The 288,358-nt window shown below is 40.9% G+C and overlaps 11 protein-coding genes across 15 annotated transcripts; 7 read left to right on the top strand and 4 right to left on the bottom strand.

Moving 5' to 3' along the window:
* Positions 1 to 27,640: 27,640 nt before the first annotated feature.
* On the top strand, positions 27,641 to 31,195 carry ccdc43 (coiled-coil domain containing 43). The gene is made up of 5 exons (XM_049561202.1): positions 27,641 to 27,868; positions 29,390 to 29,483; positions 30,183 to 30,318; positions 30,464 to 30,519; positions 30,737 to 31,195. Exons 1-5 carry the CDS (start codon positions 27,644 to 27,646, stop codon positions 30,922 to 30,924), a joined length of 699 nt encoding a protein of 232 aa, XP_049417159.1. The 5' UTR covers positions 27,641 to 27,643; the 3' UTR covers positions 30,925 to 31,195.
* Positions 31,196 to 31,689: 494 nt separating this feature from the next.
* Positions 31,690 to 39,351, bottom strand: moto (minamoto). The gene is made up of 8 exons (XM_049561191.1): positions 39,122 to 39,351; positions 38,733 to 38,836; positions 36,814 to 36,986; positions 36,448 to 36,552; positions 34,715 to 36,242; positions 34,375 to 34,509; positions 33,740 to 33,917; positions 31,690 to 33,662 (listed from the first exon to the last, which is right to left on the bottom strand). The coding sequence occupies exons 2-8, from the start codon at positions 38,832 to 38,834 to the stop codon at positions 33,472 to 33,474; spliced, it is 2,412 nt and encodes an 803-aa protein (XP_049417148.1). The 5' UTR covers positions 38,835 to 38,836; positions 39,122 to 39,351; the 3' UTR covers positions 31,690 to 33,471.
* Positions 39,352 to 40,741: 1,390 nt separating this feature from the next.
* Positions 40,742 to 44,041, top strand: fzd2 (frizzled class receptor 2). The gene has a single exon (XM_049561196.1). The coding sequence runs from the start codon at positions 40,945 to 40,947 to the stop codon at positions 42,577 to 42,579; it is 1,635 nt and encodes a 544-aa protein (XP_049417153.1). The 5' UTR covers positions 40,742 to 40,944; the 3' UTR covers positions 42,580 to 44,041.
* Positions 44,042 to 57,610: 13,569 nt separating this feature from the next.
* On the top strand, positions 57,611 to 72,898 carry mylk5 (myosin, light chain kinase 5). The gene is made up of 17 exons (XM_049561187.1): positions 57,611 to 58,049; positions 61,639 to 61,788; positions 62,440 to 62,592; positions 63,556 to 63,714; positions 64,162 to 64,197; positions 65,269 to 65,396; positions 66,066 to 66,219; positions 66,315 to 66,626; positions 66,720 to 66,822; positions 67,237 to 67,440; positions 67,545 to 67,762; positions 68,792 to 68,915; positions 70,978 to 71,130; positions 71,210 to 71,336; positions 71,427 to 71,514; positions 71,610 to 71,750; positions 72,005 to 72,898. Exons 1-17 carry the CDS (start codon positions 57,914 to 57,916, stop codon positions 72,208 to 72,210), a joined length of 2,592 nt encoding a protein of 863 aa, XP_049417144.1. The 5' UTR covers positions 57,611 to 57,913; the 3' UTR covers positions 72,211 to 72,898.
* Positions 72,899 to 76,251: 3,353 nt separating this feature from the next.
* Positions 76,252 to 79,360, bottom strand: si:ch73-141c7.1 (coenzyme Q-binding protein COQ10 homolog, mitochondrial). Its single transcript, XM_049561201.1, has 5 exons — positions 79,157 to 79,360; positions 78,569 to 78,724; positions 77,947 to 78,139; positions 77,716 to 77,817; positions 76,252 to 76,749 (listed from the first exon to the last, which is right to left on the bottom strand). The coding sequence occupies exons 1-5, from the start codon at positions 79,258 to 79,260 to the stop codon at positions 76,597 to 76,599; spliced, it is 708 nt and encodes a 235-aa protein (XP_049417158.1). The 5' UTR covers positions 79,261 to 79,360; the 3' UTR covers positions 76,252 to 76,596.
* A 3,167-nt stretch (positions 79,361 to 82,527) lies between these two features.
* Positions 82,528 to 86,188, bottom strand: hsd17b1 (hydroxysteroid (17-beta) dehydrogenase 1). The gene is made up of 6 exons (XM_049561200.1): positions 86,019 to 86,188; positions 85,616 to 85,777; positions 85,360 to 85,539; positions 85,107 to 85,200; positions 84,841 to 85,024; positions 82,528 to 83,268 (listed from the first exon to the last, which is right to left on the bottom strand). The coding sequence occupies exons 1-6, from the start codon at positions 86,113 to 86,115 to the stop codon at positions 83,113 to 83,115; spliced, it is 873 nt and encodes a 290-aa protein (XP_049417157.1). The 5' UTR covers positions 86,116 to 86,188; the 3' UTR covers positions 82,528 to 83,112.
* Positions 86,189 to 109,230: 23,042 nt separating this feature from the next.
* stk17al (serine/threonine kinase 17a like) lies at positions 109,231 to 122,299 on the top strand. Its single transcript, XM_049561199.1, has 7 exons — positions 109,231 to 109,569; positions 113,340 to 113,552; positions 117,813 to 117,957; positions 118,575 to 118,701; positions 118,805 to 118,853; positions 119,167 to 119,346; positions 120,593 to 122,299. The coding sequence occupies exons 1-7, from the start codon at positions 109,457 to 109,459 to the stop codon at positions 120,882 to 120,884; spliced, it is 1,119 nt and encodes a 372-aa protein (XP_049417156.1). The 5' UTR covers positions 109,231 to 109,456; the 3' UTR covers positions 120,885 to 122,299.
* Positions 122,300 to 137,843: 15,544 nt separating this feature from the next.
* atp6v0a1a (ATPase H+ transporting V0 subunit a1a) lies at positions 137,844 to 155,154 on the bottom strand. 3 transcript variants are annotated; one of them, XM_049561188.1, is made up of 22 exons: positions 155,029 to 155,154; positions 153,707 to 153,872; positions 152,958 to 153,036; positions 152,708 to 152,805; positions 152,493 to 152,621; positions 151,521 to 151,603; positions 150,841 to 150,967; positions 150,661 to 150,743; positions 150,472 to 150,565; positions 147,502 to 147,714; positions 146,204 to 146,354; positions 145,759 to 145,898; positions 145,422 to 145,588; positions 145,238 to 145,328; positions 144,717 to 144,835; positions 144,395 to 144,611; positions 144,181 to 144,288; positions 143,980 to 144,087; positions 143,257 to 143,301; positions 142,610 to 142,727; positions 142,288 to 142,459; positions 137,844 to 138,885 (listed from the first exon to the last, which is right to left on the bottom strand). In XM_049561188.1, the coding sequence occupies exons 2-22, from the start codon at positions 153,821 to 153,823 to the stop codon at positions 138,792 to 138,794; spliced, it is 2,553 nt and encodes an 850-aa protein (XP_049417145.1). In that variant the 5' UTR covers positions 153,824 to 153,872; positions 155,029 to 155,154; the 3' UTR covers positions 137,844 to 138,791. The 3 variants fall into 3 exon arrangements, with proteins under 3 accessions (XP_049417145.1, XP_049417146.1, XP_049417147.1); XM_049561189.1 differs by having other exon boundaries at positions 143,257 to 143,274; XM_049561190.1 differs by lacking the exon at positions 143,257 to 143,301.
* Positions 155,155 to 157,920: 2,766 nt separating this feature from the next.
* Positions 157,921 to 185,071, top strand: cavin1a (caveolae associated protein 1a). Its single transcript, XM_049561197.1, has 2 exons — positions 157,921 to 158,734; positions 181,012 to 185,071. The coding sequence occupies exons 1-2, from the start codon at positions 158,234 to 158,236 to the stop codon at positions 181,747 to 181,749; spliced, it is 1,239 nt and encodes a 412-aa protein (XP_049417154.1). The 5' UTR covers positions 157,921 to 158,233; the 3' UTR covers positions 181,750 to 185,071.
* A 464-nt stretch (positions 185,072 to 185,535) lies between these two features.
* On the top strand, positions 185,536 to 202,682 carry stat3 (signal transducer and activator of transcription 3 (acute-phase response factor)). 2 transcript variants are annotated; one of them, XM_049561194.1, is made up of 24 exons: positions 185,536 to 185,791; positions 188,664 to 188,813; positions 189,562 to 189,805; positions 190,000 to 190,092; positions 190,216 to 190,297; positions 191,235 to 191,335; positions 191,681 to 191,832; positions 192,233 to 192,391; positions 192,692 to 192,784; positions 192,922 to 192,981; positions 193,084 to 193,113; positions 193,216 to 193,309; positions 193,403 to 193,450; positions 193,687 to 193,770; positions 195,347 to 195,445; positions 195,578 to 195,713; positions 195,807 to 195,859; positions 195,947 to 196,041; positions 196,189 to 196,328; positions 196,420 to 196,641; positions 196,778 to 196,820; positions 197,426 to 197,485; positions 199,012 to 199,109; positions 201,510 to 202,682. In XM_049561194.1, the coding sequence occupies exons 2-24, from the start codon at positions 188,686 to 188,688 to the stop codon at positions 201,548 to 201,550; spliced, it is 2,355 nt and encodes a 784-aa protein (XP_049417151.1). In that variant the 5' UTR covers positions 185,536 to 185,791; positions 188,664 to 188,685; the 3' UTR covers positions 201,551 to 202,682. The 2 variants fall into 2 exon arrangements, with proteins under 2 accessions (XP_049417151.1, XP_049417152.1); XM_049561195.1 differs by lacking the exon at positions 197,426 to 197,485.
* An 8,605-nt stretch (positions 202,683 to 211,287) lies between these two features.
* Positions 211,288 to 278,554, top strand: stat5a (signal transducer and activator of transcription 5a). Of its 2 annotated transcripts, XM_049561192.1 has the most exons (20): positions 211,288 to 211,455; positions 252,959 to 253,022; positions 259,036 to 259,173; positions 259,417 to 259,573; positions 260,878 to 260,967; positions 261,924 to 262,098; positions 262,834 to 262,964; positions 263,053 to 263,204; positions 263,613 to 263,768; positions 267,404 to 267,583; positions 268,366 to 268,453; positions 270,067 to 270,189; positions 270,359 to 270,451; positions 272,527 to 272,733; positions 273,441 to 273,535; positions 273,836 to 273,978; positions 275,326 to 275,481; positions 275,635 to 275,686; positions 276,118 to 276,228; positions 276,448 to 278,554. In XM_049561192.1, the coding sequence occupies exons 3-20, from the start codon at positions 259,046 to 259,048 to the stop codon at positions 276,569 to 276,571; spliced, it is 2,361 nt and encodes a 786-aa protein (XP_049417149.1). In that variant the 5' UTR covers positions 211,288 to 211,455; positions 252,959 to 253,022; positions 259,036 to 259,045; the 3' UTR covers positions 276,572 to 278,554. The 2 variants fall into 2 exon arrangements, with proteins under 2 accessions (XP_049417149.1, XP_049417150.1); XM_049561193.1 differs by lacking the exon at positions 252,959 to 253,022.
* Positions 278,555 to 288,358: the final 9,804 nt, after the last annotated feature.

The following is a 288,358-nucleotide window of genomic DNA, read 5'->3' as shown; positions in this document are numbered from 1 at the left end:
TGACATATTAGGAGGATTTTATGACTATTTGCTTTAGATTTCTTACATATAGCTCCTTTAACAGAATGATGTAATTGGTCACATACGGTAGTAGTCTGTGTTACATTTGACCCCACCCTGCTCCCCCCTACACAGCCTAGGCTGATTAATTCTCTCCCCACAACTGACCATAAGCCAGGTGGCCAGGCAGACTAATGTAATTTGAAAATGAATGAACCAAGTAGTAGAAGTGGGTGCAGCAAATGAAACGAAAGAGAAAACAAGAAGAAGAGAGGGAGGCATCAACATTAAGAAATGTGCCATTAACTGACACATTTTTCACTAAACAAAATCACGATGAAAATGTTGTCGGTAACATTAACGAGATGAGGAGGCTATCACTGGTATGTACAGCAGCCAACTACAACCTGGGAGCAGCTCACAGTCATAGTGGATTTATGCAGGACTTTTACCTGTAACAGAGTATTTTTACTCTGCTGTATATTGCTTCTTAAGTAAAAGAATACTTGAAACCTTCTCCTGCAATCAGGTACTTTTCATTTTCCAATGCCATAGAGAGCTCTCCATAATAAGCTGGAGCTATTTTGTAAATGTTCTGTGTGTTGTATCTGATTTATCAAAGACAGAAAAAAAAGCCTGACAACCAAACCAAGTTTCAAGGCCTGGATAGACACCGCACTTGATGGAAATATTTGCAATGCTTGAATTAAAAGGATACTAAGTATACATTTTCTTCAGTAAAGGGCTCTAGGTTGTTAAGGAGTAATCTCTGTGATGTCATAAAGTACCCCGCCTGCAAGACCATAATGCCACCTCTGTTATGAAGAAATAGCTTGAAAGCAGACCAATTAGGTGAGTAAAGATTATGGTTAAGATAAGCCTGGGTCACTACTGTGTATGTGGCCCATTTGCCTGTCTGATTGTCTCCAGAGCTGCTGCCTTCTGCTGTCTCATTCTTGCTCATGCTGTTAGGTTCTTAATTTAGCCTTCACTGAGCCCAGGAAGATTACAATGGCCTGCAACGGGCCAAGGTGCATTCCGCTCTACAAGCAGGAAGTGAAAGAGGGACAGGGGGGTAAATCAAGATACATCCCTGGGTTGATAGATGCTGAATGGAACTGATAGAGAACATGGAGCAAGGTCGGCATCCATTAGCCATGCCTTTGAGTCACAGATGGATAACTCCACAACAGAAGGGTCAGCCTGTGCTGTTGCTGTTAACACCTCTGTCTCACACTGGATATTTCATGGCGTCTGGCAGCATACATGAAAACACACACATGCAGAGAGGCATGTAGACATGTGACAAACATGTGTGCTAGACATGAGCTGGCCTGGCTCCCTGGGCTGATGCCATACATTTGAACTATACTGAACTATACTATATTTTCACTGCTTGCTTTCGTGTGAAAAGCAAACTTTAAAAAACATACAAAGCGGTAAACTTGTTGTCTTCCACAACCGTCGCAGTCATTATCATTGATTGTCAGTACTGTTTGCATCCCAGTGGGCTAGTCAAGGCAATTCAGAAAATGCTGCAACATAATGTCGAGAAGCTCTTTAGTCAAAACACAATTGGCAAACAAACAAAAAGTCTAAATTAAACTGCTCAATCTATTTTCACCACATTCAGTAATTATACCAGCCAAGAGAGATATAAAACAAAACATCGAAAAACAACATGGTGTAAAACTGAATTATTCCCTACATAATATTTCTATTTCATATCCCTACAGTTAAAATTTACAGTAACTTTACAATTCAATAATTACCAATGAGGTCCATAAACAGACTGTATAGTAAAGATGGACGACATGACAACGCCCAACAAGTGAAGCCAAAACATCTCAATCGCCCCTGGTGCAGGTGGGACATGGGCCAAACTAAAAAATCAAAGTACACGTTCTGAACACACTGCTTTATTTATGCTCAGGTGTTATCTTATACGTCTGATTTTAATTAGTTATTTAATGCTATAAAACGGGTTCTGACGTCATGATTGACAGCTGAGTGCGCCAATAAAGTGCCAATGGTCAATGGCACTACACGTGATCGGTCGGACGGCAGGAACATGATACCACAGAGATTGCTATTTCACAGGCTCCAAATGACGTCCCCATTTCAAGATGGAAGTGACCGTGTCTGGGATATTTTAGCTTCTTCTTTGTACAGTGGGAGGAAGCAGAGACGTGTTGTCAATCTTTATAGTAATTGAGACCATATTAATGCCCACTCCTAATAAAGGTTCAAGCATGAATAAATGGCAGAACACCAGACATGTATGCGCATACATTAAAATATTTAAAGCAGCTGTGCGGAACTTTTTACCATTAATAAAACTGTCCCTAGTTCGTATCACCCCCCCTTGAAGATCCGCATATTTATTTGAACCCAACAGCGACAAAAAAGCCTTTCTCTATATGGCTATTTAGCGTAGCCTGGCTCGGGTCAGGCGGACAATGGAAGTCAGCAAACCAGAATACGGCACCCGAGGCGGAAGTAAGTCTGCATGCCTGCAGCGGCCCACAGCCATTAAACCACAGAAGAAGAAGGAGCCGTGTTTACTGTTTACAGAGAGTGTTCTCCGAGTAAGTGGTACGCAGCGGGCATTGCAGATCATTTAACAGGTTGGTTGTACTTTTTATGTCATGGCGGATGACAAAGGAGCACCACCTAAAAGAAAAAGCACAGAAGAACAGAAGAAGGCTAAACGGGACAGTGATAGGGCTCGAGCCAAAACACGTGTAAACCTTGGTCGGGCATTCACCAAGTGGAGAGAGCTGAGAGAACTGAAAGGCTTTAAAACAGATCCCGAGTTGGCCCTTTTCCTAATCGACAGGTATGAAATTTTTGTTTTTATTTAGAGAATATACCGCGACTTGTTAGACATTGTTTCACTACAATATATGACGACATGGAAGTTATAAGCAAGCTAAATGTAACATTAGCTGATGTGAAACGCTTTTGTCTAGTAATGTTAGAACAAACGCCAAAAATTATCTGTGACTGTGACCATGAACACAAATATACAGCAGGCAGTTGTCCTCAGTTTATAAGAAATGCAGTGCTACACCAGAACATTTATGAACAGGTCTTACTTTACTACTAATTTGTGTGTAACGTTAGCATGTTAGCATGTTTCCACTAATAACTTGGACTGACCTAACGTTAGTAACGTTAGCTTTGCAAGCGAAGGCTGCAGGTAACAGCTTTGCTGTGTTAGGATTAGATCAGAACAGAAACACAACAGGAGAAATTACTGAATAGTTTTGCTCTTATTCACGAAAATTTCGCTACTTGTCCGTGAAGGAGACTTGATAAAGTACTGTACTTGTATCTCAGTTAGTATTCAATAACAGTCCTAAGCTGCTGTTTGTAGAGCTTTGATTGTAATGTGTGAATCAACATATTTTATTTGTAAATTTGAGTCATTGATCAAATCAGTGACCAAACAGCATTGCAAACAACAATCCATAAGTTATATCTCATATATTGTTTACTGACTGAGTGTTTGGTTATTCTTCTCCAGAATATTATTCTCTCACTTTCAATTTTAGATCAAATTGATGAAATGTGGATACTGTCTTGAAGCTATGAAAAGGGCACAGTGTCAGTACCAAGCAGTGAGGCAGCCTGTAGTGCACCTCAGGTCTTTACTGGCTTACAAACAGACTGGGACCATGCTGGGTATGTCTTTTTTTCATTAGAATATTCTATAATATTGTCTTTGTCTGACTGCCATTTATATGTCTGAGATAAGGTTTACTGACTGTTTGGTTTGGTTGTTTTCTCCAGAATTTAATTCTCTCATATTTTTTTCCTCTCACTGTTGAAATGTGGTCCTGCAGCTATACAAAAGGCCCAGTAGTATCGACGCCAAGCAAACCCTCTGTCTCTGGTGCACCTCAGCTCTTTTCTGGCTTTGGAACTGATTCGGATGCTGGGTATGTCATTTTGTATGTGGACATTTCATAATCTATAAAAAAAGGCATTAAGAATTTACAACCGCAGTGTGCATTTGACAGAGGAAACAATGCTATCCAAAACACTGTGTCTCACTCATTGTCTCACTCTTTGAGGCCCTTAAAGTCATTCTTCGCTTTTTATTCTGAAGTATGTATTTTATATACTTGAGGCAAAACTAAAACATGACTATCTTGAATGGTTTTTTTGTTTGGGAGTTATATAACAAATATCATATGTTATATAACGGACTGTTATTGTCAGTAATTGCAAGGATGAGATTGTCTTTGTCTCCCCTACAGAGATGCAGATTTTCATATTGAAGGTGTTCAGCGGGTTGATGAACCACAGGTCTTTGAGGCTTTAGAGGACAGGTATACAAATGTGTTCATGATGCTTCAGTAACCACTTTGTAAAACATGTCCATGTGACAACATCTTCCTTGATGGTTCTGATTATATTATGATTACAGCATGAGGTCCATGAGCATACAAGAAGATTCTCTGGACTTTGATGAGGTGCAGGCCAACGACCTGATGAACAGCACGTAAGTGCCTCTGTTAATACCACTTTTGGTTCTCTTTGTAATATCACCTTTATTAATTTTTTTTTCTACCAATGGCCATTTAGAATTGAGTTGGAGGAATACATGCCTGAGGCACCCATAGAGGAATGTGAGACATCTGATGATGAGTATGTTCCATCCATCTACATAAGGTAAAGAACAATTAAAATATTGTAGTCCTGAATGATAATGTTATTTATGAAATCCTAAATTCATTCTCAAGTTGGTTTGTGTAGCTGTGCAGTCCTCTCTTTTTTAACTGTATTATCCCTCAGTGTTGCATTATCGTTCCTGCTATAAAGGCATTTAGCTACTTGTTTTCTGTTTCTGAAATTACAAATATGTTATTGACTGTGTTAGCTGTATATATTTACAAATGCAGTGTTGTGCACGTTTTGTCAAACAGAACAGGTGGAGCACTGCCTCAGCCTCCTGATCTGGAAAAACTCCCAGTCATTGGTGTGGATGAGGCTGCGCATGGTGTTCCACAACCACAACATCCAGTGGAGGACATTTATGAATTTCCAAACCCAGTCATGGTGCAAAATGAGGATGACCTTGTTGGAAAGCAAGCGTGCATTGCTTATGAAGACAGTTTGAGGCAACTCGGCACTTTTCTCCAGCTTCCCATCAACAAATGCACCTATGCAGATCCACTTACAGGGACAGAGTGCAGCTGTTTTCCTCCGTTTGAGGTCAAATTAAAAAGAAGAGGGACTGCAATCATTATGGAGTGGGTAAGTTCAAATATTTCAGCAATTAAAATTGGACAGGTGCACGTCTTGTGGTATGATTTACTAATTAATTTCACAAAGCACTCTTCACTGTACCCGATGAAGATCAGCTGAGCACACCTATTTTTCAAAACCCTGATATATGCTTTTATTCTGTACTGACACCGAAGCTGTTATGTGTAAAGTTTAATGGAGCTAAACTTTGGTGTGGTTTGACAGTATGACTAGAAGTGTTAGCAAAGTGTTACCAAACTTAAACTTTACAATGAACCAAAGCAATGTGTCTTATACAATTAGTAGATGAATTAATCATATTCCTCTGTCTTTGTTTCATACAAACAAGTTGTGCTCCACTGGCCATAGTATCTGGAGGTGGAACTCCCAGCCATTGTTGAAGTTTGGGATGCAGTCCGGAGACTTTATGTTGTCCACCAACATCCTTCTATCTGGCAATAATTACACAAAGATTGCACTACTTCTCAAATTCATGAATATGGGAGTTGTGGCAAAGTCAACATTCTTCAGCATACAGGACGTCTACTGCGTGGATAGTATAAAGGAATTCTGGCAGCAAACTCGAAAAAACATCCTTGCACAGCTGAAAGAAAAGGATCATGTCGTCATACTTGGTTAGTTCTGTTGGCACTACTGGAAAGCAATGTTTGTAATTCATTGTAAATGACTTTACCATCTCGCCACCAACTATTTCAAGTTCATCCACTTATCACTTTCTTGGTCAATCTTGCTAATCTTTTTACTTTTCTAACATTGTCAGGTGATAGCAGGATGGACTCACCAGGTATGCTTGTACATTTTTAATCTTGTCCCAGCAAAGAAAAGTTGTTTGCTTTTATGCAAAACCCCATAACTGTATATTTTTCTTTATCTCTTAAGGGCATTGTGCGCAATACTGCACCTATACCACTATAGAGCAAGAGTCCAGAGATATTGTCCACATTGTAACCATAGACAAGAGACAGACGAATCGGAATTCAGTGATTATGGAGAAAGAAGGGTTCATCAAGACCATGGATGCTCTGCTGCAGGAAATTCCAGCGAAAGAAGTGGTCACAGATGCCCACAGACAAATCACAGCATTACTAGGTTAATACATGTCCTCACTTGAGTAATCGATATCTACAATATTCAAATATTTACATCTGGACTCTATGCTTTGTCCTTTATAGATCCAACACGGGAAAAATACAGACAGTGGGGTCTTCATCACTCCCTGGACATTTGGCATGCAGCCAAGAACCTCGCAAAGAAACTGAAGGCTGTATGACTTTTTAAAATTAATCTTTCATAATCACAATGTCAAAGTGTGTCAGCTGACATATTGTAAATGCAGTTACTAGAATTCTGTCCTGATTTGTTTGTTCATACAGTTTTTTCATTTGCTGTCTCTCTTAGGCTGGTTCAATCAAACAGCAATCAGCAATCCTGCAGTGGCTGAGACACATTGTCAACCATTTCTGGTATTGCTGCAAACAAGCCACAACATAAGAGAAATTCAAAGTATGTGTTTACAGAACTATACTGGCTATTATCATATTATTCCTGTTATTGATTGTTCTTTATCTGACATGTCTCCCTTCTCAAACTGTTTGTAATTTTGTGGTATAATCTGTAATGCACTTCTTCCTAGATAATGTGGCATTGTGTTCGACACCATGTAAGGGACAAGCACCAGTGGTCTTTTGCCAGCTGCGAACATGGTCCACTTGAGGATGCCAGCAGAGACAAGCCATGGATGGTGCAAGGTTCAGTACACCGATTGATTGCTATACATTTTTTTTTATCTCAGTAAATCCTTGAGTACTGGGTGGAGAACTGGTTCCCATTGCATTTAAAAATATGTGTTTCACAGGTTCTCCAGCACACCAGGCTTTGACAGCAGTTGTGATGGATAAACACTGGCTCGAGAATGTGAAGAAGTTTCTCAACTTTCAGTAAGATGGACACAATTTCAGAAAAAGAAGAATTTTTTTTCATTTATTCCTGTCAATAATGCCAATGGTTGATTTACTATCTGTCTGTTTCTAGAACAACATTGGACCTCGAAAGTTTCCAGAACCACATACTCATGTACGCTGGAAAACGATTTGCATACAGCCCACCGGTGTATGAGGCACGCACTCTCCTTGCAGCTATTGACTACAACTACCACAACAACAGGCCTGCTGCACTGAATTCTGAGGGCAACAAGATCTGAGTATTTTTTAAAAAAATAGTTTATGTCAAACATCATAGACATTTTTTGTAAATTTCATGGATGCTTATTGAACCACACTATATAAAGCACAGTAAAGGACATCATTTAAAAAAAAAAGCCAAATACACTTTACAGCTGAACTTTTTCTTTTAAAAACATTGTTCACGGGACATTCTTGCTACCTACAATGAGGGACAACTTTATTCTGTTACGTGTCCCATGACTTTGTTATGTAGTACTTGCCCAACCTTTTATGAGACCATAACACAACAGTATTGACCAAAAAATTCTATAAATGGACAACTGAATTTGAATGTAGTTCCTTTTACATATTTTGATTGCTGACATTGTGCAGTTTTCCTCAGAAGGTTCTCAGTTCATATGTGACTCCATCATAGGTATTCTGTTTATAATACCTGTATGTGTTAGTATGGCTGTTATAAAGGCCTACATCAGAGGAGGACACAGAACAGTGAAAGGAATCAAACTTTGGTATCTGTCTCATGTAAGCCATGACACATGTACATAAATGCAGATGTTCAAAAAGCAATCCTGTTTGACATAGATAAAAAATCAAATCATCTATGTAAAAAGATATTTTGAAATGTTGAACTCAGTCTAAGTCTGGTTTTCTTGGTGCAGCTCATTCCATGCCTACCACTATAATGGATCCTACACATCAAAAAAGAAGTCATGTCTGGAGTTTTGCTAGTTACTAATCTCTAAATGCACTGGCTTTCACCATAATATTAGACACATGTAAGACATACTTGAAAATTATTACTAACAGCTCTCTTCTTTACATACGTGAAATAAGAGGACATAAGCTTTGAAAAAAATAATGAACAGAAACGTTGATTTATAAAATGTCAATTCCTGTTTTTCCACAGGAACAAAAGGCACTACAATAAAAAAACAAAAACTTGGAGTGTTTACACTGTGAAGACTCCAAAGAAATACAGCTACATACCAGAACTACAAAGGAGTATCCTCACACAATGCCTGACATCTGGGAAGGGACTCCCCAAAACAAGACCCTTGAGGCCAGATGACCCAAGGACACTTGGTCTACTAGCAGAAGTTCCACCACCATCAACAGCAGAAATCGTGCATGCACGGATCCAACGAGGAGAGGTATGTACACACAACAACATCTGTATCTTACTCTCTTTTATGTGTGTTCATATTTTCCCTTTGTATTTACTAACTGAAGAATTTTCTCAAATTATGAACACTGACATTGAGACGTGTATTTCCTCTGATTAGTCTGAATATTATGTTTTAAAAGTGTGGCCACTGCGTTTTTTGTCACAGGAATGGTACGCCAATTATAAAATATACTTTCCATTAGAATAACAGCACCTGCATAGGAACCAGAATGAACTAAAAAAGTGCAAACTAAAGTGACAATTTTAAAATGAGAATATGAATTGTAATGTGCTGCTTCCACATTTATCACTACTGCCTCTGGAGGCCTTACCCTAGAGACTTTTCCATGGATCTATGACCCTGCTGAACTCCAGATCCCAGATCACAGCACTGCTTTCTGTACTCTTATACTTATAGTTACTATTATCTGCTATTGTACATTCTAACAAATGTAATTATTCTGTTGATTGTGTGCAACATACTTTTTCTATACACATACAGACACAATAATAATCTAGATATACTGATCTTTTCTGTACATAACAATGTACACAATGTAACATATTACATAATTTATGTTGGTGGAGCGCTCACTATTTTTTTATTTATTTATTTTTTTTTTCCCGCTTAGCTAACGTTATCTTCTCTCTTCTCACTGTTACAGAACGTGCCTTTGTAAAATCTCAGTTCAAGACACTGCCATCAACCAGGATGGAGAGCCTCTGCCCGATGTAAACATTACTTATACAGTAGTAACAATAATTATAGACAAAGCTGTAAAACAAAAGTGTTTATTTTTTTTAACTCAAAAAAGAATAAATAAAGACAAAAAAGTATCAAAGACTTTGTGTTTTATGTGGACCTTGAAAACTGTTGGACAAACTCAAAATACAAAAAGCAGCTAATGATAAATCTAAGCAAAATAAAAACAAATAGACAGCAGGCCTATAAATAAATTGTTCTTGAACAGTGTAGCAGCACATGGTCATGTGGAAATGATGTCCTCTTAGTATATTTAAATGAGCCTTCGAGGTATGAAGCCTGTGTACTGTCCATGAGCATCAGGAAAAGTGTCACGGATTCTCCACACCACACAACTGGGAATAACAACCTGGTTCCCTTCACCCAGCCGCCCATACTGCCAAAGGACATACTGTCTGTAAGCTGTATGTCTGTACTGGCGTTGCTCGATGCCCGGCTCCTGGTCATCATCGACTGCAAAGATGTCATTCCACACAGCGCGGGCAAGTCACAGCACACCCTCATCCAGAACATACAGATCCATGAATGCTGACCTGCTGATACAATTTTCAGGCCTCTGTCTGTAGCATTTTTTTTCTATGTCCGTTGGCATGTCTCTGCATTTAGTGCAAATGCACCAGTGTGGTTGTGCAGGTGGGGTTGCAGGCTCTGGATCAGGCTCCAACAAGTCCAGGACATCAAACATTAGTCCTGGAAGCCTTAGTGTCACCTTCTCCAGGAGCTGATCCTTTTGCTCTGATGTGAAGGCTGATAATTTATCCTGCAAATAACAAATGGAAAATTGTCACTAACAAATTTTCTAGTTTCCAATGTGCATTTTATCCTATCATCTTTATCACCTGGCTGAAAAATACAGGGAAAACAAATATAAATGAACAAACCCTTATTTCAGATGTTCTGGCCTCCTGGAGTTGGGTTATTCTTTCCAGGTCTTCTTGACTAATGTCTGATGTCCTTGCTCTGCCTTGGCCCTGGCCCCGGCCCCTTAGTCTGCCACCACGACCCCTAACACTACCCCTCCCCCTCCCTCTTCCACGTCCTCTGCTAACAGAAGGCCCAGGTTCAGGTGAACTAGAGATAGAACTTTCCTCTAACTCAACACTGAGGTCCTGTAATGAGAAGCTCTGTAAAGGGGAAAGGGAATACGAGTAATTAAGTAATTGAAAGAATGAAAAATAAAAATAATTTCTCTTTCCTAGCATTTATTTTGCTTATGGTTATTTTTTGACCTCTTACAACACAGTTATAAAGCAAGTGATTGTGAAAAGTCCATGGAGGCAAAAGTCACAATGACATAGGCCTAAGCCCCACTGTAATTAGCAAAACGTTGTTTATGCTATTAGCAGTTATAATAAATAAATGAACAAATAAATTAGTCTTAGAGAAAAACGTACATAGGAGGATTGTGCAGTTTCACAACCTGAGTCAAGTAATGTTAGCTGGTTGACAACAGAAAGTCAGGGGACACTTTACCAGTTCTCACACAGCAGTATCAACCATGGATGTAAGTTATAGGTATGAACTGGTTGGCAAAATAGGCAGCATGTCGTGTCATTGTGGCTGTTGGCTCATAAATATAAATACATAACATTTATAGAAAACAGTGATAACTAGCTTGCTCGACACCGTCACGACAAACTGTTTCATAAGCTGAAGGCTTTACAGTTACATATAACGTTAGCCAACTAACGATATAATAAAGTTTTCTGCAACAACATTTAGCCTAACGTCACATATTACACTAATAGGTGTACATACATACCTCATCGCTCTGCATCCTGTAAAGTGCTGTTTTTGAAAAAGAAAATGCAGTTGGTTGAAGTGTGTAACCAAAGTGTTAATCCTCTCGCTCTCCAAAACAAATGCATGCGGTAGTTGCCGGTTGCAGTTGAGATTTTACGAGTGAAGCCGAATGCCTGCCGTAGCCGGAATTTTACGACACCAGGCTGTGGGTGTCATACTGCTTCGACCAAAAGGGGGTGCTATAATCAACAAAAACGAAAAGTTCCGCACAGCTGCTTTAAAGAAAAACTGAAACAAATTTTGACAGTTCTGGAAGACATCTAAAATATCCTGATACAACACAATGTTTTCACTTAACGCAGACAAAGCTCTTCCCATCTGCCTGACAGGGGTGGGGGTCTCACACCAACACAACAACAAATGGTCCAACAGCTTGTTAGCTATAAAAGCCAGACCTGGACTGTTTCACAACCTGCAGTCCTCCAGGATCCCAAACCCACACAGCAATGACGGCGCCAATGTCATGCTGTCACCTGAGCTGAGCCATTATTACACAGGCATTCTTAATAGCCCTATAGATTAAAGTCCAGAGGAACAAGACACCAACAGATTAAAAAAAGAAAGATAGGAAAGAGGATGATGAATTGCCTCAGATTGCCAGGCAATCATGCATAAATTACTAGGATGTGCTTAGGTATAATAACCAGCACTGTTTTAAGTGATCGCTCACTCTCGGGGAGCTGTTGTGTAAGGAGCAGTGGGTGGAGATGTAGGGGGAAAGAGATGGGTGGCGGGTAAAGAAAGGAGCGGGTCGCCGCTGTCTACTCAATCACATCAGCGTCAAGGGTATCGCCCTGACACTGTCTCCACTCTGTGCCCCGAGCCTCCACACAAATCTCCTGATAGACAGTCGCAGCAGTCAAACAGCACCCTCATCCCCCTAGCCGGGGCCCCAAAGGTTCCCTGGGCATGTCTCTGTGGCCCCACAGGCTGGTGCTGGGAGCCCCGGCAACAACTGATTATTCAGGATCTAGGCTAACAAGAAACTGTCATGTGGATCTCGAAACAACATGTTCTGGTTTTGAATACATCATGAAGCAGGGGGAACAGGCTGTCTTCTGCTTCTTCCTCTCTGGATGTGCTGCACTCTCAGTTGCTGAGCAGATTCATCAGGTAGGAGGATTGAAGCCAGACTGTTGACTGTTGCAGCTGGGTCTACATAGCATAGGCTTATATTGTAGGGAGCACTATGTTGAAGTTTCACAGTAATATACAGTAAAATACAGCTGCTTCACTATTCTCAGACCTCTCCCACTGTTAATAAAAGTTCCAAAAGACCTAATGGCACTATATATGCATATATATACTGTATATAAATAATAAATATATAACATGATTGGCATGTGTGCTAAGAGAACAGTGACAACAATCTACCACACATCCCTGTTTAACTGTTCATTTAAAAAAAAATCTTACTCTGACTCAAAATTGTGTCAGTCATATTGGATTTGGTTGTTTGATACGAATATTATACTAGTCGTTTTGTTTTTTATAGAGTTTGAGAGTTTGAACTGGGTTGTTCAGGGTTACAATGACATAAGAGTAAACATGCAAAACATGCAAAGTTAGACCTACGTGCTAATGCGTGCTAACTACGCTAACCCAAATTTTTTTTTTTTTTTTGTCGATACTAGATATCAAACCAAATCCCAACACTGTATCATTTTAACTTGCTGTGAGCTTTAAATTCAGCACTTCTAAGCAGAAACAAGAAGATAACGTTATCTCGGAGCCTGACTGGGCAAAGCCTCTCTTCCTCTGGGCAGCTGCCTCTGTCTCACTTAGAATCACCCTGGGTCTGGGTCCACAGCTGCCGGTACCAGAGAGTAGTGTGAAAGTAAGGATCACTCACTAAGCAACACGGACTGACCAAAAAAAGAAAACTGCTTGACTTGAAGAATCTTAGTCATCTGAGGGGTCTCCGACTGATGATTTGAATCCCTAAAATCTTTTGTGGATGATTTTGGTATGTATACTCATCTCCTAAAGGGTAAGCTCACAGTCTCCAAAAAACCTGAAGGATGAATATCATTGTACATATTGGTTTCTCTCACCTTCCATAATGTGGACCCTGCCACATCAGTGCTACTGTCTGTGCCATCTGCAACAACTCAAACAGCCAGTGAGCTTGGCAGGAGTTCAGGGTAGCCACAGTTGACTCTCCACCGCGGGGGACCATCTCTCAGACTGGTACAACACTTCAGGGCCCAGGCATTCGTCTCCCTTCACCACTTCCCTCTTCATCAGCATCACTTGGTGTGTTTCTCACTTAAAACATGATACTGCAGTCCTTGTTCCTTTAAATCTCTGTATCTGTAATTGTGTTTGTGTGTGTCTCTCTCTCTCTCTCTCTCTCTCTCTCTCTCTCTCTCTCTCTGATTGCTTATAGCCCGAGTGGTGTAGTAATGCTAGCGCAGCAGGGAGCTGGGGAGCAAAACAAACTTCGGCCACTTAACTAAATAGTATTCACAATGGCAAATTAGGCAGAAATACAGAAGTGGTTGCCAGACATCCCACCCAATCAAGCACATGCACACAAACACTGGGAGAGCAGGAGAGTGTGTTTCTCCTCTGTGACTCATTATAGACCTGATAATAAGCAGAAAATGTAGGTGAATAGGCAAAACTGTTAAAGGATACACTGGTTAATATTTAAATGGCACTTTGTCTACATCATATTCCATCCTCCACAGCGCAGTGTGACAAAGGAGGATTAATACTTCCACTTTTTCTCCCATTAATCCATGAAGACGCGATAGAGTTACTCCCCTCCTCCTTCTCTGTGTTTTTCTTTTTGTCTTTTATATCCCCAATGACCCGCAGTTCAAAGTAGCAATACAGAGCAGGGTTTGTGTTTGTACAGATGAGGGCTCTCTCCAGCAGTATCTGAAGGAAATGAGAAGGCAGAGTTGAAGTCTGTCAGCCCTTGTCTCGAAATAGCAGGTGGCAAAGAAACAGAGAGAACAACAGTGGGAAAGACACAAAGGGTCTATTGCCAGGACAGCCGGGGCCTCAGGGATGAGTCAGGGAGATGGGGACTCAGACTGCCCAAATAAAAACAAACGCTCAACCCTTTCAAACACCACATGCATGCACGCACAAAACACACACATAAAAACGGATGCCTGAGCAGATATGGAGCGCTCACCTGGCACTGCCACACTCGGTGCACATGAGCTCAAACTGAAGCCTGCGGGTTCATCTTAGCTTAGCGACATAGCTTAAGTCAGTTAGCCAGGGTTTACTCCTCTGGACTGAGCTCTAAGTGGATCACACTAAAGGCATGCCGCTACACTCTGGTGCACAGAATTGATGCCACTAACCAAAGAGTCAGTTGCCAACTCATGGATGGCTAAAGTGCTGTGGTGTACTATCCAAGCCTGGCGCTACGCACATGCAGTGGTGCCATCACTGGTCTCTGCAACATCAGAAACGCGCCAGGCACGCACACAAAGCGTGCGACATGAAGAGGCAGCTGACCTGAGAGGTTTGAGCTCGCCTCCAGGGTAGACGCAGTCAGTATCTAACACTCTCATGTACTACTAGCATATAGTACACCAAAGTACACACTCAGTGACCCGTAGAGACGCACACAGAGGACAAACTGGATCTACGTCTGTTTTAAGTGGCAGTTCACTACTGTACCATTAACCTTGGAGAAATGAACTAATAAAAGTGTGCTTTTGTACCCGTTCCTTGTCTCTATTTAATTTGTCCTTTAAATGAATTCCCTGAAGGTTCTCTGTCTGAGCAGACCTAAGAATAATGCAGGAATAACACAAGAATTCCACTGGTATTGTGCATAACATTTGCAGGAGTAGATTCTAGGCATTGGGTTGAAAAAAACAAGAAAAGGAAAGCAGGTTATAGCAGAAACAAAGAAATAATGCCTGCCAGTAAACAATGGTTTGGAAATCCATCTAAAAATAAAAACGCTATCTTCCATCGACCCGTCCCTGCATATAGATATTTGTGCCTGAAAACTGCAAGTCACCGAATTACACACCACTTTTTTGTTGCGGTGTAGGCCATGATTGGCCAGCCGCATCATTGCAACACAACATAGGAGAAAGAAAATAGGGCATGGCTCTGTTATCCAGCCGCAAGCAGCAATACAGGTCAAAGCTGCTGAACTTTGCAAGGCAAAGCTACAAGTAGAGCAGATTCCTTCTATTTCGAAAAGAATCGATGCCTTAACTTGCAGTATGTAGTGTGTTTTTATCAACCTAATAACTCATATCTCAAGTGTCTCTGCCTTCCTTTGGTCGCCTCCGCTAGCCAGTTGTACATGTCTTGCTTTTGTCCTCACACAGTGATGGGAATCGTGACGGCGCAAGAGCAACGAGAGAGAGAATGTGGGTGGGCAAAGAAAAAGGAGGTGGCATAAGCAGGTGAGAGACAAATATACATCCCTTTGTACTGATTATTATCTTGGTCCAAATGGACTGCATCAATAAAAGTATGGAACATATAGCCTTTCCTCACTGAGAATAACAAGTAATAAAGGCAGAACAAGAGAAGAGAGATATTTGAAAGAAGGGCAACAAGAAGAGCAAAGGGCAGAAAAGAGGCACTCCTGCTTCTAAAGGGTGAGCTTGTTAGTGAAAGGAGACGGCATAAGAAGCATTGAACGCATGCTCAAACGCTCACCCACAAATGGATATAATAACACACATATTCTTGTGACAGGCACGTGTGTCCCTGAGTATTCTTGAAGAATGTGTCCCCGTGACATCAATACAACTGTAGCAGTTAACGTGCCAGGCTTTGCCATTTTGCTGCCGTCCATTCTGCTCGCCGTCCAATAAACCAAATCTTGCACTTGGTCGACGGAAGAATGGGAAAGGGGGGAAGGAAAGAAAAACAAAAGCGATTGATATAAATGATCTGCCGGCCGAGAGAGGCCCCCAGGCAGGGGCGAGCGAAGGTCCGCTCGATACCAATTGATCGTGGGAGGCCCAGGCATTCGTCTTAATTCTGACTAATTAGGGCAGCGGCTGACGAGGAGGGGGTAAGAGGGACAAGTTGTTGGAGTGTGTGTGCATGTGTGTCTGTGCGTCAATGGGACCTCCCAGATTACAAAATCAAGCCCCCATGTTTACAAAGCGTGGAACAAGTGGAGGATTAAGGAAATCAGTTTAGGAAACAACAACCGTCACCACATTAGTGCTGCTGCCAGAATAATTCCCCTGTCTTCAGTGGGTTGCCTGACAGGCAGGATGGGAGTAAATCCTTCCCTCACTTTTTTTTATCTTGTTTGTGTGAGAACTGCTGATTATCTTCTGCCAGCACAAGTCTGGCCTTTGGTAGCCAAGAGGCAGTAGAAGAGAGATGCTTCTCGAGCCTCACCCATTGCACAGATAGACATCAAAGCCTTCTAATTGGCGGCAAAGAAAAGTTGGGCTTGATCACCAGAACCATTGGGATAAAAGCGTGATTTACTTGCGCAGTCCTTGGTCTAAAAAATGATGGGATGTGAGCTCCTGGTCGAGGGTGAGAGAGACAAATCTGTGGACACCTGAGGCAAATTGCTTTAGTGTGCTGTCCTACAGTAGTAGATAGTAGTGTAAACTGAGAACAGGAGATGTGGGCTGGGAGGTTAGAGGCAAAACCCCTTTAAAAATCGCAGCATTTGGGAGTAGACATTGAGCGGGTGCTGAGAGCCTGGCTTAGACTCTGATTTCTATCTGTCATTCCCTGAGGATGTTAGCAGCGTGAAGTGGAAAGTGGCAGGAGGGAGGTATCACTATGAACGAGGGGCAGCAGTAGGGACGATTCTACCTGACTGGAGATCACAATCTGACAACAGAAACACACACACACACACACACACACACACACACACATACAGGCATTCATGAGCTGGCCTCATGCAGCACTGGCCACACAGACAAAAGTGACAAAATATCAGCAAGTAAAAGTGACAGACAGGCTGCGTATCTGTATCAGACAAGATCCCATTGTGGAGGGGAGACAAAAAATAAAAACCCAGGCAGGCCGAGCTGACTTGCACCCTTTGTCACTCACTCTCATAGACCAGGGGAGACTGACAGATACACTTGAATATCAGCTTCTCGCTCTTGTTCATTGACACATAAACTTCACTGCCCTTTCCACCTCTGGCACCTTGTTCCCTGCCAGCTATTCATATCCCAGCCCGCTTCGCTTTTGCCACCGGCCCCCAGTGGGCTGCGATCTATCAGGGGTTCATGAACAGAAGCGCATAAACTAACGGTGGGTGTCTGGATATCCTCACCCAGACTATAAATACCTCATCGGCTCCAGACGCGGTGTCAGTCTTCTCACATCAAATTAACCAATTGGGGTGGACATGTCCCCTGAATTCTCTGCTCGTCAGCTCAAGTGTGATGTCCTAATGACTGCCTGGCCGTCGATACCGGAACACATAACAGTGGGCCCTGAGGGGGACAATTAGGGAGAGTAGGAGATGTTTTCCCTGATAAATGTTGTCACTGCTGGTATTGGTACTAATAAGCTGTAATTTGCTGTTGTAGACTCTGATGACACACACTGTAACAGCACAACCAGACAGATGGGTGAGTCCTACAAGGCTTAACATGAAAGTGACACAAATTATTTTATTAACTCAGAATGGTGGGATTTACAGATATGTATGCAGTGTTTATGAGATCAAGCCTGTGTGACATATTGAATATTCACCAGTTGTGCAGTAGTGTGCGCGAGAAAAGAGAGAGACAAATGTCATCATAGTGTCCCATCAGGAGTTTTGTTGTGATTATTACAGCACAAACTCAAATTTGCAGCAATATAGCTGAAGACAATGTGGTGAAGTTCGGTGTGATGAAAAAGTTATTCAAAGAAATCATGCTAAGTTTTGAAACTGTATTATTAACTTTATTATTGAGAGGTAAATGTTCTTGCTTGTAGTACTTCCTCACTGGCTCAATATCAAATAAAAGTGTAATTTTTTAAGATATAATCTCAAACTAGCACCGAAAAAAGTCCTCAAGCATTAACATATTTGCAGGGAAGTTGGTTTGTAGTTGACTGCAGCAATCCCAAGTGACAGCAACATCAGAAAGAAGGAACAAAAGAAGCTCGAAAAATACCAAGGGATGAAAATGAGCTAATAAAGATGTGGGGAGTAAAGGCAACAGTGGTGCTAGTGGTAATCGGAGCACTCGGGGCTGTGACCCACAAACTGGGAGATTGGCTCCAACTGATTCCAGGTACAATATCTGAGGTCTCTGTCCAGAGGAGTGCAGTCATAGGAACAGCTAAGATACTGCACAGAACCCTCAAATTCCATGGCCTCTGGTAGAGGACCCAAGCTTGAGGAAGAGTCAGAGGGAAGACACACCGCCACCCCCATGAGCGGGGATCTTTATAAATATAGAGAGATATATATATAATGCTTCATAACTAGTAACTGGTGTTGTAGTAGGCACTATTGAACTAGGGCCCGTCAAAATAGCATGTGCTATGGCCTGTTGTAACTATCTTCCGCCACTGCAAAAACAAGACCCCAGATTCTTGCAGAGAATTATTGGTTGTTCTCTTTTTTTTTTTTTTTTTTGGACTAATGAATAAATCATTTAGTCTGTAAGAGAATATCAAAATAATGACAACTCTGAGAACAGCCTAAAAACCCAAAGACATCCAATTAACAATATTATGATAATAAGAGCCTTTTCACTTGATAAATAACTTAATTGATTGATCTGTTATTACAACTGTTGCAGGAAAATGTTGTGCTGATCAAACTATCAAATAATCAACTGCTCATTGCAGCACTGCTTCATGGCTCTTGATGATAACAGAAAAGACCTTTTGATGGACTTCCTCTTCAACATGCATGAGTGTGTGTTCAGCTCTCTCCCACCGGAACAAAAAAAAAGCTCTTCTTATTGGCTCTGAGCGGAGGGACCAGATGAAGAATAGAGGGCCGGAGAGAGAGATCATCATAAAGACACAGGTGGCGTGAGACTGCGCCACGCTGTCTGATGTGTGGGTGAGTGACGGCTACCGGTAGAGCGGGGTTGACTCAGCCCGTCAGCAGACGCGACACCAATGCCAGTCTGCAGCGCCAACTAACAATCAGCATGAGCATAAGCCTCGCCGGACTGCTCTCCCGCTCTCTCTCTCCAACTTTTACTTTCCCCTCCGTGTCACCATCCTGCCAAAACAGTGATGTGTATTGTGTTGTCAGCGTGGCAACACGGTGTCACCATAAACTGTCATGTGCTGATTCGCTTGAGTCAATATTTACCCTGATTCGAGTAGCCTTGTTAGGCAGTCATCTGACAGCAATTCATCTGATTACGGACTTATTCAAATGTGGCATAGGCGGGGAGAAAATCTGTGTGAATTTGCTTAGATTGGCAGTGCATTTGGGGGAAATATTGGAATATATTGGAGGTTGCATATAAACACCTATACTGTCAAATATCACCCTGACACTGTTTTGTACAGGAGGGAGGAGGGAAATTGCATTCAGCTTTTAACAGCAAAATAACAATTCATTTTAAAATGAGGTGACTGATGTGTCACAGAAGATAATAAGTGATGACTGTGGGGGTTGTTCTGCTGTCAGTAAGCAGACAACTCAGTCAGCGTTTCATGTATTCATTTACAAAGACTTAAAAGTAGCCTAAGTACAGCTAAATCTGCACTATCCATTTCCCTTTTATATCATCTCTCTAAGAAGCCCCCAAAATCCATCCTTTATGCCCCATACCAAGCCAGGTCTTCAATTTAATTCCCCATCTGTGGCCAGCTTGAAATATTATCCAAGAAATGAGATCCGTGACCCTGAATACAGAGTGTGAAGCAGCACGGGGAGCAAGATGGAGACATGGCCTGATTCTGTGGCTAAGAGGCATGCCTTAGTTGGGGGGGGGGGGCCTGGATCCCCTCCCCAAGTGGCATGGCTAAATATTTGCCCTCCTCCACTTGGCTGTCTAGACGCATCCACTCAGCCCCCCCTTCCCATCACTCCTCTGTTCGGCTCAGAAGCGGCGAGAGCTGGCACGGTCAGCTAGGCAGGGCGCCAAACCCACGACAAAAAGTTTCTCCTTGCTGCCAGAGGTCACGGAAGTTCAACAACCTGGAAAGAATGGGCTGCGCATTTTTAAAACCTCTGTGCCACCATTTGGGGAGTCACACGCGCACAGAGCAAGGGACGGGAGGAAAAAAAAATGCTGTCAAATGGTCTTTGTGCTTCCCGATGATTTGGAGAAAGGAACCCTCAGAACTCGACGAGCGGTCTCTGCGGATTTCTCCGCGTTAGTGTTCCATATTCATTACCTTTTCTCCACATTCACATGGCAGGGTTTTAATTGCCTACAATTCAGACTAAAAAGCTAGATGAGCGGAGTGAAAGCACCATGCCTCCTGAGAGGGAGATGTGGGAAGTCCACCACCAGCACACTCAACCTGATAGACGCATAACTACTAATAAGAGCCCTCATTACGCATAACCAGATTATTCCCTCTGCTATCAGCTCAAGTTAATTTTTCTCCTCCAAAGAGACACACAGTCACTTGGCTCCAGCAAACTGATGAACCAGCGCGCATCACTGCTGTGTAGCCACTTAAGCTGAAATCCAAGCAGCTCTGTACAGATCATTAAACAAGTCAAACAAAAACATCTTTTAATTTAATGACTCCTCTTTATCCATCAGAGGTGTAAGACTTGAGTCATAAATCTGGTAACTTCAGATTGCACAAGACAAAACCAACAAGAACCAGCAATCTGGCTCCAACACCACTGACTCATATCTCCACTTGTGCTTAAACTTTTTAATTGAAATGAGTTGGCACCACCACTGAACCAAAACTTTACTTGAGTATTTCCACTTTATGCACCACAACATTTCAGAAGAAATTACTGTACCTCTCATTTCACTTCATTAATTTGACAGCTACAGTTACTAATTACTTTTCAGATTAAGATGTTACTTAAGACATTACAAAATACAGTGGTGTTAAGGATTAAAACAGTGGCTCCCAACCATTTTGGTTTTCTTCTTACAAAAAGCAGCATTCAGATCAGACAGCCCAGAAAATAATGCAGAACAAGTACTTCTATATTTGATACTATGAGCACATTAAAGTGGAAACAGACAACTATTCCTTCCCTAGCTTTTCCAGGTGGTATCATTGCTGGTGCCGCAGTCGTCAAAATCACTGCATCCTCAGTGTAGCAACTACCAGTAAGAACAAAATCGTGAGTTTATTCATTCATCTTCTCTATAATAGAGACATGCAAGTAGAGAGAGATGGTGCCAGGCTGCCAGCCTGACTGGATCGCCAGTCAGCCTTCATTTCCCAGGAGATCGTACCCGCTGGCCAACAGAATTACGTAGTGAAATCGATGCTCACAGGGAGCCAATCTCAACGCCAATAGTGCCATCATTCTATAGCCATAGAGCGCAGCAGGGATGACGTCTTTTTTGCAGGCTGATGTAGAAGTTAGCGTCCCTCTGGTTGGCTCATTAAAAAAAAACAGTGGGATTTTTCCATAAGATCTGTGGCGAGCAAACTTTTATGATACTAACACGTTTTTTTCAGCAAGATAATCTTGACAAATGAACATGAACAGGTGAAAGACAAACTACAGGTTGCATGACTTGTGTCGCTTCCACAACAGGGCTGTAAAGCGGCATTCAGCATGATGGCGTTTTGTAGTCTCATTTAGCTACCTGTTGGCAACCCCTTCAAAATTCACGGGTTGCCACAGAACAAAGCCTGAAAGATTCTTAAGCTTGTGTTAACCACAGACAATATTTCAGGAATCTGTGGGAAAAACTTTGAGACAAGGGAACCAGGAATGCAAAAATGCTAAGTCATTTTTTGGTGTTAGGACGTATTCCTGCACCACTATATTACATTGTGTAAAAACCTGTCTATTGCCAGTTTAAGCCGATAATACTTTTATACATTAATAGGATTTTTAACACAGTACTTTTGCTTTTACACTGTGGCTATGGTACTTCTACTTTGATAAAAGATTTGAGTACGTCTTTGACCACTGAGCAATATTAACATTTATGTTGAGGTAACTTTTGTAACATGAAATCAGTGAACCTTCACACAGTAAATGTGGCGAGACAATCTTGGCAACCAAGATTTGATATCCCTAATGTTGTCTTGCAGAATCAATAAGCAATCAGCAATGTTTAATAATGGCAATCTGACACTGATGGATGGGCAGCAACGAGTCAAACATTACTTAAGACCACTGACTTTACCGGCTACTTTCTCTCTCGCTTCTCTTATTACTTCTCTGTGCTCACCAAAGAAAGTTTGTGTGTCTGTCAGAGTGAGTGTGTGGGTGGGTGGGTGGGGGGGCCAAAGAAGAGTGAGAGACAGAGTGCATGTTAGTATGTATATATGTATGGATGTATGTATGTGTGAAAGAGAGTGAGTTGTTAGAAGGAGGTAAAAATAGAAGAACAGAAGTGCGTGCTTTTACAGTAAATAACAATATATGTATACTGTTAATTATTATGCGTAGTGGTCGACATTACTGTTAGTGACATGTCGGTCGCCTGGTTTCCACCCACCCGTCATGTCTCACAGGTTGGATCACTGATGTCTTCTACAACTCTGAAATAATAAAAATGAATCACTTTAATGGTCCTATCAATTCTATTCAATGAAAAATTACATTGCTCTAACACTGCCATTAATTTACCTGAGTTATCTCCTGCAACATAACAGAGTTAACTGACATGTTGTATATGTGAATCCATATCTCCTCACTTCCTCATCCCAAAGACATCAACTATGTAACAGTCTTATTCAATAGAATTACCTCCATTTTAAAGTTTGAGCGACCATGTGATGAGGAAGCAAACTGCTAGAGAAGATGAGGAAACATGCCTGTTACACATGCTGCTCTTCATTGCTCTGCACTGCCTGGTTGTTCTGGGCTCTGGTTATATTCTGTCACATTAACGTTGGGATAGAGGATATGTTGACAGAGAGAGGACATTGCACATTGAGACTGTAGGGCTTTTCTAAGGCTGGTGGCATTGGGACATGAAGACAAGTGTGTATCTGTGTGTGTGTGTGTGTGTGTGTGTGAGTGCGTGTATAGAAGGAAAGGGTTGCCTGTGGAGCGGAGCATGTGGATGCCCACCCACTCAGCAGCCTCGCGGCCCTCGTCATTTCGCATCAATCCACAGCCCCTCAATATAAATAGGACAGGCGTCCTAAAGCTATGCTGTACTAAGAGAGGCAATGGCATTATGCATCGACCCTGGGCCCCTCAGCTTGAAATATGACTATACGCCAGCCTGTTGTAATAGCAGTTTCCCTCTAACTTGCACACCACTCAGTTAACAGGGCACTATTTTGGCAGTTAGTATGTACGTGAAATGAAAGTACTTGTACTGCCTACAATAATAAAAGGCAAGTGAGTGCCAGCAGACATCAATGAAACTGCAACTTTGGAAACCGACTTCAATTTTTAACTGAGAAAGAAGCAAAAATGTTTTCCCTAGAGTTAATTACTCTATTTTTGTTTCACACACTGTACACAGTTAACTAAATTCTTTACAGCACTGAGTTGCACTTTCAGTTTCATTATGGGACATTCACGTCTGCACCCCACACGCATGGATGTATAAAGAGAACTGGACACAGCGTTGGAGGTAGGGCCCTGTTGATTCCAACGAAAGTGGCTCAGTGGCGCATGAACACAAAAAGTTAAGCTGCGCATATAGAACTCATAGTTGTGTAATACCTAGATACACCTATTCAGTCCCACAGAGTTGCTCACCTGGTCCTTGCGTATATGCCAAAAAAAAACCAACCAAACAAAAAAAAACATTCTAACTTCCAGGTGCAGCCGTTGAAGTGTTTTTCCAACCAATGGTGCCTGCGAGTTCCCGCTCATTGACCTCACGCTGTGATAAAGCCACAGATTTTTAAATCATTTTCCTTGGCTGTAGGAAAATTTTGCTAATATAAAACCTCCATGAATCATATTCATAACAGAAAGAGTTAGAATTGACCTTGCAGTTTGAGGTGTCCTGTCAACAGTTTTACAGATGTCTCTTTTTTAATCATGGTCTATAGGGAAAATGCTCAATGGGGCACAGGGGATTTTTTCACTGCGATGTGATGAGTGTCAAATGGGGAAAATTGGCAGTAATGCTGAGCAGTGTTCCCAGGGACCTGAGACAATTACCCTGATGATCAGCACTGTTTCCACACTCTCTGTGGCTCATAGAGCAAGGGCACTGGAGATTTCCACTGCCCTACTTCCGGTTTAGAGCTCGGCTTACTTGAATGGGGATGAAATTATTAAAACTGATGTTATCGGACCCAGTGAATCAAATCCCGACAATGAAACACTTTGCGGGGGTTGAGACACAAAAAGTTATCAAGTGATTTACAGACATCTCTTTTGCTAAGACAATGGGAAAAAGTATTTTTTGGGCCACAGGGCATCATGTGACAGATGTAATTACACTGTTTGGCCACTACAAAAATTAGCTCCAAAGACCAGCGCACTTCCTGGGGGTCTGCTCAAACTTAAGGAAAGCATGCTGGAAAAATGCCAGTCATTTTTTTTCAATGCAGCACTTAATTCATGGATAGAATTAAGCAAGAAGGAACAAACTGTCTGTCTGTTTTGGTCCAATCTGAAATGCGAACAAGTAAAGTACTGAGCACAATGGACCAACTTATTCCATCTGGTTTCACAATTGTTTAAGAGTGATTTAAGTTTTTTAACTTGATGAATTTTATAGAAAGTACAAAGTGGGCTAAATACGTGAGCAAATGCGTCTGGGCTGTAAGGAACTGAAGGTGGTGCACTAAAATAGAGAGTACAGTTCCAATAGCTTCCCCGTGGCGTCACAGAAGCTTCACACTTCATTACTGCAAGGCCAGCGACGTGTGAAGCCATTATGTAGGAGCAGTGGGAAGGGGAGCGTGTTTGTGTGTGTGTGTGTTGGGGGTATAACTAGGGGGTGTGGAGTGTATGTGTGTGTGTGTGTGGGGGGGGCAAATAATAACCCCCCTTGCTCAAAGTGATTTCTGGAAGCAGGATCAACCCATTCACATGGAAACATTGTTTAATGTATTCAAACAGCTGGGAGGTGTTGTCTGTTGTCCCAGTGTCAAACGAAAGAGGACGAACAAACAGCTGGCAGGGCATTTTCTTTACTCCACGGCTCTGCTCACAACTATACTTTAATAAACGTACTCTGATGCACATGCATGGAGCAATTTGCAATGAATCACATACTAAATAAGCTCCAAACTAACTGTCATGCAACTAAATCCAAGAGTCAGCTTTATCCTCCGTCTTTATCATGACAGAGGAGTAAACAAATCGGTGTCCTCTACTTCCACCCAGTGGCAAAAAGCAGAATGTCACACTCGTTCAGGCTATTCTTGAAAACACGTCTTTATGTCATCTGTGCCCCAATTTACACAGGCAAGGATCCCGGTAATGAAAAAGTTAGTGTTTAATGGTAAAAAACAAATGCAATCTTCAGCAACTTGTCACTTTACGTTCCAACTTTTAATTTCACAGTGCCAATGATGTGTTGCACCAACACTCTCACAGGTTTACAGTCAAACAAACCTTCAAAGAAGTCATCCTCTTATTTAGATGTGAAACAAATACTATTTCAGTACTTTGATATGTTGTGATGCTTATGTTCTGCCAAAGGCTGTTTGATTGCCAGCTGCCCACTGAATTTAAAAAGAATAGCTGATTATTTTGAAATCAGCATTTCAATTAGACTAGAACTGGCATGCCCAGTGCCCAAAGCCTACGAGTGAGTGCACAAGTACTTCTGTTAACTGCGGGACAATCGAACATTAGTTTTCAATCAAGAACTTTGGGATTCGTGGCAGTATCCCAGCGCACTTTATGTGACTGCCAACACTAGGCATTTAGCACTGATTGAAATTTTGGCTGCTGAAATTAATTTAACAAGCCAGACTAGCAGCATGACAAAGTTTTAGCAGCAATTTTAATTCAAATGGACAGTTGACAAGACCTGTGTCCATAGACCACACGCTGTAATATAGCGTATGCATACAGGGGGCAAAGCAGATACCAAAATTCCTTAATGTAGAACACATAGACATCCAAGGGGGGCAATAGGAAGATGTAGGTGTGGAGGTTTGGTAGGAAGAAAGGAAATTAAACACACAAGCTGCTTGTGAAGACACCACAGTAGGAACATGGGGAATGGATTTGGGAGGCCAATACCTTTGTCTACTACAAGGGAAATCTTAGATGTGAGATAGATATGCTGAGGTCAAACAGGAGCCTTTATCCATATTCATCCAGAACAACTTACTTTTTAGACACAATCTGACTGTGAGAATAGGCTACAAACTTTACGGCTAAAAATGGAGAAAATGACAACTGAGAAAATTCAACATAGCTACTGGTTAACTAATACAGAAATAGCCCACCATTTTAAAAACCTCCCTAATGTTTTGAGTAGGGTTGCAACGGTATCAGATTTTTAAGGTACGATAACCGTCTCAGAAGATATCACAGTTTCACGGTATAGGTATTATCAGATACAATGAACCTTAAAGGTGTAAAATCAGGAGTTTTTTTTTTTTTTTTTTTTTTAAAACAAACGCTTTATTATATTTTAAACCATTTTTAAAATTGAAATATGTGTAAAAAGTCTGACAAGCAGTGGAGGAAAAAAGAAAATGTGCACCAGGTGAGATTCTCTCTATCTAATTGCATTTTATTCAAATTTACACAGTATCATACCGTCAATTTTATACCAATATTTTACATTTATTTTATGTATGTAGCCTATTTATTTTGCCTAAATTTGATTTAACCAGGAATAGTTCCAGTGACAATTCAACATCTTTTTTTTTCAAGGGAGTCCTGGCCAAGACAGCAGCATGAAGAATTATAGGCTACTTAGAAGAATTAATAGACTAAAAACACAACATTAAAAGTTAAAACAAAAAGAAATAAAATTCACAAATAAAAACAAGCAACAGACTTAAAACAAACAGCCAATTTACGACATACAGTTAAATTAGCTGCATTCAGCAAAGATACACGGTTTCACGGTAAGTTAACTGTTATATCGTTGCAACCCCGAGTGACTTTTGGCCTTTTACAAGAAAAACAATGTGTGTTACATAAATGCACGAACTTATATAATGATTACAGAAAGCAACGTCTCAGATACACCATCAACTGAAACAAGAAAACTGTAAATGTACGTGTTTAGTTAACTGTATTAATGTTACTTACAGTTTCTCTTCGAGGTCTTTTTTTGTGTTGGGACTTGACAGCTAAAAATACTTTGTCGGATGCTATATTCATTGACTATATAAGCTAATTAAAACACCACTGCCAACATGGCTTAGTTAAGTAGACGGTTACTCGTCGTTTGTACAAAAAAAACCCCTGAAATATGAAACACGTCCAGTTTTCATTACCTTTTTTGACAGGCAATGAGAAAGGACAGCCGTACGTGCGCCGCCGAAAGACCCCAGAGGGCCAAGATGGCTGCGCCCGTGACAGACGCCGGGGAGTTTGAAAGCTGGCTAAATGATCGGCTAGACTCGTTGGAAGTGGACCGTGAGGTGTATGGGGCGTACATTTTAGGAGTGCTGCAAGAAGAGGAGAGTGACGAGGAGAAAGAAGATGCGCTTCAAGGGATTTTATCCGCATTTCTGGTGAGTAATCCAAAGCGGCATGTCCCGCTCAGACACCGAGGCTGTGCTTTCTCATTTGTTGCTGTCCGTCTTGTGTGCCGGGCGGTGCGAGTGACAGCGCAGATTTCAGTCGGCATTTCGTGGGAGAAATATCGACGGTAGACGCGGCTGTGTTGCTTCAATGAACGTCTAAACACCACTGACAGTCATATAAGCTGTTCGCTCCTGCCTTGTACAATCCTATTCAGCAACACATGAATCAAAACCTAACACACTCTTGAACGTGTTTTGACATATTCGGCTACAAAGAGTGCTAACAGGTAGAGACACATGTTGGGAACTGGTTAGCCATATGTATCCCTGTGTAGTTATACTGTAGTGCTGGTGAATGCACTGTAGTATCTAATCTTATGTGTGTGTGTGTGTGTGTGTGTGTGTGTGTGTGTGTGTGTGTGTGTGATGAGCTTTGGCAGACTGTCCGTTTACCAGCTGTTATTCTGTTATTAGCTCATGCAGGGATAATCTTTACTGTTCACATAATTCCCATAATGCATGATATGTATGTGCTGTCTATATGCACTGATCAGCTCAAACATTAAAACCATGTACAGGTGAAGTGAGTAGCATTTATTATTTTGTTACAGTGCAATGTTTTGCTGTGAACTTTAGATCCTGGCATTCGTGTGGCTCAGACCAAGTACCCCTCTCATGGCAGAGGCACTCCTTGATGGCAGTGCCCCCCCCAGCTGGTCAATGCACCCTGCTGCACCATAAAAACTGCTCAGGAATGGCCTGCGGAATGTGACAAAGAGCTCAAGGCGTCGACCTGGCCTCAAAATTCAACTGATTCCACTCTGATTGAGCATCTATGGGATGTGCCGGTGCCCCAGAGGTACCACCAATCCATGCTAGGGCCTCTTTGTGTAGGACTTGGCTCTGACCTGTCGAGGCATAGACACAGGACCTCTGGGGGTGTCCTGTGGCGTCTGGAACCAGGGTGTTGGTGGAGGATCTTTTGAGTCCTGTGGGTTGTGAAGTGGGGTACCAGCATGTCCCACAGATACTCAATTAGATGTGGATCTGGGGGAGTTGCAATTCTGCTGGAGGGGCACTGCCATCGGGGAGTGATGTTGCCACAAGGGGGTGTACTTAGTCTGCAATGGTATTTGGATGGGTGGAGCGCATCAAATGGCATCCACATGGATGCCAGCACCAAAGGATTCCCAGCAGAACATTGCGTTGTTACAAGATAATCAATGTTAAGCATTTCACCCACCAGTGGTTTTAATGTTTTGGCTGAGCGGTGTATATCCTCCTGAATACTGCCTCTGGTAGACAAACCACATATGGATTATAGTACCACTGTATGCATCATGTGCTGGTTGTGAATGAATCCAGTGGGTGTTCATCTGTTAAGCCTCATGTCATACTAACAGGCTGTGATGACATTTGGCCTTAAATAACCTGTTTGGACAGTGAGCTGCTGTGTGTGTAAGGTAAGCTGTTATTTGTACTTAGCTGTTATTTGTCCTTTGTTTGCAGGATGAGGACAGCGTGGAAGACGTCTGCAAACAGATCATCAAGCAGTGGACAGAGTGGCGCAACAGATCAGCAGCCAAAACTAATGCTGACGATGGTATTTGTGTAACTTTGATTCGCCCACATCCACAATCTCATTGAAATGAAAGATGTTGTGACCATGTCAGCACAATAAAAGCTCAGATTAAGTTATCAAGTTTGGCCTTTACAAATCTACATACAGTAAGTTGAATAGTTATGTAAGAGTAAAGTTATGTAGTCATATCAGAATCCACGTAAGTATTTCAAAAGTCCAAAAATAAAGCCAGCAGGCTCATCAACTCATTTAAATCTTGACTAAACAGAGCGAAGACAGCTTGCTACTGAGTCTGTCGTTAATACCAGTTAAACATACACAGGGATTAGCTCTTTGAGTTTTAAATAATTTGCTTTGAGTTTGGAGCAGAGTGCACAAAGACACTTTTGTCTTGCGGAGAGATTAACATTTCCTGAATAGAATCAACAAAAACAGTTCCTGAGACTGCAGAAAGTTCTGCTAAAATGTTTATGCCAAAAAGTGAGTTTGCTTTGTCAGTGTATTACTGGAGAGAGATTGTTTACTATGTACATAACCAGAAGGATGTGTATGCTGTGTAGAGTCTCAAGCTCAGATGGGCGCCCTAGTAGCTCCTTCTGTTAATGTACCTTCATATTATATAAGAGTATATTTAAATATACTTTTATTGGAAGTAAAGGCTCGACATGTTATCATGGTTTATTCTCAGTCTGGCTGTGTTCTGTCTTTGCTTTCCTGTAGCTGAGGTCCAGGCCATCGCCAGTATGATAGAGAAACAAGCTCAGATTGTGGTGAAGCAGAAGGAGGTGTCTGAGGAGTCGAAGAAGAGGAAAGAAGCCCTCCTCGCTCAATACGCTAATGTAACAGATGAGGAAGAATATCCTTTTTTTGTAGAATATAATTTCATTTTAATAACCAATGTTTGACCATATAGAGAGCCCGTCCATAAACATATTTATCAGGTTAAAGTATTTTATGTTCCATGATCATTAAAATGTGAGTTCTTTCCTTGACAAAAGCACTGAAGCTGAAGAAGAGGAGCCACCAAGTGGAATTAACCCCACAGGAAATGATAAATGTATCCTTTCTACAGCTGTATACAATCAGAAGCTGTTTAAAATCACATGGAATTCAGTGTTGCAAATCGCAATATGAATGGATGATCCAGTGGTTGCATAACCCTGATTACACGATACACTGTTCCAATCATTTACACTCACATAATGATGTGTGGCGGTGATAAATCGGCAAAGTACTTTTGCTTTCGTCCAGCGTTCCTTTACTGAAAGTGTCAGCCCTGTTTAAGAACACCAACGTGGAAGAGGTGCTGAACAGACAAAAGCAGAAGCGGGAGCAGGCTCGTGAAGACGCTCAGAAGAAGAAGGAAGGGGACAAGATGCAGCGGGAGAAGGACAAACTAGCCAAACAAGACAGGAAAGAGAAGGAGAAGAGACGCACACAGAAAGGCGAACGTAAAAGATAAAACTAAGAGAAAGGACACTTTGTATGCGGAAAGGTTTTGTTATGAGACAACAATGAAAAACTGTAGTCATTGCCTCTTTTTAGCTAAACCTCATTGGCGCATTCAGTATGTGAACGTCTTCATCAGACCCTCCATGTCAGTTGCTTTCACTTCATGTGTGTAAACAAGAAGTTACTGGATACTGTGCAGACCCAAAATTCTGATGTTTGTTTTCTTGGATACTGAGAAGGAAAGATGTTGTCAAGAAATAAAGCTGCAAATCTTCATATGACGATGATTCTGACAGTCGGTCGATCAAACAAATTATTGCTCGTTTAAGTCTCCGCCAGTATGATGTTATTGCAGCGAGTGTGAAACATGCTTTGGCTGAGCTTTGACGCAGTGACCCCTGAAATGATCAAAGTATACACTTGAAACACAAATTGGATTGATCATGGTAAAGCGGAGGAATGCTTGTAAAGCAACTCAGTCTGCAGAGTTTCTGCTGTTCTCCTCTGTGCCAATATGCCTTTGATTTCTGCACAGCTTCTAAGTAAAGGTGAGTATTCATGTCAAACTGTTTTGCTTTCATTTCAATGTTTGTTATACGGTCTATGCATTGTGTCTGAGAATAAAAACACAGGAGTGATCGCTAAATTATACCTCAAATATATCATGTACCATAATCTGAATGTTTATAATGAGGGTCATCATCTTTTGAAATTCATTAAAAAAACCTTTTCAGCAATTTGGATTGCTTTATTTAAACATTTTCCATTTCCACAACATGTAACAAGAAAAACACACAACATGAACATTAAAATGAGAGGGAATGAAGCAACTCATATTTACAAAGCATCTACAGACTCACAACTCTTCTTCACATACAGCAAGCAAATTCTGGAGGATGGAGGGTGAAAAATTGTTCAGATATTCTACAAATGCCTGATCAAGCCAATCTTCGCAAAAAATAGAGCCTGTTTTCCGAGCAAACAATAAGTTGCTTAGCTGTTTGCCGAAGCTCCGAGCAGGTTAGAACATCTTCAGTGGGGAAAACTGAGACAATCTAATGTTCCCCTGTCGGCATCCCGTCCAGTTAGGAAGAGGTGCACTGCTGCTAGAGAAGTGTTGCTTGTCGTTGCTTGTGATTTATACATTTGAATGTAAAACGCTGAATATTTACAGTTTCAGTATCTTTGGTTACAGTTTTAAACTTTTGATCAAATTACAGATAAAACAGTTGATTAACCAGGAAGAGAAAACAGGAAAAGTAAAAGTTGAGTGAACAGAAGAAAAATAAAAGTTTCAGAAATTAATTGAAACATTTCGAAAGACATTTTATAATTTAGTATGTTCAAATCAAACTTCAGATATGGAGCAAGTCTTCAAAGACTTAACTGCATCCAGAGAATTATTTAACTTGGCCATGTTACATTTCACTTGTAGTAATATTTGTTTTATGTATCTAATGAAAAATGTGATTAATACATTTAAATTCAAAACACTGAACCTTTTTTTTTCTCAGAAGTGTGAGTATCTTTGGCACAGTTCAATTCCAAAAATTGCAGAAAAATTACAATTTTTTTTAGGGATGCAACACTGTCGGCTGCATTTCTATTTTTGGCCGATAATGTTCTCATGATGTGTTCAAATGCAATCTTGTAAAATGTAGTTTCTGATGAGAAACTTGAATAAATACAGTCGGGGGAGAAACATGTTGATGTTTTCACATCATAAAATGGATATTCATGTGAAAGAAGGTTGTTTGTTTCTTAAATATGTATATCTGAATTTGTGCCCACTCAAAGGTAGCATAATGTAAGACAGAATACATTTAAACAGTTTTGCTGTTTTAATATAGGCTAATTAAGTTTTCTTTATTTCCCTGGCAAAACAGGGAATAAATAACAATGAACAAACATCAGTATTCGTTATCAGCCAATTTGTTATTTCAAACATAGGTATTGGCCCAGAATCCCACAATCCGTGCGTGTCTGCTTTTCCTGATTACAGCATGTTAAGGTTACACGAGAAAAACTGAAGCTGCAGATATTAACTGGAACATTTAAGAAACATTTTAATAACTAGCATGTTCGTTTTAAACTACTACCCTTATGATTCAATTATTGCTTGGGAATACTCAGAACTGAGGTTCCATTAAATTCCAATAAATAAGTAAAACGATGAAGAATTCACTGAACTCTTCCTCATAAATAATGGCTTTAAATACAACAGTGATGAAGCAAGATTGATGTTAATTTGGAACTGAAAATCATGAATGAAATGGAGTATAGATGCAGCAGGATAAATTATATTTCATGCAATTCCGACTGAACAAACACTGGCCACCTGAAACTTTTGGGTGCCAAAAAAGTGCAGCCGTCATAAAACTGCAAATGAGTTATCTCATATTCTGCAATGATCACTGTGTTGCAGGTAAAATGTCACTATAAACTTGCAGGTAACATTCGTTTTTCACCCTGTTGCCTGTGGGAATTTATAATCAGAGCATTCTGGAGGGCTTTGAATTCAATCAAGACCTTTAACTCATGTTTGTTGCCTGCTAAATCATATCTTAAAAGAATATCCCTCAAATGGAGAGGAGCCCCTCTGTGTGTGTGTAGCCTCCCTGGTAACATGGCGGTCCTGCTTCTTGACAGGTTTCGGAAGTGTCATCTGGAGAGCACACCACAGGGCTGTGCAGAGCTTCCTGGTAGTGGCCGCGAGGTCCTTCAGTGCAATGACCAACAGCAGGGTGTCTATGAAACAGAAGCGAGTTAGGACCAGCAGCATCTGGGAGAGAGGAACATATGCCGTCCTCTACAATATGAGTTACCTCTATCCTCTGTGAAATGAGCTCTCTGCCGTTGGTGTTTGGACATGCTGGCAATCTCCTCCTTGCGTCTTGCCTGGGTGATGCAAAGAGCCATATGATGCCTGCTCAGTGCTGTGTGGATGTTCATATGGAGGGGAGTGTTGCACAGACGCTCCATTCTATCCAGGAGGCCTGCCACCTGCAATACACCAGAAATTAATTTCTTAATGTGGTAGTACAGGACACAGTGCTTATTAATAGGTAAACATAACTGCACAGCACTGTTGGAAAAAAACATTTATTTAATGATACATATTGATTCTGAATATTTGAAAATGGTTGATCTGAATGAGTTGTTTTTGTTTTTTACTTGCACTTAAGTGCATTTTTTAATGTTTGACTATTCCAGCAGCTTTTGAACATTTGCGCTACCACAAGAGGGATAATGTTAAGTTTTAATTATTGTAAATCCCCAAGCAAAAAAAAAACAGAGAAAGCCCCAGGAGACTGCATTGAAGGGAAGTAGTTTTCTCTTGATAAAACTCATGAGTGTAGAAAAATAATGCTGCAATTACCACCTTCGAACATAACAAGGCTGCTGTGACAAAATTCACCTGTAGATGGCAGTACGGAAGCAATTAATTTAGGGGTCTCACCCTTGCTTGTTCTCTCCTCTGATTAACAATGAGGTGGTCGACTCTTGTGGGATTAGGTGGAGTTTTGGGTATGTTAGTGTTGGCCACTGCTGTAGTCCTTATTCCAGAAAATGTCTTGGTAAGGATATCCTCTATCTGAAATAGAAAACAAGTGAGGAAATAACAACATAAGTTGTACCACTGCAACATTTTTATATACTTAACTTTTAAAAATAACTAATGAGCAATAACACAGCTAACAAAAATAACATATGTTGTAATTTGCAGAGCTCATCTTTGTATCATGATATGTGATAAAATGTTTGTATTCCTGACATTAAATCATATTTCAAAAGCATACCCTCTTCCTCTCACTCTTCAAAGTCCTCCACTGCTCGAAACACTCATCCAGGTAGAAGTAAAGCTGGATCACAATTCCTCCTTGATTCATCACCATTGAATCTGCACTGGCTGAGGCCATGTCATGATAAGTGCTCTCTCTTCTGCAGGTCATCATGTCACTGACACAGGAGCTAGAAGCTCCAGACTCTCTGGCTGACATTGTATCACCCACACCTATGCCAGGAACAACACTTCCATAGGACAGTGTGGATCTAGAGCTGAAATCTGAGGAGTTGATGGGCACGCTGGAGTACCCTCTGGGGTCATTCACAGTATACATGAAAGGTATGAGCTGCTGTGTATTCCCTACAGTGGCCATGCTGTTTTCCCCCCAAAATCTCTGAGACTGCACACTCCCCAGATGGTCAAAGTACGGGTTTTGTGAGAGAGCCTGTTTCTTATCCCCTCTTCTCATGTTATTGTTGGTAGTGGGTCTTGAAAAGAAGCCTTCTACAAAGCCAGACATATGCACCCCCTTCTTTTCCCTCTGCATCTGTGGCCTGAGCTTGCTCTGTGCAAGGCCCTGTTGGATGTGATGCTCTGTATACTGGTTCATGCTCATGTTAATGGGGAGTGAAGTCTTCTCTTTGTGCATGGCCATGCTGCTTTGGCATGGGTTGGGGAGGTTTAAAGATGCAGAGAATGGCTTGGACGGCTGGAAGTACTCTGTGTTCTGTGGGCTGAAACCAGGTGGATCTTGAAAGGCATCATGTTTACATGTTTGTTTCCTCACTCCTCCATTTATTTCCATCTGCACTGTCCCAAAATCTCCCACCAGCTGTTTTTGTGTCTGCATCACAGGAGTACTTTGTGTTGACATTGCAGGACTGGTGATTTTCCATTGTTCAACCATGCTGTCTTCATGGTTCATGCCCACTCTCTGCCTGTGAATGTTTGGAAAGTCTCCACGACATAAGCTATCAAGCTCACCAGCCATGAACGACTGAAAACTGCTGACCAGTTCGTTAATGTCCTGTGGCCCATACTGCTTGTTACTGACAGGCTTTGCACTGCTCTGGGTGTAATAGTTTTCATAGGGATTTAAGCATGGGCTGTTCATTTCATTTTGAGATCTAAATACATTACTGAGGTCAGGGAAACTATTCATATACTGAATATTCCCTCCGTCTTTCTCAGGCATGTTGTCAAATTGGCTTTGTTGTATCTGTGACAAGTAAGCATTTCCCGTCTTGGGTATTGGTAGACCTGGTGGCAGTTTTTGAGGACGGAGGGTGTAGCTGTCTTGGTCACCATTAGGCAAATTAAAAAGCCATTGTTGATTGGCAGAAAGGCCCCTGGACTGTTGATAAAACTCCTCAACATCTTTGTCCTTGGACTGTCTGTGTGCATTATTAAAAGCCTCACAGGTTTCATAGTTTGGAGGAAAGGTAAGACTATGTTGCATTTTCGCCTCTGACTGAAAATACTGTGGCAGTTCTTCTTTCAATGTCTTTGGAGACCAGATTGGATTACATGTAGGTAGACCCCTGAAAGAAGAATCAAGGACTTTCTTTAATGTCATTTTTTATGAAAACTAAACATGTGTAAAATATATATATTTTTTAAAAACAAACTCTTGATACAGCATATTTTTAGCTGTTCATCTCTGTGGTGTCACAGCCATAAATCATCTAATGCATACTGTAATATATACCCAACCCTACAGTGTCATAACCTTAAACCTTGACATACCTTTCACTGTAGTAGCTGTCCCGTGAATCAGCTTCATCCAAAATATTCGACACCAGACCCTGTAGATCAGTCTCCCCGTCACAGTCAGTATTATCAATGGGTTTCCTGCAAAAAAAGAAAACAAAAACAACTGCATTTTATCTTTTATTGTTTCTTTGAGGGAATTCATTAGCAGTGTGGCTGACAACTTTATTTGTTTTCCTTCAACACTAAGACTTACGCCCAATACTACCTATGAATACCTGAATAACATCCCAAACCTATTTTGATTAGGCAGAAAAGTAGCGTGATTTCCTTACACTGTAACAGGATTGTGCACCGATTGATATTAACACACTAAACCAGAACATAGTCCAAATGGAATACCTGCTTTCAATGCTGCTCTTGGCATAGCTGATAAGGCCATAGGGATCATCATGAGCATTGTTAGACCAGGGTACGTAGGCTGCTGTGTCCTGTTCCTGTATTGAGACAGTGGGGACAGCAACCGAGGGCAATGCCATGCTACCATTGCTCCCACCACCTGTATGTGCACTAGCCTAAAAGATAAAGACATAAAGATTAAGCAATCTAACTCACACAAAGCAGACTGATGCAAAGAACAAGACTTTTGGCAGATGCCACAGAAACTTTGTAAATGACAAATAAGCAAACATTTTGATCACAAAGTAATCAATTAAATTGTGAGGATTTGCTGAATTTTGTTTAATATTTTTGCATCCCATACAATATCAAAACGTACCAGTTTTACTGCATGTTACATTGATGTACTATATTCTATTACATTATTACAACAAATATTGAGAACCATATCATATATTAGCCAGTGTAGACTGTTGACATAGACCTGTTGCCTGAACTGTTAATCACACCACTGTGGCTTTATCAGCATCATTCATTTTAATAATAATAACAACAATAGTAATAACTTTATTTGACTGCACCATATAATTTGTCTCCAAATGCTCTTCTATGGTTTCCAGTTTTATTGCATTCTTATATCAGTCTATATACCTCTTATCTTATCTCATCTTATCTTGAAGAGAACATTTTGGGGTTTTTTTAAGACATAGCCTTTGGCATTAGAACATTATAATTTTCTCTATTTTCGGGTATTTCACAGGCCATAGCACCAATGGAGAAAATAACGATAATCGTTTGCTCTAGCTTCAGAGATAACAATCACAAAAAAAAAACTTAATTAGGTTTATACAACAGTTAGTTCCGGCCCTGTAGTCTGATTGGTCGAGAGACAGTAAAACCGTGATGATATTGGAGTACAACATCGGTTATTTCACTGTATATGTATCACTCCGCCTCACAGCTGATTACAATCAACAATCAAATCAAAACTGACGGTTAGTGTCAGTTAGGTCAGCAGTTGCGTTGTAGGCTAATTAATTCATCCACTGTCAAACAGCCAAAAATATGGATTTATTTTCTAAAATAAGTTTTGAACTGAACTATGAATGGTCATCAGAGGAAGATGAGGGAGAGGAGAAGCTGAATCCATCTGAGCACACATCCATGTTTGTCAGTGTTTCATCAGCGGAGCTCAATGACTTGGAGAAAAGCAACATACTGTCAGATCAGAAGGCAGAGTCGGCTGTGCCTGTGAAGCGACAGTCCACCATGCAGTCACCAGAGACTTATTTCACCGGCTGCACAATTAATGGAAACGTGCAGATAAATGTGTATAAAGAGTAAGTGCCTGGTGCACCATGTCTGCGTTACATAGCAACGGTGTCAGCGGAGTCCTGAGGGAACTATTTTTGTTGGCGGAATACAAATAAAATGCTTAAATTATCTATTTTGTCCTCATTTTTCAACATTTCTTAATCAGCCTTGCTTATTTAACTGTTGAACTGTTGTATAAAAGCAACATCACACTCGAGCTCGTGATGTTATTCTCGTATATCGTTATGGCTGTGATTCGGTCACAGCCGTAACGATATACAGCCTGCGGCCTCGTGCCGAACACCGAATCACAGCCGTGACAATATACGAGTATAACATCACGAGCTCGAGTGTGATATTGCTTAATTCTGCTATGAACTGAGATTAAAATAATGGTCGAGCTAAAAGTTAAGCGATCAAAGGCCTGATCTACTTCCGTTCCAGATTTTAACTTTCTGAACATGGTAACTACAATAGATGATTCAAAAGTTTATAATAGTTTTGTATTCTATAATCCACCCATTACACATGCGTAACATTATGGCTACTACAAATACGCCATGACAAATAAAGAATACCATAGCTATGACCATGCAATTACATCTTACCTGATGCTGGTATGAGGGAAAGAGTGAATTTGCAAACATGCTCTGATGGCCGTCAAGAGCCATTCTGTGCTCCCTTGAACTTGATCTGATTGCTCTCTCCATTGCTGGTCAGGCAAGACACAAGGTACTCATTGTTAATATTTGAAAAACCTCATATGGCAGGAGTTTGGGTTCACATAACGTTTGTCATTATTAGCTAGCAAACCGCTACTTCAGAGGAAAGCAACTCAATTAGCTAACTTCGCCATTTAACTAAGAGGGTTAAGCTAGCATGCTGCCTTAGCTAATATGGCCTAAACTTTGGCCCTAATTAAAACTGCTTCCGTCGTCGTCAAATTTGGTGAACTTCGCAAATCACGTTATCTGAGTAAAATACGAGAGTAACTTACCAACGTAATTTAAGCAAACGGAAACTTGTGGAGCTTAACGGTTCTCACGGCAGTTAGTAGTTACCCTCAAGTGCTCTCGTGACCCCTCAGCTCGAGCCCGTAAAAGTTTGATCCTGCCCTCGCGACCTGAGCGCCCATTGGCTGAGGTGTTCTACTTTTATCCAATACACATCAAGCAGGAGATCCGGGCGCATAGCAACGCCTGGTACCACACAGGTGCCAGGGGGTCCTGTTATCCATAAGGAATAGAAGACATAAATTCAAAGGAATTACAATATGTACACATGCACTATTTATACTATTTTTCGTTGTTATACTTTACTTTCTCTTCCTCCCAAAATGCATTTTGCATATAATGACATCTTTTTTTTCACTTTCTTGACTTTCCATTGCATTGCCTTATTTGCAATGTTTTGTACATACATACCAAGGGTTCATTTGCAATAGCAGATTAAATCTATTTCTGAGATAAATAAATGAACACTAGTTTAAATCATCCCTTAAGTGCAAAATAGAAAAACATAATTTAGTAAGATTTTTTTCTAGATATTTTATCAATGCATCCCAACAGCAGTTTAATAGCTAATCCCCGTTTAGCAAACATGATTTAGGATGAAAAGATAGCAGTGCACACAACTCCAGAAATCTTAGACAATGTAAAAAAAATGTGGCAAAGATCAGTCATAGTGCACTTCACCCTTTTAAAATGGCAAAAATGTACAAATGTACAGACATGGACACGTTTCAGCTATTGTTTTGTCATCAGCATGACGAAACACAGTGACTGGCAAATTTCACAAGTGAAGTTCAACATGATTTAGGGAAATACATAAACGAATATATCTATTTTTTTTTTTCTACAAATATAGGCTTTGCAGATTGATTGGTTAATAACTTTTTTGGGAAATTTTGATGAGGAATATGAACATGACATGGAAGTTAAAGCACACTGCTGGGACAGTCTATCCCCTTCTCCTCCCATATTACTTCAAGGGGAATTTGAAAGCCTCCCTGGGCCACGCAATCCAGCTGTGGGGTAAAGTTTGACAACATCTGCAGAATACCACCACCAATCACCTTCAAAATAAAAGCATACAGTTCACCAAAGCGTCAGTGCCATACATTGTATATAAAGTCTATGGTTGATGTATTTAAGACGTAATAGGATCATTGCGTTTTATTAGAATTTGATAATGTCAGTACTATCAACTTCTAATTAATATAACTATGATGTTGTAATTTGACTTGTATGTTCTGAGTTAATTTACTGGATTAATAGATGAAGTTGACAATATTATTATTATTATTATTATTACTATTACTATTATTATTATTATTATTATTATTATTATTATTATTATGCCAATAGAAATAACTTCACAATTCACATTAGTTTTAATTTTAATAGTCTTCAAAAACCCATTAAATATGGGTTTAACTCTTGACGAAAGCTATTCATAAATAGTAGTCATGCTATGCTGATACCTCGGCATAAGTTCCGTTTCTGTTGTTTTTTTCCCCTCAGTATAAATATTCATCATGTATGCTTTTATTTTGAAAGCCATAACCGGAAGATATGTGTCTTTTTGAGGCTGCCTTGATGGTGTTGAGGGACTCGAAGTTGTGGAAAAGAAAAAAGTCAGCCAGCAGTGTTCAATACGGAGACCCAGCACTCAGACAGCAGCGTTCAGGTCTTCATCGCTAGAGTTCTTCACTTTTGTAAGTTATTTACTCTCGAGACCTGCTTACAGGACTGATGAGACACACTAAACAAGTTTAAAGTTGGTGAATCGGACGAAAGTTGCTGCCTTAAACTCGGGAAGATGAGTTTTTGCAAGACCTGGTGTGTTACACTCCTGCTGCCTCTGCTGATATCAGGCCAGTATCAAGGGGACAACGGCATAGTTGTCCCGGAGCATGGATTTTGTCAGCCAATTTCAATCCCTCTGTGCACGGACATAGCCTACAACCAAACCATCATGCCAAACTTAGTGGGCCATTACAACCAGGAGGACGCAGGGCTCGAGGTGCACCAGTTCTACCCACTTGTAAAGGTACAGTGCTCTCCGGAGCTGAAATTTTTCCTGTGCTCCATGTATGCGCCTGTGTGCACAGTGTTGGAGAAGGCCATTCCTCCCTGCAGGTCAATCTGTGAGCGAGCCAAGCAGGGCTGCGAGGCACTCATGAACAAGTTCGGCTTTCAGTGGCCGGACCGCCTGCGCTGCGAGAACTTCCCTGTGCTGGGAGACGGACAGATCTGTGTGGGCCAAAACGACTCCTCCGCCGCCACCGTCCCACCCATCATACCTCATGGGACCGAGGACCTCTCTATGGTCCCCGCACAGGGCAGGTTTTTCCGATGCCCGTCTGTTCTGAAAGTACCACCATATCTGAATTATAAGTTCCTAGAGGAAAAGGACTGTGCAGCTCCCTGTGAGCCCCATAGGAGGGGTGGGAACTTGTTTTTTACTGAAAAAGAGATTCATTTCTCCCGTATATGGATTCTGGTCTGGTCTGTGCTTTGTTGTGCATCTACATTATTCACAGTGACCACCTATTTAGTTGACATGCAGCGGTTCAGATACCCTGAGCGACCCATCATCTTCCTATCCGGCTGCTACACTATGGTCTCCATTGCCTACATAGCTGGCTACTTCCTGGGAGACAAAGTGGTGTGCAATGACAGCTTCACTCCAGATAGCTACAAAACCATCGTCCAAGGCACCAAAAAGGAAGGTTGCACCATCCTCTTCATGATGCTCTACTTCTTCAGCATGGCCAGCTCCATCTGGTGGGTCATCCTGTCTCTCACCTGGTTCCTGGCAGCAGGTATGAAGTGGGGTCATGAGGCTATTGAGGCCAACTCGCAGTACTTTCACCTGGCAGCCTGGGCAGTGCCAGCCGTCAAGACCATCAGCATCCTGGCCATCGGGCAGATTGAGGGTGATGTGCTCAGTGGCGTCTGCTACGTCAGCCTCAGCAGCCTGGACCCTCTGCGAGGCTTCGTGTTGGCCCCTCTCTTCATTTACCTCTTCATCGGTACCTCTTTCTTGCTGGCCGGCTTTGTGTCGCTTTTCCGAATCCGCACCATCATGAAGCACGATGGCACCAAGACAGAGAAGCTGGAGCGGCTGATGGTGAGGATCGGGGTGTTCAGCGTGCTCTACACAGTCCCTGCCACCATTGTTATTGCCTGCGTCTTCTACGAGCAGGCCTTCCGCCCCCACTGGGAGCGCAGCTGGGTCAGCCATAACTGCATGGGCATGGCCATCCCCTGCCCCCAGCACACTGTGCCCCGTATGACTCCAGACTTCACTGTCTACATGATCAAATACCTGATGACACTGATAGTGGGTATCACTTCTGGTTTCTGGATCTGGTCTGGAAAGACTCTACACTCCTGGCACAAGTTTTACACAAGACTGACAAATGGCAAACACGGAGAGACCACTGTGTAGAGTAAAGGGACATCTAAATGTTGCTGGGACTTCTGTGTGTGTTATTACCTGTTGCTCATGTGAGTGAGAGGTAAGTAGCACAGTGAGAAGCTATGGGTTCCTGCATCATTTGTATTTGCCTCAGCTTTATAGCCACACATGCATGCCAAACTTGAGGGTCAGGGTTTGACAAAAGGGCAAGCTGGATAAACAAGGACTGAGCCTGACTGTCTGAACAAATAACAAGCATGGCTATGGATGCCATGTGCTGAAATGCTCTCCCTCCCCCTCCCGTAAAGCTCAGAGCTCAAGGCGAGAGATGATCCAGCAGCCAAGAACACAGAAAGCGAGGGGAATGAGTTTTTCTCCCTGTAAACATTTCATATGTAATTAAATGAAATTGTAAATAGTATTTGTAAAAACATGAAATTATATATTTGTATTTATAGAAAGTAAATACTTTTTCTTATCTGCCAGTGTACCTGCTTTACTCACTTTACTCACTGTAAGAATGCCACATATCGTAAATGTAGATGTGCTCCTTTTTTTATTCATTGCTGGTTATGAATTACGTTGTTTTTTATGGATTAAAAGAACATTTCAAGAAGCTTTTTCGGTTTAGCCCACTGTACTGTCACTCCTTTTAACAAGAAACATGTGCTAAGACTTACTCCAAATCAAATACTCCATTTTAAATGCTTAGTTTAAGGGGAAAAGATGAATTGAGTGTTTTTCTTAACTCCCTCCCTTTCTTATGTTCAGAGTTCTGTAGTAACTAAATAGTATCTTGAGAACAAGTTACTTTCTTTTACACAAAAGAATCAGTCACGTTGTTTTCTCAGGGCTCATGTCACACCTGAACATCTGTTGCTGACTGGCAGCCAACAGTAAAAGAGATTATTGGAATTCTTATTGGAAAATTAGCTCCTTACACAAGACTACAGCCCTCCGGGAAACACAAGGAGTGAGTTTACACTGAGACAATTAAACACACCTCTCCTGTTAATCATCCAAATTGTCGATATAGCCTGATATATTTCACATCTACATGTTTTGTGACTGAGAAACCGGTGCCAACCTGTGGGAATGCCTCCTCACACATGTACACTAACGTCGCCCTCAAGTGCCAAACAAAACAAGAAACATTCTCTAGCCTGTTGTTGGAGGAGGGTTAGTTTGAATCAACAAGAATCATCTGGCGAGTGAAGTCTGTGCTGTTGCATAGGTGTGAAAATGTCCCCACCGGTCTGTCATGGCAAAGTGAAAACACGGGTGTTCAGGTTTGCTGTGGTGTTACTGCTCTGGAGCCACTGTTGCTCCGTGCCAAGTTGGAATCCCCCAAGCCATGCAAGGCTGAAACAGAACCTTCTCTGCGGTGATGTCATGAAGTAGATGGGTGTGTTGGAGAAAACTGATCCTCTTGCCTCAGAGCTGAGGCTTTGGGCTAGAAGCAGGCGTTTGAGAGTTGCACGCACATAAAGCTCAGTGCTTGTGTGTGTGTGTGTATGTGTGTGTGTGTGTGTGTGTATTGTTACTGCAAAAGTTTAGAGGGAGACACAGTCACTATATAACTCTGTAGCTTACAGTAGTGACATGAATACAGCAGTCTCACTATCAATGGGCCTCTCTTAAATCTTGTGACCTGTTGGACAAGTTGATGTTTGTCTTTCTTGTATCCTTATCTGGGGTTGAATAAAGAAAGGTTGTAATAACAGACAGGTAAGAGTGATTAAAGGTAGAAACAGATACTCTGAGGGGGGAAAAACCATAAATCTACCCTCTCACACCCCCTCTGCCTCCACCCTCCTTCTCTCTCTCTGCTCAGATGAATTGGGGGAATGCGAGTGAGTCAGTGGAGCGGTGCTGGGCCTTTGCCTAGTGACAGACAGTCTCCTGTGTGCTGCTCACTTCAAAGCGCCGCTGAAACCTGACTAGCTCCTTGTAAACAGTGCCGCCTGGCCCGAAGGCCCACTTCCTGCGCTTAACTCAACTTAATGGCTGGCTTGTTTGGCTTTGCACTGAAGCAGAGAAGCGAATAAGGAGCGAGAGAATGAGGAGAAGCGGCATGGGGCGGGGTGCTGGTGGTAAAGAGAGTGAGATTGTTTTAGGGTTTAGGGGGAGGAGGGGTTTGGAGAGTGTGATGGAAAATTCGGTATTATTTGGTTGCTTTTGTCTTTCTCCAGGGGAAAACAACAAAGACGGGAAGAAAATCCAAATGAGGGGACGTGACTGATTTTGTGAATATTTCAGCTAAAACTTTGGATCGCAGGCCGTTAAAGCTAAATGGAATCAGATGCTCTGCGTTTGACTTGTGCCAGGAAAATAAAAGCTTTTCACAAAGCAATTTTCTCTCAGTAAATCTTGACGTGTGGTGGGGAAGTTTTACATAGACTTCACCTGGTGGCCTTCTCTATACAGGCAGAGAACAAAGACATTCAGGTTTATATTTAAAACACTGCGACAAACCTCCTGTATCAAACTTCATACTAAATGTACAAGAGGTGGTAGCTCCCTAGAGTAGATCCTTTTCTCTTTAATGTCGGTGCCCAGTTTTTCAGTGGCAGCCATCTCCCGTGTTGTTGATCTCAGATGTTAAATCTTGCATGCAGCCGTTTCCTGCTTGCTTGAAGGCAAGAAGGGACAAGCCAAGGATTGGGGGGTAAGACAGGAAGAATGCTCCTGGAGTTGATACTATGATGTCGCTGTTATTGGGAAAAGGCCTTGGCATGTCAGAAAAGGATCATGCTAGTTAGTCACAAGCACCAGTGTTCTCACTGCTGCTGCGGAGCCATTGTTTAAGTTTGTGTAAACGTACCATTAACTTGTTTTTTACTTTATAAGAATGATATCAGGCCTTTGAGGGGGCTTACAAACGGACAAAGGAAATCAAGATTGAGGAGAAGAGAAAAAGGGAAAAAAAGAAGAAAAAAAAAACTACTCAGACATGTAGTAAGCCTGTTTCTAATCAAATCTTGGCAAAAACTCAAGTGGAACTCATGCTCTGAAGGCTAACACTGGATTAGTTGTAGTCATACATTATCCTAACCATAGGAGAGCCGCTGAGATTTTCCAGAGTGCATACTATATCTATCTGTCTCGCTCTCTCTTGAAATCTCAACAGGAAGTGCAATATGTTCTTTCTCCTCCTATCATTGCTTTCAGAGGCGGCCACTGTGAGTGGGATGGAGCGTAACAAGCTGGCAGGAGACCGAAGGGTTTAAATGTGCATTTCAGTTTCTGACTTTGATTCAGGGCCTCCAGCCATAAATACTGGTCCTGACAGTCACCATGAGGAGGTGTCCTGATTTCCTCCATTTATCTTGTGTCCACTTTTTTTTTTTAACTTGACAGCCATTTTACTCTTGGTGAATTTAGAGCCATTTTTTTAACTAATTGTTTTTTTGCTGTTTAAGAACTACATTAATAGATAGAAACACCTTCACTGGTTCACAGTGAAATATATCTGAAAGGGATAGTTCACCCCAAAATCAAGAACACATATTTTCCTCTTACCTGTAATGCTTTTGATCAGTCTAGATCCTGGGACTTCAACAGGGGGTCCATGATACCATTATATTATTAGCCAAGATAAACTGGCCTATTTATAAAACCAATGTCATTTACAGTACACAACATTAATTATAATGTTTACACATATACATAATTACGGCTAACTGTTAAGTTTTGGGACATTCCTGTGAGCCACAGTAGATTGTTCTGTAACTTTTCGAGCAAGACACTTTGACACACTGACCACCTTCAGAAACAACCATCGAAAAGTGCAGAGGGGGAGGCTAATGCAGCTAGCCATGCTACAACTGCTGCTGACTCGACAGCTACTGGCAAAAGCAAAAGAGAGAAGTCCGACAAATATTCAGAGAATTATCTCAAGTGCAACTCAGTTTATAACGTAGTAGGGAGTCCCTGCTCCATCTCTCTTTCAACTAAGGGGTCCTTGGCCTGAAAAACATTGAAGACCCCTGATCTAGATTGCTTTGGTGTGAACTGCTGAATGTTGGAGATATCAGCTGTAGAGATGTCTGCCTTCTCTTGAAATAATGGAGCTAGATGGCACTCGGTTTGTGGCGCTCAAAGCGGGAAAAAAAGAAACATTTGAAAAACTCAACAGCAATGTCTCTTTCCACAAATCACAACCCAGTCACTCAAGATAATCCAAAAACCTTGTTCTAAGCAGTTTCATGTAGGAACTATTTTCTTTCTACCAAACTACACTGAGCTGTAACATTAGCTGGCTCAGTGGTGCTAGGTGAGCTAGTAGTAGATGCACGCTTCCTTCTGCACGGTGATATGTTTGGCTGGAGTACCTCGGTAGACAGTAGTTTCTATATGAAACTGCTCATAATTAGGTCTTGACTGGATCGTGATTTCTGGAAATTGACACTGTTGTTCAGTTTTTGAAATGTATTTCTTTTCCGCTTTGAGCACCACAAGCCGAGTTCCATCTTCCATTACATTTGAGGGAATGCAGACATCCCTACAGGCAATATCTCCAACACTCAGCAACCCACACCAAAACAATCTAGTGTGATCAACAGCACAAAAAGTAAAAGGAAAAACATGTATTTTTGACTTTAGGGTAAAGTGTCCTTTAAGGATTTTATTTGTTTTAATATCAACATGATGATTGTCCTCCTGGTCCCTTTAAGGGTTGTATCATGCCGCACAAGATGTCCAGCTGTGATTAAATCGCTAAACTTATCCAGCCTCTAATACCTTATTGCCTAAATAATCAGATCAACATGTGAGCTATACCTTGCAGCAGTGAGCAAGTATAGTAGAAACTGTGGAAAGGAGCTCAGCCTGCAGAGCTTCCTAACTTCACATTCTTGGTGGCTCATTTTCATGCCTCATGCACACCATTTGTCTGGGATTTTATTGCTCATAAGTGCACAGACCACTCAGGGGTGGCTTTGACAAGAAAACAAACACTGATGAAGTCTGACTCTGCAGTGTTTTGGGTTTTTTTTTTGCCCCCTCCGTCCTTAAGGGCGAGGGTGCAGTGCACTGTATCGGGGCAGAAAGCGAGGGAGTGCCTCAGAGCCTCTCCAGCTGCTGAGCAGAGAGGTGCCGACAGCTGCGTGACAGATATTTTGGGAGCCTGCAGCACGCCTGGGATAATAATGGGCTTGATTGGGAGGAGTGTGTGTGGAGGGGAGGGAATAGTTAATGTGCATCCAGACACCACAGTGTGTACACAACCGTGCCACTCTCATAAACTTTCGGGGTGATGGCACAAGTAGTGAATGACAACACAAGGAGGGATGGAGTGTCTGGGGTTTTGAGCTACTGTACTGTGTCATTGTTTTCTAACTTTTGCATTTTTACTTTAGCATTTTTGTTTATTAAGTTGCAAAGTTTGAACTGAGCAGCCATGGAAACAAGTGTTTACTTATTGAAATCTTATCTTATCAGGGTATATTATCATGCACAAGAATTTGATTTAAGAATATCTGTGGCTCTCAGACATGAGGCTACTGAGATGGATCACCTTTCAGAGTATGAATACACTGATACCCCAGAGCATTGTGTTTAATGTGTCAGGTTTCATCCATCTGTCTTGTAATGAATCTAGAGTATGTTGTCCACTACTTAGTAGACATATTTGTCTGCTATATTTTGACATATGTAAAGGCATGTGCAATATCATATAATGGCAAGCTGCAAAAACAATACTGAGTTGTTAGATGCTATTTTGGTATGTGAACGAAGCCATTTTGGATCCAAACAGTCAGGAGGTGGACATAGGAGATAAAATAATTTAGGTGTTTTTCAAATAAAAACAGCTAAAAGTCCAGTTGCTGTCTTTAGCATATATTGATGACATTTGTATTTAGATATTGAGCAGGTTGTTCTGAACAATGAACACTAAAGGAAATCTAACCCTCAGAAATTTCAGCTGGTGGCAATCTGCAATCCTTACCACTAAATGCCATTAAATCCCTCTAAATCTTACACTCTACACTGGCTATTGTATCTGTGTTTGTTGTATCTTTCATTGTGATATGTAGTCCTATTCGAGGACTGGTTATCTGGATTTCGTAATCTTAAAAATTTGTATCTGGATCAGGATGTCCAGTCCAATTTTGCTTTTAAAAACTGTCAAAGAAGTAAGATGAATTAGCCGATCCTGGATAGTCAAACATTGGGATTTCTAAATCTGGGCCATTCTGATCCAAATTATATCTTCCAAAAAATGGCTTGGGGCCTGAAAAGTGATTCTAGAAAGCCGCACAATGTAACAGCTGTACCAGTAATCACTGAGCATTTAATTGATGAGTCAATCAACCCCCTGCAGATTCATTACAGTAAAGTAAACTCATTTTTGTCGGCCCAGTGATGCAATGATGCAGTGCTCTGAACACCTGCATCTCAAGGTAAACAAGGTGTGTTAAACACAACGACATAGCTCTAATCCAGTCTGTGGGCTGCAGTGACTCTCCCGTGGGCCCCAGTCAGGCCCCAGTCAGGCCCCAGGCGTCGATGATGACTTATTGAGACGGCTCCTCTCTGGCGAGCGCCGGCCCCCCCTATTTTAATGGAGGCGCTCTTAACAGCACTTTCTGAGGAATTTACAGCCCTGGCCCCATCCCACTCCCGTCCAGGAGAGGGAGGGAAGCACACTGCAGCCTTGTCCCAACAGAGCCAGCAGTGGAAATGTACAGCTTCAGGCAAGGTGGCAGCAGAGCTCCTGTGTGAGCATGTGTGCCCATCTGTCTCTCTATATCATCTGTGTGTGTGTGTGTGTGTGTGTGTGTGTGTGTGTGTGTGGCTGTTGGCTGTTGGTGCTTTTTGAGCTTGTGTTCATGTATGTAAATCTAAGTGAATGAATGAGTGGTTATAGGAGGGCTCCAGCTCTGTAGGTTCTCTCTGTAATTTCACTCTCTGCACGGCGTAATCGCTTCCATGTGGGCCCTCACCAACAACAGAGTGGTGGAGGGGCCTCATTGCAAAGGTGGGAGTTAAACACAGAGACACATACTGGCTCACAAACGCTCTCTCATGGAAAAGGACTGCCAAGCCTGTTCACCAATGTAACAGAAGGAAGGAAGATTTTTTAAATTCTTAAGTGCAGTTATTAAAAATCATATCTGACAGGGCGTTACTTTAATTATATGTAATGTAATTTGTCAAAGGATTTTTTAGATTTCAAAGACAGAAATATTTTACATAATTGTTTTCCTATTGGTATATCAAACCATAGATGTATCATGTATCAGACGTGCATGCAAAAAAGATAAAATTTCAAGATTCTAATCTCTCAGTTAGTGAAATAGGAAGGCCGATATGCCTAATTTATGCTCATTAGTGATTTCCGATAGAGATATCCAGGAATTTGGTGGTTTTCCTTTGCATCCTGTGTGTGTGTGTTTTTTTTTTCTTTTTTTGTGGTGGCTCCTGCTACACATGTTGAGCTGTCGGCCTGGAGTGCCCCGAGGACTGCTGGGCCAGACAGTCACGGTCAATGTGTGAAACCAACAGAGCGGAAAACAACAGGTCCTTTTGCACAACAGGGTCAGCATTTTAAGACACCTCTACAGACCTCATTTGCTATTTCAGCCTCAGGAAGGAGAAACTATAAAAAGGTACAAGAAATCCTGATAGGAGAGGTGCTATTTTAGGAAGTATGTTCAAGCACAGAGAGTAATGCCAAATGAGTTATAAAATCAACATTTGGAGTTTCAAATATTTAATTCCAAAATCTGATTGTGTTTATATCTTAATATTATTACGGTGAACAACACCCCCTGCTGTTTGGGCTCATACACTGCTACAATGCACACTTTCGAAGACACAAGTTAACCATACAAAAAAACATGATTCAAATAAGCAGTTATAGAGTTGGAGCAAAAGAAAGGCCCTTTGCAGAGACTCCTCCACTTTCGTGGGAATAGTGAGTGTTGGTATGGCCAGCAGGCCACACAGCATCTCTGGCTTCACAGCTCTAAAGCCTGAGGCAATATACGACTGTTTGTCCCGTCAGCCTGGGAGCTGCTGTGAGAGAAGTCAGGGGTCACTGGTCAGCTTAAGTGTTACATTTTTCACGGTGCCTTGGAAGCTTCATAATATTCTCGCTGAAAAGTTGCATGTGTATGTGTATTGCTTTATGAAGTGGACTAAGCACAAAATGTCAGTAGGTTCAGCATGCCACAACTCTACTAGCTGTAAAGGTGAGAGTTGAAAATGTATACAGTATGTAATGCAGTGGTGGAAGAAGTATGCAGAGCTTTTTAGTTAGGGAGACGTAGCAATACTGTAAACAGGACTTAACTACTGTGGTATAATTAAAAGTCCTGCATTCAAATGTTACTTAAGCAAAAGTACAAAAGTGTAAGTATCACAATATGTTTAAAGTAACAAGAGTAAAAGTCCACATTATGCAGTATGGCACATTTCAGTGAAAAAATTCTATCATTATATATGTGTTATTATTGATTTACTTAAACTACAGTTGGTAACTTTTATATTAAAAAAAAGTTTGTAATATTTGCTTAAACTGTAAGAATATTCACAGAACTATAAATGAGAAAAGTAACCTGTGAAAAAAATCAAACTCTTCTGCCCACTCTATGCCTTTTATTGCTTCTAATGGCCTTACCTTGTGTGAACAAAAACAACCAATCAGAGCGGAGGAGTCAAACTGTCAAACTAGGCAGCGCTGATCAAATATGAATCAGGATTCTGTTACTGTGTTGCCTCAGATGTTTTCAGAAACATATTTTAGTGTACTGTTTAGCTGTAATACGAGAAAGTTGGTTTAGCTGGTGGGTGGCGCTTGGTTGCCTACGTCAGATGACTGTATCCAACATAGTGGCTAGGTCACCTTCTCATTTTACAGCTAAACAGTACACATAAGTATTTTTCTGACAACATTTGAGGTAAGAAATAAGCAATGTAGTAACAGAATCTTGATTCATATTTGATCCACGCTACCTAGTTTAACAACAGTTCACAAGCTGCAAGTGACATGATTGACAACTGCATTAGAGACTCCTCCACTCTGACTGGTTGTTGCCAAAAGACCCACACAACATGTCATTGAAGAGGCCTCGCTTCCAGTTCCAGCAAATCATGTGTAAAGAACTGTGGGTACTTCACGCCCACTGAGGACACACACATACATCCTTGAAAATCGTCTGACGCAAGGACTCGGCCCTCAGTAGAATTTGAAGCCTCCTTGACATTGACGGGATTCGATGACAAAGCCTCGTTGGACTTCAGCCATTTAAGGATCCTTCCCTGACTTTGAGAAGCACCAGTGTTGTCACATCCTGTTTTATTTTGCTGTGTCCTGTTGATCCTACTAGGTTGATCCACTGATTGGCAGACACCTGTGCTGACAAGTTGGCAGACGTCCTTGTTCAGCTCGCTCCCTCTCCATCCTGCTGCAGCAGGACTTATGTCATGTTTGGTGTCTGGTTTTCATTTATTCAGTCATTTATTTCAATAACTTTTCATGCAGTAATCTCCTCTCCTGGTATGGTGTTCAATATTATGTTCAGTGTTTGAGCCACCTGTGACATTGTCATAGTCATTGCACCTGAGGGGGCATGTCTGTCAAGCAGGAGTGCCTGTGGTGTCCTCCCTGCGTCAGGTGTGATCATATGACCTCATGATAGATACTTCTGACAGTATTATTACTCAGAATCTGCAAAGTACCTGAAGATTTTCATTAAATGTATATGAGTTAAAAGTACAAAACCTGCCTTTAAGATATAGTGAGGTCAAAGAAGAGAGCAGCATGATATTTGAATCACTCAAATAAAGTACAAAAGTACAGATCTTGAGTAAATGTATTTTGTTACTTTCAACCATGTGGTGATAATGACAGTGTGAGGCCACAGGGGGGCGTTACAGTGCTGGTTTAGGTTCCTCTTTATAACATTCTGTACACCTCTGAAATTCTTATGAATGTTAACAATGACTGATCTATAACATCATACAGTGTTTCTCTTTTAGGTTACCATGAGACTAATTAACAGCTGAAATAGATTGATGGTAGGTTTCTAGATGTATTTGTCTGTTATGAAGCACTAACATATATATTTATTGCTGCAGGTAAGAGGAACACATGCAGGACATAAGTAATAGCATCTTAAATAACATCACCTACAAGCAAAAGCTCTGACAAAGACTATTGGAGCCATGAATGTAGTTGTTGTTATTGTTGCATAACACTTTTACATGGCAGAAAACAAAGAATTACAATATATTACAATATATATTAAGTGGACAGTATTCTCTGTTGGTAAGATAATTATACAGAACTACAAATCTGGAAACATATGTGACGCCAGTAAGCAGTAGGCCTTTCTCACAGCAGCTGTCACAGTGGGAAAAGTAAAGGTTTACTGATAACACAATTGATGGCTCTGTTATTCTAGTGTTACAGTGAGAGTGACAGTGAATAAGAATGCAGGGTAACAGGAACCTGAAATCAAAGCAACTGACTGGAAGTCAGCCATCATTCATTTCATTATTTGCGCTTGTGTTGTTGCAACTGTGGCAAGTCAAATTGTCTTGGTGAAAAAAGGCTTATATTCTGCTTGCATGTACATACTTGCCCTCCAGGTGGTGCCAGTGTCTTCCTTCTCTTCTACCAGCAGCCACACTGAAGAGGTGTAATTAACTGAACATGCAGTTTTAGACCATTGTTGGGATTATTAGGATTCCTTGCTAAACCCTTTGACTGACTTTTTGAAACTACTATTAAGTCAACTATGGGTGATTCCATTGTACTCTCTGCCCTTTACTACAGAAACAAACCTGACTCAACAAGACTGTCACATTAGCATCACATGTGAAAACAGGTTTCTGCAGAAAGCAAACAGAAGTTTGACACCGGGTGGTGTTAATGTGACACATATGGTTTGATTAATGTACTTTCAGATATGTGATGATATCAGAGACATTTCATTTATTATGGCACTATAGAGACATTCCATATTGAGGTCATAAGTATTAGCACTGTTTCATCATATATTTGTTAACTTACTGTCGCTCACCAATAGGATTTATGGATTAAACACAGTGTTGCAAAAAACAACAAAAACAGCATGTTATGTAAAATTATGTGCTGAATAACGAAACAACATAACTTAATTCTACAGCCAGAACATAAAGTGTTTTTTGTGTTAATGGCTTTTCTGTTGTCTTAACTTCTCCTATTGTCTATTTAGTTTTTTTTATTGTTTGATCCAATCTTTTTATTAGTTCAATGACATATCTATTTTTTTTAAATTAAAAAAATGTTTCAGTGTCTATCTAAGTTTTGTATCTGCAACCACTTCCTCAAACAGAGGCCAAGAAACATGCTGACGTGTTTTCTCACCAATCACAAATTATGGTGAGGCTGCACCCTCGTATGTTAGTTCTCCAATTGTAGTCACAGCATGCAGTCTTACATTTGTACTTTGTACACTTTTGAAGCACTACAAAGGCCCGGTTTACACCTGGTATGAACATTTGTCTTAGGAGATCGGAACACAAATGGACAACTGTAAGTACAGGTGTGAATGCACCAAATGAGTCAATGCATCATGTGATCCAGTTGCTGAGACCACATTTGGAGGTGGTCTGAGCTGCATATGGCCAAAGTCTCTTAGTAGTGTGTACGCTCATGGCCCAACGTGTTCTCATCCACACTCATCAAATACCAGGTCAGCGTACCTAAACATCAAAATATTATGCACTGGTGTGTATCATACAATAGCAAAAGGTGCCTCTGCGTGTCAGGCTCTTACCCTGAGCTCACTGACAAAGTGTCAGTGTTTAACGACTTGGGAATGAGAGCGGGCTTCAAAGCCACACTGACGGACCATCTGCTCAGATGACACCTTACTGGCATTGCCATGAGTAGAAGCAGCGTTAAAGGACTGTCCCTGGAGCCACTCACCCCCCAGCAAATGGTCACTTCAGCATCTGCCAAGTTAGGATGACTTAACAGCAGCTGTTGAATGGTCCCAACAAACTCACACCAAGACCAAAATGGCTCAACTCAACTAAACCTGTTAATAACCCTTAGTTAACAGCCATGTGATGCGAAAAGTTAGCCCTGTCACTGTGTGTGTGTGGATGGACCCCCATTGAGTTTATAGCATGACAAAACTGAAATTACGTGTTTGTTTGCATGTAGATTTGAGATCTGATCACAAGTAGTCATGAATGAGGAGACACATCATAATGCCAGGTGTGAACAGAGAGACTGAGCCATCCACTTGTAGATGGATCACCCACGGCACAAGTTAATACCAGGTGCAAACAGGCTCAAAGATTCCTATCCGCTGACCGAATCCTTTCTTCAGTCTGCTGTGACTATCTCCAGTCTACATCTATCCCCACATGTCTACATTGAGCAGTCATGGTGGATAGCACTGGAATGACAGGGGCCTTTAAGTTTTATCACAGCAGTTGTTCAAGGACAGAGAGCAGACCAACTACCTGTGCACACACCATCAACCAGTAAAAGCTACAGCATGCATAGGGTGAGAGGGAAGAAAATGGGTCAGTCTGCATGTCTCCCTTCTGCTCTAGACTCTATTGTGTGCAGTAAGTGGCCCCACGCCCAAATTACATTAATTATGCTCCTACAGGTCAAGGCACTGTGGGAGAAATGCAGCATTATCACTCTGTTCCCTCTTAATGAGCAGCTCTGCAGCTTCAGAGTCTCTGCCAACTTTCTCTGCGTGTTTTCTTTTTCCCAGGAAGCTGTCACATATAATTAAATGCTCTGAGTCAGACCTTATTAGATATCACGTCTATCACAATGTGCAACACATATAAAATGGTGACATGTTTTTGTACTCTGACACTCTCTCTTAATATCACAACAATTATTAGCTCTACCTGGAAGGCCCATTAACACCATTACTATCAGGCAGGAGCCCTTAATTGAACCACTCACACAGCATGAGCGGCGTAAAGTGCCAGGATTATTTTGACAGATTATCATGTGGCTTCATCAGTCAGTCCTACCTTTGCAAGTTGAAGCTTGTCGTTACACGGTGATCCCAAATAAGGTGTGGAGGATGTCTGTTTCCAGTAAATGTGAAAGGAAAAGAACAAGTTCAGTGAACTGATGAGTAATGCATGTTTAGTTTTTCTTGTGAACTTGAGTGGTTTCACCCCATCTCTATGCTAATTTTATCTCAGGACAATGATGTGATGTTTAGCACAGACTGGGCTAATTTCAAGGCAGCACTTATTAAATATGCTTTACAACTTCTGCTAATTACAACTAACCAATGTCATGCATTTGACCATACCTCAAATGTATGCTTATAAAAATCTGCATCCCAAAAATGCCCTTACATTTGTGTCTCTGACTGTGCAGGCTCTTGGTAAATGTTTGATTTGGGAATTCTTCCCACACAGAAACTAAAACAAGCCCCTCACAATGCTTTTCTGTGTGATCACTGATGTGGAATTTAGCTATCTGGGATGGGAGCAGAGTGGGGAGAGAAGTTATAATCACCTCAGTGTGCTTCTGTTGTGCTCACTGAGGCTGATATTTGATCCCTCATGATTGCATCCCATAATAGATATTGCATTTTGAGGGATCTACTGGGTCTCAACAACAAATGTTCACCAAGCAGTGTTGAGAGTAGATTAAACTACCCCACAGTATATGAAGTAGTTAAGATTCCCACAACCTTAAAAATCTACAGCAGTAAAATACAACATACACACTGACCCAGCAGCAATATTAATCCAAAACATCATATAAAATAGTAAAATACTGACATTTTGCTTTTAATACTTAACATACTTTAAATTTAAGGGGCTTTTCAACCAGCTTTGTGTCATAACAATGTGGGTAGTATGTGTAAATGAGCTGTGGTGGACTTACCTTCATCATACCAGTGCTGAGAGCTCCCTGCTCATCTCTCAGCTAAAACATGTCACCCAGCGAAGTTTTTGCTGGCTCTAGGACTGTTGCTCGACTACAGATTGCACTTCCACATTTTCATTTGCCCGCCACCAGGAACACAAAGAGTATAGAAGCTAAGCCAAGATTCTGTCACAGTATTGCCTATTTCTTGCCTAACATGTCTCCAGAAACATATTTTTAGTGCACTGTTTGGCTGTAATACGAGAATTGGTGAACAAGCAGCACACTGTTTCTTGTACTGTAAAAACTGAGGCTGAAAATATTGAGATCAAACTGTAAAACAAAGCAGCGCTGATAAAATATGTACCAAGAATATGCATACATCACCCAACAGCAGGAGCTTTTATGGGTCCAGTGTGTCACAGTGCATTCTGGTAGTTTTAGGTTTTCAACCTCTTGAGCAAATGCAAATGCCACAGTCCATTTTATCCATTTTTTTTTTGGTCATGTAGCATCAATTTCAAAAGTATTTGCATCTTGCTTCTGCATAGATAGTCTACTTTTATGAGAAGACTGTTTTTCTAGCAGTGACACACTTATTTAAAGTGAAAATATTTAAGTATTGCAAGTGGTTTTGAATGGAGAGCTTTTACTTGTAGTGGAGTATTTTTACAGTGTGCTATTACCACTTTTAACCAAAGGATCTGTGTACTTTTTCCACTACTGTCATCATGAGAACAACAGCAGGTCCCTCTTGAGACATCCCTGGTTGTCATAGCAGCAGGTGGATCTGTTGAAGTGACGCTGTTACCCTGGAAACGGCCACCTGTATTTGCTGGGATATACTGTACTAGGGGCCGTCGCTCAGACTTAAAGCCACATAGGATTTATGAGCCGTAGACAATCACAGCTTTACAATCCACAGGCGTGAAATGGACCTTTGCAACGCTGGCATCACAAAGTTCAGTACAGCATTGATAAGTGAGAAGGCAAACAGGGAAATCGATAAACAGCAGCGCATTCAACAAACACCACACAATACGACCTTTGGCTGGGTGGGTAGATAAGTCCTTCCCCTTCCTCCCGCTCTCCCCCTCTCTGTCTTTCCTTGTCTATGTGGAGTGTGTGTCTATTAGCCATGATAATAAAGACAGGGGTTTGAGCAGCGGGTGGGGATTCTGGCATTACAGTGACTTTGGGGAGATAAGGGGATGGTTGCTCTGCCCGTGGAGGCCAAAGTAAAAGAGAAAGATTTGTGATGTAGGTGGAGTTAGTGTAGATGAGGGAGGGTGAGAAAACAGAGTTTGAACATGTGCAGAGAAGTGTGAGGAGGGCAGAGCTGTATTGGGTTAGTAGGGAGTGTTGGTTTTTACAGAAGAGAGAAGACAGATCAAGCTGCAGGCACACCACACAGCTGTGACAAAGGAAGTGTGATTATCAGCTTGGGAAATGACTGTGTGAATTATTAGTTGTTCCGTTCAGAGGCCGGGGTGTTCTTAATTAGAAATGAACGGTGATGGCAGCAAACAGCGTTATGTGTCAACCTTCAGGATGCACATCAAGCCGCACCGTGCATCGTCTGCACCAGGTAATGGACCAGGAACTACTGACACCAAGCCTTCTGACAAACATATTGACACAGGTAAGGACTGCATGAGAGACAGAGAAAGGAGATGAATAATTTAAGGGTGTGTGTTTGTTGGAGAGCACCCAACTGGTAGCAGATGTAATGTTTTAAATGTCAGTGTTTGAATAGACAAGCCTGCAAAAACAGCTTTGCTTTAATTTTATCATGTTGTAAAGCAAGATGATTTTCCCTGGAGAAGATGAGACAACACACTCCAGTTCATATCCAGTGTCATGTTTGTCCTGAATTTAAATGTCCAAGTATCTGATTGTGTATTGTATAGTGGTAGACTTTCACTTCATGTCAGTCCACACTGAACATCAAATTTTTTATGCCTGAAATAACACTTTTAGTTTGTACCAAACTTTTTGTTGGCTTTTGCTGAGGATCTGTAAAAATTCATTTGAAAATATAACACAGAAGATTAATCTTTTGGATAGCCACATATTAACTGTCTGCGTGTCACTGACTGTACATCTGCTTACTCAAATCATTTCAGTGTGAATTGTGATTGAGCAGACATTATCACACACATCTGTCTACCAGATAACAATCTTGTACAGTAGCTTTTGCATCTCAAAACATCAGGAACTGATAAAAACAGACTTGTGTCAGTTTGGCCACAGCGCAAGTGTTTTGAAAGTTTCATTTCCAACAGCAGTGGGTTTTTATAGCAACCTGTAAGCCTTTAGTTCAGCTGAGTTATCACCAACCTGCTAATAAAAGCTTTGAGGTCAGCGCATGTTTTGCTTAAAAGAAAAAAGAAGAGGTCAGAGAGTCATGCTGAGAGCAGGGTGTGAAAATCCACCTCTCAATGTGTCTGTGTGCAGAGGTGCAGCTCAAAATAGCTGGCTTGACTGAACAGTGCCTGTCTTCAAACATCGGACTTCACAGTGAAGTCTTGAGGATTGTAAACACTGGTGAAAGGTTGATGGTAAAACACCCCTTTTGTTAAACCATAACTAGTATACTATGCACGGCATTACAACACAACAGTCAGATTTGGTCCACCTTTACACCATGTCTAGTAAAGATACTGTACTGCGCATGACGGGCCTCTGTAATGCCAATTAATTGTACCGGTGATACCACTCAGTGTCAGCCTGTGGTGTTGATAATGTGCTCTTGATACATGAAGCTTTACTGGATCAGGGGGAGAGCAGTTCCTGGGAATACCCACCCCTGTGCTTCAAGGAAGGATCAGCTCAGATGTCACTACTGCATTTTAAAAAGAAAACAACATAGTCCTGTTACCATGAACTCTGCATTTTGTATTAAGGCAGAGGATTGATGTCAGTGGTTTTCTGGGCAGTGTGAATGGCATTCATGTGACATGTAAGTGAAAAAGAAGAACAGAAAAAGAGATGAAGTGATGTGAACTGTTAGGGTAGATCAGAGGATGTAACACTGTGACATGCATTCATGTCTCGAGCACTTCTAGCAGGTCTTACTTCTCATTTAGAGGGACAGTTCGGATATTTTGAAGTGGGGTTGTATAGGGTACTTAGGACACATTCACACTGGTGCTATTTGGTCCACCTTAAACGAACCCTGGTCCACTTCCACAGATAGTTCGGTTCCTTTGGGAACGAGCAAACCCTGGTCTGCTTGAAAACTGGGGGTCTCCGTTCACTTGCAAGCGAACTACAGAGAGGAAGTGAACCAAAGAGAGGAAGTGACGTAGAGCGCAGTGCATTTTGGATAGAAAAAAAACAAAGCCAACAACGCGAACCGCCTGCTGCCTCACCTGCTGCTCATACTGGGCAGCTTCTTGTGAAAAAACAATTAGGTTTGAACACCAAAGTAAAAACAGAAACCCCAACACTGCATCAATTTGGTGCCGCTCCATTGTTTTTGTGGTGACCAAGCCGGCTAAAGGGGGTGGATTTCTGTTTTCAGTCCTGGCCAATCGATGAGCCGGGTTTTCTTCTTCCTCATGCTTTTTTTCCTCCTGGTCAGTGGTTGTTTCCCCAAATGAACAGCTGTTGTAACTGCGTGACGGTAGTCATGGGGACTTGGGTTGGGAACCGGAGGGTTGCCTGTTCAAGTCCCCGTCCGGACCAAATATGGAGCGTGGACTGGTAGCTGGAGAGGTCACCTCCTGGGCACTGCAGAGGTGCCCTTGAGCAAGGCACCAAACTGCCAACCACTCTGGGCACCTGTCCATGGCAGCCCCCTCACTCTGACATCTCTCCCCTTTGTGCATGTATAGGTCCTGTTTGTGCATGTGTGTGTATTTCGGACCTGTGTGTTCATGACAACGGAGTGAAAAAAATGAATTTCCCCTCAGGGGGATTAATAAAGTATATAAAGTATAAAAGTAAGTAAAGGGAGGGAGATGGCTCAACTTACCCCACCCCTATGCTCAACTTACCCCAGACACGGGGTAAGTTGTGCCACAAGACCACTTTTTTTGGACATGCTATATTATCAAAATAGTTATGTTTACACTCATTCTGTTTGTTTGTAGGGATGCATAACACCCTGAAATATATGCACATATATTAGTTAGCAACAAAACTATAATAGCCTTGATGCAGTGATCCTGAATATGAAAAGTGGCTCATCTTACCCCGGTCTCCCCTACAACAAAATGTATATTAGCCACCTAAAAAGTCCCACTTAAGAAAAATCAATATCAGTTTAAGTGTATGCTATATTTAGAATATATTCACCGCTTTATCTTTCCGTCAGTTCTGATGGAGTGTCATGAACAACTTCAGTTCCGCATCTATGTTCTTGTCGAAGCCACCAGACTCCTTTGACAAAAACCCTTTCAAATGCCAAAGACACACAATAACACAAACAAAATAACTGTTCAAGGCAGTGGTAGATCAGCAGCTCCTGTGTTCAATTACTGTTTTTCTTAATGGAGTTTGACTTTGAAGAGTGCAATATAACGGATTCAGTTCCCTGTCAGAAGCTGGGGGGACTGCAGCCTTCTTCTTCAAACTAGGGGTGTGCCAACTGCTAAGAGTGCTAGCAACAACAACAGTACAACAGTACTAACAGAGTTAACTGCTGGGGTGGGGGGGTAATTGCCAGATGAGCACAGTACAGTGTGGTGCCAGCAACAATTAGTTGTAGCCAGTGAACCACACACAGGAACTCATGCACTAACATGCCAACATGTCGTCAGACTGTACGTGTTCTAATAACTAAAACACTGGAGCCCAAGATGGCTCTTACTCAGTCCAGCAGAATTGCTCACCTGGTACACACACCAAAAAAGTTCGTAGCTTTGGGGTTTACTTCTGGGATTAGGCCCACTAAATATGCATGTAGTGTTTGTGTTTGTAGTGTTTCTGGTCCTGCTTGCAAGTTCCCACTCAAGAAAAGTTTTCCAAACAGGCTATATAACCTGCATGGATCAAAAATTTCAATTGGAAAATTGGAAGGAAAGCTGAGCAGCATCCCTGGGAACCTGATTACATTCTCTGCTCAGGACAGAAACGACAACAGAGAAAACAGAAAACAGTTGTACACTCCTCTAATTAATGCTCCAGATAACGTATAGCTCCTTTAATAGATGCAGTTATGGAAAGTGTGTTGCTCATTTTCTGTATCTGACCCCTCACCTCTCACCCCTCTTCTCCACATCCAGGGTGTGTTAACTCCTTCACTCATAAACGTCTGGATCCACCGGTCTTCATAGAGCCACTGCAGGACTGCTGCGTGGATGAAGGAAATGACATCACGCTGCGGGGGGTTCTCACTGGAAGTCAGCCGATCAAAGTGTCGTGGTTGCACAATGGTAAGCAGGGACAATTTACAATGCTGCATCTCGATGTTTGCTCAGGATGAAACGTTAATCCAAAGTTGTCATTAACAACGAAGAAAGAACAGCAAAAACTCACATTTGGTTTGAAAACAGGTTATTTATAGTTTCTGAGGTTCTTATCTAACCAGTTAACCTCTTGGACCTCGTACATTTGGCTTCAAATGGCTGTTAAGTAGCAACAAAAATCAACTCTTTATTTATTTATTTAGATGTTCTTCTGTTTGTGCTTGTTCCAACACGCTGGAGCTTATTTTCCTTCAGACGATGCTACTGTGTTTTCATGTCTGCATCAAATGGAAACTTTCTGGGTGTCTTTTGTGTAATTCTCAACACATTTCCCTTCACTTAGACTGACTTATTTGGTATTTTTGGAGACTCTGGGATACTTATCATACATCAAACCAAAGTATGGGTTTGAACAATGCCTGGCCCTGCAACAAGCATTTTCAATGACAGATCCGCAACAGGGTTCAAGAGGTTAACAATAAATTTAACCTTCCTTTATCCGGCATCATTGTCAGCCCTTCCTTTCTCTCATGACCTTCTCCACGTTTTTTTTTTTTTTTGCACAGTACATCAGCAGCAGAGAGTGTTTCTAATTTGTTTGTTTGCTCCTATGGGCAGGTGAAGTGGCCCGTTTTGGGAATCCTTCCTTCAATGGCAGGGAGACGAGTTTTGTGGTGAGGGAATGCTTGCCGGAAGATGCTGGCGCCTACACCTGCCTGGCAGAGAACAGTGCAGGGAAGACGTCCTGCTGTGCTGCTGTGTTTGTCAGAGGTGAGGGAGACACTGGGAAACACTTGAGACTGGTCCATGTTGGAAATGAGTTAAAGGAACAGTATGTAACATTTAGGGACATTTAATGGTGTCTAGATGTCGCTTGCAGATTACAACCAGCTAAAACTTATTCTTTTTATGTTCATTATTCAGGAGGTTTTCACTGCGAGCCAAATTGACTGATCATGTGATTAAAACCAGTAGAAACACTGTTTAAATCAGTTTTATGCTACAAATCAGTGTTTCTCCAATGCTGTTTGCCATGTCGGAGACAGCTGCTAGCTTAGCACCTGTGTGCTAACCTTTTTACTCACCTTTTTTCTCTGATAACCTAAAATCCAGATGTTCAGGAAGTTTTCAGTGGAGGTGCAACTGCAAAGGTCTTTTCCTCTCCAAATTAGAAGTACCCAGTGATTTCTAAAAACACTGAATAAAGAAGTTTCACCAAAAAAAAAGAGATATATTTCCAATGCTCTCATTGCGAAGAGGCTGATAACCACGGTGGCCAACATGAATACATAAGCGAAAGGTCTGATCTAGAGCCAGTGTTTGGTTGGTCCTTTCAGGGCTACCATAGAAACATAGCAATCAAACATAAGCCCCTTTTACACTGCCAGATTTTCCGCGAATGTTGGGCTGTTTTGCCGGCAAGCTGCGAGCATTTAGACACACAGGGCCAGATTGGCGAGTTGATCCGAGGTGCCCAATTTACACTAAAGAAAACATATTCTATTTCTGCCAATATATCCCCCTAAATCCTACACACTGGACCTTTAAATTCTCAGGAAATTAGTCTACGACACAATTTCCTGCTGATTATTAACTCTCCCTCTTGCAAGTTTAATGTAGGGTTCCTCTTTCATTGGACTTTTTCATTGTGTCCTTTGTTCACAATAAGTAGGAGTTTCATTTCTGATATTCTGTGGTCTCATCTCCTCTTCCTCTTACTGACAACCAATCCAGACTTTGAAACTATCTGCGGTGTGAATCGTGTCTCAAATATCCTGACTTCTGCATCCAAGAGCATTGTGGAGAATGGAAGGTCACCACAGTCTCCCAAAGACGAGCTACAGAAGTCTCCTACCTCCCCAACAGGCTCTGATAAGCTCAGCCCAGTCTCAGGTAATCAGATAATTGTTAATTTTACATATGGGGATATTTTAGGAGTCCGTTTATAGATCATAACACACAACCCATACAGTGCAACTTCCTTCCTTCCTTACATGTTTTGATGCACCAGAAAAATATCTCAACCTCTTCACCATTGTTTTAACCTCTTCCGGAAATCCACGTCATATTTTTAAATAAATAGGAAACACATCACTTCCAGTCCTTGTGTGATTGGCTGTCAGGCAACATTTGTATCAGTTAGGAATTATGTAAGACTCCCACAATAATAATAATACACCCACTAGAGGTTGTTGTCCCAAGTGAACACCATGTAGGGAAGTGGACAGTGCACAGTACAGTAAAACTTGCTGAGTGTGTAAACTGATAGCCATAGAACAGAAAAGCAGAGCCACACCTCTCTCCCACTAAAACCTACCTGCGCTTCATCTGTCTCTGCAGAAGTCATCCCAAAGAAGAGAGCCAACTCAGGAACAGGTGAGACACACTTTTCTCCTCTCTCTCACTGTCTCTGCTGAATGACCAGGCAATGCACCTGTCTTTCCATCATCCACTTAATTATATTTGTCATTACTCACTGCTATATTGTCTGGTTTCCTCTTGTTCATGTTAATATCTTTAGAGACTGTTTTTTTCGTGAGTGTGAGGTGCTTCTAATGCTATTGTGGTTTGCCCTGGAGCTACACCTGTTGTTAGTCTTTGTTCTTGATATAATGTTGTCTGGCTTTAAGCTATTGTGCTCCAATATACTGGGTAACTTTACCATAGGGTGTAGGCTGTAACAATAAAAGCATGCAAAGTTCACATAATAAGGTTTGAATGTGTGTTATGGGTGTACAGGATATGTCATACTGCTTTTTTTACGGTTTTATGACAAAGATAAAAGGGATGGCTTGAGGAGGACAGGCAATAATCTAACATACCTGCTAAGAAGGTAAACTGTGAAGCCATTTAAACCTAATTTTATCAGATTGTCTTTAGTCAAATTCTCCATCCTGATGCCACAGTATTTGAATACTGATAGTGTGAGAGATGATATTGACTCAGGCTCATATATGGAATTTTCTTAGCATATTAACATTGTATAACCACAGGATACAGAGCAGGCTTCACATGTGTGTTTGCCTCTTTTAAGTATGTTTGTTTAAGTAAACAGTGTTTGAAACATATTGAACTGGGATGCACAGGCGAGTTCAACAGGTGAATTAGCTTGACATTGTTCAACACACTTGATTACACAAGGACTGGTTGTACTTGTGTGAAGGAGGCTATATGTGCTTTGCATTTGTTTCCAGTTGGAACACTTGGTCTCCTGTTTGCTACAGTAATAAGGGTCTCGGGGGAAGTAACACACTTCCAGTTTTACAGTACAGCAGAAACCACACACCACACAATCCCACCCAGCTAACACAGTCTCTCTTTCTTTATCTTACATGCCACGCTGGATGGTTTCCTTCCAGTTGGATATTTAAGGCCTTCAAGTCAATACTACTTCAATAAGCAGGCAGGCTCTCAGTCAAAACACTCACTTTATTTTTGTCTCTGCAGGTCCAGCATTACATTTTGAAAACCCTCCGCAGCACCTCGAGGTGAAGGTGGGAGAAACTGCACGTGTGACGTGTTACTTCGCCGGCAGTCCTCCTGTAGTGTCCTGTTGGATCAGAAACAAAGACCAGGTGTGTTGATTTGTAAATCATGGTTTATATATCCACTTTCTGCCACTTTAACTATACAGTGTCTCCACTGGCTCTCAGTATTAAAGGGACAGTTCACCTCCGAATCAAAAATACATATTTTTTCTTACCTATAGTGCTATTTATCCGTCTAGATGGGGTTAGTGTGAGTTGCTGATGTGTGGAGAGTGTTGGAGATACCGGCCATAGAGATGTCTGCCTTCTCTCCAATATAACTGAACTAGATGACACTCAGCTTGTGGTGCTCAAAGCACCACATTAATACATTTGAAAAACTCAGCAGCAATGTCTCTTTCCAGATATCATGACCCAGTTACCCAAGATAATCCACAGACCTTGTTGTGAGCAGTTTCATGTGGGAGCATTTTTCTCTTTATCCAACTACACCCGCCAACCATATCACTGCACAGAAAGAAAACATGCATCTACTCATGCAAGAGAGGCTCATGCTCGTGACAGCACGAGATGTAAACATTGATGGTGTCCTCCTTGGCTGAGCTGTAAGTTTAGCTAGCTCAGTGGTGCTAGGTGAGCTAGCAGTAGATGCATACTTCCAACCTGTGATATTGTTGTTGGGAAAATTTGTAAATTTGATTTCTGGGTGAACTGTCCCATCAATCTCTCTCTTTTCCTTACACACTATATCTGCAGATAGTGGATGGTCCAGAGCTATGGGTAGAAAATACTGATCGCAGCAGTACCCTGGTCATAGCAAAGGCTAAACCACAGCACACAGGTCGCTATACTGTTGTAGTGAAGGACCGCAAGAGCTCAGCCCAACACACACTCACCCTTTCTGTCATAGGTAAGATGACACACACACTACAGTATGTGACCATGTGAAGTACACTTTATCTGTCAGCGACACTTTATTTATCATTATCATCATCATCTCACCAGAGAGGCCTCAGCCTCCAGCCTCCTCTCCTGTGATCTCCCTTGTCTCTGCCACCAGCCTTGTGCTGTCCTGGTCGGGCCCCTGCTACGACGGCGGCAGTGCCATCCTGGGCTATGTGGTCGAGGTAAAGAACCAAGGACGCGCTGAGCCTAAGGAGTGGACCGAGCTCACTGCCCAGTGTAAAAGTACCTCGTACAGAGTGTGCTCTGGGCTGCAGCCTCAACAGGAATACTGTTTCAGAGTGAGGGCCTACAACGCGGTGGGAGTAAGCGAGCCTGGACCAGTGTCACCAGTGGTTACAATGGAGCAAAAAGGTAAGATATTGGGTATTGATACCACATATGAAATTAGAGGCAAATATAATGAGGCTTATGTTACAGCTGTTGTGTCATTGTGTACATATTTAGAGAAACCACAAGAAGAGGAGGCCCCTCAAGCATATTGCTGTGTCACTATTGACTCTTCACACAAAGTCACAGATCACTACAATTTGCAGGAGAAACTGGGAATGTGAGTATGTCAGGAAAAAAACCCAAACATGTTTTTCCACTTGGCTTTAAAGAGCAATTTTCTTCAGAAATGCTCATCAACACTGAAAGCTTGACCTTTGAAGGCAAAGTCTTCTTTTTATTAGTGTGAGTTGTGTCAAAGAGGGAAAGCCCGCCAAGTGTAGCAGAGGGTGGATTAAAATACAGTACATACATGTAGAGACACGGTTCTACTCAAGTAAATAACAGATGTACACCAGTGCAGGTATGAGAACACCAGTAATTGCAGTTAATAACGTCAGTGCCGTACTCTTGCCCTTTGGCAGATATGTGCATACTAGAATCACAAACCTTAGATTAAAAATTGTTTGCATTTACATTTCTGTCTTAAGCTCTCAGAGATTTTAAAATATGAATAAACTTGTCTCTTCATTAGGGGTAAGTTCGGCCTCGTGTTCAAGCTTACCCACAAAGAGACAGGACGTGTGTGTGCAGGAAAGTTCTACAAAGGCCGCCGTGCCAAGGAGAGGGAGGCTGCTCGCAACGAGATAGAGCTGATGAACTACCTCCACCACCCCAAACTGGTTCAGTGTCTCGCGGCATATGATCACAAGCCTGAGATGGTCATGGTCATGGAGTTGTGAGTATTGTCATAAAAGCACAAAGTGAAAGTGAAAACCTGCAAATCTGGTTGCAAACAAAGAAATATAATAACTATTTGCTATCACTGTGGTTTGTCTGTAGTATTGCAGGTGGGGAACTGTTTGAACGTATTGTGGATGACAACTTTGAGCACACCGAGCCTGCCAGTGTGCTCTACATGCAGCAGATCCTGGAGGGGATTGCCTACATGCACCAGCAGAATATCGTCCATCTGGACCTCAAACCTGAAAACATTGTGTGCGTCGACACCACCGGCACCTCCATAAAAATCATTGACTTTGGATTAGCCAGCAGGCTTGGTACGTGAGGTGAAACTCTCTATATATTTACTTGTCAGTCTAGTGCCTGGGTCTTCAACAGGGGGTCTGTGACACCAAGGGGTTCCTCAGAGTTACTGCAGGGGGCCACAAAATTATTGTGTGATAATTGATTAACAGTTTTCTTTCTTTTTTAAAAAAAAATAAAACATATCTAAATATTATCATGAATCCAACATATTATTAGCAAAGATAAATCAGCGTGTTCATTACAAAAAGATTTAATTTACAGTACACATAGTGATGTGGTCAGGTCAGACCAACTCACCCGCTTGACCCTGTACATATGCATTAATCATTAACCTGAACCAAAAACTGTAAACCTTAAAGCTCAAAGTTTCTGGTAATGACCAAGCCTACATGCTTTGTGCTATAATGTATGCCATTTCCAGTAAATATCACAATCTAAAATGTGTGTTTACTCTTTTTAAAAGAACAAACAACAGAAGGACAACAAGATCTTTAAGTGGTTACGTCTTAAGGTTATGATCTCAAGCCTACACCTCGTGGTGATTAGTTTACATAAGTGCACAGCTGACAGGTGCAGTTGTTTGTTTACTTGACATTACAGAACTGCGTATTTAACGCATTCAGTGTTGACAGAGCGACACTTTTACAACACAGTGTTAAGCTTACATATTTGCAGAGGGAAATATTATTGCCAGGCATCATGACCAGAGAGATTTAAATATGTCTGACTTCAACAGATTTTCCTGGTCGAAAGAGGAATAACGGAAAGCCTGAACTCATGATAGGCTAACTGTTACCCATGAATCCTTGTGCAATCATGTGAGCGAAGGAGCGCTGTGTGGCACTTGATGGACTGTTTTGTAACTTTTTGAGCAAGAGGCTCTGAGAGAGAAGACCCCAAAATATTCAGAGAATTATCTCAAGTGCAGCTCAGTTTTATATAATATTTGTAGGATGGCGTCTCTTCTCTGTCTGTTTTTGAGCAAAGGGGTTCTTTCTGTGAAAAATTAAATACTAAAATGTGAGATTTCTGTTTACCAGATGGCAAAACACCTCTGAAGGTGATGCATGGGACTCCAGAGTTTGTAGCACCTGAAGTGATCAACTACGAGCCTGTGGTTTTGGCAACTGACATGTGGAGCATCGGGGTCATCTGCTACATATTGTGAGTCACACTAACACTCCCATAGCCCTCTCTGCATTCAAGGAATAGTTTGACACCTTGTAAAAAGAGCTCATTTGCTGTCTTTCATGCTTTGTTGCCAAGAGTTAAATGAAAATACCACTTTCTTGTCTGTGCAATAACATGAAGCTACAGCCAGCGGCCGATTAGTTTAACTTGGCACAAAGACTGGAAAAATAATGCAAGACTGGCTCCGTCTAAAGGTGACTAAATCCACCTATTAACACGTGGTTTTACAATATGTTTTTTGAACTGAGTAAAGAAACTAGATAATGTTTTAACTAGTGATTTTTAGAGTTGCTAGTAAGTGGATTTTGCTTAGACAGAACCTGGCCAGCTGTTTCCCCTGTTTCTAGTCTTTGTGCTAAACTAAGTTAATCTGCTGCTGTTAGTGGTTTCACAACCAAAACTCCACAATAAATGCTGGCATTGTATGGTTCTGCATGCCATGGCTATGTTAAACAGATATGTTAAATCTTTCAATTTTCATTTTTCTCTTGTGACAAAGGTGTGAATAACGTGTGGTTAGGTTAATGCACAAAAACCACTTGTTTAGGGTTAGGAAAACATCACATTTGAGGTGAAAATATCTGTTTTAGTCACTACAAACACAGTTAGAAAATTTCCAAACTATTGTGAAAAATACCTGTTTTTGTTTGTCTCAGACAGTGGTCTGCAGCTGTCTGCAGCTTAGCACCTAGGTGTCATGCCACCCACATTCCCCTCCTGATGAGAAACTCAGCCCATATACTGTATATGGGCTGAGGGTTTGCAACCACCGGTTTAGATGGTGTATATGATATACGCCATCTAAACCGGTGGTTTCAAACCTTGTTTCTTAAGGGACCATTTTTCCCATCAAAACTGATGACCTCTGACTAAGTGAGACACTTTTGGAATCTTTCATAATAGATACAATGCATAACTATAACAGTACAGAACAATTGATACACTGTACAATTAACTCAAACAGTGAACGCAATAACTGCAGGAAGCTGGAGCAAGACAAGCGATTTTGATGCATTTTTAGAAATTATTTCCTGTAAATATTGCATCAGAGATGAGTTCTACTGATATTATCTTCTCCCTGACACTTAACCATTGTTTTATTAGTTTACTTACAGGACAAGGCTCTGTCAATACAGCTTGTGTTCAGGTCTTCAAAGTGCTCTTATCCTGTGTGATATTTTTGAAAAGTTTTTATCTTTAATAATAATCTTAAAAAAATACTCTTTTTCTCTCTTAAACATACCTTAAAATCAGAATGTCAGTCCTCTAACCAAGTGGTGACATCACAGTAGCTACATTGATTATTTATACAGTCTATGTTGAGAACCACTGATCTAAACTACATCATACAAATGAAACGTAAAGGCCAAAACACACCGGCGGCGTACGACGCGCGTCACAACAGCCGCCCCAATTATTTTCTATTTACAAACCCACACCGGCGGCAGCTCGACGTGCGTCGACGTGCCGCACCGCGGCACTTAGCGTCGCCGCCCTTGAAAAAGCGCTATTTTGTACTTCCCAGCCTAGCGGACTGGAGTGTGCAATAGAAATCCGGTTGACGCCCCGCAGCGCGACGCTTTTTGTGTGTGTTGGGGGCGGCACTTGACTCACGTCAATGACGCTGCTGTCATATGACGCCGCCGGTGTGTTTTGGCCGCATGCACAGTTTGCAGCAACATACAATTCCAACATTTTATTCTGGGGACTGAGCTCGGCTTCATATTTACCAAACAGACATTAAAGTGGTATTATTACTCTTATCTACCTCTTAGCAACAAACAAAGAAGCCAAAATGCAAAACCATTATTTTAATCATTTGATTGTGTCATGCACATCAACATTGGAATAATCGAAATGAAAAGGGATCTTAATCACTTGCAAATCCTGTTTTGAGAGACAAAATAGAACATGACATGACATGACATGAGCGACTGCTTATCATTTGAATGTCTGAGACTTTTATGCCACCTAGTGGTTGTAGGTGTAGACAGTCAATATAATGACCTTGCTGTCTCTCTTTATCTATCCTCAGACTGAGTGGTGAGTCTCCATTCCAGGGTAACAACGATGTAGAGACCTTGGCCCTGGTCACAGCTGCCCAGTGGGAGTTTGATGAGGAGAGCTTTGATGAAATTACAGACGAGGCCAAAGACTTCATCAGCTCCCTGCTCAACAAGAACACAAGGTGATTCCATAAACACAGCTGTAGCACAGACAGCTCCATCTTCACTTAAGTACCTATAACACTCTGTGTGTTTCCCCAGGCGGAGGATGTCCTGTGAAGAGGCACTTGCCCACCCTTGGATGACATTAGATCCTGCAGCTCTCGCCACCTCCAAGAGTCTGTCCAAGGAGAAGATGAAGAGGTTTCTTGCCAGGCAGAAGTGGAAGGTAACGCCTGAGTGAAGGACTTTTATGTTTTCTTTGAGGTGTTGTTTTTTTGTTTACTGGACCAGACTTTTGAATTTCTTTGTCACATAGAAAGCAGGTAAGGCCTTGTTAGCCCTGAAGAGAATGGCTTTGCTGTCTAAAAGTGACAGCTCTTCATCTCCTACCAGCCCTGGAGAAGGTAAGACACTCACAGGACCATTTTAGTTTGCTGATTTGCTGCATAGCAATTTTGACCCCCCTATTAAATCTACGTATCCCCCTCTCCTGTCCCAGACTCACCCCTGAGCCCAGAGGCAGAGCATGCCCTGCAGTCCCTGGAGCGCAAGATGCAAGGGCCGCCTCAGTTTACCCAGAGCCTGGAGGACCAGACAGTAGCTCAGGGATCCAGTGTCCGTCTCTCATGTCACCTTACAGGTACACTTCATTCAAGAGCTCAAGCACTACCTGTGTTCATTGTGACATTGTTTTTGCTTTGTTTCAGAGCAGGGGCTTTACTTGCTTGACTCCTTTGCCTTACAATTTAAGTGTGCTAGCATCTTGACTTGACTATGAAGGCTACCAACTTGACTAGAACTCCCCCAGAAGACTTAAACGCAGCTACGCTCTTCATTCATTTTAGAAGGTCTGCTTTTTAAAGCTGTCCTCACCCCTCTCTTCTATCATGGCAGGATACCCTGACCCAGAGGTGGTGTGGCTGTGTGGTAAGGAGCCTCTGGTGGAGTCACCCGCAGTGCAGATAGAGTATGAGGAAGATGGCCGCTGTACCCTGGTCTTAGCCAAAGTTGGCCCAGAGGACTCCAATATTTACACCTGTCGAGCCACCAATGACCATGGGGAGACGTCCTGCTCAGCCAAACTCATTGTTCAAGAATAGATTCATTATTTTAACACTGCAGAGACAAAATGTATAAACAGTTGTTTTGTATGTACATTCTTGTTTTCATACAAATGGGGACCAAACTGTACATCCTGTACTGTAACTGGAGATTTATAACACATGTATTATTGTACAAAATGTATGAACAGATGAATATTGTTACAGAGCTACAAGCATGTAAGGTTGATATTTCTTAATGGGATTAAGGCATTGTTATACACTGTTTTAAACAACATGTTCAAGCTGAAATTATAAATCTATTTCTTGCTTTGCCTCATGGGGGAGTTATTTAATATTCTGCTGGCAATATGAGTAAACTGAGATGTCCCTTTTTTAGAAGCAAATGATGCTGATCTGACTTGTGCTCTTTGATATACTTTAAGCTTTTTTTGAGTAGAATTAAAAAAGAAAGTACACCAAATTTTTCGTCCTGAAAGAGATGTAAGCAGTTTTTTAATTTAATGTATAATGTAAAAGTCAAAGGACTTATTTGTAAGTTAACTTTACTGTTAACTTTGGTATGTGCTACATTTTGATGGTATAAAAAGAACCATCATACAATATGTCTACCAATACATGGGTCATATCATATTTTCACAGTACTGACACAAAAAATAAACCATTTTGACAAACTTTTGGTGGAATATGAAACTCAAACAGCAGCATTAAAAACTTAAATAAAAAAATATGAGTGTATTTACTACAATGAGCGGACCAGATTGTTGTTTGCATGATCCTGATTACACAGATTTAAAATAAAAAACATAATATGTAGGGCAGTAGAAAGCTAAGGTTTCTGCCTTCGTGTCAGCAAGCTCTACCCTTGTTACGACAACACTGCACCAGAGGACAAGAGCTTTTCACCCTACTCAGAAAAATGTGCATATCTCAAAAACTTAACAGTACATAACCCTTTAGCTCAGGTTGCACAGGTTTTAAGGGACATGATGCATCTGAGGGTACTCCAAGAAATTATCACAGTAAGCACAGACACTTGCCCACCCATTTAACTTTATCTGTTTTAGCTCTTATTGTCTGTGTATGTCAATCAATCAATCAATCAATTTTATTTATAAAGCCCAATATCACAAATCACAATTTGCCTCACAGGGCTTTACAGCATACGACATCCCTCTGTCCTTATGACCCTCGCAGCGGATAAGGAAAAACTCCCCCAAAAAACCCCTTTAACGGGGAAAAAAAAACGGTAGAAACCTCAGGAAGAGCAACTGAGGAGGGATCCCTCTTCCAGGACGGACAGACGTGCAATAGATGTCGTACAGAACAGATCAGCATAATAAATTAACAGTAATCCGCATGACACAATGAGACAGAGAGAGAGAGAGAGAGAGAGAGAGAGAGAGAGAGATGCAGGTAATGACAGTAGCTTACAACAACATTATTCAAAGTAATAATATTATAGTTATAGTTCTGGCTACTGTGGTACTATATGCTGAAAGTATGTATTAATATCTGGCAGTATACATGTGTGACAATAGCCAATGTGTATAATAACAGTAGAAGTATGACTAATGACTAATGATGGCAGCAGCAGCAGCAGCAGGAGGCATCTGGCAGGACCACGGCAGCAGCACAACCACACACGTCACGCTGTCCAGGCAGAGAGAAAGAAGGTGCCCGGTGTATTATAGGGGGGTCCTCCGGCAGACTAGGCCTAAGTTAGCCTAACTAGGGGCTGGTACAGGGCAAGCCTGAGCCAGCCCTAACTATAAGCTTTATCAAAGAGGAAAGTCTTAAGTCTAGTCTTAAATGTGGAGACGGTGCCTGCCTCCCGGACTGTAACAGGAAGATGATTCCACAGGAGAGGAGCCTGATACCTGAAGGCTCTGGCTCCTGATCTACTTTTGGAGACTTTAGGGACCACGAGTAACCCTGCATTCTCAGAGCACAGTGTTCTGGTGGGATAATATGGCACTATGAGCTCTCTAAGATATGACGGAGCTTGACCATTTAGAGCTTTATAAGTTAACAGTAGGATTTTAAATTCAATTCTGGATTTTACAGGGAGCCAGTGCAGTGAAGCTGAAACAGGAGAAATATGATCTTGTTTCTTAGTTCCTGTTAGTACACGTGCTGCTGCATTCTGAATTAGCTGGAGAGTTTTTAAGGACTTACTAGAGCTACCTGATAATAGGGAGTTACAGTAATCCAGCCTAGAGGTAACAAAAGCGTGGACCAATTTTTCTGCATCTTTTCGGGTCAGGATAGGCCTAATTTTCGCAATATTACGCAGATGAAAAAATGCAGTCCGTGAGGTTTGTTTTAAATGAGAATTAATAGACAAATCTTGATCAAATATTACTCCGAGGTTTCTTACGGTAGTGCTAGAGGCCAGAGCAATGCCATCTAGAGAAACTATGTCATCAGATAAAGAGTTGTCTGAGTCTGAGTTGTTTGGGGCCAAGAACAATAACTTTAGTTTTGTCTGAATTTAACATCAGGAAATTGGTGCTCATCCAAGTTTTTATGTCTTTAAGGCAATTATGGAGTTTAGTTAATTGATTACTTTCTTCTGGCTTCATCGATAAATACAACTGTGTATCATCCGCATAACAATGGAAATTTATAGAGTGATTTCTAATGATATTGCCTAAAGGAAGCATATATAGAGTAAATAGGATTGGTCCGAGCACAGAACCTTGCGGTACTCCAAAACAAACTTTGGTACATAAGGACGATTCATTATGAATGTGAACAAACTGAAAACAATCAGATAAATAAGATTTAAACCAGCTCAGTGCAGAACCTTTTAGGCCAATTAAGTGATCCAGTCTCTGCAGCAGAATTTGATGGTCAATTGTGTCAAACGCTGCACTAAGATCTAATAACACAAGTACAGAGACAAGTCCTTTGTCTGAAGCAATCAGAAGGTCATTTGTAATTTTAACTAGAGCTGTCTCAGTGCTATGATGCACTCTAAATCCTGACTGAAATTCCTCAAATAAATTATTATCATGGAGAAAATCACACAGCTGGTCTGCGACTACTTTCTCAAGGATCTTTGACAGAAAGGGAAGATTAGATATTGGTCTATATGTCTCAGTATGCAATGTGACATGACCTCATCTGTACGTATCTGCACCAGCAGCACAAGTGTGTAGGATTTAGGGGGATATATTGGCAAAAATGGAATATAACAAGTGTGTTTTCTTAAGTGTATAATCAACTGAAAATAAGAATTGTGTTTCAAATTAACCTTGTATCTAGGAAGCAGGTCCTTGTCTGTGGGGATTGCCATGCAGCGCCATGTTGCTACAGTGGCCCAAAATAGACAAACCAAACATTGGCTCGTTTCTGCGTCAGCCACCATCATTTGCATTTTTTTTTATCATGAAACTGCTTTATTCAGTGTTTTTACTGGTTTTAATCACCTGGTCAGTTTGTGATGAGGAGGAGGAGACCTTTGCGGATAATTTAGCTCTCAGTATACACCTCCTGAACAATGAACACTTGAAGAATTTTAACCAGATGTTTCAGCTGGTTGCAATCTGCAACCCTCACCGCTAGATGGCACCAAATCCCCCAAAGTCTAACACACTGACCCCTTGACTCCTGTTGATATTGATATTGGTAATATTACAAGAATTCCAGACATTATTTTTTCCTGCTTGTTATGGGGGAATAAAAGTAAACCAGGAACAAACTGATGGCAACTACTGTAGCAAAAGCAACTGATCTTTTACTTTCAGTTAGTAGTCTGTGCTGTTAAAATAGTCACAAGTTGTTTGGATTGTAAAATCAGCACAAGTTACTTCACAGGAGAACAGACCATCACCTACTGACTAGAGCCAGGTGTTCTCAGAGGCTGAAATGCTGGATGGGAGGTTAGTATCAGCTGCAGCCTCAGGTCAGCCTCATGCAACTGTTCCTGGAGGCATACTTTTGTTTACAAGGAGTAAACAGTTGCAGATACAGTCAGCTACACTGGAAATTCTTGCCTTAATATAGAACAACACATTTTAAGAAAACAGATGCAATAAATGACACTTGGACGAAGGCTTACCAAAATAAAAGCACTTTAATTCAACCAACAAAAAAGTGCTAAAACAAGAAAATCCTTTTAGATGTTTCAGCACTGAGCAGGCGTTATTTCATTTACATTACCCCACAATTTCAGACAGAGAACATGTTCATTTGAAAACTTCTTATTCATTTCAGTAAATAAATATGTACAAGAAAGTAAATAAATTAGCTTGTGTCCAATAAATAAATTGTTTGAATTACATTCAAGGTGCGTGTCAACTCAAGTATCAGATATGAGTGGGTGCAAAAGAAGAACCAGTCTCCTCTGTAAGACAAGTGTTGATAAAAAGTAGAGCAACGTTTGGTTTAAGGTCCAAGTGGATGGTCAAAAGGATCACCTCATGCCGACCGTCTCCTCAATGGCGCCTCCTGCTGGTTCTTGTAGAGTGTGACTGCCCGTGATGTGAAGGCGTTGACCATCTGCTTGACCACTTCGTCGAAGAACACGTTGGCCAGCTGAGAGTGCAGAATGGACTTGAACTCAAATGACACCTGAAGGAGACACAGGATGGGGATAAACACGTTACAGATAACTGTTTGTGATACACTTAGTTTATTCATTTGTGAGTTAAATTGATTTCTTCCAAGTAACTGAATATAGACTCACATCTCTGTACATTTGTATCTAGGCAGTAATTATAATATGTATTGGTGGGGACACCCCCCCAGTATTCAAATATATTGATAAAAAAAACTTAAAGAAAAAAAAGTACTATGCAACGAAAAGTAACCACATAACCCATTTTCAACCTGGAAAACAAGAATGTATTAAGAGTGTTAAGTAGGCTGTATCACTGTTGAGTGTCATAGTTTTTGTTAAGTGTTAGTGTGCAATAAAAATGGTCATAAAATAGGAACAGACTGTGCACTTTTCCTGTGCAGCCTTCAATCATGTGCTGGCTGCCTGATGGCCATCATCAAAAACTTTGAGGACCCTGATCAAAGTTAGGAAGTACAGCCTTAAATATTCATTGATAATCAGTCTTATTTAACCTGTCCATCCACTTCCTGGTTGAGCCGGAGGTAATCTGAGCCAACATTAAGGTCAGACTGCCTGTCAGCAGCTCCTTAACACTGTTCCATGACCTGACAGCTATTTCAGGGCCTCCTGGGACACCAGCGTGCTACTCATGACTAAATTTAGAGCTTAATGGGATTTTACTAAACACTTCATTTGAGTCTAATCCATTCACAATAACATAGCAACGAAGACTTAGAATGAGCCTCTCTATTTAACAAACATGAAATCTGATCTCTCAAGTCCCATGAGCAAGCATGGGTTTGTTAATTATAATAGTGTCACCAGTGTTTTATTCCTTTCATTGTTTACTTCTGTTTTCACTGCAGTGTTCAAATTGCTCCCCATGTTTCCATATGTCAACTTACTGCGGGTGCTGCAAAGACCTGATTTCATCATCGCTGTCAGAGTCAGATATTCATTTCATCTCATCCACTTACATAGAAATCCACTTTGCAGGAGCCTGGTGCATCTTTGGGTCCAGGGGCGAACCTCCATATCGTTTCAAGATGGCTTAAGAGGGATCCTTCAGTACACACGGCCTGTTTCAAAAGAAATGACCCTTTAGTTGTCATTGATTGGCAAAGGCAAAGAGCATAGTACCCTGGATCAAAGTATAGTTTGAGAATTTGTGATGGTTGTTTTCTGGAGCTACCACAACACAAACTTACCCTGACTTGGTGGTTTGGGATGACAGTGACCTCGGAGGTGTAGCGCTCTACGATGGGGGGGAAACCTATTTCCAGGTCCGCCCAGATGTCGCCATTTCGTCCCTTTTTGACCTGAGACTTCTTGCACCATGGAACAAAGTGATGGTACTGGTCTACATTGGCAACCAAACTGTACATCTGCTCTGGAGTAAACCTGAGCACACAGACAAATGGAGACAGAGGCACATCAGATGAGATGATATTGCAGTTTCTATGTAAATTTGTGAATTTAATTCTTGGAAGATTCAATTTCTATTGTAAATTTCATGGATTTATCTGCTGATTAGTTTCTTGATGTTTTATTTTTGTTGATTAATTATCATAACATAGTGAAATATGCTGGTAATAATTTCTCAGAGCGTGAAGTTTCATCTTCATATTGCTTGGTTTGTCCAACTAACAGTCCAAAACCCAAATAAATTAAGTCAATTATTTTACAAGACAAATAAATTTCATTTTTCCAAGTAGCCAAAGTTTCAAACTTTCTTTAATTTACTTATAGATTAGAGATAGTTGTCAGATAGTTATTGTCTTCTTAGTTCTTTGGTTTTCAACTTGTTGGATATCATATAAGGACACTCACTCCAATGTCCGGCTTTCGGTGTACTCCATCCTGCGTGCGCTGATGGGGATGGCCAGGTTGATGAAGTTGCGGCTGGGTGTGCTGACGGGGACCGCAGGACAGAGAGGCAGGCTGGTCCTTCTCACTGCCAGAGCCCCACAGGAGGCCCATAAGTGTCTGAAGAAAGGGAATCAAATATAAATGGGAAGACAGTAGTAAATCACATCTTTTTTGAGGACAGGCTACCTTGATTAATACTTCCCTGCTGCTGCTAATGATGAAAAGCTGACATTCACATCATATTTCATTTATTGCCCGCAGTTAATTGAATGCAGGTGCCAAATGCACCACAAGAGGGAGAAAAGACAGACTCAGTCCCATGACTGACAGTAACTCTGCCAAGTTACCCGAACACTTCCTACACTGGAAATAAAGTCTACTGTCCATTGACGTTAACAATATTAAGTCAAACATCTAAATTACACCAACAGCCACATTTCAATAACCGCGTGACTATGAAAATTCAGTCTAAACGAACACAATCACGCGTTCATCAGTATGTCGCCTACCTGTACGCATCTCTGTGGGTAACGTTTCATTTTCACTCACCTGATATTCGCTCTTTTATTGTTTCCTCGCACAACCTTTGAGGAGTGGGCTTCAGACATCTCCAGCAGCGCCTTGAAGAGAAGAGGAGTCGCTTTGTTGGTCATGGTGAAGGTAAAGTTTAGAGACTACCGCAGCTTCTCAGGAGAGATGTCAGTGTTATATCCCCGACTGAAGCAGCGGCGACCCGGCTTTGTTCTGGCTGACGAGTCCCTCCGCTTGCCCAATAAGGGCAGCAGTGACGCCACGGGAGACACGAGCCAATCAGAGAGAGCTTGATCAAGTTTAAAAGCCAACTTGATCCAGTGCCAAGGGCCCTGACTTTATCTCTTATTCGAGGTAACCTTTGAATGACACTCAGAAGACAAATGAGGACAGTCAGAGGACGTATATGTTTAACTGAGTGACGACATTACAAAATTAGAAATTGTTTTAATTAAATGTTTTAATTGAAAATTTATTGGACATTGTTTTTATTAGTGGAAGTGCTGGTGGAGTGCATTTTTGAGTCTTAAAACAGTGGCAGTGTTTGTAAAGCACTCCAGCAGATTTGAATTTGTAGATTTTATGTCCATTTGTAAAACATTTTGTAACCTGTTTCCTTTCAAATAAATGTATTAATATAAATTGTATTGTTAATATGGATTGCAGAGCTAATTTCCTTGCTCAGAGACAGACACATGGAGTTCAGAATTAAGACTGACCTTTCAACTCTTGTAATCCAAAGTAGATGACATTATATAACAGATGACAAGGTTATCCAGATTTGTTGCCTTATTGTAAAAACAAAACAAAACAAAACAAAACAAAACACCATATGAATCAATTTTGTGATTGACTGCCTGGAAATATTCCACAGCTGAGTTCACAGTATTTTGTGAGGTTTCTATGAGTAAGCCAAAGTCTAAATTATAGTGTTGTTGGGTTGAGCCAGTGAACAAGCGAGCACATACTGTGCACATGATTCACCTGGACTTTGGTGCTTCAGAGGAATTAAAGTTATGAGCTGTAGTAATGTTTAAAGTGCAGCAAAGTATGAGATAACAGCAACCACAGCTAACAAACAGACTAAATTAAAATGTTTGATTTGTGATAGTGGGAAATCTAAATTTACCTTACTCCCATTATATTCTGCGTAATGCTACAGGCTCTAAGAGGCTGACACCACTGAGTGCTGCATTAAGTGTTACCGCACAGTCAGAGCTGGTAGTGCCGGATCCATTTCAGGATGCCAGAATTAGGGCACCTGACCAGGGAGGGTTTTAAGAACCTCAGTCAATCCTATCAAAGAAAGGCTGAAAACGTAATCTGTAGACGTACAGACAAAGTAACCTGTCTCAGGTTATAAGCGAACATACTCATAGGCTTAACAGCCCCAGGCTGATCCAAAAATGACACAGGAGATGGACGCTGCTCCAGCTGGCCCTCATTCAGTCTTTATACAGTTCAGCGATTCAAAAGCCCAACTGAGGCACTTCCTCCTTACAATTTACTCAAAACCATTTAGAAAGACATTTCTTTAACTTTTTATAATTTTTAAATGGCATTTTCTAGATTTATCTTGAAATAGAAAGGTACTTGAGGTATTACGGTAATAACAGTTAGATTTTTATTTGGTCTGTTAATGCACTTTGTTGTTTAAGGACCACTCTGGACGTCAGTGCATTGATGTCACTGGCTTGCAAAGTCGTCATGTAACATACGTATTCAGTTCACCTGCTTTTGAACAGATGTATTAATCATTGACAGACCTTCATTCAACCAGTTAAAGAAAAACTACACCAGTTTTCAAAATTCATACATGTCATTCCAATAGTCTAAGACAGTCCAAAGATATTGGTAAACATGGACAGTTCTCTCAAACTCAAAAATTAAAGTGCTTAAACTCTAATTTATGATTTCATCTCATATAAAATCAGGAGCTGCTCCACTGATAAAGAATTTAGAAAGGTGTTATGGATGGCACTGCAACACATTGTTACCCCAACCTTGTCACATATTGACATTTGGTCATGGACTTTCCACTTTGACATATGACATGCAAGGTACCTTGAGTGCTTTGGTTGTTGACATTCTGGGACACTGTGTCAACCTCTGTCTGTTACACTTCTGTCTGTTTTAAAAATACATTTCCGTTTTCACAGAAAATGAACAGTTTGCATACAGTCTCCTTCAAAATAAACACACTGTGTTGGTACAACATTGCGAATTGACATCTTCTTTCTTCAACATCAAACACAAGTGGTTGCATTTTGCCAACACTCACACGTGGTTAGATTTAGAAAAAAAGGGCAAGGTTTGGATTTACAATCTTACAGGAAGCAAACACCGGCCTCCCAGGTGAAAGTCGCCAATTGCTGGACCCATTCAACACCTCTCCCGCCCACCCTACTTGAACTTCCACTGCCTTAACTTTCATTGTTGTCCCACCGTGTTTCTTCCTGATGCTGCCAGGCGTCGTTAAACAATAATGGCAACTGGCCATATATCATACCAATACGAAAGGATGGCCATTTCCTTGTTGAAAGATGCCAGAAGTCACTGACCAAGCGGCGGTTTTCGACAACTTCGCAGTGACACCGGGTGGGACACTGAGAGCAGCCAGGGGAATGTTTGAGTACATGGGTACATTTTCTGCATCAAAACCAAGAACACTAAAGTTGAATAAAGCTCATTTGGGTATAAAAAAGAAACAAAATCAGGCTCCCATTCATTGTCTACGGAGCAGCTCCAGACTGAAGATTGAGACTTAATTCTCTGGTTTGTGACTTTCACAGATAGAAGCTCATGTTCACAAATATTCATTTAACTTTACTAGGCCATGAAAAAAAACATATTGGATTTCTTAATTTAAATGGTGCACCCCTTTAACTTTAACCACTTGTCTAAACGTGCAAACTTCTCTGATAAAGAGCCATATGCATTCCTGTTAGATTTCAGCGATTAAAAAGCCACGACATAAGTGAACCACCACAGAGTGTATGACATCTCTTTGTTTGTTGCTTGTGACAATATTTACAGGACCAGAGGACAGAGAGAGAATCCACTTCTAGGTCAAAGGATATTTTTAGTCTTAACTAGCAGTTGGAAACAGCATTTGTTTTGCTCTCTTCTTTTTTTAAAATAAAGGTGCTTGATCCACTTCAACAAAATAGCACATCTCTTGATTACTAATCTGACATAGCAATAAATCCAAATTTATTTAAAAATATGCTGAATTTGAGTAGTATTTCTTGTGACAATATTTCTTTCATTGTGACATCTAACCACTATTTTGAATAGAGTAAGGTGAGGTGCACCTGCACAGTACAATCTGCAGTGAGCGTATGACAGATATCATCCAAATTCTTTTTAGGTCAGCTCAAATACTTTATTCATTCACCCCTCAGGGGACATTTAAACACAAGCACTTCAGCAAACACTACAAAAGAAATACAGCATACCATATCATTAAGCCATGTAAAAAATCTTGCATGATTTCCTTCAGTGAAAGTACTTATTTTAGTTATTTATTTTTCATTTCATGTTTTGAAGCGATAAGTTTGTTCCCGCTTGCATGAAGCAGCCGATCAAGATTAAACAACAACATTCTTGGAGTGTTTTACATTTAACACAGTGGTAAGAACCTGTCCAGAAGCATGCCAGTCCCTTTGAAAATATGCCAACAAGTGTGGTAAGAACACTGTCACACAACCCAGATAGCTCACTAAAACCATTATCCTTGTGAAGTATTTCGCCACTAACCAGGAAATGGTTTAACTTTTATTCTTATATCTTTATGTTGTTATAAGTAGTGATATAACTTTTGATAACACACAAAAATAGAAGCATGGAGTCACTCCCTCCTTTGAACTTCCAAAACTATGAACTTACTGCCCTTTCCAGTTGAGTAACACAGCTGAGTCACAGTGAGTCACCTTTATTCCCGAAATCACCACCGCTTAGATAAAAAGGCAAAATTATTGTTCCTCAGCTGAGAACATGATTTTGCCCAAAGCACTGATGTACCGCGAGCCATCTGGCTCTGTCATCTTCAGTTTGGTGAGAGGTGGCACGACACCGCTGGTGAAGTACCTAAATGCAGGGCTGGGTGACTGGATGGCATCAAGGAAAACCTTGAAGACATAAGCAAACACACCACAGTGGTTAGATGTAGAGGTAATCTTAGAGGTAATCTTATATTGACACACTTATGTCAATTTGTTGTGATAAACTCAACCTCAAACCTCATCAGTATTCTGAGCACTAAATCAAGTGAAAATAAAACTACAGTAGAATTAAACATATGTATCAAAAGTAAAAGTACTCAACATGCAGAGTGGTTCCTGTCTGAGTTATTATTATATTATTGCATCATTATTATTGTCACATATTATATGTGTATGCAGTTTTTAATGTTGTAGTTGGATGGGGTCGTGCTGATTCTATAACTTAATAAAATCTGTGTATCATATTTAATAGGCTCATCATAGATTTTGTGTGTAAACTCTTAGTATGCAAAATAACTATTAACTGTAGTTGTTAAACTAATGAAAGCATTGGACTTCAAAGTCATGCACAAAATGTTGCATGAAGGCTCCTCCCTATCCACAGCTAGCGAAAATCAATTCTATTTATTTCATTTTTAGATAAAAGATTAGAGTAAATGTTTCCGGTTGATGTGAAGGGTGCAACATGGATTAACAGTGTGAATTGTTTCATGTGTCCAGGGTCTTATGGGAAAATTTTATAGTGTTGTCAAGATCCTCCCTTTTCTTTTCTTTTCCATGCTGACAGCAGTCACATTTAGCGAAAAGACTAGAATCTTATCATTTATAATGCTGTATTTAAAGGTTCTCTATGTACCTTTTAGAAAATGCTTGTTATAGTGACATCTCTTTCTGAGGCTGTTAAGTGAACTGCACTCAGCATTGACTAATGAGACTGAACATGAGTTCTTCGTTAAAGCATTAGTGTGTAGGATTTTGGGAGATTTAGTGGCATATAGCAGTGAGGATAGCAGATTGCAACCAGCTAAAACTTGTCCTGGTGTGACATGTGTTCAGCAGGTTTTTACTGGGAGCCAAATTATCCATAGGGGTCTCCTCCTCTCCAAAACAAATGGACCAGGTGATTTGAACAAAACTTGCAAAAAAAACCCCAACAACTTAATGATGGAGTTTTACCTTACAAATCTATATTATTCTAATGTTGCTTGTCACAGATGGGCTTGTAACTATAGTGGCTGATGCGAAAATGCGAAAAGCCCTATTCAGATTGCAGTGAATATGGCCAGGACTAGCTCCCTATGTAGATATAAACGGCTCATTCTGAGGCAAGGAAAACACAGTGAATCTTATTTTCAGGTGATTAGACACTTAAGAAAACATACTTATCTTCAGTTCCATTTCTGCCAGTATATCCTCCTAAATCCTACACACTGGACCTTTAAAGTTTATCACATCCTTTGGATTTTCCCTGAAAATTCCTTTACATAGTCCTTTACATGGATGCCAGTCCATAGGTATCAAAGAAAGTCGGGGAAGGTCTCAGTTTTTATGATATGTTACAAACTGTTCATTGGCAATTAAAAACGATTACATGTAAAAAGTTACATACAGTGCCTTTAACACACACATAAAAAAACTTTTCACCAGCATCATTTAAACCTAATGATGCACTTATGACACTGTAAACATACAACATACCTTTACAATGTCCTCAGTGTCCTGTGCTGCATTTTGGAAAACGGAGCCACAGTGCTTCAGGTATTTTTCATAGAGGCTGAGCGTTAGGGCCTCGACCTGTTGGAGAGAAGTATCCCCTAGCTCTACCTTCTGCAGGTTGACCAGGAAATCGGTGTTGACTGGACCACACTCAATGAGACTCACGCTGCAGGATGTAGCATTATCAACATTTAGAGTTAACAGCCTCTAAGCCAAGGAAACAATTTGCAGCAAACATGAAAACTCACTGGATATTGAAGTGTTGCAGGAGGATAGCTAAACTCTCACATGCTCCCTCTATGGCAAATTTACTGGCACAATACATCTCATTAAAGGGGAGACCTGCAAGAGAGCATGAAAAGGGGTTATTTTGGCAATTTTATGCACGGCAGCAAGCATCAACACGATCTGTCGCTGCAATCTCCATCAAATCATTACAAAAACTGCACATGTGGAACACTGTTGACATTCAGTGATTCCTCATCCACGTGCTTGTCTCACCGTGAAGTCCTCCAGTGCTCCCAGTGACCAGAATGTGGCCCTGGCCCTGAGCCTTCATCTCTGGCAGGAAAGCCTGGATGGTCTGGATGGTACCCAAAAGGTTGACCTCCAGAATCTGCCTCATCGAGTCCAAGGACTGCACCTCCAGCGGCCCCATCAAACCCACACCAGCATTACACACTGTGAGTAGTCAGGATAAGCCCATTAATACACACGATCACAGTCCTAATGAGAACACACTGACACAAGAGCATACCTAGAATGTCCACTCGTTTCTCAGCAACCCTGTCTCTCGCATCCAGGATGGACTGCCAGCTGGTTACGTCCAACTGGAGTATGTCCAAGGTGTCCTTGTGCAGGCTTTTCACACATTCCAAAAGACGCTCTTTCTTGGCTAGATTTCTCATTGTGGCATACACTAAACAGAAAGCAGCTCTTAATGGCATGGCTTGACACATTTTTCACTATGCTTTTAAATGTTTTGCTATTTACACAAGTCTCATGTATATTGCAAAATAACTCAAGTCATAAAGCACATTACAAACTCTGAAGTGTCTCTGTTGAAGATCTGTAACATCAACACTTCCCAACCCAGTGAAAGCTTAGACACTTTAGCATATAAAAGGGCTATAATAAAAGTCTATGCCAGCTGTCGTTACCTTTAAATTTTTTGTCGGGGTCAGAGGCCAGCTGGACAGCCAGGCTGAGACCGATTCCCGAGGAACAGCCTGTGATCAGCACCACCTTCTTGTCCATGGAGCCTGGCTCATCAACTGTCTGCTTCAACAGAGTGCAGCCAGCATAGAGGATGAGATGGAGACATGTGAGAACTCTTTTTCTCAGTGTTGTTACATATTTCGCCAACACAAGGCCAGTTAATCCTAAACATCTTCCTGTTATCAGCCACCTGGAGTCCCTACATTTTTTCACACGTCCATGTTGCCCTTGTTTTCTTTTCTCCTTTAAGACGTGAGAAACATTGCTGCCTTTCTTTGACTTTCTGTAAGTGCTGTGAGTTGGGATGCCCTTTTTTATTTTCATTAAATGTAGCTTTTGACATGATAACAATGCTCAGAAACATCTACCTGTTTATCTTTTAAATTGCAGCACTAATAGGAGCACAAGGTGGCAGCAAAACATTATATCGTCAGTCCCACTGACCTCTGCCTGCTCCATTGACCACATTAAGACAATGAGGCCGGGAAGAGCCAGAAATGAGCACAATGGGTTTGAGTTCAAGGGACCGAGGAGGGAAATCGCTTGATGTTTATTCTCATGAGGTTTCTGATATGAACACCCTGCATCCTTTTCCCAAGCTTATGTAAAGGGAAAGTAATTTCAGGCATGTCTAACAGAAAGTTGTCATTTGCAGGTGCCGTGTAGTCTTTAAATGTGTGACAAAGTAATCCCAATTCATAGATCACATATTTTGAGCTTTCTGATCTGTGTTCATCATCTGATAACAGCTTTGAAAAACCTGGGAAGTGGACATCTTCCTCACACATACTGTTCAGAACTAACTAAAGAAAAATTATGCCAAGCAATTGTTTCAAGAGACTCGCATTCTTTATTAAAATACCTCTCAATGTCTTAATTAATCCTGATCAGGCTTGTCATCTGTGGTCACAAGGCCTTGCAAATCTGCAAATCTGCAAATAACATGTGGTCACACAGAGAGGAAACTAAGGGGAAACTTGGCCCATTTCAAAGCAAAGAAATTCCAGCCAAAGCCCTGCCCCAGAGATGTCTATTATTAAGTAATAAGCAATCCATCATGCAAGCTCTGAGCAGTGACTGGAAAATAGGTTTTGAGATTACGAGACGTCATCATGTGCATGTGAGTGAGTTATCACTAGGTGGCGTCAAATCCTCAGGTACAAACCATTCATCAATCAGAGCTTGTGTCAAGCAATTATTAACATGGCTTCCACTTATTATAAACTGTCACAAAAACCTCGACACAATGATGAATAATTCTTAGACAAAAGAAGTGCCATTCATTCTCAGTAAATGTAACATAGAGTGTAGAATATGCAATATGAAATTTGACTTTATTCAGTGTCGTGGTCTTCCATCTGCTCTTGTTGCCATCTTTCTGCGTTTTAACGGGTCACCATCCCATGTGCATTCTCCTATACTCTGACCGGTGAAATGGGCTGGCATCTCTGTGCAACATTTCAGCAGCCTCATTTGAAAGAATTTCTTCTGCTGATGGGAGCAAACCAAGTAGGAATTTCCTGCCATTTTGTTGCGTTCCTCCCCTAGAGATGGCATCAGCTTGGCTGCTGTCCCAGAGTCTGTGGGACAGATAACAGCAGGCCTTGAACCTCTTTCAAATATCTACAACTCCCAAGCATTGTTAAAAACTTTGAACTGGTTGACCTCATTTGTAAGTGAGTTTTAGCTGTTTTATTGCATCCTGTGTGCATCTAGTTTTTATTTTTGTTAACTGCTTATCTTGCTCAGGGTCAAGAAACTTTAGTACACATATAGTGCTTTGCCATATGCACGTATGCATTTTATATTGTTACTGCAAATATATAAATAAAACGCATTTTCTGTCCTCTCTTTTAACCGTACACAGTCAAGCAACACTCAGAAGCATGGGCTGCCCTTCATCCATTAGTTGTGTCTGGATCCATCCTGGCAGCATAGTACAGTCTATGGTCCATGGTCAAGTACAGTTGCCCAGATTCCTGCTAAACATGGCACACAGTCTCCCTGTGGACCAGTAATTACCAAGAGAAGGTCGAGTGGAGGTGCACAGTGGTCTGGAAAAGCCTTTAAAACACCTCCTGGACAAGACTGGCCCACAACACCAAGAGTAAACAGACTTCTGAAGACCTTACAGTTTCTCAGGGAAAGAGCAAAGACATCCCACATGCACAGCTGTGTGTCTTTGGGTCATTTTTGGAAAAAAAGTGTTTGTTGGATGTGGTGGAGGCAGCACGCCGGCCTCGTGCTCAAGGAGGAGATGCATGAGAAGAAGCAGACATGGATTCTGCGCTGTGACTTTGGTGCCAACAGCGATGGAGGTATCGGGTGCTGCTTCAGGACGAAAAGCATAACAGCTCCCAGGTGTCAGTTCATTCATGTGCTCTCTCAGTGGACGACCAGGCCACAAATGAGTCACACTGGGCTGTGTGTGTTCCCGGGATAAAGGCATGTAATAAGTGCATGGTGCAAACACAATACAGGGTTTTTAATAAGACAGAGTGGCTACAGAAGCAGATGTACTTGACAGGATGTCCCATCTGAGAGTGATGAGCAGAAGTGAAACAGCTGAAGACGTGCTGCGGTGGATGTGGTGAAGCTTAAATGTCACGCTATACCTGGTATCAAAGTTAAATGAGGCAACTGGGGGCGTTTCAGCTGAAATAAAAATGCAGATCTTACATTTCTCAGAGATGTTCCCTCACTTTTCAGGTATGAGATAAAACATGAGTTTAAACTTCTTCTTAATCAGGGTCTCCATCAGCCCAGTAAGAGAAAGCAGAAAGAGCTCCCTGTTAAGGTTTGCAGTAATATGTGGAACCCAAAAGCAGACTGAAAATGCAGAATAAGAGTTCACTGAGTTTATTAGAAGGGCTAGGTGCTGGCAGAAGGCTGAACAATCAAGGCTGAGTAGATGGAGACTGTTGACAGGGAGGTTGAAGCAGAATGGCAGGGGGTAGGAAGACTGAGCAAGCAGAGTGGTTTCTTCTTCCACAGTCCTCCCTGAGTGTGCTGACATGAGGAGTGGACACTGGTGAAACCTTAGCACAAGGAAGAATCACGTCAGAAAAATCTAATTGACGAAAATTAAACTATCAATAGTTTAGTGGCTGACAATAACTGCCATTGGAGTAGACAGAATAATCTGGCAAAGGGTGGAGGTGAGGCTTTGGTTCTTGTACTGAAGCTGATAAGGAGGAGATTAGTTGCAAGTTTAAAGTTCAGCCAGGTGCTTGATTGCAGCAGCCATGCCCTCCGGAGACAGACACGCATACACAGAGAGGCAAAAAGTGGAGGGGGAGCAGGGCAACACAAGGAAAAGGGGAAAATACTATGTTCACAGCTAGAGCTGTGACACTCTCTTTGTTGGATATGTCACTTTTCTGCTTTTATTTTTTTAAAAGCCTCCTTTTGACTTCAAAATAAGATGATTGGGTGATCATATCTGCAGCAAAACCTTTCCTTGAGCAGCATGGATGCTGGCACAGCAATGTTGAACACAACCGTTAGTTACTGTGTGGTGATATGACCTCCTGCATTGTATAATGTCTTTCAAATGTGTTGTTGAAGATATGCAACTGTGAGACACAATTTCCAAGATACTTCTGTAGTTGCCAGGGAGTACATGTGATAAAACAGAAACTTTGTTTTATTAAAAAAATGTGGCCACATATTGAGTTAGAAATAACACCTGGACTTGTGACTAAATGCTGGTTTATACATTTGCCTTGAATTAGATCTGTTCTCTACGCTGTTGGCTGATGTGCTGAAATGCATGGATTACTGAACAAGCATACTGGGCACGTGCTTAGGGGTTCATCACTTTCAAAATGTTACTCAAATGAACCAGGAAGAGACTCAAAATGACCTCAAAGAGCTACAAAGGAACTGCAAAAAGATACACAACTACAAAATGAATGGAACAACCACAAATAGATATAAAATGACCATAAAGTGAAACAAAATGACAAAAAATAGATAAAATGACCACAAAGAGACACAAAACCACAAAAAGATGCATAATGACTACAAAGAGACGCATAGTCACAGCAATGCAGACCGCAAAAACTGTCATTGGTCTGCTTGGTAGCATCACATTTCCTCCTTCATATTTTGCCTCCAGGTGGGAAAAAGGGGCTTGCATAAGTTGTTTAGTAAAAGTGAATAACATTTCCAGTAGAAGTAACTCTTGTTCAACATTTACTGGCTCCAACTCCTTCATGATCCAAACAGTTTGATGTACTACTGTTTGAAGTACACAGAAAAACTCAACACAGTGGCAAACCCTGCCACCAACTAGCGTTTTAGCGCTTATCTTAATAGATAGAAATGTGACAGAAATGTTATATTGTGTCTGGGTTTTTTGACTGGTGTTGTCTCCATGCCACTGAGCACATACATCTGATATCAAATTTACTCCTTCCTATCTGCCTGAGAGGTTTTGTTTCACTTTGTAGAACCACAGTTTGACTGCTTTGGTCTAGACTTGATGGATTTTATGATTATAACAATGTGTCTGCATCTGATGAGGTAGCGTTACAGTGTCTGTGACCTCTTCTTGCCCCTCTTCTCGACACACTGTAGATACATTTAATCCATATCATTTTCTTTAACTTTAATAATTAATCAAACTCTGCCAGCTCTCAACTCTTTTACTTACAAAATGCCATGCCAGGAGACATGTTATTTATGGTGTCTCTCCAGAGTTTCTTCTATTTCACTACCGTATGTGCACATATGTAGCTCTTTGCTCACTGGCAAATTCAATTTCCAAGTAACCTGTAAATGCTCGAGAGGGGTTTTGTGCTTGTGTGAGTTGCAGTTGTATACAGGCCTCTTATATAAGATGTTACAAGGATATATATGGTATTAATAGAAAGTATCCCCCCCAGCCTACAGCACAACTGGGACTGGAATGAGAGATCGGAAGAATTCCCTCTCCCGAGAATTTAATCCAGCATGATAAAAACCCAAACCAAAGGGCCATAACTTTATATGCCTACTTATAAACCACTGACTGATGAGACATGAGGCTCCGACCACTCGCTCTGTCTACTCTGACGACAGATGGCAGCTTTACTTCAATAAAAGGTAAAGAGAGAGCCTGAGAAATGCACAGTGCATTTTTCACAAGGTAATATAGAGGGAGTGGGACTAGCTCCTTTCTGGTAAAATCATCATGGCTGAAACAGGAGAGGACGTGTGGAAAGTATGAAAGGTTTTGAACACACAGATACAGAGGCAGAATCAGCACATTTTAAATTTCTAATCTAAAGAGGAGAATTCCCTGAAGCCATTTAGTATAGTAAGTATAACAAGCTCAAACTTAGTTATTATTATATTGCTTAATACGTTTTGAACTGAATTTGCAATGCGATCTGTCTGAAACCATTAGAAATGATAAAGCTGTATGATAAATAATTGTGCTTGATGCAAGACCAAGATGGTAGAGAGTCATCAATATATCAAGGGCAAGAACATTACAGTCTTACTGTGGGCCCAAGGGATGTGTTCGGCCAAATTTCCATCCCAGAGCGAGGTCGAAGGTAACTCAGGTCCTGTCATCAGAGGGGATTAGGGCATCATATTTTATACATGTGTATTTTTTCAGAGTTTCTTGATATATGGGATGCAGAGTTTATGGTTGGCTGCTGGACATGAGACTGTACGTCAGCTTTAACCCTCAGGGCCATAGCCTGACCTGCCAGTTTTGCATTCCGCTGGACCAGTTTGTATACGAAACCTCTGCGCTCCAGGAAGTAACAAAGATTGTGTCATGGGAAATGCCCCCTCGGTCTTGAACCATTTTCTTTCTCTCTGTTGGATTGGGGACATCCTGTTCCTGCTCTATGCTCGGTCTTCCAGCTCTCAAGTCTTTCCTGGGACTAGACCTGGCCTGCATTTAGCTCAGAGTGCTGATGTCTTAGTCATAGAGTTCAATGCAGGGCAGCTTCAGTGTGTGTGTGTGTGTGCATTCTCCCTGCAGCTGCACCATCATGATGACTTGTTGGATTGACAAGCACAAACGTATCTGAACTATGTATCAGAGGCTTGTTCCGCTGCGAGATCCAGCTGGTTAGATAACATACACAAGAAAATTTAGACTTTCAAAGTGCAGATCTCATCAGCAGAGGTTTGCTGGGTCAAACACTGGTCTGACTGCGAAAATACAGTTGGAGACAACAGACACGTGTTTGTGGTGGGTAGAATCAAGGGATCAGCATTGGGACACTGAACATTTAAGTAAAAATAAGAGAAGGACAAGGTCACAGTGGCCTTGACCTTTGACTGCCTTCCAAACTATGACCACATATGCCATTTTACCAATTAGAAATTTATATTTTTTAGTTAGGCGGTGACCTCTAGGGGCCGTAGTTACTATGGGAACAAAGAAGAAAGTCAGTGACTGTGTGTCACCATGTTGGCTCTCTACTCTGATGCAGTATTCACAGAAATAATCTGCTCAAATTGCATCCAAATTGCTTGTTTTACACAAACTTCCTGCAGGTATTGTGTTCACTATTTGTCATTTGGTGCTGTTACTGTTAAACATTGACAAACCACTGCCTAACCCATAGTTTTGGTGCAACTGCCACAGTTTCACATTGTTAACCACGTGCTTAAAGCTGCGACTGTTAACGATCATATATGAGCTATTTTCTCATCCACCAACAGGGCCCTAATAGGAGAAATACTCCTGTTGGTCTTAATTAGATGGCAGGAACATACGACCTATGTGGTCATACAGTTTAGAGGACTTATTGAAAAATAAATCTCCTTATTTGTATTTTATGTTTTTTCTTTACTGTGAAACTGTCCCTTAGCACACATTTCAGTGTTTTATCTTTTCTTTCTGTCTCTTTGCTCCAGGTGCAGCAAGCGGAGAATGCCAGGCACTCCATGCATCAGTACCTCACCTGTTATGTGGTGAAATGAAGTGATGGGTGGTGTGTTGGGGCACGGCAAGTGATTCAGCCATGCTGGTATTTACCTGCTATCATATAAAAAACACCTCTCAGTGGAAAATTAAGGTATGTTTTGGCACTACCACTCTCACGCCTCTCTTCAGTCTCTCTTTTTGTCTGAATCATTTCTAAATAATGTTTTTCCATGCACCTTCTTGCCCTCTCACAGACAGTGATGAAATCAGTGGCGCACTCCACCCATCAGCTGGTTACCTGGATACCTTCTGTTTACAGCTGGACACACTGTAACTAAGTGTGTAGACACAACATGAAGCATTGTGTAGCCTGTATGATAGTAAGTGGCAAAACTTTCTCAAGACAAGACGCCGCACCTTAAAAAAGACTGCACACCTTGATTTGCATCTTGCAGTCACCTTGTCTTGAGCTCTTTCCTGTGTTCTCATGTGCAAATCCTCAGCAAACCCACTTCCCCTGTCTCACAAACACATACAGTTCACACCAAGGGAGCTAGAGGTGCTCTGCAGTTGAGATATGCAGTGCTTAGACCTGAATAATGAAGTCGTGTCCTGGGGCCTCATTTATAAACGCAAACTTTGGGATTTGTACAAACCAAACTTGATGGGAAAGTGTGCGGTCTTCCATGGAAGCTCTGACCCATGCGTACACACAAAAACTGTAGACATGAGAAACTGAGACCCCCGTGGTAGAAAGATGAAAAGGAAGAAATGCTGTGAATTTGATATCAATGTGTAAAATAGAGACAGTTATGACCTCTCACCTTTTATGAAGAGTGCACTTGCACAAACGGATAAACATGAATAAAGAACAACTTTCTGTGCTTTGTTCGTACATCATCTTTAGTCACCTTTCCTGCGCACAGTTTTATAAATGAGGCCTATCTGTCTTAGTGTCAGCATTGCAACAATTTTTGTTTTTGTTTTCTGCGTCTAGAGAATACCCCGCCTATTAGGTTAGCTTGTATAAGCTTGCTGTTTTAAGGAAGCTGCAGTGAAATCTTGGCAGATGGTTTGTCAGTACTATCACCTTGGAAAATGATACCAGCCTGAACCACAGTTGCATAATCACTACCTCGACTTTAAGTTCCCAGGAGTGAAGAACACAATGACACTAAATTTTTACACCTGTGGCAGACAAACCTGCTAAATGCCTACCACAGCCTCTCTAATTGATGCGTTAAGAGGATCATATTTCCCCAGCACCCTTTGTCATTTGCTCTCAGCACAGGAACAGAATGCCCCACACTCCCACAGTTGAGAGTTAATCCTTGTTATTACCTCGACAAATAGTTCTCTCGCACACCTGAATAGAAAGAAATGTTACCTGTCTTCATTTCTAACATACCTGTTATGGTTTGTCATTGCTATTTTTTGACACCGTAGCGTTCTCATTGGTTGTTCCCGTAACGTTTTCTTTCACGCTACATTTGGAAAAAGCTGCAGTGAAACCGAAGAAACTTGGTTTGGCTGTGAAGGCTTTGGCTTGTATCAGAGATGAGTTTTGCTGATATTTGTGGGAACTTTTCACAGGATTTTCTTTATTATGTTTCTATTTTTAACAATCACGCAGACTTAAAATGCTTCCTTTCTAGAGAAATTTATTTTTTTACTCCTCCTTTTGCTTGGCAATTGTTTTATTAGCTTTTTGGTTGTTTTATCTGGAGACTTTTCTCATGTAGAATGAGGATTTTTAGAAAAGAGTAAAGGCAGTGTGAATATAGCTCACTGGGACCCCCAGGTTGGGAACCAGAGGCCTTGGCTCACCTATAGGAAGATCCGCCACTGTTCATTCAATGCATTACATTACTTACACAGTTTATTCTGATGATAAGTCAGATCTCTAACGTCATAATTCCTCTCTACTTGTGCTTCTGTTAGACAATGTTTGAACATAGGTCACATGCTTCACTTGATTTTATTCACTTGATTTTATTTTTATTTATTTAGGAATAATATGCCTCTTACAATCCAAAACACTCTTGCCCCCTGCCCCCTGCCCCCTGCGCAATCTTGACAGATTTATTTATTCCTACTCTGAGTTCTTATTCCAAATAAACAGTGGATTATGTAAATGTACTTTTTCTACACAACCTTCCAGTCTGAGCCAAGGATGCAAATACAAAACATTCCCGAGAACCATCTGGCTCTTATCACCTCTCAACATCATTTCCTTCACATAAAATGACCAAGACCAGGAGCCAAGTCCCATAAGTGTGCTAGTGCTTACTGTAAATGGTGCTACGTGCTAATCACACATCACTCCCTATTTTGTTACGTCAGTCACGGCCCTTCATTTTATTGCTCATATGAATCTGTCTCCTCCTCGTGTACTCTGTCCATGCTGTAATGTTGTCACGCTTTTGAAATAATTAGAGGCAGGATTAAAGGCTAAGGTACATTTCGACAGAGATAGAAACCAGGGTCAGAGTGACATATTGGTGAATTACCCTGTTGAATTTTTTTTTTTGCATTATGAGACGACAGAGCAAAGGTCAATAGAAAGCTCTGGGAGACGTGCCGTTCTGCATGGTCCCCCAAGAACTGGAGACATCATCCAACACGAGCAGATCACCCAGCTGTATCTGGGGTGAATGTTTTTTTGCTGACAATTTATTATACTCCGTAATTATTACGTAAGAACCTTTTGGCCTATAATTTGGGTTTTAGAAAGCAGATTTCTGTGGAGGCAGCAGATAACATTAGCAGGCCAAACGCATGATTATTAACTTGTGGTTGTATAAGATGGTTTCTTTCCATGCATTCTCCGACCCATGAAATGAAGTAGAATTCAGCGAGTGACATGCATGGCAGTCTTCATAACGGGCGTGCAGGGAATGCCATGGCACCACCGCCTAATATGGGCATTATACTGAGCTGATGGGCCAGTTGGACTCTCAATAACATTCCAGTTCCTCTTAGTTTCTGCTCATCTAGCTGTTATGAACGCACCTTCACATTCCTCTCTTGTTTACGGGACAGTTCAGGAAGGTGACAGGATTAGTGTGTCTGAAAGCATGGGTGGTGCTCGTGGCCTCCACGCCCTCACACGTAACAGTAAACTGACAGCTCAGTCAATTAACACCGTTGTTTGAACCTGACATGAGAGGTTCACCTGCACAAGTGTCTTTGTGCAGGTGTTACTTTTTGAGGAATACATTACAAATGGTGTTTAAGTTGTAACTATTGGCTTTATCCATTTTAACAAATCATTTAATGCTTTATAGAAAAGTAATCTTTCAAAACAAGTAAAATTTCTGCTTTCAAAATCTTACTTAAAGGGACAGTTCACCCCAAAATCAAAGGTTCATATCTTTCCTCGAATCTGTACCTAGTTTGACCTACAGACCTTGTTGCGCTGTCATGAGCTTGAGCCTCTCATCCATGAATAACTCCTGTGCAGTCTAGGGTGTAGTTTGGTCAAGAAAAAAAAAACTCTTACATGAAACTACTCACAACAAGATCTGTGGATTATCTTGACTAGCTGGGTCATGATTTCTGGAAAGAGACATTGCTGTTGAGTTTTGGCAATTTGAGCACCACCAGCTGAGTGTCATTTATTTCCATTATATCCAAGAAAAGGCAGACATCTCTACGGCTGATATCTCAAACGCTCGGCAAGTCACAACAAAACAATCTAGACTGAAAAATAACATCACAGATAAGAGAAAAAAATGTTATGGTTACATGGGAAAAGATGTGTTAACAGACACTGGATCCATATTTTGGTATGACAAAGAGATAAACTTAACTTTGCATACATTTGCACCTTTATTTTTCTGTGAGTTTAAGTGCATAAAAGCAACGAGGGAACACACCTCTCGGCCTCATCCTTAAGAACTTTGAATTTAATTAATACACAAACTTGTCTTGGCTGTCTGAGTCTCACAGTCGACTCAGCCAGATCATATGACTCATCTGCCTCTGGGGTCTTTGATCAGTGCTGCAGATCACACAGTGCAGTGGACATGTGCTGCTCTCCTCATTAACATTATATTCCAGACAAAAGTGAAATGACATCAAAGGTGCCGGAAAACTCTTACATGAGAGAGATGTCAGACTACATTTAGGGTATTCGCCTTTGTGTGGGAGATGTCTTTCTTTACACAGCCTACCACTGCTGCAAAAATGTACAAAATTTAGTTTAAATTCTGCTTAAAATCTTTGAACAATCCCTCCACAGCTGTTTTTGAAATGACAACATGTGATATGTCTTTAAGGCTGTTGCTCACACCACCAGTTTTTCTTCTAAAAATAAAAAAGACGACCCTGGGGCTGTTCTTTATTAAACAATAAAGAGGTCTGTAGTCTCCAAATGACTCATCTGTCTTGTGTCTTGTCAGTGCTGGAGTCAGAGTCTTGCCTCTGGTTTAACACTGATGTGGCAGCAGATTCCTCTTGCCTGGCCTTGCGTCAGCAAGGGGATTCCTCGAGATCCAGCATCTGGGTGCTGCATTCTTGCCGTCCCTACACTTTGCCATCGCAACGCTCACGAGACACAACAGCGGTCACAGACAGAGTCGCTTCCTGTCCCCCAGCTGGAATGAGGGGTGTGAGAAACACGCTCACTGAGCTCAGAGTTATGGGCACAGAGGCGAATGGTAGCAAAGAACCAAATGACCCCATCCCACAGCGACGATGGTCCCCCTCTCCAACAGACACTTCACTCAATAGGCAAGGAGAAGAGACAAAGGAGCGATTCAGTGTCTGTTAACACAAGAGGCCCTGTCTATAATAAAAACTAGGCTATGAATGAAGATAAAGATGCGTAGGGCTTTGTGACCTGAAACATGAAAATCCACCTCCAGTTTCGAAGATCTAACAGATTCAGATCCTCAGACAAATAGTTGGAATTGATTAGGGAGATTATGTTAAAGCCAAACAGATGGCGCTAACGCTTGCCTTTTTTTGTGGGGTTTCAGGGTTTCAAATTAGAGGAGGGCCTGTCAGGGGTGGATGTCCCATCAAAGTGGGGACACTCCCTCAGTGTGGCCACAGACATTGATTCTGGAGGGTGGGTAACTCAATCTGAATTCCTGCCAGAGTGTTTTATGTTTCCATTCAGTTTGAGGAAGGCGCTGCAGACCACTGGCAGCTGGACACCCTCCAACTATATACATATTATTTAAAGACAAATTTATTTTACTTTTACAAATTCTGCTGCCACCAATTCAGCATTACAGTGCATGTACACTTAAAATCCCTCACAGGGTTGTAAAACAGGATTGTAAAATGGTTGCTTGTGTTAAGAGCCAACCAAACAACTTCTGACTATGGAAAATAGCATTTGAGTAAAATATGCTGAGAAATGTTTTTTTCATTGGCGGCTTTGCGTCAGTGGTTTGATTTGTAGTGTGATCAGCTGAAAAGCTAAGGGGGGTGATAAACAAGGCGGTTTTAATACAGAGGCCTGGAGGGACACATGAATAACTGGCTGTCGACGTGAGCTATAAGTCATAGATGTGGGGTCCTCCAGTGCTATAGTGAAAACACACACATATGAGTGCATGCACTTAAGTCTAGGTGTCTCCTTGGGAGGTCTTGTAAGAGGTAAAAAAAAAAAGCACTAAAGAAAGTGGGAACAGAATCTAAAATTATGGGAGTGAGCTGTCCATGACGGTCTCAAGGCGGCCTCTGGATTTACTGAGGCTGAAGAAGTATTTGTTTGTGTGAATGAGAACAAAACACAGGAAAACAGTAGCAGGTTCCTGGGCCCCAGCCAGCGCTTAACAAACAGAATGAATGATTTCCATAGAAAATAAAGGCGATGGTCCAAACCCTGCTCATCATTATTTCACCTCTCTGAGGCTTTGCAGAAAGTCAGGAAAGTAGATTCCTCTTCAGTCCACTGCAATATATTTAGTGCGATGAAATTTAGTTTGGCTATGCTTGGTCCACAGAGGATGATTCCTACATTTTGTTGATCCCCAAACATCTACCACCAATTTCTGGTTACAATTTTCCCTCCAGGTGTATTTAAATGTTATGGCTGGATTTCCGCTAAGTTGCTGTATTCTTTATCCTCAGAGCATAATAACATTATAGTCTTTATTTGTAGAGCACAGAATGATTGCCAATACTTTTGTTGAGTAGATCATATTTCCTTTAGTACCACAATAGGTCAAATTCTCTACTTGCACACAAGAAATATTATAAACTAATGAGCCGATTACCATGAAATTAATTCCACACATTCATTCTCCCCAGAGGTTTAACCATATGCATTTTAATGTTCTTACGCTCATGAATCCCCCCAAATTCTATGACCCAATGACATTTTGTCTTTATCTGGAGATTGATGGAGATTGATGCTACTAATATCTTTCCATTAAATATAAGGCTAAAGCCAGGTAGCATGGTGGTGTGGTGGTTAGCACTGTCACCTCACAGCAAGAGGGTTGCTGGTTCAATCCCCATTTGTTATTTTTACCCCTGCTTGTTTTTGAGTGCCACCTTGCACCTCAGAGTTACAAGGGGTAGTGGTTAAAATCTTTCTCTATGATACTGGACAACCCTTCAATACCCTGTTATTGGTAGTTGTCAATGCTGGTGTTTATGTAAACAGACACAACAAGTGTTGCCGGGCATTGTGAATATACTGTCTTCTGCTAAGATGATTTCTGGGCTGTAGACATCCTTTGAGGTTGTCAGGACACTTGTGATTTGGGGCAAGAGGTGCAAGCTATTGGGACTGGACCCTTCTGTACCTTGTGTGGTTTCATCTGACGAAATCTTGGCTGTTATGATTTTCCACCTTGTTTTAGGTTGAGACCTTCCAATAAACCAAAACCACAAAGCTGTCCCTGGTGACCTTGGGGTGTGATGAATATAAGGCCATGGTTAGCCTCTGTACAGATCTACTTGGTTATGGTTTAAAGCAAACTCTTCCTCCCACACACACATTTATTCTAGCAAGGTAAAAAAAAACTCACAATATTTGAAGTCTTAAAACTCTCAAGGCAGCTGTGTGTTTTATTTGATAAAAGTTTTATCACATCAAATTAGATTAAATTAAATATGATTACTTAATTCTGAGCTCATGGCCAGAGGATGATAAAAGCTGGCATGGTGGTGATGGAAAGTGTGCCTGTGTGCAGCTTGTTGCACTGTCACCACGGCTACGCAAACAAACAGAGAACCTAAGCAGCACGCTTCAGCAGGTAATCATTAGTAGCAAGCCGACCTTTGACCCCGACGTGCCTCAGATGACATATGGTAGCATCTACCTGCTGTTACTGGAGTCACTGGGCTGTGTTGCCCAGTGTGATGTAAATGCAGTGAGCTGCAGCACCAGCTTGTTGTTGTTGTTTCATCTGTAGGTGCAGTAACAGAGAGCGCACGTTTATGAGAAAAACATGACTTTTTGAGTAGCAGGAAGAGCAAAAGGAGCTGGTGCTTATAATCTAGCAACATTTTTTTCCCCAGCCGTATCGTGTGTCTGTCTGTCTTCTCCAATAGCTGTGTGGGTGAATATTTGCTTTCATGAAACAAACCCACTTTTCAAAGATAATCAGGAAATTCCCTTGGCAAGAGCCTGCTACAACAAATAGCACTGAAATGTCAGTAAATGAGACGTTCATCCTGTGTGTTCAAGTGCTTGTTTTTCTGTTGTCTTCGTTCCCCTTTTCAATTTGTCTTTGTTTCTTGATTTTTTTTTCTCTCACTAGTACGGTATTTTTGTCTGCAAGACTAACAACTATCCTATTTCTTAATACTTACCATCCCACCTCCTCCTACCTCCCATGCTCAGTCGCCAGTTAAAATACATTTTTTCCATTTCTCTCCTTAGTCAGACATTCCAAATGGATTTCTCTGCTTCCCCATTTCCTCTGTTTCCTTCTCTCATCCTTCTTCTATCCACTGGCATGGCTTCTCCTATTACCCTGCTTCAGTTTTGTGCCATTTACAGTATATTCTTCCGTCCCTCTTAGTTTTCGGTTTATCTGACCATCTCAGAAAGCAGTGAAAAGCTACATTCAGCCCAGTTGCAAGAAGAACATGTTGGCATTGCATGTTTCTGCATACAATGGAAAATTTACTTTTGTATGTTTTGTACGTATAATTTTAAAGTTTCTAATGCGATGTAGCTCTGATTACATGTGTGGAGGAAGAAGGAATGGTGTGACACAGAGGGGAGACGACTGTTAAGTTGCACAAGGGGTGTTGCAATATACCAAAACTGACGATAACCGCAATATATAAAAATTAAATACTGATGTAATTTAAATAATACACGTGACAATATTGTGTAAATAATTCAGCCCTTCTTCTCACTATGTCTTTCTCCCCCAATGCCATCTGGTTGCCCTTTCACATTTCATCAAGTGTAATAATGATTTTGTACAGTTATGGTTGCAGACCCTCTCTCCACCTCCCTACACTCTTATTTTGAATCTAATTAATTTGCCAAAAATGAAACAAAATGCACAATTTAAAAAGAAAATTGCTATCACAATATCATCATGAACTCTTCTGAGTATGATAATCATGCAGTGAAAATCTGATATGGTGCCAGCCCTGCAGCAGACCACCATATGACACCAACAAACAACCAAACTGGCTAATTTTAGTGAGACATCAGCGTCATTTCCAGTCACATTGTGCCAAATTTCCTTCACCATTTTTTATCTCAGGTTGCTGGAAAATAGTGTTTATTGTAAGACTGCAATTGCTTTTTTTAAGAGACTTTATTTTCCCATGTCATCAAGCCCCAACTGAGACAACAGTAATTTGTTTTGGCAATCAACCCACACAGATAAGCTTCTGATGGATGGCCACGGGTGCAGGACTGTGTCAGCCAGTATTTTTCATCTTGTCCAAGAAGATGTCAGCTTTTTAAATTCCTAAAGTTGTGTTTGATCCGATCTGATATTATCTGAATAATGCTGGTATTGTAGGCAGTACAGTGAATTGAGCCGTGAAAGGCTCCATGTTGCCTGTCGTTGGATTAATGAGACAATGATGTGGCTGTGAGGGGGGATGGAGACCGGAGACAGAAGCAACAGCTGAGAAAGCCCTTTCAGTTTCTAAAGTTGGTCTGTCTGTCTATGGTTAAGCCTGGCTGCATCTGTTAATACCCACACCCCAACGGCTGTAGGGTGGTGTAATATCTAAATCTGCATGGAGCTATTTTGGCCAACCTAGACACGCTTTGTTAAGCTCTTCGTAGAGTTATTGCATGTGGAGTTATCAAGACAGAGCACAACAACATGCTGCCTTTATTCCCTTCTTTGTTGAGACGGATGAAAAGATGATATAATACTGTTTTATCTTGTGTAAATACAGTGCTGCATGGCTGTAGTATCACTTACAGAAGTCTTACTAATTCATCTGCCTGTGGTGAACATGCTCGTACTGTTTTTTTTTCCCCTTTCGCCTGAAGGAAATAAGCACTTTACCACAGTCACTGCCTTTACGTGCAAACAGTGTCTAACAGACGTGTGCACAGCTATAGTTATGAATTCCTCCGGTCTGGGAGGTCATGTTGCCAGAAAGCGAGGCAGGATGTGGCAAAACGTCTCTGCTGCTTCTACCTGAGCACAGCTTTCATCTCCTCTCTGTCTCATCCCTCTCTTCCTGTGCTGTTGCTTTGCACCAACCCACACAGTGTGAGCTTAGAGAAAACAAATCAGTTGCTGCAACCCAGGGGAAAAAAAGCTGTTAAAATAGAGGCAATTTCATATTTGTGGGCAAAAAAAGATGTGCAGTTCACACTCAAGCTTTCCACTGCGATCAGGCAGTCTGCAATTCTAACACAACTATCCCAGCGCTCTACTTTCCTCAGTCTTTCCCATCTGTTGCATTTATCCTGAACATCATGTCACTTTTTCCCCAGTGATTTTCTGGTCAGGAGAGATGAACCAAAACCAGCTGCTCAGATTTGATTAACACCCAGAAGTGTTGCTCCCTTTGAAAATATTTGCACACTGAAGGTGGCTGACCTTGCTCCTGGTGCTGATTGTTGCACCCATGGTGTAAAACATGGATGTTGTTTTTGGTGATGCAATGCAATCAGGGGTGCACATCATGCATGCGTGTAAGCCTGGAGGGAAGCATTTGACATATGAGGCTCCGCTGAGATCAAGAGGAGGTGAAAAACATGTTCACTTACTCACTGGAGGCATCAGGATGCTGGGGCAGAGACTTCAGAGTGAAGGCCTATTTGTAAATGTATGGGTTTGATTAGTTTTTAGTGTATAGATCAATAAAAATCAGATGTGTGGACTTGATCTGGACTCGAGTAAGATTCAAGTTACAAATATGATGACTTTAGACTTGAAATGACTTGTGACTTCACCTGGACTTGAGCCTTATGACCTGGAAATACTTATTACCTTACCCCACGCCCAAAGACTGAAAGTATTTTATGTATGAGTTTGACACGAATCAATTCATTTCCCTTTATTTCCTGAATCAACTAACGTTAACGCAGTTATTCCCAGTAAGTCGTCATCCACTGTGAACCAATCTGACAACATCCAATCAAGTTGCAGTGAAGAACCATGAAAAAATAACATTATGTTACTAGTTGAAAAAAATTCTACCAAAGATAATTTGGTTCATGTACAAAAACTATGCAGTGGTCAACAAAAAACTAATTGCAGAGTGCAAAATGTGTGGGTCAAAAATTACAGTCAGAAACCAAACAACTACTAATTTTGTTCGACAATTGAAGTTGCACAGAAAATGGTAAGTTGGTGCTAATTAGAGAGCTAATGCTTAGCTAGCGCAGGCTTAACAGCTAAGTTACTTTTTAATGAATAAATACAAGCAAGCATCCCTGTTTGTTTGTTTTTTGTAGATTTAATATACTACTCTATATATTACTCTCTTGTTGGCATTGCATTTGCTGAGGAGTGCATTATGACTTGTTCAGGACTTGAAACTCAAAGTTCAGGACTTGAAACGTGACTTGGGACTTGCCTTTCTTGACTTATGACTCGAGAGCACAGATTTAAGACTTATGTGTGAATTTGCAGAACAATGACTTTGTTCCACCTCTGATATAAATCTACATTTGTGAGAGATCTTCTTCATCCTATTTTTTTCATTTTACCCATAGTTCAGTTAATCAAGCTGACATATGTGCCTTCAATCCAATAGAATAACTCTTTATGCAGAGAACTGATTAAAGAAAGACTATGACACCATTCATCTGCACATACAGTAACAATACCCATTTGATTTCTTTCCCAAACACTATAAATAACCATTGACTAAACATCATGGGGGGCTGCTCCATCAGAAGCTCAGACTAAAGCTAACTTTGCATCATAAAATAATATGTTACCTGACAAAAAAACAATTTGAGGATTCTCAAGAGGCCACACACTGCTTCTCCTATAGACCTGTTTGCCAAGTGTTGTTTTTAGATTACAAACAAGGCAATGAGATCCTGGGCCTGTTCTGATCTCTTATTTTTATCCCTGCCGTAGTGTTTTTCGCTGTTGCCAAAAAGGATTAGGAACTTATCTTTTAATACCACTCGAGCGTCAGCCCTGCACGTCATCCTGCAGTCTTGAGGTGAATGACTTTCAGCACCAGCATTTGGGAACCAACTGATTCTCTGCTGTCAGGCCACAGAGGAGATGTTTGTCCTTTTTGTTAACCACAGTAGTTGATGTGGCGGACATACCAGCAGCGAGAGAAAGGGTTAAGACGTGGGTGGCGTGTTAAGCATTTAAATCAACCGAAGCTATTGGGCTGTTTAGTTTTATGAGGTGCCAGACCTTTGCTGCTCCATTCAGACTGCTTTACACTGAGGTCACCACAAACAGATTAGAGATCACACCAGTGTGTGACCTAGGCTCACCACCATTACACCACTGCAGGAATGATTTATAGACTTAATGAAAGCATGACATCATGTATTACATCGACCTACTGTTAGCCCTCCCCTAACCCCATAAGTGGTAACATACACGCAATCTACCCAAGCAAATTAGGGTCTGCCTGTGCAGACACATGGAGGCATCAGTTGCTTGTTAATTACAAATTGCACAACACATGACACATAAGATATGTATTGAAGCTCTGTATAAGCAACCAAAGAAGGCGGGGAACACTTATCGACTGAGGTGAGATTACCCAGTAGCCCTCTGAGCCTGAACCTGCTCATTACATGGAATCCTCTTTCTGCATAAACAATGGTTTACAACTAAGAACATAAACAAAGAATTTAGACAGCTTGCAATCACGTTCTGTAAGGATTCAGGATTTTGCAATTTTGCAGATGTAGTCTTGTTAACAAGGCAAATTTCCTAAGAAAGGTTGACGGCTCTTTATTCTCACGAAATATTGGTTGCATGTAGGCCACTGTCAGCAGCCACCAGGTATTCTCTTTCTGAGACGGAGCTGCAATGAAAGTGACTCGAAAACATTTTGTCGGTGAGAGCAGTTTCACTTCCAAACATCATCTAACAAGGACACCTCATCAGTCGGGCGTTTGACGAGATCCTTCCACAATCATACCTCCTCCATGTCATAAGCAAGGCATGGAAACAGGTCATTTTAGTTCTTCAAAGAGAAAGGAAAAGTCTGGGATGTTATCAGAGTAGGACATCTTAACATAACTGCACAGGCCTCCAGGGGAGACTCATAAAGGAACAGCAGTGAATTTAACAGGACAGTGTCACAAAGTCATGGAAAAAAAAATACTTATGTAATGAGACCCCTCAACCCCCCTTATTTTTTTACACACCCATGGGCGAAAAAATTGAGAGGAAAGAAAGGCCATCTTTAAAAATGTGGACAAAAGACCGTCTGTGTGTCCAACACATTTACCCAAGGGAGTCATAAGAGAACTTAATAGTGTACATTTACCCTGATCCTGCAGCAGCCACTTCTTTAACACTAGATTGCTTTTGTCCCACCACCCGCAACCTTTTACCTCCTCTGGCTCCCTGTACAAATGGCAGCTTTTACAAAGAGCTCATGAATATCTACACATCATAAATACAAACTCAGGCAAAGGTTGAAACATTATCACATACCCTTGTAGTTAAAGCCATAAAAATGCCCCCACTACATCAATCAGATCCATATCGTGGACACTTCTTTGGACCGGACCCAGATGCTAATTTACAGCCGGGGTCTTGTTAAAAAGCAGGAGCTGTGTTTTCTGACCCAGTCATGACAAGGCCTATTTGTTCCAGTGGCTCGGAAAGCGTTGGCGTTCCCCAGGTCGCGGCTGAACTTCTCACATTTATGTTAGCTAAACTGCAGGCTGGCAGGCTAATTCGCTGGTATGTGTTTTCATTAGGTCTCCGGGGCCCGGTAGAGCTGCCTCACTAACTTGGTTCCTCTGAACTCTGACCCCAGCTTTAATGGGAACGCTGGCGGAGAAAGAGGGTCGAGGCACCGGAGTGGGCTCACTTAAAGACTTAAGGTAACAATTTGAGGAGGCGTAACAGGTTATGCAACCTTGTCGCTGGACACTAATGACTCGGTAGGGCCTGAGGAATGTCCTCACTCAATAGGTCTCTTTTACATCAGTTGCTGTTTGTGGCAACAAAATTAGCGTGGCTATGCTAAGATTGAATAAATCCTGCTCTGTGTGCTAGATAACAGCCATGTAGGGCATGTGACAAACTGCTAGCGATGTGCTCAGCCACAGGCCATAAAACCAGCACAGGGGAACCTGTCATCCCTCTGTTTTTTCACTCCTTCCCTTCCCTCGAGGCAGCGCAAATACTCATGTCCTCATTTAGAAACATGAAGAATACAGGCTGGTATGAGTCTCTCCCCTCCTCAGGAAGATGATGTGGCCACTCATATGAGCAAGAGTGCTCAAACAATCAGATAAAGACTTTTAAAATAACTGATAAGTCAAAGGTAAAAAATGTTCTTCTCATTTTAACATCACTGTCAATTAAAAATGACAGGGTTTCAGGGAGGTGGTCAGACAAAACAAGCAATTTAAAGACATCTTATTGACTAAATGATTCATTTAAAAAGTAATAGATGGCAATGACTGACACCCAGCATGACCCTGGCTTCTTTGCCTACTGCTTCAGGGTACAGCGATACTTTTCAGGAAGGTCAAACGTCTCACGCTGTCTACTGTGGTCTCCTTTACACGAGGTGTAAACTGTGGAAGAAAACCACAGCTTCCACCAGCAGTTCCTTTATCGTCTGGGATTGACTCTCAGCTGGGGAAGACTTGCTGTGTTTGTGTGTGCTGCTCTGTTTGCTCGGGGTCAGCCCAGGCCTCGGCCTCTCTAGAGGTTTCACAGTCTCATAGATTTAGCTTTAGCGAGCCTTTGTAGCTTAGGTGACACATTTCCCGTAGAGCCCAGGTCATCTTTACATTTGTCCACTCTGCAGGCCCTAAATACCAATCACTTTTCCTCATCGGCTTGTCTTTGTGTTCACTATACAGGTTACAGGGTGATTTTATATGTTATATAACAGATATAAAAAAAACTCAATCACCTGGACTTTCCCTTCAAAGCTCCAAATAACTTTGTCTGTGCCACACATGCTGATGAGTCGTCTAATGGGATGTTTTGAATTCTTCTGTAATGACATGCAGCTTTGATGGGCAGACCAACAGCTCTCCCACAGATGAGAAAACACAAAGCCGTGCAGAATGCTCTCATACCCCAAGGGCAGCTTCACATTCACAACGAGTGTGAGAAAATGTCTCACCTGTAGCACGGCCAAGCCCACATGCAAGTAGCATGAAAGCACATACCAACGATAACAAACATGCCTGAAATGTTTGTGAGCATGTCAGTATGCAAATGGCGTGTTTTGTTTTACCCTTAAGTTTCTTTTAGGAGTACATTTTGGGGTCGATGGGTACAACATGAAGTTAGAAGTAAGGAGGGAAAAGGTTAATCAAGTACAGCCAATGCTGAGGTTAAGTAGTGCCGGACTTAGCACACACACAACTTGCCACCCTCCTTTGGGTGGTGGCCATGTATGTTGCCTTTTCTCCACTCAGATGACACACTTGGGTGTCTTATTAATCATACCTCGTAAATACGCATGGAGTGTGGCACGGTGGTGTGGTGGTTAGCACTGTCGCCTCACAGCAAGAGGGTTGCTGGTTCGATCCCGGGCATGGGAGCCCTTCTGTGCGGAGTTTGCATGTTTTCCCCGTGTCAGCGTGGGTTCTCTCCGGGCACTCCGGCTTCCTCCCACAGTCCAAAGACATGCAGATTGGGGACTAGGTTAATTGATAACTCTAAAATTGTCCGTAGGTGTGAATGTGAGCGTGAATGGTTGTTTGTCTCTATGTGTCAGCCCTGCGATAGTCTGGCGACCTGTCCAGGGTAGGCTCCAGCCCCCTCGCGACCCTCAAGAGGATGAAGCGGTTAGAAGATGAATGAATGAATGAAAATGACTAAGCGAATCGAATGGCTTACAGGAAAAGGAAATGGAAATGCAAATAGGAAAGGATATTGCCCTTGACTAAAATCTGTATTCTTAATTCAATTTGTGAATCCAGTTATTCACTTCTCTTCTTGAACTGAATTTTCATATAGATTTTTAGATTTTCCATAAATCATTAATGATTTCCATTTCTCATTCATGAATCCGTGAATTGAAAAGTACTTACTGACTCTTTTTTGGTACCTCACTTTTCTAACTTGAATTAATTATTGATGGATTAATATTTCATTTATAAATTATTTTATAATACCTCTTTTTATTGCTCATTAACAAATTAAATAATTAATTACTTCATAGTTAAGTCTACTTATTCATAGATTAATAAATTTACAAACAAATGTATTAATGCCTATTTTTGTTGTACAATTATTTCTAAATCAGTTAGATTTGTGACACTTGGAGTCCTCCATACACTTGGACTCTTTTTCTACATTATTTAGTCAGCTGAAAGTTAAGGCTAACAAATGCAAGCTGATAAAGCTGCCAACATTTTAACTATTAGACTGATCTGCATTATAAGGTGTACAGTGCACAGTAGTTTGACTACCTTAGTGTTGATATTTGTATGTTTTATTTGTGTCATGTTCAATTATTACAACTATGTTATTAGTCTGAGTCATCATGAGAACTGTTCAACTGAAACTAATGATAATAGTCTCTGTTTGTGTTTGTGTACCTGTGTCGATAAGCTCCTGCCACTCCGACGCACTGGCTGCCAGCTGACTCGCACCTCCTCTCCGGCACAGTCATTGGCCTCCGCTGCGGAGCGTCAGCGCAGTGGGGCGGCCCTGACAAGGAGTTTATTGTCAAGAATGTGTAGTAGCACTCAGACTAATTTACCGCACCGACTGTGCCACACTCCTGCAGGGCATCATCCTCCTGTTTGGGACGCGCGTACTGGATTACCTCCCGGTGGTTTGACACAACTGCTGTTGGCTCTAATCGACTACTTTATCATGCGAGTATATACTTGAAAAATCGCCTTTGTTGTATTTTCTTTTTTTTTTCCTGGAAGAAGATTGTTTCAATTCAAGCGCGACTTCAATGCTAGACTCGGCAAAGATGAGCAAAAACGGAATCGTGACAAAGATCCACACGAGGATAAGAGCTGATCCGTTCACAGCCAATTACGACCTGGTCGGCAAAGAACTGGGCAGGTGAGTCCGTTTGCTGCAGCATTCATTGATGAAAAACTGAAATCCGTGCGCTGACGGAAATGGCATTTGCAGGAATATCTCGATGAGCTTATGTAAATCTGGTAATCATATTAGAATTTACGCTCTGCACGTGTTAATGGGAAGCGTGTTAATTGAACATTTCCAACCCCGCATTCCATCTCGGGGAAAGGCACAGGTTGGAGACGCGCTTTGGCACGCGCAATGGTAATGCGCTTTTGTACGTCTTCTGTGAAAGTTTCTGCAAAGTTTTCGGACTTAATGATCTTTTAGTTTAAGAAATGAGGTGGACAGTAATGAGTTCTATGAAGAAGGGTCAGAGAATTCTGTGAGATCAGGAGGGACATGAGTTTGCATATGTCAGCACTGTTCATATGTCTGACATCTAAGGGGTGAAAGTATTTCACTATGTGTTTTGAAATTCCACAAGATGTGTTTGTTTCTGTCGATGCTCATTTAAAGTGTGTGTTCTGTGCTGCATGTGGTGGTGAAAATGTCAACTTTCTCCAAATACCATGAGCTGAACTTCAGTATTACTTCGGAGTCATATTGTGTCACAGTGTGAGTGATATAAGTGTTATAAAGGATGGATTACTAAAGGAGCCCATCGGTCACAGGCCGAGGGGCCCACTGGCCGCCACCTGCAAAATGTCAAATTAACACGCATCACCTTGGAAGAGACTCAGAATGACCACAGAGATGCAAAGATGCTGCAAAGAGACATCATAAAACTACAAAAGGGCATTACAACCCCAAGGAGACACAAAATGACCACAAAGTGACACAATATGACAAAAGGAGCATAACCGCTACAAAGAGATGCAAAACCAACACAGGCTCTGTGTGTCTTTGCTCCTATGTAGGAGAGGTGGTGGGGCCCTTCATGCATCTGTGCCCAGGGGCCCACTGTCTCATAATCCACCCATGAGTGTCATGTAAAATGACAATATGTACAACAAGACCAATGGGAGAACAGTATGGAAACAATGTGATCCTAATTCTATATTTTAGACATTATATTCCTTTTTCCCAGCGTGAAATTTGCTGTTTCCAATCAGCCGCTCTTATGTCTCTCTCCAGCCAAATCCATTTTGTGCTTTATACTCAGTGATGTGTTGATCACACAAACAGAAGTGCACATTCCAGCAGTATTTAAGCGGGGATTCCCCAATGCGCCGGACAGTAATGACTCTCCTAAAAAAGCATTCTGAATTAGCGCAAGGAGCCGCAGTGGACTTCTTGGGTTTCACTTAACTCGACAGCTGTTTCATTACCCTTTGTGCCAATACTGCATCTGTCTCCATGACTCCAATCTTCAGTTAGTTTGCTTAGAGTGTGGTGGGACAGCCTAAATAAAGAGTCAGTTGGTAGCAGCCAGTTTTCCTTGTCAGACACCCTGGGACATACTGGGACAGCAGCCAGAACCCATGGGGGGGATTGGATTGAGGCTGCATATGAAGTGTAGCAGCCTCTAAACGCCCTCTCTCTCTCCTCTCACCCCTTCATCCTCTTTCCCTCCTCTTCCCATGAGTCCAACCCAACAACATCCTGAGATCAGGCCTCATAATCGCATTAAGTGCAGGAATGTATGCGGTGCTGCATACCAGCAGCTATATAGACTGTACATTAGCAGGGATGTTGACTCTGTTAGAATTTGTAAGTGTAGGCTGAACTCTCTTGAAGCTTGAAGTCTCTTGGCCTTATTTCCAAAAACCTTCTTATCACCAAGCTTTGCAGTATGAGTGATGGTCCCCTGCAGAACTATACACAAACACATGTTGTGGCCAACTCGAAAGCAGGAAGAGGAACTCATGTTGTGTGTCAGTCTGTCTGTGAAACAGGCAAATGAGAGCTGTGAGGGCTGTCATTTCTCATCGCAGTTCAGACATGAGTCAGTGCCCCGCTGAGGGAGACAAAACGCAGACTCCACAGGAAACCAGCTTCTCAATCAAATTTTCACCATCTCCAGGCCTGGAGAAGAGATAGTTTTGTGTGTCACAGTGAAGTTGTTGATTGATGACAGACTAGACGGAATCTACCCTGCAAATGAGCTGTTTGATCTGTATGATTGTGTCTGTGGATCCAGACAGGATGTTTGAGAAAGCACTCATTAGCGTAAGAGTTTGGTGGAGTTTTTCTGCAGTAACTGCAAAAAAAGGAACTTGATGTGTAGAATATTACATAGAAGCACTGTGATGGAAGTGACATGGCAGAGTGTGAGTGTAGCCGCCTGGATGATGGCCATGTTTGGTAACCTCTGACCTGTTGTCAGCCTTTGAAAGGGCCTCCTGTTGCTCCTTTCCGTGGCCAGCGGTCATTCCTTTTCACTCCATATGTAGTTCCCAGCCCACAGCGAGCTGCTCTGAACTTGGCTAATTAAGGATGAAAAGGTTCTGACGGGTTTTGCCTTTTCACTCTGAACAATGAGTCGTCACCATTCTGTAAGACTGGGGGTGAAAAAGAGAAGGACCAGGCCTCACAGCAGCCAAGGCAGTAGCCAAAACAGAACCAAGCACTGGCCAGAACAGTTGCTGTTTTTGGTCCGAAGCACAGTAGGCTTGGAGTAACACTGTGTGGGAAAACGACCGGCACCATGCTGACTGGACCTTTCTGACTTGGCCAAATTCATTTAAATTCTGCCCAGTTCTTAGTCATTTTTTCACATCCTGTGTCCACTTCTCCTAAGCCCTCTGTATTGTGTAGCTCATTAAAACACTGAGATGTTAGTTGGACGTAGATGTTGAGGTTACGGTGTCCATTTTAGCATGCAGCCTAGGCTCCAACCTGACTGTAACAGCAGTGACCCCCTGCCTGGCCTACCCAGCCGCGGTTGGGTGGGTGGTCCTGCTCTCGGCACTGCTGTGTCAGCCGACTGGTCAGCTTTTGTATGATTGTCAAAGGAAAAGCAGGCTCTGGCCGAGGGTCTGGGCGGAGGTGTCAACACAATCCCATTTGTCCCTGCTGCTGTCAGCTGTGAAGAAAGGGAAGTGGACAAGGCCTCATTATCAGTCTGGGAGGGACGGCTGGTGATTGGGGTCGACTTGACACACAGAAAGGCAATTCTGCACACATCGGACATCATGCCCACACCCTCTGCTGACCCTTAACACCTCCTATGAATCCATGAATGTATATGCAGAAAAATTAACGCTCAAGTGGATGTTCTTTTTTTTAATCTCATGTTTTATCAGCCACCAAGCTGTTACATCTCTTTGTTATTGCCTGACCTTAGCGTTATCGGGTCCCTGCCCACTATTCAGCGGCTCTTGCCAAAACTGTCAGCCTTATCTGCCTCCTGTCAGACCCTCCTGAAGGCTAAAGGAAGAGGAGGAGAATGGGGGAAATCTCTACCAAATGTATACTGACGCCTCCTCAGCTGAGCATATCAGTGGTGAATAGCAGGGACCGAAGTTTCAAATGATGCCTCTTCACCTTCTTATCTCTGAACTGTTCTTTAACCTCGCCTACAGTGTTGCACTCGTGGCCGCTTGGCGGGCTTTTCCAAACGTCCTACACTGTAATCTAGGTTTCACCTCATAGCAGTTTAACTGTCAAGAGTATGTCCAGTAATTTTAGCCTTTCACTCGCTGCAGTTTAAATGACCTAAATTTAATCCAGTGGTCCCGTTGGCTACTTGGACACAGAACAGAACTGTCTCTGACCAAATCTATTTGAAAAACCAGTAATGTGGTTGTGATTATTCTGTCTCCTCACTAATCACTCTCTCGCTCTATCCCCTCTTTGTTCCCCAGGGGAAAGTTTGCGGTGGTGAAAAAGTGCATCGAGAAGGCAACGGGGAAGCAGTATGCTGCCAAGTTCCTGCGAAAGCGACGGAAGGGCGAGGACTGCCGCATGGACATCTTAAATGAGATCGCCGTGCTGGAGTCAGCCAAGGCAAACCCCTATGTGGTGGCGCTGCATGAGGTCTACGAAACCAAAAACGAAATCATCCTCGTTCTGGAGTGGTAAGACAATACTGTGGATATTACTGAGAGTTCTTTAAAAGTTCACCTAAAAAAAAAAAAGCTACACCACATTTAAGCAGCCTTGTCTGGCACTCCAAAGTTTATTCAAACTCTTGTGCACACACCCTTCCACCACCACAGATCTGAGAAGAAAGCGATGGCGGTAATTTAAATGGCCTTTTAAACTTTCCTCACTTGACAGTGTTTGAGCCATGCCAGGAAAACTGGGGATAAAATGATTAAGCCCTCAATCATTAGGGAGATGAAAATCCTTTAATCATCACTCACCAACTTTCCATAAGTGGAGTTTTTCTCATGCAGCATGTTTGAGGGATTTGAGGATACCAAACTGAAATTCCCCAGCATATTTATCCATTTCTACCTAGTAAGCAACAATCTTTGAGCCGGGAAAACCTCACATCAGATCTTACATACACATCATGCAACATCCTGTATTTAACATGACGAGAATGTCACTGCGTTGGTGTTTTCATGTGAATTATCAGCTCTTATTTATCTGTCTGATCTGTGTAAAAACCCTTCCTGGCCTCAAGTTATCTGCTGGTGGCAGACTGTATGTGTCATTCAAGCCTTTCTCACCTCACAAAAAAAAAAAAAAAACGCTAACACGTGTGAAACACATAGCTTTGCACTGTTGTGCATGAGCAATACCTTAAATGGAAATTCTCTCTGCGGTTTATTGCTCGTCTCGTCATAACCTCGACGCCTGAGTTTCTTGTTATGCTAAATGGCTGTCAGGAACTGTCACTTTACATACCAATGTGGCAGAACTGCACCGACCTCACTGTGTGAAAATTGCAATATCAAGCTACAAATGAGTCAGTAACACCCCACTGTGAGAACTGCTCAGTACTCAGATTCAACATGCAGGTGAAGTGTCCGGCAGCTGAGACGAGCTGCTCCCTCAGTGACCCGGCGAGGTCATCCTGGCTGTCTGGCTCTCGTCTGTTGTGGTTGGGTGTTAAATGACATGATGCATATCCACTAAGTGTTCCTTGTCTGCTCTAATGGCAGCCTCTAATTAGGAGTTGGAAAGGACACTTAGCATTTTAATTACCTCGCTTGCCTCATTAAAGGGAGATAACACGGGGCAATTATGCTTGAACCACGTTCCTCTGACCCTGTTCCTGAACTGCTCGCCGCGCAGGCAGGAAGCCCTCCCCTCCCCAGCCCTTGGTGGTCAGCCCCATCCCAGACATGGAATGCCTCCTCAGAACAAAGGTCTCTCAGTGGGGGGTGGCTGTGTTTGACCTCTGACTGAAGTGTGAAAGGGGAAGTAGCACCACAGGTCACCCCTGCATGCCTGCAGAGAAAACATAGCAGGAGGTCAGTCGGCACTGGTCCACAGTTCCTCTTCGGTTTCCAAATGAAGCTACACTGAGAGTCTTTGAGCACATGCACAATATTTTAGTGCTTAAAGAGCTCAATTTTAAAATGTCAGCCCTTTTGTTAGTCATTATCTATTGCAGCGTAGGTTTGTCCTAAAAGCAGCAGCAGCACTCATAGTGAGACCCAAAAAGCTGTCTGACCTCAGCATGAGTTTCAAGAATTGCAAACCATTTTCCATTTCCTGTGGGTTTAAATGTAAGCAGCAAGCAAGGCTCCCAAAAGTAGCACACACCACCATGCTGGTATAAAGTGTTGTGCACACACGAGCACACTTCTCGTAGCCACAACCACATCCTTGGTAATGTCAGAGAAATGGAGGCAAAAAGCTGAATTCTAATCATCTTTGAGAGCTCCAGTGTGCGGCAGTACCACAGAAAGCCCCAATGTAATGACTAGGTTGAGAGATGGTCACTTTGATGAAAAATGAAGGTGCATCACTTTTTTTGTGCGTAGTAGCTAAACTTCCCGGAGAAGTCATCACTGTGACCGTGATCCAGGAAGCACAGCCTTTCATTTCCTGTTTTTCTACACATATGAAAGTATACTGTAAAAAAGTGACAAACATACATTTGCCTAACGCATCACAACTCCAGGAAATGCAGCCAAACCTATACAGCCCTTTGAACGCTTCACAGTAAATCTATGGAGGGAGATTTTTTGCAGCCTAAGAAACTTCTTTAACTTTCAGCATCAAGTCATCTCATCATGCGTTTTCCCTCATACTGTTTCCACATTCCTAATGGCAAATCCACACTGTGAGAATAAATCTTTTTGCTTAATGGTATGATTCCCCTTATTGTGGCATGACTAATTTAATTCAAGGAATTGAATTTAAGGTTTTCCAGTTCCTATTTGGAGCTGTTTTAGTTCAGAATGCACTGCCATGTTTCCTTCCTCGCCTTTTAGCATACAGTAACCCACAGCACTAATGACCTCAGTGGGCTTTAATTGGACTACACTGGAGCACAAGTGCTGTCCAGAAAATTCAGCCAACAGACAGGTTAGGCTTGAGGAAAGTGGTTGACCGGGTTCTGGTAAGGTGACGTTGGTGAGCGCGCGGCTTGGTGGTCAGCCAGAAAGAGCTTTGACTAAATAGGTTCTCTCTCAGAGCTAAAAGGAGGTTCACATTTATTGCTTAATATAGATAAAGCGTAATAGTTTTTCAGCTTTGTTTAGCTCCTCTGTGCCGTCACTCAAGTTGGCTGCAGTGGGTTTTTTCTTGCAGCTCGGTGCAGGGGAGGATGTCTCCCACATTGAAGTAGTGTGTACATTAACTCTCCTGGAAGGAGGGAGAGCGTGGAGACAATATTTAGACTTCAGGGGAAGTATCAGATCATTCCTAAGTGCTTGGCCAGAATGTGTGCAGTCTGTTGAATTTAAACAAGATGGTCTTTATCGAGGTTTTAAATCCTCCCAGGCGCTCTGCTGACAGCTTAATGAACCTATTGAAGCACTTTGTCATGTCAAGCCTTTAATTGTTCAGACAGGTACTGTAATAGTTGAAGTCCATATTAAGCTGATTGCAGTTTTCAACAAAAAAATCAAACGGCACTCATGTCTTCCATTTCCTCCCCCAAATGAAAACACTAACACCAGGCTTGCTTTTATTTGGTGTGCATGTGCAGATCAGTGTAAACAGATGAGTGCAATTTTATTGTACATCCATACTGTTTTCATGTTTGCAACAAGCGGGGTAGGTGGTGGGTCAAGTATTCAGTGCTGGGAGCAAAACAAAAAAGAGGATTACATGGACCAATGACGGATATCCCCAAAATCCCAAAAAACATGAGTGTTATTTTCACAGCTGAGGATAGTAAAGAGTGCAGGGTTAGGAAGCTAACAGGGGATTGGGCGGTACTGGTTATGTAACAGTCGTGCCCAGGGCCTGGTCGCAAAGTTTTCCTCAGAAGATAAAAAGCATGTGTGCCATCTAAATCCCCCACACATGGTTCTAGTTTTTTTGGGTGAACTGTCAGCTTCAGGCATTGATCTGACTGATGGAGCATCCAACGTAAATCCACCATGTCTCCACTTTGCTTAATGTTGTTACACAAGCGCGGCAAGACCAGGCAGGAATCTGACTTTTCCCTCTACAAAAATGTGAGAAGTCACCAGTGAGTTGTCTAATGACTAAATTCCAAAAAAGGCTAATCCCTCATACGTTGGTTGTTTTGAACAAGCGAGCAAAAAAGCTATGCAAGCTGAGGCTCACACAGTATCTGCTTACCAACTTGACACTATTCCCCTGCCACCCTCTGTGGCCATTCCTCTCTACTTTAAGAAAATGTTTGGGCTTTGATAAGTTGGCCAGTGTTTGCTTCTGTTGGCCCTTTTTGTCATTAAGTAAGTAACCTGCAGTGTATCAGGCTGTATAAGACCTTATCTGAACCTGCTGTAAGCTGATACGTATGAACATTCTTATCTCCAGTAATATTCCTGAGAACAGGAAGGTACATGCAGAGGCAGAGTACCGAAAATTATATTGCTGCATGTTGGACTCGCATGCAGCGTGGAGCTGTGAGTGGACTTTGTTCCTCCAAGCCAAAGTACACTAATGAGACATCTTGTTACATAATTTTAAAGAAATTGGAAATGACTTTGGGGTTGTTTAGTAAAATTGTCCTAATGGGACTGTTTGGAATTTGCTATTGTCGACTGTGTGTGATTCAAACTGAGAGGAAGGGTGTGTTTGTACAATTTAAAGGCGCAATTTATTATGACAAGTTAAAGTGAATAATCAAAAATGAAAGTAAGCCAAACTAAACTTCACTGGGTGGCTGCACAATTCTTTTCTTCTCATCTTATCCTTGTTTTGTTTTCTCAGTTTTCCTTCCTGTGCTTTCCTTCCAGCGCTGCCGGTGGTGAAATCTTCAACCAGTGTGTTGCCGACAACGGCGAGGCCTTCACAGAGAAAGATGTGATCCGGCTGGCCAAGCAGATCCTGAGTGGAGTGGCCTTCCTGCATCGCAGCAATGTGGTGCATCTGGACCTGAAAGTGAGTATGCTGAAAGGTTATATGACAATATAGGACAGCCTATTCCCTCGAGTGGAAGGCTGGAGATATGAGATATGATTTCTGTTATGCAACCTCAACTCATTCAGTGTGGCACGACCCCGTTCCCACGAGGAATAAGCCGGTAAAGGGAACTGACTGAGCTATCATGTTTTCTTTAATGGCCCCTGAGGTAACAAGCCAGCCGTCATTGATGTTTTTTTCCTACCTCACAAATTAACCAAGTATCTGGTTTCTCATTACACGTTATACAACTCATTTAAATGTGAAAAAAACATCAGGTCAGTCCGACCCAGAATTAAGTACAGTGGTACATACACTCAAGTATATTCACACACAAACCACAGAGCCATGCCAGTGGTTGGCAGGGACATCCTACCTGTTGTTGGTCTCATCTGATTGGCTTAGAGGATGATCTCAGAGGAGAAGCTCGATGCTGACTGACGAACTAGACCCCAAATCCTCTTGGATCCAGTTACCTCAAAATGCTTTGACTCAGTCACACTGCCGTGTAATTAATGACCTCAGATGTCAGACCTCAGGCTCATTGGATAATCATTACGTAACATACCTCTGTCTAATCTGCGTGCCCTCTCCAGCCACAGAACATCTTGTTGACCAGTGACAGACCTCTGGGGGACATTCGCATTGTGGACTTTGGCTTGTCCAGACGCATGGACAAAATCACAGAAGTCAGGGAGATCCTGGGTACGCCAGAGTATGTTGGTGAGTCTCACTTTCAGCCCCTTAAATACCCTGGATCACCTGTGTCTTTTCAATGTGAGCGCCATTTATCACGACTAAATGGGACCATGTGTTTCTGTTGCAGCACCAGAGATCCTGAACTATGAACCCATTAGCACTGCGACAGACATGTGGTAAGTCCTACTGTTGTTAATGAGACTATTTCCACTCATTTAACTGGATGCGATGCAGAGCTCGTTTAGTCTGTTTAACATCTGAGAATACAGACGTATTCAGGACAGTGACATCACCTCCCTAGCGTGTAAAAGACAGTCTAGACCTTTGACCACAAGATCATCCTTGCCTTTACTTGCAGTTAGTTAATGAGTAACCGCATCTCAATCGAAGAAAGCAAAATCTGTTGTGTGTTACAAAACACATTCCGTAACCATCAAAGATGACAAATGACCTCATAAATATTCTCTTTCTTTCCCCTTTCTTTACCAGGAGTATCGGTGTCCTGACCTACGTCATGCTGACGGGTGAGTCTCCCTTCCTGGGTGACAACAAGCAGGAGACATTCCTCAACATCTCCCAAGTCAACATCGACTACTCGCAGGACACTTTTGAGGGGATCTCTGCCCTGGCTGTTGACTTCATTAAGTCCCTTCTGGTTAAAAACCCCAGGTGAGACTGCTTACTGTAAAGATGGAGATATGATCAGATGTTCTGATTATTGCTAAAACTGAAGTTTCCGTCAGCATCACTTAGAGCCGATTGACACACCAAGGATGTGAGTCAGGTTCACACCAGCACGGAAGTACATCCGCATGTGTCTAAATGAGTGTGTGTGGTAATAAGATTTGCGTCACTAGGGCGAGAAGCAATTTCCTTTTTTGTAAACAGCAGCTGTAAACTCACCTCATTCAGAAAAAAAAGAGTTTTTAGGTCAGTATCTTTGTGTTTCGACATTACACCAAACACTGACACATCAGCTTTGTGCGTCATCATGTAAAAGAAAGAACAGGTGAAGTTGCAGTCGGTAACTTTTATGAAAAATTTAAGAAACCACACAGTAGTGCATGAGAAAGATGATCCGTGAAGAAATCATATTACTCTGCCTCCTGGTTGTGCTTGTATTGGCATTTGCTTTAATTCACTGCGCCTGATTGAAAACAAAAGGTCTGAGCCAGGGAGACGCAGCTGTCAATCATGTCAGTCAGCACTTGTGAACTTCATCAAACTGTCAAACTAGGCAGCGCTTATCAAATATGAACCAAGATTCTGTTACTGCATTGCCTATTTCTGGCCTCAAACATTTTCAGAAACGTATTTTAGTGCACTGTTTAGCTGTAAAATGAGAACGTTTTTGACCCAGCTGCCATGCTGAAAGCAGTCGAGCCAAAACGAAGTCCCGTCCACTGACCAGAGCAAACTTTCTTATCTAACAAATATGATACAAAGTTATTTCTATAAAAGTTACCACCTGAAGCTTTAAACTAAGGTGTTTTTCAAGGGAAGCTATGTGACCACATGTCTGATGAACTTAACTCAAACCCTAATCCTGATTGAGAGCTCCAACAGTGAGCCCGTTCTTTATCACCACAATTTGTTGATGAAAAGTAGCAGCAGCCTCTGTCTCGCATCCAGAGCCATGATCTCCAGTCAGTATCGTTTAAATGCAGCAGATTACTGGTAGCACTGGAAAAAGTGGAGGATTCCTCAGTGTTTGAGTAATCGGTGAGAGATGGAGGGGAAAAATCTTGAGAGCAAAAAGTGTTATTTTTTGTGGTTTCCCTAACCAAATGCTGAAAAGGAATATGGCCGACGCCTGTGAGATTGAGTGAATCGGAAGATCCAGGCAATGCGTCGGTTATGTAAACTCTTCAAGAATTTCCACTCATCCGCAGTGTTATTGTGTTTGTGTGTACAGGAAGAGAGCCACGGCAGAAGAATGCCTCAACCACCCCTGGCTGAACCCACTCCCCCATCCTCACTCCCACCCGCACCTCCACACCAGGTCGCCTTCGTCTTTGGACGAGCCGGAGACAAGCCAGTCAGAGTCGGAGCCCGAGAGCCCGGCACCCTCCCCTGAGCTGGACTTGATCGGGTCGTACCTCACTTGCCCGGGCCAGGGTGGGCTGAAAGCGGGACGTGACGCCTTTTCCTTCACTGAGCCCCCCTTTCCCACACGGCCTGAGATAAAGCAAGAGCTGATCTGCTGAACGACATTTCGCAGAGTAAAGAGACTGAATGAGTTCAAACTCCACGGAGCAGACGCTGAAAGCCAGTGAGCCTGCAGCTTCTTGGTCTTGGTCTGACTCAGGGCCGTGCTATATGGATGCTGTATGCCTGCTGCTGGCTGCTTCTACTGCTGTGATGTCTGTGAGCTGGGATGTGTGTAGTTTAATACCTCTGCATGTGTTTGAATAATTCTCCGTGCTGATTTATGATTGTACGGAAGGAATGTGAGGGGAATGAAGATGCAGGAGAAAGGCGTGGGAGAGGAGACAAGGATTTTGTCACAGGACTGCACTGCTGCCTTTTAAAAGTGACAGGGCTCAGCTTAACACTGTGGCTAGTTCACCCCTGCACGCACACTGGTTTCTCTTTTTACCCAATTAGCTTTTTGAACTGGGTTTCAGAGGAGAGGCAGCCTTGGGAAATGACTTCACTCACTGTGTGCTCTCATCAAAACAAGTTATGCTTCAGCTGACCCAGACATACCTTCTGTGATGAGTTTTGTTGAAGGAAGTTAAGGGTTTTGACAGATGGTTGTACTTAACAAAAGAATTAAAAAAGACTGTGTCACTGTTTTATGTTTATTTATGTGTGTTTGCTATGCCACTTCACCCCCTTAAATACACAAAGCCACATCAATGTCTTGAGTTTAAGTTGGAAATGGTAGCATTCTTGTTTTTTAAGGACAATCTTAAGCACTTTTTTATTTTGTTATTGGACTTCCGTTTTTTAGTGAGGAAACCAAAGGCTCATCAAGCGTAGTCAGCTGTCACACAATGTACTGTACATATTAACCATTTTCTACCACCCACTGTTTTTGTCACATCACTTTTGTTTTTACACAAAGTGCCACTTTTTCAACCTCACTTCTGTGTTGATATTACAGTTTTGTTTTGTTGGCTACTGCACAAATTGCACAAGTTTTTTTTTTGTACTTAACTTCGAGGTTGCCATCAGATTTCAGGCTCTTCAGATATTGTGAAATCATCAGTCTTGGAAAGAGGGAATGGCAGTGGGTTGAACGTAATGGTTCAGTTTTATTATTAAAATTGCAATGGATGAACAATGACATGGTCAACTGAAGATTTGTATAAATATGTGATGTTTGCCTTCAGATGCTCGGGAGATTGGGAAGAATTTCTCAAAAAAGTACTGAAATGTATATTGTGAGTTAGTATTAAGATTAATCTGTAAAGTAATTGTTTTTACCAGTGTATGAATGTTAACATCATTATCTTATTTTGTACGTTAACTTTTTACTTATTCCTGTTGTTTTCTGCTCATGAAATTCGGGCAGGTTTGCACTTGTCCTTGTGGACGTTATGATAAAATGAATAAATGTTGATGGCATGCATTGCAAAATGTAACAAAGAAAAATACAGGTGCATTTTGTATCAAACTCCTCTGCTTGTGTGTGTGATTTATTTTTGAAACAACAATAGCAATGAAATTTAACATTTGGCAGTCACATTTTTATTTTTACAAGCACTTAGCTTATCCCTACCTAATTTAATTTAAGGGTTCAGTTACATCCAAACTACTACAGTGAGAAACTATTATTCTAGATTTGGGTACAGTAATACAACCAAATCCAGGCCTGTTTTCATCTATGGCAATAAATTGCTGGCCATAAAAAAAAAAAAAAACCTTATTTATTGCTTCTTTTTTTTTTTTAGCCATGATGCTATCATGGCTGTAGGGAAGGCAATGGCTGTCAACCACTAGGTCCATTCTGAAATCATCAACAAGTGATGCAAAGATCACCATGAAATGTGACAGACATCCATGGTCCCCAGACAACAGAGAATATATCTTATTTGGTGATCCTCTGACTTTTCCAGCAGGTCAAACATGTCATTTTTCCAATTATTTAGTTAATGACCAACCTGCAAAATTCCCAGCATTCCCATCATGCTCTGCTGTACTTTGTGGTTAGTGCTAATTAGTAAATGTTGGCATGCCAAATCTATAACATAAACATTTATGTTGTCTCTGTGCAGTTTCAAAGCTGCTAACTAGGGAGATTGTCTCTTCACCCTGCTTACAACTGGAATTATGCTCCATCAACTATGTCAGCATCATCAGTGGACCTCTGATGGCTGCAATGTTCAACTAATTGAGCTCACTAGCATCTAAAATTGTGAATTAAAGTGAGTATCCTATAGAGTAGGCTACTCCACAACTATCTGATATGTAAAGATATAGTAATAGAGTAATGGCGCCCTGAGCAGAGAATTAAGTCACGCTTCCTCTGTGTGTGTTGAAATCCAAGCTTCTCTGTTTTGTGTTGTGGTAGACAGTACCGTGGCGAGTGCATGTGAGTCCTTGTGATTCCCCATGTCTGTATCAGGAAGTCCTCCAAGCCAATTTTTGTAGTGGCCAAACAGTGGAATCTGTCACCTGATGCAATTGGGCCCCAATAAGTTTTCCCATAGACTTGCATGAAAAAGATGTCTGTATCCATGGATACATTTTTTCAAGCATGACATCTACAAAATGACTCATTTTACCATCAGAATTTGATCCATTCAGTTCAATAACATTAAGAAAATCTAGAAAAGCCACACTGTTAAATAATTTTTATACCCATTTAAGTTAGTGGAGTGCTTAACTACAAGTGACTTAGTCTTTGTTACGCCTGCTCCATGGGCCCAATGATGTGGAAGCAGTGCTGGTCATCAGTCATTTTATGCGTGGCAGTTAAACATTTTTGGCTTCATGCGCCAACAAATAACTTTCACAGGAATAAACGAGGTCCCACCTCCAACGATGTATACAGATGTCCTAATATATTCATGTTGTGTGCCCCACTGGCTAGCAAATCACTGCTGCCCCGCATTGCATTGGTTCCCCCTCAGCCCCCTTCCCCCAGGTTAACACCATGAGCACTGTTGCTGTTGTTAGTGCTGTTAGTACAGTTAGCTGCTCGCTGTGTTAAGAACTGTGTGCAGACAACTTGAATCACACTCTGAATCATAGAAATGCTCTGAATGTTGTATAGAGCTCCTTTAAAGTGTCTGTGACTGGTGAGTAATTTAACCAAAGAAAAATATTCCATGTTGTTATTGTATCAATAGAGAAAAGTCAGTCTTATTTATCATCTTGCAACAACTTTTTTGTCTTCTTCCTATCTAACTTTTCGTATCATCTCACCACATATTGCAATCTCTCTAAAAACCCACACATTATCCCCGTCCTTATCACATAATGTTGATAATAAAGACCAATACCTTTCTGTATTTCTGCTTATCTTATGTCTGACATTCACCTACGTGCGTAGTCAGGAGTAAAAAGCAGATGTCATAACCAAAACAGATTACCAGATCACATGAAAACCATCTGCTTTTCCCCTCTGCAAGTCTATTTAGAGAAACAGAGTATCATAAAGAAAATAAAAGTCCTCTCTCAGGCCAGCCTTCCATAAATATCCAGCAGACTCTCTGAACAGGAAATGCCAGCATCCGTGAAGAGGAACACAGAGTAATGCTTTCCACTGCAGTTAAGTCTCTTTCTCTCTCATGCACACACTCTTGTGCTTGTTTACTTGTGTCAGGTTAAACAATATCCCTGCTCTGCCAATATCCTGAATTCTTGCTTTAATGTGTTCTTCCTCTTGTGGTCGGCACTGAGCCAGTTCAGCTCTGCTGTGGCCAATGAGGAGAGAGCGGGGCTCCCCGCGGGGTCCTGCTCCGGTGGCTCTTGGCTGGACCGACCGTTTCCCCTAAAGAAAGTCCTGCTGCTGCATGGAGCTGAGGAATGCCAGAAATGTTCAGAACTGGCCTCCTTCCGTTTTTTCAAACATCATCCTTTATGCAGCTCTTCCCTCCTTGTGGGGTTTGTTTTCTCAGTGGGAGGTGGCATTGTTTCTATACAGCACACACACACACACACACACACACACACACACACACACACACACACACACACACACATAAACATATGCAATTCTTGAAGTGGTTGATTAAGTGCCTGTTTCTCAGAAGGACTCTCAGGATAGGTTGATGGACTTTGATATTTAAGGTGACCATTAGAGGATGATTTAAGACAGATGTGGGGCAGATGTGCTGTAAAAGAGCACTTGGCTCCTAAAGATCCAAACAAATACAAAGAGTAGTCAAAAAGCTTGATGTGACATCCAGATAACCTGCTCTCAACAGTCTCTGTGGATTGAAACTGAGGTCCTGCTTAATGGTTTTTGAAGCTTATCAGGCAACAAATCCTGCTTTTAAACACCCCTGTGAGCTACATTACCTTGTCAAATCCATTCGTCTCTCTTGAGTCTGTGTAAAAACAGTAAAAACAGATAACATCAATGTAACAAATATTGATTTTTCTTGCACAATATGAAACCTAGTGTCTGACATCTGCTGTAAGATGTCTTTGCTGTGAGGGCACTCAGTGAGCTTTTCATCTCATGCTAACCAGCCACAGACAAGCCTGTCAGCGCTTCCAGCCATGACACACTGATCCCTTGAGGTCTGTGAAAATCCAGAGCTAAGATTTCAAAATGTAAACCTCTTGGGAAGCTGGAAGTGCTACATTCTACACTGTATAGGTCAAAACGGTCAGTTATATAACCAAAAATTGTTTGACAGCAGGGTGAATTTTTTTTCCCTTTGGCCTTCTCATCTCTATCCATGTGCCACTGACAGCTTGGGAACACACTACAAAAATGGTACTGTGACTTTAATCAAATATTTGTTTATGTAAAGCACTTTCCTTTGTCATAGTTACATATTTTCTGTTATCTGAGTGGACGAAGAGGACGTGTAAGGGCTTTAATGGAGTATGTATCGTTTGGCACACATTGTAGTACTTTATGGTGCTCTCTTTTTGACTTGTTCTACTTTATGTGTGGCAGTATGTAGCAAATAGTTTGTCCCTTTTATGAAAATTGAACTGGAATCCGACTTTGTATTCTAACTTGTTACACACAGATGTATACACATATGTATAGGATTAGATAGGGTTTTTCATGCCCAGGAATGGATTACTGAACGGGCTGACCAGGTCCAGGCCCAGGGGCCCAAATTGTTAGGGCCCCCCACCCCCGGCTTTCCCTGCCAAATTGGACTCAAATGAACATGCACCAACCAAGAAAAGACTCAAAATTACCTCAAAGAGACAAAACAGGACCACAGTGGAATTAAAAACAAACAAAAATAACTACAAAAAGGGGCAAAACAACCCAAATGAGACACAAAATGAATAAAAAGAGACACAAACAACTACAAAGAGAATCAAAACTACTACAAGGAGACACAAAACAACTACAAAGAGACACACGCAACTACAAAGATACAAAACAACCAGAGACACAAAACAACTACAAAAAGACACATGATGACAACAACAGAGACAAAAAATGGCTAAAATGGGACACAAAGCAAACACACTGAGACACAAAGCAACTACAAAAAGACACAAACTATGTCAAAGATACAAAACAACAGAAAACAGACACAAAACTACTACAAAGAGACACATAACAACCAAAAAGAGACACAAACTATGTCAAAGAAACACAAGGCAACTACAAAGGAACAAAACAACCACAGAGACACAAAACAAGTAAGAAGAGATACAAAACAACCACAAAGAGACAAAAACAACTACAAAGAGATGAAAAGCAGCCACAAAGGCACAAAACAACTACAAAAAGAGATAAAATCACCATAAAGTCTGCGTGTCTTGCTCCTATGATGGAGAGGTGGTGGGGCCTTTTATATATCTGTGCCCAGGGGTCCACTGTCTCATTATCTGCCTACGCCCACCTCGTCAGAATCCGATGCTGGTCAGTGGTCCTCATTGTCAGATACTGACACACAGAGGCACCCTTTAGTGTCTGTAACTGATGAATTATAAAGAGCGAGTAAATCCACATAGGGTGGGAGCATTGGTGGATGGGTCAAACAGACACAGAACTGTCACCCAGGAGACCACTGTTTGTGTCCACTGTAAAACCAAAAGTCAACCTTATTTTCAACTGTTTTTAACTGCATAACTTAGTAGTATGTCAGGTACATATGTCATGTGACATACGTGTTATGTTAGGTTCAGAAATACTCACTTTAACCCAAATCATGATCTTTTTACAACCATGTACTTGAAAATTTTTAGTGTCTGTGATAAAGCAACAGACATTTTGTCTTACAAGGTTTATCATACCAACAACAATGTACAGTTAAAACACATTTTGAAAAAAACAACAACATGTAAAAATGGATTAAAACTGTAAAAACCACAGTTGATGAAAACAATGTTAACAGGTCAGGGAAGAGGGCCTGTTCTAATCTGTTCAGGGTGATGATCACAGAACAAAAAAAATAAGATTGCTTGTAGAAAAAGCAGTGTGCATGTGACAAGCAGAAACTGACACGCCATCCCTGAGCATTCAAACTGATGCTACAGGAGTACGTAGATCATCATAGTTTAACACATAGGGGCAGTGGCCAAGCATCAGTATTTGATGAGTTAGAATGAGAATGTGTCGGATTAGATGTCCAACTGCAGAGACAACCACCGCACAGTGCTCCATCACAAGTTAGACACAAATGAAGTGTTCCCAGCTCCGCAAAGCGTTCCTCCCCCTCCATCAGACTGACCTCCAGCTCAGATTGTCTCTTTCTGTCTCCACTAACTGTCATGTTTTTTCGCTCTCCATGTCTCTCTCAATCGCACTATCTCCAGATCTTTTTCAGTGCACTAGTTTTCTCAGAAGTAGTTCCCCTTGCACCTTACATAATGGGGAAATTCCTTTACGCTCATGTTCTTGATTATACTGCAGAGGATATACTGATGTCAGAGAACACAGGAAAGTGTGTGTGTGCGTCGTCTAAGCTCACCTTTACACTGTAGCCATGTAGGTCAATGATCTAATCAAATCTTTTTTTATTTCATCTCTTTAGGGATCTGCTCAATTGACATCCTCAGCACTCTGACCTCTCCCTCCCTCCACAATAGGTCACTCCTGTTACATTCCGGCGTTGGCCTTTAAGATCTTTAAGACCCATGTAAAGCCCTCAATAAGTGCAGGAACTGTGACCTGTTGATGCTGATGGATATCGGTGGCTGGTGGAAGTGGACGTTAAGTGGATGAAAACAAGGAGGGAATCCTGCAGTTATCTGGGACTTAGTGCCAAAATACTGTAGTATTTTGCAGAGATAAAACCAACCGTGACAAATGAAAGCCTGGCTGAAATTCTCCATGTTCACTAACTACATGTTGAACAAGACAAACGAGGGAGATTTCTTTCTCTCACGTGTCCCAGCAATGCTTGCAAAAGAAAAACAGAAAAAGAGAGGAGAGAACTTCCAGAAACACTCGTAACCGCTGGTAATATGTTTCTCATGGTGGTGCATTCATAGCAGCGAGGGAGGCAAATACCTTTGGTTAAGCAGAGCTATTTATTCTGTCCCTGGAAACAGCTGAAGAACAACAAAAGCATTTTCAACAAAGAGTAGCACGACCTGATGCTGCTGCTTGTTTTCCTCTGTCTGCGGTGACTATCCTCCCTCAACATGGGGGCACTACTGGCACACACATCGCACTCAAAAAGCCACACAATAGGCACACTCAGCTCGGAAAGAACTTTTCAACTCAAAAGCTGTGTAAGGAACCCAACCAAAACAAGGGACACTGCTATGTTAATCTTTAAAAGGTTTAATTTCAGTGTGGGTAAGCTCATGGAAAGAAACAAAAACACTGCCAGTTCTGTTGTTTGGATTTGCAGGACGCGGTGCACATGAATGCCCACTCACATGTACTTAAATTGCAGTTTATACACACGCTCACACACTTGCCAGAGTACCCGCAGTGAACTCTGTCCGCTGACTCGCTACAAACTTGGGAGGGAATCCAGGTTTTAGACTGACAGGGAACAGATTCTGGTGGTCTGGATCATTTCGAGCGCTTGATTTTCAACCCGCAGCAGTGTGCTTGTTTACTACGGTGCTGGATTAGGGAGTTATTTGGAGCGCACACAAACACACACAGACAAGTACCTACAGTCAGGATTAAGACACACGCTCCAGCCTCCAGGAAAGGCGCTCACCCTTGCAGCAAGTTTTTCCCAGTGGCTACTCGGGGTACTGCAGCAAAATAAAAATCCCCTGGGGCCCAGAAAGCATTTTCCCCACAGACCACTGTAAAAGAGACATTGGTAAAAATGCTGACAGGACACCTCGAACATGGGCCACAGTGGTTTTATAATTGCAAAACTTTCCTCAAGCCAAGAAAAGTGATTTAAAAATCCATGATGTCATCACAATGTAAAACCTATGAGCTGAGCGGGATTTCATGGGCAGGGCCAGCAATATTAACACTACTGTGCATATTCAGCAGGCCCCACCTGGATATAAGAAAACATTTTTGTCGTATGCACCAGACGAGCAACTCCTTTTTAATGAGAAGGCACCATCTTGGTGTTGGGTATCTAGTTATTATTAAAATCTATGCACATGATTTCCTCTAGTACGGTGACAAACAAGGTCAAACACATCACAATTGCTTGAAACATTTCCATTATGAGAAATATGCTGCAGCCTCAGAAACAATGCCAAACATGCTGCAAAATACACGTGATGCAAAGCTAAAAACACAGAAACCCCTCAAAAAATGCAACAGAAAAATGCTGTTTTCCAGGCTTCTAGATGGAGCATGAAGTGAAACAGCTTGATTTATGTCCTCAAGAGAGTGAGAGGCCAGACAAGAGTGTGTTTTTGCATTGTTTCTGTATTTGCAGTATGTTTGCTGTTGATGTATTTGTTTTGACTTTCTGCAGCACCTTTTTACATTTGTGTTGGATTTTTATGTTTTTGATTTGGCAACATTTCTGTTGAAATGTTTGAGAGTGTTGTAGCGCGTTTGCCCTCGTCAGCCACTGTAGTACTATAATAATGTAATAAACACAAGTTATGTTATTTTGTGTTAAACCCAGGAGCTTTTTTTAAAAGCAACTTCTGCCTTCAGCCTGAAACTGAAAAATTCCCAAGACATGTAAATGATATCAACTTCGACAGGCAACTCCACTGCTTTGCAGAAAAGTTCAGGATTCAGCAGAACATTAAGACTAAGAGTCTTCAGCCATTTTAGCAGCTCTGTGGCGCTGTACAAGAGAATGCTAACATTCACAAAAGACAATGTTTAATCGGTGTAACCCATAAATGTATAAAGAGAGCTGGAACTGGAGAACTGGAGCTGCTCAGTGGAGCATGAAGCTAAAAATGTTTGCTTTGTTTGGTATGAAATCATCCAGATCTTTCACTTTCTGAGGCCCATAGAGTGAGTGCATAAGAGACTTACAGCAGCCAAAAGCAGCCGAGCAGCTAACTTCTGTTTAGCCCTTCGCTAACTTGAAAGGGGATAAAAATTTTAATCAACATCTGAAATGTTACCGGACTAAATGAATCAAATCCCGATAGTAAAAGGAGTCATTTCGCCTTGGCTGTGACAAAATGTATCTACTCATTTACAGATATCTCTTTAACAATGTAAGTTTGTGGGGGAAAGAGGCATCATGTACCAGACTCTGAAGTTGTAATTCCACATGTGGCCACTGGGTAAAATTGGCTTCAGAGCCCAGCACTGTTCCTGGGGGTTTGGTGTTATCATGTTCATTATTTTAGTTTAGCATGTTATCATGCAAACATTTGCAAAGTACACTTGATGTTAATGGGTCACCGGTTTTGCAAGTATTCACAATTCATCCTGAGGGAAACCACGTTGTGTACAAAATGTCATGGCAGTCCATTCCATATTTCACAAAACTCCTCATGGTGATGATAGAGGAGAAGTCAGAGGATCAGTAAAGTAAGTAGGATTAGTCCTCCGGGGAACATGAACATATGTAAAAAAAAAAAAAAAAAAAAAATTATATATATATATATATATATATATATATATATATGTACATATACATACATATATAACAACCCATCCAACAGCCATTGAGACATTTCAGTCTGCCTGTATTCATAATAAAGGCTCTTTCTGGAAGAAGTTACTGGCTTTTCAGGGTTAATTTTGTGTTGGCCACTTGTTGATTTGTCAGTATTATCAGCTCTGTCGGTGTGACTAAAGATTCTGAGACGAAAAGTGAAGCAAAAATGTCCTTTTCACTGGAATTTGTTTGTTGCCTCCAGGAATATTTTCAAGCTTTCCCAGAGCCTGGAACAATTAATTAGTCAAAAAGTCAGCTGTCACATCTTCTTATGTGTTTCTCACGTATTTTTTCTTTCTCCTTGTTTTCCATTTCTCGTTGCGTTTTGTGTTATGTAACTCTCTTCCACAGAGGTATGGAAATGTGTGCATATTTGCATGTGTGTTCAACATCGTCATTGCTGTCAAACTTTCATATTGTCTGGAGCTTCCTGATGTAATCGGCCAAATCGGAGTGTGAAAAAAGAGCCTGGAAACAATAGCTGCGGGTCAGACGGGTCGTGGAAAACTGTTTGACTAACAATGTTATCTGGAGACCTGGTAATAAAATCCCAGTGGTGTAGAAAGGTACAAGCCCTTTGAGTAAAGAGCTGCTTCCGCTCTCCCAGACTCACCTGGGCCATCTATTAACTGAATGGACCTGCTTGTCAGTCACATCTGCGTGAACAAATTTACTTTCTCTGCCAGAAACAATCGTTCCTGATGTGACAGCCTGTGGCAGTCTGTCCTGACAGCATGACAGGCTTAATTTCTACTGTGTTGCAGAAGAATGTCAAGGGAGATCAGGACCTTGAAATATCAGTGAGAACAGATTATCTCAGCTCTTTGAACACTGAAAATCACACAAACTGCCATCAAGCCATGCAGCTACTGTAGGTTTGTGGTTCACCACTTTTGTGCGGTATATCTCAAAAACTTTAACATGGACAGCCATTAAATTTGGTGCAGACATTCATGGTTCCCAGAGGATGAATCCTGATGGCACTGATCATCTGACTTTTGTCCTAGTGTTTTCATCAGTTCAGAATTTTAATTTGTGCAATACTTTGTCATCAATCATTTGTCAGTCATTACCATCTTCCTGGGCTGCACTTCATGTAGGGGTGTTGCGATATACAGTATTGACAATACCTGTGAGAATGAAATATTGCTATCATGTTAATAATAAACATACGATAATATTGTGTGATAATCCTGCACCTCTTTAATCGTTTCCATTTTTTTCCATTCCTTGAAATGAAAATCTGATATTGTCCTAACTTCATGTTTAGTGCTAATTAGCAAATGTTAGCATGCTAACATACTAAAAGATAGTGAACAGTAGCCAATAGGCTACCTGGTAAACATTAATATGCTAGCACTGTTATTGTGTCATTGTGAGCATGTTAGCATTATAAGCCAAGTTTCTATCAAATTGTTAAGTGAATTTGGGGCAAACTTTTGAAATTTTGCAAAAAAAGAAATGCAAGTCGACTGGTTTGGAACAAATAAACTAGGCTCAGCAAAGCGTAGTCTAGTCCCAAATTGGTGGTTGATGGCTGCGCGGTAATATGCCAGCAAGCAGAGTAAAAAAAACTAAAGGTTGCGACCCAGAAACAAAACAATTAGCCTTGGCCATCTAATCCATCTACGGGAGAAATACTAAGAGAGGTCTTTTGTTTCAATTGGGCAAGTTTTAATTGTTCTTTTATGCCAACTAGAATTGGCCATGTTTCATGCTGTCCGGAGACAAAACCAATAAATGTCATGATTCTGTAGGCTAGTTTGTTAAGTTGCCTCTGAGCAAGGTGCTCTGAGTATATTTAGTTGGCCTCATATCGTGAAAGGTAAAGGTATACGGGGTGAAGCTGTGATGCACTAATGCATAAAACAATAAGGTGTGTTGGCATCTTGGGTCATGCTGGTTCAGCCTAAGAAACCTCATATTCCTTTTTTATCTGCACAAGTATAGGCACAATTTTAAGCCTTGGTGATAATTCTAATGCACGAGAAGATGCCAACAGTGGAAACAGCTGATCTGTCATACGAGTGAAATGTTTGCTTTGTTTGCCAAAGCCATTTCTGTAACCCATTTATCACATCAACTCTCGCGTAAAAACCAGGGTTAATAGTGAAAAGATGTTTAAAACTGGATTCGCGAAGGGAAAAGTGAACCTTTCTCAGACCAACTTTTTCATATTCTTGTGAATACTCCCCAGGCAAGATGATTTATGATTATTTTATGATTATTAACTCACTGGACAGAAATGTCCTTCCTTGTGTTCTGTGGTTCAAAAAGGATTTTGTGTAGCCTTTGTCAAAGACATTGCAATATCGCACGAAAGACACAATATTACTGATTTCTTCCATAACAGGGGCACGAGGTCTGAGCTTTAAAATGTTTTCATTTGTATGTCTGGAAGTCAGACACTGGGCATGAAAATGTGTGTGGGTGGAAAACAGAAGAGCAAAGAACATCAATATTATTCCACAGCTGCAGAGTGCACAGTACCTTCGAAAGGAGTCTGTCATCCCACAGAGATGTTTGTGTCATGCCAGCAAGAACACAGTGGATACAGACTTTAATGCAGGTTCATGACACATACTGTAGTTTGTGTTTTTCAGGCTGTGGAGACTCAGTCCCCATACCATACAAACATCATTGTTATTTCACAAACAATATGTTATGTGTTGTTCTTTAAGTATAACAGTGATATTTCTGGATCATTAGTTGCCATTGGTGTTGCTGTTTCTAACTAAAGACAACAGCTCAAACTCCTGTTTTTCAGGGCACACCAAAGCCTGAGGCACTAGAACAGCTGCAAAAGCATCTCTGTTATCCCAAAGAAAAATCTAGTCTAACCTTACGAGAAACACAACATTCCTAGAGACAGTTTTTCTGCCAAACTAAACTGCACTTAGTGTTTGCCTGAGATAAAGGAGCAAAATAATAAGCTCAGTCTTGTTGGGGTTCATGCTTTGAAAGTGCAGTGTAAAAGTCCCAGTTAGTGTAAACACGGCGGGACTTCAGGGGCTCTTATGCAAGCTTGCTCTCACCCGTGGTTATACATGACATGCTGGGAAATATCAAATTAAATGAGCTTGTCTAAAAAAATGTTAGATAAATAAGGAGCTCTATTATTATACTGGGCTGTTGTGGCTGATAGCAGCCAACCCCCCTTGAAAAAATACACAGGATAGAGAACATGATGTTCCTCATTCCACAGTGGCTGAGGGTTTTTATAGTGAGGCCTCCCAGAGTGCCAGTGAGACACTGTTTTACACCTCAAAATCCTTTTCTTGTTTGTTACACATTTATTCTTTTAATGGGCAGAATTACAGTGGTGGACAGTAACTACATTTGTATATCAATTACTCACATTATCCTCCTGAGACCCGAACTTTTGTTTGGTAGCCTGTGCTTTTTAAATTTCTCCGAGCTATGTGGGATGAGTAGGACCTGATAGGTATAAAAAACGCAACATTGTCAATGATAATAAAGTCCCGATGTCCTCAAACGAGACGATGATAAAGTCTTACAGTCTTCAAATGAGTACTTCCTCATTAACAGTGCCATAGCTTGATACTGTTGCTAAAATTGGTAAAAAATTTGTTGCTATATCAAACTACAAACATTATTAATCATAAACAAACAAGTTCCAACCCTAAAATCTGATCAGGATTTAGACCTTGCCCACTTTTGTGTCGGGGTCAGCTGCAGACTGACTTAGCTGAGATGGCTGCCATCTTGTTTTCACATTGTGGTCCTACTACCACTAGATGGCACAAAAAGTGTCCATGAAGGAGGACAACAGGTCTAAGTTAAGTAGAAGGTTAAGTAAACCTAAAATGTGATGTCCTCATATGAGGAAGAATCCAAAAAATGGAGAAAATTTGTGATGAATTTACTCCATCTGGGTCTGAGTCTAACAACAGCAAAATTATAGGCCTGTCAAACATCAGTTTACAAACTTTAACAGAGTTTGTGCAGTATAAGTCTCATTTATAAATTTATATGCTCAATACTTCTCAAACACATGCATTTTCATGTAAAACTCAGTATTCAAAACTGAACTGAAAGTGAGATTGATCTATGCTCTCTCCAAAGCAATACTCAATTGACAAAAGCAGCAATTTTACCTTGCTGAACAGGGAGCTGCTGGTCGACTGATGCCTTGATCATTATTTGTGTTTTGTCAATCTGAATGAACACTTTAGGACACCAAAGTCACACAATAACACAAAATATTGATGGAGACAGCGGTAAACCAGCAGCTTCCATGTTCCACAAGGTCAGATTTCAGTTTTTGTAAATGGAGTCAGAGTTTGAAGAGTGCAAAGACTACTCATGTTTCACTTTCAGTTCAGTTTAGAGTACTAAAGTTTTAGTGAAAATGCATGTGCTTGGGAAGAACTGAGCGTACGACTTGTGAGACAAGAGTTTGTTAATGGATGTTTAATATAGTTTTGCTGTTGTTAAACGTGGACCCTCTTCATTCCAACTCATCAGGAATTTTCTATGTTTTTGGATTTTTCGTTTACCAGAAGAAAACAAAAAAAGTTTTCTTCATGAATTTAACATAACATTGGGTGAGTAATTGGATCAGTTTAAGTATTCCTTCAAGTACAATGTTGAGGTATGCCAGCTACAGTAGTTCTCCTACATACTAGCACATGGTAAAAGCCAGTAAATTCTACACACTAGTCCTCTGAATACATTTTGATGTCAATATTTTTGTACTTTTACCTCAGTAAAATTTTTAATGCATGGCTTTAGTACTTGCCACTTATAGTTTATGTACAAGACCCGACTATTTCTTCCGCCACTACTGAATTTTGATAATGTAATATTGTGCAAAGATGAATGTTTCCTGCTGCTTCTGACAGGACTGAGAAAGTCAAACAAACACTTTCAAAATGGGTGGAGACACAAGTGGATACTTCTGTTTGGACTCATTATAACATAATTGCCTGTAGACGGCTAGACTGAGAGAACCTGGTCGATTACAGGATGATATGTGGCATGTTAAAGAAAAGCCCCATTATGCACAAAATACATTACTATACATCTACTTACAAGTTCCCTTAGAGGTAATTTCCTTAAAGTTTGCCAAATAAATGGGTAGGATCCTATGTCAGGCGCAAAGTTCAGCAGCGGAGCAGGTAATGGAGATATATTCATTTGTCATAGACAACTGTTGGCGCTTTTATCATAACTTCTTATAGTTTTTCCCAAATGTTTAGCACATTTTCTCAAACTATAGATCAGTTTCTCACAACTATGAGCACAAAAGTGAAACCATTTTGTTAATACTCTACAAATTTCTTGCAAAATGAAACACAGTATGATGAATTTAAAACACTACAATCAAAATACCATTAGTATGTGTTCTGGCTCTTTGCCTTTATCTTCTTTTTACAGTAAAGTTGAGCGTTTTTCATCCAAAAATAGGCTGCATTTTTGTACAAACAGAATAAAGACTGTTACCATACTATTATACAATATTGTATATATATCATATAAATACTGCATTGATAAAATCTTTGTATCAGCATAGGATAAAGTGTACATCTGTCTATCCATTGGCTCCAGCTGGGCTAAACTCACAACCCAGCTTCCCATAGACACACTGTAAAAGTTGATACGGCCACATAGGTAAAGTTTTGAGAATACACAAATGTTTCCTATTATGGCAAAGCTCACAGTAATTGAACTGATACTGTAAGTAATATGAGAACACGACAGTAAGACAATGATAAGACTGTCTTTCTGGGGATGTAATGAGGAAATCAGCGCACAAATACAAAAAAGTAATAAATCAAATGTTTACGTGTTACTGTAGGCTAGAGGAAAATGTTCAGCTGACTGAACTGACTGTTTTCATCGGCCTTCCTCTCTGTTCTCCATGCTACTCCATTTTACCCAACACAGTGGAGGTTACCTGAGGCCTCTTTATGCCCTGGACTGCTTTGCCAATTGAGTTTGAACAGCTCAGATGTGAGTCACACCAACTAGTAATGAGGTTGTGTCATTTTAATGGCCAGTGTTTTCCGGCTGAACAAAGCGTGCTGAATGATGCAGTTTGTGCTGAGAGTTCTACAAAAATGTGGTTTAGATTTCTATTTAAGTGAAAACAGTGGAATTATGCTTAAAGTTCAGCAGTCTGGAGTCTTGTTCATGCGTGAGCTTCAAGTTTTCAGAATTGTGTGCATAGTTTCATTTTGTGTACATAAGAAAGAAACACTGCAACATTCAGGGGGGTAAACAGAACAATCATTTCTTGTTGACTGCTGTAACTGCTCAGCCTGTTCAATAGCACCACCAAGAGGAGTGATGGCACATTGAAACCTCAGTATCATTAACACCTACAGTTTTTTGTTGGATTCAAGAACATTTACTCAAGTACTTTCCATCGAGGACCACTTTGGAAATTAATGTTTTTAGGGATGTCTTTATGTGTTATTCTCTCGGGTTTTTGTGTTTTGTGCTTTTAAACTCCTATTAAAAATTAAAGCAAGTGGAAATACTTGTTAGTCCTGCTTTACTGAATTTAAGAGGGTCATACTGTACTTTTTACTCCACTACATTTAGTTAACATCTGAAGTCCCTAGTTATTTTACAGATTGAGATTTTATATACAGTAAGATCAGTTCAGAATCATTTCAGTCCTTATTTTCTTGAGATCTGCCAGTGCTGTGAGGACGTTCCATTTTTAAAATGCAAATCGTTTCCAGTATTACATAAAATCAGATTGAAATCTTCGTAATTCTTAAATTGCAATCTGCTTTTTCTTTTCTTGTTTCAAGCTACAGACACATTTTTTTTTTAAAAAAAACCTTTGTTTAAATAAGTGATTTTAATGTTTTTACTGCATATATAAGCCATAATGTTATAATAAAAGTATAAGTACTGTCACTTTAGTGGCATCTAGTGGTGAGGTTGTGGAACTGAAACTTCTGCCATGTGCCAAGTGTGTGACAGAACAACTCAAGTACATAAGAAAAAAACAATTCAAACCACAACTTAATCCAGCTCTTTTCACTTTATTGACAGAGATGCACAATGATGGGGGTCGGAAATGATTTCTGAGGAATGACTTCTCTCTCAATCTTACTGCCTTCTAAACGTGACAGCGACATTTTAAACTTCTATGTTGTTGCAGAACATCCACCTACTACAGATTCCCCTTCAGTCTCTCCATGTCGATCAATAAAGAACAGATCACTAAGCAGAAAAGGTAATTTATGTCAACGTTAACACACAACCCAGGATTTAAGAGTCAGGTCATCTCCTCCTTCAAAGCTCTGACTGACATCCTGATGTAAGTTAAACTGTATTCCCTTTGGACCTTTATAGCTGTGTGTGTGAAGTCAGTATGCAGTGTCATAGAGGTGTGCAAAGTGGGTGCGTGGTTTTGTTTTGTTTTGTTTTGTTTTTAATCAAACAGATGAGATGCTCTGTGCACAAGATGTTGACTGCTGCTGGAGAACAACACGGAGAGAACCCAGAGGGACCAGACCGGAGAGTTGTAAACACTTCTGTCACTTCACTCTGAATAAGCACCAGTCAACATAATCAGTCACTTGCACAGAACAGAACATTTATGATTGATAGTGCAACACTGCCACAGGAAAAATGCAGGTTTTATGAAGGAAAGGTTTGCATAAATAATATTACACTACATACAATACAAGTAAAACAAAAATGACTTCACTAAAGACAAGACAAGACAGATTATATATGATAATATTTTTTTCTGAGGAATGAATGAATGAATACTGATTTCTGAGTAGATGTTCCCGATTTGATTCTAAAAAGTGATGAGAAGTTTAAAACAAACAGTAGTGGGAGAGAAAATCTTGTGGAGTGTCACTCATGGAAACTGCATTACACACACAAAACAATCACTACTCAGCGCCACACAGATTCTCAAGAGATGAGTGACAATAGTATTAGGGCTGTCGTCAGATCTTAGTCCTCAAACCTTCCATCCAGGATGCTTTCAAAGGTGAAGGGGAGAAACTTGAAGCCCTGGCCTGTGTAAAACTTGTTTTGGAACTCCACCCTGTAAAGAAAATAAAGAGCCATTCAAAACAAATACAAAAAATGAGAATTACCGCCTCGCAGCTGTATGCTTCCTCGAACCAGTCAAGCTGCAATTACAGTTTACATCAATGTTTGTGAAAACATGGATGCTTCACACACATCTTGCCCCCAGCAGCACAGAAGATCCATAAAATAAGCACAGTTTCTAGGTGGACAGCCAAAATTAGAGTCACCAATTTGTTATCTGACCAAATGTCTCAAACTCTAATAAGGTCATAAGTGAGCCCAAGTGAACGTTTGTGCCAAAATTTGAAGAATTTCCCTCACGAGAATGGGATGGACGGACAACTTGAAAACATAAAGCCTTCAGGCACGGCTATTGCCAGCCTGAAGGCATAAAAACCAATAACCAGGAAGGCTCGCACACAATAACACAGGCACAAAGTGGTGATGGCTGTCCACGTTGGGTAATGCTGAGCAGAGCAGTTGTGGCTGACGACCCTTGCTCTTCATTCCACAGCCTGCACCCACCACCTGAACCCACTCCTGTCTACATCCCTGCTCCTGGACTGGGGCCCAGGGTCAGACACATAAGCCTCTTCCCCTTTGGAAAATGATCAGGCTCTATTTTTAAAAGGCAAATACTGAGCGACGGCTGGATGACCTTTAAACTGAGAAGCCACGAATACCTGTCATTCCATAGTCTGTCTGGTGTAGGAAAGTAGACGAAGGGAGGATAGACATTTTAAAAATATTATTGTACATAACTTCCTGAAATCTTTCTTGCAAAAATGCTCCAGGAAAATCCAAATCACAGGGCACATTTGTTTTTAATTCAACACAGTAGGTGTACTTGTATTCTTTAGAAATCATAAACACTATGTTACTACTTTTCCTAGTTTACTGGTGCTGTCATCTCTCTGTTTATACTGTAAATTATCAGAGGCATGGATTTGAGTCGGAGAACTTGGACTAATGTAAGTCACAGTCAGTCACAAAATTAAAAAGCAAACTGCAACTCCACTTGGACTTCACAAATGACACATGACTTAATTTGGACTTGAACCTTTTGACATGAAAATACCTGACATCTTTCCCCAAGCAGAAAGATTACAAAGTTATATAAAAGTGAGCCACAAATCAATTCTTCTCCCTTTATTTTCTGCATCAACTAACATTAACGCTATTCATTCCCAGCAAGTCGACTCTTTGAACCAATCCAACAGCATCCAATTAAGTCGCAGGACAGATCCATGAAGAACTAACTTAACATCATTGAATGCCACTTGTCCATGTAAAAGAATGACACGGTGGTCAACAAAAAAACTAATTGCAAAATGCAGATCTTCCAAGTTGATAATTACAGACAGAGACGCAACGATTTCCTACAAACATGTTTTAACAATTCAGTAAAAAGAAATTTTGAAGCACTCAAGATTTTTGTAAATGTAACATAGATTATCACTCTGGCATCACATTTGGGGTAGAGCACATATGGCTTGTTGAGGACCCAAAGTTTAGGACTTGGTACAAGTCTCGAGACTTGTCAGTCTTGACTTAGGACTTGAGTGCGAAGATTTTAGACTTACTTCTGACTTTAAAACTAATGACTTGGTCCTACCTCTCTAAAATAAAAATTACTGTTTGTCTCAAGGATCTCCTCAACTACAAGAACATCTCTAGACAGATCAGCACCTAAAGGTAAAGAGCCCGACAACATTTTTCTCTCTTTAATTTGACCTTACACATGACGTTACGTTATCACGTGATGTCCTGATGCAATAATTGGAAATTAACTACTATGACTGGTGTTTTCATATTGTATTCACGACTGCACCTCATTGTCTCTGAAGACGCTTCAGTAAGAGCTGAGTCACCCAGTATTCTTGTGTAAAGGATAATTATAGAGAGGAGTCGCTGCAACGCAGGCATGCTCTGTAAACGTGCCAGCGGATTATAAAAACCAGGATGACATTCAGCAAAGCCTGACTAAGACATTAATGAGGAGATAACAAAGGCTCGTCGGTGCCATAGCAAGGAGTCACAGACACAGACTGTTCTGTACACGACACATGCAGAAAAAATGAAAAGCATAACACTGACTGGAGCCAGACATGTTCCAGGCCGCAGGCCAGGAAACAGAGAAGGCGATGTGAAACTGAAATTTGTTAACTTCTGATTGGGACACACCCCTCTTGACTGGCGCTGAGGCACTGATGGGTACTGATGGTGCAGCAGCCTCCAGCTTAAAACACCAATATTCTGGTTACTTTTCTATAAATTTTTGTAAATGTTTTGTTTTATAATTTGTTGTTAATTCTCAACCGTATAACCATCTAAGGAAACAGGGTAACCTGTTGTATGGACTGAAATTTATATTTTCAGCATAGTAGGCTTAAGCAGTCACCTTCTCATTTGTTACTGTTCACCTGCAGATGGCGTTACAGGTCTGTGGTTTACGGTACTTACAGCCATTTTGCATAAGTGAAGGCCTCCTCTTTCAAAATAGCAAATCCAGTGTACAGTAACTGAGTTTTGGATTCATGCTCATTGTGTATAATAAACTGAATGCGATGCTCAAAAGTTGTTTACTAGATTATCAGAACAGCAGTGGAGTGTTTTTCTGTCAAAAATATGAAAACTTGAGAGCTGCAGCCAGCAGCTGCAAACCAGGCTGCAATGTAACCACTTGGGGTGTTTGTGCACTGTCAATTTACGTCCGCTAAAAGTGCTTCTTTTTGCCACTGACAGGCTCGGATTGTTGTTACAAGTATCTGACAACACCATGAAATGGATCTCTACAGAGACAGAACTTTTTGTTGAAGATTAAGATCCTTTGTTTCACCAGAAACAGCCCGAAATTGCCATCACCAAACCCATCAGACTCCACTTAAATAGACCGTAATTGTAGCCTGTATAGAGCCAGCATATTTTCACATCTAAGTGGGTAAATTAAGGGTTTATTTCAATCAAGAGTTGCTGTTTGTTGGAACAGTGGAAAGACAAACCATAATGGTTTTTTGAGAGTTCTATTTTGTTCCTGTTGACTTTGAATAAAGTATGTTTTACGCTGATAAAATTGCTGTTTATTTAAATTGAGTCTTGTGGGTCTGATGAAAGTGACTGTGCTGTTTCTGGTTTAACCTAAAGCTCTTCAACAGAGGGGTTTATCTCTGTAAGCATCCTTTCCACAATGTTGTCAGACACTTTGGATAGTAAACTGAACCTGTCAGTGGTGAAAACAAGCACTTTTAGTAAACATGCATTCACAAAGTGTAATTAACCATTTACGTCATTGTTACATTGCGTACATTACGTTCCCATTCGTCACTTAGACACAAAAACATGAAAAGACCAAAAAGAGAAAGCAAATGAAAAGCACACAAAAAAACAAATACCACAAACACAATAGTCAACTTACCAGTGCAGTCGCAGTGCATGCAAGAAGGCTGACAAGCCCTCCATAATGAGAAGAATGGCAACTGTGAGAATAGCAAAGAAGAAAAAGACTATGGACACAAGTAAGAAACCCGCGAGGCTTCTGGTAGAAAGGCCAATGTGCATCACCATGGACCACAGCACCTCTGACAACTCTGCGCATGGGACAAAAAGAGGACACAGGTTTCAGTGCTGTGATAAGTGCATGGGTTATATTTCCACTTCTCTACTAAATGTATGCATATTGTTGTGTTAATCTTTAGTCAAAACCTTGATATTAAAAAGGAAGGAAAAGTGTAACTTACGTGCATGAGCCAGACTGAGGGCCCAAAGCCTCAGATAAGAGGCGGTGTTGGAGATACAGCCCAGGCAGTACTCTATGGTGTGGATCGCTTGATGCACTGCCACGTCACCAAAGTTAAACTGTGAGACAAAGAAATAACATCAAAACGTGACCACATGTCAGCATGAATCTCTAGAAAACAACATCTTTACGGCAGGTCGTGACGTCCACATAGGAGGAGCCTGGTTCAATGTGTGTGCATGATCATTCAGGTAATTGATAGGAAACCCATTTGCCACCATAGATCACCAAAGCCCCTTAAATTAAATGGAGACACCGTCATCTGAGGACCCTGTGAACCCAGAGTATCAGCTGCCCTGCTCCTCACGCACATCACCAGGACTGCAAGAACACAATGGCCTATTGGCACCCACTGCTTAAGGAATCTCTGCAACCTATGTTTCAACAAGTGACTCCTGGAATACACCAGCCACACGCCGACTAACACTTACACGCACACCGACACAGCTAAGACCAGCAAGCAACGGTTGACAGCATACATAGACGACAAAATGAGGGGCAGAAAGAAAGAAATACTAGACATGCACTTTCACAGGAGGGGGACAGGTTGCAGGGTGGGTGGAGGTGCAGCGTGAGCTCCTGTCCTACCTCTTCATCCTCGTGGGCCTTGACAGCAGGTGACAAAAGGCAACGCTTGGTTATAGACAGCACACACACAGATCAACAGACATCAGTAAACAGAAAAGTTACGAGAGAAATCGGTTACTCGCTTAAAAAGGAAAGAGGGTGAATATTACAGGATGACAACACGCATTTTAGAATTAAATTAGGGGGAATATATATAGAGAGGTTCACAATAAAATACTTCAGCACAACTGATTCCAGGTGGTGTTAAAGCTCTTTGACATGAACAACAAACAACCAGAATGGTCGGATTCTTAATCAACCTGGATATTTTTTTATATTTACAAGCAACTGCACACAAAACAGACCAGATGAAAAAAACAAAAAAACAACAAAAGAAACAACATTTCTGAATTTAATCTTTCAATAGCATTCTCAATAGCCATCTATAATCTAAGGGTGGCAGTATGGAGCTTGTTTAGCTTTTTGCTAAAGTGGACCTTCATCCATAATTAATGTTTTTCATTGCCACAGTGGAAGTGGAAACATGAGGTATCGATTTTTGTTTCCAACTGTGGCTGAGTAACTGAATTATTAAAAGAAGTGAGTAGATCCAATAACATGGGCCCCACTCCCATCCTCCCTCACCAGACTGCTGGCCTGCCGTTTCTCCAGGTTTGAGAGCAACAGGGAGAAAATGCATTCAGGTGGGAGACATTGTTACTGATGAGAATATGTCTCTTTTACCTCAGGCTCCTCCTCAGAGTGCTGTGAGAGCTGGTCATGCTGGATGATTTCAGCCTCGTCCTCAGTGGGTCCGTTGCCCACCCTGATCCCTCCAAAATTCTGTGTACCCTGAAACAGAAAATGGGAAAAATAGAAAAGTTTAAAAAGGGTTACAATTGAGATACAATGTATCAACTTCAAGTGATACCATTTGTTTCTTACCAGGTGTTTCCGCCACAAATACTGTCTCCGCAGAATTAGAGTTTTCACTATCAACATACAGGGAACACAAGCCAAGGCAATAACCACCAACAGTGATTGTACGACCATCTACATATTCAGGGGAGAAAAGAGAATAAGAAAAACAGGACAATGAGGTTGCGGTTGTTCATTTCAGGACAAAACAACAGATGTATGTATCTAACAAGTATCTCACCTGTCCTCTGTAGAGAGGTTTGGTACTGGGGTCGCTGTAGTTGAAGAGGAACATGTTGATAAAGGCGATGAGGATACTGGGAGCATCCTTGGATATGCGTGCATCGTATGCGACCCATTTGTAGAAGATCAGAATGGCCAGGTAGCCAAAGAGACTGGACATGAAGACAATCTCTGGGATGAATCCCAAGTAGATATTCAGCGGCTTCTTGAAATACCTGCAGAGGACCACAAGCGTTCACTCTGAATCTGTGCGTAATTGCCATGGGAACAAAGACAAAGAAATAATCAATTTAAGTGTAAATGTTGGATGAAAATCTCACAGGTGGTTGAAGAGACTCAGTGTGACTCCAAACAGCATGTGGATTACTCCCAGGATTACAGACATCTTCATCTTGAACGAGTTCAGGAATGTCAACTTGTTGATGGCAATGTTCCAAATCTGAGAAACAAAATGGTCAAACATGAGTGCTCAGTAATGCTCAACATATTTTCATTCTGGGGCAGCTTTCTCCTTTAACCATATTCAGTTACAATAAACCTAATTACAGAAGCAAGTTTATGTTATAACATAATAACATAATAATATAAATATATCACGGATTGCAATAACACTCACTGGGATAATAGTTAATATCGCACCCAAAGAGACTCCTTGTCAACCAACAGTATAAGAGACTCTGCAAAGACCGGCTGCATATACAATGTCAAAAAATGTAAAGATATTAATCAAGCAACTTTCATACCATCCCATGCCTACTTGAAAGCATGTAAAGAGCATCAACTAAGCTAGTTTGATTTTTGCAGAATAAAGAGCATGCAAATTGCAAAGGAAAATGTTTACCGGATCGATGCCAATGGGGTACGGCCCTTTGAACACCCCATCTATTGCTGGATCCAACTGCCAAACTTTATTGGTTTCCAGTGTTTCAATCCTGAATGGAATGAGAACACCAATTAGTTTTGTGACTTCTATTACCTCACACCTACAGCAGTCAGAAGGGTTAAAACTCAGGTTGGTGACTTACGTCCAGTTGCCTCCTACCCGACGGTCAAACATTGGCCTGACGCTCCAGCCAGAGCCAAAAGCATTGAGGGACTTGGAGAAGCAGTCGTTGTAAATGATCCCAGTGTAGACTGAGAAGATTCCCATCAGCAGGATGATGTAGCGCCCTGCAAACACCATGCTGAACATCTGCCATAGAACAATCAATGAGTAACTAGGTTATAAAACAAGAAAAGCTGCATTTCTGCAATTATGAACATAAACCCACAGAAGCACAAAGCTCTGTACAGCTGTGGGGCTGGTGCACCACCAGTGAGGATGCTGTGGGGCTGATGAGATGGCCATGATGGACGTCATACCTCATTATCGTTCTTCTGGGCCATCAGTCTGCTCTCTCTCAACACAAGGTATAGGGCAGCACAGGTCATGAGCACCCCATGGCCCAGGTCACCAAACATAACGGCAAATAGGAAGGGGAAGGTGATGATGGTGTATGGCGCTGGAGACGAGGAGGTGGTGACGCAGGCATCATGTGAGGGGAGGGTGGTGTGGCAGGTGAAACAACATATGAGTGTCACAATACAGAGCATGTCCAAACAAACTGATAATGGGTGATGAGGCCGAGTATGAAGCACGCCTTTCAGTGACTGTAGTTTAATACTACAGGCAGCCAGGTAAACAGAATAAAAAACAACAACAAAATGTTCAGCTGTCTTGAAAGACAAATTATAACACTGATGGTCTCATGACAAACAGAGGTTCAAGGTTTAGGACTGTACACATAAAGGTGTGACACATGCTTACCTGGGTTAATCTCACGGTAGCTGCCAATTCCATAAGCATCCACAATGTTTTGGAAGCCTGAGGTGAATTTATTTGTCTTGTTATAGGTGGGTGGGGTCTGCTTGGTCTGCATCCTATTGAGGATGGAAGGCACAGTGGAACCACTCTTCTCCTAAAGCGCACAACACATACAAGAAGTATTTAACAATCCTATCTATCTTTTTAAAAATGGGATCACGTGCAGAGAATGCCGAGAGCCAAGTGTACACGAGTGGTATCATGCTGCTTTATCAATTTTCATCTTGGTAAGAAAAAAAGGGACCCCTGGGTAAAGCCAGTTGAATACCCCTGCAGTACACTATGGCCTGGTGTTTCAAGACAAGCAAAATAAAGACAGTTGAGAGATGACATGAGCATAGAGACAGTGCAAAGCCTAACAGAGCCAAGTCTCTGTCGCTACACCAAGTGTACAACTAAAACAAATGTCTTTTTTATTCCACACATTTTTCCCTTCTTTACATCTAGCACCTACATTACCCACAATACGAATCAACTGCAAACAGTTCAGTCGAAGACTTGTGTTTTATCCCAGTGCTGTCCAATGTACTGTAGCCTCCAGTCACTAGCTTCACGCAGAGATGAGGAGGGGGCTACACAGGTCTGGTGAGCTCACCTCTCTCCAAAACAACAGCCCCAGATTCTTTTAGTTTTTAGCACAATGTGTCACTACCAAAAATGTAACTGCCTGGCAGAGGAAATAACAAGTTAGCACCCAAAACAAATGCAGCATTTGCTTGTGATCACTGCAGTGTAAGAAGCTGCCTGTCTCAACTTGTCAGCTGTTTTGCATAGCCCCATTCACCACCTCCTTTATCACAACCTACAACTGTCTGCAACTGGTCACCAGAATGGGAATTTGTTGCAGTCAGCATAACTTTCGTATAACACTGAAACTATTTTTTGGACTCTGTTTACTTCTTGTTTTGAGGAACTTGCATGTCTGCTGCCATAAGTTGTAAGCTCCTCTAGTTGGAATTAAACAATTAGGTAAATAACTGTCAAAGTAAATGTATGAATATGTTAGTACACACAAAAGCTTGGGTATACTGCAAACATCCTGTTTGCACTGACATGGTTTAGATCTGTTTGTTTTAAACTGGTTCTGCTACGTTCAGTACATCACCAGGTAAATTTGACCCTGTGTCTCTTTTCTAAGAACAAAACAGAGGCTGGTGACTGTGTCTTTACAAAATAGAGTTAATCTACGAAATGGAGGATATTTTCCTTAAACATAAACTGCCTGGTGCTCAGTTACTCACCGTTCCCCTGCGCAGAGCAAACTGGATAGAGTCCATGTCCGAGACAGGACACCAGACTTCGGCGATCAGACACTTCTGAGTGACGTCGATGTTGCAGAGGTTGAGGGTGTGGTAGATGGCCTTCATCTTCCTCACCTTGATGAACCACACTCTGATGGTCTTGGCTGCAGCCTGCAGGACCCTCTGCCTGTGATCCTCAGTCTGGTTCAGCACCTTTAGAGGGAGACAAGAGTAAAGTTGTTTAGGACTGGAATGAAATCTTTTGTACTTTTACTTTCTACCTTGGCTCTTTAAAGAGAGATTGCAATGCTTTTCTGGTAAAAACAAAATGTCTGCTACATTAGATATTGGCAACTGTGGGACTATAAAGCCACTCTTTACAATCCTTGAGCCAAAAAGTGACAAGACGAATGTCCACTGTGGGAGCCAGAAACACCTATTCCTGCCATTTTGGTTCACCTTGTGCTTTTCTATGGCCTGCAAGCAGATATGAGGGAGGGTAGGTCATTTTTTCTCACAATAATAAATGACAAACTCCTTGTTTTAACACCCAAGTGCAATTATTAATTAAAGTGCTATCAAAGACATTTATACACTATAAATCTATATGTCCACTACAATTGGAAAATGCTGCTAAAAATAGAGTAGCACTGAATGATTCGTTCCATGATATTCATAGAAAGGGTTTAGATTTACCAGTGTGATTAGTGAGCAGTTAGTCATAAGATGAAGAGCAACAGGCTGTCTAATCCATTAGGTTTTCCCGAAAGAGATACAGGATATTCCCAGATATGCTGCTGCATGACTCACATTTAAAGCAGAGACCCATGATCAGCAAATAGCAGGATATCTAAGCTCTGTGCTGTCTGCCTACAGGCACAATCTCGCCTGCTGTCGAGAGGCTTAATAGCCCACACATAGCAGATCGCTGTCCAAACAGCTTGACATTCTTCATCAACCATGTCATTCTGTCATTCAGCCCTCATGCACACGTAGTGACAAGTATAACGCTGCATCCGCAAACACCAAGATCCACATTCCCCGGGATGCAAAACCATACGAGGATATCAATCCATTTGTCAAATGGGATGTGTATCAAGTATCAGTCTTGAGCATGCCATTTCTGGGGCAAAAGTCAATGATGCTATAATATCTGAGTACATGACACTTGAACACAATGGACACAACTTGCTGACAGAAATGAATATCTCATGTTACTTCACTTCTAACAGCCTGCAGACCAGGATGCAGTCAGTACAACATATGTAATCTCTCTGTGATATGTGAGTCTGTGTGACATGATGTAAAACACACATAGGAGCGGATGTATCCTCACAACCATTAGGGTTGTGCCGATGGGCGATCGCCCATCGGCGATAGAAGGGTTGTTTCACGATGTCTTTTTTAAATGACGATGCAATCGCGAGGTGTGGGGGGAGACAGCGCGTGTGTGGAGCATGCTGACGAGATCGAGGCTGAACGAGGCTGAGTGAGAGGAGACAAAGGGAGGCTGCTTAGTGAGAGAGCGGAGGGTGGGGGATCAAGGCCTCCGCCCGCTCGACACAAGCATACTCCGGCGTACTATAAGCGGAGCGGACTCTGCGAGGAATGTCCGCAGTCATTCGGGCTTTCATAGTCGAGCGCACTTCCGCGTTGTAGTTTCCTGTAAAAATGTCCGTGAAAAATCCCCGCGATGTGAAAAATACATGCCGAGCAGTCACTGGTGCGCGGAGCGGAGTCCGCGCGGTTGTAAAATCTGAGCTTTGCGCGAACAGGGCTTGCGGACGTCCGCTTTGAGTCTGCGCGGACCTCCGCGGAATCCGTTCCGCCCGAGTATGTTCGGGCCTTAACGCGCATGTCGCTGAGTGGTGAACAAACCAAAGAATACAATGTCAGGAGAAATTGAAAAGATATGTTGTCTGTGTAAAGTCAGCTTGCTAATGAAGGAGCCATTACATGTTCAAGAGTTTTATAAAGCTGCTCAAAAGTGAACGTTTCAGCGGCGACGCGTAATGACACCCCCCCCCCGCGATGACATCGTTCATCGGCGATTTCACTAGATGGCGATAGGACGATAGGATATGGACAAGATCGCCCAACTCTAACAACCATACAAGACAGTTCTTATTTGCAAAGCTCAAGGAAAGAGGGATTCCCTGGGGCTCTACCTTGTGCTAGATAACGAGTCACTGAGGAGTAATTCAACACTGCGCACACAATAACAACATTGTAATGGAAAGACTCTGCCTGCTGGAGGACAATTCTCTAGGCTGAAGCTAGACAGCTGAGGTGTTGATCAGCAGTTGCGAAAGTTTATTGAAACAAACCAATAACTATGTTTCCGCAAATGAACAAGGCAGTGTGGCACAAATAAAAGTTTTAACAGGAGAGGATTGCAAGTAAAATGAAATGAGCAGATATATCACCTCATTATTAGAAAATGTATAGTACATTTTGTCTGTTAAAACAGTTATTGAGAAGGGTCTACTTAGTGTTTTAGTTACCTACAGAGAAGTAATGAGTCCACCTTCTCTAGCATCCCTGAAGTATTTATCCCTCACTCTCTATCTATAAATTTGTATCAGTAGCTAGTGAAAAAAACCTAAGCAATATATAGTAGTAGTATAATACATAGCACAACATAGCTACGTTATAGGCCAACAGATCTTATGGAAATGTTTTCTATGAGCTGACATTCATGTAACTTAAATCAAATTAATTTATTGCTTATATAATATATGGCTGAGCGCCAAGGCAGGAAGCTGAGAATAAACTGTGAGGAGCAGAAGCGTTACACGCCTTGTGAAATTTCCTCTAATGACACTTTCCAGTGGATTTCTACAAAAATGTGCTGCTGACAAGGCAGAAACAAACAAAAAAAGAGGAACTTATCAGTTCAAGTGTGTTTCTGTGGAGGTCAGTGCTAATGAGTCAACATTGTGTGGCTGTATTCCCTGCTAGTATATTTACCATTTGTAGGTCATCAATGCGTGCATTCACCCCTGCTAACATCTCTTTCCTCTCCTGGGGTGTTTCAGGACATGGGTACAAGGTTGCTCTGAACCTAAAGACAGATAAAGAAGAAGCACAGTTAGATCTTAAGACTCTTTTGGCAGAGGACACTTTATAAAAATGTACAAATGTTGGCCAGCCACTCACCCCTCACAGATCTTCTTGACTCTATTCTTCAGTTGGTCTCCCTGGAAGAAGATGATGAAGACAGACTTGTGGACGTGGTCACCCTGTAGAAATATTACACAGTTAGTCTGTCTTTAGTAGGAGAACAACGAAACAGGTACTATCAACTTCACAAGACATCAGTGCTTAAACATTTCTGACCGTAGTCGGGTCCTCCAGAGGATCTTCAATGTCTGCCTGCCTCAGGAACACATTTCCTCTGCAAACTCTCCACAGCATCCTCTCGAAAGTGGGAATACGTTCCCTGCCAATGACTCCAGCCACAAATCTGTAACAAATGGAAAAATGCTGTCACCATTCTTGTTTGTTATCTAGGCTGGGATATATAAATCTTCTAAAAAAAAATACCCCTAAAAACTTTGACAAACGAGTAAAAAAAAAAAAGAAAGAAGAAATTTATGTTTCTTAAATGCAAACTGCATTTACTCCAATGCCATAGTCTCAACAACATAATTATATGGACTTCCTTTCAGTGACAGAAGACAGTTGAGAAAATCTTCATGCAGTCAGTTAGATTTCCCAACAATACAAAATATTTAGGCTGGGCACTGTCTGTCTATTTTCTTCTAAATAAAGAGCTGACATTGACAGAAATATCTCCACTAATGGGAATTACATTTATGAATGCGGATTGTGAGTAGATTTCCGCTTTAAGTGACCTTTGTTGCCTGACTAAGCCGGACAGCCTGAGCTGGTGTGTGGGAGGTTATTGGCTAGTTGCAACACTCAGGTCTGGTTTTGGCCACAGATGGCTGAAGTGCACAGAATGGAAATCTTCTAGAGAATCCTAATCCTTTTGAAGACCGCAAAAAGAGACTCACCCCAGTCTGAGAGGAGCCACTCGCACAGGCTCATTGGGGTCCAGAAGGGTGGATGACTCCTCCAGTAAGCTGGGATCCTCCATCTGTAGGAGTCAGTTAATTATTAATTAACATCATTCCCTGTTCTGCATCACCATATATACATACTTGTAAACACAGAAAACTCCACAGTATTGACATACATGTTGAGATTGGACAGAATAAAGATAAAGAGTCAGGGTCAGTGTTTGTGTTTGTTTCCAGCAAAGACAGTGACTTTCTCCAGTTAATGGTTGACGGCTACGTGTTCAGCTCAATGATTTACCTCAATCAAAGCTCATAACAACTCGTAAAAGATGACTTAACATTGTAAGTCGACACAATTTTGTTTGTGAAGGCAGTGAAGTGAGACTGATGTTGGGCAAAGGTGGGCTGGCGAGGCTTTGCTCCAGCAAATGATCAATAAACACAAAATCAAATCTGTGCAAAGGATTGTACAGCAGTGGAATTACAGCGTATTCACTAATGTGACTGGTTGGTGTAAATGTGCCAAGACCATGTGAGCAACTGTAAACGATCACGAGTGAAACACCTTCTGCCAGATCAAGCAGAAAAAAATGCTCCACTGTGTGTCAGTGTGTGTGTGGTTTGGGTGTGCCTGATATCAGTGCTGACAGCTTATCAGTGGAAACTGTATTTCACCAATGCAAACCAGAAACGGCCGCCTTTAGACTAACACATTGGTTTTTTTTGCTCATTGCGACAGTGAATATATTAAAAAAATAAATAAATAAAGTTCTGGATTAACAATCACCTATCAGTACAAAAGAGTTCGTTTATTTCTAAGGCTGTATTTAGTTTTTACAACCATGGCGATAAACAACTATAAAAGTAAAAGTGCAACTTCTCTTTCAGGCCACCACAATGTTAGTAAAATAAAAAAAAGCTGAGCACATCATTTTGCAGGGGCCTGGATGCAGAAGTTAAGCTGACCTCGTCAAAAAACTGTTGCGTGCGACGCAGGATGTGCTTGAGCTCAGTCAGTTCCAGAAAGTTCTTCTTAAGGGCTTCTTGGTTGGTGTTTATTTCCTTCAGCTCATTCTCAAGCTTCTCAAATGTGGCCTGTGGTGAGACACACAGAGGGGTCAGCAGAGGGACGCAGTAGATGACAGAGCTAGGTGTTAATCTTTGAGAGAGAGAGCAGTCACCTCCAGGTCGATCATGTCCCTTGGGAAGGGGACTTCAGGGTTTTCTCCTGTGTCAACTATTGGGATGTTGGCCTTCTTTATTTCCTTCTCCACAAATCCTGCGAGAGAGGAGTAACAAGGTAAAAAAAAAAAGGGGGCACAGGTGTACATGTAGTTGTTTACACTGGAAAACGCACCATCCCATTTTTATTTGTACAGCTCTGTTATGGGTCTTGCAAGAAGCACCTCTGACAAGATATATATCACTTACTCAGTTTGCGATCCATTTCCTCACATCGCCGTACTTCATTGACAAACTTTCGTTGGAACACATTCACATCAGGATTTAGCTGTGAGAAAAGACCAAAAAAAAGAACAGAAGTGAGCGTCAACACAGACTATGCAGACCATGTCGTCATGTTCACAAAGACATGACGACTGAATAAAATTTGTAAAATCAGAAGGGGTGCAAAACAAAAAAAACACACATACATCAGAAACCTAAGCTGTATCAATGTCAGTAACTTAAATGATGATTCAGCAGAGCTATCCACTGACTCCCCTTTCAATAGATTTTCAAGTCTGTCAATATCCTCTTAAGAAAATAAAGCTCATTTTCTATATTGTCATTTTAAATGGTGAAGGATGTACAATTTAATGAAATGATTAAGACACCACTGTTGATGCACAGACCTACTCTGTTACAGCCTATCCTGTATTCTAGCACAAAGCTTCCCTCAGGGCTCACTAGGAATGGGCTTTCTCATGTGTGGAATGAGGGGTCAGCTGTGACCACATGATGAACATGATGCCGAAGGTATGCACTTTCTCAGCAACATCAATGATTTGGTCATTTTCATTTCCATGACAGATGACACAGATGACTCAAGTGCCCCCCTACCCCAAATCCTTTACACAACACGTACCAGCTTTAAAAAGCAGGTTTCAGTAGCTAGAAAATGTCAACCTGTAGATAATAAAGTAGTCATGATTCAGAGGACAACATAACAGTGGACTTACATCCCGAAACTGCACCATCCCGATCTCTCCCAGTTCACTGACACAACAGTAGGCGGCTTCTGACTGGAGGAAGAGCTGAGCCAGCGTCATCTCTTCACTTCTGAAGAGTTCTCCCATGTTGCTGAAGGATGGGAGTGCTCAGCACCCTTAAAATCAACCAGAACCTCTAGAAAGTGAACAGATATTATCCGTTAGTCACCCTCATAGAGAGAAAAACTCTGGTAAAACATGAAGGGTTCTGAGTTCTACACTCAGCACTTTTCTCTGCATGGCACCTTAGTGTCAGAATCACTAATGAGAGAGGCCCTTATCAGTTGTGTGTTAGTCTAGCATAAGTGTGACAAAAAGAGAAAAGAAAAAAAATGATCAGCTTGCCCCTCATGCTGGTCTCATGATCACTACAGGAATGTGGTTACGCTCCAAATGAGTTTTATCTGCACAATTACATTATAGGGGACTTTGAAGTGGATATAATTTTACAGTAGATGCACAGCACAGGTTATTGTAAGCAGAATGCAGTTTCTGTATTATCTGTCATTTCACACAAATAATTAAGAATGTTTCAGAATATGTTTCAGCTAAACAGCACAGCCTCATGCTGTAAAACGACCACACAGGGCTTATCTGTGGATTACAAGGTAGCATGTGACCAGTAGCTCCAGTAAGCCGCAACACTCCCACTGCAGCAACGCAAAGAGCACACTAACTGATTCAACACAGTAAAACAGGTTTGCCTAACACCGTGAAACATGACAAAACAACACCATTAACGATATTTAAACGAGCCGCATTTAGCTCAGCGATTAACAAGTCAATTAATCACCGTTACTACAGCGCCACCTGTCAGAGCTGATGCCAAACGATTAATGGCTGACCAAATGAACATGTCACTGTCACAGCTACCTGGCCGGCTATCCGCTGAAACTATTAACACCGCAGACGTTAACTAATTAGCTATCGTTGACGTTATTTAACGTTAGCTAGCAAAACAATATCAGTTGACGGGTGCTAGTCAGATTAGCATTCGTCAGCTAAACTTTAATGCTAACATCATGATAACGCTATACAATAGAATATTTGTGGGGTTAATATTTACTTTTTCTGACATATGTTTGCTAGATAGCTAACTTAGATGACAATTAATATAGCTCAGTTTGGAATTTAAAGGGTCTGTGCGACTAACAAGAGAGCTAACGCTAACTTAGCGCACCTGTTGCTCAATATTTGACTTAGCCCACAATATTACCATCAGCGCTGGGGTAACGTTAGTCTAAATCGCGAATAGTGTCAATTTCCGTATAATTAAGCAACAGTTCCCTTACTTTTTACGTGGAGATGTCTCTCTCCTCCTTGGTTTTCTTCCTGGTTTCCTCTGTGCTGTTTAGGATGGACTGCCCGGTGGTTGCAGCTGACAGCGCTTCTTCTTCTTCTACTACTCCTTCTTTGAGGTTTAACGGCAGTTGGCATACTCAACGCTGCATTACTGCCCCCCTCTGGATAGCTATACTCCGTACCAATGCTCATTTTTTTAGTCGGGCAATTTATTAATCATATACTTCTAATAAAAAAATGTTTTCCATCACTTGTCTATCCGCTCATACTTTCTGCATGTTACTAAAATATGCTGTCTTTGTTTTCCCCATAATGACAAGAGTCAGTGTGCTTCTTGTTACTTGTTCATTCCTGCCAATTTCCCTACCTCATACCATACCCATGGATGAATTACCTAATGGGGCCCAAAGTGTTCGGGGACCCCCTTGCCTTCACTTGCAAAATGTCAAATTAACATGCACAGACCAGGAGGAGACTTAAAATGACCACAAAGAGACACAAATTGGAAAAAAGGATGCAAAATGACCCCAAAGAAACATAAAACAACCACAGTAAGACCCATAAAAATATGCAAAGCAACTTCAAAGAGATGCCAAACCATTACAAAGTCTGTGTGTCTTCCTCCTGTGTAGGATAGGTATCAGGGCCCTTTGCACATCTGTGAACAAGGGACCATTGTCTCATAATCAGTTCCTAACCATACCTACTTTGTTTTAGATATCCCTGGTGCAGGCTTCCCAGTTATAGCCAGTGGCTTTTTAGTCTCCCACAGGACATTTTGTTCATCTTTAATGCTGCCCTTTCTCCTTTGTGCATCTGTGTGCTCAAATTTAGTTTTCTTTCTGCTTTCTCGGACAAATTTGTTGGAACTGTACTGTAACACAAGTATTCACCGTTGTGTATTTTCCTTATTAATTACTGCAACTTCATTTTGGTCACTCAAAACAGAGTAACTCCTGCCTCCCTGTCCCTGCTCAGCACTTACTCCACTTGCATGTCTTACTGTCCTGTAAATGCAGTATTTCTATTTCTCACTGCCACAATACATTTGTCATCCCAACATGGTGCTGACTTACTCTTTATTTTGCCCTGACTTGTAAGAAATTGAGTCTAATGCATCTGAAAATATACCTTGTCTCATTTTATTTGTTTCTATGTTCATATTATAATCAATCTGATACCCATTTCCCACCACTGTTTTCTGTGATATAGACATATTTACGTTGCTCTAGACTTGTTACGCCAAATGGTCACTCCCAATGGTTCAATCTTGGTACACCTTTTAAACAAAGCGTCGCATTTCCTATTTGTGACCACAAGAGGGCAGTAAACACTCGTGATTCTAAAGACACTTATCTGTCACCTCCACCCAGTGTCACACAGTGCTAATATCAGTAAAATCAGTTTTAATATCAACACGTGCAGCTCTTTATTAGTATGGTTATTACCAATAACAGTAGCAACATAAATACTGGTATCGATTGTATTCATAACGTGGTGTTTTGATAACAGTTTTGTGGTGTAAAGGCAGGCTGTCTGCTAAGGACATTAATTTTTATATATATATTTTTTTAAATATATATAAAATTTTATATACTTTATTAATCGCCCTGAGGGGAGATTCAATAAGCATAGCCTACTGGTAGTCTGCCTCTGGTAAATACTTTCAGAATAAACTAACCAAAGTGAAGGGATCTGATATTAATTCTATATCCATGTTTATTGTTCCTGTGGTCAGTTAAAGCAGCTATACATTCTTCAGTGGAAATAATACAGATATTAACACCAACTGTTTATCCAGGCAGTTTATCTTTGTATGCTGATTGACAATTTGCACACCCCTTTTTTTAAATGTATCTGGAGATATAAGAGAGAGTATTGTTTATTCGTTAGGCCTAGTATTCAGTATAAGAGCGACCCTTCCTGGCATCCACACAGCATGCAAAACAAGGCATAACATTATATTATTACATCACAAATAATCCACAACATCAACAAAATTCAGTGGGAGAATATCAAGATACAGCAGTAGTTTATTTCACATTCATGGTGTTATCATACCAGTAGATGATCAAAGCAACCAATACAGCCCACAAAAAAGGCACACAGAAGTATGTGTGACTGCACACCACCACTAGTGTACAGCAAGCTAACACCACAAATACACTAACCTTCACAAGCAGAACATCATGTGTCACTAAAACTGATTTCTCTCCTAATAACTGCTGTTCTTAATATCTTTTTTGAAACTAATGCTACTGGTGATTTTGGGTGTGGTGGACCCACTGTGGCTGAATGTGCTAGGTCCGGTGCTGAATCTGGATTAAGTGTTGTGGTATTTTATTCCAATTTGAAATAGCCCCACGTATTATAGCTTTATACACTGGTTTTTAAGCATCTCATAAAGACATTTCTGGTGTCATAATGGCGTCTATCATTTGTGTGTGTTAGCTGTGAATACAGGTGTGTAGGTTTTACAAATATTTCTTTTCCAACATGCATATAAGGAGGTAATGCATTGGAGTTTGTGAAAGGGAAAACACCTCATGATTGAAATGTTCTTGCTATAATTTAAATTAGTTTCTAATAAATGAACTGCTATACTCTTTACATGAAGAGCACACTGACACAGGGAAGATTGTATTCAAATATTTGCAAACCTTCACACCTCCATATGTATTTGTGGAACAATCAACCCATTATCATTTCAGACACTGTGAACATTTCACTGGTCTGAACTTTTTCTGGTACTGGATCTCGCCTGTGGTGGAGATATGCTGCCCTGTGCTTGGGGACAGACTGGGGTGGAGCCCCAGCAGCAGGGGGAGCCAGGGGCGGGGGCTGGGTGTAAGAGGGGAAAACTTTGACTGGGTGGTTTCACAGGGAGCAGAGGCATTTGAGTCAGGGCACACATGCCTCAGCTGTGAGAGGCCCTACTCCCCTTGGCTGGCTGGCATCCCAGAGCAGAGGCAGAGAGACAGGGAAGGCTGAGAGCGTGAGACTGAGGGAGAAGAGAAAGTTTAGGTGTAAAGTAGACTAGACAGAGGCAAGCAAGTGGTTGAGAAAGTCGTGTGAAGGCAAAGAGAAAGGATCAGGGACTGAGCTTGTGCAGTGTGGCTCCTGCAGGTTGTTTTTCACTGGTGTATTTTTATCTGTAGTGAGAGTGCAGGCAGTTTGTATTTGGAGCTGACAGCCATGGCGGATACAGGTGTCAAGAAGGAGCGCACAGGCCTAGCAGAAGTGCCTTATGATGACGACGAGGTAGCTCTGGTAGGTGCTGCCACAGAGCCTGCTGTGGATGATGATGATCCCTCTGAGGAGGTGGACCTGGTGCTGGCCCCTGGCCCCGGAGGCAAGAGTGAAGCGCAGATGAACGGGGTCATGGTTCTGTCTCTGCTAGACAAGATCATCGGGGTGGTTGACCAGATCCAGCAGACCCAGAATGGGCTGGAGGCTCGGCAGGAGGCCATGGAGAAATCAGTGTCAACCATCCATGGGGAGCTGGCTAAGTTGTCCAAGAACCACGTCGGCACAGCCAACACTGTCAACAAAATGCTGGACAAGGTACGCAAGGTCAGTGTCAACGTCAAGACGGTGCGCAGCAACCTGGAGAAGCAGGCGGGCCAGATCAAGAGGCTGGAGAGCAATGAAAGCGAGCTGCTCAAGAGACGCAACTTCAAAGTCCTCATCTACCAGGTGAATATTGAAGGCTGCAGTATGTATGTGTGCGTGTGTGAGAGAGGTTGTTATTTTATCATGTTCATCACAGGCTGCACTGAGTAATAGCAAATCATCCTTGTTTGATAATGTGGTAATGCTTCACATGCAGCTGTTAAAGTTACACTCAGTTCATGTTAAAGGGGCGTGCTGCATTCCCCTCGCTGCAAAGGAAAGTTGGGAGGGGAGTGTGAAATGCACCTGAAAATCTATCAGACCATCAGAGCAACCTTTTGACATCATCTCACCGGAGAGAGTGAGAGTCACACTGTGGCTTGAGGTGACCCCTTGTTAGTGGAAATGTTCTGTAGGTGCTCAGGTTGGAGGATGCTGGCCAAAGCCTCAGCTCTGTGGTTTCCATGACATAAATGTCTGAATCACTGTTTCCTCAAGCTTAAACAAGGCTGTAATGTTTACGAAGAATCAAACACTGTGGTGCGCCATTTAGAAGCTGTTGTATGCTTTGTGTTCATGCTGATTGAAAGGTTGATTCCTCCTCTCAACTAGTAGCTTCTTTGGAAAAAACGAAGGCAGACAGTGTCCTCTCCCACTCCACAGGACCTCATGATTATCCAGTGAAACTATATAAAGCCTCGCCGGGTGTAAATAAAAAGGCCTATAAACACTGGCATGAAGGGCTATTTGAGACAGAACCAACGCCCCACCTCTGAGAGCTCAGAGGGCAGATAGTTGGCAGGCTGCTGTCATGAAAGATGAAGATGTTGGTTTTTATTATTAAGATCTTTTTGCAACACACTGACATTCATGCATCCATGGTGTACAAACCTGCACTATAAAACCCGAGAACACAATTGTGAGTATCAGGGCAGGGGTGAAGTTATTTAAGTTAATATGGTAGCTCCTCCTCAGAGAAAGGAAATGGGTTGAAAAGTAAAATCGATAAAGGACGCACCATGAATTCATGTATTAAGAGTGTCTAACTGTGGTTGTGCATTTGAGACTATGCTTTTTTTCCTATCAGCAGAATGTGCTGTCATGACTGACTGGTAAACTCACAGCTTGCAGCATGCACAGCAGCACTCCTGCTTTAGTTTATCTGGGTTGTAAAAAGGTCTCATGCCCTTTGATCTGGAATTTGTCACAAATCAAATGGCAGCTCAGGAAATGTCAGAGGTAATTGCTGCACATCATCACCTCTGCAATTTGCCATCCGAAAAGGGGAGAAGATTTTCTTCAGAAAGCATTAGTAACAGTGAATCTCAGAGTTGCAAGCCTCTCGTGAGTAGAGCTTACTTCAGGATCCGTTTTGGCAGGCAAACCTTTTCACCTCCCCCTCCTGGGATGTCCACTATGGGACCAGGTTACACTATTGGCATGTAGCAGAAATCCAATCATAGACACTAGACCTTAATAAATTACCCCGCAAAGCAGGTGCCTCCTGCTGTTTTTGACACCGCATGGTCTACTGCAAGCCCTTTCAACTGCACGTCTCTGTGCATTTGTCAGTGGACACTGTATATAAAAGGGAGAGTTTGCAGATGGGTATCTTGTTTTAAGAGCTTGCACTATCTTAAAAAGCTAATATTTTACTGTTTTTATTCTGCTCCTGTGTTTCAGCAGGCACACATCATTCTGAGTCATTTCCTGTTGGTGTTATCTCAGCTGTAATGCTCTTATCACTGTCTAAACTTGGGCACCGTCATGTTTCAAAGCAGTTGTAGGAGCTTTAGCTTCCATGTTGCAGTAGCTGTTCCGGGCTCCCACAATCTATTTATTACCAGAGGACGGCTGCACCGTGTCCAGTTTAATTAACCGACAGATAGGCTTGTCAGATATTGGCAGCATTGCAAATAAACTCTGGCTCTCAGTCAGGTTTCACCACTTTCCACTGTCTGTTTGTGTGTTAATGTGTTAGAGTGGGACAAGTTTAGACTGAAGTTAAGGATGAGATCAGGGTTAGGGTTAGGCCCGTAGAGGTTAGGATTAGGGTTACAGAAAACCTCCACGGCAGTAAAGTAAGCTAGTGAAGTGTCCTCACAAGTATAGTAATGCCAATTTGCGTGTGTGTGTGTGTGTGTGTGTGTGTGTGTGTGTGTGCATGTGTGGCCATTCCTTACCAATATCACCTTTCACACCCAGTGTCAATATCAAGCGAAGCTGGAATTTGAGAAAGACAAGTGAAACATTTTCACAGCATTACCTTTGCTGTACAGGAGCTTATGTTCTGCTTTGTTCAACTGATACCAGGTTCCATATTTTTCTCTCCTGTCACTCTGGCTCTGTGCTCTGAGAATAGCCACATACTTCAGGATTTTTAGCCTGGAAAGACTTCAACAGTGATGCTTTATAATTAAACCTGCAATGATGACGGCACACAGGATGCCCTAGCAACAGCAGGGTGTGGCGATCAAGACATGTTCACCAAATGTACATGACATATCAGCAATGGCGGAAGACATATTAAGATCTTTTACTGATGTTAAAGTAGCATACACTGTTACAATCAAAAGTCTTTTAAATTACAGAAGTATAAGCAACAAAAAATACATGAAGGTCCAGTGTGCAGGCTTTAGGGGAATCTATTGGCATTTTTGTGCAGGCCACCATAGTTCTCCTACCAAGCGGAAACCTCAGAGGCTGAAAAATGAAGTCAGTGCAGAAGTGCAAAAAATGCAATTTCTTGTATGGCCACTTGAGGCTGGCTCTACCTAGACTGCCCATGTTAAAATGTCCAACTTTACAGCAGAAATAGACATACATATATATATATATATATAGTCTGGTAGAAGATACAGTTTTGTCTCTATAGCTAATTTTAACATCTACAACAACTGAACAGGGTTTGAATTATTATTTTACTCACCTGTCTACATTTTATTAATGCTTTAAGATATGCATATGTAAGGGCGGGGCCACCTGAGTGACAGGCTCTCTGCAAGGTGTCACCACAGTCTATGATTTAACTCTACATATCGCTCCACCCTCTCGCACATATGGTCACTTCTGGCTCTAAACAAACAAAATGGTGACAGCCAAAATGCCGAACTAAAACTTAAAACTTACCAAAAATGAAAGTACACATTATGCAAAATGGCCCATTTCAGCATAATAGATATAGATATTTCTGGATTATTGATTATTGATTTTTGATGGCATCAATTTGTAAGCATCACTAATGTTGCACCTGGTAAAGTTGGAGCTATACTACAACTTTATGTACTGCTGGGCTTAATTTGTAATAATTGATTCTAATTAATTAGTTAATTATATTTTGCTTCAATAATCTGCAAAATAACTAAAACTGTCAAATAAAAAGAGTGAAAAGAACAATATTTGCCTCAAAATGTTGTGAAGCACAAGTATAAAGTACAGTAAAATGGAAACACCCAAGTAAAGTACCTGAGTACTTAAGTAAATGTACTAGTTATATTCCACCATATTTTAAACACATTTCAGTCAATTTATATATGGTATTAATGCTAGAATAGTGCTGTTACTGTGGTCAGCAAATAAAAAAATAAATTAGAACCATAAGTTTTTAGACTTTAGAATATGAAATTAATGTTAGGGACAGGTGTGGCACATTTCCTTTCTCATTCTGTAGCGTCTGTCTGGAGTTTTAAAATAACAAAACCCCTAATTTGTAAGTGACCTCACAGCAGCTGAGGGTCTTCCTGATGCAAAAGGCATAACCAGCCTGTCATCACAGCTCTGTGATCTGCAAATGGGCCAGTGATCCAATGGTTGGGCCCTGCTATCACACCCTCCCTACGTTTCTCTGCGCTGACTGTACTGCATTTAACATTGCTGTTTTTTATAGACTAATTGTCTTTCCATTTCTAAATGAGTCCCACGTTTATTTCCTTATTTTCCATTAGTCTCATATTGCCAGGCATTTCACTATAATTAGTTCAGCCCCACAAGTCCAATTTCCAGTTGCAGTGTCTTCTAATAGGAATAGCTGGAAATATAGTAATAATCAGGAAATAAACCTAGCCCCAAACTGTTAACAAAAATAATAGAAACTTGATGAAAACAGTTCAGAGATAATATTGTGGCTTTCTCATTGAAGCCTCATGATGGTTGTGATATAAGTGTAAATGTCCCTCCAGAGGTCTTTTTGTTTCTAAAGCAACTCCAGCAGTGAGGAAGCTTGTCTTTCCGAACAGCTAAAAGGTGTTAGCCTCTGTTACACATGATTCATGATTTTCATTTTAATGACTAAAAAAGATCATCATTTTTAGAGTGGTGCAGGGATGATTTAAGATCTCTTCCCACTGCACGAAAAACCCCACGGACACCAACTATCATCTGGCTTTTGTATATAATGGAAAAGGTTACAATCAGCATTCACATCTGGGTCAAATGACTCTGCAGTCGTCACAGGTATTTATCAGTTCTGGCTCCCATTGGCAGTAGATGAACGAGCTAATTTTAGGCCCTTTATTGGTGAGATACAATAACACACCACCACAAAATACCATCTGTCTCTGTCCAAGCAGCGCTCAAACACTTACTCTGCATAGCATTTGACAAAGACTGAATAAGTATAAGATTTAAAAAATAAGAAACCACCATAACATTTTCTCTGGCTTCCATGCTGCCTTCTATTGTTTGCTAACCGATTTTCTGGCCTGTTTGTGACATTGAACATGACACACCAGTAAAAAAACAGAAAGGCATGCTCTTCTGCTACTTGCTATGGAAAAGGAGTCTATAGTCTATTCGTAATAGGTATTCCTGTGATTAAAAAAGCTGCTTACATGTACTAATTTTGGTGGAAAAGGAGTATTTTATTTTAAGGCTAACACAGAAGTTAACAGTTGTTGGTTCCCTCAACAAAAAGCCAGTGGTATTCTGCCTTTCGATTTTGCATTTCTGCAGAAAATAAGCTATGTGGCAAAGTTAATGCTATGTATACATTTCATACAGCAAGATAATCTTCACAGAAGAATGCCACTTTCATGATTTTTGAATCATAAATGCAACTGCCAGAAGCAAAAAGCTATTGTTAGGCTATAAACAAACTACGCTACAGTCACAAGACTGGGTATGTACTGGCATATTTATTTCACAGAACAAAACGTGAAAATCTCGTAAGCTTGTTTTAACCACAGACACAGATTATTTCAGACATCTAACCAAAAACCCATTCATAAAGCTCATTGGTTTCCAAATGAGGGAACCTGTAATACTGAGATGCTAATTAATTTCTGGGTTTTCTGACTCATTCCTGCAGTACTCAATTGAAATAGTTTTAGTTATAGTCATATTTTTCCAGCCTCTCAGCTGCTTGATGGTCGGAGAAATCAGACAGCTGCCATTCTGGTGATGTTCTGCCTCAAAAGCTAAGCCTCCTGCTCATCCTCACAGGACACCAGGCACATATGTCCAGCAATTGTCTTGGCCTTTGGCTCCATCCCAGCTCAGCTCTCAACATGTCCCAGGAGGCTTGTATAGAAGAGGGTGTCTTTTGGTGTGACAGTAGTCCCAGCACACTCCACAAATATGACAGTTGTCAACAGAGCACTCAGGCAGATGGAGCAGGCTGCATGCTGATTTTTTTCATGCAAAGACAAACCACATTCCTTGGGACGGAGGGAACTTTTTATTTACCTGCTTTGCTTTAGCCCTCATTTAAGTTCTGTAAGCAAACTAAAAGTGAACTAGCTGATCAAAGATAAAGCAATTATTCCCTTGAAACCAATGAGTGCTCTGCCATCAGTGGAGTCACCGAATGAATCTGCTGTGATTGAACCCAACTGAAAAACTGACTGGTATGAAATGCATCAGACTTTGACCAACAAGTCAGAACAGCCAATCACTATCTATCAAGCCAGATTTAGGTGTATTTCTATCTGCCAAGACTTACAATTATTCATCCATCTACTGGGTGAAAGGCAGGGTACACCCTGGACAGATCATTAGATGATTATATGGCTGACACATAGAGAGACAACCTTTCACACTCACATTCACACTTACGGGCACTTTAAAGTCACCAGTTAATCTAACCTGCAGGTATTTGGATTGTGAGAGGAAACCAGAGAAGCTGAAGAAAATGCTGACGCGGTGAGAAAATGCAAACTCCACACAGAAAGGCCCCAGTTGACTAGTGCATTAGAACCCGCAACCGTCTAAATCCTACACACTGCTCCTTTTGTATTTTAATAAATAGAATTTTTTTTTTTAATTTCATGACATTTAAAAGAGTACATTAATTTAGCAATACAGTCCTGTAACATTTCCATGCTCACAAAAGACAGTTTAAACAATAGTGATGAAAGTAAATGCAGCAGAACCAGAGATATTGACAATGCAACACAACCATCGACAGTTCAGATGGAGATTCCAGTGTGTTATGTAAGTACCAGTTAATGTAGCCTCAAGCTGCTAGCATCAAGCAGAGATGAGAGGCGAGTTACGGAGGTATTGTAACTTAATTCCACACCCCAGATATTTTTGAGTCCCAGTGCTGAATCAATTTTATTTTCACATGCAGTTGTAATTCTCAGACTTTCGGTGTAAAATTGGTGGAGTTCCCCTTTAAATATCCTCATTTTTAGAATTGACATACTTTGTAACCAGTAACTAAACAACATAGTTTCCATGTGATAAAATTACTAGTGTGAGCCCTTAGTTTATTAAGTTTAATAAGGGAAAATGTGTACTTTTTGCCCACCAGAACTGGGGGCCACACCCGTATTTCATAATGCACATTATCTTGTTAATTACGTGTATTAATCCAGTTTATGCAACTTGATAGTGTGTGTCCATCAGTGTGAGACAGCATTGATGTGTGTCTGGAATCAGGGTGTGTTTGGCCAGAGCTCAAAGACAGCAATAGCCATGTGGTCAACTCCATCATGGAGATGTAAGACTTCTCAGTTACAGTCGACTTATTCCAGGCCAACCTCACAGACCTTCCAGAGCTCAGATCGCAGCCAACAAGCCCCGCCACCAGCCCCAGCCCACTTTTCTTTAATAGCTTTTAACCCTGCCCAGACTTTGTAATAACTCTATTCCTTACTTACTCCAGACATACTGATCCTGCCAAGGATTTTTTGGCCACTTCAGCTTTCTGAATATTTGTTTTCAGGCATAAATCAGATCTCAGCCTGCGCACAGAGAGGATAGTTGTGAAGCACTTAGCAACCCGACAAACCCGACCAAAAAGAACTCGACCAGCAGCACTAAGTTAGTTTTGTGATTCATTCCGCTGGCATCTCTTTGCCTCCCCTGCCAACATGCCCACTTGTCCTCCTCTCTCCTTCTCAGTTTCTCTCCCACTATCATCTTAGCCCCTTCTACTCCACCTCGGACGTCTAATCCTGAACCAAGGGCACAGCTCATTCAGTATTTGCTACACTATGTTGTTCTCTTACGGTCCCTCTTCTCTGTCCTTTTCTCCTGCTGTCCTCCTCTTCCCCACGCTGGTGGAAAGATATCTGGCAGGCTCCACATTTCACTATTGCATGTCAGCTACCATTTGGAGCCAGCTGGGAGCTCCAGTGCTGAGTGGCGTGAGAGCCTCTGTGTGTAAAGGCTTGTCAAATAATTATTGGGGTTGTGGGTTGCAAGACTACATCATATAAAATTCAGATATACATAATTGTAAAGAAAAATAATTGAATTATAACTTAATGTGTAAGGTCAGAGAGAAGATGAGATACAGTATAGTCAAGTGTGAGTTAAATTCTGAAGACACCTTCCTAGCACCTAAGAGAGTCCTCTAAATTGTTTTCAAGGAATAGTTCAGCACTTTCATTTGCTTTCTTGCAGAGAGGCGATTGACACCACTCTTATGTCTGCTAAATATAAGGCTACATCATCAAACCTGTTAGCTTAGCTTAGCTCAAAGACTGTAAACAGGAGGAAAAAGCTAGCCAAGCTCTGTCCAAAGGCAAAAAAAACTGCTAACCAGCATCTCTAAATTAACCTCAATAAACTTCTGACTAGAAAAGTGCGCTCAGTAGAGTGCATATCTCCACCAGGTGTCTGGGAGCATGTGTGTGGAGAACGGGGAGTGCAGTGCAGGCAGCATGTCCAGCATGTATGCATTGCAGTAGTGGAATGATAAAAACTTGCATTTATTCACCTCGTATCATGCCGTACTGTAGTGGATCATAATATATCAGGTATGGAATTAATTTGCAAATGCTCTGGTTCAAAATGAGACCAAACTTTTCGATAGATGACAGTTTTTGAGCCATGACAAAGGCCAAAATGAGACCTACAACACCTTGTTTTTAGCGTATAACTGCCAGGAATCGCCTGTCTTTTGCTATGTGACTGGTTAAGAGGAGTTAGGAGTCAACATTCAGTGACCTTATAACACAATCAATGAAATAGGTTTTTTAAAAAATGTGAATGCAAACATGAGAGGTCCTTGAGCATACAGTCATTAATGTGAACAAAAATTATTAGGCTGATGGGTCTAGTAGTATGTGGATTAGTTAGTTGCTGATAGATAGGCAAGCAGGTGCACACATGCACACACACAACCGAATGTATGATCATTATGTCCTGTTTAAGCCACACAAAAACCAACGAGTAAACGACTTGTTACTGGAATTCTTGGTGTGATGGAGTCACTTCCTCCAGAGGACACTCCAGGAAGTTACTGCTCCCAGTCAAGAAATAGTCTGGTGCGTAACCCCCCAGAGCACAGTAAATTGTTTTCACAAATAAGTTTTTGTACAGATTCAACACACAAGAAATAACATGTCCAAATGTGAGCCCTCATCAAACTCTTGTTAAGGAATCCCCTCATCAAACTCTTGTTAAGGAAGCAAAGTGTATTTCCCAAAATGTCCAAGCATTCATTTCAAGTCAAGCTTGCATTTCCTCTGCTTATCTCTTCCTTTTAGCTTCTTTGTTTTAGCAGTCACTAACATTTTGGAGCCAGAGTTATGTTTCTCTTGGCATATTTAACCCAAATCTGGATGTTGTAACACTCTGATCCTCTCTCTCTCTGAGCACACACACCTACACACACATACTGTACACACATTTTTCTGGTTTGTAATTCTTTTATACTTCATAAAGATCAGAATCATTGTTCTTGCTTTAAAAACCTTTTGGTCTTTGATGTCACTTGTGGAAAATGAGTGTTCTGAAACACTTGTTCACCATGTTTTTCTGTTTTCTTTGCTTATGTAAAAGACGGCTTTTCAGACTAACATGATCATATTGATGATGTAAAAATTTCTAAAGAGATTAATAATTTTTTAAGTCTTAGGATTCACAAAGGACTAAGGAAAGGTGAAATTTTAGGCTATATAGGCTCCTCACATACAGATGCTCTCTCTCCTGCTTTATCAGATCGGGTGTACAACACTCTGCAGCGTGGGTGTGTCTAATAGGAGATGGATATGCTGATAGTGTTACTATAGCCTTCCCTGTGTCACTAGAGTTGGTACAGCAGCAGAAACAGGATCCTTGCTACTCCAACACATGTCTATATGTCTATATTTTTGTTGCACATTGGATTTTTTTTCAGCTTTAAAACACCCATCAACTAGTTCTCAGTTGACCCCTGTGAGCATGTGCTTGCGTGTTCACGTGTGCATACATCTGCGTGTGTGCAGCACCTTACAGTATAATACAGTCCAGATGTGATTGTGAGCTGTCTCTCCGGGGCCACAGGAGGAGACTGACCTGATCTCAGGCCACAGCTGCCATCATGTCCTACCAAGCATCCCCATCCTACAGCAGCAGGCTGGATTCACTAACTGGTGGACCAATCAGGTCACCACTCAGTTTGAACAGTTGTCATCCGGCATCTTGGCTGACATACAGAAATGTGTCCTCATACCACATCACAGCTCGGTGAGCTGCTGATACCCTCCATGCTGTTTATTCCAAGATTTGTAGGCACACCCTTCACCTACAAGGCCACAGCCAAAATAAAGAGTTGGCCAACTTGTCTGAGTTGGTTTATTAAAGGAAACCGATATGTTGCTGTTGATTATAAATACACCGGCAGCAATGCAATGGAATGGTGTGGTGTCATGTTTCATGGAGTGGGTCTGAATTTAGTGATCAGCAACACCAACTGATTGATTAATGGAATTGTATATATGTGTTTGTGTGGGCTTATTTCCAGATAAATGTGCGTGTGTTTGACCATGTAGTAGTTGTTGAGCACATACTGTACTTTGTATGCTACTGGTTTATGGCAGTTAATACCTAAAGGTACAACGGTTGCCTGTCTGCCTGCCTGCCTGCCTGCCTGCCAGGCTGTGGACATTGTTCCTGAATGGACACAATAACTTCTAGTTATGTTGATGAATATCTCAAAACTTTAAGGAATACTTCATCCACAAAATGATTATTTGTATGTACCACCATAAAGAGTGCCTCAGTGTGTTGGTATCTGATGAGGGGGACCAATGACGAAGCGTGGGTCTTTGAAGAATTGGGAGTGAGACCAGGTTGGCCCCCACAGTGACTGAAGAAAAACAGGGGCTGAATTTAAGAAAATGCAAAACGATATCAAAACATTTGTTTATGAACTCTCATACAACTCATACAATATGATCAAAATCTCAGTTATCATGCTCAGTACTTTGCAAACACCTGCATTTTCACTAGGACCTACCCATTTAAAACACCTCTACATAAACAGTGTCATGCATGGACAAGTAGTTGCCCCAAACACTGACCACTGAATGGTGATTGTGGTCTAATTGACCTGGACGATGAAACACTGGCCTGGCTTGCCTCAACGGAGCTGAGGGTCTAAGGACATATGCCAGAAAAAAGAAGAAAGTAGCTCACCTGGGCAATGGCAACGATTTGAAGCACGAGTTGAGGTGTGTGAAAATTTGTAAACACATGTTTTGATATAGTTTTGCTGTTGTTAAGTACAGCCCCCCTTTACTCCAAATCATTAAGAATTTTCTCCATTTTTGGATTGTTAATTCACTGTGGAGGCATGTGTGAATAACAAGGTTTTTGTCACAAATCTAACCTAACAGATGGTGAGTAACTGATACACAAATGATTATGTTGTGGGTGAAGTATTCCTGTAATACAAAATATTGCTGTTAAAGTAGCATCCATTCACTATTAATATAAGTAACTGTTATTACTGTAACTGAGGTTGAGGTTGTGAAAGCAAACTCTGGTATGTTCAAACCTTCAGCCTGAAGTGCAACAGTCAGGTTACTCGGGTGGTATATTTCCCACTGCTGCTGTGGCGGCTCGCAGTTCTTGTCACTGGCATGTGAGTTATAGGCTGTTGCTGAGGGCCTGCCAGGTTTTGGGTACCCTTGGGATTAGATTTTGCATGCACATGGATGTTTAGGATGATTACTCTAAAAATAATAGAAATTCAACTGAAATTATGTCATCAGCATGTGAGGTGAAATTTGAAGGTGAAACACTTGGCGATATTTTAAAAGTTCCCTCCTGCAGACCTATTTTCTTAGTTGCTTGCACGGAAACAATTATGTTTATAGGTTAAATGCAAATTTTCACATTTATTTCCCAAACCAAGACAGCCATGTGGCTCATTTTAGATTAACAAAAGGTGCACACCTGGTCAACTAAGACATAATAAAAGCTCCACAGCTTGTCAGTTTTTCCATCTATGATGTCCTCAGTCATCATTATCAAACAAACAAAAACTTAATTCAGAACAAAGCAAAGCAGTGTGTTTGATTGGCTGGTTGCCTTCTCTCTCGTACCCCCAGGTATTATTTTCCAGGAATTATAGGTCATTAATCATTATATTGGCCTAAGGTAATAGTTTCCTTTAGCTGGGGCCCAGTACTGCATTCATGTTGACAGCTTATTCATGCCCTCACTTGATCCACACATCACATTATCCTGTAATGTGGAAATATAAATAATGGATAATTGAAATACAGTTTTTCACTTAGGTAAAAATTGATACAATTTTAAAAAAAATCTTAAAAATCTTCATGCCCACTGCAGCAAATTGATTTTTTGTCTAAACTAGCTCCAATCATCAAAACACGTGAATGGAAAATGAGCACAGAGTTGTTAAATTTGGCTGACTAACCCTCCAGTGTCAATGTGGAAGGTGCTGTTACACAGAAAGGGATAGTTATATAACATATTCCAGCGCTGTCTGTTGCTGCCAGTTCACACAGAGATGTAAATGGAAAAGTACATTTCCACCTTTGCATGGGACTAACCCTGGGATTCCAGTGGTCTGGATGTGGGAAGGCTGAGCTGTGGAAAAGGGCTTCCCCCTTTAGGCCCCTGTGTGTGAAATCACAAATCACTGTGACAGAAAAACCAAGGAACTCCCTTCCTGTGGTGTGCACTGCAACATGACATCGCCGTGTTGGCTGTGTGGTATACAGAGCCCCTCTCTTGTCTAAAGACGGAGTGGGTTTGCTTGTTAATATTTCCATTACCATTCCAGGATGCTTTAACATGGCACCATCACAGTAGGCTGTTCTGAAACGGTGAGAGAGAGAGAGAGCTTCATGAAACAGAATTTGCATTGTGTCCTCAGTCACAAGACTCACCCCAAAATGCCTGAGGTAGCAGGCGGCTGGACCAGTCCTCTGTGAATTGTTTGAGTCTTATTTAGGAGAGTGTGGGAGGCATCAATATTAATGACCAGAGTACATTAGTGTTCTTATTTTAGCCCCCGAGCTCTCTTTAGGGATCAAAGCATCGCGATTCCGGCTGCAAGCAGGGCTCTTACACGCGAATCTCCACCTCTGTTTCATGTCAATCTCCTGTTTGGCCTTCTCCCATCCTGGAGGGACACATGGGTCAGTGATATCACTCATTGTGAAAGTTAAGTGCACAGCTGCAAGGACTGGACAGGATCAGACAGCTGCTCCTGTGACTCATTGGGGAGGCCTTTCATCACACTGCCTCAAAAGGAATGGCCTGTGTGTATCTGTGTGTGTGTGTGTGTGTTTATCTTAAAGCAAGCAAGCTGCTAAATATCTGCATGTAGCATCATGAATATTAATGTGCATAGCCAATCTTTCTGCTCTTCGTATCTGCCTAGATATTGGACCATGTTGTACCAAAAGAAAGAAAAAAAAAAGAAATTTATCATGTATGCAATCAGGGTATATTCTGTATTTTTCATTTTCTTGGACTATGCTTGGCATTATAGTAATAGGGTCACTATTGTGCTAAATAATAACAATAATTTAATGTGATAAATATTATAAAGGTTATATATTTTATTCTCTCAAGATGTCACATTGACATTGAGATCTCATTTAAGAGATTCCTGAGTATAAAATTAAAAAAAAAAGTGATATGGGATGATATGGGAAAATAAGTAATAACAAAATAGCAAAGATCCTTGGCATATGTATGAAAAGGAATAACAATACAAGCATAATATATGAAAATATATATATTATAAATATGAATTTTAGTGAAAAAATGCATGACAAATTATGAAAAGTGCATTCCAAAATATTCTTGGTGAATGTACAAATAGGAATAAAAATATGAGTATATTATGTAAATCAGTCACACCTAAAAAAAATATAATTTTTAACCAAATTTTTCAAATTGCCCTATCTATATCAATGTCTCAAAGTTCACTCAACTCTAAATTATTCCAAACAAATGGGATAAAATATCTGTATATGTATAATATGTATGTTATTTAATCTATACATCATTAGATTAATATGTAACATTTTAATTGGCCAATATTAAAATAGCCTGTTGCACACTCATTTCTAAGCTAGTGCAAAGGTAGTGGTATCTTGTGAAACTAGACAACCTAAAGCAGTGGTTCCCAACTGGTGGGTCACGATCCAAAAGTGGGGTGTGGGTCCACTCTGAATGGACTGTGTGTGACTGTTTTAGGTTTGCAAAAAACACATTTTATTTTGAAGTACAGTGAATTTCCAGCACAGAGCATTTATTTTCCAGTGACATCTCCTGCTGTAGATTGGATGACTCACGGACAGCTACTTGTCAGACACAGCAAACTAGCTTGATGATATGTTCAAATGCAAGTATGACCCTGAATATATAAAGCTTTGTGGACCTTGAGCTAATGACTTAGAAGAAATCTGGACCCCATGGTTGGACCAGTTGGGAACCACTGACCAAAGGCATCCATTGGTATCAACCATGTCAGCATAGCTTGTCAGGAGGGGGGTAAATACCCACAGGTCTCCCCTCAACTTGAGGAGGCTTGTTCCCAGTAAATGTTTTGTTGTCTATGTGCTCCATCAATTTAAAGCTTTACATTTGTCTTTAAAAGAAAAGGACAACCAGCTCATATGAAGAACAATGAATCACCTAGCACATGAACAGATGCATAACACATTAAATCGGTCTGTTGTGGAACTCAAAATGTTAAATCTAATGGTATTAGTCTATGCACATCAGATAATTATTCGTATTAATTGTAAAATAAGAAGCCAAAGTAGCTATATGATGCCTGAATTCTCATTTTGAAATAGTTTTAACTAGCCTATAGACTTATACAGCATAATAAAATTCCTAAAAAACAGTTGTGGCTTTTGGTTTTGATGGGCCACCCAAAGATTTTCATTGGCCCCATCTTGCCACCCCTATTAACAATGTCCAGGGTTGCACCTCATAATTAATAGCATGGATTTTTGATTGCTTTCTTTTTTTAACAGGCAATCCGGCTTGTGTTAGTCCTTCACCTATGACACAGCCATTTAATTATTTTATGAATGTTAATGCTAATCACTGACATCGTTGTGGGTGTCAATATATTTAAATAACTAAGAAGGAATATCGGACCAGGTGGGTTATTCAAGGTCTTGTTACAGCAGACAGAGGGACAGAGACGGGGAAGAAGGAAAGTAGACGCCAGCAGCTTTAGTCAAAGCTGCTGTGGTCTCTGTATAGTGCTGATTGAGAGCGCTGTTTGCTCTGTCGTCCATGGCAACAGTCAGTGGTTAAATTAGCCTCCGTATGAGTCAGACAGAGAACATTTTGCTGATAATGTTTAGACAATGAATAAGCTTTGCTTTTGTTATATGAACAGCTGAAATTCAAGGATTTTTTTTTTGTTTTTTGGATTGCATCACTTTCAACACAGGTGGAGAAAATTCTGGTCTAATCTTTAATGATACCCAGTTCAGCAAAGCAGGAGGTACTGCTGATCTGTCACAGATCTGCCTGATCTGCTTTAACATTTCTGTCTCACTTGCTTTTTGTAGTCTAAGCTGTTTACCAAAATCTTTCCCCTCGGTGTGCAGGGACTTTTTAATTGCATCTCCTGTGTTATGCCACCTTCTGAGAGACAGACAGTTGTTGGCTTGTCTGTACAAATCAAACACACACAAACACACACTCAAAAAGAGAGAGAGTTCCCACTCTTTCTACACAACTTTTCCATGAGGTATGATTCATGCCACTCTTTGAGGAAAGAAACATCGGCAACAGACCTCCTTCTCATTGAGGGGAGCACACATACACTCAGTCACCACTCCCCTGGCACCTGTCAGTAAACACACACATACACAGAGTACCGACTTTTCCGTTGCTGTTAGGTGGAGGGAGAGGGGAAGGTAACACAGGGACACTAATAGACTTACTTCTTCTTCAAGCTTCCAGTCTCCTGTTTTGTAATCAGGCAGGGAAACCCAAACAGGGTTTGATGATGTTATCACAATTTCCACAGATAGGGTGGGCTGAGTCAAGTTTTAAGAATGTAAACAACAAAATGTTCCAACTTGCAATGTCTCTATTTATTCACATGGGTTCCCACAAGTGTTGGATGTCTAATAACAGAGTGAAACATTTTTAAATTGTGACTAAAGCACAGTTCTGTAGAGCTAGACCAGGGGTAGGCAACCTGTGGCTCCGGAGCCACATGTGGCTCTTTAGCCCCTGTCCAGTGGCTCCTTGAGCCTTTGAGAAAAGAATTCTATGGAAATTCATTCTATGAATCCAAATGTTGCTGAACCTCGATAGCAGTGGCTGGTTAGCTATGGATGCCAAATCCAAAAAAGTAAATTGGATAAAATAGAGAATGTAGTAGTGCGTGGACAGATTTGTTTGCTCTCACTGCCAGCTCTGCAAAATTTAAGTACCAAATAATCATAAATAGTGCCCTGCACAGTGTCCGCCTTGTGGTAAAACATATTAACAATTGCTTATTTAGACCATAAGTATACGCTAATTTAGACTTAATAGGCTATTTACCTTGATTATAAGGCTCAAACATGTTTGCGGCTCCACACAAATTTTTTCAAATTATTCTTGGTCAAAAATGGCTCTTTTAATGGCAAAGGTTGCAGACCCCTAAGCTAGACTATGGATATTCTCATTTATCCAGGTCAATTCCATTTTGGCAACAATTAAATCGTAGGCAACTGGACTTTGATTTTGTCTAGAAGACGTTTCGCCTCTTATCCAAGCGGCTTCATCAGTTCTCAACGCATCGGTCTGACTAGTCCTCACTAGTCTGACAAACAGTGGAGTAAGACTCAGGTTTTTAACCTCTGTGGAGGTGTACACCCACCACCCTCATAAGACAATACTTCGTTAGTGGAGTTTCACTGGACCATTGTTTGGGTCAGGTGAGTCACACTAGTGAACGACAGTCGTTAGGAGTGAGTGGGGCCACTGGTGAGCAACAGTCGTTAGGCATAATGTGTGGTTACCAGTGAACGACTGTCGTTGTGTTTCTTTGAGCCACTTGAGGTTAGTTTCGGGCAGTCTTTGTTATTCAGTCTCTTAGGTACAGCAGCAAGGGCCGCATTGTAAATGGGGGATAGGTGGTGTCTCAGGCCACCTCCCCTATTTAGAGACGGCTTCTCTATTTTGACGTAGATGGATTCTTTCACCCCTCCTTTCCCCTCCTTTCCTCCTTTCCTCCTTTCCTAACTGGACCTGAGGAGTTCCTCAGGTCCAGTTTCTGCTGTTTATTTACATCTAAAGGAGAAGGCTCACTCCTTTGAGGACAGCAATGTGAAAATCTTGGACAGAGAGGACAGATGGTTCGAAAGAGGGGTGAAAGAATCCATCTACGTCAAAATAGAGAAGCCGTCTCTAAATAGGGGAGGTGGCCTGAGACACCACCTATCCCCCATTTACAATGCGGCCCTTGCTGCTGTACCTAAGAGATTGAATAACAAAGACTGCCCGAAACTAACCTCAAGTGGCTCAAAGAAACACAACGACAGTCGTTCACTGGTAACCACACATTATGCCTAACGACTGTTGCTCACCAGTGGCCCCACTCACTCCTAACGACTGTCGTTCACTAGTGTGACTCACCTGACCCAAACAATGGTCCAGTGAAACTCCACTAACGAAGTATTGTCTTATGAGGGTGGTGGGTATACACCTCCACAGAGGTTAAAAACCTGAGTCTTACTCCACTGTTTGTCAGACTAGTGAGGACTAGTCAGACCGATGCGTTGAGAACTGATGAAGCCGCTTGGATAAGAGGCGAAACGTCTTCTAGACAAAATCAAAGTCCAGTTGCCTACGATTTAATTGTTGCCAAAACTAAGCTAGACTAATAAACCTGCTGATTATCTTATTGCAGATATATCGCTATCAGTGTGTATGTTGGCCTGTAAGTAACAAGAAATATTAATGGAGAAACATAGGGAAAAATGAGTGGCAAAACATGGCATAATGTTAAAATATGATCAACATCATGTGGACCCATAACTGTAGCTTTAAAGTCATTAAAGCTAAAGCTGGTAACTTTTATAAAAATATGTTTTTGATTTATTTGATGAAACTGTCACTATATTCACACAGTAGTTCATGAGACAAATAGCCTGTGGAAGGGTTAAAAAAACATGTCTCTCTGCCTCCTCGTAGTACTTCTAACGACATTTGCTGGAATCTACCGGGGCTTAAGCAGAACAACCAATCAGAACTGAGGAGTCTCCAATACAGCTGTCAATCATGTCAATTACTGCTCATGAACTGCAGTCAAACTGTCAAACTAGGCAGCCCTGATCAAATATGAAACGTGATTCTGTTACTGCATTGCCTATTTTTCACCTCAAATGTTTTCAGAAACATATTTTATTGTACTGTTTAGCTGTAAAATGAGAATGTCTGCTCTGGCCAGCCCAGTTGTTTTCAACATGGAGGCTGGGTCACAAATTTTGTCATTTTACAGTTGAATAGTGTGCTAGAATAGGTTTTTGAAAACAATTATGATGAGAAAAAGGCAATGCAGTAACAGAATCTTGATTCACAGGCACACCAAACCAGCATCAGAGAACTAGCAGCATTAAGAGCCTGCTGCAATGCCTCACGATGTTGCTGTGTCTTGGACCAAAAGGTTGCACGTAAACACACCAAACTGAGGGCCGAAGTGTTCTGCACCTGCTTGAGAGGGCATACTCCTGCATACCAACAGATGGCGGTCATCTGTATTCTTCATTCATAAAGGGAAACTGGAAGACTATCTTGATGTTAGCACATTACCAACACAATCCAGTGCTGAAAGAACAAAGCATATTTACTGTGCGTCAGTGAACAATAACACAAACCAACAGGAAACATTTCTACTAAAAAGCTCAATGGTTTAAGAAGAATAATCTTAATTTATGTCACAAGTTCGTCTCAACCTCACTCCCTCTTGACTTTAGCTGAGCTGAACTGCCAATCAGAGTGCCGATGGGCTACACTGTCGCGAACACTGATTCAACATGCTGAATTGACAGAGCAAAAAAACGACTAGCACCAACAAGGGCCAAGGGCGTGGGACGCGCCACACCAATGATTGCGGCAGACGCTCACCAATAGCCCAACTCTGACCAGTAGCTGACTTGGTGGTTGCCAGGGCCTTTAGAGACTCCTCAGCTCTGATTGGTTGTTTTCGTTCACTTATGGTGGATTTGTGAAATTGTCATTAGAAGAACTACAAGGAGGCAGAGGAACATGATTATCTGCCTTGTGTACTGTGTGGATATAGTGACAGTTTCAGCAAATATGACATAAAGCTATTTTCCTAAAAGTTGCTAACTACAGCTTTAAATGAACCTCAAGTAAATAGTGTATGAAAATACTTCGCCATATGTAGTAGCTTTGTTTTCCATCACTTTCAAGGTTCAATTCAGAACAGTTTCAAAAAATAAAGTTGGGCAGTGAGGATCTTGTTTAAGTGATACATAGCTTTAGTCAGGTATGGAGCTACGTGGTCCTGGACCATGTTGTAGTTTCTCTGTCCTATATGACCTCAGCTGTTCCCAGGATGCCATGCACTGCTGTTTTTCCATTGGCTGCAGAAGCTTCCTGTTCAGGCGTCAGAACTTCTTATGAAAAGTGCTCACAGTTTGGCTTCATGGAGAAAAAAAAGAAATGTGTGTCTTCATTTCTGTGGGTGGGCATACACGTGACATGAATACTCAATGCATAGTTATGCATTTGTGTGTGTGTGTATTTATGCACAGAGGTTGTCTTTCAGTATTTACTCCAGGAACACAAGAGATGCACTTATATATAAGCTTAACATACTGGCTCTCAGGTTTAGCCCACAAGCCAAACTCCCCAGGCAGCAGCAAACAAGTTTTGTTTGGGACATATGAGGTCACCTGAACAGCTTCACAGAGAGCTATTCAGTTCTTGTATGTGCCTTATGTCAGTGTGAGTACACCTATTAACTGTATGTGGGTTTATCTTTAGATCTTCATTACGTTCAAGTGAAAAGCCAGGTCACATTTCAGGACTTTGCATGTTTGTCCTGTTCAGTTTTGTTTATCATATTACATCACTCTAATAGAATCAGTGGAAAAATATTGTGGCAGAATTATGTGGTCATGGGTTCAAAAATATCTGTCATTATTGGTGTAATTGCAGCACTTTGGTCTGTGTGCCTGTCTGCAAAGCAGGTGCCATATATTTTAGTTTGATTGTAACACACTCGTGTTGGTATATTGTTATAGAAATGTCAGCTGTTTATCCAGCTAAACGTCACCACCCACCAGAGACAACATGAGCAGGTGGTTGCCATGGGGACAGAGGGCTGTGTTTATCTGTTGCCGTGCGAGAGAGGAGGGCGTTGTGTGGTGGGGGCTTGTCGGTAGCACTGAACGCTGCAGTGGACAGCAGCCAGAGAATGGCAGATGGAATCCAGAGAGAGGGAAAGGCCAGCCCAAAATAAACCCATACAGAGTGTGCTGGCCGAGCCCACACCATACACAGCACCAGATAAGGAGGCAAAGTCCATTTTATGATAGGATCGTATGGCAATATTTGAACTGCCCAGAGAGATATGTTGATCACATGGTCTGACAGGTGTTTGTCTTTCACAAGTTTGACATTGCCATTGAAATCCAATTTTACTATGAATACTGCACGTAATTAATGACAAAATACCACAAAACCTGCCTTCTCAAGTTGTTTTAGTATCAGTTTTTAAACCTGTATTCTGCGTGGAAAGCATTGATACTGACGAAAACAAACCAAGACATGTCTCAATATAAGTCTTCACACCCACACTAATATCTGTCACACTCTTGCATGCCATCTCCTCATGTGTTGCTCTCCGCTGTCACTTAGACGTGTTGTACAGTAGGCTGTATCTGTTTCATCTACTTCTGCCGGAGATTCAGTTTGCATGTGTCAGTGACCACATTTCTTGACGTCATCTCTCCACTGGGTCAGTATTGGACAAAACTAAGTCGGACACATATTTTATTTTTCTAAAATCCAGCACAAACACGTCAAACCAAAGTTAGACTTAAATTCTGATTGCTGACCTTCTATTTAAACGTGCTAATATGTTAGATAATCTGCACCTATTTAAAGACAAGCCTGGTAATGCTAAAAGATGGTGAATGCACAAACATCAATCAAAGCATGCTTTAATTTTGTTTCTTTTTTATTTGTCATATTTCAGATATTTGCATAAAAGAGCTGCTTGCCCTTAAAGATTTTAGCTAAAGATTTTACATTGCATGAAAGTCTGAATGTTTTAAAGGCATTTCTACACTGATAAAATACAATTTGACTCCTTAATAAATGTTCAGTGGTGTCCAAGTCTAAAGCAATCAAGATTGACTATAAGGGCATCAGTACAAATGATCAGTATCAGTTCTTGCCTTCATAAACTACTTACTGGTGTAACTTTAATTTAATATTTCTATTGAAATGTGTATCTGTATTTTACCCTACTATGTAACAACATTGAGTGTATCTTCTATCTACGAAGTCAGTGAAGATGGCAATGGTGAGGCAAGGGTGAGGCACTAAGGTGGGGTATTGAGGTGCAGCAGGGTGGGACCTCTAATCCCTCTTGGGGCCACAGACATGCTTTTAGGGGGTTAACATTCATTGCATAGTACTGCTTCTCCCTGTGTGGCTATCTGGTACCACACTGACAGTGTCCTGACACACTACATGGATATATGGTTGCTGCAGTGCTGATTGATTGGCAGCTGTCACCATTAACTCTGTGTACATTGCAGACTTCCCCCCTCCAAATAAAGCAAAAGACTAGGAAGAAAGTGCAAGTGTAAACTTAAGGGAACTTTCTGTATTGCTGTATTTAGAACAAACGGTATGGCCCTAATTCTAGGTTTAGACATAAAGATATTTTTGACTAAGTTTAAAACTGCTGCACAGATGTGCTGTACATTATGAGGCTAAACTGAAACTGTACTACACCACCAAGTCTTTCCGGTGAATTGAAAGCAGCAATATAAATTACAGATTGAACAGCTGTAATTTATAGATTTTTTTTCAAGCATTTTTAAAAAATCATAAGATCACCTTCATTGTTTACTCTTAGATTTGAAATTGAGGCCTCTAGGTCGCAACATTGTAGTGTGTGAGTTTAAGCATTTCTGGAGAAATGATAGCAAAGTGGCAGGAAACACACCTGTGGTTAGATGTGACAGCCTGGTGGCTTTAGTTTCACTGTGACGAAGAGTTGTAGATCCTTTCTTTCCAAGCCCCATACTTGTATTATTATTTCAGGAATGTGATATATGGTAAATGTGGCCACATCAGCCTATGTTCTTATACTTATAAGGCTTGAAGTGTAAAATAATAGGGTGTATCTATGTTGTGACTTGAGTTTTGGCATATGATTGACACCACTAGATGGCACTCTGCACCAGCTACAAGCAGTGACATGGTGTGTCCACTGAGTGTGTAGATGACTCATGAATCTGTAAAGTATCATGCTCACATGTTCAATTTAATTTCTCCCCCAGAGGCCATTAATTTTTCTCAGGCTGATGACTTTCACATGAAATGAAATGTCATAATTTACACGAATCACACAATGCAATCAGTGTAGCACCATGTCAAAATGAAAATGTGATTCAATTGACTACTATTTTGTTTTCCTTTCTATTTTGCTCCCTCAGGACCAAGTGAAGCCACCAAAGCCATCCAAACCCAAGGCAGGAGAGACGGTAGTCGAAGGCCAAGCTGTGGAGGGCCTCGAGCAGATACCTGAGGGACAAGAGGGACGCCCAGACAATCTCAATTCAGATGAGGAGGTAGAGATTGAGGAAATTATTGAGGAGTCTCGCACCAAGCGTCTCCAACGCACCACCAAGCAGCAAGTGGACAACATCAAGAAAGCCTTCTCCAAAGAGAAAATGGAGAAGACCAAAAAAAAGACAAAGGAGAACCTTGAGAGGACAAGACAGAAAACCCGTGACAACCTGGAGAAAACGAAGCACAGCCTGGAGAAGAAGATGGGCAAGCTCGGGACCCGCATGACCCCCAACATGGAGCGCAGGGCGAAGCTCAAGAGCTCCAAAGACAAGATGAAGAAGTCCCTCACCCCTGACCACACGGTCTACGCTCGCTCCAAGACCACTGTGTACCGCGTGCCCCCCTTCACCTTCCATGTCAAGAAGATCCGAGAAGGGCAGGAGGAGGTGGTGCAGAACACAGAGATGGTGGAGGTGAAAGAGGCCGAGGGCCAACCAGGGGGAGAGGAGAACGGGCTGGGTGGTGTGCACGTGGAGGTGGAGGAAGGGGAGCTGGTGAGTGTAGACAGCCCAGAGATGGAGACTCTGTTGGAGGTGACTGAGGACTCCCAGCTGGTCATGGTGGAGCCAGACCACCACCTAAAGAAGGCCCAAAGCGAATAGAGCCTCCCAGCTCTGCAGGGCTGTGATGGGAGAGATAAAAGGATGAAGAGGGGAACGGAGTCTAATCATAAGGACACAATGTTAGTCGTAGGGACTTTCTAGACGTGATCACAATCTATGACATCTAACTTGTTTTCTGTTCTCTTTTTATTATACCCAACAGGGATGACTTTCATATTTGCTCCTATTTAGCATACAAATGAGAAAAACAAAAACAAAGCTAGCTTTTTTAAACATGCTGCAGGCTGACTGGTTATTCTAGACTTGTATGTTCAGGCTATTTGCTGTTTGTTGTTGGTTTGATAAACTGAATGGCTATAAGAATAAAAAAGATATAAATAGTCTTTGCTATTGAGATGTAATGTATAATCCAGTATTTGTCATGTATGACATGCTCAATGGGTATGGTTACAGAAAGTTGTTGGCAGGATTCATGCTTTAATGCACGGGCCTAGATTTCATGATTGGGGAGATGCGCAGGGGACACTTCACCATTAATGTTTTGAAAATATGCATTGTTTTGACAAAATTAAAGGAACAAACTGGTGCATAAAAATTCACCAGAATACATGAAGTGTACAAAATGTCCTGGTGGAGGACCCCCAAACCTCCCGTTTTAGATATGTCCCCCCCTCCCGAGTGTTGAAACGAAACCTACGCCCTTGCTTAAAGAAACAGTGTGTAAGATTTAGAGGGATTTATTGGCATCAAGCAGTGAGGACTGCAGATTGCAACCAGCTAAAACTTCTTCAGGAGTTCCTTCAGTGTTTATGTTCAGGGTTTTTTTTTTTTTTTTTACCAGAAGCTGATTTATCCACAGAGGTCTCTTCTCCAAAATAAATGGACTGGTAAAAACACTGAATAAAGCAGTTTCACGTTACAAATCAGTGTTTCTCTGACACTGTTTGGCATGTCGGAGATGAGCCACTAGCCTGTGTGTGCTCACCTTTTTTCTCTTACTTAAGAACCAGACACTCAGAAGGTTTTTACCATGTGCTGAATTATACCCAGAGGTCCCTTCCTCTTCATAACAAATAGATCAGCTGATTAAACTGGTAAAAACACTGAATAAAGAAAAAAATCTGTGTTTTTCCAAAGCTCTCATCATGGAGGTGCTGCAGACTGTGGTGGTTGACATGAATGGTCCTATCTAAAGCCAGTGTTTGTCGCTCTGGGCTACTGCAGAAACATGGCGGTGCAACATGGCAATCCTTGTAGTTGAGGACCCCACTCCCTATGTAGATAAAATCAGCTCATTTTAAGGTAACAAAAACACAACAATTATTATTTTCAGATGATTATACACTGAAGAAAACATACTTACTATAAAATATTCCATTTCTGCTTATATATCCCCCTAAATCCTTTACACTGGAGTTTTAAATGGATGGTTTTATTGATGTAATGTGCATGAGGGAAACAAAACAATGAACAAGTAGGCAAGGTTAAGGCCTGCAGAAGAAATAAAGGACTGAGGAGGATGGAGGAGAGAAGACAAGTGGGAATGGACTGAGAAAATCCTCTCCTCAAGAGTTTACAAAAATGTAACCTCTGATATCAGGTAATACTATGCTGGAGGGTTTCTTGATATAAAGTGAATGCAAATGACTAGAAATAGAAGTGTTAAGTCTGATCAGTTATATTGTGAACATTAAAACACAGACAAATTCTACTATTAGATGATTTAAGCACTTACAGATAGCATCATACTTACCAGCTACAGTTACTGCCATGACAAATCATTTTAAGTTTTACCTTTTTGAGGACGAGGCTGCAAGTGAATATCGTGTATGTACATTTTGTTTAAAAAAAAAAAAAAAAAAGACAGTGACAAAGGATCATTAAGCCTTAGAAGAATCAGTCCACCACTGAGTTTTAAGTTAAACTATTTTATGTGGCAAAATGTCTGTTTGTTCTATTCTGGGTCACTCACTCAAAATTTCAGCTATAATGTTATATCTGAAAGCTGATATCAATGAAATTTAGAATGTAGCCTTTTGTATCTTAACAATGCATGCTTGAAAAATATCGTTTGATCATCATTTACCTTAATGTTTTGATGTATATTCACCACGCTACGTTTGTTGCATCTGGACATGTTGCACTCACCAACTGCCATATAGCACACCTCTGCACAGAGGAGAAGAAAAATGTCTGAGTCACCATGGTCACGGCTCATCACAGTACATTTCCACATCCCTATAAAATTTTCACAAAGTAATTGCAGGCAGAAAAATGATGGCCAGAAGAGCAAGACGACAGTTTAATGACTGACTACGTAACACACGGTGATGTAAATGTCATCCTAAATGCAGTCAAAGTGAGACAGCACATTGCCAAGTATTATGATTGACATGGCACTTTAATAAATGTCAGAACAACATGATCTAGTCCACAAACATTTTTGCAGGTGCAATCTGGTGTACTTCTTCTGAATTACAATGAATATGAAAAAAACTGCCTGACCGTCATTGTAATTTAGAGAAGATGATTGTGGACTTCAATAATAGTGATTGGATTGTAATTATTGGGATCCTGATGTAAACTGGCTATGCCATTGTTCAATCATTGCCACTTTGATCATGTGGGGCAGCCACAAAGGACTCCGGAAGGGGGAGATGGTGAAAGTACTGCTTCCATTTTCCTCCCTAGAGCCTGTGTTTGATCTTAATGTGGTGCAGGCAGGCAGAAGCCCACTGTGTAACATGGAGCAGCACCATTAAAATAATCAATGGGCTGGGGAATGCAATCAAGGAGAGTGCTCCCTCTGTGCACTGAGCAGGGTAGAGGACAATGAGAAGGACAGAGGAAAAACCGTGTGTCCGTGTGAGTGTGTTCGTGTGTGTGATTGTGATGTATGTGCATACCATGTACCTTCATTGATATTTTGGTGAAACTCCAAGTTTATATCAGTCCCCTATTAAGTGCAAATTCAAGGGAAGCAAAGAAATTGATTACACATCTGTGATATCACATGAGCTTAAAATGACTAATGTATTCTCTTTTTGGTGATCGACATTGTTTTGCACATTAAATATTGAAACACTTGTAAGATATTGGTCCCTTTTTTTAAGGTGTGATATTGCCAACATATATATTTTGCTTTGTTTTGACCTACTGCTATAAAACAGAACCAGCCTGCTATAAGCATGATAGGTCATGCACAGTTAAATAGAGACACTGTCATTTTAAAAAAATGCTGCAACACAATAATTACTGTTGGTGTTGATGGATTCATGTTCAAGTAATGAAGCTTGCCGTTTCTGTTGTGTTTTAGGCCTCTTTTGCCACTTCAATATTAATAAAAGCTTACTGAAAAATATATATATACTGCCTATTATTTTATTTTTTATTAATTTTATGAACATTTAATATACGTGACTGCTCTATTAGTGCTCACCTTTTGTGAGAAGATGCTTGTGTATTAAATCAAACATTTAATTAAGATTAGAAGACACACTGAACAGCAAGCACTGCTGTTATTAAACTCTTGATGACGTCGACATTGCCAGTAACTCAGATGACTTCCAGGCTGGCTGTTCTGTCGAAGTGCTCATCCTCCCGCCGCAGCACATAAGACGCGGTCTCACTCTGTGGTCCACCTATAGGGAGGGTTTGCAGGCGGGAACAGCGCAATTGCGACAGCAGTAAACACGACGTTCTCAACCAACCTCTTCATAAAGTCCCGCCTCTCCTGATCATAAACTGTATTATGATTGGCTACAAGAGAAATACAGATTCCTATTGGCTGTTGGAGCTATCAATTAAGTAGTTTATGGGGTTTGTCTGGCTGGAAAGACTGCAATGTAGGAGATGGGCTCGCTGGGAAGGTAGAAGAGTTTCCCGTGCTGGCAAGAAAACCTTCACACTAAAAACCTTTTTCTGTGTGGTCTCCCTCGCGTTTGTGTGTTTAATTTTTACAAAAGTCGTCACTGACTGATATCGTCAGTGTATTTAAGTAAAGTCAGAAAGGGGTCACAGTTTATATTTTTATTTTTTTTACGGAGAAACTTTCCAAAGGAGTAGGCTAACAACGAGCTAGGTAAGCAACTATTAAAGCGACTTCTGCTTTTGACATTTAAATAGTTTGTAAGACCTGAGGCGGGATTGTTTTATTTGTATGTTATTGCAGATCACATTAAAGCATGGCAAGCTTGATTAGCCACAACGCTACTGAACTACAACTGCAGCGTTGTGACGAGGTTATAAGTTATTCATGCTAGGGAAGCCATTCTGTGTCCACTGTGTTACATAAGTTATTAAAGTGTTATTGCATTTTCTGTGAACTGAAGTCTCCTCGCTCCCAATGGGACTGGCAATGTCACAATTTAAACTGGATGCATCGCTTGCTTGTAATGTATTTTATATTTTTTATTTTTCTACTTTGCTCATGCGATTTGGGTCGCCTAGTAACGTTATTATAATCGTTATACTGTAACGTTACATGCGTCATTGGTCGTTAAACAGGGCTGAACAATACCTCACTCTTGACTGGGATGCATATTTGGACCGAGTGAAATTCAGGTCATTGTTGTGTTTGCCTTCAATTGTCACGCCCATCCCATCCATCCCATCCCATCTGCAGGCCAACATGTCTGACACCCTGCACTGGGATTCAGGGCTTTCATTCACAGAATTAGATTTTAAAGATGCCTAATGCAGACCCTCTTAACATTGAAGTGTATGTCAGAGTTTGATTTGTGAAAACATCATCTTTAGTACAGCTGTGGAGTCAGAATGATGCAGTCTATCAGATCGGCTGCTATACTGTTGACTGCAAGTAATGTTCGTGGAGTCAAAGCATGACTGTAGTATATTAGTTTGCTTTATGACATACATAAAGTACTTTTGTCCTCGCGTGTGTTTACAGAGGTCATGGTTACTGATTTGTTTGTTCAAGGAAGTACTTCCTGGAATATCAGAGACATGATTTAAGGAATCACATTGTGCTTTATAGAAAGGGCCACGTGACTGCCAAGCATTGAAAACTGGACAAACAGCACACACCTGAGTTGCCTGCCAAATCTCTAGTGAAATCTCTTTATCCACTACTGTGACTTTATACACTGGGTCACTGATATTTATGAAAATTCTCCTCATAGAGGGGACTTTTTTCAGGTGGTGAGGTTATTGGTAACTTTGTAATTCAATACAATACGCAGAAAGGCATGATTGAGGTAATAGATAATACAGTAAAAGTCTCATGGTGCAAATAGGTGTATAAATTGAACTTCATGAACTTCCCAGACTCCCTACTTGGCTTCTTCATGTTTCAGAGAAATGTAAAATTAAATACCAACTTAAGGTATTGTCATTTCAGCTCAACTTCACCAACAACAGAAAGCAGGAAATACTTATTCAGATGATGAGAAATGAAACGTATCCTCACATAATTGACAATGACTCAGCTGTTCTTTGATGTGATCCCTTTTCAGGGTTTTCACATGCCCAGAAATTCTCACCATGCAGATGCACCTCTTTCACATGTCAGTGAAAGAGGAACGTATGTCATATGAAAACTCTCACGTTTGATGGATAATTTTGGTTATGTCCCTTACAAGCTTAAAAAACCCCTCGCCCAAATGATGTCAGCGAGAATGATTGTTTAAAGTGAATTCTTGTGGCTTCCTGGGACACTGACATGATTTAGGTGAAACGTAATGTATATACATAGAATGTCTGCTGTAGTGTAAAATAAAGTTTAACAAAACTAGAACTTTGCAACACATGTTATTTTTGCAAAGCTTATAATGTTCATTTTTTATTCACAAAAAACTCAAAAGACTTGATTAACTCCAAAGTAATAATGAGTCTGTAGTAAGTAATGGTGTTATATGGGATTGTTATTATATTTAGAGCATTTTTTATAGTCCTTCCCCTCACGTATATAAATGGGGGTTGGCAAATCAAGCAAAGACTAATTAATAAGGGGTTTATTAAAGAAAGTGTGAAGGATACAGAAATATGGAAAGATGTCAAATGCAAATACAGGTACTTCCTTTAACTTTTTGAATGAGTTTGTTAACAGCACTATCTTTCAGTCAGTAAGACCGATAATAGAATTCCAGGAGCTAAGACCTAGAGTTCAAGTCTAGTTCCTTGTCAAGAACATGTCTGAGTCATTAGTTACCAAAGGTCATCAGAGCCATGCTAAACTTATGTTTTCTTCTGTGAGAATTTTGGATGGTAATGCAACAGTATTCAAAAGTTATGTAAGAGGCTTAAACAAAGGCTTTAATCGGCCATTTGATATGGAAGCTACAGGAGACAACTTTCTGTTGGATTTACTGAGTGTCTGGTTATTGTTAGCGTCCAGTCTAGAGCCCTCCAGGGAACAGTGTAGCCTGTTGTTGGTAAGATGAGAATGCAAGTAGAACCTACAATGTGGATCTGATGGATAATAATAGTTTTTCCTGCAGGCAGCTGAGTTTGGAGTAATGGGAGTGTATTGTGCTTCTCTGAAAATGTATATAAAGGAAATGATTAAAAGCTGGTCTTGTATTATGTCAAACAATAAGTTCGAAATCCATATCTACAGCAGCTTTAAATGCCAGGAAAAAAAGTAAGTGTCATTTTCATCGTCTCCAGCAAAAGCAGCTGGGGCAAATCCTCGACCAAAGATCATTTGTTCCTATCTGCTTAGGGAGTTGACAGCTGTTCATGTTGGCCTATATTTCTTGGTGGAGGCGTAGTGTTTCACTGAACAGGAAGTGGCTGTGCTGAATAGGAGGCCTCCCAAGAGCCTGTCATCATTTTCAGAGAAAACCTGCCATTTAGCTATTTCTCTGTGGTCAGTGTGAGAGTGTTAATCTGGTACCGCAGCTGACGCTTATTTGAAATATTTTCTCAGCATGTGCCTTCTTCAAGATGTTCTCTGCTTAATGTATGTTGTTACCCTTATATGGTTTGTGTAGGTTTTAGGAGGTCTACGTCAGGATGGCCCAGTGGAACCAGTTACAGCAGCTGGAGACCAGGTATCTGGAGCAGCTCTACCACTTGTACAGTGACAGCTTCCCCATGGAGCTACGGCAGTTCCTTGCCCCCTGGATTGAGAGTCAGGACTGGTGAGAAATAATTATTTTTCTTTGGCTCTGTTATGAAAACTCATTTGTCTTTCAACGTTTGACATTAAATAGCTTTTAGCTCCATTCCCTCCAGACTGGCATTTGGCCACTTACCATGACTTGCTAATAGCTTGCCATGTGGGAAGCTATTGTCTTTTAGCAATCACTTTAACTGTCTTCCTTATCATGGCTTTTTCTTCCCTTATGACGTCATTACAGGGATCTCATGCATATAATATATCACAGTGTTCCTGAATTTTGGGTGGAGTGATGAAGCTTTCTTCTAAGATTCTTTTTTTGAAGGCCAAATTGAAATAGAAGTATTACCTGCACAACAGTGTTTAATGTCCAATTTGTATTAAATTATCATAAGATAGAAGTATTATTATTATTAGTAGTAGTAGTATATTTTACCCCTAGTAGTTTCCCTCATGTTTGGTACAGGATGTTTTGATGAGATCCCAATAGCTGCTGTGTAGGTGACGTGAACTGTGTATTCACCTTTTACCTTCCTTTACTGGGAATCCCCCTCTGAAGCAAGACTTGAGTGGGAAGTGAGCGGTGCATAAGCGTCTTGTCATTGACTCCACAATGAGTCTGTCAGTGTAAGATGATGCATGATCTGTTCAGTGAGATGCGTGTGATGGATGTCAAAAGCTCTTCTAAAAATGCTTTCAGAGAGGATTGGCCTTCAGAAGGAACCAGAGATAATCATAAATCCTGATCACCTTATCCTCTTCTTTACAAGGGCTTATGCTGCCAATAAGGAGTCACACGCCACGCTGGTGTTCCACAACCTCTTGGGAGAAATAGACCAGCAGTACAGCCGTTTCCTGCAGGAAAATAATGTCCTCTACCAGCACAACCTGCGCAGGATCAAACAGCATCTGCAGAGCAAGTACTTGGAGAAGCCGATGGATATTGCCCGCATTGTTGCCCGCTGTCTGTGGGAGGAGCAAAGACTGCTGCAGACTGCCACCTCTGCTGCACAGGTAGAGAAATGCTACACCAACCCAGTGGTAGCATTCAAACATCAAAGAGCCTCAATAAATTAATTTTAGGTGGTATAGCTGTGTTATAGTATGACTTTGAAACCAACTCACACACACCTATCGATCAGAATTTTCTTCATAAATGGGTCGGCTCAATGGTTCTAAATATTAGTATATGTTGTATTTTCTTGCAGGATGGTCAGGCAGCACATCCCACTGGGACAGTAGTGACAGAGAAGCAGCAGATCCTGGAGCACAACCTCCAAGACATCAGGAAGCGGGTGCAGGTTAGTTTCCATCAGAGACTCACCGATTAAGGATTTGATTATGCAGTGTAAAGAATCCTGAACACTATCTAAGTTTAACTAAATCTGTCTTGTCATAAATCAATCATCGTTTTTGTTCTTCAGGATATGGAGCAGAAGGTGAAAATGCTTGAGAACTTGCAGGATGATTTTGACTTCAATTACAAGACACTGAAAAGCCAAGGAGGTATATCCTAATTAATATTCTCTTAGCTTTAGCAGTGATATTGATTCGTTGGTTAGATTTAAGAGTTTTCATTATTTGCTTGAACACATTAGTCCATTCAGAAGTTGCATCTCCATAGCAGTGCACACAAAGGCCTATGGTGAAGGTCGCTGACCAAAATGACTCATTTTGTTTGCAAAATGCACTTAACAGTCATAAAACATTAAAAACATGCAGCAGTAGCAAACATTTCCATGAGACAACAAAACTTATGGTCAAATTAATATATTCTTTCAGTCAGTTATTACACCATGGACAACAAAATACAGCTATCATTGTGAACCAGTTTAACCTTAATTTATGCAATATGCCTGTGTCATTTGTTGATACTTTCCATAGTTATAGTAAGTGCCAAAAAAAAACAAGCAAGCATGTTGCAGCATGAACTGTATTGTTTTCTCCAAAGATGATTTTACCAGCAAGCCCTGTTATAATAATGTTTAACAAAAGAGCTCTCCTTATTTATTTTACGACATTCATTATTCATTTTTATGCGCCTTTGGCCTCTTTGATCCATGTTTGCAAATAGCAACACAGATTTGGTATCTTTTTATAGAAAAGATCATCTTTTTTTTTTAATAAGGACTGACTGCTCATTGAAAAGTTGTACAAAGGCATTTCATCAGCTTTAATAAATGTTTTCCTCTGGGTAACATAATTAATCCAACAGAGTGTTGGGTCTTTCTATGAGATTTCTGTTGAGTGTTTTGAAAAACGATGTGAAAAATGTGTGAAACCAATGAAAAAGTGTGGACACATTTGCAAGAGGTGACAAAAAAATTAGGTGTGTCAGCAATCTAGAAAAACTGTCACTCCGTCTCAAATAAACAGTTATTAGAAGGTTTTGTGGTATAGATTACATTTCATGTTTACTGACCTGTGACCACTCCCTGTCCAGAGTTGTCCCAGGACCTTAACGGGAACAGTCAAGCAGCTGCTACCAGACAGAAGATGGCTCAGCTCGAGCAGATGCTGAGCGCCCTGGACCAGCTCAGGAGGGTGGGTGTCTATGTTTTACTATGTAGTGAGCTAACTAAGAGATGTTGTTCGCAAATAGAACAACACCTCTTGTTTCACGGTGGTGTGGTTAATGGTATCACCCAGCTCGGGGCTGTTAGCTAGCACAAATGGAAGAAAACACTCCATTGTGTAATTTTCTGCCATTACCGCCATGAAACTGGAAGCACCACTGTCGTCCATGCTACATTTTACATGCTAGGCCACCAGGTTGACCGTATGGGAAAATACCCAGTAACATACTGTACAGTGGTAAAGCTGCCAGTCGCATCACCCACGGGGACTTTGTAATCAACTGTTTAATATGCTGTGCTTGTTATCTTGTAGCAAATTGTGACAGAGATGGGAGGCTTGTTGACCGCCATGGATTATGTACAGAAGAACCTGACAGATGAAGAACTAGCAGACTGGAAGAGAAGGCAGCAAATTGCCTGTATTGGAGGTCCACCTAACATCTGTCTGGACCGCCTCGAAACATGGTAACCAGGAATGCAACTTTAAAGCATTAAAGAAGCATATGATTCAATTAAAATATATATTTCCCACAAATGGTCAAAATGTTGCCAGAAACTGTCACAACAGCAGTAATGTTTTATCCCAAAACCATAAGAGTCATATGAAGAAGTATGGTTATGATTACAGTTTCTAGCAAGCAGTTGTGATTGTCTTTTACACTATAAATAGAGCTAACAGACTAATCATGGATTTCAGTCTCTGCTCTGTTTATCCTTTTGGTTCCCTCTCTCCATCTATGCAGACATGACCCAAATTTTTTGCTGAACGTGCCAAATACCACCAGTATTGTTGAGTCTGTTTAACAACTAAAGGCATGTCTTATCAAGAATGTTTAACTCGAACTGGCTGTAATTTTCTAACCAGGATCACATCCTTGGCTGAGTCCCAGCTTCAGATCCGTCAGCAGATCAAGAAGCTGGAGGAGCTTCAGCAGAAGGTGTCCTACAAAGGAGACCCCATCATCCAGCACCGGCCCGTCCTGGAGGAGAAGATTGTGGACTTGTTCAGAAACCTGATGAAGAGGTACGTCATGTCACAAATCGCCACTGTACATCTGCCCAGACTGTTTTTTGCAAGAGTTGATATGATCGCATAGGAAGGAGACTTTCAATAGTGGAGAGACTGAGTTCAAAGTTCCACTCGCGACTGATAGAGAGCTTTCAGGCGCATCTCTCAGTCTTCATTTAGCAACTGTGATGATATCTGAACCGTCTCTATGCTCTGAAGGAAGACTGTGAGACGCACTTAGAAGCTGCAAATCATTAGACACCTGTGACCTTGGCTGGAATTTGTCTTTGAAGCATGATCCCCTTTGTCTTTTAGTGCTTTTGTGGTTGAAAGACAGCCTTGTATGCCCATGCATCCAGACAGACCTCTGGTCATAAAAACAGGAGTGCAGTTCACAAATAAAGTCAGGTAAGATGCAGGCTGGCAACACTGAAGTGTCACAGGCAACATAAGTACTTCTACACATTTTAATGGCAACATGTGTGTCCCGAATGATAGAGTGCAACATTCTGTATCCTCATTAATATGATGTCTTGTTTTTTCAGGTTACTGGTGAAGTTTCCTGAACTCAATTACCAGCTGAAAATTAAAGTTTGCATCGACAAGTGAGTTTTTCTTTTATCTGAGGTTCTAGCATTTATATTAAGTCTTAATCACTAACACCTTAGAAAAAACTGATTTACTGACTTTAACTGTTTATTTTTCAGGGAATCTGGGGATGTGGCTGCAATTCGAGGGTACAAATTTTAAGAACACTATTTTTTTTTTCAAGCCTCACTATTTACTTAATGTTGTTTGAGAAAAGGGTCTCACTTTCTGCTGTTTCTTGACTTTCTTAGGTCACGAAAGTTTAACATCCTCGGCACCAACACAAAAGTTATGAACATGGAAGAGTCCAACAATGGCAGCCTGTCAGCAGAGTTTAAACACTTGGTGAGTTACAGAGGGAAAGCTCTTACAGCATGACAGTGATGAAGTGCTCTGATAAAAGCCTGCCATCAAGCACTAATTTCCTGTTTGTTACAGACCCTGAGAGAACAGAGGTGTGGTAATGGTGGCCGGACCAATAGCGATGTAAGTACAATTTCTGACACATTACACTGGGATAGTTTAATTTATTGCTGTTAAGGTACTCGGCAGTGCAATTTAGTTCTCAAGCTGTCAAGATTACTGTGTTATAATTGTAAGGATGATAGGTTTTGGTTTAACTTCTGCATTAAACACTTCTCTTGACATTTGATACAGATGAGCAGTGTATTCATGCAGTTTAGATTTTGTATAGTAAAGGCTATATATGCTGCTTTTTCTAGGCCTCTCTGATTGTCACAGAGGAGCTCCATCTTATCACTTTTGAGACAGAAGTCTATCATCAAGGCCTGAAGATCGATCTGGAGGTCAGTATCTCAGCGTCATGAACTTTGAGACATTTCTGTATTTTCAGTTTAGCTTTCGTTTAACACCAGAAGTCAGCGAAACTCTAAAGCACAATGTGAAGGCATTGTTCTTTGACACCTTATGCAAAGTAAATCACCAGACAAATGAGTCATTAACAGACCCTTCCCACCACCGGAGACTGTCACACCGCTGCTTCTAAATGAGCTGTTAAAGTAAAACTACTCCTCCATCAACCCAGTTATTGACCTTAATGACCCAACTATTACCACAGGGTAATTGGCACTGAGTCTATCTGATAAAGCAAAGCTTGGTTTTGAAACTTTCCTGTATCCTCTGTGAGTCAGAGGTATGTAGACGCCACAAACCATCATCACTATGTATTAGAGCTTCCTTCCACCAACGTGTGGCGCTGAGTCAAAACACTAGAAGCTGTATGGGTATCACAGCAACATCCACACCGTCTGTAACAATAATTTTGTCTTCTTGGCAAAACAAACATCTCCCTCTGACAGAAGGTGCAAAGTTTTTGATTGATTGATTGATTGATTGATTGAGTTGTAATAGTCAAGTATTTCTGTTAGTATTAATTTTTATTTCCTTTTTAATTTTTGTTTTCATCAGTTTAGTTTCAGTTAGTTTCCAGAGTGGATTGTTTCACTTTCCTTTTTATTGTTTAAAAAAGTTTTGTTTTAAGTATAGTTTAATTAGTTTGAGTATTAGTATTAGTTTTTTTTTAATCGTTTTGTCAAATCATAGTATGTGGGGTACTTAGCAGGGGCAGGATTTACAGAGTTTCTAATAGGTATTACAGTAAAAAACAAAACCCTTTGTAAAGGTAGTTGACTCACAGTTACGTAGACACCCCAGTCTAGATATTCTAAATGTGCACTAATGCCTCCTCATGCTTGTTTTGTCTTTGTTTTTTGTTTTATGATAGTCTAGTTTTTATCTTAATTTTAGTTAACTAAAATATTTTTTCCCCACCTATTTTTAGTTTTAAGTTTACCATTATTTACCATAATAACCTTGCCGTGAAGACAAGCTATAAGTCAAGTAAACTTGTACTGTCAGTCAAAAGATGCGATGGTGTCTACTGTTTATTGTCTGACTTTTTTTATTTCAGTGGTGGGGTTATCTACAGAGCGATTAACTGATAGCTAGTTAATCTGATTCTGTTCTTGTTTTATATAACCACGATGTAAGAGACTAAACAAGAACTTCAACTTTCCGCGCCAGCCAGTTTGTTGGCACACTAAAACATGCCTTCTCTGTGGCCTTCACGTACTGAATTTGACATACTATCATTTCATCATTGTCATAAATATAAGCCAGATCTCGGGTTGCAGTGTCTGTGTGGGGCTGTGGATAATATCTTATGCTAAGATCAGCAGCATACCCTCTGTGTGCAAGACGACAGAACCACCTGTAGATGTTCTAGTATGAGGCAATATACCGAAATTGAAGCAGGAACATTTTTGCACCATTGTGCAAGTGTGAATGTGGGCAAGAAATATCCAAACTTAACAGTATTTGCTAATATATAATATATATATTCCTTTTTTTCCATTTGTGCAGACTCATTCTCTGCCTGTGGTAGTCATTTCAAATATCTGCCAGATGCCCAATGCCTGGGCATCCATCCTATGGTACAACATGCTCACCAACCACCCAAAGGTAAGACAGCACCCTCTGGTGGTAAGTGGATGAACTCTGCTGGGGGAGGATGTTTATCACAGTTGTGCATCTGTTTGTGGTGGGGTAAAAGAGCTGTTTTTAAACTATGTTGTCTTGTGTGTCTCTGGACAGAATGTGAACTTCTTCACCAAACCTCCAGTGGGGACGTGGGACCAGGTGGCTGAGGTCCTAAGCTGGCAATTCTCTTCCACCACCAAGAGAGGCCTGACCATTGAACAGCTCACTACACTGGCTGAGAAATTACTAGGTGGGGTGTTCGCCCTTAAAATCTCCAAAATTGTTGAACTTAATACTGTGCCATATTTTAATGTGTGATGTTGTTCTGTAATTGTCCATTCAGGGCCATGTGTCAACTACTCTGGCTGTCAGATCACCTGGGCCAAGTTCTGTAAGGTACTGACGTAAAAAACACATATGGTTTGATCTGCCATCTTGCCATTGTATTGCAATGTGAGAAATTGTTCTTCTTCCTGTTCACAGGAAAACATGGCTGGCAAAGGCTTCTCCTTCTGGGTGTGGTTGGACAACATCATTGACCTGGTGAAGAAGTACATCCTGGCACTGTGGAATGAAGGGTGAGAGGTTGCTCTTTGTTTACAAGCCCCTGAGCAATCATTAGGATTGCCTGACAGTGTTCTGACATGAACTAGTCAACAGCTTTAAAATAGGCTTACTATTTTAAAATTGAGCCTCTAAATACATGACTTCCTGCTTTTCTGCAGGTATATCATGGGCTTCATCAGTAAGGAGAGAGAGAGGGCCATTCTTAGTCCGAAACCTCCCGGCACTTTTCTACTGCGGTTCAGTGAGAGCAGCAAGGAAGGCGGCATTACATTTACATGGGTGGAGAAAGACATCAGCGGTAAATATTTTTTTGCTTTTAGTGTTTGAGTATCTACCCCAGTGTTAACTTAATTTCCTGTTGTGATACTGAGCTCTCTTTACATTTCTAGGAAAGACCCAGATGCAGTCAGTGGAGCCCTACACCAAGCAGCAGCTCAACAGCATGTCCTTCGCTGACATCATCATGGGCTACAAGATCATGGATGCCACCAACATCCTGGTGTCACCTCTTGTGTACCTCTACCCTGACATCCCCAAAGATGAAGCTTTTGGGAAATACTGCAGGCCAGAAGCAGCTCCTGAGCCGGAGATGGGAGGAGACTCCACAAGCTGTAAGTGACCACCTTGTTCTTTATTCACAGTTTAAGAGAAGCAACAAATCTTGCTTAGTATGCATGTTATTTCTTACATTTTTTTCCATTTTGGTCAGTATTTTTTTAGTGCTAACTTTTTTTTTTTCCTTGACAGCTATTCAACCATACTTAAAGACAAAGTTCATCTGTGTTACCCCGTAAGTATCTGTCACCCTTCTCTTATCTTTTAAGTCATCGGTATTTACGGGAAATCTCATGCCACCTGATGACCTCCACTTACCTTAGCCCTCCTTTCTAACTGTTATTTTTTTTTATGAAGACAAGAGATTGTCTGTCAGTGTTCCTGTTCAAAATCTGCACTTCCTCTTTTTTTTTAAAAACGTGTTTAATATGTGGCAAGTATTGCCAAATTTTCAAAGAAAAGAGAACAAAGCTGTTTTTACTCTCACTGTGAGTCATCAAGGTCACTAAATGAACCATCACCCTTTTTTTGTCAACCTAGATTATATGAAGATTAAGTTCAGACAGGTTGCAGTTTACACCTGGTATAAGGTTGTGTCTTTAGTGAGAGTTTCTGATGGGAATTCTCTTCCATGCTCATTTTGCAAACTGTTACTTGTACTGGATATCTGAGAAAATCCAACAAAATAAATGAGATGGGGAGAGGAGGGTGAGCTGCAGGTGAGTGTGAGGAGTGAATGCACAGGCGATTCAGCCATGTGTGCTTTGGTTGGTCGTGGGTTTGATGGTGTGCTGGTGGGTTGTGAGGTTTGCTCAGTGAGATCCTGACCTGTCTCCGTAGGTGTCCCTCCGTGTTCATGGACTTGCCGGACAGTGAGCTGCTTGGGAACGGATTCCCAGGGTAGGCGCTCGGGGGCGGGAGGTGGCATGTAGGGCTCTGTGTGTCACTTTTGTTTGTGTGTTTGATGGGTGTCAGGGATATGTTGGTGCAGTATGCCAACCTACATAATTCCTTGTTTGTTTTTCTAACTCACTGTCACTTTTTCCTGGGCCTAGTACAAGAGCATCTCCCTGCCATGCATCAGTTTTCCATTTGGTCAGGTCGCACTGTTTCCCCGAAATTTGTGTTATAATTCCTCAACCAACTCCATTTGCATGGATTCATCACTCCAATTGTTGATTGTTTGAGGAAAATTGCTGAGATCTCAGATAATAGTATTATTGATGAAAAATAATTCCAGACCGATTCAGAACAGAGAGGCGAAGTCCCCCCTCTTCTGGTGGACCACCAAAGGACCTTATTTTGGAAAGAAATGTGTACGATAATCAACAGCAAGAGAGAAATACTTGATCCAGTTGGAAATGTGCCATGAATTACACATACGCAATTTGCCAAATAGAAAATAATTTTCAAGTCAAGAAAGTTGCAGTTTGTCGTAAAATTGGTGAGATTTAAGTCTGTGGAAATGCGTAATTAAAAAGACTACACACCCAGAAGTTGTCATAACTCCTTCTCTCCCCATAGCTGAGATGGCTGAGTGTTTCGCAATGGGGTGCACTCACACGAGCAGTGGGTCTTGCTCGTTCTTTTGATCCCATCTGATAGAAAGACCAGGAGTCGCTTGGTAAAACACAGCAGATAAGATAATGTTACACTCTTGATGTGACTTTCGTACATATTATTTTCCAAAATAAGATCCCGTGGGGGACTCCAGAAGGGGAGGGACTTTCCCCTTCTATTCCACGAAATAGACGAGGCAAAAGCCAAGTCAGTTTAAACGAAGACAGAAACAAGATAAAATAAAAAATGTAATGGCCTCTTTTGATCCACCAGCCAACTAACCTGTTGAGACATTAACCATAGCTGTTATTAACATCAGTTCAGTGTTTAACATATTGTGTTAGTGTGCTCAGCACTGCCTGAAATCTGCCCGCTGCCGTCTCTTTCCTGGTTTAATTCTAGTATTTTGATATTATTATCTAAATATGCATCAGTATTTCACCACAGATCCATCCCATTTTGCATCTACTGCACTCACTGAGAGGCACGACTTTGCACACTGACACAAATGATGAATTGTTTTCCTATGTTGAGTCTGGTGGAGTGACCTTTTCACTCATTAACCGCTGATATGTGTATTAAACACTGCAGCTCAATCACAGCCGTTTTGTTTGTGGTAGTCCTGCGGTCACTGTGACAAAGACAGACACTGACGTACACAAGTTAGTAAGTGGCTGTTAGCTTATCACTTGTGGTAAAGTGGGATGACAAAGATGTTGTCATGTTAGTTATATTGAAAGTATTTTTGATGTGGACAAACAGTATGGCAGGAATCCACGTGTTTGTGTGTGTATGAATAATCAATGGGAATTTCAGTGTATAATATACAAATTGTCCTCTCTTCTTGTTTGTTTTTTTTTTCACAGCACAAACTCTGGAAACACCAGTGACTTGTTCCCCATGTCACCCCGCACCCTCGACTCCCTGATGCACAATGAGGCTGAAGCTAATCCAGCACACTTGGGTGAGTTAGTCACACATAGGGATGCACTGAAATGAAAATTTGTGGCCGAAGCCAAATAATAATAAACGCTTCGCCGAATACCGAGTACCGAATACCGAATATTGTTGTTTAGTTTTTGGAGATGAACCCCCTCCAGATTAGTGTTGTCACGGTACCTAAAATTGGATCCCACTGTACGATACCAATGAAAATATCATGGTTCTAAGTAGTATCACGATACCACAGCAAAAATGAGGCAGATGTGCCTTTTGTCATTTATAAAAAGATAAATCACTTTTCTATTATAGGCTACATCAATGATATTTCAATGGAATAAATTACTTACTGACTTATTGTTACTTCAAAAACAGCATCAATGAGTGGTGAACATAGGGGGGGATCAAAATAAAATAAATAAATAAAACCAGCCACCCTCCTCCCCTGACAAGTCCCTTCATAAGTAAAGAACAGTCCCTAAAGTGCGGTGAGGTTTGTAAGCCGTGAACGGCTCGTTTCTCCTCTGACACATCACATGCCTGTGTTCGGCTGGCTCGGCTGTTCAGGTACTTCTGGTCAGTCATGACGCCAAGAAGAGGATATTATTGGAGCCGAATTCTCTGTCGCCGGTAAGCCGATGGCCTCCGTATTTGACAGGAATACATGACTGTCTGTGACCCCCGTTCAACCCACAATCGGTGGGATCTGCCTTTCTTTTCTGCTGCTGGTTGAAATCTGTAGGCTGCTCGCACAGCGTGCTAAATGATTTAAGCCTATTTTGCTCGCTCAAAACTACTGCCGACATACTACTCAAAACACTGCTGGCATTTTACTCCGCCGGTCACGGCACGCTGTTTGATTGCGTTATCAAAACACGGCGCTATTATTCGGCCTTGCTTTTAACTTATTCCACTGAATACCGAATGTGTGTTTTTTTGCAATATTCGGCCGAATATATTCGGTTACCGAGCCTGTGAAAAACTTTCCTGGATGTTGAGACTGCAGACGAACCAAACAAAAATCATCCATTCATCACTGTCGTCATCCATTGTTTGGAAGTCTTTCAGGTTTAGGAGAGTACAAATCATACACCAAGAGTGCATGAGACTTGTGTCTGTACCACAAAACAGCACAACCAACTTGTTCAACCACATGAAAAAACACCACAAACGCTGCTCATTTTACCTCACTGAATTAAGGGCTAGCGATATATCATTATAAGTCACGGGCACAAGACTTGCTTCAGCGTTTCGGTTCTCTCCCTCTCAGAGACACAGACTCAAAAAGACTCATAAACATAATACATCACACACACTCCTCAGCACATCCATATCACTTTCTCCTGAGCAACAACATGTTAGCATGGTGATGCGTGTGGCTTTGGATCTCATGATTTCTTTGCTTACAGTGACTAAATCATCACATTTAACAGTATTGCCACAACAGTTTAACCTAATGAGATTGACAATAGTGTTACCAGATGAAGTGTATGTTTTTGTATCTGCAACCATTTAGTTACATTTTTCTTCCACAAAGAACCAGTGCGACTTGCAGATATTATTAACATATGGAGTGGAGAGCTGTTAGTATGTTTCCGGCTCACAGTGAATAAACCCTCACGTTTAAAGGTGCCGCAGCAACAGTTTAATCCCCTGTTAACGTCTGATTGTTGACCACAAGCTTTTCGTTCATGGCAAAAATATCAACACGTCCAGACAGGTGCTCCAAAATAAAAGCACCAGTGGCTACGCTTTAATTAATTTGATTATTTGTCATTTAACTTTATCACGACAGTATTTTATTCAACTCTGTGTTAACGGTACTTAATTTAGGCAGCGGAGTGAGGCGTTTGCGTGTTCTTCCCGTGTCACTGATGGTTTTCTGCGGCTTCCTCCCACAATCCAAGGACATGCAGGTTAATTGGTGACTCTAAATTGCCTGTAGTTGTGAATTTGAGCGTGAATTGTTGTCTGTCTCTGTATGTTTGCCCTGCAATAGTCTGTCCACCTGTTGTTGCCCAATGTCAGCTGGGATAAGTGGTTACATAACATGAATGAATTTAACAGTAGGTCAGAGGTGATCTCAAAATATTGAGATAAATATTGTGAATCACAATTTAGCTTAAAAATATTGAGATATTATTTAAAGCCGTATTGCCCAGCCCTGGCAGGAATGTACCCCAATTCCCCAAAGTGAAAGTAGTGTTTTGTTAATTCAAATATAAAAGTGCAACGAAAAGATTTTGTTTCCTAAAATCGATGAAAAAATGTGATTGATAAGTGCGATGGTAATTGGCATTTTGTCCATAATTGCGCAGCCCGAGTGTACACACACACACATATTTGTACTTTTGTAGAACGCTCGTAGACACAGAACCTTATTAATAACTAGTATTAATAGATTGTATTTTAATTTCTTCCACAGAGTCACTGACTTTGGACATGGACGTAGCTTCACCTCTGTGAAGAGGTGTCAAGTTTCTTCATTGTCTTTGACGAGTTTGGCAGTGATGATGTGATAGAGGATTTTATGATGATTTATTTTCTCCCTCTGTTCACATTGTCTGTCTGTACAGTTTATTTCTTGTTCCTGTGTAAAAAAAGACTTACTTTCACACCAGAGGAACTGATTGATTTAAAAAGCTGTTCTTTTGAAAGAGCACCTCCACTCATCTGAGTTTTGACTGTCCACTTGTAGCTCAGTGTGTGAAATTCTTAGTTAATACTGACCTGTTGTATTTTAAACAGCATCCTATCCCATTCAGTACTTCCCCATCTTTTTAGATGTCTTGTGTACCTTTTAAGTATTTGGAATTATATTTTTGACAACATTGTATTTTTGTGTTATTGACTTTTTAAATGATTATGACTTCATGCGTTCTTTTCTTCAAATAAAAAAATGTAAGAAGAGTAATTGTTATATAAGCTATACGCTGCTTTGTTGAATTGTTCTGATGCATTTAATGGTCCTTTTTAAATATTTTTTGTCACATTTTAAATCCCTGCCAAATGTTTTGTCACAGATGTTCCACAATACCTGGGCTTCATGTAAAACTGTCTGTTTAATTATAGATTAACTCAAAATTAAATATTTCTGATATTTCTTAGAGCCAGTTGACGTGTTAAGGACTCTGCTGAGGTTATTTCCTTGTTGAAAAAAAAAATCCCCTTAAATTGTTGTGAAAAATTATGTGATTTAACCCATATGAGTGGTGCTCTTGAAAAAGTTTTTTGTCCCTCCCACAATATTGTAATTTGTGATCACTTGAATTGCACTTGCTTTTGAAATTAGCAGTTTTAATGTTTTCGTTGTGCCTGATTTCACCTGATATCATCAGATAAACATTTTGTGAACAATTTAAGGACAAAGTTGTCAAAATAATTATGGATGTTACAGTAACATATTTCACTCTAACAGAGTGTACACAGAGAGGTGTGCCGCAGTTGACTTTTAACCTTTCATACAGTTTAGTAAAACACGTCAGTTGAGTTGAATGCCGGCCACACATTTGTCTGTCACATGTCAAGAGGATTTCTGTAAAATACGCTGTAACTATTCTGATTTGACAGAAGGCAATAAAAACAACGTAGCACTAAACGTAGTCGAGTGATCTATTGATGTAATTGTTGACTTGCTTTTGAATGATACAAACATGTCAAATGTGTTCAAGAATTATAAATTTAATTCTAACATCTGAACAATAGAAATCTGAACATTTAAAGCACTTGGAAGGGAAATCATTGACCTCTACATTATTTACAACATAAATAATTATACACAGTTAATGTGTAAATTATTGGTGGATTCATACAAACTAAACAGCCAATTAAAACAGCAGTCTTAGCTGAAAACTGATGTGTCTTAACACCAGATAAGATAAAATGGTACTGGATAACGACCGCTGTTTTGTGATTAAGTCTGGAGACTGTGATGCTGCTAAACTGAATGAGAAGCAACATGCTGAAGCTCTTGAGTTCAGCTCTTACAGATGAACAAACAGGCACCAGAATTCTCTGAGCTCTCCTCTGATCAGGCTAGAGGAAGTGTAAATCACATTTTACTGGAGTAAAGTTCACTCTGACAGTAAAGCCAAGGCAGATAACATAGTGTTATAGGAACTGCCTGAGGACCAGTACCAGGAAAGTGTTGATGACTGGAAATGTGCTGAAATGCAGCGATGCAGATGGGAAACGGGACAGTTAATGAAGAGGAAGTCCAAAGATTTAAGACGTGCAATAACAGGAATATACGATAAATAATATGCAAGCAATAAACCTTTTATCTTTATGAAGCCTCTGTTGGTCCGGCACTTCCTGCTGGAGGGGAATAGAACTGAATTTTATGTGACAGCGATGATGCAATTCAACATAGTTTCAATACAGAGCATGAAACTGATGTGCTGCACAGTTTATTTCTTCAACTCTTGTCCCTAGATAAGCAGAGAGCTAAGGGGGTAACGCTGGACAGATTGTTTTAGAGCAAGTTGATATGATGATCTTGGACATTTTCACTTTGAAACTGTGGTAATAGTGGGCCTACATTTTGGGTGCTTTCATGTGCAATGAGTCAACACAGGTGAATCAGTGAGGTCTTTTGTAACTGTTGTGGGTGCAAACAGCAAATCAGCAGCTCAGAAAATAAACCACACTCTCTTATTTAATTGGGTTTTTTTTTGTTTTTTTTTTTAAAGAAAATAGAAAGTGTCTCAAAACACTAATTATTATGACAAACTGTTGTTACAAGTTGAGACTCTCAGTGGTGAAACACCCAGGGGCCCATTGCTGCTAATTTAAAATAATCTGGTGGTCATTTTTGACAATATCCTTTAGAACAGTAGATGCCAGGATTTGAATGTTATATCCAGAATGACCTGATTACGCTTCTTGTTTTCAATTTGAGTCCAACAAGCATTGTCTCTCAACATGGCATCACTGGACTTCCCTGACTGGAAACCCCACATTGCTTCACTACATCTCCAGCTCATAACATGCCTCTGATGTGATCAGCAGGAGTGTGACTGCCGGGATTCCCATGAGTCCTTTGGGGAGCATGTGACAGCTGAGATGAAGCAGCTAAACAAGCAGAGACAGTAAAGGAAGCAGTTTCTGCATCACTGGGCCTCCTGCTTGCTCTACAGTGCTCTCTCTCTCTCTCTCTCTCTCTCTCTCTGTGTCTCGTGTATACCTCATTTGTCTCACTGATAGGAAGTAAACCCAGACTGGTTTGAGGAGAGGATGAGGGGGTGTGGAAATGTGCGGCTATTACCGTCACTCAGCAGCTGCTGACTCAGCTGCCTGAGGAAGCAACTGTCACCCTTTGGTTCTGGCCCTCAGCCAATCAATCTTGAGGATCGATGAAGCTTCAGCAGTGCAGTGTAGTGACTGGCTAGGTTTTGTGTGTGTGCGTGTGTGTGTTTGGGGGGGGGGGAGAAACCTTTAACATAAATGATGACTTTTTGACATGAGTGTGGGGAAATGATGTCATTTTTTTTCTGCAGCATAACGGGACTTTTCAACTTAGTTACAAGCAACAACAACATTAAAACCTTTAGACACAGAAAGGTATTGTAACTTTGAGATATCCATACTAAATTGGAGAATTCAGTTTTTGTGAGATTTAGTAACATGCTTTATACTCAGCCACATTTATCTGATAGACTACTTGATACTTTGTAGGTGACATTTCTACATTCACACTGTGTGATAAACACATATGACAGTATGCTACTGTTGAAGCCAGAGGTGTAGACTTGAGTCACAAACTCAATGATGTTAGACTGGACTTGACAAATCAAAAAGGACTTGCAGCTTGACGTGGACTTTAACACCAGTGACTCGAGGCTTCATTTGAAATTGAGCCCTTTGAAGGGAACCTGATAGCTTCCCCTAAACCCAAAGTTTAAAAAGTATCTTATTTAAATCATCAATCATTTCCTGAATCAATATTTCATTCCCAGCAAGTCAACACTCAGTTCTCCACTTTGTTTGAACCAATCCGACAGCATCTAGTCAAGTTGCAGGAGAGAACTGTGAATGTGACATTACTGTGGCAGTTGGAGAAAATGATACAAATATAATTTTGTTCACATACAAAAACTACACGATGGTCAACAAAAAACAAACTGCGGTTTGCAAAACATGCAAATACAGATGCAGCAAAAACTTTGTTCAACATTTGAAGTCGCAAACAGAAAGATTGGTCAAGGCTAATATTAACTCAGTTAACATTAGCAAACATTAGCTTAACAGTTAAGTAAACTTGTACAAACTTGTTTTAACAAATACTGTCAGCTATATGGCCAAATTTTAGGAATTTTGGAGTTATTTTTGATCAGGCCATGCATTTTGATCATCATGTTAAATCATTGACCAGTACTTGTTTTATTCAGCTTAGAAATATTGCAAAGCTCAGTGGCGTCTCGACCAGGTCCAACAGGTCAACCCACATCACTCCCATTTTAGTTTCTTTCCACTGGCTTTCCATCAGGTTCAGGATTCACTTTAAGACACTTCGCGCCCTCGACAGCCAGGCACCTGAATACATTATTGAGCTCCTCCATCCATATATTGTCAGTAGGTCCCTTAGGTTTTCAGATCAGGACCTACCGGCTGTCCCCCGCTCAAGACTAATAAGGTGATTGTGCCTTTGAAGTCGTGGCTCCAACACTTTGGAACTCTCTTCTGTTAGGTTTACGGTCGGTGGTCTCCTTAGAAATTTTTAAAAAGCAACTGAAGACCCGTCTTTTCAAAATGGCCTTCATCCTACCTTATTGTCTGGTGCTTGATCATATGATTCTGTTTGAGGCCTCAGTAGCCTGTATTTGCTCTGTGTTTTACTTTACTTTTGTTGCTTTGTTGTATTTGTTATATTGCATTTGTGTTTAGTGATTGCATGTTTTATTGTTTGATTGCTTGACTGCATTTTGTGAAGCACTTAGGCTATAACTGAGAGCACAATATGACTTGTTTAGGATGCAAAACTCAAAGATCAGGACTTGGAACTTGACTTGGGACTAAGGTGCAATGACTCGAGACTTACTTTGACTTGCAAAACTTGCTGTTTCTAAATACAGTTATATCTTCACACCTGTCCTGTGGTTTGCTTGCCTGGTCCTGGGCCAGCCAGTTTGAAATGAATCCAATGGTATGTCTTTCCAATTGTGTCTAGAACATTTAGGACAAAAAGCAATTAAGGCACCATCACTGCAGCATTCACAAGATTTTAAGTTTTGCAAACTTTTCATGATGTAAAAGCTTTTGTTTAAATGGGTTTGCACCTCAACGTTTCTGCAGCTCCATCATGAGATTACAGAGCTTTAGCAGATCTGCCTGAGCAGCTACAAAATGTAAGGTTCCTTTCTGCAAAACATTTTTTAGTCTGGCAGTTTTTTTTCTGTGATAGGAACAAAGTCCTGGAACTCGCTACCTGATCACTTGAAATTTGCTGAATTCTCCACTTTTAAGAGAGCTACCAAATCCTGGTTAATTCAGCAACAAACACATACTTATGTCTAGATTTTAAATGTGATGTTTTAATGTGTGTTTTTATTGTATCTTGCTATATTCACTTTACTTTCTTTTTATCTCACTGTTAGGCATTGCTTCATAAAAGCTGAGCAGGTAAAGAAAAGGCTCGCACACTGCAGGGCTCCTCTTCAGTGCAATTTATTCACATAATAAAATGACGACGTTTCGAGCTGCTGCTCTTCATCGGGTCATACAGGACAATGGGAGACGCCATTTTTAAATAGGTAAGTGGTCACATGATCAAAAACAGCTGATGCCACTTCCACATTAATTATACAAAGTGTAGAAAACAACAATCATATAGCGATATACACACTCGACTATATATCAACACATACACCTATTGAGTAGAGACAAATACCACGAAGATGCAACATGGTACACAATTGTAAAAAATATAAACACACTTAAAGCAGTCTGAGTACAAAAACATCAGGATAGACCGTCATACATCATCAAACATGCTAAAAGAGGCGCCTCTTACAAAAAAAAGAAATAAATGCACATCAATGAGCAGCCAGGGCACAGCAGTATAAGTATTCGTGTGAGTTTGTTTGTTTGTTTTATTAAGATCCCCATTAGCTTTTGCATAGCGGCAGCTATTCTTCCTGGGGTCTTCATGATTCTTCCCATGACAATACAAAACATACATACAGTAAACATCACTAAAACAACAACAAGACAGATACACATACACAAATACACAACAACAACAACAACAACAACAAAACATACAATACATGCTCCATACTAAATCATCGTCTCCAATGTTGTCACATTACAGGAATGCCCTAGCCACACAATAATAATTAAAAACAATTAATCTTGTCTTGTGAAAAGCGCTTCAGAAAATATTAAGTTAATTACTAAAGTTCCTTGATAAATAGTATTCTCTAAGCTTGATTTTGAAATTATCAACATTTTTCAATTTTGTAATATAGTTGGGTAGTAAATTCCACTCTTTCATTGCCCTATACATTACCGTACGCTGCACAGATGAATTGGATTTATACAAAGTAAAGCAACCACTAGCAGCATGTCTCGTAGAATAACTATGTATCTCTGAACTAAAAGATAACTTCTTGTAGAACCTAAATGGCGTCTTTGTTGTGATAATATTTCTCATGAAAACCATCGACAAGTACAGTAGTCTATTCTTTACATCAAGCCAAGATAGACATTCATGCATCTTTGTAACATTTGTCCAAAACCCACAAGAAAGAGCCACACGTGCTGCTTTGTTCTGAACCAGTTGCAGTTTTCTGATATTACCTGATGATGCATTGGACCAAACCACAGAGCAATAATCTAAATGGGAAAGAAATAAAGCTTGTATTATTTGTTTGATAGTTTGTTGTGTTAAATATTTTGTGCATCGTCTGATCACAGACAGAATGTTACCCATTTTCATCACTACTCTCTGTATTTGTTTGTCCCATGATAATTTATTATCAATGATAACTCCCAGCAATTTACTTTCATTTACCTGTTTAATTAATACATTGTTTATATTAAGATCAAGATTTGGACTTGAGCGCAAAGAGTGGTTTGTTCCAATCACCATACTAGTCGTTTTAGACACATTTAAGACAAGTTTATTACTATTGATCCAATCCAACACCAATTTCATTTCCCGATTTAAATTTATATTTAAATCGTCAATTGTTGTTTCTCCTAAATAAATGGTTGAATCATCAGCATACAATGACATATGAGCTTTTTCTAATACAAGAGGAAAGTTGTTTGTAAAAATAGAGTACAGAAGAGGCCCAAGGCAACTTCCTTGAGGCACTCCCTGTTTCACATGTTTAATACCTGATTGACTTCCATTAAAATAAACTATTTGTTTTCTTTCACTGAGGTAACTATTCATCCATAATAAAGCAGCAGAAGAAAAACTTTTATTTCAATTTTTCCAATAATAAATCATGATCCAGGATATCAAAAGCTGCAGAGAAATCAAGTAAAACAACTCCAATAATTTTCTTCTGTTCAATCTACTTGTACCAATCATCTACCATTTGAGTCAGAGCAGTGGTTGTCGAATATTTTTCTCTGTATGCATGCTGGAAATCAGTAAATAAGTTGTTCATGGAAAAATATAGCTGAATTTGTTCATACAACACGCTCCATAATCTTGCTCAAAATAGGCAATAAACTTATTGGTCGACTGTTGGATTCAGAAAACTGCAGTACACAGCAAAAAACAGAAATACATGCAGACCACCAGAGTTAGAACAGTTTAGAGAAAGGGTCTAATGTCACATTCTTCATTAAGGCCTTTGGGTGACATAGTGTTCAGAGTATATACCCAAAACCTCTTACCTACATGGACACATGGACATTGAACATGTTCAACCGCCACAGCGGGGGATTAACAATCTGCTTCTGAAACGTGAACTGTTTTGGATGCTCTGAACATTAAGTCACCCAAGACACTTTGTATAATTAATGTGGAAGTGGCATCAGCTGTTTTTGATCATGTGACCACTTACCTATTTAAAAATGGCGTCTCCCATAGTCCTGTATGACCTGATGAAGAGCGGCAGCTCGAAACGTCGTCATTTTATTCTGTGAATAAATTTCACTGAAGAGGAGCCCTGCAGTGTGCGAGCCTTTTCTTTACCTGCTCAGCTTTCCACATTTTTGAGCTCAGCACCTGCACAATTTTGGTCGTGGATGTGCGTGCTTTTTACTGCTTTATTGTTTCATAAAAGCCCTGCAAGGCATGGGTGGTGCTATTTAGCATCTGCCATAAACATATGACAGCTGCGTGGGATCACTGTTTTCAGCATGTCCAGCATGCAGACTGTATCTGTTGCAGTCAAATACACCATAGATTAATAATAAATGAAAGGATCATGCCTTAGCGTATAACTTTGGATACTTAAGTCAGTTTTACTGCCAATACTTCTCTACTTTTTAAGCAAAATACAGATTGCAGACTTGTAGGCTATGTTTTGTTCTTTTATTGATGGCAAAAATTAAAATACTTTTTTCCATCACTGCACAAAGCACTGCTGGTGGGACCAAGTATAGATTTTGTTCCCTCTTTGGAGCTCTGTGGGATCAATAAGGTAACAAAGATACAATAAAACAGAACTGACATGCATCTTTTCTTTAACAATCAATGTGTGTTTATTTACATGGAGGCGGTTTCCCTTTTCTTTGTGATTCATTGTATTCCAGGCAGTAATATGTGGCTCTCTTTTAACCTGGAGTTTTGCCTCAGGTGCACATTGTAATTAACTTTTGCAAGTTTATCTTTGGTCCCTGCCACCTCATCTCTCTCTCCCGCTGAATTAATTTATCTAAAAGAAGTTTATGTGCAGCTACAAATGGTGGAGAAATCCAACTATTAAACAAACACAAATATTCTCCATTTTTGTAATTCCACTTTTCACCAAAAGGTGTCGCCATTCTCCAGACTGAGGGCGGCACACATGGGAGCAATGCACTAACTCGGATGGGAGATGGACAGTACAGTAGATTAGACTTAATCTGATCAACCGGTCTGCTCATAACTATGTGCAGCAGAGACCAGCTTTGATCACAAGGAGTCAGAGGAAAGTGAGTCCGAGCTTAATGGCCTGCAGCAACAAGGCAGCAACGGCCTCTCTCTATTATTATTATTATTATTATCATATTTTTTAATTCATTTTATGAATGTATCTGTGTGTCTATGGGCATACCAAATGTGTATAGTATAAAGTACAACAACAAATGATGATAGATGTATAGTGTCTACTATTACCTCCTCATCAGCCTGTTTTTTTTTTTTTTTAATGAATTTAACTGTGAATGTCAGTAGGTTTTTAGACTAATGTGCACAAAATGATTTTTTTTTTTTTAAATTAAACATCCTGCAGATTACATTAGGCATACCCAGAGAAATAAATAGACATAGATAGATAAATATATTGTACTGTATTTCTATGGGCAAACCACATGTGCACATTAGTAGAATAAAAATCAGATAAATAATATAAAATTATGTATTGCATGATGTTTGAGAAGATATCAACAGTAATGATAATTATTATTTTTTTATGAATTTATCTGTGAACACTAATAGTTTGTAATTTGAAGGCTATTATTGTGCACAAAATTAAAAAAAAAAAAAAAAGCATTGTGCAGATTGCATTAGACATACATATAGAAAAAATGACATTCATATAGGCTATTGTATTTCTATGGGCATGTCAACGACATAAAAATCAGATATAAAATTATATATTATATTGCATGATGTTTAAGCACATAACAAATCATTATTATTGTTTTTAATTAATTTATCTGTGAATAGCAATAGTTTGTATTTTTAGGCTATTGTGCACAAAATTGATTAAAATTAAAATTAATTAAAAGAAAAAAAAATAAATTCTATGGGCATATCATAGAAAATAAGATGAAATAAAAATCAGATAAATAATGTAAAATCAAATATTATATTGCATGACGTTTGAGCAGATAGCAACAAATGATGATAGATTGTGTCTATTATTATTTTCTACTCCTTCAGACTGAATTCAGCTCCAGCCTCAAATCAATCATCATCAGCAGGACAGAAATCAACAGAAACTGTTTCCCACTCAGAGACACTAAAGAGCCACCGGAAGTGGGCGGTTTGTCAGTGAGAGAGACAGAGACACATACACACACACACACACACACACACACACACACACACACACACAGAGGGAGCAGTGAACTGAGAGGCGAACTGTTGGAAACTACACGGCTCACTGACTGACTGACTGAGAGACTCCTGCTGTATGTCGCCCTCGTCGCTGCAGCCTCGTCCCCGCATTTTATGAGAAAGGACAGAGAGTGTCTCCGCCGCGGTGAGTGTCACACTTTAAATGTCTTTGAGAAGGTGTTTTGTCTCAAGTGTGGACGTCCTCGTCTCGTCCCACTGACTGTCCCCGTTGCGAAACAATATTCTGACAGCGCTTTGTAAACAAACTGCGTACGGCAGCGCTGCTCCGTGTGTGTGTGTGTGTGTGTGTGTGTGTGTGTGTGTGTGTGTGTGTTCGCTCGCGCGTGTGTCTGGATGCATGTGGCAACATTTCTGTTGAATTTCTGCTTTACTTTTTTTCCTCTCTGTGGTTTTGTTAGCGCTGCCGAATCAACAGGCAGCTCCCTGTTATGTTTGATTTCATGTTTAATCTTAACGGACCGACAGTAATGAGTTTACTGTCACCGCACAGCTCTAACAGGAGGGCTGCCTCACTGTCATAGCAGTATCGTTTGTAAATACATAAGTTGTTATATAGCTTTCCCCTTAAGACTCTAATGTAACCTACATGAGGCATTAAGTGTCATCTGAGGTGAGATAGGACCATAATGATAACCTGCGGCTGTAATGAGCGTTATACAGCCCGCATGAGTCTAATAATGGTGTAATGGGCATGCTTCAGAAGTTTGACAGCCTCACTGAGAGCCTTTGTTCTGTCACTGTGGCACTGGCACTCTGCTCTTACATCCCGCTTTATTCAAGTGCACTTCTGAGCTTCTTTAATTGAGGATTTTCATTTGGTGGAATTGCTTTTACTTCACGTCTCAGAGACAGAAATGTTGTTACTCTGAACTCCATGACAATTTGTCTGAGTGCTGTAGTTACTCACAGTTAAAGACAACATAATGACACAAAATCATCATACAACTGATGTATTATTATAGCTTTAACTACAGCAGATTATTAGTTTTGCCACCAGCTGTAACATAAATAGGCTGCTGCTCAATAGCTGCATTTTACTGTTGACACTTCTTCAACTTAGTAAACATTTAGTTTTATTGAAGTTAAAGATTTCAAGTGGATGCTATGGAGATTCTTTAGGAAAAAATCATGAATATTAGAACACTGGAACGACGTTTTACAAACTAAACGCAAACCTTAAGTACAATAAAGCCAATTCACAATAATCTAATTCACAATAAAAAAAAAAGTACTTTTAATGTAAGTAAGGTTCCAGGTTTTTATAGAAAGCATCAAAATAGAGCTTGTTTATCAAATAAAAAGTGCCAGGGGAGGATTCCTGGACCCCCGAGAGAAGTCTGAGCTAAGCCTTGGATATCTTCAAATCCTAGAAATGCTCCTGTGTTCATCTGACCCATGCAGGGCACCTGTGACTGGCCCCTGGCCTTCTGTCATTTTGCAATAGTAGCCCTCAAGCAAAGCAAGTCGAGTATCCCTGCTGTAAGTCTTTAATCCGGCCAATATGGAGAAAATCAAAACATCATGATATTTTTGACATTGTAGCATTAATTTTTGGTGCTTTTACAAAATATTTACACAATTGGATTTCTCATAAATAATCATCAGTAATGGGCGGCACGGTGGTGTGGTGGTTAGCACTCTCGCCTCACAGCAAGAGGGTTGCCGGTTCGATCCCGGGCGTGGGAGCCCTTCTGTGTGGAGTTTGCATGTTCTCCCCGTGTCAGTGTGGGTTCTCTCCGGGCACTCCGGCTTCCTCCCGCAGTCCAAAGACATGCAGATTGGGGACTAGGTTAATTGGTAACTCTAAATTGTCCGTAGGTGTGAATGTGAGCGTGAATGGTTGTTTGTCTCTATGTGTCAGCCCTGTGATAGTCTGGCGACCTGTCCAGGGTGTACCCTGCCTCTCGCCCGATGTAGCTGGGATAGGCTCCAGCCCCCCCGCGACCCTCAAGAGGATGAAGCGGTTAGAAGATGAATGAATCATCAGTAATGTTGATGTAATGACTAAGTGTGTAAAGGAAAATAATAAAATAAAAGAGTCTTGTGAGTTCAGAAAATGGCATTGCTTTACTTTCCTTTAAAACCAGGAAACACTTAAAGGAGCTATATGTAAGAAATATAAAGCAAATAGTCGTAAAATCCTCCTAATATGTCACAGAGACTAAGGAATAATGTTCATATAACATGATCTCACCGACAACAATATTACAGCCAGAATATTCGCATTTTAAAAAAATTTTTACGGTCCGCAAATCATGTTTATGTTTTGAATTTGTGTTTTGGCCTGTTGCGCGACACACCACCGTCTACCAGTCACACAGTCAGTAGAGTCTCAGCATCAGTTACAGTTACGACTGAGCTACAGCAGCACGGCAAGCAGCATTAGCAGTGTCCCAGTACATAGCATTAGTAGCCGGCTCCTCCACAGCTGTATCCTGGCAGCAGCGTTAGCAGTGTCCCGGTACATAGCATTAGCAGCCGGCTCCTCCTCAGCTGTATCCCGGCAGCAGCGTTAGCAGCAGAGAAGCCGGACTTGCTCGAACGGTCCGCTGGAAAACCGTGGCGACGCAGCCCTGCTACGGCAGCCGCCCGTGGGCAAACAAATCAGTCTCCAGCGTGCCGCTGTCCAGCAACCTCGAATCTGTAGGGGAGGGGGGGCAGACACGACTCGTGACAGTATTTTGAATTTGAGTGCAGTAACCGTTTTGGCCACATTCTTACATACAGCGCCTTTAACATTGGAATATCTCAAAATCTAAGATGATATCTAGTCTCGTGACGTGATATTGATAAAGCCCAGCCCTACATCATACTGAAGTCTTTTGAATAAAGCTTGAGAAGAAGAAGAAATGACCTTCTCTGGAGAAACTGAAACTACTGTAAATGCTAGCTCTGCTCATATGTCCATTGTCATGTTCTCACGTAAGCTGAATTCTTAATTTGAAAAGAGGTAAACAGTAAGTTTGGTCGTTCCGATTGGGTCTGTGTGCTGTTCATTTTAACAGTCCTAACTGAGCATTACTGTGAAACAAGTGATGCATTTGTTTGTTGATATGTGGTCTGAAAAGGCATAAATAATTCATGAAGGTCAATATACAAAGCTGACTGTCAAAGTGGTAATGTGTGACTCCTCAGTCTAGACCTTGGTGTTTACTTACAAGCAGAACTAAAATGTCACTGATGCTTTGATATCTCTGTGTGCTGTGTGTATGTGTCCTTGTGTGATTGTGTGCAGATTACCTGTACCTTCCTGATATGCAGCCTTTGTCATTTTGTTGTACCGATAAGATTTTGGATTTTCCTTGGCATTGACTTTGTCCCCTGTGGCTCCTGGTAATTGAGAATCACTGGTTGTGATCACGCCCTCTGCCCGCTGTGATAACGTCCCCCATTCAGTGTTGCTGTGTGAAAACTTTGGAAGAGCCCTGTGACTACTCTCCAAGTCCTTCCCCCTTAGCACAGTGGCAGGAATGGTTAGTTTGCTGACACCCTCCTGTTTGGCCCTGGGATGTGTTTTTAATTGTGCTGAAATTATTCAATTAATTTGACATCAACAGCTCTTTTGATAGTTAATTCATCATTTTGTCATCTATGGTTGTTGCATTTTTCTGTTTTATATCTTTGGAAATTTATTACCTTTTGACATTTTATGGGCTGATTTTTCAGCTTCTTGGTGTATGACTCAAGACTCCTCTTCATTGTCAGTTCTCATTTTATTGTCCCTTTTGCTCATTTCTGCATGTCTGCGCTCTCAATCAATAAAACATTTCAGTCAAGCTGTAATCCACAGGAAATAACGGTCAGTGCCTTTTAGCATATAACCCCGTTGGCAGGCTTCACTTCACCCCACATGCTCCCTCTGTCACTGCGTTGCATGGTGCACAGGAAGGCAGGGTTTTCCCAGGTTTCTGTGAAAACCAGGGTGTTTTGGGTCGGCGTGGGAACATTGCATGCTGGTCAGGCATGAATTGGCTGGCACACTGTGTCCCTGACAGAAAGACCCAGATGCTGGAGGAGCAGCGGGGGAGACAGGGGAACCCAATGTTTTGTCCCACAAGCCCACTGTGACATGTGCTCAGTGCATGGCATGTCCTTAAGCCTGTCTGTGCCTCTCACTTTTTCACTCCCTGCTGGCGGACAAGTGTAGGGTCCAGCAAGCCTGGGAAGGCTGATGAGTACTGTAAGTAGGGGTTGGGTGGAGGGGGCTAGCTGGGAAGGATACCACAGGAGACGTGTTCTTCAGCATTGACATCATGGGTAGCTGGAAGTGTGCCGATTAGAGCATTGGTTTTCATCTGAGCCAAAAGTCAAAGGTGTCAGAATCACTTACATCCTAATGAATGTGCTTAGCATGGGGCCTCTGAACAGAGGAGGAAAGGATGGACTGATGGGCGATAACAGGTACAAGACCAAGAATGTCCTCTACTTGTGATCCAACCTTGTGGATAATGTAACATATTCTATGAAAGACAAAGAGGTGGACGAGGGTAGACACAGAGTGAAACAGAAAGGGAAACACATTCAGAGGGAAGTGATCAGGAAGCATGTGGCGACAACCTCCTCCCCCTTTCAGTTGGGCTAACGCTAATCCACTTGTCACGTGACCATGAGCTTTTAGCCTGGTCTAGACCAGGAGCGCTCTGATCCATCTGTCAAATAGCGTTGCTGATTGTTGGCATCGGCAGCGTGTACGCCTGTCCCATGATCACTGCCTGCTCCACACAAGACTCAAATTTGATTGCCATCAGCTAGTTACTTCTGTATGGTGTTATCAGCAGTTTCTCTCTACGACTCTTACTTTTCCATTATCCTTTATTCTCCCGCTATCTTTCTTTGTCTGACCTTCACTGAATTCCTCCTTTCAGTGCGAGTAAGTGGGAGGAGGATGACAGTAAATGCTGAGAAGCATGATAAGGCCTTGGGTTATTATCTCAGTGACACAACAAGAATAGCCAGAACTCTCAAAGGCAAGTTGGCCATATGAAGGAAGTCACAAATCAGGAATAGAAAGTATACGCTTGAATTCCCACGAATTGTGTAAGGAGATGTCAGGCAGGGTTCATCCCACAGAAGACTGAGAATGGATATACGTATGTATTCTGGATTAATCATTTTCTCGTCTTTACACACTCCCCCTCTGCAAGCCTAAACACACAGGAGCAAAATGCTGTTGCAACTTGCTGGCCTGGCCCATGAGGCTCTCAATACCACACTTTCTTTCATGCCTAGAGCATGGGTGGATAGTGAGACAATGGGCCCCTGGGCACAGATATGCAAAGACCCCCTTCACTTCTACATAGGAGCAAGACACACAGACTTTGTGGTAGTTTTGGATCTCATCATGATTGTTTTGTGTCTTGTGGTTGTTTTGAGTCTCTTTCTGGTCAGTATGTGTTAATTTGAATGACATTTTGCAGGTGAAGGTCACAGGGGCCCCTGAGACTTTGGGTCTTTGGGTATGTGCCGGTTAGCCTCGTTCAGTGATCCACCTTTTGCCTAGAGGACACTTTGCATTGAGCAGAAGCATGCACGATGATGACAACGGTTCAGTAACAGGAACAATCTGCACGTCGCTATCTTGTTGATCCAAAATCTGCATCCAGATGCTCCCTTCTTTATTTAGATGACTGCAAACTGCATTATGTTGCAAGTCTGAAACAAAACCTCTCATCCTGTGACTTGATCCAAGTCGTTATGCTTCAGTAGTGACACACACCCAGCTGAGGGTCGGTAGCTTGGAGGTTAGCGAAAGCCAGCTTGTGAGCTACTGGCAAATTGCCCTTTTTCTTTGGACTCTGCAAGAGCTGTTTGGAAAGCTGAATGAGAAAAGAAAAGTGTTTTTCCTTCAAAAACCCCAGAATCACTGCAAGACAAGCGCAGTGACTAACAGCTCACATGTGCCCTGAGGCCGTGAAATATGAATGTCATTATAATGCAAAATCTTTTCAGGCATTTGCTGCACATTTGTCTGAGTTAAATGTTTTCATTAAATGGGAGTTTAAGAGATGGTTTTCTGTAGAATCTTGGATTTATCGTTTGTCGAGTCATTGATCTCTGACGTTTTTCCACTGTGGTTTTGGAAAGTTACACTGTACAATATCTTTTGTGTTTTATGAATGCCTTTGGGCCCTGAGTCATGCTGTATCTCTCATGCATGAATTATGTGAACAAATTGCCTTATCTTTGCCCTAAAGGGAAGTGTATCATGTGAAGGCTTAAATCTGAAAAAGAGGGAAAGAAGGTCTGTTTCATAGTAAAAGAGCAGACAGTCAGAGTAAGTCGCCCATACTAAATGGAAAGAACAACTTTACATTCTGACAGTGGTGTTGGATAAAAAATGTGCCTGTAGACACCGGATTATGTGCAAATCCTTTTCATATTTATACTTCAGGTCTAGTGTTACCTCTCTGTGTGCAGCATCAAAGTATGTTTTACTAAAATTCTGTTTGTAGAGTGTTTGCAGTTTATTTTCTCTTTTCACAGCCGTGCTATTCACGCAGTGGGTCGCAACCTTATATAGCCTGACCTGCTGGCCTACTTCTGAAGGCAGTGTAGTTTAACACCCATGAAGTGACCAGGAAGCTGTATTAAGCGCGCTGCCATCTGACAGTATGTGTCAAGTAAAAGAGGGGCATCTACAGTATCACTGAGGCTGAAATGAACCAAGTTTGAAGTGTCTTATAGGACCTCACAGTACATTTCACAGCTATTAAAAAAGCTTTTGAGTACAGCAAAATTTCTAGAGATGGAAAAAAAACACAATTCACATGTCCTTAAATGCACCCTCTGAACCATTCTAAGCTCTTGAAATGGATTAAGGAGTGTGATACTGTTAATTCCAACAGTGCTTGGCATAACAACACTCCAAATTCCCTAACAATACCAGAAGTTTGGGGTGCTGTTATTTTAAGCAAAGACATTACCGTCTGTTATGAAGTACACAGTGCAAACTATTTGGTTTTATTGCTGGGATTAGCTATTAATTTTTCAGACCTCACAAACTCTGCCAAGATAGTCCACCTTTCAGATCTTGTGCAGATTATTTCAGGTCATTTGAGCTAAAATAGTTTTCTTAATTTCAAGGTAACACAGTGTGACTAATTAATATACAAATGATCATTGTGTGGTTGAAGTATTCCTATAAATGAGGTGGCCAACCCTGAGAGAGCCTGAGGCTGATGTAACTGCAACTGGCACCACAAGTGTAAAGGAAGCAGCCAGAACACAAAAAGCCTCTTCTGAACATGTTTTTGAGAGTGTGAACCAATACTTAAACTCTAAAGCAAATAATGGTCGGTGCATCTTTGTGTTTTGCACTGCACTGCTGGTGTGCATGTTACACACATAGACAGGATCTCTCAGATTTTGTTTGAAAAGGCTGGTTTTGGTTGATGCTGAGACTGACCCAAGCATTAACTGGCTGACACATTTTGTCCTGGTACAGAAGCAGCAGCAGGGAGACAAAGGAACTCAATGATTAATTCTCCATCTGTTCAAATCTTCAAGTTAGTTGTAGTTGATGAAAATATTTTTGCTGAGTCCATTTTAGGGGAAAAAAGTGTAGCTGTATCCTGCCCTTCTCATCCTCACATGTTTATTTTCACGCCTCAACACTTGTCACTTTTATGAGGGGTCCATCCTGATTGGCAGTGTATCCCGAGGCTGAAGTAACCACATTGTCACCACAGGAAAAGAGGAAGAAAATGCCAGTTCTCACTATGCTTCTTTTCTCACTTTTTTTTGGTCATTTTTCTTATGCCTCTGTGCTGACGACAGCTGTGGCCAAAGGCATTATGTTTTCGGGTCCGTCCGTTTGTGTATCTGTCCATCCCATTCACAATATTTCAGGAATGCCTGAAGAAAATTTCAATACATCTGGCACAAACGTCCGCTCGGACCCAAGGATGAACTGATTTTAGTCTTCAGAGGTCACTGTGACTCCACAAGGCACATTTTTGGCCATAAATCAAGTATTCATACACTAATTATGACAAAAGTTCACACGAACGTCTAATAGGATATAATGATGAAGTGGTGATATTTCATACCCAGAAGGTCAAAAGTCAACTTCACTGTGATATCATAACATATGTAAAGCATTGTGTACCGTTATGGCTACATATGAGTCGAACAGACGTGGATGTATGCCGCAACTTGACTGGTTGGCAATGGCGTACAACTGTGAGGCAGTAATTCTCGTTGAGCACACTTTTGCTATGAGCTACAACTCAGCTCATCACTGGCCAGTTTCTATAACAGTTTAGGTAACAGACCCAAAACATAGCCTTCAAGACTCAGCAGGTGGGGTTAAGGCAGTTCAGTAGGTCAGTGTCCAGTCTCCGTCTTCAACAGACAGGCATTTAGAATCAGGCAAACGGGTTATCAGATCAGAAGAGCAGATAAACGGCAGCCAATCCTTTCTGGTTTACAATGGTGACACTGTTTCCATATCACCTCAAACATATCTTTGGCATCTCAGTACTGCAGTTTCTTGTTGATAATTGGCTGACATATAAACCAAGGCTGATACATTAGTGATAAGCTAAAATCAGCCAAAAATATCCCAGCTGTGTTGATGTATTGATCAGGTTCTAACTTCTTCAAATACAACCTTATTTTGTCTGGATTTCACTGCAGCATTTGGAGGATAGGTTGATTGTGAGGTTCCAGAGGAAGAAGATGGAGATGATGCAGGCCTCATCATGGTGATTTAAAACAAATGGTCAGGGTCATATAAGGCCACAAACAAGTCATTATTAATATGCCATATTTATTGTTATCTAAAATTAGAAAGACAAACTGAAGCTTTAAGATTGTTTTCCCCCAGAAACAGCACTTGTTTCTTTGCACAATATTACAGCTAATAACAGTTTTGCTGTTGTAGGCTCTGCACAGAGACACTTGTGTCTTAATTGAGCAGGATGAGATGTAGCTGCTGCTGCTACTGTTGCTGTCACCGCTATGGTCAAGCCTATTACGGGCTTACAGCAAATGAGACGGATTGGGAAACCAATGGATCGTTCATAGACAAATAAACACCTATGCTAGCAAAGAAAGACAGTGAATAAAAACAGGTTGAGTATCTATAAACAAAGCATGCTGTTCGTAAATAACATAATGTCACTAAATGATTTTACAATGGCAACACACAAGTAGCACATGTATACACACGGGAGGGACAGGATAAACAATTTAGCTCAGTTGTTTGCGCTGCCATTATTCATGATCCTTGCTTGAATGAATGTGTGTGTGTGTGTATGGCATGTATGCATGTGTTTTGTTCGACTAGATTTAGGTCATGGATGCTTTCTTGTGTCTGCGGAAAGAGCTAACATCTGTGTGAGATTACTGTAAGGAGCATTTGATTAAAAAATTATTATGGTATACAAGGGAAAGAAAGATTCATCAATCATTGATGCTTATGTCTCATTTATATGTGGTTTCTGCGGTTATGTACTTTGGATTAAAGTGTGCTGGATTAGAGCATAAATGGAGCTGAATGGTGGAACAACAATGCTGACTTCCCTTCCTTCTCCCTGTATTGTTATCTTAGAAGTGTGTGTGGCTTTTGCTGCATTTTCTGCCTTTTTTTTGCACATGTAAATGTAATGCTCTTTTATAAACCAGCACTGTAGCGTAGTAAGCGCTCTCCATCCACCTCTGCCTTGCTTGTGGAGGCACTGGTGCAATTTAATGCAAAGTCAGTGTTTGGATTTGTGGAGCTGTTCTCCCGTATTGATTCTGTGAGCTTGTCTGTACCCATGGCAGCGTCTGGCTAACAAGGCTCTCAGATGAGCTGTGCACGACATCTCCAGCCACCCTGCAACTCCCACAAAAAAACAATTATTTTCTCCATGTAAGATTAAATAAGTAATAAATAATATTATTTAAACAATCCAGATTCAGTGTGTTGTAGATGGTATGTGGTCTTGATGATAACAGTGGTTAATATAACAAAAATTCACATTCCCTTTTTTGTTTTGTGCACTTATGCATGCGGTATATGGGTCTGAGTGCATATGTGTGCATGTGTTGGTTTAGTGTCAAGTTTCGGTCTCTACAGTAACACACTTAGTGGTCTATCACGAGGTCAAAGTGCAACTATACATAAAGATGCTCAGCCTCATGTTCATGACTTACATGAGTCTTCACCTATACATTTATGCCGCCTCCACACATACACAGGTTTTCAAAAACAGAATTTTTCTCTTCTTCGTTTTCAAAAAAATCCTCTCCACACAAAAAATGTTGAACTATAAACTATAAATAAAATTCTGTCCAAATGAAAATGCAAAAACACAATCGTTGCACTGTGAAGAGCATGCCAAACTAACAGTTGGCGATATAACCCTAACCCTGACCCTAAAGCCATGCAAAGAAGAAGATGGTGGCCAATCAGAAGCCTGGGGAAAAAAAGCTATTACCTGAAGTAGGCTCAGTCAGGTGGTTTCACTCTATTATGCTATACCTTATAAAACTTATACAGAGATGTTATATCGAGGATGTATTATGCATTGCACATCATGCACCACAAGAGGTCAGTCTCTACTGGTGGCACAGGCAGCTGAGCTGACAGACATGGGGACTGGGGATAACGTTACAGGACTGCAAACAGTCGGCCAGCGATGACAGAGAGAGACTTCGCAGGAAAAACAACATATTTTCAAATCTAACTGGGTGAGTTAATGCTTTGTTTTGACAAAACCAGAGCTGGTGATTGTTGGAACAGTCGACTAACTAACTAGGTGACTTACAAGACTAACCAACATGGTTTTGGTGTGTTTTATTTAGTTTCTGTTTCGTTTGAATGAGGTGTGTTTTACAGAGAGTTAACAAAGAAAGAAAGAAACTTGAAGGTGTATGGTTGTATTTTTATTCCTCTGAAAACTGGTGTAAGAATATTAACTTTCTTGACATTTTCTGATTATATATTATGGCTGCAACGATAAGTCGACTAATCGATGACTAATCGACTATTAAAATAATCGTTGACTATTTTAGTAGTCGACTAATGAGTTAATGAGTTAGTCTGAGTCATTTTTCATAGAAAAGTACAGTAAGAGTACACTACATTACTCTTATTGCAGCTTCTTTCATTCAGATATTGGCAGCTTTACACACTCTCCCATGATGGTGAACTAAAACCCTTTGGCGTGAGTATGAAACAAGACATTAGATGACTTAATTTTGGGGGTTTGGGAGAGACAGACTGACAGTTTTTAACATTTTAACACATTTTTCGATAACGTGATTAGTCGACTAATCGAAGAAATAATCGACAGATTAGTCGACAATGAAAATAATCGTTAGTTGCAGCCCTATTATATATTTGTTAAAAAAGTTAAGAGAGCTTGCGGAACATAGCAAATGTGCTGATAAGGGTGGGGTGGTTGTAGCACACAAATATTGTCTTATACAATGAAATTTCAAGAAGTGAACCAGAAGCCTAACCAAAAGGCTGCATGAAGCACATTCTGATGCCTCTGTTCCGTAATGAAATGGAAGTGTAAAAAGTCTTGTAAGCAAGGATACAGCCAGCACTATTTTGGTCACCTCCAAAATGTTGCCTTATTTGTGATGCCTGACAAAAGAGATAACGGTGCACACTCTGACGTCACAAGCCAAAAACACTGTTTTCCCTGTCCACCATCTACACTGAAAACTGAGACTCCAAAAAAGTTTCAGCCTTGAAGGAGTTTTTTCTGTGGCTTGAAATGCAGTCTGGTGTGGATGAAGGTCAAAATGCATTAAAAAAAGCTATGTTTTCTAGGCCTAGAAAAATGTTTTTCTAGAAACATCAGGTATTCCAACCTGCTCAACATCTCTGACTACTAGATCCCATCTGTTGTTGTCCCCTGTGACCCCTTTGAGGCGTGGGGGTTGTGGAAATACATTGTTTACCATGGCTCATTATGGTGTGTGGCATGACCATCAAAGCTTACTAAACACATTTTCCATTCTCACAAGATGTCCTATCCCTGCTCTTTGTTTTACAGACAATGGAGTCATGAGGCAGCATGTGTACAGAATTGTAAATCAATAGATAGCCTAGTACAGGAGGGTTTGAATTTTTCTCTTCTATGTTCCATTTTTTTTAGTTACATGCAGAAAAGACTTTGAACTGTGAAACATGTATTAAATTATATTGGTCAATATTCAAACTAAAATACCAAGTCCTCTGAAAAATGCAAATGTGAAAGCTAGCAAGAGAGTTAACCTATTTAGAAGAAATGGCCTTCATCTTGAATGAATAGGCATTTAGGACAATACCAGGAAGATGAATAAAGCTGTATTTGTAATGCAAGGTACCTTTATTCCCCTCAATATATGTTTTCCTTTAAATACATTCCCACTCCTATCTCCTTGGTACAGTTTAAATCCCCTCCTTTCTATTGTTTTCTATTCCTCCTCTATGAGTTTATATTACATTACCTGCATTCACAGATTTTGAATTGAGTGTGCATGACTGTTATTGGTTACCATACATGCATTCAGGAAGGGTGCACTGAGGACGCACTACTCATTATGCACTGGCCTCGAATTGCTGTAGCAATGCATAGATTTCACATGAATATGCAATGAATCAGGAATTCATCTCATGCTGGGAAAGCAGGGGAATGAGGGTGAGAGGGGGGTGGCTGTGGCACTCTGTGTTACTTCAGTGTCCATGCTCAGCTTATCCAGATTATCCCTGTGCCACTACCATAATCACCCAGACGCTACCATGCATACAGCACCATAAGGTTGATGCCTTTGTTTTCCGTGTTTAATGTAGCAGAGTGAGAGCTGTGTCTCATTTCTCTGATTGTTCACCTGTCATAAGCAGCTCCATTACATTCAGCACTAGCAGAGGGTAAGTGTAACGGTAAAACATGGGGATTATTGGTTGATGAGTTTTCTGTCTGTGAGGACACTGTGTGTGGGCCACTGAGCAAAAAAAAGAAAAAAAAAAGAAAAGGAAAATGGGGAAGCAAGTAGGAGGGCACTCAGAGAGCGCAGACCTCTGTCAAGGCCAAATACCCAATCTCAATTTAGCAGCAAACTACTATAATTTATGTCCCCACTGACTAGCTAATCGTCATCACTGTTCACTGTGCACTGTTTGCCCTGGGAGTGCAAGGGAGAGCAGTACTAATATGGCAGTGCTGATTCTGGATGGTATGAGCACTGCCGTATGATCACACTGTTAGCTCTGTTAACACTGTTGCCATCGTTAGCTTTGCTGATAATGAGGTTTTGGTATCGAACTTCCTATTTTTCAGGGCACCAACAGAATTATGTCAGTACTACTAAGTACCGATTCACATTAAATTAAATGGTGCTAAACTTTGCTACCTAAGAGCACACCTGGATGAAAACGCAGGGTTCAGACAGGAGGCATAAGCATTTCTTCAGGAAGCTGGCCACAGAGTTCGGCAGGCGGCTTCCTGGCTTAGGGGCGTTTTGTTGGGGACACTATGGAGCTCCACGGCTCATTTAGGAAGAAGGCAGAAGACCTTGAAAGTTCACAGAAGCTGGGAACTGGCCAAGCAGCTCTGTTATAACTATTGCCACTGTGCTGATAGTTTAGTCTGGCTGGTCTATTGTATTTTTGTGTTTTGTTTAAGAAGTAGCCCATCATTGCTGTTTGTGATTGTGTTTTTAAAATTACGGACTTGACATATATTTGTCAGGTGTGTCTAAACAGAGCGCAAGAAGGGTGAGCAGACACATTCACATGCAAGCAGACAGACAGACATAGACTTAGCGCTATGTGTGATTAGAAAAAAGCAGAGGAGCAGAATCATTTGTTGACTGCAGCTTGTTCAAAAATTACATTTTTGTTATTACCTAAGTACCTAAAAAAGCTTCTCTTGGTTACCACTACCAAATTTGAGGGCCCAGTACCAGTATCAGTTCAAATGTGAACAGTAACCAACCCCACTGATATCGACGCCCTGACCCACAGTGGTAGGACAGCCTCATTGCAGAAGCATAATGTCCCTCTAGTTAACCCCAGGCCACCTCGGTGACTGTGAGCAAACCCCATTGATGCTGTCAGCTCTTTCAGCACTGTTGCTGTTGTTAGCACTGCACTGCTAGCCGCCACAATTTTGGCTCAGCCATGTCCATGTTAGCTTGTGACAATCGAGGTGAGTGCTATGCGCAATCCTGGCTCAGAACATGAATGTCGTGTTGCAAAGTGAAAAATAATTCATGTATCAGCCATAATTTTGGATCTGCCCTAAAAATGCTTGCCCCGTGTTCCACCCTTCCACCAAGTTTCTTGAAAATCAGGCCGGTTGTTTTTTCGTTATCCTTGACAAACAGACTGAAAAACACACTAACCGAGCTGAATACGTGGCCTCCTTGGTGTAAGTAATAATATGTTATTCGGGGTGTGGCTATTTAAAGGACACACAAGAAACATATGATTGACTGATAGACCTTCTAAGCTGTTGACTTAACACTGCTCTCTCCTGTATGACTGGATTGGCATGTGGGGTCTTGCACTTTCACCTGAGACAGGGGGTCCCATAAAACCACAGGACTGACTGAGGTGATAGCTGGTTCATGTCTGAGCTGTATCATGTCCCTCAAGGATGACTGAGTACTGCTTCGGACTGTCAACAAGGCAGCAGGTGTATTGAAACATTTCTACATCCAGAGTTGAGTGCTCTGGCAACTCAGAAACAACCACAAAGGACTGTAAGCATTTTTTGTCCCAAAATGCCAAATCCAGCTCTGACCTGGTGGTGACATTTGGTTGTGAACTCCACTTATTTGACGGTGGATCGCCACTGGTCATTAAGTTGACACAGGCTTTTTGAATCTGAGGGATGTCGGGGAAGATATTCTGTGGCCTTCCACAATGATTTGTTGATAGCAGGGAAGATATTAAGTAATGGCTGGAAATGCTGAGGCGTCTGGATACTGTATACATCTCTGGTATGTTGATGTGGCATGGCTCTCCTCAGAGCCTACACTCTGTATGCTACTCTTGTCAAACAAGCGTCACAAGCTCAGTCCTTGTGCATAACCATGTCAAACTGCAAACAGTGCCTGCATTGGTGTGCAAATGTTAGTGTGTCCACCTCCTGTTTTTTCATTGGACAGGACAGCTCTGTCTTGGGTCAATCTCCGGCTAGCTCATGGCTGTGCTTCAAGAGATTAACACAATTTTACTGTCAACTTTTAGGTAAAGATAATGATAAATACATACAGGTTTTGTGAGCCCTGAGGTTACAGTTTTCTGCAAAGCATGTGGGCACAGTGAAGTTATTATTTATTCTGAAGCCTCCTTGTCTCCTAAGAAGTGAATGAAAATTCATTCATGCCATAAGTTGCATTGAGCGTGGTGTTTTGAATCAAAAGGGAGTTACTTCTTAACCGATGTGCTTGGCAGCTTAAATAGTAATTTAGACCAATCGAAAGAATTAAGAGTCATTAAAAATCAATAATTATTCTGAATCAGCTGTTAATCATTCAGTTCATGATATCTTGCTGTTTAAGTATAAATTCCCTACTGTAACTAAATAAATTGAGGAATGCTGAAGCCTCGCCAACTGTGTAATAGGTGTCTCACCTTTAAGTCAGTACCAGATGTAGTAAAAATACCAAAACAACGTCTGTTTAAAAGGGACGGCAGGACGGGATAATGGGTGGCATGGGTGCGGCATATTGACGACCTGCTATGCGTGCGAGCCACCACGGGACGTTTGAAAAGCAGCTTGTAGCAATTAGCAGCTAACTCGAAGAAGAACTGTTCGTGAAATGTCCGTAAATTGAGAAAATAATAAGGTCTGGGAGATCCTCGCCCTTCGAGAAGAGGACGACATCATGTAACAGGGACAGTAAATGATTGTCATTGCCATGTTAATGCCATTGTTATTGTTTATACAGCGCCGCTAATGCATTTCTTATATGTCACTCACTAAAGACTGACACTGCTGTGTTCAGCATCACACCCGTCACACCTATTTTGCTTACGTGATGACATGCTATTTTTAAATCGCACACTGGAATGGCATGATGCTGCTGTTGTTTGGCTCTGTGTAACAATGCAAAGGTGCCTTTAAATAGGGACTTCATAGCAGCCTGATCTCTGCATAAAAAGGGCTGACATTGTCAGCTCTGTCAGCACTGTTGCCGTTGTTAGCACTGTAAGTAGTACATTTATCACAGCACTGCTAGCTGTCGCGATTTTGGTTCAGCCACTTCCACATTTGCTTGTGACGTCATTTGTGAGAGCTGTGTGCAGGCAATCCCAGCCCAGTCTCTGAATGTCCTTTATTACCTTTAAGTATTAGTTATGTTCTGGATCTCAGTGCTAAGTTCTGGGCCCTGTTTAGGGCTTGAGCTCAGTTCTGTCTGGACGTGAAGTGGTGCTGGTGCTGCTGTCGCTGTGGGGAAAGGACCTGTGTGGGGTAAAGGTGGAGTTGACCTTTACTGAAAGCACTGAGCTTGCCATGAAGGGAGGGGAGACACGGTAAGGGGAGCAACAGCTCAGAGGGGGATGGGTTCCACAGCTCTGGTGACTGGCTTGGATACTGTGTGTGAGAAAATGCAGCTATCTGACCTCTGACACATGACAAGCTGGGAAGATCAAAGGGCAGGGCTCTCAAAAGCTGCCTGCCGGTGTTTACAGGAACGCACATGGAAGAGAGAGGAAAGGAAAGGAAAGAAGAATACTGCGTTGAAAGGGGAGATTTAAAGTTAGAGGAGGTTATGTTAGAGAGAAGAAACAGTGGAGAACAAAACTAAAATAAGATTTTCAAAAAAACCTTTTTGACAGTTGAATTTTTCCATTTTATTACAATATAACTACCCCTTACTGATGCAGCCAGACCAGTTTGAAGATGTTGAAACAATACATACCCATATTTGTTTTACCACCCTCGCTCCTCCTGCCACACACACAAACAGACAGACACAGACTGTACATACATGCACACACACTCTCTCCTTGATTCTTCCAGCATGATGTGCCTCTCAGTGCGAGCACAGAGGTCACAAAGATTGTGTGTGCATGACTGAAAGAAGAAATGGACATGAGCCCCTGAGATAAGGGTTAATAGAGTTAGGGTATTCAAACACAAATACATTTCTCAGGTTAACTTTGTTAAAAATTAGTATCCAATCATATATACATGTCAAGTGATTGGCTCTGGAAAACTAATTTAACGGCACACCCTTTATTCCAGCTGATGAAAAACATTGATTTGACTGCCTGAATCTGCCTTATGGATGTGAGCTCATGCAGTGTACGCTCGGCTCCTTCCAACTCCTTACACAGCAGGACAGCTAACTCCACAGCAGTTAGGGGTTTGCAGCTAGATCCTCTTACTATACATCTCACAGTTAGTCAGGTTGGACTCTATGACAGTTATATGCTAAACAGAGCAGAAAGGATAGAAAAGGCCATCAAGATAAATTATTTGAGACTTTGACTTTTTGATAAGCAACATGTCAGTGAAAATACACAAAGTTACAAATAAATAAACTATGTTAAGTGTGTATTTAAAACTACATTTGCATCTGTGAGTCATTGTTACAGAGTCAGAGTTCATTCAGCCACCCCGGTGATGTAAGCAGCAACATTATGAGCAGCTGTGATAGCAAGACATTGACACAATGCTGTTGATTTAATCCCACAGGGGGATCTTGTTTTGAAAAGGAGATTTCTGACTCAAGGTTTTAGCTTTTATAGCTTCCAAAATCTAAAATGTACATGTAATGAACATGCAAGTTGTATGGTAATCCCCATTCCCATCCCTGAATGTGCATGGCTGCCTGCTTACTTACAATCCAGGTCAAGTAATGATAAAATACCAATTTCTGAGATTTACCTCCAAGTTTCATTTCCTCGTGTGGTTTTTTACGATCAGAGAGTTGCTTCTGAAAATCCGGTCTCAGCATCCTGTAAGCCTGGGGGGTTTTACGGTAGGGCCTCGTCAGTTGCCCTCCCACAGAAATATGTAAACAACATTCTCATCTGGGGCCTCATCACAACTCCTTACTGATTGTCACCGAAGTCCTGTCTGGGGCATCCCCAGCTCCTTGTTCCCAGTTAAGCGTGGAGGGCCCCTATGATGTTTATTCACTTGTCAGATGGCATTTAACACACTGTTTGGGAAGACGACAAAAAGGAAGGGGGTCAACTGACAGGGGTATTCAGGGAGGTCTGATGGGGAGGAAGACTGTTTTCAAAATAAAAAGACTGTCATGTAATCCATGAGAATGTGGCTTGTAGCCTAAATGTGCTTTTAGTATTTACAGAAATTGTGGAAAAGCAAACACAAATTGTCTCATCTACTCTTCAGACTGTTAAGACTACCGATCAATCTGCAGTGCTTCATGCATTCTCATTCAGCTGACCAGAAAACCGTCTTTTAACTGCAAGAGTAATGGAATGCACTGTATATTTTTTTGTCAGATTAAATTAATCATCTTGTTTACGCTGTTGGACAAACACTGTGTGAACTGGCAGATAGATAAACAACAGACTGAGAGCCTGAGTTGTTATTTATGTTGCCTATCACATGGTCTGACCCCAGACTAATGGCAGAGTGTGGCAGAGGTGCTGCACAGGAAGGCCAGGTGCTGCTCATGACAAACATGTTTTTTCTGGTCATTAAGTGATTTTCCAGAAATGGACACTTCTGTAGGGCAAGGTCCAACCCTTGTTGATAAAAGCTTAACTGTTATAAAGGAATGTGATGTTCATGTCACGTGTCAAGTCTCCATGCATTTTGGCTTTATTTCACTGTAAATTTATCTTATTTTTAAATTAATAAGGGCCAATGTGATCCAAAACAGTTTCTATAAAGGATAACTTTGGTATTTTTCAATCTGAACCCTATTTTCCCATGGTTTTACGACTGAGTGACTAATGGAAAGAACAGTTTTTAAAATTGGTATTGAAGGAGACTGCTGCAAAACAGGCTGCAATGTAATCACTTGGGCCATTTGCACACTGCCAATTTACGTCCACTAAAAGTGCTTGTTTTTACCACTGACTCGGATTGTTATTCAAGTGTCTGACAACAATATGGAAAGGATCCCTACAGAGACAGACCTTTTGTTTCACCAGAAACAGCCTTGAAACTATGATCGCCAAACCCACCAGACTCCATTTAAATGAACGGTAATTTAAGAGTGTATAGGACCAGAATATTTTCACATTTAACTGGGTGAATTAAGGGTTTATTTCAACTAAATCAAAAGTGGTTATTGTTGGAACAGTGAAAACAGGAACCAAGATGGTGAGTTATATTTGTGGGTTATATTTTGTTTCTTCTGACTTTAAATGAAGTGTGTTTTACAATGATAAAATTACTGTTTATTCAAATGGAGTCTGGTGGGTTTGACAATAGCGATTTCCGAGCAGAGTCTGGTTAAATATAAAGGATCTTACTCTATATTAAAAAGGTCTGTCTGTGTAGGGATCCTTTCCATAGTGTTGTTAGGCACTTAGAATAACAATCTGAGCCTGTCAGTGGCAAAACCAAACACGTATATTTGCGGTGTGCAAATGCCCTGAGTGGTTTCCTTGCAGTCTGTTTCACAGCTGCCAGCCACAGCCCTCCCACTGCAGCAATTAATGGACCAATTTTAAAAATTGTTGAGCAAGATTGTTCAGTCTCTTAGATACAAAAACGTGGGAATTTGGGTCCCGATTAAAAAATAAAATAGTTATCTTTTAAAAAGAAAATCAATACTCTATTTAAATATGAAGTAAAAAAAAATATTTGATTGCTGTAATGTTTTTTTCTTCTAACTATTGATCTGTGGATCTGCACATTATACATATTGTACCATGACAATACTAAAACATGCTGCTTTCATATTATTCATATAAAAATCAGGCAAATTTCTCAGAGGCATATTGTTGTATGAATTAGACATGGAGCCTTTTAAAAAGATGGTTTCCAAGTCTTTCTTGTTAATGATTTATCCCAAGCCAGTAGAATTTGTCAGTATGAATCAGAGAATATCTGGTGTTTATGGCAAAGGAACAAAAGCGTTCTTTTTCAGTATTAACTTTGCTCCTGTGGGGACATTTGTTGTGAGCTGAACTGAACTGAAATGTAAGGCTCTTTCCCTCTGTGTTTGTGCCAGGTACTAATTTGGCTCAGTTTTCTCTTCAGGGGCCCCTCTTACCAGGCCTGAAAAAATGATGGTGGCAGGAGGGGGCCCCTGTAGCAGGTCCTGACTCTGAACAATAGCTTCAGTGCTAATGCTTTGCTCTGCTCCAATACCTCAGGAAGATAATTAAAATAGTTTTGTTCCTCTGTATAGAATTCAACTAATATAAAGCCAAAAAAAAAAACAAGTGTTTCCCACGGGTAATTATGAATTAATCTGCAAACTGTTTTCATGTAAAAGCCATTAGTTATCATCTGTTACGCTGAGACTGAACAACTCTGACCTGCTGCTGAAGGGTAATATTTGGCTCTATATTAGCAGATTAATAGTTTGTCTTGCCATTATTTTTTTTAAATTACTTTGAAACAAAAAGCAGACAGAAACATCCCAGTCATGTTGCATGCATGTGGAAATGACACAGCAGTTCAGGTTTAAAACCACGATGTTGCCAAAGGTCTGTGTTAGCAGATTAGAGCTCCCACCGTGTGTGTTTGGTTAAGAAGAGAAGTGGACGGGACATTATTACAATTACCCCAAATGCCCTGAGCTAACACATGGACCAGTGATCTTATTTGTGTGGATCTCATGCATGTTCTTTGTTTCCAATTCATGCTGTATGTAGGTTAAGCTTCTTGTTGGGTGATTATTTTGGAAAGCGCTTTTCTTTTTCTTACCAGTCAGCCTAAAGCCTTCTGCTCCACACACGTTGTCATCCGGGAGTGTGTTATTCAGATGGAAGCATTGGTTATTTATTATATAATAATGAATAACAAAATATGTTTGTCAACAGCCCATTTTTTAATTGAAGGCGATGAGTTGGCAATTGTAGGACATAAATATCAAGCAAACACGTCAAGAATTTCATCCTAAAAACATGCGCTGAGAATTGATTGAGCCAACAGCAGGACGCCAGATGAGTCAGTAACATGTGGGAAATGTTTGAATATGATGATGTGATTTGCCGCCTCTGGTTTTCTCTGGAAACAAAATTGTAATCTGAATTTACTACAAGAAGTTTGCAGAACAGCTTGTTCCTTGTTTGTCCAGTTTCAATGAATCCAACTTTATTCATGTATCACAGAGCTCATTGAGGGCAGAACCTCATTTATATTTATAAAAACAAGGCTACAAACAAAACAGAACCATAAAATAAGCTAAAAAAAGTACACACTGAAACACAGTGTAAGCGCAAGCCTGTCATAAGAGCATGTTAGATAAGGTCCAAAGTTCCACACCAGCATTGTAATGTAAGGTGGTGTCTTACCAATGAGGGCTTTATAGATAAACAAATACCAATGTTTATTATGCCTCTCTGCCAGGGAAGGCCAACAGTCTTTTTTAATACGGGATGCAATGATGAATGCTATAAACATCACCAGTATTAAACTTAAGTGCAGAATGATAAACAGCATCCAAGGGCTTAAGAGTAAAGACGGAGGCGTTCCTATAAATAGTATCACCTCAGTGCATATCGGAAAGAAAATCAGCTATTCAGATATTTAAAAATGAAGTTATGCTATTAATATAAATTGCAAAAAGATGTGGACCGAGAATTGAACCTTGTGGAACACCTGTAGTTATCAGTAAAAACTCCGAACAGAGAGTTTGGACAGGTGATTAAGAAACCATGCAGAAGCACCAGAATTAAAACCTATATTACTCAAAATAGCCTACATAGAAGCACTGATCAACCTTGTGAAATGATTGAAGAGATCCACAAAGATGGCGGCACATTGCTTCCTCTCATCCAAGGCACAGCAGAGACAGCCCTGTGCCTGATCCCAGATCGATGTGATCTCAGTGGTGAAAAATTTCTTGAGTTGACAATTTACAAGTGACTCTGGATTTTTGGTAAATGAGAACATTTGGATTTCGGGCAGTAGTTATTTGGGTCACTTTTTTCTCCACTCTTATGCAAGGGGACGACTTGAGCAGTTTTCCAAAGACAATAAAGAGAACTGGAAACTAAAACCAGCAAAATGGACAGCCAGACTAGTGATGTGATCTTTGATTCAGGTGTTAGATGATTTCATGATGATGTTTCCACAACAGTAAATCATCTATTGGGCAGCCTACATTTGCAAATACCTCTCAGACCTCCCCAAACCGCAATGAGCAAAACCAAAAATGTGTCCTTGCTTAGCCCTGCTGATGCATAAGTGTTGATGAGTATTTGTCCTTCTTAAGAGGATCATGGTAGGTGGTGAAAATGTGCACCAGAGATGTGAACATTCAGAATTAAAGACTAATCCAATTTTTGTCTCTGATTTTGTATCAAAAGAATATGCAAACAAAAATGCCATGGTGTTTTTTTGTGATATTATTGCATGGTAAACTGAATATCTTGGGGTTTTGGCCCTTTGGTTGGCAAAACAAGACATTTGTTGATTTCACCCTGAAATAATTCATCGGGGAAAGGATTAGCAGATTAATCATTTAGTTGCAGAGAATAAAAATGGCTCTGTTTGGTGAAATTCCTGAGATGTCTGATGTCAACATCCATAACATTTTAAAACTGAGTACAGATGGAACTTTGGCAAAGAAAGTAGGTCTGCAATACAACTAATTTTATGATGGAAAGTTTAGTTTCCTGTCTAATAGTTTGGCTAATATGGATACAAATGGTGCAATTGAATAAATTCTGTCTAATTACTCCTGTAATTGGGGGGGGAGGGGGGGGGGGGGCCTGTTGACTCGGAAGGCATTCTTGGTGCTGCATCCAATTGTTCTCATCAAAAGTGACTCAAAGTCAAGAATGAAAAAAAGAGAGCTTGAGAGAGAAGTTCAAACCCTGGCTCCTTTGCCACCTCCGCACAGCTGGCCAGTCACGCCCTGAAGTGGGTGTCAGTGCCATATTGTCAATTTTGAAAAGTCCTCCACATTTTTCCCCCTTCAGTTTTGACATCAGAAAGGTGTGGAGGGAGGAGGGTTCTAAAGCACTTTTGATGAGGCATAGTGGCAGCTTAAAGGGTTGAAAACCAGGCTTAGAACTTATGTCTTTTTTTTACAAGTGGACTAACACTATTCTGTGCTGATGTCTCATTATAGCAGACTGCTGGACAGTGACAACTGGCTAGCTGGTTGTTGCTGCTGTCTGTCTCTGCTCAGTGGTTTTCTGGCTGCAGAGTTCTGCTCCAAAAGTGGCTCCACTCCAGCAAGCTGGCATTCCTGCTGCCCTGGACTTGAGCTTCAGGCCAGGTCCACATTTAACACTCCCTCTGGGGCTCTGATTATATAATGTCACCCACTGCTTCTCAGTAGTCGACACCAGCGTGCATGGATGCACTCATATGTGTAGACACACAAATGCACAGGGAGACTTATACTGTAAGTCCTTCATGATTACACAAATGCAGAAATGGAACATTCAACATCCGTAAGAGAAAAGGCAGAGCTCAGTGGGTTGTCATTGTTGTAGACAAGGCAGAGACAGATAAGAGAAATACAGAAGTAATGTAAAGCATAACACATCACTAATCTACAGTATAACATGCATTGCTCTGGTCTTACCATTTCTGTTACAAGATTCAAAGGTGTGAGAGGTGACTAACAACTTAGTAACAAAGATATATATAAATATAGTCATACATAGCTAAATACCAGGCCTGAATGATGCAGGAAGGTAATGACAAGTAATTTTCCAAGATAAATGCAGCTTTTGTTTGTTTTGTTTTTTTTTTGTATTTCCTGTTGAGGGGAGAGATCATGTGAACTTTGTACTATTGACGACTACTTTTCAGAGCATTGGTCAGCAGACTTTTTCATTCATGCCAGGACAAAATAATAATAATCAACATTCTAATCTGTGACCTTAAACAATATGTCAGGTTTTTTTGTGCCTCATTGAAATATCTTCATGAAGTTATGCATTTGTAATTAGGGACTGTTTAAAAGGTCTTTCTGTGTTGCATTCAAGGACACTCTATACTGGCCTTTTTGGATGGAAATACACATCAGCAGATGATGAAATACTAAAGTAAGCTTTATGACTCTGAAAGTTGATTCTCACATAATATCCATTTATTTGGATTACGGTGGGTATCTGGAAGACAGGAACTCATCTAAAAACTTACGATAAGCTTTATTAAATGGTCAGCATTAATTAAAAACATTAAATTAAAACATTTAAGGGGTGCATGCATGGAGGTCCTGATAAAACAAACAAACAAACAAACAAACAAAAACACTGCAGTAGATTGTCTTGACAGCAGTGGAGAAAGGTTACAATACAACACCTCTCAGCTGTTAGCTTGCGTCACCTGTTTGCATATCCGCATCTGTTGCTTTATGGTAAACAAATGCACACAAACAAACACAGTAATTGGTTGCCAGTTTACCATTGCATGCTCTGTGTTTATATCAGTACTTTACAGATCTCTTATCTGCAGTATACAGTGTGCACAATATAGTGTGCAAAATCATGCACTGTAACAAAGATTACCCTTGCGAGACATGGTAGTGAGTTAAACTTTGCTGTTTGGGCAGAAAATCTGTGCACTCCATATAGCCAGCTTTCATTCTGACATTAAATATTTTTGTGCTTTGAGGCGGTTTATTTTGCCACAGTGCAGCTGTTCTACTCTGCACCTACTGTGCAATACGAAGGTTGTGCTGCGCTTGAACAAACAAGGGATTCAGTCTCACATGTGAAAGTATTTCAAAGCTGCACAGTTTCCTTTTCACATATAGGCTGCAGCCTCTCTCACCTCAAATACCCTGACTTGCTCTTAGGCGTCTGTCCAGATGGTTGGAGAGCATGAGCCGGGGAACAAAGCAGATCATTGGCTGGTCGAGCTCTGGCTGGAAGGGGTTTAGGGCGGGTGTTTCAGAGGCTAGCAGGCCAGCTGAGCACAATGAGGTCACACAGCAAGTACAGAGAGTACAGCAATAGAGATCTACTCATTCCCTCCCTGTGAAGCACTGAGTGACACCATATGGTGTGTGCATCTATAGCTATGTTAGCTATAGCTATACTTGTGTGATTGAATATCATTATTTATAGAGCACTGCTTCATCCAAAACTACTTCAGCAGACACGTGTGTAAAAAGTACTTTATTTGAAAATATTTCCTGAACATTTGCAGCTATGTTAGTTTTCATCAATGAAAAGGGACATATTGAGTTTCACTGAACTCACTGTAGACATGAAAAAGCCGCTTTTTAACTGATGATCACAATAGAATAAAAACATATTGCAGCCTCTCTCTATCAGGCCAACTCCTTTAAATAGTGCGAAGCTCTCACAAGGTTGCAAAAGGCCACCATTGCAACATGTCATCACCAGTGAAGTAAGGCTTTTCTGTTACCAAAAAAAGGCTCGGCAAATGTACTTCTGTAGCACAACCGCATGCTAAAATGCTTGACTTGCTACACGTAGTAGAGTCATATCCCAGGCAGCAATGTACCGGTTTGCTCGTCGGTGTAAAGCAGTGACACATGTTGTTGTTTTCCAGGCAGGAGTCTGGCAGGGGGCTGTCACCTGCAGTATATTATGGCTCCCTGATTGATCCCACTTCATACTGATGGTTGCACCATCACTCCGCCTGCAGACTTTCCTGCTCAGTCACAGCTCCAGCCAGTCACACAGAAATAACAGATTGCCAAGATCTGGTGGTTCATCAGGGAGGTAGGGGAGGTGCAAGAAGGAGCAAAGCACAGGCACTGCAGTGGGTCCACTGTTTTTTTCATTTTCCATTGCCATCACCTTCTGTGTACAGTTAACATATTCTCTCCATGCTTGTCTGGTGCTAAATTGTTCATACAGAACTGCCATGTGACCAACATGCTCACACAAAGATAAACAAATATACTGAAGAGTAAAAAACATAAATCGTAGCACAAGACACAATAATAATTGCTCAAGAGCATCATCAATCATACAGCAGCATTCAAATACACCCCATTAGCAGTGGCCCCATGACTATCCTCTAACAGCCAGAGTTTAGAAAGTTAATGGGCCAGGAAATGAGGGTTCCTCTGACTGTTTGTCTGTGGTCTTCTGTCAGTGGGAAGAACATTCCTCTTAAAGTGAAAGGCAGTTTAAAACAAGTACTGGCCTACACACTCAAAAAGATAACATAGGAATGATAAAAAAAAACACATAATGCCATTATATTCATTATCCCGTATTTGGTCTTGCTATTGTCATGTTTTGTTAAGCATGAAGGCAAATGCATATTTCATAAATGTATTTTTGGCATTGTGTAGTTTACAGTGATATGTGGCTACATTGTCCCTTTCTCTCATTGTTTCCATTTATTGTTGTGTACTAGAAAATAAAATGGAGCAGGATTTTTATCTTCCCTCTCAGTTCAGTGTTTCTCTTGGTCTGCCCCCTCTGAGAGTTTTTGCAGTCACACCATAATAATGTATAAGTCCCGCAACCCCAGGGGACCGACTGTAAGCTTGTGGGTAATAACTTTATTGTCTCTCAGGAATGAGCTACTAGCTTTTCAGAGGTTACTTTCACTGTGTCTTTCACAGTCAGTGAGAATCTGCTTACGTGTATACGCATGTGTTCGCTGTTGAGGTGTGATTATTGAGACTGCAGCTATAATGCCGTCGATGTTCATATCTTCATGTGTGATTTTTCATCTTCCCCATCTTACCATATTTGTCACTGTCTGGTTACGGTTTCAACCCGTGAGCCAGACAGAAGCACAGACATGATACATGCATTTTCAAATTCGATGTAACTTGAGGATGTTATTATCTGCCGTGTACATCGCAAATAAACATAGAAACATCTGCTTGGACGTCTTAGAAAAAAAGATGATTCTTATAACTCTAGATCTTCCCTGAGAATCATCACATTTTTAGGTTTTCTTTGGTATTAAATTAATAGTTTTTATAGGTGTCTGTGCATCCATGGGTACATTGCAAACAGGGAGTGCTAGTAGCTACTTCAGCATACTTGATGTGAAAAAGTAAACATATATAGGCTACGAAAACATGGCTCAAGTTGTAGCCCACAGCTGACTGCATGTCTGGCAACACTCTTCTTCCTGTTTACATCCCCAAAGGTGGTAGACAAGAGCATGTTGGAGGCTGAGATGGGTGCATGCATCCATATTTCACTATAACCACGAGCAAATAACTCAGCCACCTTATGTAAAAACAATTCAGACTTAAACTTAATACACACAGCATGTTTGTGCTTAGTGAGTGCTATTGAAGGGAAATAAAATACTTAGTTGTTGGTAAGTGTGTTGAGATTGAAAGATGATTAGTTGAGGTCTAAGTGTTGACAATATCTACGCAATAGCCCCCCACAGACCACTGATCACCTGTGTGAAAGTGGCTATGTAATGCCTGTCAGAGTCTATCTTCTGTCTTCTTTTATTTGTAGTGGCTCACCATGGTGAGCAGACAAAGATTATCCTCAGGCCTCTGCTGAGCACTGTGGGTGACGTGCTACCTGGGGGCATGTATAAGCTCCCCTTCCTCTTTATACAATTACAGTTAGTCTGGCGGTTACAAGTGTTTCTGTGTCTCTAAGAGCACAGAATACAAAAGGCAGAATTTCAGCTCTCTAGTACAGAAGTGCTTGTGTTTGGAAATGATAACAGCAGGCAGCTCTGCCATCTGTTTCGTCAAAGTGTCTGACTGACGTATTCTGTTGGTTCTGATTCACAAAGTAATCAGTGATTATTTTTCTGGTGATTGTTGAGTTTAAAAAAAATCTGTCAACTGTTGATGATGTTGATGGTGTATATGTGTGTGTGTGTGTGTGTGTGTGTGTGTGTGTGTGTGTGTGTGTGTGTGTATGTGTGTATGATTTAGACTGCTACCAATGTTTTTTTCCACGTAGGTAGGTAATATGCTTCTGCAGAAACTAAAGTATAATAATGTAATGACAGTGATGTATTTCAGGCTGCAGCAGCACCTTTGTAGGGAAAAGTATTTTGTGCTGCATCATACTGACATGCAACATTTCTCCCCTCTGGATCTGTACCGTGTATTTTTAACACATGTCGCTGTGGTATTCAGACTTCATTAACGATAAGACGATACACTCTAACAAAATAAATTGTGGCTGCAGGCAGATGTCTTGTTTCTTTAAATGTGCCTTTTATTTATTTATTTTTTTAATTTTTATTTATCCACACCACTGGCAGTGCCCTTTATTCCTCGTGGTTGTTTTCCAGTTTAATTGCTGTGTGTGTGTGTGTGTGTGTGTGTGTGTGTGTAAGCACACTTATTTTTCTAGCTTGTGCCTGTAGAGATTTCCTGAGTAATTTCAGCTGCACCCGGAGTCCTTAACCTGTTGAGCTTAAAGTATATTTCTTACATATCTAAATGTATGCAACATTTATGATCCTCAAATTCATAAATCATTCAGCATCCATTTGAACCTCCTGAGTTACTGCTTGGAACAATATCTGTCGCACAAAAGTGTTGATGTGTGATAGGGTGATTGTTTTTCTTTAAAGAATCACTCAGTCTCACCCTTGAACTGTGTCACTTGTTTGTCATGTAGCTTCTTTTTAGACCAATGAAAATCAAGAGCTCAGTGTCTCCATTAGTTTACAACACACACACACACACACACACACACATACAAAAACATGAAATTTACCTCCAACTGCTCCTAACTGGTACCCATTTTGAATGATTATAGGTGGTTGTTAGCATAGCCTTTTGATGCATCATGTCAGTGACTAGCCTGGTTCCAGACCATAGACCCCGCCCACTCAACTGAGTAGGCTTGCATTACTGGTCTGGCATACTTCAATGAATTTGCGATTTATCTCGTCCAAACGATGGACGGACCAATGAATGCCGGGGGTCTAGCGATTAGCCAATCAGCGCCATGCTGATGTCAAGCTGTACGCCGGTGGGTAACTGGTGAGGATAGCAACAATGGCGACCGCTACAGATCCTACAGACCACATTAACGATGCTGTCGAGGTATTTCGCCACTACTCGCGTTAATGGAGGACCAAATTAAGGAAGCTGCTAAACTGGATTTAACGGCGATGCAGCTGGGCGTGCACGACGACGGAGACATTTTAAACGGGCAAGCTCGCTTGTTTTCGGCACCCCTGGGGCATGGATACTAATGACGTCAGATTCTGGGTGAGTCGTTGATCTCTACTGATTGGTTAGGGAAAAATCAAATTCCCTCCCCCTTGTAAATCGCCTTCAATGGAAGCTATGTCAGACCGAAGGTTCTGGGAGCTTCAGTATGACACTCAGGCTAGTCAGTGACAGCTCAAAAATGAGCTCATCTTGCTAATGTGAGGATGTGACACTGACAGCCATGTTCCACTCCTCCTTTTTTAGCCTGTTGCATGAAGAAACAACAACAGGAGGTGACACTGTGACTGATGGCCTGCAGGCCAGAGATGTTCAGTTCACAATTTGATTTGCCCATCAAATGTTTCCTCATTTTTAGTGTCAATTTAGTCTTATGAGCCATATTTAACAAACGTTTTTTACACATTCAAATGTGAGACAATACACGAGCCATGTGTCATCACCTGCACACTCCAACGTGTGTGTGTGCACGCGCATTACTGAGCTAATGAGTGATCTTCCTCATGTTGACAACGTGATGGGATGTGGGTTGGAGCATAGCAACAGGACCTCAGGGCAGGTCGGACAGCACAAAGAACCTCTTGTAGTCATCTGTCCCTCCCTTTGAGCTCCTGGCGCATTCTCTTGTCATGTGTTCCTCTGTGACAACAAGTCTCTCACGTCTTCTTCTTCTTCTGTCTCTCTTTGATTTTGTGTGTTCACGGTGAATGGACTGTCATATTTGTTCGACCCTCAGTTAGGGAGGGGACGATGTACAATTTTATCATGAATCATAATAAAAAAACACTCACAATAAGTTGATTTTGGTGAATTGTCATTATCAGGATAATCGTATCGTGCCCCACAACACCTAAAGAGACTGCTGGGCAACTCTGCAAAAACAGGCTGCATGAGCCTGTTTTTTGTTTGTTTTTAGAATTATTTTTTAAGGCTTTTATTGCCTTTATCATAGAGACATGGTATAGTGTGTGCCCAGTGTAGGCTGAGTTCTTGGCAGCCCTGGTGTGATTCTGACCTGTGGCCCTCTGCTGTGTGTCATCCCGTCTCTTTTTCCCCCCTTTTCCTGTCACTATCCAGCTGCTCTATAATAAAGGCAGTGAATAACTCTAAAAGAATCTTTAAAAAACAGGCTACAAAAGCGCCGTCCTCAATAAACACAAAAGATCTTAATCAGTAATTGGCATATTTAATATTAAAAGATACAATAGCCTTTTAAGATTGCTTGTTTGTTTTTCACTTAAAAGTATGTTCACTGAAAAAAGTGTGTCCAAAATGTAAGATAAAGTGATTCCAGTATATTTTAGTGCCAAGAGTTTTAGGCATATTTTGATGATTTTTGGGGTAATATTGTGAACTGTAAGTATTTTGTCCAGGATAATCATGACATAAAATTTTAATATTGTGTCATGTCTATCCATGGTCAGTGATTTTCACTAGTTTTATGTATGTTTGATGCCCTCTTCATTTCAGCTTCTTAGCTGGACCAGCATGTTTTCCATGCCCACAGATTAGGTGGAGGTGCAGGTCAATAAAGGCACCAAACCTCATGTGATGTCAGACAGACACTGTCAGACTGAAGTGGAGTCACATTTCACTGAACTGGCTAATTAAGCTAAGCTAATTTTGAATTACGCTCTTAAATTTAACATAAATATGAATTTTTAAACATTCACCCATTTTAGTCTGAAGACGATCAACAACAGTGATTGGATTTGTGCCATCTGTCTGCTGAAAAAGTTGATGAGTTGACAAAATGTGAATTGGCCCGTAGTGTTTGCGTGCCATAGAGCAGCGGGCCATTTCTGTTTCTACCTGCCCCTTGACCCCACCTCCACCACCACCACTACCACCACTCTCCAACTTTTCATAAACAGTCCCTCTGTTTAAACTATTCACAAACACTGTCCTTTTTCACATTCTTGCCGCTCTGGTGGTCAGTGTATTTAGTGCCTGATGACATGTTTGACTAGCTTTTAAAGGTGCTTTACTTCTCTTTTTAAAATATCCCTGAATGGGCCACAGTTGCTGTGGGAATAAATGCAACCACATGCGGTAGACACAACACCAAATGTAAGTTATGGGCTTAATTTACACTCGGCGGTTTTACTCTGAGATGTTATTTATAAATGCTGGCTCAGAGTGGGTGTGATAATGCATAGTCTCTGTCATGGAGCAGCTGGACTGTAGGAGAGATGGAGGGAGGAGAATAGATGAGCAGGGAAGTATAGTGAGGAGGCAGAGCAGAGGGCAGACAGCGAGACCGTCATTTATATAAGCCCTCCTTTATTTACCTAGACAAAGAAAGTTCTGTGATGAAAGGAAAAGTGTCTTTTCCCCTGCTGTTGTACAGCTATTTTTCAGATGGCAACATGAAGAGTCAAGAGTACTAGGGCTGTGCAATTTATCAATATTAGTTTGATATCATGATATGAGACTTGATATCATCTTAGAAGATCTGGGATATCATGTTATTCTAAGTGTTGTTTTTTCCTGGTTTCAAAGGCTGTGTTACAGTAGAGTGATGTCATTTCCTGAACTTACCAGACTGTTTAGCTGTTCTGTTATTTACATTTAGGCACTTATTTAGGCACTGATGATTATTTATCAGAAATTGTTGTGTAAATATTTTGTGGAAGCACAAATAGTCAATGCTACAATACTGTCACAATATTGATATTGAGGTATTTAATCAAAATATTAAAATATTTGATTTTCTCCATATCATCAAGCCCTAGACAGTTAATTTTATTCAATCTTCTCATGTCTTTACACACTAATTTTCAAAATAAATTGTTCAACATACAACAACAAATCTGCTCAGCTTGAAACCCCGATCGTTTATGCTGTGGACCAATCAGGATGCTTTTGAGCTTCAGGGAGAAGGGGAGTTTTATTTGGCTTCCATATAGCATCAGCAACATAATAAAGTAGCTAAGTATACAGAAAGTATCCTAATATTTATGTTCTGACCATCGAGGTGATGCAGCCGTTACTGCTCTTTGCCTTGTTTAAAAAAAGGCTGTTTTCATTTTCATTTTCACACTCACAGCCATGACAAGACAAGTCAAAGGTTCAAGACGTTAAATGAGTCAGCTCACACCAGTTACGACCTGCCCATGTCAGCAGCGTCATTTGTTTCAAAAGACTATTGTTTTATCATTACATTATATTTTATATTTTATCCTACATATCATTTCTACTGACCATTTTTGAAACCTATGACTAGATCACTAGACACCCTAAACATCAGTTTCTTTTCGACCAACAAGCATGCATTGAGAGAGTAAATGTAATGGAAAACAAAGTGTGGATCATATCACCAGCCAACCTCTTGCAAGACTGTGTGTGCCCGTTAAACAGAAATAGGGAAAAAAAAAACACTTTGCCTTCCTCTTGTGTCATGCAATTCATGGAAAAGGAAGAAAAAAAGGCAAATTTGGGTGAAATGGTGAATGGAGAGATGTGGACAAGGACAGTAAACTCAAAGAGCTGGAGGTTAGTGAACTTTTGGTGATGAAACCTGAGTGAACTGGATTATGAAGTAATACTCTTTAAGTCATGGCGCACTGAACTATTTTTACATCTGATTTCCATGTTCCTGGCAGTCCTTTTTCCAGTCATACAATTTTAGTGAGAACAACAGGCGGCAACTGAATCAGTAGATAAATTGTGTGAAACACCACACGCTGCATAATTTTATCTTTGACTGTCAACAGCAACTGGTGTAGACCAGAATAGACGCCTTCTTCTAGGCCCAATAAGTTTTTGTGTCTCAATAAAACACTAATAATAACTGATTCACTGTAACTTCAAAATAATTGATGCTCAGCCAAGCAATCGCAGCCTGTCAGTAAAGTATAAAAATCATCTTGCACAGACTTGCAATCCATGCTTGTCTTATAAAATGAAGTTAAAATTACTGATTCTTCCAGATGGTTTACACATACGCTGCTGGGAAGTTCCAACACATAAGATCTGAGTGCCAGCTTCTGAGCAGCATCACAATCACAAGCTAATGAATGAAATGTGTAAATCAAAGCCAGACAACGCTAGTAAACATGGACACTGTGAAGCAGATTATGTGAATCTGGTGGATCTCTGCATCAAACAGGTTGCTGTGAGGCAGCTGAGTCAAATCTTTACTGGAGCTTTTGACAAGCCCTTAAAATGCATCATCCAGATGACAGTCCAGCACCATGTTACTTTTATTAAGACACGAAGACATGAAAATGGATGCTGTGATGTATTGTCTATTTCAAGTAAGTTTTAAAGGCAAAAAATAATTCCCCCATTAAAGCTACAGTTGGTTACTTTAATAAAGAAAATGTATTTATATTCACACAGCATTAAATCAGAAAAATAATCTGTGAAATAAATTATACTCATCCAGCTAGTCTATAACCTCATAGTGCATCTAATGGCCTTACTTCTTGTGAACGAAAACAATCAATCAGAGCCGAGGAGTCTTTAACACAGCTGTCAGTCATGTCAGTCGCTGCTCATAAACTGCAGCCAGACTGTTTAACTACACAGCGTTGATCAAATATGAATCGATATTCTGTTGGTGCTTTGCCTATGTCTCATCTCAAATGTTTTCAGAAAGATATTTTAGTGCACTGTTTAGCTGTAAAAGAAGAAAGTTGGTCTGACCAGTGGGTGGCACTTGGTACATCAGTCAACCGTTTCCAACATGGCAGCTAGGTCACAAGCTTTCTCATTTTACAGCTGAGCAGTACACTAAAATATGTTTCTGACAGCACTTGAGATGAGAAATAGGCAATGCAGTAGCAGAGTCTAGTGCCTGATTTACTGTTTGACCCCAATTCACAGGCTCTGATTGGCTGTTTCAGCGCACTAAGGTCGGTAGGAGGGACATGATCTACGTCTTTTAGAATATAGCAGTTTCAGCAAACATGACACAGTTACTTTTATGAAAGTATCCAACTGTAGCTTTAATAGAATTTAACACCTGCTGTTACTATTATCAGTTATTATTACTATTAGGTATTTTGATACATCTAATTTTATTAACATTTTTTAAAGCTATAAAGATATATTTACATAATGTTGGAGTGAAACAAGTTTGTTTTTTTGACCAGTTTAATAATGCTCATTTTTCGTCTGTACCTCATAGCCTTCAATTGTATGTGAATATTGTTTACTTGTAATTCATACAGTAAAAAAAATATAATGATTGGGTCACTGCAATTTCATTTTAATACTATACTGACAAGAACTGAAACCATTAACCTCATGGAGATTTGAGAGAAACTGCATGTATCAGTCCAAAAGGCTGCTCTGACAAATAGTAGTGTTCATGCTGTACGGTGATCTGATTGGTGGGTGTAATTTGGTAGAAACAAAGTAGTTCCTTCATGAATTGCTCACAGCAACGTCTGTGGATTATCTTGAGGAACTGGGTCATGATTTCTGCAAAGAGACATTGCTGTTGAGTTTCTTTCAAATTCATTTATTTTTTGGCACTTTGAGCACCAGAAGCCGAGCACCATCTAACTAGTTCCATTATATTCAAGAGAAGGCAGACATCTTTACAGCCGATCTCTCCAATACTTGGCAACTTCACACCAAAACAATCTAGACTGAGAAACAGGACCACAGGTAAGAGGAAAAATTTGTATTTTTGATTTTGGGGTGAACTGTCCCTTTAAGAATGCAGGATGTATAAACACCTGTCTGGTTTTTCAAAACCAACAAAACTAGCTGCAGCATCATATGGTTGCTTGTGTGTGCCCTTTCGATTCTAGCGTTCACACTGCTTTGGTATAAAGGAGAGCAGTAAGGTTGCTTTGAATGGTGGGTGGCACTTCAGTTTCCTAACAGGAAGCGCTTACGTTGATGAATGGCAGTTTTTCCTCAGAGGAAAGAGTGGGTGACACGAGTTTGTGTTTGATTTCACTCTGCTCACATCGGGGCCAGCTAAGCGAACACGCAGGCATATGCTAAGAGCCTGGGGAGTTTAAAAGTCAGCTGGGCTTTAAAACACACTCGTCACACCCTGCTAATACTGCACTGTGACTGTTGCAAGCTAATTGAGGACGACAAAGACATTGATGGTGATTCAGGGCCGGTACAAGAGGGATTGTTAGTGTTCCTGTTGCCTAGATGGCTAAGGTTGTAATATATTGCACTCAAGTGAGAATCATGGGAACATATCAGTCAGCAGAGGAGGATGTCTGCTACTTAGATTGTTTGGTCTCTCCTCACACAAGCACACTCACCCAGAACCTCTCCCTGTTTAAAGCTCATGGTGTACTGAATACTTTCTGGCAGAACAAACCAGTGAGGGCTTGGATGAAAAAAAATCTTTTTGTTGACTTCTCCTCATGTAGAGTAGGGGAGACTTTTCTTCCTTTTCCATTGATTGACTCATAGAAAAGCTCTGAAGTTTTCTTCTGTTGTGTATTCCATTTGCAGCAGGAACTAATGAACGTAACCAGATGTTGTGATTGCCATTGATGACGTGACATACACACTGCTTCGACAGATACTGTAAATCTGTGTCTCAGCCTGCCAAAATACATCTGGGTTAGAAACATGCTTTGAGGTAGAGTTGTAGTCAAGACCACCTGAACCCAACCAAGTCATGACCAAGACCAGAGGGTATCCAGATGAGACCAAGACCAAGACTTTGAAGGATTGAGAGTGTCTCAAGACCAAGACCAGAGTAGTGTGAGTCCCACACTGCATGACAGAATTGCTATAAAATGTGAACCATGCTAACCAAAGGCACACCTCAAATTGATCTGGAAAATTCCCATTCCCATAAAAAAAACCCCACAGGAAACAAATGAGTCATTCATCCCTTTTTATTGCCATACCATATGTAATGTATAAGTGTACCATGAGAAATGTCTTGCTAAAATAACCAAAAAGCATTGCAGAGGTGAATTTTATTTGTGAGAATTTCCTTTGTTTTCTATGAGCAAACAAAGAGCAACACTAAGGAGCTGAAAACAACTAAACCATCTTTATTCGACAGTCCTTTTTTACACAGGTAATTTAGTGATATCCCAACGCTTTGTCTGAGACAAGACCGGTCTGAATGCGATGTAGTCCCAGACAAAAACGGCCTCAAGGCTAAGACTGATCTCGAGTACTACAACGCTACTTTGAGGGCGCAAGTGTTGAATAATGACTTAGAGCCTCCTTCAGTCATGAAAACTGATTCTCTGCTCAGTTGTGACATGAATTTGTTTTCCAGGACAACAACAAAAGCAAGTTAACCACCCCAAGGTGGATGCTGAGTTGCTTATTGTGCTTCCGATTTATCACATCACTTGAACAACATTAAAATCTTATAGATGCCCTTATTTATCTTGATTTTTTTTAAGCTGTATTTGGTTTCTTGACTGATACGATGAGTACTGAGTTCATAGTTTGGTGTGAACTTTGAATGGCAGAAGAGGCTAAAAAAGTTAAATAAAATGGGAAGTACCTTTGTTTTAGCTCCTTGTAGTTTTGTTTAGTATTGTAGGTGTTTACCTTCACACTTAGGAAGAGATCAATAATCTGAAAGAGTGAAAATGAAGCGCTTTGTGGAGATCCCTGTACAGCTGGGCTAGGACAGGGTTGTGATTTGTTTGTTTTTAGCAGTTGCATAATGCTAGTTGGACCCCGTCCTCCTGATTTCTCATCCAGCCATTCTCAACTCATCAATATGCCATGATTCTGCACAGTGAGTGAAAAAGAAAACCACTGCTCCTTGCATCCTTGCCAATGTTGTGTGAAGGGACTGAGGGAGAGGACTGATTTTTATCGAACTTGATGTTGAACTGCGTGTGCTGTTTGGTATCTGAGAGAGTGAAATCAAACAGTTGAAGCCAACGTGGATTCATTAATTAAAATGACAATTCATCAGTTGAGCGAAATGTGTCTGGTGTTACCATGGTGTCGAATTGGTTTAGCTGCAGCATTTATGTGTGTCTTACCTAGAGAAAGAAAGAGAGGGAGAAAAATGTGCTGGCAGTCAATTCAAATATGGACAAAAAAACGTATGTGTGGGTGTGAGCACGGCTTTGGAGATGGCTAAGATCTCCTTGATGGAAAAGAATGGTAATGACGTTAAAAGAGAGTAACAACTGATAATCTTTGAGGGATGAGCCAATGTAAAAATCATGTATTTGTGATAATTTGTGACAACCAATTCGAGTTTTAGACCTCGAGAGTGAGGACATTTCTGTAAAGTGAAGACATTTTCGGACAGACTTTCAGTGGCCTGTTGGAGGGATCAGACTCGATTTTAAGGTTAGGTTAGGCATTTAGTTGTGATGATTAAGCTTATGGTAAGGCGCTAGGTAATTCATCATGTCAGTGAGTGTCCTCGTAGGTATAGAACGACAGGTGTGTGCGTGTGTGTTTGTGTAGCTAGGGCTGGGTGATATGATGGAATGTACCAAACGATGGTAGAAATTTGTCCACAAGTAAAGATTTGGCACTACTGTTTACAGCAGGAGCTAATCGAGGCAGGCTTTGTAGCAAATCAGGACTGCATCAGCAAAACAAAACGTAGCAAAACATTTAAACAGAAATGGTGGTGAGTTGAACACCCTGTTGTGTTACACAGGCACACTGCGTCTGAACATGGCAGGGTTTATTCCAGTTAAATTCAAAGGGGCTTTTTTGGCATGGGAAGCACATTACATTGCCAAAGCAAGCATGCAATGAAAACAAAAATCATTGAAAAATAATTAAAGGCATGCCAGAATTTGGTGTATAGGCCACAACTTGTTGCTGACTGAGTAGACCTCTGATACACCCACCAAACAAGAGTAAACATACTTCAAAGCCCATTGCACACCAATTTGCGGAAACAGGTCGCTTAACCTGGAAACTGAAGCAAAACTGTGCACACCTTTTTCAGACTGGACATGCCCCAGCGCTGGATTCTTGCATGATCTGGTTCTTGTGTCATCTCGCAAATCCAGCTACCTTGCAAATAGGGTTGCAGCATACCATAGTATGAAAATTGATGGTTATCATACCATTTACCAATGGTAATTTACCAAATTGGAGACTTTGTACGCATACTTCCATTTAATAAATTGTTTCAGGCTTCAGTTACTTAAGCGTTTGTTCAACCAAAATCATTATTCCTTTAGGGGTCATTGTAACTGATAATAATTGTGTAATAATTGTGTAATACCATATGCCAAGATGGTTATCGTACTGTGAAAATCTCATACCCTACTCACAAAGGTAATGTAATTTGGGCCAACATGAAGAAGGGGAATGGAGTTGAAAATACAGAAACCTGTAACACTTTAAGTGATTGTTCTCAGGAACCTTAAAGCCTCCATTTCCAGAAAATAATCAAATGTGATGTGCACTGTTTTTTATAACCATTTCCTAGTTGAACTTACAGAGCATTTACTGTGTCCTATAAATATGTATGTAATGTTCCCCTGACCATAATGAAAGATTCTGGCCATATCATCCACCCCTAGTGTGTCCTAATGCTTATAAATATAGGGAGTGTGCAAAATATATAGCACACCTTACAATGTGCTGCGGCCCAAATATAACATCAGAACTAAGGTCTGAAAAATGATGAGTTGAATCAACAGCTGTCTATTAAGTTTACAAATGGAGTGTCGATTGCAGGGCTATTGTATTCAGTTGCTATATATTGCACTGTTCATTTGCCCATCCCTGTATCCTGAGACAATGTGAAGAAGTGTGAGTTGTCCAGCTGACATAATAACCTCCTGTGTAGAGTCAGAAGGCTGCTCCTTTCAAGCAACATTACTCTGCTTCCAGAAAATGGAGCCAACAGCGCTTCAAAGTTTCTGAAACACATTAGCGAGCATTAATATGAGGCTTCATTTGTGATAATCGCTTCAGTAAACATCTCCAGAGAGTATAAAACTTAACTCTTGGCTGTGTGTGTCATGGCTTTGGGTAATTCCTAAATGTTAATTTTTGCTGCGGGTATTAACACACATTACTTATCTATCACTGAAACTTATTAAAATAGGTGCTCGTTGTCAGTAGAGCATGCAGACTAGCTGAAGAGGTCATAGGTCCACTCCAGTCAATAAAGTCTCAATTGGAAGAGAATTTGTCAGGTAATGAGGGGGTTAAATCTAATAAAGAAGCCGGATGGCAGAGAAGCTGAAAAGGATCGAGCCAAGGAAGACAGATCCAGACAGTAAAATAAAGATACTCACATATTTGTCTGGAGACTTGGTCCAGCATGTGGGTTCCTGCTGTTGCCTCTTTAGGGTCCAGCCAAGAAAGCGTGCAGTTTCAATCACAATAAGCCCAACGTCAGAGTCTCTGGCTCTGGGTGCTTCATGATGACAGTCATGGCCGTCTGTCAGGCCATATTTCAAAGTTCTCTAGCCTGATAAAGCCAAACACTCTCTGTATCTTTAAAGATGTCTGTTTTCAATTGGACTTTGCTGTTACTCCACACATCCACCAATGTTTTTCTAAGATGTATTCCGAGAAAGATACAAAAAAACAAGGCTTTAATTTATCTTCCACAGACAATACTAATAGCAAAACTACACCTATCTATCTGTCTATCGTAATATCTCTTGGTTGCGACAAGACTAGGCCACTCACCAAGTTTATTCCTGATATCTAATGAGATGGTGACACAAATGAATCGACTTTGGAGATCATTTTGGAAAAGCTCAGTTTTTGAGTGAGAAGAAAAACTGGTTTATCAGAGGTGGGAGTATGTCACACGTGCAAGTCTCAAGTCTTAACCTTCAAGTCTCAAGCAAGTCCCAAGTTACTGTGGTGAGAATCAAGCAAGATGAGTTCCTGCTAAAAGCCAAACAAGACAAGTCGAGTCAATGCTCAGGCCAAGTAACTCACAAGTCAGGTCATATGAAATTCTGGTGATGTGGTCAAACGTTAGGTTTCTAGTTAACATTTGACCAACCAACTAGCAAATCAACAAGTTAGCTAATAAGACATATTCTTGTACTTTTCTGTGTGGGTTTTGTAGTGACAAATCAAGGTGGGTGTTTTGGTCGTTTCACTTATTTTTAAGTTAAAGACCTACATACTGCTGTTCTCTTCTTGCTACCCTCATAAACGACTTAATCCTTGAATTTTTAAAAAATGTTTGGACTAACTCTCTCCGTGATAGCTGCTTTGTACATTGGCATCTGCTGGTAGTAGTAGGTAGTAGTTCGTAGTATGTGAGATAGTTGGTTGCCAGATTTGCACACATTGCACTAAAAATCGATTAATCATGTTCAATTAACAACACATAACTTCTTGATATTTAGAAAAGTGCAGATATTTATTTATAAAGTCATCTGTCTTAAGTCTAAATCAAGTCTCAAGTCTTAAATATCAAGTCAACATCAAATGACATGCTTTGTGATCAGTTAATCTAAATTAATCACATACATCAAGGTTTGCAGTTAAAGTATTTCAGAAATGTCAATTCAAATTAATTATGGCAGTGTGTTGTAGTAAACCTGCTGGACACAATCGTCCCCCTATCCTCTACCACCAAAATTGGTCTGCAGTAATCTATTTTGTGAGGGAGTTGGTTAGTCGGTCACAGTTAGACTTATTCAGTTTGCGTCTGAACACCCGGTCAAGTGTGGCTTAACGAGGCTGGTTGCTAATGCTAGCATCAGAGGCTATGCTAGCTTGGACCTCCAAGTTCACTGCTAAATGTTTTCCTTACTGCAGAAATTGCAGAGAACGATGCCCCTATCAACAGTTCCATCTGAGTGTTTCTAAATGTAAATGTTCCATTCACGGGGCCAAGCAGCATCTTTTCGTCTGCCTCCATTGTGTGACAAAGCCACTGTGGCCTTCAATGATGCACAGGGTCAAAGGGCACCACAGAAATCAATGAACGCATTATTATTTCTGGTATTAATTAACCGAAAAGGAAAGCAGTATTTTGACAGTCCTTGTCTCTTGTCAGTGTTAGTCAAGCAAGTCTTAAATCTGTCTTGAGTTAAGTGGAGTGACTCAAGTCTCCCACCTCAGTAAGGTTTATTAAGGAAGGGCTGAGATGTAACCAGCCTAACACTAGTTGTAGTATGTAATTTAAGGCTGTGTGGAGCATATCTGTTCATGCAGTTACATTTAAAATGGCTTTCTGGCCACATATCTGTGGGTGCTGTCGTTTTCCCACAAATGTCTTTTTAATTGCAGCATCTTCGAGGTCCTCACATAGCATCACTAAGAGTGCTTTGCCTATGTACTTCCTCAGAATCTTGGGAAGTTTCATAAATTATGTTACTATGCTGACGTGTCCAAGACAATGGGAATAAAGAGAAATCTGTTCAGTGGACTTTCCCTTTCACTCTTTTAGCTCTCTCTCAACCTCTCATGCTTTTTGTTAATGCTCCGGTCCTTGTGAAAAAAAGATAGCTTCCTCAGAAGCACCCAAGGTTGACTCACTTCCTCCTTTTGCTTTCTCTCTCTCTGACTCTCTGTCTCTCTCTCTCTGTCTGTCTTAGGTTTTTGGTGCTCCTCTTTAGAGTTTCCTGCTGTTACATGGTAACACAGAGCTGAAGGCAAGAGGTAAGGTGTTTTCTTTTTTTTTTGGAGTGGAGTTAGTTGTAAAATAGCTAACGTGTTACAGTGAGGATCATTTCTTGTAAAGAGAGGACAGTGACAAAGACAGAGACTTTTCAGTTTTCACAGCATATCTCAAGTTCATGCCAGGGCATTTGGATGTTGCGGTTAGAGTGAAACAGCTGCTGGGAAGCATCTCATTCTCCTGTTGGAGGTGAGAATGGAGGCGCTAATGGGAGGCAAACAGCCCCTGGAGCCTCCACTTCAAAGAGCTGTTAAAGAGACATACACACCAGTAAATACCAGTTTGTCCCACTGTCTTTTGGCAGCACAACAAACACTGTGTGGAGCTTTAGCTCCCAGCATGCTATGTTGTGCCTATTTGCGTGTCTGTGTAATACAGGGTGGTACAGAAAGACAGTAGTGCACCCACAATGGGTGTCACAGAAAGAGGTGCTAGAAAAGGTTTTGTGCTCTTCCTGTTGGGTTCCTCCTCCAATCAGCTGATAGTGTGAGTGCTGATGCTCTCTGCTGATGCCCTCATAGATAAAACATGTGGATGTTACTCATTTGAAAAGCACTTAATTGTCTGTTGAAAATATGCTGTGACTTTGCCTTCATCCACATAGACAGTGATCTGCACGTTTAAACTGCTGCAAAGATGAGGCAGCATTTAGTGCATGTAGTGTCTCGTTTGTGAGTTTTCACCTCTTTGTGTCAGGTAGCAAAAGTGTCATCAACCAGCTAAGTGACATATTAACAGATTTGATTTAATTACACATTAGTTTCTTTATCAATTCGGGCAGGTGCAACATAATACACCCGAGAAGCATTTAGTTGTAGAAGAGGTTAAAGAGTATCTCCAACCTCTGTACCATTTAACCATACAGATGACTTTTGCCGGGCTATATGTCCATGTTGTGTTATGAGACTCAATATCATTTAGATATTGGATATTGTAATATCTTAAGTGTTGTCTTTTCCTGGTTTTAAAGGCTGCATTACAGTAAGGTGATGTAATTTTCTGAACGTACCAGACTGTTCTAGCTGTTCTATTATTTGCCTACCCATTTAGTCATTATATTGACATTAATGATGAGTATTTATCAAAAATCTCATTGTATGAATATTGTGTGAAAGCACCCTACAATATCATTGTGATGTCGCTATTGAAGTATTTGGTCAAAAATACTGTGATATCTGATAGGGCTTTACCTGACTTAGAATTATGTCAGTTGAATCAGATTTGGCTGTTCAGTATGAATGTTCGACTATACCTTCCATTTTGCCATATAGGGTTTGAGAGGTTTAACAGGGTTCGGTGGGATGTTCAGGCTGGCAGCAATGTTAAAGCAAGAGGCTTAAGTAAACAAGCCAAGGTAACCTTCCAAGCTAACATGCGCTAACTACGCTAACAATGGATCATAACTGTGCAGCAACAGTTTTTGCTGACACTGTATATCAAACAAAAGCCACAGAGCGTATCTTATTAAGTTGCCATAAGCTGTAAATTCACAAATTAAATTCAAATTAAATTCTAAGCAGAAGGTAGAAGATAACTTTATTTTGGAGCCTGATCAGGCAAAGCCTCTCCTCCTCCATTTAGCTGCCTCCGTCTTACTGTCTTTTGGTCCAGCTGCTTGTACTGGAGAGCAGCAAATTTGGGAATTGAAATGGGACCAGATGTACACTGCACATTGACTGACCAAAAAACAAACAAGTTGACTGAGGGGTCTCCAACTGATGATTGAAGCTTCAGCTGTTTGGGGACAGCCCTATTTCATTTTCCCCATATTGCCCATCCCTACAGATTAATTTAATAATAATTTATTGTTTAAATAAAGATAAATTTCAGCTGTAAAGCTCTGATCTCCCAAAACTATTATGCAAACTTTTTATGCCTCAATGCCAGCAATGGCCAGAGGCATTATGTTTTGGGGTTCCGTCCACCCACCCATCCGTCTTATTCTCATTAACGCAATATTTTAAGTATGCTTTGAGTGAATTTCTAAATTTGGCACAAACATCCACTTGGACTCAGCTATGAACTGATTAGATTTTGGTGGTCAAAGATGAAAAGTCACGGTCACTGTGACCTCATCTGTCTCATTCTTGTAAACACGATATCTCAAGAACACCTTGAGGGATTTTTTTTTTTTAATTTGGCACAAACATTCACATGGACCTTACGATGAACTTATACCATTTTGGAGGTTAAAGGTCAAGGTCACTGTGATCTTTTGTCTGTCTCATTCCTATAAACACAATTTATCAATAAAGCTTTGAGGGAGTTTCCTCAAGTTTGGTACAAATATCCACTTGAACTCAAGAATGAACTGATTAGAGTTTGGTGGTGGAAGGTTAAAGGTCAAAGGTCACTGTGACTTAAGAATTCATTTGCCAATTAACGGGAAATTTCACACTAATGTCTAATTGAATAAAATGACTAGGTGATGATATTTTATATCCGAAAGGTTGACTTCACTGTGACATCATAATGTTCTGCAAAAACACTTTTTTGGTCATTATTCAGCACCATATCTCAGAAACAGAAGGGGAGACATTTGATCAGACCCTGAATTGGTGACACTAATCTTAGGTGCCCACCTTGAAACTGTTCTTATTGTATAGATCCTCTGTGCTGTCAGGGGAAGATGAGCATGAAGCATCCATGTTTCAACAGGCACGGATGTAAACTCAAAGTGCAACTTCACTGGTTCACAGAGGCATACAGCCGCGAGGCGGTAATTCTAGTTGTCTAACATTGTGAACCAAGTTCTATGTGCATTTTGTTTGATCGTACAGCCAAAGTTACTTTCATTGTCCCAGTTTTCAAGTCCCTTAAAATCACCTGCCAAGTGTGGTTGTTATGATTTCAGCTCACAGTTTACTGAAGCCATCTGTCCAAATTTATGGATCAAAGCTTTAGTCTGCAGAGAGGTGAACCGCACATAGAACTACTTAACAGTATGTGGTAGCAGCATTAATGTGCCTTCTTTCTGAAGTCTGCGCACTATACTCTTAAGTCTCCAACAAACTGAAAGGTCAAAGGTTGAAGTTCAGGTCATGTTTAGAGTGATATGAGTGCAGGAGCATTATCATAGGCCGTCAGGATTAGTGTCTACAGGCGCAAATACCATAAGGAGTGGAATTATCTTTCTAAGCTCATCTTACCTAGACACACTTATAGTAGGCAGACATGCACGCATATAGGCACAGCTACAGTATGAGGGGTGATTTGTGCCATGACCTGCACACACATGCACATGCTTTGCCTGGTGATCAGATGAGAGGAGGTGTTTGTGACAAGGATTTTGAGTTTTCATTAAATTGATTTATCCAGTCTAGGTCATGGCGTCATTAGACGGCTAGCTGAAGGTCATTTGTGCAAGTCATGCGAACCTCATAAATTTGAGACAGTTTCTTTTTGTGCAGGATAGTGGCTTCCTGTTTTTAATGCAGTATGTAAAATTACTGTTAAGCTAAATAACTGACTAGCTTTTTTTTTTTTTTTTGAAGAGGAAATAAAAGTTTAGAATGGGAAATGTGAAGTTTGTCTGCAGCAGCATGGCCTTGTGGGTATTTTGGATATTGTAAACTGAAGGTATGATTAGGGAAATACACGATAAAGATGCAATTTATGTTTGGGTCTATATTACATAGAGATTGATAAACAAAAACGCACCCACTGACATGCAGAACCACTGACACCACAAACACCTACAACCTACAAATACACACACACACACACACACACACGTACACCACAAACTTCCCGCGTACTCATATCGCACACTCTTTTACTGACAGTGACTGTGCCACTTTTGAGAAGGGTGAGTGGGTGTGTTGACTGGAAACACGTAGCAGTGACCCAACACACAAGTTCTCTAAACCAAGACACAGTAACACTCAATGTGGAGCTGTTGGCTCCACAGAGAAGGTTGTTTAAGCTCTCACTATGATCAGAAGAGAGACACACGACCAGCTCAACCACTAAGGCTTGGAGCCTTAGAGGGAAACCAGAAACATCTGTTTACTGTAGGTTTCATTTCACCAAATCTACTCTGAGCTGGTAGTTATATGGCAGGGAGTTTAGTTCAAGTCAATGAGAATTTTGTCAGTTCACACTTTGGATTTCCTTTACATTCAAAATATTGGTGATTTTTTTTTTTTTTTTTTTGGTGGTTTCTTTTTTGTTTTGGTTTAACACTTCTTAAAGCTAGACAGTTGAGTGTTTGCTCCACTGTCAAGCTTTCTGTTTTTGCTCCAGATATGCATATTAAAGTGAAAGTAATGGTCAATTTAGCACTTGAAATTTGTTATTTTTGAAAAAATGGGATCTTGATTTCACACAGAGGTAGATTAAACCATTCTTTTCATTTTTACCTGGCACTCATAGATTTTGCCAGCTGATAAGAAAACTGTTGCTAACAGATCATTGCAGCTGTAGCCAGCTAGCTAATTAAGCTAACCCCAGAGCCATAAGGGGTTTTTTTAAATGTTGTCTTTGGCAGACTTTTTAATGTTTTCAGTGGACTCATTTTAAAACAGATTTTTATGCCTCCTTACCTCGGAGATATTAGATTTTGGGTTGTTGGTCCGTTTGTCCCATTTTGGTGGGTGTAATATCTCAAGAATGCCTCAAGGGAGTTTCTTTAATTTTGGCACACAACCATCCACTTGGATGTAAGGATGAACTGGTACAATTTTAGTGGTCAAAGGTCAGGGTCACAATGACTTCATATTTCATCTCTCATTCTTTGAGAATGCAATATCTCCAGAACACCTTGTGGGAATTTCTTAAAATTCGGCACAAACGTCTATCTGTACTCTACAATGAAAAGATAAGATTTTGTTTTTGGCCATAACTCAAGGATTCATTTGCTAATAAATGCAAAATTTCACACAAATGTCTAATAGAATAAAATGATGAAGTGATTACATTTTGTATCCAAAAGGTCAAAGGTCAGCTTCACTGTGACATCATAATGTTCCACAAAAACACATTACTGGTCATTATTCAACACCATGTCTCACAAACAGAAAGGGAGACATTTTATTGGGTACTGAATTGATCACACTAGTCTTGGGTGTCCGCCACCTTGAAATCGTGCTGATTGTATAGCTCTTTTTGCTGCAGGTTGAAGATGTGTGTAAAGCATCCATGTTTTAGTATTTTTAGCTTCTGTGCATTAACATCCATGTTTGAAGCGTTATCAGCTGTCACGGCTACATATCCATCTAGACATATACATGGATGTAAACTGTATCTGCAACCTCACTGGTTCACAGAGGCATGCAGCCATGTATATTTAATAGGTCTTACTATACACATGATGGCAATATGCATGATGTGATACTTAAAGACAGAGGCCAAAGCTGTACTAAGCAGAGTCAGTTTGTCCGAGCATGATAAAGAAACATATAGTATCAGACTTATTTCGTTGTAACATAGCCTTGTTTAGTTTCTTAACTGGTTGTCTGTATTTTCAAATATTATATTCACTTTTAAAGCTACAAAAGAAGATCAGTGTGTTTGCAAGGTGTGTGTAAGCCAAGGTAGTGCAATCTCAAGTATAACGTTGGCTGGAGTTGCTGGAGTGTAAACTTACTCCAGTCTAATGAAGGTCAGGACAGAGCCGCTAATGTTACCCTGAACTCTTAAAGCATCCAGGACTGGCTACCATACACAGTTTACATAACCTGTTATCCTACACACTAATGTAGTTAGGTAATTATGTGCCCTTTAGCTGAGAATGCTGCCACTTATGTTGTACCAGATAAACACACCTTTTAAACGATTCGACTTTTGCTTTTGCCATTTTGTTTTGGAAAAGCTGAAAAAGGCATAACACTCCACACCCTTTAGATACAAAGCTTCGCTATTACTGCAACCCCATGCACATTGAAATGTGACCTTAAATGATTTATTTTTTATGTTCTTGTCACTTTGTGCTTTTCTTTTAGCTGTGTCTCATACTCTCTCATTGATAACTAGCCTCTTTTTTGTCAACTTCAGGGTGTTGAAGATGGCAGTGTGGATCCAGGCCCAGCAGCTCCAGGGAGATGCTCTGCATCAGATGCAGTCTCTGTATGGTCAGCACTTCCCCATTGAGGTGCGACATTATCTGTCCCAGTGGATAGAGGGCCAGCTCTGGTGAGTTGCTCTGCAGCACACACAGAATGTGTGTGTGTGTGTGTGTGTGTGTGTGTGTGTGTGTGTGTGTGTACAGTTATGACCCACATGTATGCCTGCACAAATGTTTGGACAGTTGGTTAGAGTTCATTTATTAACCATGTGCATATTTATGCATGTGTCTACGTTTTTTTGTATGTCATGCGTGCGTGCATGTACGCGTATGTTTGTGTGTTTTTTATGTGTGTGTGTGTGTGTTGTTAGGGATGCCATAGACCTGGAGAACCCACAGGAGGAGTTCAAGGCCAAACGGCTGCTAGACAGTCTGATCCAAGAGCTGCAGAACAAGGCCGAGCACCAGGTGGGAGAGGACGGCTTCCTACTCAAAATCAAACTGGGACACTACGCCAGCCAGCTCAAGGTAAGCCTTATAGAAATATATCTCACTGGTCACGAAAGCCCATCTGATTTAGAGACTTATTGTGATGATATTTTATGTCCGAGAGGTCAAAGGTCAACTTCACTGCGACATAATATGTTCAGCAAAAACCCATAACTCAGGAACAGAAGGATAGGCATTTATTCAGATACTGAGTTGGTGACACTAATTTTGGGTACCCATTGAAACTGTGCTGATTGTATAGATCTCCTGTGCTGCGGGGTTGAAGATGTGTGTTCATGTTTTAGAAGTTGTAGCTTCTGTGCAGCAACATCCATAATTGAAGTTTTAATGGCCAAGGCTACACATGAGTCTGGACAGACATGGATGTAAATACTAACGTGACTGGTTGGTGTCTTTGTCTTAAAATTGACTTTGATACTTAATTTATGGCTGAAATGTCTTAAGAACAAAAAATACTGAAGAGCCTGCTGTCACTGCAGTCAAAAACAACCTTAGAGGAATAATAAAATGAGATTGTTTTCAGCAAGACATTGTGAAAGGATGATGAGCAAGTGGTTGGAAGACACATGTGTTTGCTGTAATTCTTAGAAAGAACATGTAGTGCACGATATGTTTTAAGAACAGGTTGTATCCACCATGAGGAAAACAAGAGGACAGCCCAAGTGAGGGCCTTGGTAGCCAGCCAGCTCTGCTATTTATGATCGAGCTCCCTGCTCACAGATCTGTTCTTCTGTTTGTCTTCTCCCCTCCCTGAAACCAGCAGAGGAACAGGGTGAAGGGGGCTGGCTGTGCAACATCAAACTGCAATCCCGAATTCCTACCACTCTGCTTTCCCTTCTGTGACTGCACGTGTACATGCACTGATGAAGTTGACTGTGATATGTGAATGGTGCTGTAAACTCAGCTTGCTTCAACTTTTAATGCAATGTCACTCTCCAGCTCAAAACAGGAAACAACAAGAATATCACCAACTGACTCACAAGAGTAAACTGAAAGTGAAACCGCAATTTGTTACACTTCTCATCAGAAGAAAAAGTATTACTGAAAGATATTACTGTAACACATAAACCACTCAACTCTGGTGTGTGCGTCACAATGTGTGTGTATGCTAATGAATGATGTCTCTATATGAAGTGCACCGTGCTTCAGAGATGGGTCTCATTAGGCTCATCTAATGGGTTTTAGTGTGTGCGCCGCATTGGCTCCAGAACTTAGCGAGCTTCCTTGATGCGACTAAATTGGTGAGTCCTGTGTGCGACGGCCGCTCCGCTTGTCAGGGGCTAACAGGCCTTAACACGGCACATGTGCTCCTTGTCTTTCAGAGCACGTATGACCGCTGTCCTCTGGAGTTGGTCCGATGCATCAAACACATCCTCTACACAGAGCAGAGGCTTGTCAGAGAGGCCACCAATGTGAGTATGTTACAGAGTGTGATACAAAATACATGCTGACACCTGTATGCACACTTCTGGTTATTTGTCCACACACACAGACATCCCCACTGAAATGTAAACTTGGATAGACAAACACCTGTGGCTTCTCCATGCATTATTCATTTCTTAGCCTGTACAAAGCCTGAAAGCAAACAGAAGCTCAACTACATAATGGTGACTGATTCAGAGGATGGGTAATTTTGTAACTACTCTGTTTCCTCCATTTATCTTCCCAAGGGCTGCAAATTCCTTTACATTATTACAAATGTGATACCTACAGACACTCAAACCTCCACAATCATGCTCTAAAATAGCTTTGAAAACGTAAACATTTTGTATTTCTCAACTGCAGCACTGCAGTATGAAGGGAGGGTAACTATTGCACGGTTTTAAAAAAGCACTGAGTTATAAAACCATAAAGCCAGCAGTGCGTAAAACATGTGACTCTCAGCAACTCCTGTGGTGAATTGATTTCCAGTCACAACATGCCTTTTCTATTAGTGGAATGCATATTTGGACTGATTGAATTTCACCGTGTTTAGTCTAAACCTTTAGGCACCATAGTGCTCTCAATCAGACCTTAACTGACCACTAGCGCCTGAGTGTGATAAGCAAATGCATTGCTTCCTTCTCTATTTGCAATGTTACCGTCAGGCTTGTGGTCACTGGGGATTTTACTGTCAAATAACCTAACTGTCACTTGCGGGGGTCTATAGATCAAGTCCAGCTCGGTTTCATACCTTTGCTCCATCCCCCACAGTTATCCCCGGTACTCTGCTCTCAACTCACCAGTGTCCGGCCATTTCCCCTAACAACTATCATAAACAACCCAATGACAGACAATATAGAGGCGGCGCAACCTTACCAATTACTGTTCCCAAACCTGAAATTTCCTTCGTCTCTCTCTGTCTCTATCACAACTTTGTGTCTGACAGTCGAGCTCTCCAGTGGGTGGGATGATGGACAGCATGTCTCAGAAATACCAACAGATCAACCAAGCTTTTGAGGAGCTTCGGCTGCTGACCCAGGACACAGAGAATGATCTGCGCAAGCTCCAGCACAACCAGGAGTACTTCATCATTCAGTATCAGGAAAGCCTCCGCATCCAGGGTGAGACCAGACTTGCATCTAGTTATTGTTGCTTAAAAGTGATGCAAATGTTTTGGCTGTGAGGAGACGGAAAATTAATCATCAGCAGTTTTCATAATTAGTTATTCGACAGTCATTCATCACACATGCCAAACAGTTTCTGGGTCAAGCTTTTCAGATGTGTGGATTTGTTGCTCTTCTATTTTTCTAACATTTTGTGAACTGAAAATCATTAAAGAAATGAACCGATGAATGAGATTAATCACAAGTCAAAGTCCTGACCGGTTTGGAGTGCAGCTCAATTGAACTGGAGTGTTCTCAGCTGTGAAGTTACAGTGCTGCTTTATTCTGGATCAAAGTTATAAATGGTTTGAATCTAGTATATGTCAGAGCTTTTAACTAACAAGGCTTGAGGTTGTTTAAAAAGATCCTTCCACAGTTCATATACATATCACAGCTGTCTGAAATATTCTGGATCCTGTAGATCAGTAATGGAAAACAAACACTTGGAGCTTCCATAACCCAGCAACCTTTGCATATACAGTACGTTGCATCATTAACCCAGCTGTTATGACATCTGCGTTATGCTAGAGGAGGTTATCATGAGTAAATCATTATTCCTCTTGGGTATACATGTATGTACACTGTATGTGCACAGGTTAAAGATTTTCACCTCCTCTCTCTTCTCCTCCCTTCCTCTCTAACTCGTCCTCACCCCTCCCCCATTTGGATGGCAACAACCCCACCCCGCCTCAGCTCAGCTGACCAGCCTGGCCACGCTGCCCCCTGCTGACCGACAGCTACGGGAGCCCACCCTTCTCAGCAAGAGAGCCACTGTGGAGGCATGGCTGACCAGAGAGGCCAACACACTACAGAAATACAGACTGGTAAGATGTGAACATGCACACTCGAAAAAAAACCTCCTGTATGTGTAAGAGTGCTAATGTGTGACTCCTCTTCTCTGTTTATGTGCAGGACCTGGCAGAGAAGCACCAGAAAACACTGCAGCTGTTGAGGAAGCAGCAGACCATCATTCTGGATGACGAGCTGATCCAGTGGAAGAGACGGCAACAGCTGGCAGGCAACGGGGGCCCGCCAGAGGGAGGCCTGGACATCCTGCAGTCCTGGTGAGTTCTCTTCCACCTCCCACCAGGATCACAGCCACTGGACTACCTCACAAAACAAAGTGTCACAGGTTTACAAGCTTTTAATTGACTACTGCTGAGTTTATTTACAAAGTTTACTGGCTCTTAATAACAGAGACATAGGCAGACCAGTCTGACATGTCTCTTTTTCAGGCTTTTAATCCCTTATTTTTAGACTGGCTGTGTTCACTTTGCCTTTTTTTGGAGAATCCAGTCAGGGATTTCATAGTTGTTTTAAACTGTCTGGTTTCAATTTTAATTGCTAATGTTCTGCTCTAATAGAATCTTCTGTAGTACAAATGTCTGTAAGCAATGTAGAAACATAATATCTCTGACCACGTCTGTGCTCAAGCCTAAATTCATACTTGAGTGTGTCTGTGTGTGTGCCAGGTGCGAGAAGCTGGCAGAAACTATCTGGCAAAACAGGCAGCAGATTCGGAGGGCAGAGCACCTCAGACAACAGCTGCCCATCCCCGGCCCTATTGAAGAGCTGCTCAACGAACTCAACAGTACTATCACAGATATCATCTCAGCATTGGTCACAAGGTGTGTGTATGTTTTTTTAGGTTCATTTAGACTTCTAAAGACTGAATCTTGTCTAAAAAAGCTGATTTAATGCAAATCAGGGGGTGTTATGTGCATTTAGGCATCGCTTTTTCCTGCACTCAGTGTGGGCCTTTATGCAAGCAAATCCAACTTAAGCAACCAAAGTTTTTCTGTGATCAAAAGAGTTGGAAATGTAATCTCTCACTAAAATTCAGTTACGCAGGCATTCAGTTCGTCCAACTAATGATTTAATCCACTCGAGTGAAGCCATAAACTATAGAGAATATTTGTATTTTCTTATTTCTGTTCTTAGTCTGTGAGAAAGAAGGAACATCTGCCAAAATGAGGACATTTTACTTCAGATATAATCTTGTAAAAATTAGGATTAAAAGTTGTAATCCTCAGAATTAGTGCCCTGGATTAATAGGAGACACCTGTGGTTACCGGGATAAGAGCAAGTGCAGTTTAATCTTTGTCAGAAATATAACCGAGCAACAAGTATATCTGTTTACAGTGCTGCCAAACAAACTCAAATTGTTTTCATAATAAAGTCTGTCAGTTTCAACTGCGAGTAGTTTTCCCATACAACAGCAGAGCCTAACAGCTCACTGTGGCTGCTCCGTTTTCATCCAGTACCCTCTGCAATATGCATAATTGTTATGTTCTCTCTCTTGTTCTCTTGTTTTGTCGAGGCATTTCCTGTGGCTGAGCCACAATTAAAGCCACCCCCTGTTTCACATGTTAAATGTCTCTAATGAGATGCAACAGTAGGAAATGTTCAGTTTGCATTAATGATAACGTAATTCAGCTCTGATTTGGTGTAAAGAGAGTGAACAGTACACAATGAGGCACTTATTAATGAGATAAAATTGTACTTGTGCATGTGAAGACAATTATCATCCAGCACAGGAATGGCGGACTCCGCCACCGACAGTCAAAACTACCATATAGACTATATTAAGTTAAATTGTGTGTCCTGTCTGCATGTGTTTTTTATGATCAATTCTTAATTTATTGAAGGGAGAGGATGCACCATTACAATTATAAGAGATGTAAAACAATGTGTAATACAACAGTTTCTTTTGCCCACCCATTCCTCCCCACTCCACCCCCCTGCTACCCCGGAATCCCATGACCATTATAGACATAAACCAACAGCATTTAGACAAAGGAATTAGATTATTATGCCAATTTCTGTCATTAGCCATGATGGTAACGACAGATTGCCAAGAGAATAAATATGTATTTACATAAAGTAAACAAAGAATGTACATGTATGTATGATATATGTAATATTATGAACAAGTAAACAAACAGGAACAATATATGAAAACATATCTGAAAAAGATAATTAACCAATAATTTAATAGAACACTTACTTTCCCTCAAGTAGCTTTGATTAGCAGATAATATTTTGTGTTTTTGCATAATGTAATCAGACTGTAGAAAGCTCCAGCTGTATGATATCTCAGTAAAAAGAGAGCCGTTCCCTCACTGACAGTGCATGTGGTGTTTTCATGCTACCATTCTTTTAGCAGCTGTTAGACCAGCTAACAAGAGGCACTTATGATCTGTAGTTGCTTCCAAAGAGGAGTTGTCATTAATAATAGCAGGCACTGTGAGAGGGGTATGGCCCTCTCAGTAATATTAGATATGGTACTTGAGACATTTCCCAAAATCTAATAACCTGCAGACACTGTCAGACCATATGTCTGCATGTGTTTAAGTCTGAGCCCTTTGCTGAGCCAAAGCAAAAGTCTGTCTGATGCCTCTGGTCAACTAGAGATCACATTTAACACATTACATCATCCAGCTCTGAGTCAAAGCCCATCAGTACAGAATGAGACATGAACAGAGGAGGAGAGAAGAAGCCCTGATGTGACAGAAGACTCATGTGATCCCAGGAGGGAGAAGAAGAAGGAGATGAGAGAGAGTCAGGACTGAGTGCAAATGTGCCCAGAGGCAACGGATAGAAGTCAAATACACCTAAATAGACCTGCAGAGACAAAGAGTATGCAGTGTGCAAGAGTTTAAAAGAAAGCAAGAGCACATGCAACTCGTTAGAGTACATTCTTTTTGGCCCTGAAGGCACATCTGCCAGGGTCTTTGAGCCCTCCAGCATCTCTGAACAGGAAGTAATCTGAAGTTTTTGACAGTATCCTCTCCCACTTTTCTTGAGGATTGTCCCTGCAGGGATCCATAACACACTGAGAAGCCATGTCTCTGTCACAGCGATTTCTGATTGGCCACAGACAAGCCTGAGCCCACACAGTAATGCACTGAGGCCCCAGGAGGTTTCAGGCTGAGAATGGGAGAGTGTTGTCCTCTCAGCGCCACTTAGTTCAGCTACAGACCAGCGCCCTGTTCTAGTTATCCAGATTAAAATGTTGATAATTTCTACACAAGTCTGGATTTTATGGTCCTTTGAAGCTACCTTAATTAAGTCTAGAACTGTTGTCATAGCAACAAGTCATTAAACCCAAACCTGCAAAAGGGCAGGCCTGTTGACAGTGAGCTGGATCATGACCCAGATGTTTTACTGCAAACTACATACATTGAGTCATTTTCAAATGGCTTGCTCTCTTAGATTTATATAAGTGTATATAAGAGTTATATAAGTGTTGTGTGAATATAATTTTACAAGAGAATGTGCCAGTTACTGAGAAACCATTACTAAACTAAATTTTCATAATGCAAAGTTACCCATACATATACAGTATGTGATAAACTATAAACAAATTAAAGGTCTGCACACACACAAAAAGATTCACTCCAAATGTTTTTAATTTTTTGGCATTAATTAGACATTAAAATTAAAATTTGTTATCAGATGCTAAACTGTATTAAAGGGCTAGTGTGTAGGATTTAGTGGCATCTAGTGGTGAGGTTGTAGAACTAAAACTTCTCCTATTTACCATGGTAGATGAACTATGGTCAATGCAAAACGTGAATGGCTTTATCCAGAGCTAGTGTTTGGTTTGTCAAATCTAATCTGGGCTACTGTAGAAACAGCATGGCTAACGGCGTGGGAGAAGACCAGCTCCATATGTAGATATACAGTTAAACATAACACCAAAGTGAAAACATGGTTCAGCACAATGTAGAACAAACTGACTGCCATGACAATGCACACGTTTATATGTAAAATGAGACTCCTGTCTATGGATCTATTGCCCTAGTGCATGGTGGGAAGGTATCCAACACCTACCTCACTGTAATCACATAATCAGGAATCAGCCAATCATATGAATGCAGACCATGCTTTCAAGTGTCTTTTGGTCTCAACTCATTTTACCATTATCTTAAATTATGAATGCATTATTTACATTAACTTTGTCCATGAGTAACAAATCAAACTGCTTTCAAAAAAATTTAATTAAGTAGATGAGAATAAGCAGGATTATTATAGCCTAGTAACAGCATGTTAGTCTGCATTAGCTAAACTACATTTGAAGAACAGGACCCAAAGGCTTATGTTCTCAATATTTTTTTTTCTTTATTTTTTACATGTTTTTGGCTTAATGCTTTTGGAGATTATGTGCAACAAATCTTTCCGACATATTGCACTTGGATTAACTGAGCCACCTAATCAGCTTTGTTCTGTCATTCAGTCTAACTCCTTTTTGTCTCCACAGTACCTTCATCATTGAGAAACAGCCTCCACAGGTGCTAAAAACCCAAACCAAGTTTGCCGCTACCGTCCGCCTCCTAGTTGGGGGGAAATTGAATGTGCACATGAACCCCCCCCAGGTCAAAGCTACCATCATTAGCGAACAGCAAGCCAAGGCCCTGCTGAAGAACGAGAACACAAGGAAGTAAGTCCAGTGCCCCATAAATTTCAGTGTGGATTTGAATACAGAAAATGCCAGCAACAATTTCAAAAAACACAACTGGGTTTTTATGGAGGTTCAGATTTTAGCCATGTGGTTTATTTTGAATTTATACATAAAAATTATTTGTTTTAATGAGTTGCAAAGTATACACATTTTTTAGTATCCTGGTTTCATTTAGTGGGAACCCCACAGTGAGCTCCCACGGCGCCATTAAGATGCAGATATTTAGTTTTCTACAGGGATTACTGGATCCCAGGATGAACTCTGGCCTAGTGTGTTTCCAGACCTCACCACAAAGACATGGCTGGAACTTTAACAATGCCTCAGAGGAATCTATGGTGTGGATGCAGAATCCACATTTAGCCTGTTCCCCAGCCTCGTTCTACATTCCTACTGACAAATAGAAACCTTCCAAGACTGTAGGTCAGCCAGGCAGCCAGTGGTTATATGGGTGAGCAATTCAACAGCTTAGCCATCAACTGCTGTTTCTCATCTAAACCCCAGTCCGCAGCCCAGAGACATCTGCCTGGTGTTTTGTTTGTCATGTAGTGAAGGTAGTGGTAGCTCAATCGTCCAGCTATAAAAAAAAGTGAGCACGAACATCATTCCTACACCCTGTGCGGTTTCGACTCAGTTGCTGTCGTCCAAACGAGCATCATTTTGTCTTAATTTGTTCTGGGAAGAATATAATTCTCAGTACTTGAGTGTGTCAAGGCAGACATTACAGCTAATTAACTCTCTCCCTGATTGTCTCTCTCTATCAGTGACAGCAGTGGAGAAATTCTCAACAATAACTGTGTGATGGAGTACCACCAGACTACAGGCACTCTCAGCGCCCACTTCAGGAACATGGTAAGTGTTCCTAAAGAGAAGTTACTACACTGAGTTGACTATCTCAGTGTTCACAAATCTGTGCTAGAGCAGAGCTGACTCTGGCATGCAAGACATATTGTAGGTTGCTCTTTGGTGAGATGTGTTCAATCACCATGTACATCAGTAGTATGGAAATCTGTGGCAAAAGTGGCTCTATGTTAGCTATGCCTCAAATAACATTTTCCTATAATAACTGTAAATATATATTTGGGGTGAAATAGTTTTACTTCTTGCTAAAGCAGTTCCAATTTTACTGGATTTTTAGATAAAAGTCATTATATTGAAATAACATTTAAAGGGCAGGTACATAAGCTTTTTTTCTGTGTCTTTTAAATGGAAACTCTCACTCAGCCATCAGCAAAAAGTAGTGGTTTAGGCTAACGCTGATCCCCCCCCCCCCCACTCCCCACACACACCTTTAGCTGACAGTGCAACCATGAAGAGTGACAAAAGTGCTGTTTAACCTTTATGTAACCAGGTGAAGACACATTGAGATTAGATATAGTACTGCATTTGTACTGTATATTAGATCCATAGTTCGTGTATTACCTACTGTAGATGCAGCTGGCATGCTCCCCAGTCAGGAAAAGGCAGACAGGAGGATATACAGTATATAGCCTACTGCAGATAGTTTGGTTCTGAAAGTCACACAATAACACAAACTAACTAACCGATCAGCGGCTGTAGTAATTGGTAACTCCTTGTGTGTTCTGCAAAGTAAAATTACTGTTTCTGTCAAAGAAATCTGGTGGCTGTGGATGGGAGCAGCAGCAAGATGTATTTTAGCCCCTTAAAAAAGGGAGCACCTATTAAAATCAACATCAGTTTAAGTGTACGTTATATTTAGATAATTTTACCGCTTTACCTTGCCATCAGACAGCCCATTTTGAGGGGGGAACCAAATCCATTGTACATGCTCTCCTTAAAGCCAGACTCCATTGACAGAAATAGCAATTTTACCTCACAGAACACAGGAGTTACTCGGTCATTTAGTTAAATCATTATTGTGTGACTTTCAGAACCAAACTAACATGGCATCCACAGCAGTACATGGGTTTATGTATATTGCGGCGACATAATGTAGAAACCCATAGGCCTATCAGGCCACGTGGGGAAAAAAGTTTTTAGAAGGGCTTGGGAAAATAGCATTTTGAGGCTAAAACATTCATATATTGACCAAAATCAGAATTTTCTGATTTGAATACATCAGGAACACTTAGAAAGGCCTCGAAAATAAGATAAATGAGCCACCCTTTGAATAAAATCTAAGGAGTTGAGCTGCACTTCAACACACCTAATTGTCTAGTGACTGTGTGGTCTTGGTATAACAATGCAGTATGTATTGCACAAACTCATGGCAACTCAGTAGTGCTTTGGAGCATCAGTCTGCAGCTTCAGTGGAGTCTCTCTTTACATCACACGTTGTTCGCAACAATCCTCAGAGACGTCCATAGACTATTAACATGTCAGCCCTGTAGTCTGACTCAAAGTTAATTATGCTTGCGTGCACTGTATGTATGATGTATGCAATGTCAGCCTATCTGTACCATATATGCACTACTGCTCATTCTTACACATTATCTTTCATGTAGTCTTTGAAGAGGATCAAGCGATCGGACAGACGAGGAGCAGAATCTGTCACAGAAGAGAAGTTCACAATTCTGTTTGAGTCCCAGTTCAGTGTCGGAGGCAATGAGCTTGTCTTTCAAGTGAAGGTAAGAGGACACAGACAGAAGAGTTGGAAGAAAGGACTATATTATTTATATGGATTAGATTTGCCATTTAAACCATTTACCATTCAAATACTATGAAAGTCATGTTGTTTCGCAGCATTTTTTGTCATTGCATTCATATAATGATGGTTTCCCCTCTTTTTCCAAACAGACGTTATCACTTCCTGTAGTGGTGATAGTTCATGGTAGCCAAGACAATAATGCCACAGCAACTGTGTTGTGGGACAACGCTTTTGCAGAGCCAGTGAGTAAATGTTCGCGTGTGTGTCTGTGTTCAAAACTTTATTTAGAGATGAATACATGGCAACTTTGGTAATTTTCAACCTGGACCCTATTTTCCCACATTTTTTGTGTCTAAGTGACTAATGGAGACAACAATTTTTGAAATTGCTCCAATAAGAGAGAGGACTGCAGCCAGTAGCTGCAAAATGAGCAGCAGTGTAACCACTCGGGGCATGTTGGCACTGTCAATGTGCATCCGCTGAAAGTGTTTGTTTTGCCACTGACAGGCTGAAGTTGTTATTATAAATTTCTGACTGCATTTAGGAAAGAACCCTGAGGCCTTGTTTCCACGGAGACGAGGCAATCGGAAGTCCATTCATTTCTATGAAAATCTCAGTTATATCCGATGTGCCCTGTGAAACTCCTCCCCTCTGTAATATTTCAGTTCTGAATTTGCTGCGACTATATTTAAAAAATTGAAATTTTGCGGTGGATTTTGGAGCGACTGTATGACAGTTTGCTAGCTTAGCTAACAGGCTGCTAACTGGCTAACAGGCTAATTTCTTCAGTTCAGTTGCCTGTGTTGATTGACAGTAAATTTGTATGATTAAAAAGAAGTTGATCTAGTTTTAACACATTGTGAATTTGAGTAATGTTATTCTGCTAAAATATGATAAATATTACATACAGTCAGATCATCATTATGACTCGTTCAGTTGTTCATATGTCCTTTTGATTAAATATTTCACACAACATGCCATGTATTGAAATTCATGTTTTTGTCCCGGAAATGTTCCAAGCATTCCAAAGTACCGGATGGCGAAAAACGGACAAAATCAGCCTGTCCCCCATGGCTACAGGTAGTTTCTATCAGATTTCTAGCGGCGTCATCCATATATTTTGCAGCTCTACGGGCACTATACGTAAGTGGAAACGAGGCATCAAAGAAATAAAGAATTTTTCTTACCTTTCACTTGATCTGGTCTTTTTGTTATTGTATCTAACAACATCTCACTCAAGAAGTCTCATTCTGAAGTCAAGGAGTTTAGTTGTTGTAGGACAACAATGACAAAGAGACCGATTTAAGCAAAAGGTACAGAATTTTTTTCCTTTCCATAATGCTGACATCTAAAATAACAATCTGAGCCTGTCCACTTTTAGTGGACGTGCATTGACAGTACGCAATTGCCTCTAGTGGTTACACTGCAGTCCGTTTCACAGCTGCAGGGGTGTGGCTTGGTACTGGACCAATTGTAAAAATGTTTTCCTCAGTTAGTCACTTAGACACAAAAGCATGGGTAAAGGGGGTCCATGTTGAAAGACACCAAAGTTTCCCTTTAACCTCTAGTTGATTAAACAATTATATAAATAATCAATAGTTGTTGCCCTTCATATAAAGATAAATGCATATGATAGTGATATTAATATTAATATCTGTACACTGTATGTTTTGTCTATCCACTTGAACTACTAACTACTTTATTTTCCTTTGATTTGGATCTCTTCACAAAAAAATGTAACCTTTGCGGAAACAATGATGCAATGTCAAGTCAAGTCAGGTTCAACTTTATTGCCATTTCCACATGCGGAGTACATGGGAATGCATTCAGACATGTACAAGTACAAAAATATAAAGATAAAAAGATTTTTTTTTAAATATTTTATATATATATATATATATATATATATACACACACACACATCACACATATATATGCATTTATACATGTGTACATATATACATATACAGGTAAAGCGCACATGCAAAATGTAGAAAATAAGAGATGTATAATATAAGAGAGGACAGTTCCAGCAGAGCCCTGGACAAAGAGGCATCTGGTATTTAAAGTGCATAGCGGAATGAATGACCAGTTAAATAAATATGAATATGAGTAGAAGTGATACATTATAATACTGGTGACTATTGGATAAGAAATAACACTACTAATCTAATAAAAACACTACTTCTCTGGAAATAGTTACAAGTGCTTTTGTTGATGTGCTCATGTTTGCACATGTTATATATGACCGTGTTTTGCATTCTGCTGTCGCCCTTCTTTCATCGATAAAGCTCATGTAAATCCTCTGCATCCACAGGGACGGGTGCCTTTCCTCGTGCCAGATAAGGTGCTTTGGCCTCAGCTGTGTGATGCCATCAACATGAAGTACAAGGCTGAGGTGCAGAGTAACCGAGGCCTGTCTGAAGAGAACCTGGTCTTCCTGGCTCAAAAGGCCTTCAGCAGCTCTAGCAACAACCCCGACGACTACCGCAACATGACTATGACTTGGTCACAGTTTAACAGGGTCAGCACCAGACTCTTTCCTTGTGATTCTCTCCCTTTTTTACACTATTATAGAGAAGATACTAATTATCTGATATCATCTGTGTTAATGTATGGAATTCACTCATAATTAGAGAAGGTTTTCTCCTCTGCATTTTAAAAATGCCTGCAGGCCAGTTTGCAATAAGCCATTTCATTCGCACGCTTGTTCTCCATGGAGTGTATTGCTTATTCATACATAGGAATATTTCGTGCTCCATTTGCAGTGCTCCTACAGCCCTATTCTGTAATCGACTTGAGTGAGAGCGCCTCATTGGTGACCAGGTCTTCATCTTAATGGGCCTGTTTGTCCACACAGTGAAAGGCTGGAGGCCTCATTTTCTGGCTCAAAGCAGCTGGCCATAGCAGAAAACACACTCACATTCACTACACACAATCACTCTCATTAGATTACAGGAACATCAAGTTTCAGCTGCCCCACGGACTGGTGTACGAGCTACGCACATACACACAGTTTCACCCACTCTTCTTTTTCTTCACTCAACATACACACACACAGCTGCACACTTGGTTAAATCATAAACAACTGGGATGAGGACATGTTGTTCTCTGTTGTATTTATGGATTGTTGGATGCATATGAGTAGAAGTGAAAACCTTTTTAAAGATGTACAGATCCAGTGTGCTTTTTTTAAATGTTTTTTTTTTCCCAAAAACATTTTGCATGCAGGAAAGCTTGCCAGTGAGGAACTTCACATTTTGGCAGTGGTTTGATGGTGTGATGGAACTCACAAAAAAGCATCTCAAACCACACTGGAATGATGGGTAAGGAAACTGCAGAGGTTTTTGTTAGTTTCTTTTTTTTTTGTTGAAAAATGTGTCAGAACCAAATAGTGAAAACAATAGCTTTTGTTTCAATTTGGAAGCTGGACTGCGTGTTCTGTAAAAGTAAATGTTTCCTGTCCTAGTTTTGTCAGTCTTTACAGCTCAGGCATTAGTTCACTTTCATTATTTTCCATGGCAACCTGGGGAGCTGGACCTGCTCTCCTCAGTTAACTAGGATTTAAAAGAAGGAGAGTGAAGGTGCGGCAATGAAGTTTTAATTATCTCTCTTCTCTTTTTTAGAGCCATATTGGGCTTTGTGAACAAGCAGCAGGCCCAGGACATGTTGATGTCCAAACCCAATGGTACTTTCCTTCTGCGCTTTAGTGACTCTGAGATTGGAGGAATTACAATCGCCTGGGTGGCAGAAAATCCTAACAAAGCAGGTATGACATATAAATGTGTGTGACTGTCACAGGTACCGGTAAAATGTTTTGTTATATGTCCAGGGGATTTAATTACAGCCAAGCCTTATTGATTTAGCAGCTACTAACCAGCCACAACATACACTGAATGCCTTGCTTTCCATCATCAAAAAAGGATGCAGACTTTAGGTGAAGCATTGTGGGCTTAATGCACTTTCCATGGTTGCTCCTCTCATTACCCTGCAACATCACTCATCCAGCTACATAGTTGGAGCCGGACCTCAAGGATGTAGGCTGTCATTCATCCCCCCCCCCCCAAGCATTCATCTAAGACCATCTTCTTGAAGATTGGCAACTGATCAAAAAGGACAACATGTGACCGTGACAGTTATAACAAGGTTGAGATTGCATCATTTTCAGACTTTCAAAAATTAGCATGAATCAAGGCAGAAATTTAAGTCAGATGCATTTTAAATCTCCTGTGATCTTTTTCTAAAATTAAAGCTGCCTTAATTTATTTTTCTGACCACTCGGGGTCAGAAAGACAAACTGTAACAGACTTCACCAGTTCGGCCAGACGCATATCTCCAAATGAATGATCATGTTACACTCGCAGTCCACCCCAAGAAATCTTGAGTGTCAGACACTTATTTTCCTGCATTATGGTGAATTATTTTTGTGCACATTTTTGTTATTTTCTGCATCAATTTATGGTGGAAATGTCATGGTACTTCCTGATTCAACCATGTGTACTTGTTTTTTCTCCTTTCTGTTTAATGGCAGACTACAGCTATTGCACCTACTTTACCAGAGGTATTGTTGGATTTATGAGTCTCCTCGTCAGAATGAAAACCGTCTGCTGCTTTCATTTGGAGGGGACAAAAGCATGTTTTATATGTATGCCTAGAAATCTATGCCTATGACGCTAGACATCTTAATGCATACTTTTCTTTCACCGGTCAATCCAGCACTAGTACCAGTCTCGCATAGCCAGATCTAGGTATCTCCACACTTAGTTGTAGTGCTGTGCCAGTGCTGGAGAAAGCGGAAAGCAAAAGTGAAACCTGAGGCAAGCAGCGGTGGTGGTCGAGGTGGAGGCCACATCCATAATTTTTCACTGAGGGAGGAAAAGCAGATCTACTTTTCAGATTTTTCTTCAACTCTTTATTTGAGAAAACCTTGTTGAACAAACATTGATCATTCCAGACTATTTTAAAATGTCTCTGGTGGGGGACTTATTAGTAACCAGTCTGAGGTTTAAGTTGAATTGATGTAGCCACTTTCACAACATAACTTCTGCTATCTGTCATCTACTGATTATTTTACTCTAATTGCTGATGCTGTGGTGTGGGTGCTGTGTTTCTCCAGGTGAGAGAATGGTCTGGAACCTCATGCCCTATACAACCAAAGACTTTTCCATTCGCTCTCTGGCTGACCGCATCAGCGATCTCAATCACCTCCTGTTCCTCTACCCCGACAGACCCAAGGATGAGGTTTTCTCCAAATATTACACCCCACCACTCTGTAAGCAACCTTCTGTTTGCACAGGCTTTCTGTTACTTTCAAAATTTAACATCACAGCTTCAAATCCTTCATAGTGAACGGACGTATTGATCACTGTGTGGCGAATTCACTGAGCCGTCATTCTCTCTCTCCCTGTGCTTGTTTGTTTTAAAGCCAAAGCAGTGGATGGCTACGTGAAACCACAAATCAAACAAGTGGTGCCCGAGTAAGTACCCAGCTTCCTGTTTGCCTTCCTCCTCTTCGTCCATTCCTGCTCTTTCTCTCCTTTCTTTCCTCCTTGCTGCCCACCCGCCAGTTTTTCCTCTGTGGCAACATTTAGAGTTAACGCAAACTGGACCCTGAATTCAGATCAGCAATTAGCTAGCTGTTACAGTTAGAGGAGGCCAATCAAGGATGGTCAGGGTTCCTGAGCGAGCTTGTCTTCCACTCATCATTAGAGTTAGGCTTGTTAGTTAACGCGCCCCGCTTCCTGCCTGTTTCTACGGCTGGTTCGCCTGCAGCACAGAGAATGGCCATAATGATGTAGCGAGGCCTGGAAAACACGCTGAGGGTAGTTGCTTAGGCAACTGCTGAACATAGACTCATAGGCTTTTATCTTGGGTTTGTGTGTCTTTGTGTGTGTGTGTGTGTGTGCAGGTTTACTACAGCTAATCCAGACCCAGCAAGTGGGAATCCAACCTATATGGATCACGGAGCCTCCCCGGCACCTGTCAATCACCCTCACGCCTACGGCATATACCCACCTATGTGAGTCAACAAGTCCTCTGAAGCTATGAGCTGCTCTGTGTGTGTGAGCGTGTGTGTGTGAGTGTGTGTGTGTGTGTGTGTGTGTGTGCGTGCGCACGCGTGCATTTTGTGTGAGTAAAGAGTGTCTTGTTGCTCCTGCTTGTTTTGTTTTTTTTTATTTGGTGATGTGCTGCCAGCTTGTCTGAGTGCAGTTTGGCTCCACTCTGTGTCCTGTGGCAGGAGTGACTCTATGTTGGATGCCGACGGAGACTTCGACCTGGACGACACCATGGATGTGGCGAGGCATGTAGAGGAGCTCCTTCGGCGGCCCGTAGAGAGCCAGTGGGGCGGCCAACAGTCCTGACCCTTGACCTTTTAACCGGTGACAACACCAAACAAACCCTGCCTCCTAACTTGCCCCAACTTGCATTGATATTTCTCATGGTTTAATTCCATTCATTTCTCTTTTTTTTCAGATAGCTATAATGTGAAATGTTAATAATGGTTGTGATTTTTTTTTTCTGTTCAGCATGAGAGCATGCATGTCAGTGACTTCTCTTAGTTTTATTTGTGTCCATAAGTGTTTGTAAAACAGACTAGGTATAATTCAAAACAATGTTACGGTATTTTGTAAAAGAAAAGAAAAGGTAATGTTCATCCACACTGTGCATGCATTTCCAAATGATTTTGAACAGATTTAAAAAAAAATATATGCTACTGTATGAAGTCATTTCAACATCTGAATGTTTTTATTTTGTTATATTTTCCGCTTTGTAAATGGGTTATCAGTATTTTGATAGTGACATTGAACTTGCCCTATGAGAAAAAAAAGAAACTTTTATTGAAAAGTTTTTCTTTTGCTCTTAACAACATAATCTGAGTCATTGCTCTGCAGAGTTACAATTTTTTTCAAATCCATATACACTAAAGACAGAGTGACTGTTTTCTCTCTGCAACTGACAGCATACACATTAGCACACGGTACACACGCGCAAGTGTACGATGCATTTGTTCTGATTTGTTCACCAGCTGAAACCCGGGAGGGGGGGTTCATGCACCTCCCTCGCTCTCACAGGGCTATTTGTCTTCTGTTTATACACAGAAATGCAAATCTAAGCATTTACCCAGCGCTGCCTGCTTGTCCTTTCAGCTCCCTCTGTTCCCCTCATCAACGCTACCTCGCATTATTCTACTGACAGTCGTAGTTACTATTGGATCTGTTGTTGTTTCTGCACCACATTTACACCAGTTGGTACGGCCACTGGGTTTTTGTTCTTGTGATTTGTGTTAATGTGTATGAAGACGCTCTCCTTGCTGCCCGACGGCTAAGTCTGTTGGCTGTTTTATGCTTGAAACGTGAGGACATGAAGTGTCAATGTCCAGCCCCTCCTCTGCCTATCCGTCCACTTCTCCCTGTAGTTGCGTCATGACACTGTGGCAAAACCAGTGTGTGTAAGTCTCTGTGTGACGTGACCTCATCAGCAGCTGAAGTTGCAAGGCATAGACAGATAGATGCAGGCTTTGAATGCTTGCACAGACTCACCAGCCACCAGGCCACATGTAGAACTCAAGGATGTAGTGCAATGTCTGTCACTGTGTGTCCCCTTTTTGCTACACATAAAAGATGAACATAACATGAGTGTATTAGAAAAGGTTGAGACTTAATGGTCCTACTCCCGCCACTCACACACACACACACACACACACACACATTCAACCACACAATGCTGAATAGTAGAAAATGTGTCAACAGCCTTGCACCTCAGGAATGAATCGCTTTGCTTAGCTGATGTATAAGCCAAATAGAAATTGATCAGTGTGTACAGAGTATATGAATTTATTTTCTCTATCATAATTCTATTTTATTATTGTTTCTCTGGCACTCCCCCTACTGAATGTAAACCCTTTGCATGACCCTGTTGAGGATATATGTAAAAATACCTCCTCAGTCCGAGTTTCAAGTCTCGTATCACTAGACACACCAGTTGATAAGTACACAAAGCAACTGGAATTCAGAGAATTTAGGATGTGCTTTTGTGTTTGTCTGACAGACATTACAGTATTAAAGATATTCCCTTGACTATCTTTTCATTTCTTCTGCAACCTTTTTTTTTTTTTGTATTTTGGGCCGTCTTGTGATATATCCTTCATTCTCATCATTTCTAAAGCTTTGTTCCACTGTAGACTGTGTATTTTATTTTTCTTTTGATGATGTAGGTGGCGCTGTGTGCTGTTCGATGTATGTACCATGTTTGTGGTTTGGATTTATCACTTGGAGGTTTTCAAAGAGAAACAGCTGTTGAGTTGAAAAGAGGAAAATAAAGTTTTATAAATAATTTTAACTCAACCTGTAGAAGTCAGAAGATTTTGATGTCACTACAAAATAAATGCTATTTTTTTATGTGTGCAGTCGACACCATCGATTTAATCCCCGAGCAGCAGAGCCAGAAGTCCAGAGGCTCCCCTGGATTCAGCAGGAATGTGCAGAGAAGTATTGTGTGTAACTGTGTCATACATAGTAAATGAGGGAATCTTTGTATAGGCATGAATATTTAGGTGCAACTGTCCAAGAGCTTCTATACACTGCTGCATTATTAATATACTGCATCATGTGAAATTAGTTTCTCTGCAGTCAAAGGCTAAAGGATTTTATGTTTAAATGTATAACAAACTTTTTCTTTTTTTTTTTTTTTTTTTTTTTTTTACCAATACACTGTATTAGGGTTTCTGCATGATAAAAACTCGTGGCTTTGGGTGGAACAAAATGTATTTCACAGCTGTTTCATGTGAGAGAGTCCCTCATTATGCAGAGAAAGGCTTCATCTAATTCCCTGAAGAGCTCTACTTGACATGAAATCACTGCTTTTTCTTTTTACACAAAATAAATAGTAAATATAACTTGCATCATAATTGCAAACGACTACACAATTTACAGCAGGCGCATAGTGGATGAGGGGTTCATGTCCCCAAAACATATATACATACACACATGCACATATATGTACATACATGTGTACTTACATGTCAAGTAATTGCAATAAAACAACAAATTCCTTTGACATCAGCTCAAATTAAATACTTAATACACTAGCAGGATATTAAAGAAAAAGGCAAATCATAGTAAGTTACGATGTCATAAAATAATCATAATTCGTAATCCCATGTGCTCCCATTATCTCCCACGTATTTATACTTGAGCTTTATAGCTTACATTTTATTTTTCCTGCAAATGAATGTGTTTGAGAAATAAAATGAAGGAATTTAGAGACAGCTTTCCTTAGTATTGAATATATAAACTGTTCTAAGCAACAAAGCAGTGTTCAATGATGTATTTTGATCATCTTCAAAACCCCTAAATAATATTTAGAAGGGATGAAGGTAAAAGGAGGGCTTCTTCACGTGACCAATCTTCAGCCTCTTCAACCTGCTTAACATGTGTATATATATATATATATATATATATATATATATATATATACACATATACAGTACAGGCCAAAAGTTTGGACACACCTTCTCATTCAATGCGTTTTCTTTATTTTCATGACTATTTACATTGTAGATTCTCACTGAAGGCATCAAAACTATGAATGAACACATGTGGAGTTATGTACTTAACAAAAAAGGTGAAATAACTGAAAACATGTTTTATATTCTAGTTTCTTCAAAATAGCCACCCTTTGCTCTGATTACTGCTTTGCACACTCTTGGCATTCTCTCCATGAGCTTCAAGAGGTAGTCACCTGAAATGGTTTCCACTTCACAGGTGTGCCTTATCAGGGTTAATTAGTGGAATTTCTTGCTTTATCAATGGGGTTGGGACCATCAGTTGTGTTGTGCAGAAGTCAGGTTAATACACAGCCGACAGCCCTATTGGACAACTGTTAAAATTCATATTATGGCAAGAACCAATCAGCTAACTAAAGAAAAACGAGTGGCCATCATTACTTTAAGAAATGAAGGTCAGTCAGTCCGGAAAATTGCAAAAACTTTAAATGTGTCCCCAAGTGGAGTCGCAAAAACCATCAAGCGCTACAATGAAACTGGCACACATGAGGACCAACCCAGGAAAGGAAGACCAAGAGTCACCTCTGCTTCTGAGGATAAGTTCATCCGAGTCACCAGCCTCAGAAATCACAAGTTAACAGCAGCTCAGAGACCAGATGAATGCCACAAAGAGTTCTAGCAGCAGACCCATCTCTAGAACAACTGTTAAGAGGAGACTGCGCGAATCAGGCCTTCATGGTCAAATAGCTGCTAGGAAACCACTGCTAAGGAGAGGCAACAAGCAGAAGAGATTTGTTTGGGCCAAGAAACACAAGGAATGGACATTAGACCAGTGGAAATCTGTGCTTTGGTCTGATGAGTCCAAATTTGAGATCTTTGGTTCCAACCGTGTCTTTGTGAGACGCAGAAAAGGTGAGCGGATGGATTCCACATGCCTGGTTCCCACTGTGAAGCATGGGGGAGGAGGTGTGATGGTGTGGGGGTGTTTTGCTGGTGACACTGTTGGGGATTTATTCAAAATTGAAGGCACACTGAACCAGCATGGCTACCACAGCATCCTGCAGCGACATGCCATCCCATCCGGTTTGCGTTTAGTTGGACGATCATTTATTTTTTCAACAGGACAATGACCCCAAACACACCTCCAGGCTGTGTAAGGGCTATTTGACCAAGAAGGAGAGTGATGGAGTGCTGCGGCAGATGACCTGGCCTCCACAGTCACCGGACCTGAACCCAATCGAGATGGTTTGGGGTGAGCTGGACCGCAGAGTGAAGGCAAAGGGGCCAACAAGTGCTAAACACCTCTGGGAACTCCTTCAAGACTGTTGGAAAACCATTTCAGGTGACTACCTCTTGAAGCTCATCGAGAATGCCAAGAGTGTGCAAAGCAGTAATCAGAGCAAAGGGTGGCTATTTTGAAGAAACTAGAATATAAAACATGTTTTCAGTTATTTCACCTTTTTTTGTTAAGTACATAACTCCACATGTGTTCATTCATAGTTTTGATGCCTTCAGTGAGAATCTACAATGTAAATAAAGAGAAATAAGAATAAAAGAATAAAAAAAAAGAATAAATTGGTCATCTTTTCATCACTGCAGACTATTTTCTAAAGCATGCCATTGTTGTTAAGATTGTTTCTATTTTCAGTCCCTTGTTTGCTCCTACTTCTGTACAATATGATCATCAACTGCAGATTGTTCATAACAGGCAATCGGTCGAAAATTATTGATCCATCTAAATGAATTTAAGGCAGTGTTTTTAATTTAGGTATTTCAGTTGTAAAAGGGTATATGCAAGTGCAGTTGGTAACCTCTGACATTTGAACCTTTACACTTGTTTGTTGAGTAGGGAGGTTTGTTGTGAGCCAATACAATAGCAAATTAATGCACCATTTCTCTCTGTGAAGCTCTTGGATGCTAATAAGTACATCTTCAGTTGCATTAACACAAAAAGATAAAGTCAGGGGGGTTCAATTAGATTGTTATACTGAATTTAAACGGTTGTACGAGGCTGGTGTTAAAACTAATGTGTATAAAAACAAAATGGTAAATGAGGCCAACGTTCAAAGTTTTATGTTCATTCAAATGTTGTTAGCCTTTGGCATGGACATAAGTGAGGGTAAGTACAGGAAGCCAGCTGGAAAGATAATAATACAGTTTGATTATGTGCATACTTGTGTTTTACCACATTATTTAAATACACCAAAGCACAGCCCACTGTGGCAACACTGCTGTCTTGACCACAAATGCTTGGAATCAGCTCTTTTCTGCCATCTGGGGGATATAAGAAACATAACAGATTATTTATTTATGAGTGTGTGTATTTGAGCTGAAGCTTAAATGTTAATTGCCTGTCTTGTGTCATGCCTGGAAAAGGCGATAAGAAAATCTAATTTGCATGAAATTCAATACAATGTGACCAGTTATTGCTTAAATGATTTCCATTATCAGGTCATACCTTTATAAATTCATTGACTGCTTTCCGAAGAGAAAAGCTAAGTATTGTGGTTGATTATGTACTGCGTGCCTCTCGCTTCTTAATTATTTATACATTATTACAGGCTACTGTGTCAGAGGCGAAAATGTGTGCAGGTCAGTGATTATAATCCAGCGCAAAGGGCACCTAGAGGTCAGTGAAGGTTTGTTGCCTGGATACTAAACCTGCATCCATTACAAGGACTTTAAATGAGAGGTGTAGCACCAGCACTGTGCACCTGAAGTGGTAATAGACTCATGGGGAGGTTTTCCTGCAGCAGTAGGTTTTGAAATAATGCACTTTAGAGTGGATGCCTCATAGGCATTACCATAATAAAGTACAGAATTACCAAAGCAGGTTTTACAGGCCAGTGTTCATAATTTAAGTTTAATAATTTAGATTGTATGCACATGAAGATATAGAACACTATAATGAATAACAAACACATAGAAATACTTTCTAACTAATATAGACAGAAGAATGCATGTTATATAGGGAGCAGGTCCTTGTCTATGGAGATTGTCATGTTGCACCACCATGTTTCTACACTAGCCCAAAATAGACAAACCAAGCACTTGCTCTCGACAGGGCCATTTGCATTTTTGTGTTGGCTACTGTAAATAGCAGCTCTGTCGTGACAAGCACCATTGGAAAAACAATGACTTACTTTTTTTTTTTTATGTGAAACTGCTTTATTCAGTGTATTCACCAGTATAAATCACCAGGTCTCTTTGTTTCAAAGAGGAAGAGATCTCTGTGCATAATTCGCCTCCTGGTGAAAACCTCTTGGATGTCTGGCTCTGAAGTTATCAGAGAAAAAAGATAAGTACAAATTAGTAGGCGCTGGACTTTGGCAGTGAGCCAAACAGCATCACAGAAACACAGATTTGTAATGTGAAAGTGATTTATTCAGTGTTTTTACTGGTTTAAAATCATCTGGTCTGTTTGTTTGGAAGACATAAGATACTGTGAATAATTCAACTCCCACTAAAAAAAAACACCTAATCAATAAACACTGAAGAAATCCTGACTGAGAGTTCCCGAGTGGCACTCAGGAGAAGTGTCAGCTGGTTGCTGTCTGCATCCTTACCACTGGGTACCACTAAATCCTACACACTGTTCCTTTAAGGCTTTGCCAAGCTCTGGTATATATATGTTTTTTGATTTTCTCCAGTTAAATATATGAGTGTGTTTTCTCCTCAAAATCTAGGTATTCAAGTTTCATTTTGGTATCAAAAGAGTTAAAAATCTTTATTCAGGTTGCAGTATTGCGAAAAATGTTGTTCTTATCTGTTTTGACTCGTCGAAGCTTTGGTATCAGCCTTTTTTGATTTCCAAAATGAGGAATACGATACTATCTGAAGGAAGTGTTGAGGCGTATATCTTAGAGGACAAGAACCTCATGATCAGCAGGGTGAGAGGATTTCTCTCCATTGTCTCCTCTTAGTAACACAAAGCTCACTGATTAAGTTGTTTTTAGAATTGAAGTCCTCTTTTCTTTATGGTAATTAAAAGTAGAAATTGTTGTTTGTTGTGTTTTCTGTGTTTCTGCTGAGTCAAGGATATTTCTCATAGCTTTGGGTTGTCAGGAGCGCTTGGGTTGCTACTCACACATATGCATATCAATATTAAATAGTCAGATTTTAATGTGTTATATCATTTTTTGACCGTGTTGCTGAATTTTAATATTTCTTTCAAGATATGATGAGTTTTCCTTGGTTTTAGTTCATGAATTATAGCAGCCTTGCTCATGTGATCTGAATACCGATGGTGATGATTTCACTAATGATACTGGTATGAGACATGGTCAAATAAAGCCTTGGGCACTGCATTTCGGAGATTTTGATATTTTGTACCAAGCTGTAGGATAAATCTAGCGAACGCACAGATATGGTCAGCCCAGTATGAAATATATATCATCCCCCATTTGATGTTTGAGCTTCAGATACTCACAACTGAAGTTAACTAGCTGAAAAGATGACCTCTCCAGATATTCAGTGGAGCACATACTTTAATTCTAGCTCATCTAAGCCATAACACCACCAGGTGTCAGCAAAGCTCAATGGATCAGACAGGAAGTCATGTACTGACTGGGCTAATAGAGATGAAATGCAGTACTGATTTACACAGCAAGCGGTTTGTAATCGGTTGAGAGCAGACGCTTGAACAGTTTAGAATATATCACAAGTTTGTATAAGGTTTAAATTTAATGTGGCATAAATAAAAAGCACTGCTTTGGTTTCTCAAAGCAGAGCGTTGTGGGCAGAGTAGTCTGCCATCCTGCTTGTCTTCACCTTGCCATTAATGGTATGCAGTTATATTTAGATGTCTTAGATGACAGATGTGACCAGCCAATCATGTCCTCTATAAAATTAATTAAAGATACAACAGAACAACAGAACATGGCTTTCCAGACCCTGTCCTGTACTCTATATGCCATTGTCACTTCTTCGCCTGAAATCTACACACTTCCAATTACTGTTTCACCATATAGCCTACAGTAAATTGGGGTCAAGACACAAATAAAATGGATGTGTTTATAGTTATATATGAGTTACGTATGTAAAATCGGCATTTTAAAATAAATCTTGACACAAAATATAAACCTTTTTCCCCACACAACCGACTTGAACAAAATTATGTTTTCATTTTTTGGTGGTGGAGGTATTCTTTTGTTTAGATTTAAAGAGAAACTATAAATGTAGAATTAAACATAAATAGTCTTTGTGGGAAGGATTTTATGCAAGGTTTCTGTTCCTGTTGGACTGATGATCACATGGGCAGGCACAGGAAGTGCGGTGGCAAAGCTCAGGGAGACACACCCTATGCTACCCAACTGTGAGCAGCAGGAACTTCCTCTATAGATGTCATCATTCAAATGTACAATTCACACACTTTAGAGGTATCTGTGACAAACAGACTCTCATTCTTGTGGTTTTATTGTTGCTCATGCTTGTGTGGGCCCATTGTCGATAGGTGTAGGCAGGGGCAAACCCTCACTAATCCCACTTGGGCCCCCTGTGGGTTGGATGATGAGGGAGCACCAGACACCCAAAATCTCTGACTGATTTCATTCTAAGTGTTAGCTTTAGGGGTTGTTAGCTTGGCCTTGGCCCGTGGAGCTCACCAGAGGCTGGTCCAGGTTTGGAGAGATAGTGTTATAGCTGCTGGTGAGGGTTAGGGGCCCTGGGGAGCATGCTGAAACCTGTTCAAGGGCTGTAAAGTAGGGTGAGGGGTTGAGGGTCGGACCTGAGATCAGGGAGCTCTTTGGAGGCCGGTCAAGGATCCTGGTACTTAGTGTCAGCACAGAATACCAGGATCAGAGGAAGGGCAGAGGCTTTTTCATCTTCTCAGGGGTGGAAGTTTTTCCCTACTCTCCATGGAAGTGTCAGCACAGAGCACCAGGAACACAAAATCTCTGATTAACTCTTGGCTGGACCACAGAAAAGTAGGGTCTGGGTCTGTCCTTGAGTGAATGAGTGAGTGAGGGATGGAGTTGCACCGTTACACCGAAAAACTTTGTGATTTCACAGTTGTGAAGAAATTTACAAATTTCTGAATAAAATCACGAGGGTTTTACCTCAGTTGGTGCATGCTGACGTGATCTCAACAGTTTGGTGTAAGGTGGTCTTAAACTTTTTAGTCTTGGCTCATGCAAAAAGTGCAGTTCAATGACATGAACATTGTCAACAAACAATAGGTGCAGAGTAGAGTCCGTGGAGGTGCGAGAACATGAATAAGTCTTTGTCCTCTTGTACTGTGGAAAAGGAGGAGAAACTGGTAGAGCTGTGGAGTGAACAAGAGTCAGTGTTAAATTCTGCGTGTATCTGATCCACCAACCAGCAGTTCTTTTAGTGAAAAATCTTAATTTTTGAAATGTTTCACCTCTCATTCCTTCAGTCTCCTTCCACCCAAATAAAGCAGTTAACCAACGAAAGCTGGTAGCAAGTCAATGCTACGAATTTAAAATGTAAAGTTTGTACACAAATACAGTTTATCTTTATGAATTATACTGATGCTGATATACTGTTAACAACGTTCTTTATCTTGTAAATATGTCAGATTTCTTAAAGGGAGCTTGGTGTGATAGTTTCTACCTGAAGCAATATGGGAATTAATCTCAAAAGGAATCCTGCAAATAGCAAACCTGCAAGATCCCCAGTCTTTGCAAAATCTTACAGTGTGTGACTAAAAACTCACATTTTTTTAGTTGGGTCAAACATTAGTCTTTTAAAGGTATTTTCAGTCTTTCAAGTCTTTTTAAAGTATTTTAATGTATGGTAGGCATTAGTCAGTTGAGTGTTTGAGATTCCCGAAAGGTCGTTGCTCTTCCAAAATGAATAGGCACGACAGTATTTCTGCTGGTAACATGTTGCCTTTATGTACCTCAACTGCAGATAGTACTATCTTCCTTTGAAGTTAGAAAAATGTAACAATAACTGATGCTGTAGACACTGCAAAAAGGAAATAAATGTGTAAGGAAACAAATCGACAATCGCATGGCTTTCTACAAAACTCTCCTGTGGTAATAAATCCTGAACGTTTGACCGGGTGACCCTCGCTGCTTTTCCCCTGTAGCCAGCAGGGATTAGGAGACATGATCAATAGCTGGCTGTCATCAGTAAGATGGCCTGGTTTCTGTTGATGGGCCCCAGTGGGAGGAGGGGGCCGTTAGAGGCCTGAAGGTATGGCAATGGAGATCAATTGGTCTGAACCTGACAGCTACTGCAGCAGGAGAGAGCTGTGCCTAACTGTACATAGCCATGGTTGACATCCTGCCACAGGAAACTATAGCAAACCTCAATGGAAAACAACAAGGGTGTTATTTTAGAGTGACATTGACATTTCAGTGTTCAAGAATGCTGATACAGCTCACTCTGTACTTCAGTTTCTGACTCACTTGCTGTTATTTTTCTTTTTAGCCTCAGATGAACTGAAAGTATGTTTTGCTCTTTCCATCATTCCTGATCTAGTTCACTGAGTAATGCAGTGATTTACAGAGCACTGAACATGCAGTATTTGTGGGTGGATCAATGAGAGGCCTCTCACAAGGCTGACTGTGGTCACATCTTGTGGACTTATGTGAACTACTCTGACCCTCCCTCCCCTTGGTTTAAATCCACGTGGAGCTGATGTTTGAGTTTGGAGACTGGCCGTCAGACTTTTCACATTAAAGTGAGACAGCTGGGCCAGGCGGGGAGGCTTTTAAAAGCAGAACTTTTGCTAAATTATTTCTGAGAATGCATAATACATGACCCTGAGAGATCACGAGGGAAAGGCGAGGAGGGGGGGTGTGTGCATGCATGAGATCTCTCCAGCCCCCCTCCTCTTCCTAGACATTTACTGTCTCAGTCTCCCGGCAAGCATTCCATTCCTTCACTCTTTCACTCTTTCACTCTGTCACATCATACATTCACAGATCTCACTCACTTCTCCCTGTCACTATCCTACCCATCCTTGAGAAGAAACTGGGCTCCAACAGTACTCATATTTCTGTAAGTCATCTTCATTCATAGGATGGAATGCACTTAGAGAGGCTGTGTTTTGGCTGCAGATTAAGTATCTTATCACCGCCAAGGTCTGTGCAAACATCCACGTGGAAACACCCTCAAATCAGACCCTTAACTTCCTCAGACTGTTTTGCCCTCTGACAAAACATATCCAATGATTAATCCACTGTGAGTCACGTGGGAGTTGCTATTTACAAAAAGAATTTCCCTATTGTTTGAAGCACTTACATGAAGGATAACAGTCCTAATATAGAGTCAAGTCTGTCCGTGATGTAAAGACGTCTCTTTGGCTCTGATTACTCTGACCATATCTGACGATTATGAAGAGACGCTGAGCTCACGCTCTCTGCTGCACATGATTCCTTTCATACAAATTGGCTGTGATTTGATTTCCCTCCTCAGTGGGTTATAAATGGGGTTGCATTATCCCAGCTTACTGGCCATGTCTCGTCTGATGATGTGAGCTGGCCTGACATCGAATGTTATGCCATTGTTGTAGTTTATTTTGTCCAGGCCTCAGAGGCGTCAGCAGATGCTCAGTTTTATGTGATACAGGAGTGCCAAGGTCAGACTGCATGCAGTGATGTTGCACAGACACTTTCTTTCCAATTTACTCTGAATGTGATAGTAAATGAGTGGGACCAATATTTACAGTCTC

Source organism: Epinephelus fuscoguttatus, linkage group LG19, assembly GCF_011397635.1.
Source record: "Epinephelus fuscoguttatus linkage group LG19, E.fuscoguttatus.final_Chr_v1".
Classification (NCBI taxonomy): domain Eukaryota; kingdom Metazoa; phylum Chordata; class Actinopteri; order Perciformes; family Serranidae; genus Epinephelus; species Epinephelus fuscoguttatus.
This window is presented reverse-complemented; position numbering and strand designations above follow the sequence as displayed.

Coding starts and splice junctions, on each gene's coding strand:
- ccdc43 (XM_049561202.1), top strand. CDS start 27,644: ATGAGAAAGGACAGCCGTACGTGCGCCGCCGAAAGACCCCAGAGGGCC. Junction 30,319..30,463: donor AATGTAACAGATGAGGAAGA/ATATCCTTTTTT, acceptor TGACAAAAGCAC/TGAAGCTGAAGAAGAGGAGC. Junction 30,520..30,736: donor CCCCACAGGAAATGATAAAT/GTATCCTTTCTA, acceptor TGAAAGTGTCAG/CCCTGTTTAAGAACACCAAC.
- moto (XM_049561191.1), bottom strand. CDS start 38,834: ATGGAGAGAGCAATCAGATCAAGTTCAAGGGAGCACAGAATGGCTCTT. Junction 36,987..38,732: donor TTCCCTCATACCAGCATCAG/GTAAGATGTAAT, acceptor TTTATCTTTTAG/GCTAGTGCACATACAGGTGG. Junction 36,553..36,813: donor AAGAGCAGCATTGAAAGCAG/GTATTCCATTTG, acceptor CTTTTTTTGCAG/GAAACCCATTGATAATACTG.
- fzd2 (XM_049561196.1), top strand. CDS start 40,945: ATGAGTTTTTGCAAGACCTGGTGTGTTACACTCCTGCTGCCTCTGCTG.
- mylk5 (XM_049561187.1), top strand. CDS start 57,914: ATGAACGGTGATGGCAGCAAACAGCGTTATGTGTCAACCTTCAGGATG. Junction 66,220..66,314: donor ACTCACCCTTTCTGTCATAG/GTAAGATGACAC, acceptor TCATCTCACCAG/AGAGGCCTCAGCCTCCAGCC. Junction 71,337..71,426: donor TTGCCAGGCAGAAGTGGAAG/GTAACGCCTGAG, acceptor TTTGTCACATAG/AAAGCAGGTAAGGCCTTGTT.
- si:ch73-141c7.1 (XM_049561201.1), bottom strand. CDS start 79,260: ATGACCAACAAAGCGACTCCTCTTCTCTTCAAGGCGCTGCTGGAGATG. Junction 78,725..79,156: donor AATAAAAGAGCGAATATCAG/GTGAGTGAAAAT, acceptor CCCTTTCTTCAG/ACACTTATGGGCCTCCTGTG. Junction 77,818..77,946: donor TCCCAAACCACCAAGTCAGG/GTAAGTTTGTGT, acceptor CTTTTGAAACAG/GCCGTGTGTACTGAAGGATC.
- hsd17b1 (XM_049561200.1), bottom strand. CDS start 86,115: ATGGACAAGAAGGTGGTGCTGATCACAGGCTGTTCCTCGGGAATCGGT. Junction 85,025..85,106: donor CTGCAACACTTCAATATCCA/GTGAGTTTTCAT, acceptor TACATCCTGCAG/CGTGAGTCTCATTGAGTGTG. Junction 83,269..84,840: donor ACACTGAGGACATTGTAAAG/GTATGTTGTATG, acceptor TATGTCTTCAAG/GTTTTCCTTGATGCCATCCA.
- stk17al (XM_049561199.1), top strand. CDS start 109,457: ATGCTAGACTCGGCAAAGATGAGCAAAAACGGAATCGTGACAAAGATC. Junction 109,570..113,339: donor GTCGGCAAAGAACTGGGCAG/GTGAGTCCGTTT, acceptor TTTGTTCCCCAG/GGGAAAGTTTGCGGTGGTGA. Junction 119,347..120,592: donor CTTCTGGTTAAAAACCCCAG/GTGAGACTGCTT, acceptor TTGTGTGTACAG/GAAGAGAGCCACGGCAGAAG.
- atp6v0a1a (XM_049561188.1), bottom strand. CDS start 153,823: ATGGGAGAACTCTTCAGAAGTGAAGAGATGACGCTGGCTCAGCTCTTC. Junction 150,744..150,840: donor CTCTGGAGGACCCGACTACG/GTCAGAAATGTT, acceptor ATATTTCTACAG/GGTGACCACGTCCACAAGTC. Junction 145,589..145,758: donor CCCAGAAGAACGATAATGAG/GTATGACGTCCA, acceptor GTTCTATGGCAG/ATGTTCAGCATGGTGTTTGC.
- cavin1a (XM_049561197.1), top strand. CDS start 158,234: ATGGCGGATACAGGTGTCAAGAAGGAGCGCACAGGCCTAGCAGAAGTG. Junction 158,735..181,011: donor TCAAAGTCCTCATCTACCAG/GTGAATATTGAA, acceptor TTGCTCCCTCAG/GACCAAGTGAAGCCACCAAA.
- stat3 (XM_049561194.1), top strand. CDS start 188,686: ATGGCCCAGTGGAACCAGTTACAGCAGCTGGAGACCAGGTATCTGGAG. Junction 190,298..191,234: donor GACACTGAAAAGCCAAGGAG/GTATATCCTAAT, acceptor CTCCCTGTCCAG/AGTTGTCCCAGGACCTTAAC. Junction 193,114..193,215: donor GATGTGGCTGCAATTCGAGG/GTACAAATTTTA, acceptor TGACTTTCTTAG/GTCACGAAAGTTTAACATCC.
- stat5a (XM_049561193.1), top strand. CDS start 259,046: ATGGCAGTGTGGATCCAGGCCCAGCAGCTCCAGGGAGATGCTCTGCAT. Junction 273,536..273,835: donor AAACCACACTGGAATGATGG/GTAAGGAAACTG, acceptor TCTCTTTTTTAG/AGCCATATTGGGCTTTGTGA. Junction 276,229..276,447: donor TACGGCATATACCCACCTAT/GTGAGTCAACAA, acceptor GTCCTGTGGCAG/GAGTGACTCTATGTTGGATG.